The sequence below is a fragment of the Helicoverpa zea genome, chromosome 23 (genome assembly GCF_022581195.2).
Source record: "Helicoverpa zea isolate HzStark_Cry1AcR chromosome 23, ilHelZeax1.1, whole genome shotgun sequence".
In the NCBI taxonomy this organism is placed as follows: Eukaryota; Metazoa; Arthropoda; class Insecta; order Lepidoptera; family Noctuidae; genus Helicoverpa; species Helicoverpa zea.
Genome location: NC_061474.1, coordinates 10,078,825 through 10,367,182, shown reverse-complemented (window position 1 = coordinate 10,367,182; position 288,358 = coordinate 10,078,825). Strand labels below are relative to the sequence as shown.

Here is a 288,358-nt window from a genome sequence, read left to right as displayed (position 1 = left end):
TGACTATGACCGGTGCCCGATCTCATTCGTCAAGGGGGATCTTCGAAGCGACTCTCTTGACGAATGGAACAGGAGGTATAAAACGGGCGTGACGGCCTCCGTCACGAAAGTGTTCTTCCCGGATGCGAGGGAGGCATATCGCTTGGTGCGCAAAATACAGCCGCAGGGCATCGTTACTAGCATCTTTACGGGCCACGGGGGGTTCTCCCAATACTTGCACCGCTTCAAGTGTCGGGAGAGCCCGTCATGTGTTTGCGACCCTGCGGTTGAAGAGTCTGTCCAGCACATTTTATTTGAGTGTCCAGTGTTTGGGGCTAAACGCTTCAACCTCGCCCAAAAAATAGGAAACAATGTGACGATCGGCGAAGCCTATGGGCTCGTCGCAAGCAAACGAACAAGAGCCGAATTTATGGAATATGCGGAAGATATATGCAGGACGGTAGTGCAAAGGAACGCATCGGACTAAATCAGAGCGTTTTCCTACCCAAAATCATAAAGGAGACACAAATCGACAAGACATAAAATGTCTCTGATCATGTCAGAGGTACACTCGACGGCAGGAGTGGGTTTTAAAAAAAAAAAAAAAAAAAAAAAAAAAAAAAAAAAAAAAAAAAAAAAAAACCTAACCTAACCTAACCTAACCTAACCTAACCTAACCTAACCTAACCTAACCTAACCTAACCTAACCTAACCTAACCTAACCTAACCTAACCTAACCTAACCTAACCTAACCTAACCTAACCTAACCTAACCTAACCTAACCTAACCTAACCTAACCGGATAACTTTTTCAAAAGGAGACCGATTTTGATGCGGTTTTTTGCGTATAATAGCTACAACAGGCTTGTAAGCACGCGATAACCCTTCAAACGCGACATCGAAGCGGTGTGACCCGATTTTTTGACACCCCCACCCTTCTCGACCTGTAAAAAACACAAAATTAATTATTTATCAAAATTCTGACTAGATTTTTTCATTGTAAAAATTTTATTAAATACTTACCACTCCGACCTGTCTTCCTGACTGCATTTTGCACGATTTTGGGTAGGTTTGGACGTCGAAATTAAATATTTTCTATTAAAAAACACTAAATTTTACAGTTTTTCGACCAAAATTTTCAAAATTTCTAGGAAAGCCTATTCTAGTTTCTGGACAGCTGGCTAGGGCTCGCCGAGACGCGTCTTTTGACGTATCGCACGTCCCTCTACGCCGCACCAAACGTCAAAAAATTCGCGAAACATCCGTTTCCATACAAATAGTAGACGCCCAAAATCCACCTAAGGCCCTATAAAAACACTAGTACTCCTGATAACTTTTTCAAAAGGAGACCGATTTTGATGCGGTTTTTTGCGTATAATAGCTACAACAGGCTTGTAAGCACGCGATAACCCTTCAAACGCGACATCGAAGCGGTGTGACCCGATTTTTTGACACCCCCACCCTTCTCGACCTGTAAAAAACACAAAATTAATTATTTATCAAAATTCTGACTAGATTTTTTCATTGTAAAAATTTTATTAAATACTTACCACTCCGACCTGTCTTCCTGACTGCATTTTGCACGATTTTGGGTAGGTTTGGACGTCGAAATTAAATATTTTCTATTAAAAAACACTAAATTTTACAGTTTTTCGACCAAAATTTTCAAAATTTCTAGGAAAGCCTATTCTAGTTTCTGGACAGCTGGCTAGGGCTCGCCGAGACGCGTCTTTTGACGTATCGCACGTCCCTCTACGCCGCACCAAACGTCAAAAAATTCGCGAAACATCCGTTTCCATACAAATAGTAGACGCCCAAAATCCACCTAAGGCCCTATAAAAACACTAGTACTCCTGATAACTTTTTCAAAAGGAGACCGATTTTGATGCGGTTTTTTGCGTATAATAGCTACAACAGGCTTGTAAGCACGCGATAACCCTTCAAACGCGACATCGAAGCGGTGTGACCCGATTTTTTGACACCCCCACCCTTCTCGACCTGTAAAAAACACAAAATTAATTATTTATCAAAATTCTGACTAGATTTTTTCATTGTAAAAATTTTATTAAATACTTACCACTCCGACCTGTCTTCCTGACTGCATTTTGCACGATTTTGGGTAGGTTTGGACGTCGAAATTAAATATTTTCTATTAAAAAACACTAAATTTTACAGTTTTTCGACCAAAATTTTCAAAATTTCTAGGAAAGCCTATTCTAGTTTCTGGACAGCTGGCTAGGGCTCGCCGAGACGCGTCTTTTGACGTATCGCACGTCCCTCTACGCCGCACCAAACGTCAAAAAATTCGCGAAACATCCGTTTCCATACAAATAGTAGACGCCCAAAATCCACCTAAGGCCCTATAAAAACACTAGTACTCCTGATAACTTTTTCAAAAGGAGACCGATTTTGATGCGGTTTTTTGCGTATAATAGCTACAACAGGCTTGTAAGCACGCGATAACCCTTCAAACGCGACATCGAAGCGGTGTGACCCGATTTTTTGACACCCCCACCCTTCTCGACCTGTAAAAAACACAAAATTAATTATTTATCAAAATTCTGACTAGATTTTTTCATTGTAAAAATTTTATTAAATACTTACCACTCCGACCTGTCTTCCTGACTGCATTTTGCACGATTTTGGGTAGGTTTGGACGTCGAAATTAAATATTTTCTATTAAAAAACACTAAATTTTACAGTTTTTCGACCAAAATTTTCAAAATTTCTAGGAAAGCCTATTCTAGTTTCTGGACAGCTGGCTAGGGCTCGCCGAGACGCGTCTTTTGACGTATCGCACGTCCCTCTACGCCGCACCAAACGTCAAAAAATTCGCGAAACATCCGTTTCCATACAAATAGTAGACGCCCAAAATCCACCTAAGGCCCTATAAAAACACTAGTACTCCTGATAACTTTTTCAAAAGGAGACCGATTTTGATGCGGTTTTTTGCGTATAATAGCTACAACAGGCTTGTAAGCACGCGATAACCCTTCAAACGCGACATCGAAGCGGTGTGACCCGATTTTTTGACACCCCCACCCTTCTCGACCTGTAAAAAACACAAAATTAATTATTTATCAAAATTCTGACTAGATTTTTTCATTGTAAAAATTTTATTAAATACTTACCACTCCGACCTGTCTTCCTGACTGCATTTTGCACGATTTTGGGTAGGTTTGGACGTCGAAATTAAATATTTTCTATTAAAAAACACTAAATTTTACAGTTTTTCGACCAAAATTTTCAAAATTTCTAGGAAAGCCTATTCTAGTTTCTGGACAGCTGGCTAGGGCTCGCCGAGACGCGTCTTTTGACGTATCGCACGTCCCTCTACGCCGCACCAAACGTCAAAAAATTCGCGAAACATCCGTTTCCATACAAATAGTAGACGCCCAAAATCCACCTAAGGCCCTATAAAAACACTAGTACTCCTGATAACTTTTTCAAAAGGAGACCGATTTTGATGCGGTTTTTTGCGTATAATAGCTACAACAGGCTTGTAAGCACGCGATAACCCTTCAAACGCGACATCGAAGCGGTGTGACCCGATTTTTTGACACCCCCACCCTTCTCGACCTGTAAAAAACACAAAATTAATTATTTATCAAAATTCTGACTAGATTTTTTCATTGTAAAAATTTTATTAAATACTTACCACTCCGACCTGTCTTCCTGACTGCATTTTGCACGATTTTGGGTAGGTTTGGACGTCGAAATTAAATATTTTCTATTAAAAAACACTAAATTTTACAGTTTTTCGACCAAAATTTTCAAAATTTCTAGGAAAGCCTATTCTAGTTTCTGGACAGCTGGCTAGGGCTCGCCGAGACGCGTCTTTTGACGTATCGCACGTCCCTCTACGCCGCACCAAACGTCAAAAAATTCGCGAAACATCCGTTTCCATACAAATAGTAGACGCCCAAAATCCACCTAAGGCCCTATAAAAACACTAGTACTCCTGATAACTTTTTCAAAAGGAGACCGATTTTGATGCGGTTTTTTGCGTATAATAGCTACAACAGGCTTGTAAGCACGCGATAACCCTTCAAACGCGACATCGAAGCGGTGTGACCCGATTTTTTGACACCCCCACCCTTCTCGACCTGTAAAAAACACAAAATTAATTATTTATCAAAATTCTGACTAGATTTTTTCATTGTAAAAATTTTATTAAATACTTACCACTCCGACCTGTCTTCCTGACTGCATTTTGCACGATTTTGGGTAGGTTTGGACGTCGAAATTAAATATTTTCTATTAAAAAACACTAAATTTTACAGTTTTTCGACCAAAATTTTCAAAATTTCTAGGAAAGCCTATTCTAGTTTCTGGACAGCTGGCTAGGGCTCGCCGAGACGCGTCTTTTGACGTATCGCACGTCCCTCTACGCCGCACCAAACGTCAAAAAATTCGCGAAACATCCGTTTCCATACAAATAGTAGACGCCCAAAATCCACCTAAGGCCCTATAAAAACCCCACCGAGGGGGTCCCCACGTTGGGACTCCACTTCTGACTCTCGTCGTGTACGGACGTGTCGCTCTGCGCTCGCCCGTTTACGACTTTTGTCTTTGTTACGCCCGACGTAACGCTCACCGTAGTCGCTCTGCCGACTACAAATATATCAATCTAAAGCTGCTTTTTTCAAAGCGGCGGACGATTATCCTGTTTCTAAAACGTTTGTGTCAAGTAAATTCAGTTGACCCCTTCTGGGTAAAAGCCACAGTTTCGTGGTTCTCGGTTGAAACCATACGGTGCCAACGAAGCCGAGAGGGTGTTGACCCAATCACACCCGCCGAACCCCTTCAGGGCAAGGCAGTCAATTGGACGGGAGCTCGGATTTCGGCCTTGGGGGATCTCCTAGTCGTGCCTTGCATCTGGTTTGCTTTCACAGCTACACACCTGGTGTCGGTTGGGTATCTCTATACCCTTCGCACTAGACTGGCTAGGGCCCGTTCGCACAATAAGACTGGCGAACGGTTTACAAGCTTAGGGCTCACCAATAGGTACTCACCTCCCTGCCTATACCCGGCAGGGAGGGTTACACATCCCCGGGCCCATCCACCCGGGGAGATAGGAAATAGGTCTTAGGTTTTTATAATTAGGCCCCCATCTCTTTTAGCTCGGTAGCCCTCTTCCCTCACGGGAAAATGACTACCGAAGTCTATAAATTCTTCTTCGAGGTCCTCCTCAAGGACCAAGACATTGTCGCCAAATATGGCGACATGATCAACAACCTTGATATCAAGGACCCGCGCCTAGCGCGCTATTGTATTATCACCGATAACGGCTCAACAAAGGAGGCCGGCGCAGCTGTGTCGCGCCCCATTGTTAAGCCTATAATCGTCTCTTCGGGGAAAACCGCCGCATTAGCGGAAACGGTAATCCCCAATACAATGGTCGATGCCCAGCTGCACTCGACCATTGTTCCTAATCCCATTGTCTCACAGACAATGGAAATAACTCAGGCGAGTGCACCTGCGTCAAACGTCGACGCCGAATGCATGGACACCTCGTCCTCCCGCTCTGCCTCACCCGTCCCAGAGGATGCTCAACCCTCCGAGCCCTCTGACTCCTCTTCCTCCGACGACGACTTCACCGTCGTACAGGGAGGTAAGAGGAAAAAGAACAAAAACAACGACAAGGCGCGCAAGACCATCGCCCTTGTCGCATCTCCTCTCCCTAGCCCGCCCGCTGTGTCTACAGCATCCCCCGCCCCGTCACCCTCGACCTCGCAGGTCGCTTCCTCCCAAGGTGCCGCTAAGCCCAAAAGCGCACCAAAAAACAAACCTCCGCCGCCTGTATACTTACAGGACAAGGCAAAATGGACCGAAGTGTCCAAGCTGTGTGTTGATCGTAAGATCAACTACAGATCGGCCTCCAATACCGGCAACGGTATAAAAATCGTCCTCCCTACGTCAGACGACTATAGGGAGATAACTAAAGCGCTAAGAGCGAGGAACATTTCGTTCCACACATACTCCCTCCCCGAGGAAAAACCTCTCCGGGTCGTCATTACCCGTATTCCGAAGGAAATCCCTTCGGATGACATTTTAAGTGACCTTAAGTCACAAAACATCCCTGCGACGCAAGTCCATAGGATGCACCGCGCCCGCAGCGGCCACGCCTTCGACATGGTGCTCGTAGTATGCGAGCCGTGTCCTTCTAAAATCCACCCGATTTTTAACATCAAATCGGTATGTAATTTAACCGGCATCTCAATCGAGAAGCCAAATAGATCTGGCATTGTATCCCAATGCCACCGTTGCCAACTGTGGGGTCACTCACAGCGCAACTGTTTCGCCCAGCCTAGGTGCGTGAAATGCCTAGGCCAACACGGCACCTCCGACTGCCCGCGACCCAAGGACCGCACTCTGTGCACCGAGCCTCCGAGCTGTGTACTCTGCGGCGCCTCAGGTCATCCCGCCAACTACCGCGGCTGCCCAAAGGCCCCAAAAACGTCTCCCAAGCTGGCCAAGCGTGCAAACGCCCGCCAGCTAAGGGAAAGCCCATCAGCGAGGTTACCTACCGCTCAACTTCCCGAGCGTCTCAGCCCACAACGGCCCTCCCCATGGAACCCTCTCAACCATCAGAGAGCCTTTCCAACCCCGAGGCCAACTCAGCACCAGCCAACTCCCGCCTCGGTGAATAATCCCACCGCGGCGCCCGCGAGCTTACCTCGCGTCCCTCCCGTCCTTCCCTCCGCGCCCTCCGCGCCCTCCGCGGCTCCTATAGCCGCCAAGCCCGCGCAAGCGCAAGCGATCGCGCCCTCTTCTAGCCCAGTATCAGCGCTCAGTTCTATGAACGTTATACTGAGCACGTTCAGTGTATTCACGAGCGACAGAGCTCAACAACTTTCGAGGGAGATAGTCGCCAGCAATGGCGACCTTATCAAACTCTACTCCGTTATGCAGGAGTATTCAGACGTCGCCCAGGCAGTTCAAAACCTGCCTCACTTTAGGAAATAGAAATGGATAATACATCCAAAATTAAACCCCATTCCCTTAGGCTTGGCTATTATAATGCCAACGGTATTCTCGGCCAACGCGACGAGATTTCCGCCTTCCTACAATCCCATAAGATAGACATTCTTCTCGTACAAGAGACCTTCCTAAAGCCGCGTGTACGCGGCCCTAATATAGCTAACTATAAGTTAATTAGAAATGACAGGATCACACGCCACAAAGGCGGCACGCTTATCTATTATAAAAGATCGCTACATTGTGTAGAGATCACTCCCCCCGACTTAAGCTGCATTGAAGCCTCGATCTGTCGACTAGCCATGTCCCAGCACCAGTCGATCACTCTCGTATCGGCCTACTGCCCTCCCACGTCCTCATCCTTTCAGTCCTACGACCCGATCCTTTTCACGAACGATCTCAGAGCCTTACTAGGCCTGAGCGACTCTGTAATAATAGCAGGCGATCTAAACGCCAAACATCCCGCCTGGAATAGCAACACTGCTTCTCCAAGAGGCAGGTTGCTATTCAATCAGTGTGAATCCCTCAACTTCGATGTCATCGCTCCGATGCATCCCACTCACTTTCCTAATATAGTCGACCACCTTCCCGACGTTCTCGATGTAGCGCTCCTCAAGAACGTAAACTTACGTTTACATTCGATCGAGGTACTACACGAGCTCACCTCCGACCACAGACCGGTTCTTGTGGAACTAGCCTCGCGCTCAGGCCCACTCGACCCGGATCGCCCTCCTCCCACCCAGATTGTCACGGACTGGAGAATGCTAAGCGAAAGCTTAAAATCCTCCTCCGCCCAGTTAGAATCAATTCCCGATGAAATCAACTCAGTCGCTGACATGACGGGCGCGATCGGCTCGTTCACCGAACACGTACAATCCACCGTGGACAAGTGTTCACGTAGAGTTGAAGCGACGAGCTTTCATCGCTTCAAGCTCCCGGATGACGTGCGTGCTCTGGTGACCGAGAAGAACGCGGCTGTCCGTGCCTACAGTACTTTTCCCTGCGACGCTAACAAGTCTCACATGCGTAACTTACAGCGTGCTGTAAAGGAACGCCTTGCTGAGATGCGTCAAACGCGCTGGGACAAGACGCTGAGCGAACTCGAGCCGACTCATCAAGCCTTCTGGCAGCTTCAAAGGAAACTCAAATCCGATGAAGTAGCTTCCACCCCGCCGATCAAACGCCCCGACAATTCCCTCGCCTTCGAGAACGATGAAAAAGCGGAATGTCTGGCCGACAGCCTCGAGGCTCAATGCTCGCCTAGTACCCAACCGGTCGACCCGGCTCACCTACTAAAGGTCGAAGCCGAGGTCGAGCGCAGATCCTCCCTACCACCGCAAGAAGACCCCGACGATCCCTTGCCTCCCGTCACTCCAGACGAAGTGGCAGAGATCATCAAACGTCTCAAACCCCGTAAAGCTCCGGGCCCAGATAGAATAACCAATAAAGTTTTCAAAATCCTACCCGCTTCCCTCGTAATGCTCATGACCGCGATCTTCAATTTCGCCATGACCCATAACCTGTTCCCACAGGCATGGAAAGAGGCAACCGTAATCGGTATTCCCAAACCCGGTAAACCAAAATCAGACCCGTCCAGCTATCGCCCTATCAGTTTACTCAATGTGTTCGGCAAGATCTACGAGATACTTATCTATAAGCGTCTCAAAGATTACGTCGAAGCAAAGAGTCTTATTCCATTAGAACAGTTTGGTTTTCGAACCCATCACTCTTGTGTCCAACAAGTCCACCGCATCGTGGAAGGTGTGAGCCACGGATTCCAACGTGGCCAACTCACCGGTACGATTCTCTTCGATATAGCAAAGGCATTCGACAAAGTCTGGCACAAAGGCTTGATTTACAAGCTTTACCAACTCGGTGTCCCAGACCGTCTCGTCGTCATCTTACGAGACTTTTTGTCGAATCGCACCTTTCGCTATCGCATAGACGGCACTCTTTCTTCGGCCCACCCTATAAAAGCTGGCGTCCCACAAGGCTCGGTACTCTCCCCCATCCTCTTCACGCTATACACTAGCGATATTCCTAAGAACAAGCATGTTCAATTAGCCCTATTCGCCGACGACACGGCAATCTACTGCTCAGGCCGCAGCCCAGCCGCCATAGTGAGACATCTCCAAGCCTATTGCAACACCCTAGGTGTCTGGTCTAGGCTATGGAGAATCGAACTCCACCCCGACAAAAGCCAGGCCATACTCTTTTCGAGCCCTCGCCGTAGGCTTCCTCCCGCGCCCCCGTCAGTCACCATGTTTGGTAGGCCGATTCCTTGGAAGGAGCATGCCAAATATCTAGGTGTAATCTTAGACCAGCGCCTCTCATTCGCCGAGCACATACGTAAGGTGCGCTCTAGAGCAGCCTTTGTGTACGGCAGATTGCACTTCTTGCTCAATTCAAAGAGCAAATTATCTCTTAAATGCAAGTTACGCCTCTACGTATCGTGCATACGCCCCGTCATGACGTATGCTTGCCCTGTGTTCGCACAGGCAAGCCATCGCCGCCTTCACAGAATGCAGGCCCTTCAAAACCGTGCTTTACGGAAAATCACAGGAGCTCCCTATTATGTTCGAAATGAGATTCTTCATCTCGACTTAAAAATCCCCACCATCCGCCAGTATATGAAGCGTGCCGCCATACGGTACTTCGAACGCGCTGAGAAACACGATAACTCACTTATCGTGTCAGCCAGTAATTACACTCCCTCCCGCATCAGTAGGATTCGCCGCCCTAGGCATGCCCTTCTAGAACCTGACGATGAGATAACTGTCCTCCAAGAGAGTAGTAAACTCACTAGCACCCTACACAAATACAAACCGCGTTCGTACAAACCTCGCCGCCGAGGTCCGCCGCGACGTCCCGATCTCTGTCCTCCCGACCCTTGCTCATCGAGCCAGCCCGCGAGCTGAGCCAGTAGCTTTAAATTCCCCATTTAATAATAATGATCATATGATCCAGCCTGTCCCTTTGCTGCCTCCCCAGCGACGCCCTAAGCCGAGGTCCGACCCCACAGGGGGTACCCTTAGCGCAGTCGCTTAGTTTATAAGTTGTTTTACGCCCCTGGCTGGAGGCCTTAAAATCTAGGCATCCACAGGGAAAAGTCCGGTTAAGCAGTACACGGCCTCCTAGGCTGAACTGCGAGATGCCATACCAAAAAAAAAAAAAAAAAAAAAAAAAGTCCCCACGTTGTCGTCGTGGTGGGGCTTGCGTGCCTCAATGATCCTGAAGCTCTGCCGGTAGAGATACTCATGCCGGAAAGGTTCAGGGGAGAGGCCAGACAAAGAGGGACCCAGGGAGGGACCGCTCCTGACCAGTCGACGCTAGTGGACATGGCAAGGATGCGGCCATACCCGCGGAGGTGCAGGCGCACTAAAGCGGTGGTCGTTTGCTCTTCGTACAACGAAGAGCAAACCTTTCGGCGGGTTTGCTGAGCCGGGTTGGCCGGACAGCAGACGGAGGCATGTACAATGCCGCCGCCGAGGGCTTGGCTTAATCGCCCGGCCCAGAGGAAGGACACCTCATGATAAAAAACCACCCAATCCCAAGTTTCGGGAGCGCGGCGAGGGGATGAATGGCCGTGGGGGACACGGTCGTTAGCGCTCCCCCCTGTTGGGGCCAGCCGCCCCCAACAGTATGTAGGCTTGCCCCGGTATGAGGCCACTGCCGGGGTGGACGAACAATTGCTCTCATGATCGTGGGAACTATATGGATACCAACACAAATAAAAAACAAAACAACAACAACGACGAACTAAGGGAGTGGGATGAGGACTCGGACTCCGAGTCCGTGTCCAGCGAGGGGGATGCGGGGGGTCTTAAGCTCCCCCGCAACAAGAAGGACCACCGGGCCGACGCCTTCCTCAAGAGGAGGAGGGAAGACCCCGGGTCCTCCTCTGGTGGTCGCGGGGCCTCGGCCAAAAAGGTCGCCAGGAGGCCCGTCAGCGAAGGGTCCGCTAGGGCTTCTGGGGGTGGCGGAGGAGCGGCTCATCGGAGCTCCTCCTCCGAGGAGGAGTCGGCCATCGGCTCCGACCGGGAGCGCAGGGCGGACTTCGAGAAGACGGTGGAGTCCGCCATCAGGCAGGTGGCCTTAAAGAGAAAAAAGGCCAGCAAAGACGGCGCCATTGAGGCCGCCACCGCCTCCATCACCGCCGCAGCGGTGAGCAACTTTGGCCGGGCTCCCGTGAGCGAGCTGGCCAAACTGCAGCAGGAGGTGGGTCGTCTGACGGCCGCCCTGGAGTCTCTTGTGGAGGAGAACAGGAGTCTCCGGGCGGAGCTCGCTAAGATGCGCGAGCAGGGGGCGGAGCGCGGTGGGGCCAGGCAACAGGCGCAGACTGCGCCGGCTGAGAGCCAGATCCTGGCCCTAGTCCGTCAGGAGATGGCGGCCTTCCAGGCTCGCTTCTCAGTCCTGGAGGGCAGGGTTCTGCGCCCCCCCCTCGCGGCGTCGAAGCCCCCAGCGGCCCAAAGGGCCTCCTATGCGGCCGCGGTTGCAGCGGCACCCCCACCCAGAAGGGGACCGCCGAGCAAGCCCCCTGTCGCGGCGCCGAACGGACCGACCAGGAGGGCGCCCGCTCAGCCAAAGCCCAAGACCGCAAGGGCGGTCCAGGCGCAGAGGCCCCCGGTGCCACCGTCAGCACCGGCTCCGTCGTCGGCACCAGTGGCGAAACGCCCTCCAAAGCCGACACCGTCTGCGGCCCCTACCTCTTCTGCCACTGAGTCTGAGTGGCAGGTGGTGGGGGAAAAGAAAAAGAAACGGAGGGCGGCCAAAGCGGCCAAAAAGAAGGCCCAGAAACGGCGGCGCAGGGAGCGAGCCGCCGCGGCGCAACTCCGCGCCCCCAAAACCGCGGCTGTAGTAGTCACACTACAGCCGGACGCGGTCAAAAGGGGCGTGTCGTACCGCGACGTGCTCGCCCAAGCAAAGGAGGCGGTGAACCTGCAGGAGCTGGGTATCGCCTCCGGCCTCCGGCTCAGGGTGACCGCAACGGGCGCCCGAATGCTGGAGGTCCCAGGAGCGGCCAGTGGGCCCGCCGCAGACGCTCTAGCCGAGAGGCTTAGGGCGTCCATAAGTGCGGACGACGCCCGAGTCTCCAGGCCCCACAAGTGCGCGGATCTGCGCATCATGGGCCTGGACGACTCAGCTACTGCGGAGGAGGTAGTGGCCGCCGTCGCTAGGACGGGTGGGTGCTCCGCCGACGAAGTCAAGGCGGGCACCATACGTCCCGACTTCAGGGGCACGTGCACCATCACGGTGAGCTGCCCCGTGACGGCGGCCAAAAACATTGTTGACGGCCGAAGATTGCTGGTCGGCTGGGTGTCGGCGCAGGTTAAGCTGCTTGACCCCAGACCGCTGAGGTGCTTCCGATGCCACGTCGGGCATCATGTGGGTGTCCGTTGCACCTCGGAGGTCGACCGCAGCGCCCTCTGTTTCCGCTGCGGTCAGCCCGGTCACAAGGCCGTGGAATGCAGCGCCACGCCGCACTGCTCTGCATGTGCGGCTGCTGGCAAGCCGGCCGAACACCGGGCGGGGAGCAAGACCTGTGCCCCACCCGCCAAGCCGAGTAAGGGCAAGGGTCGGCCGTCCGTCGTTGCCACCGCCGTCACCTCCGCAGTGGCCACCACCGCAGCTCCTGCGGCCGCCGCCGCCCCCAACGCTGCCGCCGCTGTCGCCGTCGCCACTGCTGCTGCCGCAGCGCCCGTCCTTGGGCCTCAAGAGGAGGAAGACGTGATGGAGTGCTAGCCTGGCTCCACTACGCTTCCTCCAGGCGAACATCAACCACTGCGCCCGTGCCCAGGATCTGTTGCTCCAAAGCATGGCGCAGTGGTCGATCAACATCGCCGTGGTCGCTGAGCCGTACTTTGTCCTTCCCAGGGATGACTGGGTTAAGGACCTTAGCGGCTCAGTGACCATCATATCGTCGGCCGCCGCTGGTACTCCTTCCCTCGAAGGGGTGAAGAGTGGAAGGGGTTGCGTCGCAGCACGGTTCGGGGAGATAGTCGTCGTGGGGGTGTACTTCTCCCCGAGCCGAACTCTCGCCGAGTTCCACAACTCCCTCCTGGAGTTGTCCGTCGTCGTCGGAAGTTATTCCCTCCCCGTGATAGTGTTAGGGGACTTCAACGCCAAGAACTTGGCCTGGGGTTCCCGACGCACAGATGCACGGGGTAGGATGGTGGAGGACTGGGCGCTGGAAGCAGGCCTGGTCGTCCTCAATCGGGGTTCTGTCCCCACGTGTGTACGGATGCGGGGCGAGTCAGTGGTGGATATCTCGTTCGCCAGCCCCGCTCTGCTACCGCGTGTCTTTGACTGGCGCGTGGAGGAGGGGGTGGAGACCTACTCCGATCACCGGTACATCCGGTTTGACGTCTCCGCCCAGAACCCTAGCGCGCCGGTCCTGCAGACCCCGAGTGGTCCACGTTGGGCGCTGAGGCACCTGGACCGGGAGCTTCTCCTGGAAGCCTCAGTCGTGCAGGCCTGGGTGTCATCACCGGACAGGCCCGCCGACATCAACGACGAGGCGGAGTGGTTCCGGGAGACCATGTCCGAGATCTGTGACGTGGCCATGCCCCGAGCCCCGCCAGGACGCGCCCGACGCCAGGTGTACTGGTGGTCTTGCGAGATCGCCGCCCTTCGAGAGGCGTGCGTCGCTGCGAGGCACCTGTACACCAGACACCGCAGGCTGCGCATCCGCCCTCCGGATGCAGAAGCCAGGGAAGCAGAGCTGTACGAGGGATACAGAGCTGCGAAGACCGCCCTCCAATTGGCCATCATCCAGGCCAAGGAGGTGGCCAATGCGGAGCTGCTGGGGTCTCTGGACAGGGACCCGTGGGGGCGCCCGTACAAAATGGTGCGGGGCAAGCTCCGCCCATGGGCCCCCCCGCTGACCCAGAGTCTTCGGCCTCAGCTGGTGGAGGAGGTGGTGAGCGCTCTGTTCCCTTCGCGCGGGGAACACTCTCCCCCGCCCATGTCTCTGCAACCCGCGGTGTCAAGTACGGACCACACTTCCGACGACGACGATGTCCCCGAGGTGACTGGGGTGGACCTGAGAGTGGCGGTGGCTAGGCTGAAAGCCAAAAACACCGCCCCAGGGCCTGATGGCCTGCCTGGCAAGGCCTGGGTCCTGGCCCTTGAGGCTCTCGGGCCTCGACTTAGGGGGCTTCTCAGCGCATGTTTGGAGAGGGGCCAGTTCCCACTTCGTTGGAAGACAGGGAAACTGGTCCTCATACGGAAGCCGGGGCGCCCTGCGGACTCTCCGTCCGCATACCGGCCTATCGTGTTGCTCGACGAGGTGGGCAAGCTCTTTGAGCGAGTTGTCTCACACCGCCTCGTCGCGCACCTTGGGGGGATAGGGCCGGACCTTGCGGACCACCAGTTCGGTTTCCGCAAGGGGCGCTCAACGGTGGACGCCATCATGCGCGTGAGAGCTCTCACGACGGGGGATGCTGTGTCCCGGGGGGGGGTCGTCTTGGCGGTGTCTCTTGACATCGCCAACGCCTTCAACACCCTTCCCTGGAGTTGCATCAGGGAGGCACTCCGGTATCACCGGGTGCCGACCTACCTTCGTCGCGTGGTCGAGGCCTATCTGTCGGATAGGTCCATCATTTACCCTGGTCACAACGGGGAATGGAACCGGCGAGAGATGTCGTGCGGTGTTCCGCAGGGGTCGGTACTGGGGCCGCTCTTGTGGAACATCGGCTACGACTGGGTGCTGCGCGCCGACCTCCCTAGCGGCGTCAGCGTGGTCTGCTACGCTGACGACACGCTGGTTCTGGCACAAGGGAGGTCGCACCAGGAGGCGGCCGACATAATGACGCGCGGGGTTGCGATAGTCATCGAGAGGATCCAGCTGCTGGGACTGGAGGTGGCCTTGCACAAATCCGAGGCCATGTGCTTTCATGGGCTTCGGAACGCGCCACCTTCAGGCTCCCAAGTCACGGTGGGGGGGGCTACCATCGGCGTCGAGAGGGCGATGAAGTACCTGGGACTCGTCCTCGACGGCCGGTGGAGCTTCGTCGAGCACTTCCGACGTTTGGGCCCCAAACTGGAGAAGGCAGGTGCTGCATTCAAGCGGCTCCTGCCCAACCTGGGAGGCCCAAACGCCCCCTGCCGTAAACTCTACGCGGGGGTCATGCGGTCCATGGCCCTTTACGGGGCCCCGGTATGGGCACGTTCGGCACGGCCGCGGGCTGTGCACTACCTGAACGTGCCCCAAAGGGTGATAGCCATTAGGCTAATCCGGGGGTACCGCACGATCTCCCGCGAAGCAGCTGGCCTACTCGCTGGACTGCCACCGTGGGATCTGGAGGCGAGGGTCTTCTTGCGCCTGTACGACTGGCGCGAGGAGGCTCAGCGCCGGGGAGAAACCCCGTTGCCGCGGCAAGTTGTCGCGCAGCGGGCGGAGCTCCGGCGCGATCTCATGGTGGCCTGGAGGGAGCGACTATCGCAACCCAGTGCAGGGCACGCCACCATCGTGGCGGTAAGTCCCCTCTTTGAGGAGTGGCTCGGGAGGAGTCACGGCGCCCTCACGTACCGCATGACGCAGGTCCTCACCGGACACGGTTGTTTCGGGAGGTACCTGCACCGCATCGGTCGTGAGGAGGCGCCCGGGTGTCACCATTGTGCGGACAGCCCCGAGGACACGGTGGACCACACAGTCCAGGTGTGCCCCGCATGGGAGGGGCACCGCCGGGTCCTCGTCGAGGCTTTGGGCGGCGGCGACCTCTCGCGTCCGGCCCTGGTTCAGGCCATGGTCCGGGGCGAGAGGGAATGGGATGCCGTCGCCTCCTTCTGCGAAGCGGTCATGCTCGAGAAGGAGGAGGCGGAACGCCAGAGAGTCCGTACCTCTCATCCCGGCCGCCGCGCTGGACCAGGTAGACACCATGGGCGCCGGGTGTCGCGAGATGACTCCCGGCCACCGTAGGCGTGGGTCTGTGGGCGGTGAGTTCGGGTGGCTCATCGTCCCTCTGTCTTCCTAGACGACAGACCCGTGTCGACGGCGCGCGTTGTTCCACGCGCTCCTCAAAGAGACGTCAGCAACCCCAGCGGGGCCCAGCAGGGCCAAGGCCTGCCGGGGCTGCGGGTTGTTCGAAAGAGATACCGCGGCCCTGGTACATAAAAGGCCTATGACGGAACACGACGATTTTAGTCAGTAAGAGTCTGACACTCCCTCACCGCTGCTAACCCACAGCGGGAGGGGTCATTTGATGATTTTACGTCGATAAAAAAAAAAAAAAAAAAAAGGCCCTATAAAAACACTAGTACTCCTGATAACTTTTTCAAAAGGAGACCGATTTTGATGCGGTTTTTTGCGTATAATAGCTACAACAGGCTTGTAAGCACGCGATAACCCTTCAAACGCGACATCGAAGCGGTGTGACCCGATTTTTTGACACCCCCACCCTTCTCGACCTGTAAAAAACACAAAATTAATTATTTATCAAAATTCTGACTAGATTTTTTCATTGTAAAAATTTTATTAAATACTTACCACTCCGACCTGTCTTCCTGACTGCATTTTGCACGATTTTGGGTAGGTTTGGACGTCGAAATTAAATATTTTCTATTAAAAAACACTAAATTTTACAGTTTTTCGACCAAAATTTTCAAAATTTCTAGGAAAGCCTATTCTAGTTTCTGGACAGCTGGCTAGGGCTCGCCGAGACGCGTCTTTTGACGTATCGCACGTCCCTCTACGCCGCACCAAACGTCAAAAAATTCGCGAAACATCCGTTTCCATACAAATAGTAGACGCCCAAAATCCACCTAAGGCCCTATAAAAACACTAGTACTCCTGATAACTTTTTCAAAAGGAGACCGATTTTGATGCGGTTTTTTGCGTATAATAGCTACAACAGGCTTGTAAGCACGCGATAACCCTTCAAACGCGACATCGAAGCGGTGTGACCCGATTTTTTGACACCCCCACCCTTCTCGACCTGTAAAAAACACAAAATTAATTATTTATCAAAATTCTGACTAGATTTTTTCATTGTAAAAATTTTATTAAATACTTACCACTCCGACCTGTCTTCCTGACTGCATTTTGCACGATTTTGGGTAGGTTTGGACGTCGAAATTAAATATTTTCTATTAAAAAACACTAAATTTTACAGTTTTTCGACCAAAATTTTCAAAATTTCTAGGAAAGCCTATTCTAGTTTCTGGACAGCTGGCTAGGGCTCGCCGAGACGCGTCTTTTGACGTATCGCACGTCCCTCTACGCCGCACCAAACGTCAAAAAATGCCCCACCCACCCGCCCTTTAGACGCATTAGTAGAAATTTAAAATTTACTATAGGAAAGGGTGTGACTCTGGGACCAAATTGTTGAAAAATATTTTTTGACAGATTTGGCATTCTAGCTATACTCCCTTTTGGAAAACATTAATTTTGGTGTAATCCGGGCTCCTTAACTCGAATTAATCGACTTTTTGTGCAGGTTCTAGGGCCAATTCAAGCGAGAAAAAGTTATCATCAATTTATTGGCTCTCTACCTCACAAACTGACTGGGGACCAACCCCTTAACAAAATATTGTGCCTAACGCCGTGCAACGAGTCTTTTGACCGCTGCACTTAGCTTTAGAATATATTTAAATAACAAATTTTTAAAAATATAGACTTGGTTTATTGCCACAAATTTATGACTTTTTATTACAATTATACTTTATGATTACTGCTAATATTGATTTATATTTTATTTGACTTATCCCCCCTTTACAGGGATTTAGCTTACCATATTTACCCTACCCCTGACAATGTTCGGCATGAGAACTCCAGTGGCGAAGAAGCTCAAGGCCAGAGTAGAGAGGTCGGAATCGGGAAGTTCAACTGTGGCTGAGGCAGGACCATCAGTCTGTCACAGTCCTGAAGAGCGGGAGGCTGAGATATTCAGTGAGGCCCGCACTCAGAAAACACCTTCACCTCAGCCAAAGTCCCCGAAAAGATCTCCACCTAAGCTCAGGCCCAAAACAATCCTCCCACAAGAGGCACGGCCTGAGCAAACAATAATCCTGTCATCGCCACCTTCTCAAACAACGCAGCCAACTCGGTACATGAACAGGATGACCGAAGCCAAAGCCTGCCTCTCAAAAGTAAAAATGCAGGTGGTGAGCTCTCGTAACTTAAAAAAGGAAATCGCCTATGAGATCACCAAGGCAGCCGAGAGACTCTACCACCTCGTCAAGGAGGCAGGGGCAGATAAGGAAACAAGTGCCGAGTTGGAAAATGCAACGGAATCCATCCCACCTCAACAGACTCCTCGCCAGGAATTTCCGACAGAGCTTGTGAATCAGCTCATGGATTCACTCCAGAGCCACAAGCACAACCGGGCCCTGGAGGACTGCAAACAGCACACGCAGGCTCTGTCGGAACAACTTAAAGAGGCGCCACGCTACGTGGCTGGCCAGGGACCGACGTTCGCAGAGATCGCCGCAACCTCAAAAATACAATTCCGAGAGCCACTGCACTCGGTGATCGTGTCATCCACCAGCGATCAAGACACCGGTGAAGTGGTCATCGAGAAGCTGAGGACGGCGGTCGATGCAAAAAATGAGGGCACGAGGGTCGAACGGCTGAGGAAGGCAAGGGACCGGAAGGTAGTTGTGGGCTTTGGATCCCGGGAGGAAATGACTAGGGCGACGGAGAGGATCAAGAGAGCGGGTAACCTGATGGTGGAAGAAGTGAAGAACAAGGACCCGCTCATAATCATCAAGGACGTCCTCTCCTGTCACTCGGACGAGGAGGTCATCCAGGCAATAAAATGCCAAAATCACCATCTGATTGGGGACGTACCTGCAGAGGATGCTAGAATGGGCATCAAATACCGTCGCAGGACGAGAAATCCCCACACGTGCCACATCATTCTGCAGGTGTCCCCAGCGTTATGGCAGAGACTGACATCGGCGGGAAGACTGCACATCGACCTGCAGCGGGTGCGTGTACTGGACCAGTCACCTCTGGTGCAGTGCACGCGCTGCCTGCGCTATGGTCATACCCGGAAGATGTGCACGGAAACAGCCGATGTCTGCATTCATTGCGGAGACCTCCACCTCCGAGCGGACTGCCCCTTAAGGCAAGCAGCCGAACCTCCCAAATGCCGCAACTGCCTTCTGGCAAAAATGCCCAAGATCGACCATAACGCCTTCGACAGCGAGTGCCCCGTCCGGGTGAAGTGGGATGCATTATCCCGTCTGTCAGTCGCCTACTGCTAAGGTTGAGCCTACCGCACCCGGAATCAGCCAGCCAGCTATTCGACCCCGACCTGACCCAGAGTACTCAGTCATCCAAACCAACCTCCAGAGGAAGAACCTAGCCACACAAGAACTGCTCATAGAGGCCGGCGATAGGAAAGTTGCTCTGGCGTTGCTCCAGGAGCCGTATGTGGGTGGGATCCGGAAGATGCGAGACTACCACGGAGTGAGAATCTTCCAGAGCGCCGACCAAGGAGAAGGAACTGTAAAGTCGGCAATAGCCGTCTTCAATCACGACCTAGACGTGCTACAGTGTCCAGAACTTACCACCAACAACATCACGGTGGTAAGGATCCGTACCCGCGCCTGGGAGATTGCGGTAGTCTCGTTCTACTTTGAACCGGACCAGCCCATAGAGCCATACTTGGAGCAACTAAGGCGGATCCGAGAGGAAATGGGTCACCTAAATATTATAGTCGGGGGCGATGCGAACGCAAAGAGCACCTGGTGGGGTAGCTCAATCATCGACAGCAGGGGGGAAGAAGTAGCTGGCAGCTTCGAAGACATGGGCTTGCAGGTACTCAACACCGGCAATACTCCGACCTTCGACACCATCAGAGGAGGAAAGCAGTTCACCAGCTTTGTTGACCTCACAGCCTGCTCGGAGGGACTCCTTGGTCTAATTGAAGACTGGAGAGTCGAGAGCGGCATCACGAGCTCGGACCACAACGGTATTGTGTTCAAAATTAAATTACAAAAATCAAAAGGTATTAACATTAATAGGCAAACAAGAATTTATAACACCAAAAAAGCCAATTGGAGTCAATTTCGTGAGAAATTGGCCCAATTGGAAGAAGAGTATCAAATTAATAGTACAGAAATAAACAAAATTAACAACACACAATCTTTAGATCAATCAATTCAAAATTACATCAACATAATAATAAAAACAAGTCAGGAAACCATACCAAAAATTAAAAATAACAGTTTAGTCAACATACCGTGGTGGTCAACCGAGCTCGTCGAGATGAAGAACGAGGTCAACACTAGGAGACGCCGTATACGTTGTGCTGCAAAGATCCGGAGACAAAAGGTCGTTGATGAGTACCTGCAAGCAAAAGAAAAATATGAACACGAGGCAATGAAAGCACAAGTGCAAAGTTGGAAGGGGTTCTGCGAGAAACAGGATAGGGAGGGCGTATGGGAGGGGATCTATAGGGTTATCGGTCGCACCGCAAAAAGATGTGAGGATGTGCCCCTGGTCAAGGACGGACTGCCATTGAGCCCAGAAAACTCAGCGCGGCTCCTGGCGGAGACCTTCTACCCCGTGGACTCGGAAGAGGGTGAAACCGAGGACCACCGCCGTACTCGTGAAGATGCCGATCGTTCGAACGTGTGGTCGCATGATGAGCACCATGACCCACCGTTCACGCTACTGGAACTGAAAACGGCGGTGGATAGTTTCAACCCAAAAAAGGCACCCGGGGCGGATGGTCTCACCGCCGATATCTGCGCTCAAGCCATCTTCCGCGATCCGGGGATCTTCCTCGCCCTGGCCAATAAATGTCTGGAGCAGGGACACTTCCCCGGAGCCTGGAAGGAGGCCACAGTGGTGATCCTCCGGAAGCCAGGGAAAGACACCTACACCGCCCCTAAGTCTTACCGACCCATCGGCCTATTACCTGTCCTGGGCAAAATCCTGGAAAAGTTGATGGTAGCTCGTCTCAAATGGCACCTAGTCCCGCGGCTTAGTACTCGCCAGTTTGGCTTCATGCCACAAAAAAGCACCGAAGACTCCCTCTACACCATGATTCAACACATCAAGGAAAAATTAAACGACAAAAAGCTGATCACTGTTGTCTCTCTTGATATAGAGGGAGCCTTCGACAGCGCATGGTGGCCGGCCATCAGGACCAGACTGGCTGAGGAAAAGTGCCCGGTGAACATAAGAAGAATGATAGACAGCTACCTCAACGACAGGTGTGTCCGGGTCAGGTACGCCGGAGCGGAGTGCCGCCGGGATACGAACAAGGGATGTGTGCAGGGGTCCATTGGAGGCCCAATCCTTTGGAACCTGGTGCTGGATCCCCTGCTAAAAGGTCTTGAGCAGCGAGGCGACTACTGTCAGGCTTTCGCTGACGACGTCGTCCTCATTTTCAGCGGGGATACAGCACTCGAAATCCAAAGACGTGCCAATGCCGCCCTCGAGTATGTTCGGGGGTGGGGCATCAGAAATAAGCTGAAGTTTGCGCCACACAAAACATGCGCCATGGTCGTAACCAGGAAGCTAAAGTACGATGTCCCCCTCCTGAGCATGGGCGGGGTCGCCATTGGCATGTCAGAGGAAATAAAGATACTGGGGCTCACTGTGGATCACAAGCTCACCTTCAACACGCACGTCGCAAATGTTTGTAAGAAGGCTATTAATATCTACAAACAGTTGGCCAGGGCGGCAAAGGTGAGCTGGGGTCTACACCCCGAGGTAATCCGCAGCATCTACACGGCGGCGGTGGAACCGGTGATTCTGTACGCGGCCAGCGCCTGGGCGCCAGCAGCCAGGAAAGTCGGTGTGCAGAAACTCCTTAATTCGGTCCAGCGAGGGTTCGCTCAGAAGCTGTGCGGAGCGTACCGCACCGTTTCACTGCATTCGGCACTTGTGCTGGCGGGGTTGCTCCCGCTCGACCTTAGGATTCAAGAAGCAGCCGCGCTCTATGAAAAGAAAAAGGGAGTAACTTCTCTGGCCGGTCGTGAGGTGGAACGGGTGGTGGCGTTCGCAGACACGCCACACCCGGCGAAACATACGGCCATGGGGTTCGTGAGCTTGGTAGATCAGTCTCATGTGGAGTCCCACAACAGCCAGGACATACGGTTCTTTACAGACGGCAGCAAGATCGAGGGCAAGGTCGGAGCAGCACTCTCCCTTTGGGATAGAGAGGCCGAGATCAAGTCCTCGAAACTCAGTCTGCCGTCCTGCTGTACTGTCTACCAGGCAGAACTCCTGGCCATATGCGTAGCCACTAGGCAAATACTGCGGCGCCGGGAGGGCACTTTTGGCATATACAGTGACTCGAAGGCAGCCCTGCAAACGGTCACCAACCAGAGTGCCCTCCACGCCCTGGCAGTGGAAGCAAGAGCGAACCTCAGTGTGGCTTTATCCCAGGGCAAAGTTACATCCTTGTTCTGGATAAAGGCACACGCTGGACTGGAGGGAAATGAGCGCGCCGACCACCTGGCCAAGGAAGCGGCTTTGAAGAACAAAACCAGGCCAGATTACGACCTCTGCCCGGTTTCATTCGTCAAGCGGCAGATCCGATTGGAGTCGCTGGGCGAATGGAATCGGAGATACGGGAACGGAGCGACAGCAGGGGTCACGAAGATCTTTCTGCCCGACGCTGCGGACGCGTACAGGATCGTCAGAAAAATTCTACCACGTGGGGTAATAACACAAGTGCTGACGGGGCACGGCGGGTTCTCCGAATACTTGCACCGCTTTAAGTGTAAGGAGAACCCATCGTGCATCTGCGACCCCAGTGCGATCGAGTCTGTCCCCCATATCATCCTAGAATGCCCTATCTTCTCGCGAGAACGGTGGACACTAGAACAGGAGTTAGACATAGAGCTGAGCCTGCAAAACATTAGCCACATAATGCACAAACGAAAAGCAAGAGAAAAATTCCTAGAGTATGCCGAAACAGTTGCAAATAAAATAATACGTAGGAATAAAGAAGCCTGACCCATGCTTCCACCTTATTAGAAATAATATGGCCTGGTAAGCATGGGGTATACACAAAAGATCGTCAATTTATTACATATATATATACACAAAAATATTTAACATTTATTTTATACAATTATACACAAATATTTATAATTTAAATTTTTACAACTATACACAAATATTTATAATTCAATTTTTACAATTATACACAAATATTAAATTTTTACAATTATACACAAATACCTATAATTTAATTTATACAACTATATACAAATATTTATAATTAAATATATACAAATAATAATACTGTACCATATAAAACTATACACAAAAATGACAATGTATTATATACAAAACAGATCTTATTAGGTATAATTACTGAGATTATATGATATAGAAAACACATGAACTACTTTGAAAAATATAAAATATATACAACCATTTAAATATATACGAATATTTATTATATACAAATATATATTTTAAAACGATCTAAGATTCCACGTATCATCAAAAAATTAATCAAGTTATAACAAAACAAACAAGTCTAAACAGGTCTCTGACCACGTCAGGGGAACAAGGGACGGCAGGAGTGGGTTTTAGCCGGTAAGAGTCCGGCACTACCCCTCGGGGTGTCCATGAGGATTTCCCACTCCTGCCACAAAAAAAAAAAAAAAAAAAAAAAAAAAACCTAACCTAACCTAACCTAACCTAACCTTTTTTTTTTTTTTTTTTTTTTCTCGGGGGGAAATCCTCATGGACTTCCTCCGCCTGGGGAGAGGCGGAGGGGTGTGCCGGACTCTTACCGGCTAAAACCCCCCTGTGTCCTCCTTACACGTGGGCGCGGGGCCGCGGGAATCCAAATTCTTCCGCAGCCCCGCACTGGTGCTGGCCCGCCTTGCGGGCCTCGCCTCGGGCACGGGGGAGTGAGGTGTTAAACTCCCCCGTGCAACGCCTCAGAGGCGCGCGTCGACACCCGCGCGCGCCTCCGCCTCGGGTCCGTTGAATAGGGGGCGGGGACTTCCCCAAGTCCTTCGCCCCTGGACCCGTTCATGGGGGGCGGAAGAGGGCGTTGTCTGCCCTCCTCCGGCGCCCGGAGCGCCTGCTGCGGGCGGGATCGGCAGTTGAAATCTCCCTCTCCCGTTCCGCAGCTTCCTTCTGCGACATCACGTCCTCGCAGAAGGACACCACTGCGTCCCACGACTCTGCGCTGCCGACCATCTTCCGTACCACGGCCGGCAGCGACAGATCGCCTCCTACTTCATTTGTGAGGACACGGCGCTGCTCCTCCCAAGCAACACACTGAACGAACGTGTGTTGCGCCGTGTCCTCCCCGCCATGGACGCAGTGGTGGCACCGAGCGTCCGGCTCCCTGCCTATGCGACACAGGTACTTGCCGAAGCAGCCGTGCCCCGACAGCACCTGCGTCACCCTGAACGACAGGGAGCCGTGCCTTCTCCCGAGCCAGTCGTCGAGCACTGGCCGGATCGCCTCGACGGTGGCGAGGCCGGCGGTAGGGCGCAGAAGCCTCTGCCGCCATTCCGCCACCAAGACCTGACGGAGCTCTGCTCGGCGCTGCGCTATCTGCCGCTGCACCGGCCTCGAGTCCCGTGCCCGCTCTTCCTCGCGCCACCGATACAGCGACGCGAGTACTTTAGCCTCTAGGTCCCAGGGCGGGGATCCGGCCAGGACGCAAGCCGCCTCGTAGGAAATCGTGCGATACCCGCGGACGACTCTGACGGCCATCGCCCTCTGCGGTCTGCGCAGAATGGCTAGAGTGCTGGCCGCCAGGTCCATCGCCCACACAGGGGCCCCATATAGGGCCATGGACCGCACGATTCCCACGTACAACCGCCTACAGGCGGCGCTCGGGCCCCCCATGTTAGGAAGCAACGTTGACAGCGCGCCCGCTGCACCCATCAGCTTGGGCACCAGCCGCCGGAAGTGGGGGCCGAATTCCCATCGGCTGTCGAGCACCAATCCCAGATACTTCATGGTGGACTCGACAGCTATCCGGGCTCCACCGACCACGATGTGTGATCCCGACGGCGGCGCGCGTCGGGGGCCATGAAACACCATGGCCTCCGACTTGTTGAGGGCCACCTCCAGGCCCAGGCGCCGGATGCGGTTCACCACCTGTGACACCGCAGCCGTGGCTATCAACGCTGCTTCCCTGTGCGAGCTCCCCCGGGCAGTGACAAGCGTGTCGTCCGCATAACACGTCAAGTCGGCGCCCGACGGGAGTTCGCCTCTCAGCACCCAATCGTAACCGATGTTCCACAGGAGCGGCCCCAGCACCGATCCCTGTGGAACACCGCACGTCATGAGGTGCCGACCGGCACCGTCATGTCCCCGATATGTGACGCATCTACCTTCTAGGTAGGCCCCTACTGTGCGACGGAGGTAGGGAGGCACGCGGTGATATCTCAGTGCCTCCCGAATACAGCTCCAGGGCAGGGTGTTGAACGCGTTGGAGATGTCTAAAGACACCGCCAACACCACCCCACCCTGGGACACCGTCTCCTCCGCCAGGGCTCTCACGCGCATTATGGCGTCTACGGTGGAGCGCCCGCGACGAAAACCAAACTGGTTGTCGTCCAGGTCCGGCCCCTCTCTGCACAAGTGGCTGACGAGGCGATCTGCGATGACACGCTCAAAGAGTTTGCCCGCCTCGTCGAGCAGCACTATGGGCCGGTACGCGGACGGCGAGTCCGCGGGGCGCCCCTCCTTCCTGAGCAGGACCAGCCTCCCCTCCTTCCACACACTGGGAAACTGACCCTGCTCGAGACATGCCGTGAAGAGCCCTCTCAGCTGGGGCTCTAGCTCCTTCAGAGCCAGGACGAGAGCTCGGCCAGGAACTCCGTCGGGTCCGGGCGCCGTGTTCTTAGCCCGGAGCCGCGACACGGCCGCTCTCGTCTCTGCTTGCGTCACCTCGGGGACATCGGTGCTCTCCTCTTCGGGAGAGTCTGTGGCCGAGGGTGAAGCCATCGTCGGGGGAACGTGTCCCGCTCGCTCAGGGAAGAGCGCCAATACGACCGCCCCTAGCAGCTGGGGCTGCATGCTCTGCACCAGTGGAGGCGCCCATGCACGCAGCTTGCCCCGTACCCAACGGTAGGGGCGGCCCCACGGATCCCGATCCAGGGACCCCAGCAGCTCCTCCCTGGCACGCGACTTAGAATCGCCGATGGCCAGCCACAGAGTCTCCTTGGACGCGCTGTACACCTCATACAGCGCGTCCTCCTCGGCGGAAACCCGTCGACGTCGTCTCCGGTATCGTGTGTACTGGCGGCGAGCCGCAACGCACGCGATGCGCAACTGCGCAATCTCGGCGGTCCACCAGTACACCTGGCGCCTTGCGGACTGTTGGCGGACGCGGGGCATGGACGCGTCGCAGATCTGCGTCATCGCCCCGCGAAACCGCAGCGCCACCGCTTCGACGTCGACGGGGCCGTCCGTCGCCGACTCCCAAATCCAGGACTGGACTAAGGCAGCTTCCTCGAGCAGTTCCTTGTCGATGCACTTAAGCGCCCAGCGCGGGCCGTCGTTGATCGGGGCTGTTGGATGGCGGCCGCTCGCGGTCTGGGCAGAGACGTCGAACCGGATATACCTGTGGTCCGACAGCGTCTCCACCTCCACGGCGACACGCCAGTCGCGGACTCGGCTGGCGACAGAGGGGCTAGCGAACGAGACGTCCACTATCGACCCGCCCCGCTGCCGCACGCACGTGTATTCCGAGCCCCGATTCAGGACGACCAGACCGGTCGTCACCGCCCACTCTTCCAGCACCTCGCCCCGAGGGTCAGTGACCGGAGATCCCCACGCCGATGACTTGGCGTTGAGATCCCCGAGCACCAGAACGGGGCGAGGGTGATGGCGGCCTACGACGGCGCCCAACTCGACAAGGAAACCCTCGAAGTCGGCGAGACTCTTGTTGGGGGAGAAATACGCCCCCACAATGACGATGCCGCCCGAGACCGCAGCAACCCAGCCACGGCCCCGAGACGGGTCGGTCAGAGTCCCGCCAATAATGGCCACCAAACCGTCAGCGCACCCCAGCCAGTTGTCACGGGCGGGGATGAAGTACGGCTCGGCGACCACAGCCACGTCAATCGACCACTCTGCCATGCTCTGGAGGAGAAGATCCTGAGCTCTGGCACAGTGGTTGATGTTGCCCTGGAGGAAATGGAGGTGCCCTATTATTGACACTCCATTCCCTCGGCAACGGTCCTGGGCCGGGAGTCGGCCGCGGAGCTACTGGCCTGCGGGGGTGGCAAGGTTTCCCCGGCAGGCTTAGAGCTCCTCTTCTTTTTCTTGGCCTTGCTGGCAGGCGCGCCACAGGCCCCTCCGCCCACTTTGTGTCCCGCTGGCTTCCCCACAGCCGAACACAAGCAGCAGTTTGGCGCCGCGGAACACTGGGCCGCCTTGTGGCCGGGCTGACCGCAACGATAACAGAGGTCGCTGCGGTCAATCTCGGCAGCGCATTTTGCCCGGACGTGCCCCTTCTCCAGGCACCGGAAGCACCGCAAAGCCCGGGGCTGCAGGAGTTTCACCCTCGCTGCAACCCAGCCAACCAGCAATCTGCCACTATCGGCGATCTTTTTCGCCGACGCTACAGGGCACCGAACCCAGACTACGCCGAGTCCGGTAGCGTCAACGCGTATGTCGCCGGCCCGCACCTTGTCCGGCGGACACTCTCCGCCACGAGCAACGGCCGCCGCCACCTCCTCAGAGGTCACGGAGTCGTCCAGGCCAGCAATCCGCACTTCTGCGGTTTTCATTGGCCTGGAGACCCGGACGTCCTCTGGGTTGAGGACCTCCTTCATTTTGGCGGCCAGAGCGTCCGCCTTCTCGACGCTGTCGCTCGCAGCACCAGCCACCTCAAACAGCCGCGCACCCGTGGCAGCCTGCCTGAGGGTGACGGACTGGAGGCCAAGATCTGCCAATTTTATCTTGGCCTTGGCCTCGGCAATCACCGACTGGTACGTAACGCCGCGCTCCGCAGCTCCGGGCTGGAGCGTTAGCGTAACAGCCTCAGAACGAGGCGCACGTATCGCCGGCGCATTGCGACCGCCGGTCTTTTTGGCAGTCCGTCGCGCAGGCTGCGCAACTGCGGCGCGCGCTGCTGCTGGTGCCGCGGCCTTTTTGGCGGCTTTGCGGGCCTTCTTGCGGCCCACGACTTTCGCCCAGGTCTCACCCTTGGACCCGGCAGTCGTGGGCTGAACACTCGACGGGGTTCCCTCCACGGGCTTTTCAACACCCTCCGCGGGCTTCCCCTTTTGAGGCGCAGGTCTCGGCGGCTCCTCCGTCCTCCGTTTGTCCGCCGCTAATGTCGGCCGGAGGATTGGCTCCTGCGGAAGGCGCCGAGAGATGGCCTCGATGCGAGCGTTCATCATGCTCCCGCACTGGAGCATGCAGAGCCGAACAATGCGCTCGACCTCATCGTCGGTGTGCGCGCTTGTCGGTCCCGGTGCGGGAGTGGGAGTCGCCATGGGCGGAGTGGCGACGGCGGCAGATTGTGGCTGCTGCTGCTCGCTCAGCGCAGCCACTTGCCGCCGGAGATCCTCCAGATCTCTTCGGAGGCGGCTGTTCTCCTCCTGCAACTTAGTGACCTCGTCTGAGGCCGTTCGGTTGAGGAGGTCTCCAACCGCCTCCTTGATGTCGGCGGCTGCCTCCTTGAGGGCGCGGGTGAATGTGCCCTTCAGGTTGCCGGACTGCGTGGCAACCTTCAGGACGACATCCACGCCGCCCAACACTTGTTGGCTTAACGCCACCGCCGACATCTCCCCTGAAGCCGCCAAAGCGGCACGTCGCTCGCGGGCGCGTCGGGCCATCTCTGTCACCTCATCGACCGCGACCGCCCTCCGCTGCTCTCTTTTGGCGGCGTTGAGCTCTGCTTTCGTGCTTCCTAGGGAAACACAGCTCACGCCGCCAGGGTCCTCGCTCCTGACCCCAACATCACTCTCTTCGCTGGCCGCCGGAGTAGCGGAGCGCAGAAACCGCCCCCGCGAATCCCTCGGCGGCCGCAAAGAGGCCCCCCCTCCTGTTGGTGCCGGTTTTCGGCCCCGCCGAGCTGTCGGCACTTTTGGGGCCGATAGGTCCTCCTCGCTTGAGGATAGGCCTATCGACCCATCTCGGTCCGAGACTTCATCGCGCGGACGCTTCCTCCAAAATCTGGAGGCAGTTCCGCGCGACTCCCCGTCGGACAGGACCACACTGCACGGTCTGCAGCCCCCCTGGCTCAAGACCGTGCCAAGATTGGTGCTTCCAGTAGCACTATCAGCAGCAGGGGCCTGGTCGCCTACCCCTGCGCGTCCGTCGGTCGCCAATTTCACACTCACAGGCCCGGATACCTGTGAGCGCCGGTTGTCAGCCGGGTCACATGACATAGAATCGGTGCTTCCAGTAGCCACATCCGCTACAGGGGCCTGGTCGCCTACCCCTGCGCGTCCTTCGGTAACCAATTTAACACTCGCAGGCCCGGATACCTGCGAGCGCCGGGCGTCAGCCGGATCGCAAGACAAGACACACTCTATATCTGACATTTCCATTTACGATATGGGTGGTACACACATCGCTTCCCCAAGGCGATGCGGCCACTCTTTTTGGGAGGGTATTTAGTCCCCCCGAGGCCAGCGGATGCCTCCGGTGCAGGATACACCGCCCGCTGCTCGGTATCTACAACTAGGACACTAACCTAAGACTAAACCTAATATATTTTTGTATTTTTTGTTATTTTGTAATTTTTTTTTTTTTTTTTTTTTTTTTTTTTTTTTTTTTTTTTTTTTTTTTTTTTAACTTACGGCTAACTTAAAACTAACTTAACCTACTTGGCACCGTGGCTCAGCACCTCGCCACGGATGCCCCAATACCGCAGGTTGAGGAGCAACCTGCGGCCTTCCCCACCTCGGTCACCACGACGAGCACGCCGCGGAGACCCGTAGACCGCGGACTGTACAACGGCCCGCGATCTACCCCACCTCGCTCCCTAGTCGTGCACTCTGCTGCTGCAGAGTGCAGATAGGGAGCCCTCGGGAGCGACTCCTCCGCTCCTGTCGAAATTAGCCACGGACAACAATCTCCTCTATCCCACCCCCCGCGAAGAGATTATTGTCCGTGCCCAGGGTGCACCGGCCCGGTGACTGCTCTTCCCTTAGGACGTGTCCACAGGGACCAGCAGTTGCCGAGCACACGGGGAGGTTTTCTGACAGGCACCCCAACCTAACCTAACCTTTTTTTTTTTTTTTTTTTTTTCTCGGGGGGAAATCCTCATGGGAAATCTTCATATCGCGATAACTTCGGTTCCGAACGTCGTACGGACTTGCGGTTTCTTTTGCTGACCTTCCCCTAGCTTTCTGCATCCCCTCCATCCCCTCCCTACGTCTATAACATTTGACTTTTGGGCCCTTATATTAGGCCTTGATGCATATAGAGAGGGCGGAGGGAAGAACAACGAGCCATCGCACGTTCCTGAGAGACGCTTCGTTCCAGAGATATTGAAGTGCAAAACTTGGCGGCCATTTTGGCCGGCCATCTTGGTTTTATAAAACACGCGATATCTCGGGAACCAGGAGTCGTAGAGACGTGCGGTTTTCCTCGTACAGCTTCCCTCTTGTTACTCCTTCATCTCAATCTCTCAGAACCTACCCCCCCCCCCCTCCTTCTTTGTACCCCCCCTTCCAATTTCAAACTTAATTAAATCCGGCTGTTGTGTACTTTAGATAACGCAGTAATTTAACATAGTTAAGGCTCACCCCCTCACTTTGACCACCCCCCCCCCCGTCTAAAACTAAGAGTAATTTGTTGCGTAGTTTGTTGACGCAAATAAGGGGCGAGGGACCTCACTGTAGTTTTTAAGATAGACTTAGGTAGAACTAGGAATCTACCTAAAACTTAGTTTTAGATAAAATATTTATTTTACAATTGTATACAAAACCAGAACCGACCCCCCTATACAGGGTCAAGTTGAAACTTGACAATTTTCCCCGTTTCCCTCGCTAGACCTTTGCCAAACACATACAACACAACACACTACACCACAAATACACACATACACAAGCAAACTAATAATGTATCGCACTCCTACAACGTCGGGCACTTCCAAGAATGCCACACCTAGCCCCTCTGGTGGACCACCCGCAGTGCAGGACGCTGCCAAAACATTCATCCGCAGACCCGAGCGGAGTAGAAGGTCCCTGGACAACATGGAGGCGTATAAGAAACTCCAGGACAATTACGCGGCTATGACAAGCGACAAACTCCTCCAGGAGTTAATGAAAACTTTCGAGGATATTCCATCGAAAGTCCGCGAATATCCACAAATGCGTAAAGATATCAAAAGCTACCTGGAGATTCATTCGGACAGAGGCCAGCGGGTCCTCTACGAGCTCAGCAAGAGAATGACATGTCTGGAAGCAGGGACAAAAACACAAACGCACACAAAAGGGACCTTAGCAGGAAACGACCAAGACGTTCTGATGCGCCTTGATGAGGTTGAAACCAACTTGGAGACACGACTCAACCTCCTTGAGTCAAAAATGACCGCAGCTTTTGAAGAGCAAACTGCTCTCCGCGACGATGGTGGCGCTGACATCATCGACAAAATCATCGACAAAATTGACGAGGTTAGAGCGGCTGTTGATACCACGACCGACGATGTCAGAGTCATGGGCCGCTCTCAACATACCCTCGGCAATAAGCCGTGCCCCGACAGCACCTGCGTCACCCTGAACGACAGGGAGCCGTGCCTTCTCCCGAGCCAGTCGTCGAGCACTGGCCGGATCGCCTCGACGGTGGCGAGGCCGGCGGTAGGGCGCAGAAGCCTCTGCCGCCATTCCGCCACCAAGACCTGACGGAGCTCTGCTCGGCGCTGCGCTATCTGCCGCTGCACCGGCCTCGAGTCCCGTGCCCGCTCTTCCTCGCGCCACCGATACAGCGACGCGAGTACTTTAGCCTCTAGGTCCCAGGGCGGGGATCCGGCCAGGACGCAAGCCGCCTCGTAGGAAATCGTGCGATACCCGCGGACGACTCTGACGGCCATCGCCCTCTGCGGTCTGCGCAGAATGGCTAGAGTGCTGGCCGCCAGGTCCATCGCCCACACAGGGGCCCCATATAGGGCCATGGACCGCACGATTCCCACGTACAACCGCCTACAGGCGGCGCTCGGGCCCCCCATGTTAGGAAGCAACGTTGACAGCGCGCCCGCTGCACCCATCAGCTTGGGCACCAGCCGCCGGAAGTGGGGGCCGAATTCCCATCGGCTGTCGAGCACCAATCCCAGATACTTCATGGTGGACTCGACAGCTATCCGGGCTCCACCGACCACGATGTGTGATCCCGACGGCGGCGCGCGTCGGGGGCCATGAAACACCATGGCCTCCGACTTGTTGAGGGCCACCTCCAGGCCCAGGCGCCGGATGCGGTTCACCACCTGTGACACCGCAGCCGTGGCTATCAACGCTGCTTCCCTGTGCGAGCTCCCCCGGGCAGTGACAAGCGTGTCGTCCGCATAACACGTCAAGTCGGCGCCCGACGGGAGTTCGCCTCTCAGCACCCAATCGTAACCGATGTTCCACAGGAGCGGCCCCAGCACCGATCCCTGTGGAACACCGCACGTCATGAGGTGCCGACCGGCACCGTCATGTCCCCGATATGTGACGCATCTACCTTCTAGGTAGGCCCCTACTGTGCGACGGAGGTAGGGAGGCACGCGGTGATATCTCAGTGCCTCCCGAATACAGCTCCAGGGCAGGGTGTTGAACGCGTTGGAGATGTCTAAAGACACCGCCAACACCACCCCACCCTGGGACACCGTCTCCTCCGCCAGGGCTCTCACGCGCATTATGGCGTCTACGGTGGAGCGCCCGCGACGAAAACCAAACTGGTTGTCGTCCAGGTCCGGCCCCTCTCTGCACAAGTGGCTGACGAGGCGATCTGCGATGACACGCTCAAAGAGTTTGCCCGCCTCGTCGAGCAGCACTATGGGCCGGTACGCGGACGGCGAGTCCGCGGGGCGCCCCTCCTTCCTGAGCAGGACCAGCCTCCCCTCCTTCCACACACTGGGAAACTGACCCTGCTCGAGACATGCCGTGAAGAGCCCTCTCAGCTGGGGCTCTAGCTCCTTCAGAGCCAGGACGAGAGCTCGGCCAGGAACTCCGTCGGGTCCGGGCGCCGTGTTCTTAGCCCGGAGCCGCGACACGGCCGCTCTCGTCTCTGCTTGCGTCACCTCGGGGACATCGGTGCTCTCCTCTTCGGGAGAGTCTGTGGCCGAGGGTGAAGCCATCGTCGGGGGAACGTGTCCCGCTCGCTCAGGGAAGAGCGCCAATACGACCGCCCCTAGCAGCTGGGGCTGCATGCTCTGCACCAGTGGAGGCGCCCATGCACGCAGCTTGCCCCGTACCCAACGGTAGGGGCGGCCCCACGGATCCCGATCCAGGGACCCCAGCAGCTCCTCCCTGGCACGCGACTTAGAATCGCCGATGGCCAGCCACAGAGTCTCCTTGGACGCGCTGTACACCTCATACAGCGCGTCCTCCTCGGCGGAAACCCGTCGACGTCGTCTCCGGTATCGTGTGTACTGGCGGCGAGCCGCAACGCACGCGATGCGCAACTGCGCAATCTCGGCGGTCCACCAGTACACCTGGCGCCTTGCGGACTGTTGGCGGACGCGGGGCATGGACGCGTCGCAGATCTGCGTCATCGCCCCGCGAAACCGCAGCGCCACCGCTTCGACGTCGACGGGGCCGTCCGTCGCCGACTCCCAAATCCAGGACTGGACTAAGGCAGCTTCCTCGAGCAGTTCCTTGTCGATGCACTTAAGCGCCCAGCGCGGGCCGTCGTTGATCGGGGCTGTTGGATGGCGGCCGCTCGCGGTCTGGGCAGAGACGTCGAACCGGATATACCTGTGGTCCGACAGCGTCTCCACCTCCACGGCGACACGCCAGTCGCGGACTCGGCTGGCGACAGAGGGGCTAGCGAACGAGACGTCCACTATCGACCCGCCCCGCTGCCGCACGCACGTGTATTCCGAGCCCCGATTCAGGACGACCAGACCGGTCGTCACCGCCCACTCTTCCAGCACCTCGCCCCGAGGGTCAGTGACCGGAGATCCCCACGCCGATGACTTGGCGTTGAGATCCCCGAGCACCAGAACGGGGCGAGGGTGATGGCGGCCTACGACGGCGCCCAACTCGACAAGGAAACCCTCGAAGTCGGCGAGACTCTTGTTGGGGGAGAAATACGCCCCCACAATGACGATGCCGCCCGAGACCGCAGCAACCCAGCCACGGCCCCGAGACGGGTCGGTCAGAGTCCCGCCAATAATGGCCACCAAACCGTCAGCGCACCCCAGCCAGTTGTCACGGGCGGGGATGAAGTACGGCTCGGCGACCACAGCCACGTCAATCGACCACTCTGCCATGCTCTGGAGGAGAAGATCCTGAGCTCTGGCACAGTGGTTGATGTTGCCCTGGAGGAAATGGAGGTGCCCTATTATTGACACTCCATTCCCTCGGCAACGGTCCTGGGCCGGGAGTCGGCCGCGGAGCTACTGGCCTGCGGGGGTGGCGAGGTTTCCCCGGCAGGCTTAGAGCTCCTCTTCTTTTTCTTGGCCTTGCTGGCAGGCGCGCCACAGGCCCCTCCGCCCACTTTGTGTCCCGCTGGCTTCCCCACAGCCGAACACAAAACCTAACCTAACCTAACCTAACCTGACCCTGAGCTAGCCTAACCTGACCCTGAGCTAGCCTAACCTGACCCTGAGCTAGCCTAACCTGACCCTGAGCTAGCCTAACCTGACCCTGAGCTAGCCTAACCTGACCCTGAGCTAGCCTAACCTGACCCTGAGCTAGCCTAACCTGACCCTGAGCTAGCCTAACCTGACCCTGAGCGATAACTTTTTCAAAAGGAGACCGATTTTGATGCGGTTTTTTGCGTATAATAGCTACAACAGGCTTGTAAGCACGCGATAACCCTTCAAACGCGACATCGAAGCGGTGTGACCCGATTTTTTGACACCCCCACCCTTCTCGACCTGTAAAAAACACAAAATTAATTATTTATCAAAATTCTGACTAGATTTTTTCATTGTAAAAATTTTATTAAATACTTACCACTCCGACCTGTCTTCCTGACTGCATTTTGCACGATTTTGGGTAGGTTTGGACGTCGAAATTAAATATTTTCTATTAAAAAACACTAAATTTTACAGTTTTTCGACCAAAATTTTCAAAATTTCTAGGAAAGCCTATTCTAGTTTCTGGACAGCTGGCTAGGGCTCGCCGAGACGCGTCTTTTGACGTATCGCACGTCCCTCTACGCCGCACCGAACGTCAAAAAATTCGCACTTTACCCGTTTCCATACAAACAGTAGACGGCCAAAATCCACCTAAGCCCCTATAAAAACGCTAGTACTCCTGATAACTTTTTCAAAAGGAGACCGATTTTGATGCGGTTTTTTGCGTATAATAGCTACAACAGGCTTGTAAGCACGCGATAACCCTTCAAACGCGACATCGAAGCGGTGTGACCCGATTTTTTGACACCCCCACCCTTCTCGACCTGTAAAAAACACAAAATTAATTATTTATCAAAATTCTGACTAGATTTTTTCATTGTAAAAATTTTATTAAATACTTACCACTCCGACCTGTCTTCCTGACTGCATTTTGCACGATTTTGGGTAGGTTTGGACGTCGAAATTAAATATTTTCTATTAAAAAACACTAAATTTTACAGTTTTTCGACCAAAATTTTCAAAATTTCTAGGAAAGCCTATTCTAGTTTCTGGACAGCTGGCTAGGGCTCGCCGAGACGCGTCTTTTGACGTATCGCACGTCCCTCTACGCCGCACCGAACGTCAAAAAATTCGCACTTTACCCGTTTCCATACAAACAGTAGACGGCCAAAATCCACCTAAGCCCCTATAAAAACGCTAGTACTCCTGATAACTTTTTCAAAAGGAGACCGATTTTGATGCGGTTTTTTGCGTATAATAGCTACAACAGGCTTGTAAGCACGCGATAACCCTTCAAACGCGACATCGAAGCGGTGTGACCCGATTTTTTGACACCCCCACCCTTCTCGACCTGTAAAAAACACAAAATTAATTATTTATCAAAATTCTGACTAGATTTTTTCATTGTAAAAATTTTATTAAATACTTACCACTCCGACCTGTCTTCCTGACTGCATTTTGCACGATTTTGGGTAGGTTTGGACGTCGAAATTAAATATTTTCTATTAAAAAACACTAAATTTTACAGTTTTTCGACCAAAATTTTCAAAATTTCTAGGAAAGCCTATTCTAGTTTCTGGACAGCTGGCTAGGGCTCGCCGAGACGCGTCTTTTGACGTATCGCACGTCCCTCTACGCCGCACCGAACGTCAAAAAATTCGCACTTTACCCGTTTCCATACAAACAGTAGACGGCCAAAATCCACCTAAGCCCCTATAAAAACGCTAGTACTCCTGATAACTTTTTCAAAAGGAGACCGATTTTGATGCGGTTTTTTGCGTATAATAGCTACAACAGGCTTGTAAGCACGCGATAACCCTTCAAACGCGACATCGAAGCGGTGTGACCCGATTTTTTGACACCCCCACCCTTCTCGACCTGTAAAAAACACAAAATTAATTATTTATCAAAATTCTGACTAGATTTTTTCATTGTAAAAATTTTATTAAATACTTACCACTCCGACCTGTCTTCCTGACTGCATTTTGCACGATTTTGGGTAGGTTTGGACGTCGAAATTAAATATTTTCTATTAAAAAACACTAAATTTTACAGTTTTTCGACCAAAATTTTCAAAATTTCTAGGAAAGCCTATTCTAGTTTCTGGACAGCTGGCTAGGGCTCGCCGAGACGCGTCTTTTGACGTATCGCACGTCCCTCTACGCCGCACCGAACGTCAAAAAATTCGCACTTTACCCGTTTCCATACAAACAGTAGACGGCCAAAATCCACCTAAGCCCCTATAAAAACGCTAGTACTCCTGATAACTTTTTCAAAAGGAGACCGATTTTGATGCGGTTTTTTGCGTATAATAGCTACAACAGGCTTGTAAGCACGCGATAACCCTTCAAACGCGACATCGAAGCGGTGTGACCCGATTTTTTGACACCCCCACCCTTCTCGACCTGTAAAAAACACAAAATTAATTATTTATCAAAATTCTGACTAGATTTTTTCATTGTAAAAATTTTATTAAATACTTACCACTCCGACCTGTCTTCCTGACTGCATTTTGCACGATTTTGGGTAGGTTTGGACGTCGAAATTAAATATTTTCTATTAAAAAACACTAAATTTTACAGTTTTTCGACCAAAATTTTCAAAATTTCTAGGAAAGCCTATTCTAGTTTCTGGACAGCTGGCTAGGGCTCGCCGAGACGCGTCTTTTGACGTATCGCACGTCCCTCTACGCCGCACCGAACGTCAAAAAATTCGCACTTTACCCGTTTCCATACAAACAGTAGACGGCCAAAATCCACCTAAGCCCCTATAAAAACGCTAGTACTCCTGATAACTTTTTCAAAAGGAGACCGATTTTGATGCGGTTTTTTGCGTATAATAGCTACAACAGGCTTGTAAGCACGCGATAACCCTTCAAACGCGACATCGAAGCGGTGTGACCCGATTTTTTGACACCCCCACCCTTCTCGACCTGTAAAAAACACAAAATTAATTATTTATCAAAATTCTGACTAGATTTTTTCATTGTAAAAATTTTATTAAATACTTACCACTCCGACCTGTCTTCCTGACTGCATTTTGCACGATTTTGGGTAGGTTTGGACGTCGAAATTAAATATTTTCTATTAAAAAACACTAAATTTTACAGTTTTTCGACCAAAATTTTCAAAATTTCTAGGAAAGCCTATTCTAGTTTCTGGACAGCTGGCTAGGGCTCGCCGAGACGCGTCTTTTGACGTATCGCACGTCCCTCTACGCCGCACCGAACGTCAAAAAATTCGCACTTTACCCGTTTCCATACAAACAGTAGACGGCCAAAATCCACCTAAGCCCCTATAAAAACGCTAGTACTCCTGATAACTTTTTCAAAAGGAGACCGATTTTGATGCGGTTTTTTGCGTATAATAGCTACAACAGGCTTGTAAGCACGCGATAACCCTTCAAACGCGACATCGAAGCGGTGTGACCCGATTTTTTGACACCCCCACCCTTCTCGACCTGTAAAAAACACAAAATTAATTATTTATCAAAATTCTGACTAGATTTTTTCATTGTAAAAATTTTATTAAATACTTACCACTCCGACCTGTCTTCCTGACTGCATTTTGCACGATTTTGGGTAGGTTTGGACGTCGAAATTAAATATTTTCTATTAAAAAACACTAAATTTTACAGTTTTTCGACCAAAATTTTCAAAATTTCTAGGAAAGCCTATTCTAGTTTCTGGACAGCTGGCTAGGGCTCGCCGAGACGCGTCTTTTGACGTATCGCACGTCCCTCTACGCCGCACCGAACGTCAAAAAATTCGCACTTTACCCGTTTCCATACAAACAGTAGACGGCCAAAATCCACCTAAGCCCCTATAAAAACGCTAGTACTCCTGATAACTTTTTCAAAAGGAGACCGATTTTGATGCGGTTTTTTGCGTATAATAGCTACAACAGGCTTGTAAGCACGCGATAACCCTTCAAACGCGACATCGAAGCGGTGTGACCCGATTTTTTGACACCCCCACCCTTCTCGACCTGTAAAAAACACAAAATTAATTATTTATCAAAATTCTGACTAGATTTTTTCATTGTAAAAATTTTATTAAATACTTACCACTCCGACCTGTCTTCCTGACTGCATTTTGCACGATTTTGGGTAGGTTTGGACGTCGAAATTAAATATTTTCTATTAAAAAACACTAAATTTTACAGTTTTTCGACCAAAATTTTCAAAATTTCTAGGAAAGCCTATTCTAGTTTCTGGACAGCTGGCTAGGGCTCGCCGAGACGCGTCTTTTGACGTATCGCACGTCCCTCTACGCCGCACCGAACGTCAAAAAATTCGCACTTTACCCGTTTCCATACAAACAGTAGACGGCCAAAATCCACCTAAGCCCCTATAAAAACGCTAGTACTCCTGATAACTTTTTCAAAAGGAGACCGATTTTGATGCGGTTTTTTGCGTATAATAGCTACAACAGGCTTGTAAGCACGCGATAACCCTTCAAACGCGACATCGAAGCGGTGTGACCCGATTTTTTGACACCCCCACCCTTCTCGACCTGTAAAAAACACAAAATTAATTATTTATCAAAATTCTGACTAGATTTTTTCATTGTAAAAATTTTATTAAATACTTACCACTCCGACCTGTCTTCCTGACTGCATTTTGCACGATTTTGGGTAGGTTTGGACGTCGAAATTAAATATTTTCTATTAAAAAACACTAAATTTTACAGTTTTTCGACCAAAATTTTCAAAATTTCTAGGAAAGCCTATTCTAGTTTCTGGACAGCTGGCTAGGGCTCGCCGAGACGCGTCTTTTGACGTATCGCACGTCCCTCTACGCCGCACCGAACGTCAAAAAATTCGCACTTTACCCGTTTCCATACAAACAGTAGACGGCCAAAATCCACCTAAGCCCCTATAAAAACGCTAGTACTCCTGATAACTTTTTCAAAAGGAGACCGATTTTGATGCGGTTTTTTGCGTATAATAGCTACAACAGGCTTGTAAGCACGCGATAACCCTTCAAACGCGACATCGAAGCGGTGTGACCCGATTTTTTGACACCCCCACCCTTCTCGACCTGTAAAAAACACAAAATTAATTATTTATCAAAATTCTGACTAGATTTTTTCATTGTAAAAATTTTATTAAATACTTACCACTCCGACCTGTCTTCCTGACTGCATTTTGCACGATTTTGGGTAGGTTTGGACGTCGAAATTAAATATTTTCTATTAAAAAACACTAAATTTTACAGTTTTTCGACCAAAATTTTCAAAATTTCTAGGAAAGCCTATTCTAGTTTCTGGACAGCTGGCTAGGGCTCGCCGAGACGCGTCTTTTGACGTATCGCACGTCCCTCTACGCCGCACCGAACGTCAAAAAATTCGCACTTTACCCGTTTCCATACAAACAGTAGACGGCCAAAATCCACCTAAGCCCCTATAAAAACGCTAGTACTCCTGATAACTTTTTCAAAAGGAGACCGATTTTGATGCGGTTTTTTGCGTATAATAGCTACAACAGGCTTGTAAGCACGCGATAACCCTTCAAACGCGACATCGAAGCGGTGTGACCCGATTTTTTGACACCCCCACCCTTCTCGACCTGTAAAAAACACAAAATTAATTATTTATCAAAATTCTGACTAGATTTTTTCATTGTAAAAATTTTATTAAATACTTACCACTCCGACCTGTCTTCCTGACTGCATTTTGCACGATTTTGGGTAGGTTTGGACGTCGAAATTAAATATTTTCTATTAAAAAACACTAAATTTTACAGTTTTTCGACCAAAATTTTCAAAATTTCTAGGAAAGCCTATTCTAGTTTCTGGACAGCTGGCTAGGGCTCGCCGAGACGCGTCTTTTGACGTATCGCACGTCCCTCTACGCCGCACCGAACGTCAAAAAATTCGCACTTTACCCGTTTCCATACAAACAGTAGACGGCCAAAATCCACCTAAGCCCCTATAAAAACGCTAGTACTCCTGATAACTTTTTCAAAAGGAGACCGATTTTGATGCGGTTTTTTGCGTATAATAGCTACAACAGGCTTGTAAGCACGCGATAACCCTTCAAACGCGACATCGAAGCGGTGTGACCCGATTTTTTGACACCCCCACCCTTCTCGACCTGTAAAAAACACAAAATTAATTATTTATCAAAATTCTGACTAGATTTTTTCATTGTAAAAATTTTATTAAATACTTACCACTCCGACCTGTCTTCCTGACTGCATTTTGCACGATTTTGGGTAGGTTTGGACGTCGAAATTAAATATTTTCTATTAAAAAACACTAAATTTTACAGTTTTTCGACCAAAATTTTCAAAATTTCTAGGAAAGCCTATTCTAGTTTCTGGACAGCTGGCTAGGGCTCGCCGAGACGCGTCTTTTGACGTATCGCACGTCCCTCTACGCCGCACCGAACGTCAAAAAATTCGCACTTTACCCGTTTCCATACAAACAGTAGACGGCCAAAATCCACCTAAGCCCCTATAAAAACGCTAGTACTCCTGATAACTTTTTCAAAAGGAGACCGATTTTGATGCGGTTTTTTGCGTATAATAGCTACAACAGGCTTGTAAGCACGCGATAACCCTTCAAACGCGACATCGAAGCGGTGTGACCCGATTTTTTGACACCCCCACCCTTCTCGACCTGTAAAAAACACAAAATTAATTATTTATCAAAATTCTGACTAGATTTTTTCATTGTAAAAATTTTATTAAATACTTACCACTCCGACCTGTCTTCCTGACTGCATTTTGCACGATTTTGGGTAGGTTTGGACGTCGAAATTAAATATTTTCTATTAAAAAACACTAAATTTTACAGTTTTTCGACCAAAATTTTCAAAATTTCTAGGAAAGCCTATTCTAGTTTCTGGACAGCTGGCTAGGGCTCGCCGAGACGCGTCTTTTGACGTATCGCACGTCCCTCTACGCCGCACCAAACGTCAAAAAATGCCCCACCCACCCGCCCTTTAGACGCATTAGTAGAAATTTAAAATTTACTATAGGAAAGGGTGTGACTCTGGGACCAATTTGTTGAAAAATATTTTTTGACGGATTTGGCATTCTAGCAGTCTCCTGACTCAGAAAATATTAATTTCACTGTAATCTGGGCTCTCCTACGCTAATTAAGCGGTTTATAGCGTAGGTTGCAGTGAACATTTTTAGAAAAGGTTATCACATAGCGTTGACCACATAGTTGGACCGGGGAGCAATTTCCCGACTTAATTTATTTGACACCCGTAGTGCAACGTGTCTTTTGACCGCTACACTTAGTTTTTACATTAAAATAACTTACTGATCCCCCCTTTACAGGGATCAGCATTGACTGTGCAGTTGTCCTCTGAAATTTATTTTACTTTCCCGAATCATGTTCCGCACTCCAGCGAAAAAGGACGAGAGCTCACGCAGCCCCGGAGTCTCGCCGCGATCCCCGGAGAAACCCGCAACCCCAACCTTAAATGTAAGGAAAAGCGTTGCTGAATTGGAGGCTGGCATAGCAGAGCCGCAGGCTAAACTGCCAGCCAACAAAGCAAAATCTACACCACCACTGGCAAAAACAACTGCCAATAAGGTTCCCGGGCCCCTGGAGACGCGGCGGGTCTCAGCGGATGCCAAAAAACCCGAGAAAAAATACGTGGATCTCACGTCGGAAGCAAGAGCCTGCCTAAACAAGGCGAAGCTACACTTGGGCAACTCTCGGAATCTCAAAGGAGAAATAAAAACAGAGGTCCTTGCGGCAATCGACCGACTGTTTGAGATCGTGAAGGAGTCGGAAAGGAAAGGAAGGAGCTTCACAATTTCTGCTCCCACTGCAGCCGATAAAACAACCGGACAGCCTAACTCACCGAGCCCTTGCGCCACTGACGAAAGCCAGAAAAAACTACTCGAACGCCTCGAGGAAAATAGCACCCTCATGAAGGAAAACATTATTAAAATGGAAAACCTTAGGGAAACCTTAATAGCCAATGATCTGTGTGGGGAAAGAACCTACGCATCCGTGGCGGCAACACACAGAGGACAAACCAGCGTTCAAACGCAGGAACGAGCGACGCTACACTCCGTGGTTGTTTCCTCTACACAGAGCTTGGATACAGGAGACGAGATCCTTGAGAGAGTGAGGCGGGCTGTGGACGCAAAGGAAGGCTGGGTGCAAGTAGAAAGGGTGAGAAAGGCAAAAGATCGGAAGATTATCATGGGCTGCCGAACGAAGGAAGAGAGGCAGAAAATCCGGGAGAGGCTTGAAACTGTCGGAGAGAACCTCGTCGTCGAGGAAGTACGCAACAGGGACCCGCTTCTGATTCTTAGGGACGTTTTGCAAATTCATAGCGACGAAGACGTCTTAAAAGCCCTTAGGAATCAGAACCGGGAACTCTTTCACGGCCTCGGGGGCGAGGAGCTCAGAATGGGCGTCAAGTACAGAAGAAAAGCGCGAAACCCCCACTGTAACAGCATTGTGCTCAGCGTTTCTCCTTCTATATGGAGGAGGGCTACTGAAGTAGGAAAGCTTCGAATAGACCTCCAGATAGTGCGGGTAGAAGACCAAACTCCCCTGGTGCAGTGCACACGCTGCTTGGGTTTTGGACACAGCAAACGCTTTTGCAAGGACACGTCCGACCTGTGCAGCCACTGTGGTGGTCCACACCTTAGGATGGACTGCCCAGACAACAAACTAGGCGAAGCGCCTAAGTGTGTGAACTGTACCAGAGCAAAAGTGAGTGCCGCTGAGCACAATGCGTTCAGCACCGATTGCCCCGTACGTCGCAAGTGGGACTCACTCGCCCGAGCGTCTATAGCTTATTGCTAAGGTGGTCCCAGCAGCTCCCCACAAGTACTCCATAATCCAGGCAAACCTGCAGCGTAGTCAGCTCGCAACCAACGAACTCTTGTTGGAGGCCGAATCGCAGCGAGTCGCCGTTGCATTGCTTCAGGAGCCTTATGTTGGTCGGGCAAAAAGAATGAGAAGCTACCGGGGCGTGAGGGTCTTCCAGAACGCTGGTGGAGGAGAAGGGACTGTTAAGGCAGCAATTGCTGTCCTTGACCACGACCTAGATATCATGCAGTACCCACAACTCACCACAGACAACATCGTTGTGGTGGGAGTCCGAACCAGCGCCTGGACGATCATGCTGGTATCATTTTATTTCGAGCCAGACAAACCCGTGGAGCCTTACCTGGAGCATATGCGGCGAATCGTGCAACACGCAGGACATAGCAGGTTGCTCATTGGAGGAGACGCGAACGCCAAAAGTACCTGGTGGGGCAGCAACAGCGAAGACGCGAGGGGAGAACTATTATGCGGGACCTTGGAGCAGTGGGGGATGCACGTCCTCAATAATGGAGACACTCCGACATTCGACACCGTGAGAGGCGGAGTCAGGTACAGCAGCCACGTGGATGTAACGACGTGTACCGAGGATATGCTGCATCTGGTGGACGGCTGGCGGGTAATAGTCGGTCTAACGAGTTCCGATCACAATGGCATAGGCTTTAGTATCAGACTTCAAAAGTCTAAGGGTATTAGCATAGAACGTACCACCAGACGTTTCAACACCAAAAAGGCTAATTGGAGGCGGTTTCGTTCGAAACTGTCTCAAATTATGCAGGAGGAGAAATTGACGGTACAGGAAGTGGGAAATATCAGCAACACAAATGCATTGGACCACATGATAAGCGCCTACACCATAGCTATCCAAGACACATGTACGCATGCAATACCATCAAAAAAGTCCAAAGAGGTACTTACCATGCCATGGTGGTCAGAGGAACTCGCGGAGATGAAGAGGCTCGTCGCTACCAGGAAGCGCCGAATCCGGAACGCTGCACCGATCCGAAGAGCTAGTGTCGTCAGTCTGTACCTGCAAGAAAAAGGGAATTATGAAACAGCAGTAAAAACGGCCATAGAGGAGAGTTGGAAGGGGTTCTGCTGTAAACAGACCAGGGAAGGGGTTTGGGAGGGAATTTATAGGGTCATGGGGAGAGTCGCAAACAGAGAAGAAGACCTACCGTTACAAAATGGAGGGATAACCCTGGACGCCAAGGGCTCAGTGAAGCTGCTGGCCGAGACATTCTACCCGGTGGACCGGGAAGAAGATGACAACATGGACCATAACCTCACAAGACAGAAGGCGGACAAGGTGAACGAGTGGAGTCATGATGAACAACATGACCCACCGTTCACCCAAGGCGAACTGGACAGGGCCATGAGGTCCTTCAACCCAAAAAAGGCCCCGGGAGCCGATGGCTTCACAGCAGATATTTGCACTCAGGCCATAAGCTGCGACCCTGAATTCTTCCTGTCACTGGTTAACAAATGCCTGACATGCCACTACTTTCCAAAAATCTGGAAGGAGGCAACGGTGGTGGCACTAAGGAAGCCAGGCAAAGACTCGTACAGCGTACCAAAGTCCTACAGGCCGATTGGGCTCTTGCCTGTATTAGGGAAGGTGTACGAGAAGATGCTGGTCGCTCGCCTTAGGTTCTATTTGCTTCCCAGGATCAGTACTCGCCAATACGGCTTTATGCCGCAAAGGAGCACAGAGGACTCCCTCTACACCATGGTGCAACACATCCGCAAGAAGTTGACACAAAAGAAAATTGTTACTCTTGTGTCACTAGACATAGAGGGAGCCTTTGACAGTGCGTGGTGGCCTGCCATCAAAGTCCGATTGGCTGAGGAAAAGTGCCCTGTAAACTTGAGACGAGTGGTCAGTAGTTACCTCAGTGACAGGACTGTTAGCGTGAGGTACTTGGGTGAGGAGTGCAAAAAATCGACGAGCAAGGGTTGCGTCCAGGGATCCATTGCGGGTCCACTCTTCTGGAACCTCCTACTGGACCCCCTCTTGAAAGAGCTCGACACTGGGGGCAACTACTGCCAAGCATTCGCCGACGACGTTGTCCTGATTTTCGACGGCGAAACGGCGGCAGAGATAGAGGGACGAGCCAATGCCGCTCTCGAACATGTTCGAGCATGGGGTGTCAGAAACAAGCTAAAATTCGCACCGCACAAAACCTGCGCAATGGTCTTAACACGAAAGCTAAAGTATGACACTCCGCGCTTGAGCATGGGGGGGATCGACATTGGAACGTCCCGCGACGTCAAAATATTAGGCCTCACAATCGACGACAAACTCACCTTCAACAAACACATAGCTATCGCTTGTAAAAAGGCGATAGCTATGTACAAACAACTGGCCAGGGCAGCTCGAGCTAGTTGGGGTCTACAGCCGGAAATCATCAGGACCATCTACACGGCAGCAGTAGAGCCCACGATACTGTACGCAGCGAGTGCATGGGCGCCAGCCGCAAACAAATTAGGGGTCCAAAAACAGCTTAACGTGGTCCAAAGAGGGTTTGCGCAAAAGTTGTGCAAAGCCTACCGCACGGTCTCCCTAAACTCGGCACTGTTGCTCGCTGGGATACTCCCTCTAGACATTCGGATAAGGGAAGCTGCTTCACTTTACGAAGCGAAGGGGGGAGTGCCCCAGCCAACACTGGGAGATAGGGAGATCGAGCGGATGGCCTCAGCCCTTGAAGCCCCTCACCCCGCAGAATTGGTGACACTGCAGTACGACAGCATAGTGGACGACGAAGAGTACAGAAACCGGAGGGAGGAGTTTGCTGTGCGTATTTTTACCGACGGCAGTAAGATACAGGGCAAGGTCGGCGCGGCGCTATCTTTGTGGGATAGTACCACCGAAACAAAGGCTCTCAAACTTACCTTGCCGTCATACTGCACCGTCTACCAGGCTGAATTGTTGGCGCTGCAGAAAGCGGCAACTGAAGCGCTCAAACGCCGGGAAAACACATTCGGCATCTTCAGCGACTCTATGGCGGCCCTGCAGACAGTCGCTAACGTCAGTGCCCCCCATCCTCTAGCAGTGGAAACAAGGGACACCATACGCCGCTGCAAGCTCCAGAACAAGAGTGTCTCCTTGTTCTGGATAAAGGCCCACGCAGGATTGGAGGGCAATGAGCGAGCTGATCAACTCGCAAAGGAAGCCGCCCTGAAGTCGAAGAAGAAGCCGGACTACGACCTATGCCCCATCTCATTCGTCAAGCGGCAGATACGTATGAGGTCGCTTGACGAATGGAATGGAAAATATAAAGCCGGAGAAACAGCCTCCGGCACGAAACTGTTTTTCCCCGACGCAATATCCGCGTACGGCATCGTGAGGAAAATTGACCTCACGTACATAAGGACACAAATCTTCACTGGGCACGGTGGATTCTCCTCATATCTGACACGATTTAAATGTAAGGAGAATTCATCGTGCGCCTGTGAACCTGGAGTCGAGGAAACAGTTGCCCACATCCTCCTGGAGTGCCCAATTACAGAGAGAGCACGTTTTGAGACGGAGCAAGAGTTAACAATGAGCCTTACAGCAACAAACCTCCCATTTCTAATGAGAGATAAAAAAGACCGGCCGAAATTTTTAGATTATTGCGAAAAAATAGTTAGTTTAGTAATAAGTAGAAATAAGTTGTAAATATGGATACTTACCTGTATATTGAGTATATAGTTTAAGTACCAATAAACGGAAAAAAAAAAAAAAAAAAAAAAAAAAAAAAAAAAAAAAAAAAATAGTTAAGAAAAGAAATATTTATGAAACACTGGGCCATGTGCACTGCTTACCTGTAAATCATACTAGAGAAAAGAAAACACCATAGACATTATTTATAAGTTCAAACATGTTAGTTAAGTAAATGTGTGTATGATGATAATTAAACAAATCGCAATAAAGAGCTCTGACAACGTTAGAGGACAACTTGCGAGGCAGGAGTGGGTTTTAGCCGGTAAGAGTCCGGCACTACCCCTCGGGGTGTCCATGAGGATTTCCCACTCCTGCCACAACAAAAAAAAAAAAAAAAAAAAAAAAAAACCTGACCCTGAGCTAGCCTAACCTGACCCTGAGCTAGCCTAACCTGACCCTGAGCTAGCCTAACCTGACCCTGAGCTAGCCTAACCTGACCCTGAGCTAGCCTAACCTGACCCTGAGCTAGCCTAACCTGACCCTGAGCTAGCCTAACCTGACCCTGAGCTAGCCTAACCTGACCCTGAGCCCTGATAACTTTTTCAAAAGGAGACCGATTTTGATGCGGTTTTTTGCGTATAATAGCTACAACAGGCTTGTAAGCACGCGATAACCCTTCAAACGCGACATCGAAGCGGTGTGACCCGATTTTTTGACACCCCCACCCTTCTCGACCTGTAAAAAACACAAAATTAATTATTTATCAAAATTCTGACAAGATTTTTTCATTGTAAAAATTTTATTAAATACTTACCACTCCGACCTGTCTTCCTGACTGCATTTTGCACGATTTTGGGTAGGTTTGGACGTCGAAATTAAATATTTTCTATTAAAAAACACTAAATTTTACAGTTTTTCGACCAAAATTTTCAAAATTTCTAGGAAAGCCTATTCTAGTTTCTGGACAGCTGGCTAGGGCTCGCCGAGACGCGTCTTTTGACGTATCGCACGTCCCTCTACGCCGCACCAAACGTCAAAAAATTCGCACAACATCCGTTTCCATACAAATAGTAGACGCCCAAAATCCACCTAAGGCCCTATAAAAACCCGACGCACAGATGCACGGGGTAGGATGGTGGAGGACTGGGCGCTGGAAGCAGGCCTGGTCGTCCTCAATCGGGGTTCTGTCCCCACGTGCGTACGGATGCGGGGCGAGTCAGTGGTGGACATCTCGTTCGCCAGCCCCGCTCTGCTGCCGCGTGTCTTTGACTGGCGCGTGGAGGAGAGGGTGGAGACCTACTCCGATCACCGGTACATCCGGTTTGACGTCTCCGCCCAGAACCCTAGCGCGCCGGTCCTGCAGACCCCGAGTGGTCCACGTTGGGCGCTGAGGCACCTGGACCGGGAGCTTCTCCTGGAAGCCTCAGTCGTGCAGGCCTGGGTGTCATCACCGGACAGGCCCGCCGACATCAACGACGAGGCGGAGTGGTTCCGGGAGACCATGTCCGAGATCTGTGACGTGGCCATGCCCCGAGCCCCGCCAGGACGCGCCCGACGCCAGGTGTACTGGTGGTCTTGCGAGATCGCCGCCCTTCGAGAGGCGTGCGTCGCTGCGAGGCACCTGTACACCAGACACCGCAGGCTGCGCATCCGCCCTCCGGATGCAGAAGCCAGGGAAGCAGAGCTGTACGAGGGATACAGAGCTGCGAAGACCGCCCTCCAATTGGCCATCATCCAGGCCAAGGAGGTGGCCAATGCGGAGCTGCTGGGGTCTCTGGACAGGGACCCGTGGGGGCGCCCGTACAAAATGGTGCGGGGCAAGCTCCGCCCATGGGCCCCCCCGCTGACCCAGAGTCTTCGGCCTCAGCTGGTGGAGGAGGTGGTGAGCGCTCTGTTCCCTTCGCGCGGGGAACACTCTCCCCCGCCCATGTCTCTGCAACCCGCGGTGTCAAGTACGGACCACACTTCCGACGACGACGATGTCCCCGAGGTGACTGGGGTGGACCTGAGAGTGGCGGTGGCTAGGCTGAAAGCCAAAAACACCGCCCCAGGGCCTGATGGCCTGCCTGGCAAGGCCTGGGTCCTGGCCCTTGAGGCTCTCGGGCCTCGACTTAGGGGGCTTCTCAGCGCATGTTTGGAGAGGGGCCAGTTCCCACTTCGTTGGAAGACAGGGAAACTGGTCCTCATACGGAAGCCGGGGCGCCCTGCGGACTCTCCGTCCGCATACCGGCCTATCGTGTTGCTCGACGAGGTGGGCAAGCTCTTTGAGCGAGTTGTCTCACACCGCCTCGTCGCGCACCTTGGGGGGATAGGGCCGGACCTTGCGGACCACCAGTTCGGTTTCCGCAAGGGGCGCTCAACGGTGGACGCCATCATGCGCGTGAGAGCTCTCACGACGGGGGATGCTGTGTCCCGGGGGGGGGTCGTCTTGGCGGTGTCTCTTGACATCGCCAACGCCTTCAACACCCTTCCCTGGAGTTGCATCAGGGAGGCACTCCGGTATCACCGGGTGCCGACTTACCTTCGTCGCGTGGTCGAGGCCTATCTGTCGGATAGGTCCATCATTTACCCTGGTCACAACGGGGAATGGAACCGGCGAGAGATGTCGTGCGGTGTTCCGCAGGGGTCGGTACTGGGGCCGCTCTTGTGGAACATCGGCTACGACTGGGTGCTGCGCGCCGACCTCCCTAGCGGCGTCAGCGTGGTCTGCTACGCTGACGACACGCTGGTTCTGGCACAAGGGAGGTCGCACCAGGAGGCGGCCGACATAATGACGCGCGGGGTTGCGATAGTCATTGAGAGGATCCAGCTGCTGGGACTGGAGGTGGCCTTGCACAAATCCGAGGCCATGTGCTTTCATGGGCTTCGGAACGCGCCACCTTCAGGCTCCCAAGTCACGGTGGGGGGGGCTACCATCGGCGTCGAGAGGGCGATGAAGTACCTGGGACTCGTCCTCGACGGCCGGTGGAGCTTCGTCGAGCACTTCCGACGTTTGGGCCCCAAACTGGAGAGGGCAGGTGCTGCATTCAAGCGGCTCCTGCCCAACCTGGGAGGCCCAAACGCCCCCTGCCGTAAACTCTACGCGGGGGTCATGCGGTCCATGGCCCTTTACGGGGCCCCGGTATGGGCACGTTCGGCACGGCCGCGGGCTGTGCACTACCTGAACGTGCCCCAAAGGGTGATAGCCATTAGGCTAATCCGGGGGTACCGCACGATCTCCCGCGAAGCAGCTGGCCTACTCGCTGGACTGCCACCGTGGGATCTGGAGGCGAGGGTCTTCTTGCGCCTGTACGACTGGCGCGAGGAGGCTCAGCGCCGGGGAGAAACCCCGTTGCCGCGGCAAGTTGTCGCGCAGCGGGCGGAGCTCCGGCGCGATCTCATGGTGGCCTGGAGGGAGCGACTATCGCAACCCAGTGCAGGGCACGCCACCATCGTGGCGGTAAGTCCCCTCTTTGAGGAGTGGCTCGGGAGGAGTCACGGCGCCCTCACGTACCGCATGACGCAGGTCCTCACCGGACACGGTTGTTTCGGGAGGTACCTGCACCGCATCGGTCGTGAGGAGGCGCCCGGGTGTCACCATTGTGCGGACAGCCCCGAGGACACGGTGGACCACACAGTCCAGGTGTGCCCCGCATGGGAGGGGCACCGCCGGGTCCTCGTCGAGGCTTTGGGCGGCGGCGACCTCTCGCGTCCGGCCCTGGTTCAGGCCATGGTCCGGGGCGAGAGGGAATGGGATGCCGTCGCCTCCTTCTGCGAAGCGGTCATGCTCGAGAAGGAGGAGGCGGAACGCCAGAGAGTCCGCACCTCTCATCCCGGCCGCCGCGCTGGACCAGGTAGACACCATGGGCGCCGGGTGTCGCGAGATGACTCCCGGCCACCGTAGGCGTGGGTCTGTGGGCGGTGAGTTCGGGTGGCTCATCGTCCCTCTGTCTTCCTAGACGACAGACCCGTGTCGACGGCGCGCGTTGTTCCACGCGCTCCTCAAAGAGACGTCAGCAACCCCAGCGGGGCCCAGCAGGGCCAAGGCCTGCCGGGGCTGCGGGTTGTTCGAAAGAGATACCGCGGCCCTGGTACATAAAAGGCCTATGACGGAACACGACGATTTTAGTCAGTAAGAGTCTGACACTCCCTCACCGCTGCTAACCCACAGCGGGAGGGGTCATTTGATGATTTTACGTCGATAAAAAAAAAAAAAAAAAAAAAAAAGGCCCTATAAAAACACTAGTACTCCTGATAACTTTTTCAAAAGGAGACCGATTTTGATGCGGTTTTTTGCGTATAATAGCTACAACAGGCTTGCAAGCACGCGATAACCCTTCAAACGCGACATCGAAGCGCTGTGACCCGATTTTTTGACACCCCCACCCTTCTCGACCTGTAAAAAACACAAAATTAATTATTTATCAAAATTCTGACAAGATTTTTTCATTGTAAAAATTTTATTAAATACTTACCACTCCGACCTGTCTTCCTGACTGCATTTTGCACGATTTTGGGTAGGTTTGGACGTCGAAATTAAATATTTTCTATTAAAAAACACTAAATTTTACAGTTTTTCGACCAAAATTTTCAAAATTTCTAGGAAAGCCTATTCTAGTTTCTGGACAGCTGGCTAGGGCTCGCCGAGACGCGTCTTTTGACGTATCGCACCGATTTTTTGACACCCCCACCCTTCTCGACCTGTAAAAAACACAAAATTAATTATTTATCAAAATTCTGACAAGATTTTTTCATTGTAAAAATTTTATTAAATACTTACCACTCCGACCTGTCTTCCTGACTGCATTTTGCACGATTTTGGGTAGGTTTGGACGTCGAAATTAAATATTTTCTATTAAAAAACACTAAATTTTACAGTTTTTCGACCAAAATTTTCAAAATTTCTAGGAAAGCCTATTCTAGTTTCTGGACAGCTGGCTAGGGCTCGCCGAGACGCGTCTTTTGACGTATCGCACCGATTTTTTGACACCCCCACCCTTCTCGACCTGTAAAAAGCACAAAATTAATTATTTATCAAAATTCTGACAAGATTTTTTCATCGTAAAAATTTTATTAAATACTTACCACTCCGACCTGTCTTCCTGACTGCATTTTGCACGATTTTGGGTAGGTTTGGACGTCGAAATTAAATATTTTCTATTAAAAAACACTAAATTTTACAGTTTTTCGACCAAAATTTTCAAAATTTCTAGGAAAGCCTATTCTAGTTTCTGGACAGCTGGCTAGGGCTCGCCGAGACGCGTCTTTTGACGTATCGCACGTCCCTCTACGCCGCACGAAACGTCAAAAAATTCGCACAACATCCGTTTCCATACAAATAGTAGACGCCCAAAATCCACCTAAGGCCCTATAAAAACACTAGTACTCCTGATAACTTTTTCAAAAGGAGACCGATTTTGATGCGGTTTTTTGCGTATAATAGCTACAACAGGCTTGTAAGCACGCGATAACCCTTCAAACGCGACATCGAAGCGGTGTGACCCGATTTTTTGACACCCCCACCCTTCTCGACCTGTAAAAAACACAAAATTAATTATTTATCAAAATTCTGACAAGATTTTTTCATTGTAAAAATTTTATTAAATACTTACCACTCCGACCTGTCTTCCTGACTGCATTTTGCACGATTTTGGGTAGGTTTGGACGTCGAAATTAAATATTTTCTATTAAAAAACACTAAATTTTACAGTTTTTCGACCAAAATTTTCAAAATTTCTAGGAAAGCCTATTCTAGTTTCTGGACAGCTGGCTAGGGCTCGCCGAGACGCGTCTTTTGACGTATCGCACGTCCCTCTACGCCGCACCAAACGTCAAAAAATGCCCCACCTACCCGCCCTATAGTCGCAATCAAGAGCATGAAAAATTTACTATAGGAAAGGGTGTGACTTTGGGACCAAATTTTTGAAAATTATTTTTTGACGGATTTTGCATCCCAGTAGTCTCCTGACTTGGATTACATAAAATTCGCTTTAATCTGGGCTCTTTTACTCAAATTAAGCGGTTTTTAGCGTAGGTTGAAGTACTGTTTTATCCAAGAAAAGTTATCAAAATATTTTTGACCAATCAGTTGACCGGGGCGCAGTCCCCAACATAAGTTATCTTTTCTCACGCAGTGTAACGTGTCTATTGACCGCTGCACTTAGATTTTGTTCAAAAAATTTGAACCCACAGCTTTTTTAGCTGCCGACTTATCTACTCTAGTCAACTGTGACCGAAATTTTAATTCGTACTTTTTATCTATGCTTTTTATTTAATTATTTTATTTTTCTAATAAATTTGACTGTTTTAACAAACTATTTTAAAACCTATACAATTATCACAAAGCACTATTAGATCTTTTGATCCGTTCTAATTTGACTTTTGAAACTGTTGACAGCACCTTCCAGCCCTATACACTGGACGGTGCATTGCACAAGGACGAGCACGCGACGGCAATTAGCTTCGTGAAGTATCCACAGGCTAACCAGGGCCCTTTGGACCCTTCTTCCTAGCAAGAAGAGTAGCCCTGCTAAGGTGCCCACACAGCTAGCTGCTCGAACGCCGCCATCCATCATAGAAAAACTGTCTTTTTGTCCTTCGCCAGCAAACAAAACTAAATATGTTTGGAATCCGAACGCCCGTTAACAGGAAGAATGCTCCTCCAGCCCAAGATGCTTCTCCTGGTAATTCTTCAAATGTGAGCCCGGCTCAGCCGACAAACACAAACGTCAGGAGGAGCATCGAGGTGTTGGAGTCTAGCCAAACCCCCTTGCCCAGCTCGGCACCTGCCGCCCCGGTGAAACCTAAAAAGATCACAATACTAAAGAGCGTGTCACCAGCTCCAGAGAAGTTCACCGGGACGGCAGAGGCCCCAAAACCCCCAGCCTCTGTCAGCAGGGTGCAAGAAGCCAGAAACTTGGTAACTAAGGCCAAGATCGCTCTTGGCCAAAGCCGGAACCTCCGGACCGACATCAAGGAGGATGTCACCATGGCTATAGACACCCTCTATCGCATGGTGAGGGATGGGGAAGCGGACAAGGGGAGGGGCCTTATATCTTCAAAAAAAGAACAACCAGCCACTGTCGGTGCGGTGCTACCGGAACATTGCAGCCAAGAGTACTCCCAGCTACTCTCCTCACTGGCGGACCACAGTAGGCTTGTGAAGGAGAGCGCCGAAAAAATGGAGGAACTCCAACAAAGTCTGTCCAAACACACGACAGCGTTGGACGCGACCACATACGCGGGTGTGTTGGCGGCACCAAAGCCGCTCGCAGCATCACCGCGACCAACACTGCACTCGGTTGTGGTCGCCTCCAACGATAAACAAGAAACTGGCGAGCAGGTGCTGGATAAAATCCGCACTGCTATTAACGCCAAAGAAGGTGGTTACCGCATTGACAGGGTCAGAAAGGCCAAGGACAGCAAGGTCGTCATCAGCTGCAGGGACGAGGAGGAGCGGAGCAGGGTCCGGGAAAAGCTCAGGTCGGCCGGTCAACACCTGACCGTCCAGGACGCAGCAAACCTAGACCCGCTCATTATCCTCAGGGACGTCCTCAGCTACAACACTGACGAGGACGTCACGAAAGCCCTGAGGACGCAGAACACCAAGCTCTTCGCCGACCTTGCGGCTGAGGATGACCGCGTCATAATAAAATATAGGAAAAGGGCCCGGAACCAGCTGATGTGCCACATTGTTGCGAGAGTCTCCCCCACCCTCTGGAGCAGATTGACGGGGACGTCTGCCGTGTATATAGACATGCAGCGGATCAGGGTGGAAGACCAATCTCCCCTGGTCCAATGCTCCCTATGCTTAGGATATGGGCACGGCAGACGCCTTTGCACAGAAAAAGAGGAAGCCTGCAGCCACTGCGGTGGCCCTCACTTACGCAATTCTTGCCCAGAAGCGAAAGCCAATGCGCCCCCATCCTGTTGTAACTGCACTAGAGCCGGGCTGGAGGGAACGACGCATAATGCGTTCAGCCCGGACTGCCCGGTGAGACGCAGATGGGACGCACTGGCCAGGTCAAAAATTGGATATTGCTGAGGGCGCCGCAGTGGACACCAGGTCATACAAAGTTCTGCAGGCCAACCTTCAGAGAAAGCAGCTGGCGACCGCCGAGCTGCTTGAGGCCGCTTCACGGTCGAAGTCATCTTTCGCTCTCATCCAAGAGCCTTACGTGGGCTCTGTCCGGAGAATGCGGAGCTACCGGGGGGCGCGGATCTACCAGGCTTCGGAGGAGGGAGAGGGCACTGTAAAAGCTGCCATTGTAGTGCTCGACCACGACCTCGACGTCATACAGTGCCCAGAACTCACCACCCATAACATCGTCGTGGTGAGGATCCGGACCCAAGCCTGGGAAATCGCAGCAGCATCGGTGTACTTCGAACCGGACAAGCCCATGGACTCGTACCTGGAGCACCTCAGAGCGGTCAGGCGGAAGCTGGGAAGTCGCCACCTTCTCATCGGAGGCGACTTTAACGCAAAGAGCCCATGGTGGGGGAGCCTTACGGAGGACAGCAGGGGGGAGGAGCTATGCTCCACATTGGACGAGCTGGAGTTGCAGGTACTCAACAGCGGCACCCTGCCCACTTTTGACACCATCCGAGGGGGCAGGAGATACTGCAGTCACGTCGACGTGACGGCATGCTCGGCGGATCTTCTCTGCCTGGTCGAAGGCTGGGAGGTAGACGAGGGACTGACGAGCTCGGACCATAACGGCATAAAATTTAGGATAAATTTGCAAAAATCTCTAGGCATAGCAGTAAAATCTACTACTAGGATGTTCAACACCAAAAAAGCAAACTGGGTCCAGTTTCGTGAGAAACTGGCCCAGTTTAAAATAGAAGAAAACATAAATAAGTCAAAATTCGAAGAAATTGAAAATAGTCAAAATTTAGAAATAATCATAAACAAATACTTAGAAGTAATACAAAAGTCATGTCAAGAAACTATACCGAAGAAGAAAAACTCGGAAAAAATTACCTTGCCGTGGTGGTCCCAGGAGCTCGAAAGCCTGAAGAAGGAGGTCGCCACCAGGAAGAGAAGAGTCCGCTGCGCCGCTCCAATCCGAAGGCAGTCCGTCGTCGAAGAGTACCTGCAACACAAAACAAACTATGAAATTAAAGCCATGATAGCCCAAACGAGGAGCTGGACGGAGTTCTGCACCAAGCAGGACAGGGAAGGGATGTGGGAGGGCATTTACAGGGTGATAGGGCGTACCGCAACACGGCACGAGGACGCAACCCTAATTAAAAGCGGTATATATTTGACTCCGGCAGAATCCGCATCGCACCTGGCTGAGACATTTTATCCGCACGACCTGGGAGAAGAGGACACTGAAGAACAAAAGGACATCCGGCGTTTGGCCATGCGGGTAAACGACCGGGTTTATGATGAAGAACATGACCCACCTTTTACTCCGCATGAGCTCATAACAGCAGTGTCCTCTTTTAACCCTAAAAAGGCGCCAGGCGCGGACGGTCTCACCGCGGACATCTGTCGCCAGGCAATTCTCCAGGACCCCGAGGCGTTCCTTGCCCTGGCCAACAAATGCCTCAGTCTGGGCCACTTCCCCAAGAAGTGGAAGGAAGCCACAGTTGTGGTACTGAGGAAGCCGGGCAAGGACAACTACACAAACGCCAAGTCATATAGGCCGATCGGGCTCCTGTCCGTGTTAGGAAAGGTCCTGGAGAAGATGGTTGTCACGAGGCTCCAGTGGCACCTAGTGCCGAGGCTGAGTACCCGCCAGTACGGCTTCATGCCCCAGAGGAGCACCGAGGACGCCCTCTATAATCTAGTGAACCAAATAAAGGTTGAAATCAAGAACAAAAAGTTGGTCACCATCGTCTCGCTGGATATAGAGGGCGCCTTCGACAGCGCCTGGTGGCCAGCCATAAAGGTCAGACTGGCGGAGGAAAAGTGTCCGGTCAACATTAGGCGGCTACTCGACAGCTACCTTGGCGACAGATGTGTGCGACTAAGGTATGCCGGAGTCGAACATTGCAGAAACACGCAAAAGGGTTGCGTCCAAGGCTCGATCAGCGGGCCGATACTCTGGAACGTCCTCCTAGATCCCCTCCTCAAGAACTTACATGACCGCGGGGTTGTGTGCCAGGCGTTCGCCGATGACGTGGTTCTGCTGTTTGCTGGGATACTGCGCTGGAGGTGCAGCGACATGCCAATGCCGCCCTCGAGTTTGTTCAGGAGTGGGGAGTCAGAAACAAACTCAAGTTTGCGCCGCAAAAGACCTGCGCAATGCTGCTGACAAACAAGCTTAAGCATGACACCCCACTCCTGCGCATGGGCGGGGTCGACATTGGCATGTCTCGCGAAATAAAGATCTTGGGCCTGACTATAGACGATAAGCTGACCTTTAACACCCACGTCGCCAACGTCTGTAGGAAGGCCCTCAATATCGCGAAGCAACTCCAACGAGCTGCAAAAATAAGCTGGGGACTGCACCCCGACGTCGTCCGCACAATCTATACGGCAGCAGTGGAGCCCGTCATCCTATACGCCGCAGCTGCATGGTCACCCGCCGCTCAAAAAATTTGTGTCCGCAAGCTCTTAAACACCGTCCAGCGGGGCTTCGCACAGAAGATCTGCAAATCCTACCGCACCGTCTCCCTAAACTCGGCCCTACTACTCGCCGGGTTACTACCTCTGGACCTACGCGTCAAGGAAGCAGCCGGCCTATATGAGGCTCGCAAAGGGTCAACCCGGCTAGTGCTGGGAGACCGGGAGGTTGAGCGGGTGGTTGGATTTGCAGAGCTACCACACCCCGCCTTGCGTATGGACCTGAACTTCAGGTGACTAGATGACCGAAGCCTGGTAGACCAACACAACGTGCAGTCGCTCAGAATTTTCACAGACGGCAGCAAGTTCCAGGGCAAAGTCGGTGCTGCGTTGTCCATATGGGACAACCAGACCGAACTACGGAGCCGAAAATTGAGCTTGCCAGCGTACTGCACAGTCTACCAGGCTGAACTCCTGGCCATATGCAGGGCCACTAGCGAAGCCCTGAACAGCGGAGCGGAGAGCTGCGGCATTTATAGCGACTCACGGGCGGCCTTGCAGACGGTGACCAATCCCGGGTCTATGCACTCCCTCGCAATCGAGGCGCGCCGAAACCTCAGCGTGGCCTTGACCCTTGGCAAAGCTGTGACCTTGTTCTGGATCAAGGCCCACGCCGGCATCGATGGAAACGAGCGCGCCGACGAGCTAGCAAAAGAAGCAGCACTCTCGAGCCGGAGGAAGCCTGACTACGACCGGTGCCCGGTCTCATTCGTCAGGAGTGAACTTCGTGGAGACTCTCTTGGCGAATGGAACCGAAGGTATACAACGGGCGAGACGGCCTCCGTCACGAGAGTGTTCTTCCCGGACGCGAGGGAGGCATATCGTCTGGTGCGAAAAATACAACCGCAGGGAATCTTAACAAACATCTTTACAGGCCATGGGGGGTTCTCCCAATACCTGCACCGCTTCAAGTGTCGGGAGAGCCCGTCATGCGTCTGCGACCCTGCGGTTGAGGAATCCGTTCAGCACATTCTATTTCAGTGCCCTATATTCGAGAGAAAACGATTTGACCTCGCCCAAAGACTCGAGACAGATGTGGCAGCCAGTAGAGCCTACGAGCTCGTCGCAAATAAAAAATTAAGAGGCGATTTTCTTACGTTTGCTGAACAAATTTGCAAAACTGTCGTGGACAGAAACGCTTCGGATTAATCCGGAGCGTCTTTGTCCACAGCAAAGAAAATAAAAAATCAAAAAAGACAAACAAAGTCTCTGATTCCGTCAGAGGAACTTTAGTGGTACCCATGATGGCGGGTGCAATTTATAAAAAAAAAAATAAAAAAAAAAAACCTGACCCTGAGCTAGCCTAACCTGACCCTGAGCTAGCCTAACCTGACCCTGAGCTAGCCTAACCTGACCCTGAGCTAGCCTAACCTGACCCTGAGCTAGCCTAACCTGACCCTGAGCTAGCCTAACCTGACCCTGAGCTAGCCTAACCTGACCCTGAGCTAGCCTAACCTGACCCTGAGCTAGCCTAACCTGACCCTGAGCTAGCCTAACCTGACCCTGAGCTAGCCTAACCTGACCCTGAGCTAGCCTAACCTGACCCTGAGCTAGCCTAACCTGACCCTGAGCGGAGCCGACCTCACCGTGGAGGAAGTGAAGAACAAAGACCCCATGGTTATCCTTAAGGGCGTCTTGTTAGCAAACACTGATGAAGACGTCCTCAAGGCTCTATAAAACCAGAACCAGGAAGTTTTTCACGGCCTAAGCGAGGAGGAAAGCAAGGTGCAAATTAAGTATAGACGAAGGGCCAGAAATCCACACACGGGGCATATAGTACTGACCACCTCACCGACGATCTGGAAGAGGATCACAAACAGAGGCTATGTCCATATCGACCTGCAGCGTATAAAGGCAGAAGATCAGACTCCACTGATCCAATGCACGCGTTGCTTGGGGTATGGACATAGCAAAAAGTTCTGCGAGGAAACGGATGATGCATGCAGCCACTGCGGAGGATCACACCTGAAGGCAGAATGTGCAGACTGGATGGCCGGAATACCAGCTTCTTGCAGAAATTGCAAGAAAGCAAACAGCCCACACATCGAGCACAACGCCTTTAGCCCCGCATGTCCAGTACGCTGTAAGTGGGATGACATAGCGAGAGCGACAATAGCGTATTGCTAAGGGCACCCAAGCGAAAGCAACCACCATGTACAAAGTAGCACAGGCAAACCTCCAACGGAAAAAGCTCGCAACAAATGAGCTCTTTGTTGAGGCGGAGAAGCGCGGCATTTCACTGGCACTACTACAAGAGCCATACGTAGGCAATGCTAAATCTCTAAGGAGCCAGAGAGGGGTGAGGATCTTCCAGAGTACTAGTATAGGAGAAGGGACCGTAAAGGCTGCAATAGCCGTCTTCAAAGAGGAACTAAATGTAATACAGTACCCAAAACTCACCACGAATAATATCGTTGTGGTGGGGATCCAAACAAGTGCTTGGGAGATCACACTCGTTTCTCTATACTGCGAACCGGACAAACAAATAGAACCATACTTGGAACACCTCAAGAAAATTGAAATGGCAAACGGATCCAAACCAATGATCGTGGGAGGTGATGTCAATGCAAAAAGTACATGGTGGGGAAGCCCAATCGTGGACAGCAGAGGAGAAGAGGTGAGCGGAGCTCTCGGAGAACTTGACCTACATATAATGAACACAGGGGAAATCCCGACCTTCGACGTAATTAGAGGAGGAGAGCGCTTCACTAGCTACGTTGACATCACAGCCTGTTCAACAAATATCCTTGACCTGGTAGACGACTGGACGGTTAATGAAGACCTCACGAGTTCCGACCACAATGGCATAACATTTAATATATTTCTTCAAAAATCAAAAGGTATTAGAATAGAAAGAACCACAAGAATCTACAATACGAAAAAAGCAAATTGGACAGCGTTTCATGAGAAATTAAGCCAATTCACAATAGAAAACGAAATTACAAAATTAAAAATAGAGCAAATAAAAAGTAGTAACGAAATAGATACAATAGTTAATAACTTGACCAAAGTAATAAAAGAGGCATGTACTCTGTCAATGCCAATCAAAAAGAATACAGAAAAACTTACCTTGCCGTGGTGGTCGAAGAAACTCGCAGAGATGAAGAAGGAGCTCGCTACCAGGAAGCGTAGGATAAGATGCGCAGCACCAGTCCGAAGATCGAAGGTCCTGAAGGAGTACCTGGAACATAAAAGGGAATATGAATTAGAAGCTTCAAAAACTCAAACAGAGAGCTGGAAAGAGTTCTGTCAGAAACAGAATAGGGAGGGGGTCTGGGAGGAGATATATAGGGTGATAGGGAGGACAACTCGCAGAGAAGAGGACCTGCCAATGATAAGGGACGGAAGGGAGCTGGACGCAGAAAGCTCCGTCAAGTTCATAACGGAAACCTTCTACCCCGAAGATAAATCTGATGCTGACGATGATGATCATCGCCACATTAGATATATGGCAGAAAAAGTAAACCTAGGGGAACAAAAGGAAAACAGCGATCCACCTTTCGTCATGGCTGAACTGAAAGAAGCCAGCGAATCCTTCAACCCCAAGAAGGCCCCGGGTTTAGATGGCCTCACAGCCGACATCTGCGGAAGAGCCATAAGTAGCATGCCCGACGTATTTCTGGCCCTCCTGAACAAATGCCTAGAACATAACCACTTTCCGCAGCCGTGGAAGGAAGCAACAGTTGTGGTATTAAAGAAACCGGGAAAAACCGACTACACTACCCCAAAAGCCTACAGACCGATTGGCTTGTTGCCTGTTCTGGGCAAAATCTATGAGAAGATGCTCGTGGCTCGCCTCAGATTTCACATATTACCTCGCATTAGCATCCACCAGTACGGATTCATGCCGCAAAGGAGCACCGAGGACTCCCTCTATGTCTTAATGCAGCACATACGCAGAAAACTGACGCAAAAGAAACTCATTGTACTTGTATCATTGGACATAGAGGGAGCCTTCGACAGCGCCTGGTGGCCGGCCATTAGGGTTCGTCTGGCTGAAGAAAAATGTCCAGTGAACCTGAGGAGAGTCATAGACAGCTATCTCGTGGACAGAAGGGTCAGAGTCCGTTATGCCGGACGAGAATATGTGAAAGGGACAGACAAGGGCTGCGTACAGGGCTCAATCGGAGGCCCCATATTGTGGAACCTGCTACTAGACCCACTCCTTAAAACCTTAGTCGAGAAAAAGACCTACTCGCAAGCCTTTGCAGACGATGTCGTTCTGGTGTTCGATGGGGACACCGCGGCAGAAATTGAAAGGAAAGCCAATGGCATCCTCGAGTATGTTCGGTCTTGGGGAGTCAAAAACAAACTCAAATTTGCACCGCAAAAAACAAGTGCCATGGTAATAACCAGAAAGTTAAAATATGACACCCCAAGACTGAGCATGGGTGGGGCTGCCATAACAATGGCTAAAGAAATTAAACTGCTGGGTGTCACCATCGACGACAGGCTAACATTCAACACGCATATAAAAAACGTCTGCCGAAAAGCGATAGCGGTCCACCAACAACTATGCAGGGCAGCAAAAGTGAGTTGGGGACTAAACCCCGAAGTCATTAAAATAATATATGTGGCGGTTATAGAGCCAATAGTACTGTACGCTGCAAGTGTATGGGCCCCAGCAGCAAGTAAGCTCGGAATCATAAAGCAGCTGGGAGTCCTGCAACGCGGAATTGCACAAAAGATGTGCAAAGCCTACCGAACCGTCTCCCTGAACTCAGCACTCCTATTAGCTGGCATACTCCCACTCGACCTGCGAATCCGCGAAGTTGCCTTACTATACGAGGCTAAGAACGGAGTAGCCCAGGAGCTGCTGGGGGACAGGGAGATGGAACGGATGGCGTCTGCACTGGATTCCCCACACCCGGCCGCACGCGTCGACTTGGAGATAGGAAGGGTGATGGACCAGGAACAGATCGACGCCAGTGCCAATTCAGAAATAAAAATCTATACCGATGGGAGCAAAATAGAGGGACGCGTTGGGGCAGCGGTGTCAATATGGATTGGCAACACCGAAACGCGTACCCTCAAATTGGCACTGGCAAACTTCTGCACGGTCTATCAGGCCGAGCTCCTGGCGATATGCAGGGCAACGAAGGAGATTAGGAGGAGTACTGCGGAAAGTTTCGGGATCTACAGCGACTCCATGGCGGCCCTCCAAACAGTGAAAAACCACGGTTGCCTTCATCCCCTGGCAGTAGAAACCAGGGATAACTTGAAAGCTATATCCCGCCAAGCCAAGATAGTTAACTTGTATTGGATTAAGGCTCACGCGGGGATCGAAGGCAACGAAAGGGCGGATGCGCTAGCGAAGGAGGCCGCCATAAATAGCAAAAAGAAACCCGACTACGACCTGTGCCCGGTTTCGTTCGTCAAGCGACACGCTCGAATGGTGACGCTTGACGAATGGAACCATAGGTATAATACAGGACAAACCGCCTCAATAACTAAGATGTTCTTCCCAGATGCAGTGGCCGCGTACAGAACAATTAGAAAAGTGGGTATGAACGCCATAAGAACACAAATAATGACGGGGCACGGTGGATTCTCCGAGTACTTGAACCGCTTCAAGTGCAAGGAGAACCCATCGTGCATCTGTGACCCCAACACACTCGAAACTGTCCCACATATACTGCTCGATTGCCCCATATTTGCACAAGAACGCTACACTATTGAATGCGAACTAGATACTAGGATCCAAAAAGATAAAATAGGGGAAATAATAAAAGGGAGAAATAGAATAAAATTCCTGGAATATTGCGAAAACTTAGCAAATAAAACAATTAAAAGAAACAAAAATACAGTATGAAATCTATGTTTCATTATATATTGAAAAGAAGAATATATAGATGAAAGCATAGAAAACAAGATAAAAATTGTAAACAGAATATTTCGAAACGGAAAAGAAAAAACTGTTTGATTATAAGAACCCCGGAAATGGAAACTTAGGAAGAGTAGTGGGAGTCCCACCCGGCCAGGAATGAGAGATGATGAATGAAAGAAAGATAAAGTATGACGCATGAACGTGCGAGAGGAAAAAAGCGAGAATTAGAATGCAAGAGCAACTTAGATAGAAAAAGTCCCGTTGAAACCATGAACGGGGTAAACAGTATTTAAAAAAAAAAAAAAAAAAAAAAAAAAAAAAAAAAAAAAAAAAAAAAAAAAAAAAAAAAAAAAAAAATCCTGACCCTGAGCTAGCCTAACCTGACCCTGAGCTAGCCTAACCTGACCCTGAGCTAGCCTAACCTGACCCTGAGCTAGCCTAACCTGACCCTGAGCTAGCCTAACCTGACCCTGAGCCAGAAGATAACTTTTTCAAAAGGAGACCAATTTTGATGCGGTTTTTTGCGTATAATAGCTACAACAGGCTTGTAAGCACGCGATAACCCTTCAAACGCGACATCGAAGCGGTGTGACCCGATTTTTTGACACCCCCACCCTTCTCGACCTGTAAAAAACACAAAATTAATTATTTATCAAAATTCTGACTAGATTTTTTCATTGTAAAAATTTTATTAAATACTTACCACTCCGACCTGTCTTCCTGACTGCATTTTGCACGATTTTGGGTAGGTTTGGACGTCGAAATTAAATATTTTCTATTAAAAAACACTAAATTTTACAGTTTTTCGACCAAAATTTTCAAAATTTCTAGGAAAGCCTATTCTAGTTTCTGGACAGCTGGCTAGGGCTCGCCGAGACGCGTCTTTTGACGTATCGCACGTCCCTCTACGCCGCACCAAACGTCAAAAAATGCCCCACCCATCCGCCCTTTAGTCGCAATTCAGAGTATTAAAAATTTACTATAGGAAAGGGTGTGACATTGGGACCAAATCTTTGAAAATTATTTTTTGACGGATTTGGCATCCCAGTAGTCTCCTGACTCAGATAACATAAAATTCGCTTCAATCTAGGCTCTTTTACTCAAATCAAGCGGTTTTTAGCGTAGGTTGAAGTACCGTTTTATCCAAGAAAAGTTATCAAAACATTTTTGACCAATCAGTTGACCGGGGCGAAGTCCCCAACATAAGTTATCTTTTCTCACGCAGTGTAACGTGTCTATTGACCGCTGCACTTAGATTTTATTCTAAAAATTTGAACCCACAGCTTTTTTGGCTGCCCTTATCTACTCTAGTCAACTGTGACCGAAATTTTAATTCGTACTTTTTTATCTATGCCTATTTATTTAATTATTTTATTTTTCTAAAATATTTGACTGTTTTAACAAACTACTTTAAAACCTATACAATCACCACAAAACATTATTAGATCTTTTGATCCGTTTTGATTTTACTTTTGAAACTGTTGACAGCACCTTCCAGCCCTATACACTGGACGGTGCATTGCACAAGGACGAGCACGCGACGGCAATTAGCTTCGTGAAGTATCCACAGGCTAACCAGGGCCCTTTGGACCCTTCTTCCTAGCAAGAAGAGTAGCCCTGCTAAGGTGCCCACACAGCTAGCTGCTCGGACGCCGCCATCCATCTCAAAAAATTGTCTTTTTGTCCTTCGCCAGCAAACAAAACTCGAATAATGTTTGGAATCCGAACGCCCGTTAACAGGAAGACTGCTCCTCCAGCCCAAGATGCTTCTCCTGGCATTTCTTCAAATGTGAGTCCGGCTCAGCCGACAAACACAAACGTCAGGAGGAGCATCGAGGTGTTGGAGTCCAGCCAAACCCCCTTGCCCAGCTCGGCACCTGCCGCCCCAGTGAAACCTAAAAAGATCACAACACTAAAGAGCGTGTCACCAGCTCCAGAGAAACCCGCTGGGGCGGCAGAGGCCCCAAAACCCCCAGCCTCCGTCAGCAGGGTGCAAGAAGCCAGAAATTTGGTGACTAAGGCCAAGATTGCTCTTGGCCAAAGCCGGAACCTCCGGACCGACATCAAGGAGGATGTCACCCTGGCCATTGACACCCTCTATCGCATGGTGAGGGATGGGGAAGCGGACAAGGGGAGGGGCCTTATATCCTCAAAAAAGGAGCAGCCAGCCACTGTCGATGCGGAGCCACCGGAACGCTGCAGTCAAGAGTACTCCCAGCTGCTCTCCTCACTGGCGGACCACAGTAGGCTTGTGAAGGAGAACGCCGAAAAAATGGAGGAACTCCAACAAAGTCTGTCCAAACACACGACAGCATTGGACGCGACCACATACGCGGGGGTGTTGGCGGCACCAAAGCCGCTCGCAGCGTCACCGCGACCAACACTACACTCGGTTGTGGTCGCCTCCAACGATAAACAAGAAACTGGCGAGCAGGTGCTGGATAAAATCCGCACTGCTATTAACGCCAAAGAAGGTGGTTACCGCATTGACAGGGTCAGGAAGGCCAAGGACAGCAAGGTCGTCATCAGCTGCAGGGACGAGGAGGAGCGGAGCAGGGTCCGGGAAAAGCTTAGGTCGGCCGGTCAACAGCTGACCGTCCAGGACGCAGCAAACCTAGACCCGCTCATTATCCTCAGGGACATCCTCAGCTACAACACCGACGAGGACGTCACGAAAGCCCTGAGGACGCAGAACACCAAGTTCTTCGGCGACCTTGCGGCTGAGGATGACCGCGTCATAATAAAATATAGAAAAAGGGCTCGGAACCAGCTGATGTGCCACATTGTTGCGAGAGTCTCCCCCACCCTCTGGAGCAGATTGACGGGGGCGTCTGCCGTGTATATAGACATGCAGCGGATCAGGGTGGAAGACCAATCTCCCCTGGTTCAATGCTCCCTATGCTTAGGATATGGGCACGGCAGACGCCTTTGCACAGAAAAAGAAGAAGCCTGCAGCCACTGCGGTGGCCCTCATTTACGCAATTCTTGCCCAGAAGCGAAAGCCAATGCGCCCCCAACCTGTTGTAACAGCACTAGAGCCGGGCTGGAGGGAACGACGCATAATGCGTTCAGCCCGGACTGCCCGGTGAGACGCAGACGGGACGCATTGGCCAGGTCAAAAATCGGATACTGCTGAGGGCGCCGCAGTGGACACCAGGTCATACAAAGTTCTGCAGGCCAACCTTCAGAGAAAGCAGCTGGCGACCGCCGAGCTGCTTGAGGCCGCTTCACGGTCGAAGGCGTCTTTCGCTCTCATCCAAGAGCCTTACGTGGGCTCTGTCCGGAGAATGCGGAGCTACCGGGGGGCGCGGATCTACCAGGCTTCGGAGGAGGGAGAGGGCACTGTAAAAGCTGCCATTGTAGTGTTCGACCACGACCTCAACGTCATACAGTGCCCAGAACTCACCACCCATAACATCGTCGTGGTGAGGATCCGGACCCAAGCCTGGGAAATCGCAGCAGCATCGGTGTACTTCGAACCGGACAAGCCCATGGACTCGTACCTGGAGCACCTCAGAGCGGTCAGGCGGAAGCTGGGAAGTCGCCACCTTCTCATCGGAGGCGACTTTAACGCGAAAAGCTCATGGTGGGGGAGCCTTACGGAGGACAGCAGGGGGGAGGAGCTATGCTCCACACTGGACGAGCTGGAGTTGCAGGTACTCAACAGCGGCACCCTGCCCACTTTTGACACCATCCGAGGGGGCAGGAGATACTGCAGTCACGTCGACGTGACGGCATGCTCGGCGGATCTTCTCTGCCTGGTTGAAGGCTGGGAGGTAGACGAGGGACTGACGAGCTCGGACCATAACGGCATAAAATTTAGGATAAACTTGCAAAAATCTTTAGGCACAGCAATAAAATCAACTACTAGGACGTTTAATACCAAAAAAGCAAACTGGGTCCAGTTTCGTGAGAAACTGGCCCAGCTTAAAACAGAAGAAAATATAAATCAGTCAAAATTTGAAGAAATTGAAAATAGTCAAAATTTAGAAATAACCATAAATAAATATTTAGAACTAATAGAAAAGTCATGTCAGGAAACTATACCGAAAAAGAGAAACTCGGAAAAAATTACCTTGCCGTGGTGGTCCCAGGAGCTCGAAAGCCTGAAGAAGGAGGTCACCACCAGGAAGAGAAGAGTCCGCTGCGCCGCTCCAGTCCGAAGGCAGATCGTCGTCGAAGAGTACCTGCAACACAAAGATAAATATGAAACAGAAGCCATGATAGCCCAAACGAGGAGCTGGACGGAGTTCTGCACAAAGCAGGATAGGGAGGGGATGTGGGAGGGCATTTACAGGGTGATAGGGCGTACCGCAACACGGCACGAAGACGCAACCCTAATTAGAAGTGGTGTATATCTGACTCCGGCAGAATCCGCATCGCACCTGGCTGAGACCTTTTATCCGCAGGACCTGGAAGAAGAGGACACTGAAGAACAAAAGGACATCCGACGTTTAGCCATGCGGGTAAACGACCCGGATCATGATGAAGAACATGACCCGCCTTTTACTCCGCATGAGCTCATAACAGCAGTGCCCTCCTTTAACCCTAAAAAGGCGCCAGGCGCGGACGGTCTCACCGCGGACATCTGTCGCCAGGCAATTCTCCAGGACCCCGGGGCGTTCCTTGCCCTGGCCAACAAATGCCTCAGTCTGGGACACTTCCCCAAGAAGTGGAAAGAAGCCACAGTTGTGGTTCTGAGGAAGCCGGGCAAGGACAACTACACAAACGCCAAATCGTATAGGCCGATCGGGCTCCTGCCCGTGTTAGGAAAGGTCCTGGAGAAGATGGCTGTCACGAGGCTCCAGTGGCACCTAGTACCGAGGCTGAGTACCCGCCAGTACGGCTTCATGCCCCAGAGGAGCACCGAGGACGCCCTCTATAATCTAGTGAACCAAATAAAGGTTGAAATAAAAAACAAAAAGTTGGTCACCATCGTCTCGCTAGATATAGAGGGCGCCTTCGACAGCGCCTGGTGGCCAGCCATAAAGGTCAGACTGGCGGAGGAAAAGTGTCCGGTCAACATCAGGCGGCTACTTGACAGCTACCTTGGCGACAGATGTGTGCGACTAAGGTATGCCGGAGTCGAACATTTTAGAAACACACAAAAGGGTTGCGTCCAAGGCTCGATCAGCGGGCCGATACTGTGGAATGTCCTCCTAGATCCCCTTCTCAAGAACCTACATGACCGCGGGGTTGTGTGCCAGGCGTTCGCAGATGACGTGGTTCTGCTGTTTGCCAGGGATACTGCGCTGGAGGTGCAGCGACATGCCAATGCCGCCCTCGAATTCGTTCGGGAGTGGGGTGTCAGAAACAAACTCAAGTTCGCGCCACACAAGACTTGCGCAATGCTGCTGACAAACAAGCTAAAGCATGACACCCCACTTCTGCGCATGGGCGGGGTCGACATTGGCATGTCTCGCGAAATAAAGATCTTGGGCCTGACTATAGACGATAAGCTGACCTTTAACACCCACGTCGCCAACGTCTGTAGGAAGGCCCTAAATATCGCGAAGCAACTCCAACGAGCTGCAAAAATAAGCTGGGGACTGCACCCCGACGTCATCCGCACAATCTATACGGCAACAGTGGAGCCCGTCATTCTTTATGCTGCGGCCGCATGGTCGCCCGCCGCTCAAAAAATTTGTGTCCGCAAGCTCCTAAACACCGTCCAGCGGGGCTTCGCACAGAAGATCTGCAAATCCTACCGCACCGTCTCCCTAAACTCGGCCCTACTACTCGCCGGGTTACTACTTTTGGACCTACGCGTCAAGGAAGCAGCCGGCCTATATGAGGCTCGCAAAGGGTCAACCCGGCTAGTGCTACGAGACCGGGAGGTCGAGCGGGTGGTTGGATTTGCAGAGCTTCCACACCCCGCCTTGCGTATGGACCTGAACTTCAGGTGTCTTGATGACCGAAGCCTGGTAGACCAACACAACGTGCAGTCGCTCAGAATTTTCACAGACGGCAGCAAGTTCCAGGGCAAAGTCGGTGCTGCGTTGTCCATATGGGACAACCAGACCGAACTGCGGAGCCGAAAACTGAGCTTGCCAGCGTACTGCACAGTCTACCAGGCTGAACTTCTGGCCATATGCAGGGCCACTAGCGAAGCCCTGAACAGCGGAGCGGAGAGCTGCGGCATTTATAGTGACTCACGGGCGGCCTTGCAGACTGTAACCAATCCCGGGTCTATGCACTCCCTCGCAATCGAGGCGCGCCGAAACCTCAGCGTGGCCTTGACCCGTGGCAAAGCTGTGACCTTGTTCTGGATCAAGGCCCATGCCGGCATCGATGGCAACGAGCGCGCCGACGAGCTAGCAAAAGAAGCAGCACTCTCGAGCCGGAGGAAGCCTGACTATGACCGGTGCCCGGTCTCATTCGTCAGGAGTGAACTTCGTGGAGACTCTCTTGACGAATGGAACCGGAGATACAAAACGGGCGAGACGGCCTCCGTCACGAGAGTGTTCTTCCCGGACGCGAGGGAGGCATATCGTCTGGTGCGAAAAATACAACCGCAGGGAATCTTAACTAACATCTTTACAGGCCATGGGGGGTTCTCCCAATACCTGCACCGCTTCAAGTGTCGGGAGAGCCCGTCATGCGTCTGCGACCCTGCGGTTGAGGAATCCGTTCAGCACATTCTATTTCAGTGCCCTATATTCGAGAGAAAACGTTTTGACCTCGCCCAAAGACTCGAGACAGATGTGGCAGCCAGTAGAGCCTACGAGCTCATCGCAAATAAAAAATTAAGAGGCGATTTTCTTACGTTTGCTGAACAAATTTGCAAAACTGTCGTGGACAGAAACGCTTCGGATTAATCCGGAGCGTCTTTGTCCACAGCAAAGATAATAAAAAAATCAAAAAGACAAACAAAGTCTCTGATTCCGTCAGAGGAACTTTAGCGGTACCCATGATGGCGGGTGCAATAATTAAAAAAAAAAAAAAAAAAAAAAGACCCTGAGCCAGACATTCACTTCCACACAACACAAATACTCACCAACCACGGCTTCCACAAAACATACTTACACAGATTCCACATCACACCAGACGACTGCTGTCCCTGCAACACAAATACACCCCAGACTGTGACGCACCTGCTGACAGATTGTCCGAGGTTTGCTAGGGAGCGAATGCGACACGAGGCATTATGCGTCTACCATGATATCGTCCCGTATAGTTTGCCAGAACTACTTAAGAAAGAGGAAGCGCTGGCAAGTTATACGGAACTCGCGAGCCAAATTTACTCGAAACTCAAAGCCTACAATGGCACATAAAATAATATCTATTACTTATCTATTCATTTTTCATATATTATCATATATTTCATTATTCATATATATTCTCAATATTTATTATTCTTTCTACCCAAGCGATATCAAAACTTAAAAAGCGACATCCCGAGTTTCGGCAGCAAGCGTATCAAATCGCGCAAACTGCCGCAACATATCATAAAAGCGAAATAACAGCTATCTTAAACCAAAAACAAAGTTCAATAAAAAAAAAAATAAAAAAAAAAAAAAACCTGACCCTGAGCTAGCCTTACCTGACCCTGAGCTAACCTAACCCTGATTTATCCTAACCATTATTATTTTTTTTTTTTGGGACGGAGAAATCCTCATGAACTTCCTTGGAGCCGCGGGAATCCAGATTCTTCCGCAGCCCCACACTAGTGCTGGCCCTCGCACGGGCCTCGTCTCTTGCACGGGGTAGTGAGGTGTTCGCCTACCCCGTGCATCGCCTCAGGGTCCCTCTCCTGTTCCGCAGATTCCTTCTGCGACATCACTTCCTCGCAAAAGGAAACCACCGCGTCCCACGACTCTGCACTGCCGACTATCCTCCGCACCACGGCCGGCAGCGACAGATCGCCTCCAAAACCTAATCCTGACCTAACCTAACCTAATCCTTTCTTACTCCTCTTATGTACTTCCGGCGTCGTTAAAAAAAAGTTTTGTCGCCGTAGGAAACAATTTCCCCCGTAGGACAAAACTTCTTCCATCATCCTCCGAGCCTTTTTCCAACTACGTTGGGGTCGGCTTCCAGTCCAACCGGATTCAGCTGAGTACCAGTGCTTTACAAGAAGCGACTGCCTATCTGACCTCCTCAACCCGGGCAACCCGATACCCCTTGGTTAGACTGGTGTCAGACTTACTGGCTTCTGACTACCCGTAACGACTGCCAAGGGTGTGCAATGACAGCCGGGACCTACTGTCAAAACTTCCCCCGTTGGATGCAACTTCCCTCGTAGGACCCAACTTCCTCCGTAGGACACAACTTCGCTCGTTGGACACATTTTCACCCATTGTACATAACTTCACCCGTAGGACATAACTTTAGCCATTGTGTACAACTTTGTTCCGCCTAGCGCGCTCCTAGTTATAGGGTGAATGCTTACACTGGTAGCGAGAAATTAAAAATATGATAGACTTTTTCATAGAAATTATAATAATATTTATTGCAGACTCTCTTACTTACAAATACTTGTTTAACTTTGATCCTTATTTCCTAAGGAACCAACTAACGATACAATAAAACAAACACTCTTCAAAATAGCAAGACCTTTAATTTGAAAACGCGACTTACATTATGTTTGGTAAGGAAACCATAGCCTGCTTTTAAACTAGTCCAGTCAAATTAGACCAAAAAATTAGATTAGTGTGAAGTTACATTAATTCACAACAAGCTGAAAATTGGTGAGATCGTTTTAAAATATAATTTATACATATAATAAATCTGTAAAAAAACTGTGTCTGTACATTGAATATATTAAAAAAAAAATTATTGGGTGGGGTTTAGAAACAGTAATGAAGCACATATCCAAAAAAAAATTCTGTCTGTTTGTCTGTATGTCTGTATGTCCGTTTGTTTGTACACGCTAATCTTCCGAACTACTGAACGGATTTCAATGATTTTTTCTTTGTTTTATCAGTATTAAGCCTGGTCAACATATAGGCTATAATTTATCTTCGCAACTTGAAGACCTGATGCAGAACTCCAACAGACCAACAAAACTATAAGAGATACAAAAATGGTGCCATGGCAAAAATTGTTTCATGTGATGAACATTTTCAGCTGAGATAATAAATTTTAAGATCTGGAACACCTGATGTGGAACCCCAAGAGCCCAACTTCTCTGTACCATATATACAGGTATGACGTTTTAGCAAAAGTTGTTCAATTTGATAAGCACTTTCTATTGACTTATACAAATTGAAGATCAAAAACACCTGATGTGGAACTCCAGGAGCCCAGCTAGACTATAGCATATGAAGATATGACGTTTTAGCGGTTTAAAGTGGTTCAATCTGATAAGCACTCTCTATTGACGTATAAACATCGAAGATCTGGAACACCTGATGTGGAACTTCAAAAGCAATACTACACTTGAAATGAATAGAAATGAATGTTATGAAATAGGTATGGTAAATCAAAAAAATTAAATTATAAATTTAAAAAAACCCCCGACCCAAAAAACTACGCAATTAAACCCTATAAAAAGCAAAAAATAACTTTAAACACTACGTAAGTACCAACTAAAGCATGTCAGACTAAACTAAATGTTGTCGTGTCGGGGGACCGCTCTAATTTATTAGCCTAACGTTAGAAGTAATTATATACTACTACATTATATATACTACTTATAACTTTGTATATAATTGTGTTTACATACGTGTTTTTTATACGAATGTTAGGTAGGTAATTAGGTAGGTATCATTTGATTTATGTAAGTATTTTTAAAGGTAAAAAGCGGTCCCCCGACACGTCAAAATTTAGTTTAGTCTGACATGCTTTAGTTGGTACTTACGTAGTGTTTAAAGTTATTTTTTGCTTTTTATAGGGTTTAATTGCGTAGTTTTTTGGGTCGGGGGTTTTTTTTAATTTATAATTTAATTTTATTTCACGCTTTTTGAAGGAGCTCCTTAATTTTTCCTTCTTTCATTTAATTTGATCTCGGCCAAAGGAAGCTGTTTAACAATCCTCATGACAAACTGGCTCTGGGAGAATTGCACAGATTGAGAAACAATAAAGACTAACCTTTGGTCATACTAGATTTTCAGCAAAAATATAAATCGGTTTATCCGTTTCATTCCGGCATTCCAGGGTTTCATCCGTCACACCCCATTTCCAGCATTAGGTTCTCGTCAATTAGAAACATGAAGAGGACTCGTCAAGACAAATTCAACGAGCCCAAACTCGATGCGTTTACTAAAAGGCAGTTCAGGGTTACGTCTCCTATCTTCGTGCCCTAACAGCAGACTAGCTCAGTGGTTCCAGAAGACATTAGTGTTTCAAATTTCAGATCCCACATATGCTTGCAAGTAACTGAGCGTGTAACATTCCTATCACACCTATCAAACGAGCTGATGACCTTGAAGATCTGAACCGATTTCCACCAAACATAGCTAAGAACACTCCCGAATGACATTCCTTTCAAACAAAAAAAACCGCATTACAATCGGATCATCCGTTTGGGAGCTACGATGCCACATACACACACACACACACACACACACACAGACACGTCAAACTTATAACACCCCGTCGTTTTTGCGTCGGGGGTTAAAAAGTAATTAGTCCGTCTTTTAGATAACCCTAAAATAATGGACACGTATTTTTCTTTTCTCTCTCACACAAACAAATAATAACGAAGATACAACAACGCTTGAATTTCGTGTTAAGTCACTGCTTAGTACAAATTTTACATACCTAAACGTGGCGTCACGACACTCTCCGACTTTGTTGCGTTATATCTCATTATTATTTTGTATGTCTCTTCCAGACCTCGGGACTACAGAGTTCCGAATTTTTGGGAGGCAAACGTGGGGCCGAAGCCAACACGCTGAAGCCCTTTTGAGACAACTTTAATGAAATGGTGACACAAAACCGACGATTATCCCTTTATACACTATAGAAATGAACCCAAGGACAATCCCCGGTGGACGTCGTTAAAAAAAGACAATCCCCGGTTCTGTGCTAAACTATTGCTAACTATGTAGGAAAACTACTTGGGCTATTGTGATGGGATGTTAGTGGATGACAATATATTAGGTTCATGTAAAAATGGCAGGTGGAGACTCGCCACCTCACTTACTGGGCCCCCGGGAACCAGTCACTGAATAGCAACAAGAGGGCAACAGGGACATGAGCGGCTGAAGGGTGAGTGAGGATACTTCGGCGGACTTTAAACGCAGATTACGCGCTCCCTGTGCTTACCATGAGGCACCTACCCTCCGAGCAGGGCTACTAATAATGCTCTAGCGACTCCACTCTGGACGGCCAAGCCAAGCCAGAGGCGTGAGATCTACCCCCGTCATGGTTCACTCCGACCGGCCGGAGATGGGGGACTGTATACACTCCCTGGAGAACTCAGTATATATAGCCCCGCGGGGTCGCTACTCCCCGTCATCAGCCTCAGATGTCCTGCGGTGCCTATATCTCATTATTATTGTCGTTATTATCTCAAGAGCCTTTGTCCCAATTATGTTAGGGTCGACTTCCAGTCACGATGCAACTGAGTACCAGTGTTTTACAAGGAGCGACTGCCTATCTGACCTCCACAACCCGGTTACCCGCTCAACCCAACACCCCTTGATAAAACTTAATGGCTTCTAACTACCCATAACGACTGCCAAGAATGTTCAGTGACACCCGGAACCTACAGTTTAACATCCCCTCCAAATAACGGTCATTGGTATCCAAAATATACGTAGAAAGTACATACGAACTTAGAAACGTTGCATTGGCAGGCACTTGCCAGACCTGGAATCAAAGACGCACGCTCATACTTGAGAGATTGGTTCTCTACCCACTAAACCACCACGACTTCCACTAAGTCACCATGACTTTGTCATCTATTTAATGTTTTTTAACGTAATAATACGTGTAATATTTTTGCCACACACAACTTAAATGCGGACTAATTAGAATCACTACTCTTATCCCTATGGTCACGTCTATTGCGGTTCAGTTCTCAGCGTTTTGTTTAGTCTGCTGTGCTTTTGCCGTTAAAGTACAAAAATTAAATATATGGAACGTTTCTAATGGTTATGCCTATTCCGTTGTTTTCAAGTCATTATCCTTAAAATTCAATATCAGACTATTCAGATCTTTGATTTTGCTGACCCCGTAGTCGCTGGCATAAGGGACAGGATCCGCGTACGAAGTCGCGGGCAGAAGCTAGTAATAAATAAAATTTCAAAGCTCCCCATATTTCCCTGTGTGCAAAAAAAAAAATCAACTAGTTGGCCCAAGTAAAGAATAACTCACTCGAGTTGAACCATTGGTCAAGATATTTCGCCATAGAACAACCAGTTGAACCATGGGTATATTTACTTCTCCGTAGTACAACCAGTTGGTCATCGCAGTTGTACCACGGGTCGGGAGTGATAATATCTTCAGTACAATTGTAGATTATAAAATTATCTATGAATTAATATATTACTTTTTTTCCTACGAGCCACTATTTCGAAGATATAACGATTCAAAAATTACAATAGGCAAATTTCTATTGGCCCTCGCTATCAGCGACCAGCGATGATTTTGGTACTAAAAGATGTAGTATGGTCCTATAATTACTGGTATAAAACTTACCGTTTTGCTGGAAATCACAAATTAAATATTACATTTCAAACGATCTTACAAATTTTCAGCTTGTTTCAGCTTGTAACTTCAAATGTCTAAATTGACTGGACTAATCTAGTTGTACACAAGACATGTGCCAGGAATTCTGAACAATATTGCCTGTGGGCAATACAGGAAACAAATATAAAATTGAAATAAACATGAATTAAAACTTAATACTTAGGTACAATATGTTATACTTACCTCCCCACTCAGAGACATTTAATGGTTACTTAAGCCAATAAAGCTCTATGAGCAGCACAAAAATGGCACGGCCCCTAGTTCCCGGCAGTCCCGCTATTCCCGGTCACGGTGGCGACCGTGGTTACGGCGGGACAGGGGGTGCGAAGAATTTCCGGGTTACGGGAGGCCATCAAATAAAACTGACTCTTGCGACGTACAACGGCCGCACGCTACGGCTTGACTCGCATCTGGCGCAACTCGAGGTGGAACTTGAGAAGATTAGGTGGCACATATTAGGGTTATGTGAAGTTCGAAGAGAGGGGGAGGGAGACCATAACGTTTTACACCGTTGTCATGGGGGACTTTAACGCTAAAGTGGGAGTACAGATTTGCGGCGAATCGGCAGTAGGATCCCATGGATTTGGAAGCAGGAATCATAGGTGGCAAATGCTCGTCAACTTCGTCGAACGCGAGGGCCTCTTTTTGATGAACTCCTTTTTCAAAAAGCAGTCCCAAAGGAAGTGGACGTGGCAAAGCCCCGACACTATGACTAAAAATGAGATTGACTTCATCATGACGAACAAGAAGCACATATTCAGAGACGTCTCCGTGATCAAAAGGTTTAATACCGGGAGCACACTGCTCTAAATCATGACAGGATCTGAAACGTTCCAGTCAAATTTGGAGAACCGATTTGCCGCCAAGGAAACCACAACAGACGTTAACCAGAACCACGAATATGTGGTTCGGATCCTTAGGGAGGAAGGTTCGAGATTCTGTAACATGCAGCGTAAGGGCAAGAAATCAAAGCTTTCGGAAGAGACATTAGGGCTTATGAAGAAACGACGTGAAAACCCGCCTGTCACTTCGTCAGCTAAGCGGGCTCTAAACCAAGAGATCAACAAGCACGTACGACGCGACCTCCGGTGCTCCAATACTCTTGCCATTGAAAGAGCAATTGAGCTGAATCGGGGGTCAAAGGTGTTCGTACAATCTCTTGGAAGAAGCCACTTGACGAAGCTGACCACAACAAGTGGAGAAGTCGTTTCTTCGGTGCCGGCAGTCCTTTCGGAAGTGGAAAATTTCTATGGCCGGTTATACGCATCGCATGCATCTCGACCTGATCCCGGAAATGAAGATTTTAGAGCCACATTAACACGCCATTTCACCGAAGACCTGCCAGAAGTCAGCATTGGCGAAATCGAGATCGCTCTGAGACAGCTCAAAAATGGAAAAGCCCCTGGCGAGGATGGCATTACAACAGAGCTATTAAAAGCAGGAGGAAACCCCTTACTGGGAGAGCTCCAGAAGCTTTTTAATGCCGTCCTGTTTGAAGGGAGAACTCCAGAGGCGTGGAGGAGTGTTGTCGTCCTGTTCTTCAAAAAGGGAGACAAAACCCAGCTGAAGAACTATCGACCCATTTCCCTCCTAAGCCACGTCTATAAGCTGTTCTCAAGAGTGATCACGAACCGACTCGCGCGAAGACTCGACGAATTCCAACCACCGGAGCAGGCTGGGTTTCGGAGCGGATACGGCACCATGGACCACATCCACACAGTGCGGCAGATTATACAGAAGACCGAAGAGTATAATCAGCCCCTGTGTCTAGCATTTGTGGACTATGAGAAGGCCTTTGACTCGGTTGAAATCTGGTCTGTTCTGGAGTCCCTGCAGCGTTGTCAAGTAGATTGGCGATATATCCAAGTGATGAGATGTCTTTACGAAGCCGTTACAATGTCCGTCCAAGTACAGAATCAGCAAACAAGGCCCATACCGTTGCATCGAGGAGTGAGACAAGGGGATGGTATTTCCCCGAAACTGTTCACTAATGCAATAGAGGATATGTTCAAGACGCTGAACTGGAAAGGACGCGGCATCAACATCAATGGCGAACACATCTCTCACTTGCGATTTGCTGACGATATCGTCATCATGGCGGAAACGCTGCAGGACCTATAACAGATGCTGAACGACCTGGCTGAATCTTCTCTACGCATCGGCCTACGGATGAACTTGGACAAAACCAAGGTCATGTTCAATGAACATGTTCTACCGGAACCGATTGCGATACACGGCGCCGTTCTCGAAGTTGTTCGGAAATATGTATACCTCGGGCAGACATTGCAGTTAGGTAGAAACAACTTTGAGGACGAGGTGAATACGAGAATTCAGTTGGGTTGGGCTGCATTTGGGAAGCTACGTCGAGTCCTAACATCGTCGATCCCACAGTGCCTAAAGACAAAAGTCTTCAATCAGTGCGTCCTACCTGTCATGACTTACGGAGCCGAAACGAGGACACTGTCGGTACGGCTGGTTCACAAGTTTAAAGTCGCTCAGCGGGCTATGGAAAGGGCTATGCTCGGCATTTCTCTGAGGGATCGCATCAGAAATGAGGTAATCCGTCAGAGAACCAAGGTCATCGACATAGCCCACCGAATCAGCAAGCTGAAGTGGCAGTGGGGTGGCCATATTAGCCGAAGAACCGATAACTGTTGGGGTAAACGAGTTCTAGAGTGGAGACCACGCCTCGGCAAACGTAGTGTAGGACGTCCTCAGGCACGGTGGAGTGATGACTTGCGCAAGACGGCTGGCAGGAGCTGGATGCGAGAAGCCGAAAATCGATCTCAGTGGCGTGCAGTTGGAGAGGGCTATGTCCAGCAGTGCGATAGGCTGATGATGAAGCCATTTCTTAGTGAAGGATTTGTATGACATTCCGTCACTAAGACGACGAAGAAGTGACTAAAGTAATCATTAAATGTCTCTGAGTGGGGAGGTTAAACTTATTCATTGTGTTTGTATAATAACTGTATAATTTATTCCCAAATGTTTTCTTTTTGGGATTCTACATGATCTTCGCATGCTGTTTTTGTATGTATCAATGCATACAAACTGTTAAACCAATTAATTTTTTAAAAGATACTCTTTATCATGGAGTTACTTGTCCGTTCTTCTCCATAGGAAACTACTTTTGGAATGGGCAACTAGAATCAAACTTATTTATATTTTTGACGTTCATAAGTGCTTGTAAAGGCCTAAATGAAATGAATGATTTGACTTCAACAAAGTTCTTATTAGGTATTTGTTATGTTTGTGTATGTTGTCCACTAAGGGTTGCTATAACCATGGCCCGCTTATGGTTTACCGGCAACCTTAAGGTTTACCATAGCATGGTATGGTACTATGGTATATTTCTCTTTTGTCCGGGCATAGGAAACTTATCTAGATACCTAATATTTCCTTCATGGGGTTTTTTGTATTAAAAATTTCAAAATCAGTCTGGAGTCGCGCATGCCCTGAGCGACGGCGACAGTTTCTGAGTAAGTCCAGTAAAGTAAAGGCATAAACCATTTTGAGTGGACAAAGCACATTAAATATTATGTACAGTTTCTAAGCTACCTTATGAGCACAAAGCACTATAGAAGGCAATTCAAAGGCCTCAGTTACAGAATAATGTCATCATTGGTCTCGAGTCTCGACTACGACTACTCAGCGCGGTTCATTCTTTATACTATTAATTACGATCTACCTTAAAAAAAACTTTTGGTAGGTACTCAAAAATCGCATTAAAAGAGCTCAGAAAGATACACGTATGTTAAGTACCTATCTAAGGAAACACTACCTGCACTTCCTAGACGGGACACTAGGAATGATCGAAACTATGATAATTATGGAAAATAGAATTCATTGAAATCCATCGGTCGCGTCATGTAGAGGAGAGGGCGGCTCCGAGTCGTCGTGTGCTAGCACCGCCAGCAACAGCGCCTGCGCCGGCGCCACGAACACGCCGGGCAGCCGACACAGCCCCCGCGCCGCGCAGCCCAGCGCGCCGCCCGCCTCCAGCCGCCGCGGCAGCGCCACGCGCGCCACCAGCCGCGCCTCCGCCGCCGACAGCAGCCCCGCGCGCGCGTACAGCGAGCACCCCGCCGCCGACGCCAGCACGCCGCCCGCCTCTGCACACACGCCCCGTCCGTCAGCGCCGCGCCCCCCGCGCCCCGCACCCCACGCGCCCCGCCCCGCACTCACCCAGCGCGAGAGCAACCATCACGTGGCTGGGATGTACAATGGCCTCCGCGTCGCACAGCCGCTCGCAGCACTCCGCATACAGCAGCGCTAGTGCCGCCACGTGCACGCTGCGCGGCGGCGGCGCGGCAGGCGCGGGGGGCGAGCCCAGCAGCGCCGAGGTCAGCGCCCCCGCCGCGAAGGGCAGCGCCGTGGTGCTCGCCGTGCGCAGCACGCCCGGCAGCGACGGCAGCGCCGCGCGTCCGCACTGCCGGCGCGGTGCGTGACGTGAGGGTCGGGCGGAGCGGTGTGGGAGCGGGGGTGGGGACACTCACGAGCAGCGCGGTGTGCAGCGGAGTGGCGAGCAGCGAGCCGAGGTACACGAGCGCGCAGGCGGCGGGCGCGGCGCCGGGGCCGCCCAGCGCCAGCGACAGCCACGAGCAGCCGCCGCCACTCGACCACAGCATCACGCTGTACACATACCGGGCGACCTTATTTATTTATTGACTGACATAAGTCATAGTTTCTTGACCCTTCACGGGAGGAACGCAAGGACACCATCCTGCTTTAGTCGATATGATAGACAAACAGGAATTATAAAATATATTACTTTTTTGCCAGTGGTCAGGTGGAAAAGTCAGCTTTAGTACCTACTGAAAGTACCAGAAGATCCGTGGTTAGTGAAGACATGCATCACGCGGAAGGCGAGGGCGCCATGACTCCTCCCGCGAGAGGACTTACCGCCATTATCGTGGCGTGCCCTATCGGAAGCTGCTCTCAGTATAAGGATTTAGGCTCACCACATCTCTCGCCACCACACCTATCGATATCGAGACTGGTATAGTTCACGGAGTTTTGGTCTTAGAGATTCGAATCAAACTGTTTAAATGTAATAATAGTTGAAAAAACTAAAACACACGCTTTTAGCACGCATTAAATAAATAGAAAGCGTGGAGCGTTTTGTCCAAAAAAGAGTAAAGATTACATAAACGCTAAACGCTTTCTTTTTTTTTAACTATTACTTTTTGTTTTATACCTAAATCAAAGGGCGGCATTTCATAATGGCATCCACGTCCGATTTCGGCCACGGTGGCTGTTCTCTTTTAAGGAGATCAGCCAGCTGCGCAGGACATATTATAGTGCACGAGCCTTTGCGCAGACACAGGTGCACTCTCTATTCCTTCACTCTCATAACCCGATGGGACGGCAATCCGACACGACCGGAAAGAGATCAGGCGCAGGACCGACATCTACGTGCTCTCCGATGCACGGGTGAATCAATCACCAACTTCCAGACTACGGGCTGCTTTGTGAAAGTTTAAGAAAACCCACAAAGCGATTTCGGCCCGACCCGGGAATCGAACCCGAGACCTCGCGAGCACAGCAGCCGCGCTTGCGACGACTAGACCAACGAGGCAGTCAAATAGACAATCAGTCAACTTGGGACGGCCGCCATGTTGGATTAAGGTCACGTGATAAATTTTTTGTATCCCTTTCAGCAAACCTGTTTAATATCCATATCATGGGGGTGGATTTCAAACAGCCAGTCCGCCATATCGGGAAGGCCGCCATTTCTTAACTAGTCGTGTATTGTCATCAGAACTCACGAGTTAGTGCAAAATCTTAATGGGGGCTTGATATTATCTAAGTTAATAATGTCTCGCCGAATCAAGCCCCGGGAACTGGGTCAAATTAAGTTTCCAAGATTTGCTTACATACACAGACAAGTGAAGCTAATATAAGCGTGTTAAAAAGACATGAATTTTGATGAATGATTGAATATTTTTATTTACTTTTGTACTAGTGTATTGCAGACTAGTAATTCTAAAGCAGGGTTACGCGGAACGACGGCAGCTAGACGCAGTACTGACCCCTGCGCGATGCGGTAGTCCACGCCGTCCGTGAGCGCGCTGAGCAGCGCGGCGGCCAGCGCCGGCCACGCCAGCAGCGCGTGCGCCACGCAGGCGGCCAGCGCGCGCCCCCGCGCCGCGCCCCACCCCGCCCCGCGCCCCGCGCGCCGCCCCGCCGCGTAGTGCACGTAGCCCTGCAGCGCCCCGCCGCAGTACTCGGCGCGCAGCGGCCCTGCGCACCACCACCGTGTCACGCCACTCACACAAGCGTGCACTCACAGATACCCACCCGCTCTGACACCACTGAGCTGCATGTCCTAGGACTGCTTTTACCCTAGCAGGCGGGTACATGTAGCACTCATTTTATGCTGTGCATTCTAGGGTAAATAAAATATGATAAAAAAGGTAACAATTGAAAATCTAAAAGTTCTACAGATGAATAATATTTACCTTAATTTTCGTTCGAATAAATACTTTTTGATGAATAAACATAACAATAGTTGTTGACAGCTTGTGTGTGGCTGACGCGTGTCAGTGTTGTGAGCTGCCCGCCACCGCTCAGTGCTCAAGCCGTCCGCAATCTACATACCTATGCGGTGTGATGGTTCTTAACTCCAGGGATAAAATTCTGCTACCAAGATGCAACTACTGCAATAATAGTAACAGAGTTGTCCATACATTCAAATATTTTATTTTTTACAAGTCGTCACTCAGTATTTCATACAGTAATATTTTTGTCATGCTTTGCTTATGTTAAGGAAATAAACGTGTAATGTTGGTGCACCCTGCTCCTTAACATTTGTATCCTCAAACACAGCAATCGATGCTGTGCTTGTTCCGCAGTCACGTGAGACATATGAGGGTAAGTCCCGGCCCACCGCCGGCACCAATCCAGTCTTATGTCAAGCATTAACATTTGCATTCAATGCTGTTCATGGAAGTAAAACATTAGGGTGCACTACAACTGCTGCCTGCCTGCCACCCTGACTAGCTCTCTGTGTGCACACACTGAGTTCAGTTAGCAAGCTAAGCGCTATATTTGAATATAAAAGTACCAGTCAGTAGGTTGTCTTAAGAACTATATAAATATAAACTGTGAAAATGATGATGCAAGCAGACAGCATTTGATAAACCTAGAAATAATAAAATGTTAGAATTCAATTACATGATGAGGTGCAATGCGGTCTATGATGATGTAAAGTAAGCATGCAGACAGTAGTTGCCTCCGGGCGCGCCCAGCCGCGGCGCCAGCACCGCCAGCGCCACGGCGCCCGCCACCGCCGCCGCCGCCGCCGCCGCGCGCCTGCCGCCCGGCGCGCGCCACACAGCACCCATGCCGCGCTTCATCACTCAATCCACACGCAGGCCATACATCCAATCAAGCCCATCTAGTATTTTATTTCATTTCTCAAGTGTCTGGCGAGTATCTGCATTGCGTCACATTACTTCTTACACGGTCAATTTTCTTGCAATAACACAACTACTTAATCAATTCAAAGGACATATTTATTCCAATGAACAGTAAAATACTGACTCGATATTATATCCAATTTAAGGTATGTATAACTTTGTGCAGTGCAGATTAAATGTAGTGCAAGAAAATATCTGCATTGCTGTTGAATTAAATAGTAATGCATTTAAAAAATTCAAACACCGTATGTATAGCGCCTCCGCGTCTTACATACAGTTGACAGTGTCCTGTCGCTGTCATTCGCTGTCATGACAGCGACAGGACACTGTTATAAACTGACAGTGTCAGTTTATAACAAAGATTATAGTTCGGCCATTCAGAGAATGCGTTCCTGACACGTCGCGATTGAACTGACTGAATTATAACATTCATTGATTATTGATATAATAATGTTGTTTTAATGCTCCTCAATTGTTAAAACGGTAAACAACCAGCAAAAATATTTTTATCGTAACTGCAACGCCATTGCAAAGTTACGTCGTCAGTTCAATCGCGACGTGTCAGGAACGCATTCTCTGAATGGCCGAACTATAGGTATAGTAAGTTCAACTCAGTCGTGCGCGCGGCCTTATGTGTGGGTAACCCTTGTACATATACAGTGACTTTGTGTGCGTGACAAGAGGTACAGTCGGGTACAAATACAGTTATTTAGGGGTTGTATACGGCTGTTTAAAGAAAAACATTATTACGTAATTTAATGTTTATTTATTTATAATGATTCTGAATCGCTACTTGAAAAATCAAATGATGAATTTTCGGATTCGCTACTCTTCAAGGTGAATCATAAATTCTGACTCCATGTCAAAATGTCTATAGTATTCTTCTTTTCTCTTTTGTACATGTCGACAAGTATTATACCACATCCCTTCATCAATTTGACTTAAACGTTAATTTATGAGTTTCATTATTTCCGTCTTATTTTGGTCGACATTATGCGAACCAATATTATTTTTTAAAATTCCCCACACATTTTGTTTACATTATTACACTAGATTATACGTTTTTTGTGTGATCAAGTGGAGATCAAAGGGGGAGGCCTATGTTCAGCAATGGACGTCCTATGGCTGAGATGATGATGATGATGATGATGATGATACGTTTTTTTACATTCTTAGTCCACACTTTTATTTATTGTCCGCGTACCCCGAGCTAGAAAATATGTAAGGAGTATTTAATTCATCTTAGATATTTCACCTCATTTATTTCTTAGATATTGTCAATATCAATTTGAAAAGACGTATGAGAAAATAATGAAAAACTATATTTAGGTAATAATAAAAAGCTTTGAATGTTGTTTAATTTTTTGAAACGCTTTACCTGACTCCTTAATAATTTCTTCGTGAATAACTAGTATTTTCGTAAACGACTGTACCCATAACAAAAAGCGATAAGAACACGTCATGCTCGGACGACGTCACTGTCACACGAATGAAAGTTGTATATTTACAAGCCGACGCACACATAGGGCCGCGCGCAAATCTGAGTTGAACTATCTATACCAACTTATGTACGAGGCTTTACCATGGCTTTACTTCCATTTAGGCAGATCTAGAGCGGTACGACCGGTCACCATAGTTGATTTCGAAGTGGTGCTGAAGAACCAACCTCTCAAGCATGAGGGTGTGGGTTCGATTCTATTGGTTGCCCGGGTAACGGGGTTGAGTAGGTCAGATAGGCAGTCGCTCCTTGTAAAGCACTGGTACTCAGCTGCATCCGGTTAGACTAGAAGCCGACCCTACTCAGTGGAACTGAGGTGGTGACGCGCGTGTGTCGGCGCATGCCCCTGAGGTGATGCACGGGGTAGGTGTACACTACCCCGTGCCCGAGATGAGGCCCAAGCGAGGGCCAGCACCAGTGTGGGGCTGCGGAAGAATGTGGATTCCCGTGGCCCCGCGCTCACGTGCAAGGAGGACACAGGGGGGTTTTAGCCGGTAGGAGTCCGGCACACGCACACCCCTCCAGCTCTCCCCAGGCGGAGGAAATCCATGAGGATTACCCCCTCCCAAAAAAAAAAAAGAAGCCGACCCCAACATAGTTGGAAAAGGCTCGGAAGATGATGATGATCGAGGATTCCATCCACCATCTAGGCATCAGCCAGGAAAAATATAAAACGAAAATCCCTCATCCTTATTCTATACCCTATTTGCCGAGCCGTGAGCCAAAAGGTAAACAAAGAACAATACTTTTTCAAGATGTTGGGTATAACCCGACCGATGACAAAACGAAACATTGAGATAGGATAAGTCATTGACATATAACTATAGGGACAGGAAATGTCACGAAAAAAACCTGCACACTGCACACCTACAGTCTGCAGTAGTAACTAAAATGGCTGCCATTACTAGGGTTGAACCACTACCGGATTCAACAAATATCGATATTGTATTCTAGTTAGAAGTACGTACGAGTCTTACTGGGTGCATAAAAATAACCTAGTATAAATAATTTCTTCGTCATAGAACTAACTATCACATTAACTTCACTGATACTAATAACCTCAACAACATCAACCAAATGGGAGGAGTCATTTCAGTAGGGTGATACCTTTGAAAAAAAAAAAACACAGGCACAGTAATTATTTATTATTTCAAATAGCCCTATGAAAGTTCTTTCACGTCAGACTAGTTGCAGGGTGCCAAAGATTCGGTCTTATGAAGAAGAATCCGCAAGAAAGCTCTTAAAAAAAGTACAATAATTTACAATCGTTTTCAAGCTATTCATGAGAAAGTTATATAATGCAAATGGAGCTAATTATGTATTAATCGATAGTACAAAACAATTTTAGTGCTAAGAAAAAAATATTTATACAATTCGAAACCTATATTCGGTAACTAAGTTCTCAAGCAAATATTGCAACTTGCATTCCGATTTGCTCGTCCGTGCGGAAGCACTGCCGTGCCCGTTGTCGCCGTAGAAGCATCATGTGAAAATAAAAAGGCAAAACATATTATTTTCAATAAAATATGTCTTTAAAATCCTGAATTTTATAATCAAAATGTTTTTAACTGCATTTTAAAACTTTTTATCTGTAAAATGAAAGATATATATATAAAATCATAAACTATTCTCATTTATATATAAAAATGAATTGCTGTTCGTTATCTTCTTATATATAAAAATGAATTGCTGTTCGTTAGTCTCACTAAAACTCGAGAATGGCTGGACCGATTTGGCTTTTTTTGGTTTTAAAATGTTTATAGAGGTCCAGGGAAGGTTTAAACGATACGAAGTTCGCGGGATCAGCTAGTTGAAGTTGAAAATAATACACAACTCTGAGGGCTCATGCCCATTTTCACCAACAAATACTTAAATTAAGGGATCCCCTAAGAGCATTTACGGAAAACTTAATAAGAATTTCGTTTTCACCAAAGTTTAGGTATCCCTTATCCATAGTCATTTATGTCAAAATTGGGAGAGCCCTTATTCCAAGTGGCACTTAGATTAAGAGATTGTTGGTGAAAATGGGCATCAGTGTCTTAGGGACAGTAAGTTCTGATGTTAAAATTTGTAAAAGCAGACTTATTAAGTGGATATTTTATCGATACTATTATGACAACTGCACAGCACTATGCCAATATGACATGTTATTGTAAACAACATTTATTTCTAAATATAGGTTTTTATTCAGAAATAAACCAAAATATAAGTACTTTCACCATCAATTCATGTTCCCGTAACATATTTTTTATCCAATGTGAATTATTTTATGTAGTTTCTAGCAAAAATAGGTTCCTAACCTGTGTAAAGACAATCCAGCTTGATTTTAGTGCTTCCTAGCACCACACTTCACAATACAACACATAGGCATATTCGTTGATTATTTCACTATTGAAATAGTAAAGTCTTAAAAGTAAACACGAGTGATTTTCTATAAAATAGCAAAAATAAGTCACGAAGAGCACCTATTTGACAGCACAACTACCATGACATATGGCCAGATATGGCACGCACCTACAAACATAGATATAATATTACTAAACAAGATTGCGCACGCTCAAAATATATATTTACGAAAATGAACTCTATTTTAACGCAATAAGGTACTAAATTGGTTGCATAATACACAGAGGCAAATCCGAGCCGAGCGGGATAGTTCGAACGGAGGCTGTTTGTCTCTTTCTAACACCTTGCCAGCATAAAAAAATGTTGTGATCAAAAGTTTTGTCTTCCCAAAAAACAATTGAATCACTTATATTTTTATCTTATTTTAACAATTGTAAGTCAACAAATTAATAAAAATCGCATTAATTTATTCGTATTTATTATTAAAACATAAACAACATAAATTTTTATTTTGCTTTTTTTTATTTTCTAGCGGTAACCCTGAACATTCTTGGCGCGTAATCAGCATTTAAAATGTTGTTTATATTTTTTTGTATTAAATCAATTTAAACTGTTAAAATGGTGAAAAAGTGTTGCGTTTCTACTTGCAAAAGTGAATCCTATGGTGGTTGCAATATATCGTTCCACAGGTTAGCTAATAATAACATTTTCGTAAACCAAACAACTAGGGTGCCCATGAATTCTTGTAACGAGTCAAAATATCGGTGATGGATTTTAAAACTGTTGTACTATTGTTATAGCTTCCCAAAAAATGAAGAAAGGCGACATAAATGGCTCAGCAGTCTATATATGAAGTAGAAATACAAAAAAAAACAGTCTTCACTTCGAATCTTCCTGCTTTTATACTGCTAATTTCCGCTAATTATTAAAAGCCTTTATTAGTATCTTAAGGTCACAAACTGCGTAAGTTAAAACTTCAATACTAATCTGTGTTTAATAATCTTAGCAAATTCGGATTTGTCTCACATAGCTTAATCTCATAGTCACCCTATTAGAAAGGGACAGACAGCCTCCGTACTAACTGTTTCACTCGGCTCGTTTTTTGGGTTTATATGCGCAGTCCTGTTTACTAATATTATGTCTATGCCTACAAACAGGAGGATTTCAAAAGTAAATGTCACCATTTTACGCAATCACAAAAATATTGTTGTCCCTGTTTTCAAATACACTTATCTGCTTAGAAAGAGTGAGACAGAACTATGTTGCATAGTTTGTTTCATATTTCGCCCATATTTATATAACTATAGATACGTCTTTAACAAACGGCGTCTCCTTATAATTCTAAGCTCGATGGGATAAGTGGATAAGTCAATGTGACAAAACGTCACATTTTTATGTAAAATCTTCGCAATATTACAATTTAGTAGCGTTCCATGTTTGATAATCAAGTATTTTAGGTTTTTATTTATTTATTTATTTATTTATTTATTTACAAATTTTTGTACACACACATAATAAAGAAAGATGACAGGAAAGAAAGAATTTACAAAGGTAATGCTTATTTCTAAAGAAATCTCTTCCAGCATACCTGCGAAAGGAAAAGGAATAAAAGAGATGTAGACAGTGTGTAAAAAGCAAGGGAAACAGAAATTAAAAATGGAAGAAAACAGCTGTATATTGTATATTATACCTACATAAACAATACGTAAATAAGGAATATATACCTACTAAATAATATATACCCGAAAATAAAATAATATATACCTAGATACATATATAACTAACTAAAATAACTATGATGCAATGGACAGATAATGTTCTTTAACTTTCCTCTTAAAAAGTCCAACAGTTTGGCAATCTCTAATCTCATGGGGAAGGGAATTCCATAACCGAACAGCGTGAACAGTAAAGGAATAGGAATAGAAGTCAGTGGAATGGGAAGGAAATTTTAGAATCGTTCTAAGATGTGACCTGCAAGGCGCATCACTAGAACGGATGAAGGAAAACCGCTCTCGAAGGTACGAAGGAAATTTAGGGTTATAGAGGATGTTGAATAATAAACACAAAATGCGAGTGTTCCGGCGAAGTCGAATTGGGAGCCACTTGAGACTGCTGCGAAAGCTAGAGACGTGATCATATTTTTTAAGATTAAAGATAAAACGTATACAGATATTTTGCAGACGCTCAAGCTTGTTTAAGAGCTCCTCGGTGGCATCCAAATAACAGGCGTCAGCGTAGTCAATAATGGGCTGGATTAAAGTTTGGGCTAAAGAGATTTTGGTCTTCAAGGGTAAGACCAAAATCTTTATCTTTATCTTTTTTTTTCATGTAAACGATTTAAAACATATTTAATTAAAACTAGCTTTCGCCCGCGGTTTCACCCGCGTCCCGTAGCCGGATGGTGACAAAAACTATATCCTAAAACCTCCTCCCGGGTCTAAGTTACCTCCCCTCTAATTTTCAGCCAAATCAGTCAAGTCAAGCCGTTTTCATGTTATGTCGTAACAAACGGAAAGCGGGTTTATTTTTATGTATATAGATTAAGAAAACAATTTATGGCATTTATTTTGATAAAATATGTTCATAGCTTCAATCGTCACTTATAAAGAATTATTTTTATAGTTTGTTTACCTTTTGGCTCATGGCTCCGCGAATAGGATAGAGTGAAAACGTGAAAAAACCATTGAGCTATCAGCTCCTCAATCTATTTTGTAAACTTTGCAAATTATTATTATAATTTAAATAAGAATAGGTACCGCTGTTTACTGTCAACTGCATCAAAAGACGATATTGTTGTTGAAAATCGGACTGTTTTGTAGGTATATGGATATTACAAGATATGGCCACATCATCCGTTCATTTCTGTTGTCTGCTGTCTGTCACGCACGTCACATCTACAAATGTCAGAGAAAACAAAACAACATGAGACTGCACTCTACAACACTATACTTTTCCTCAAAACGAAGACGAACTAAATTATTACGTTAAATTACCTACTCTATCTAGGAAGTTTGCTAGGAAGCCTTTAACGCTAGGATATATAATCAAAGGTTCTGTTGTAGATACTGGGTACTAGATGAAGTTTTCTCATCAATTATGAAACATTAGCTGAAAGTATTTTTTTTTTAATTAAAATAAAATCAGTACAAAAATATATAAGTACTTAGCTCTTTTAGCGTACATAGTGACCTGCGAGTTACCTTGTCGGCAAATTGATCTAGTGTTATCTTCTTAATCAGTGTCGCCGTTACCGTTACGGTAATTGTTATTGTGTTTTGTTTTCAATTGCAATATAGTTTATGTATGAATCGCTCATAAAGTTGCACGATGGAATACTGAAAGCAGATACCGGCGCGATAAGGAAGGGGCGTCGTGCCGCGCGGCACGCCTAGATATCAGAGAGCGGCCTGACCAGTAAGCCGCCAGCGCAGACTCGCCCGGTCGCGCCACAGCTGCGCGCACGTCAACAGGTCAACGTACTGCTATCTCTAGGTACGTAGTTCTTGTTGTGTCTAACTCGAGAACATCGCTACTTGAACAACAACAGTATTGTGTATATCATGGGTTAAGAACTAGAGTAGCGTAAGGGCAAAAATACAAAAAAAATTTTTTTTCACCATTCGTTTATTTAATCCCCATATTTTTATGTGCCAAAAAACTGGAACGATGTAGTGAGTTGATTGCTTAGTACAACAATAACGTATATAAAAAAAAAGATATTTGTTTATTGCCAAAATGAAGTGTTTCTACTTACAATAATCTTGACATTATTTTCTCAAAAAAATTACGAGCACAACGATCGTAACTCGATTTACAGAGCGAATAAGACACCAAATATGCCTTCAATGTAATCGCTTAAATAACGTATCTTGCCATACGTTATTAACGCAGAAAGTTTGATTATTATGTAGGCTTAGTTTGTTTCGTGCCAAATAAACGTAAAATACCGTTACTGCTTATGGGTCCTTGTTTCATAAGCTTCCGTAATTTTTCTTCCTGCCAAAAAAACGTAAGGGTGGGATACGCTACTATGGCACTTATTTATGTAACAGCCAAAATGACGTATGTCAACCAGTTTTTGAAAAATAAATTTTATTAAAATGAAACCGTATTTTAATTGACCAAAAAGTTACATTATTCTGTAGTCGATAAATAAAGTTTTATTATTCTAGTAAAAATCTGATATCTAACTACTATAAATTTTGCCACAAAAAGGGCTATAAGATAACAGTAGGTAAATTTGAGTTGTTTTCGGGCTCTCCCGAGAAGTTGCCATTTTGACCTTATGCTACTCTAGTTCTTAACCCACGATATATGCTATCCACCCCTAAGACGACCCACTGACTGTGAATAGGTACAATCCAGGATGCCACTTGTGTAAACTAAGTTTTTAAATTCCTATCTCTCATAGCCTATTCGTAAATACATACTGACAAGTATGTGTAAAACAATGCAACGTTGAGAAACCATGATCTTAGGAAATAGGTACTAAAGACCTATTCTTCGTTCCTAAACTATATATGTGTTTATAACTATGTATGCTTTAAACTTATTTACCTACTTAATATGTGAACATGTCTAGTTAAATTGTTGATTCAACTATACTATCAATAGCTGGATAATTCTTGCAAAGGAGATTGGGCAAGAATGTATGAAGTTTGGTCCAAATGTCCACCACGAAAGAGACCTATATAATTAAATAGTCCACTTAATTTAGAGTAACTTTTACTAAGAAAGTAAAAAAAAAAAACAATGCCAAAAAAAAGTTATAGCCAAAAATGTATTCTTAATTTTCGGTAGTTTTTGTATGTTATCATTATTATTTTTTATTTTATTCCACTTCCATTTCCACATTTTATCTAAAACTAAGATGAGTAAGACACATTTGAATATAAACAGCCCATATTTGTTTTGCCCGATGGATGTACGAATCACTAACCAATTGAGGCGCCAGAAGTGCTTGAATATACTCAGCTGTTCCTGGATCTAAGAAAGTTCGATGTTACTGGTGGTGTCTTCTCTCTAATAATGAACAATTCTATTTTGTCAGAAGTAACAGAAAGTACGAAAATCGAACATCACGGAAAGTAATTGAAAAAATGAAATTGAAAAAATCTATAAAATATTTTATTTGATTTTGCTTTAACCCTTAAATTGGCAGTGTACTCCACAAAAGACATTAACTTTTGTTAAATCGAATGTAGTACCAATCTTTAAAAAAATACAATTTTTTGTTCTTTTTGGCTTGTCATTATTGTATATTTTGGTAGAAAAAATATTTGAATGTGGTTCCATTGAAAAATAGCAGTCAAATTCAAAATGTCTTCGAAGCGGTCTGGTGTATCCGGGTCACGGGTAAGTTTTTTGTGTTTTTCTAAATTTTTTTGGATGGGACTTGTGGTTATTTGGCTTTAAATTGCATAGGAACATTATAAATAATATCAATCATTCGTAATTTTGTGTGTAAATTATGTAATCGCAATTTTATAAGTTCATAACTGTGTATGTACTCCCTGAATACCGTTGCCAAGTACGTAGTGAAGTCCACAACATAAACTTTGGTATACACGGAGTACATTGCCTATTACTTAGAAATGCAAACTAGCCTTTGTTTGTTGGTTTTTATGTAAAATGACTTCAGTTGTGTTGTGAATTGTATGTCATACAGCATGTTCTTTTTCTTTTTCAGCAGTGCTTGAACCTGAAATGACCTGATTTAGCAGATATGCTTATATCTTTGCACCCGACCCCTTTCAAGACGTCGGCTCTTGAAAGGGGTCCGGTACATGGTGGAATTTGGGTAGGTGAAGGAGAAAATAATTCAGAAACCTACAGCTGAACGGCCTGTGGACAGTGTCAGAAAATGCTGTCGGACATTTTCCAGAAATAGCAGATAAGCAATCACGCTGTAGATTTTGCAAAGATAGAAGAACTAAAGTTTTTTGCGTGAAATGCAATGTGCTCTTGTGTTTTATGGTAGGAGAAAGTAACAAAAGAAATTGCTTCCGCTAATCTCACACGCAATAAATGCATATTATGTAGTTTGATAAGAATTATGATTAATAAAGTGAAGATTTTACTAAAATGTGTTTTATTGATATTTTGGCAACGTACTCCACGTAGTACGAACAGAAGAACCACTATAGTTGGCAACGTACTCCCCGGAGTACATAGATTTTCGCGAAAACTGTAATAGGTAGATTTTTTTTTCGATTTTTTTCAGTCATCTGTCATCGTAATAAACCAGGAAATAACAAAAAATAATTAAATTTTTGTAATAAATTGATTTGCCAATTTAAGGGTTAACTTTTTTCTGGCACTATATTTTTTTTTACTTTCATAACAAAAAATGTTTTATATTTAACGGGCTAACTAGCCATGTAGGTCTCGTTCGTGGTGGACATTTGGACCGGAATCGCCCATTGTCCTTTATTTAATACTTCTGCACATTTTGTAAAAGGGCGGACTTAACAAACAAATTCAAATGTTTGACCTTGAACATACTTGAAAGAAAGAAAAAAAATTTTTTCAGTAGAATTAGTATAGGTAATAGGTAGGTAAGTGTTTTATGGTGTAACTAAGACAAGCCAATGACCATTCCGACCAGACTCAAACATTCTTCCTAACTGTTGTACAAACACTATAATAAAAGAAATATTATTTGTTTTGATCCAATACTACTGAATCAATTTGAACATATATTTCACTATCGGAAAGCTAAACTTTGCTAGAGTAACAGGCTATATTTTATCATGTACTGCTGGTAGTAAATCTGCATACAACTGCAGGAAATCAGGTAGTCTCATAATAATTATAACACTCGCATGTTACTACAACAACGTTCAATGTCATCAGTCAATGCTATAGTAGAATAGTAATAATTAGTCTAGCAATTTTATATTAAGATTGTTTAGGTAGCTTGAAAGCTTATCGTAAATTCTGATAGTCATACAAAATTAAATTTTTACTACATATGTTGAGCATTGTGTGACTGTACGTACACGTAATTTGTTGTGGATATCTACTTAACATAGCTACTGCAGATTACTATAATAGTTACTACGGTGGTACTCATACAAGTAGCTACTTGTTTAAGTGTAGATGAATAGTTAGATCTCTTTATGTGTAACAATTTGTCCTGAAATACTATAATAATAATCTTCCACGCCGATTTCGGCGACGGCGATCACTTCGACCTTAATGGCGTGCGTGTGCTCTCATGTGGCTGGAGTATCCAATTTTGTGCGTGAAAGTCCGCGCACATTGCGGACATGTCAGGGTACCAGCCACAAAGTTGTAGTTGATAGCTACAGGTGGTCGAGCTTTCAACTCATCTCGTTTGGCATCCAACTCAGAAAGCCGGCGTGCTTCAAAGTCAAAGACTTTGGCTTTAACGCGGCTTCTCCAGTCTCTGCGGTTGGATGCCAGATTCTCCCACTGAGACGGTTCAATGGAACAGCTTTTCATGTGGCGCTTCAGCACATCCTTGTATCGCAGCAGCTGTCCGCCACGTTTCCGCTTGCCCTCCTGCAACTCGGAGTAGAGGATGCGCTTGGCCACTCTAGTATCCGGCATGCGCAGTACATGCCCGCACCAACGAAGCTGTCTCCTCATGAGGTATGCTTCAATGCCACCTACATTGGCTTTCCTCAACACTTCTGTGTTACGCACACGATCAAACCAACGGATATTTAATATTTTGCGCAGACATTTGAGGTGGAAGCGGTCTAGTTGCTTGATGTGGCGTCGGTACGGTGTCCATGTTTCCGCTGAGTAGAGTATACAAGGCAACACAACTGCCATATACACAGAGACCTTTGTGGATATCTTTAGGTCATGGGAGCTGAAGACCTTCTTGTCGAATTTGCCGAAAGCAGCGGCTGCAGCACCAATTCTGCTATTGATTTCGGCGTCAAGGTCGCACTTTGATGTTATAATGCTCCCCAAATATCGAAATTTATCGACCTGCTTCAGCACATCTTCACCAAGCATAATGGTCAGTTCTTGACGTCCGTGATTGTCTAAAGACATCACTTCTGTCTTTTTGATGCTGATTTTTAGACCAAATGTACAGCACTGCTTGTGAAGGTTCGTGACTAGCTGTTGCAGGACTTCAGGGGATTCAGCCACGAAACAGAGGTCATCTGCATACATAATGTCCTGTATATGTGCATAGGACACCTTTAGTCCTGAGTCTATTCAGATTGAAAAGTTTGCCGTCAGTCCGATAACGAATACGAACTCCTTCAGGAGAAGAAGTCAATACTTCCCGGACTACAACTGCGAAATATAATGCAAACAATGTGGGAGCCAGGACACAACCTTGCTTCACTCCACAGGTGACGGAGAAGAAGCTCGATTGGTCATCTTCAACCGCTACACAACATTGCATGTCATCGTGCAGGAGTCGCAGGAGTCTTATGAACTTCTCTGTACACCCCAACTTTCTCAGTACCTTCCAGAGGGCCTCGCGAGGGACGCAGTCAAAGGCTTTTCCAGATCAATAAAGCAGAGATACAAGTGCTGTCCCTGCTCTCTACTTTTTTCCTGGAGTTGTCGGACTGCGAATATTGCCTCACAAGTTCCTCTGTCTGGTCTGAAACCAAATTGGGTTTCCGGCAGAATCTTTTCAGAGAGGTTCCTGAGGTGGTTCAGAGGTACTCTGGCGAAGACTTTTCCAGAGACAGAGAGCAGTGAAATACCGCGGTAAGAACCACATTCCGACCGGTCGCCTTTGTTCTTATAGAGAGCCCTGACGCGTGATAACTTAAAAGTTTCAGGAACTTGTTCTTTCTCCCACATAAGCACAAACATTTCCCAGACGCGCGAATACAGTTCCTCGCCGCCGTACTTCAGAAGTTCACCTGGTATAAGGTCTAGGCCAACCGCACGCTGATTTTGCTGTTGTTTGATGGCACAAAGCACCTCATGTTTAGACAAGGCATCATCCAATTCTTCTGCTATTTGAAGTTGAGGCAAACTGTCTATGTAGTGTAGATCGGCTGTTCGATCTACATTAAGTAGCTTATTGAAGTGTTCTGCCCAACGATCTAACACTTCATTTTTGCTTGTCAGCAGACTTTTACCATCCAGCGACTTCAGTGGTACCTTTATGAAGTTGGTGGTACCTAGGAGATTGCGAATTTCGCTATAGAAATCACCGAGCTGATTACTATCAGCAAGCCACTGGATGTATTGAGCCTTGTCTTGCCACCATTTATCTTTAGTGTGTCTCGTGAGTTTACGCAACTCACGGTCACTCTCTCTTATAAGTGCGCTGTTATTACTGCGCTTGAGAAGTTCTCGGTGTTTGGCAATAGCTTTAGAAAGAACTTCGTCGTTCTCATCAAACCAGTCTTGCTTGCGTTTAACATTAAAATAACACGAGTGACTAGGACCTGAGAGATGTCTCGCTGCCTCGTGATGGCATAGTCAATGAGGTGCCAGTGCTTAGATCGTGGATGCATCCACGTAGTTTTGTGCTTAGCAGCAAAGCGAAACATGGTGTTTGTGATTGCAAGTTGGAATTGAGCACATAAACTAAGCAGCAACTGGCCATTAGAGTTGATGTTGCCTACCCCATGTCTACCCAAAACTTTAGGCCACGCTTCATAATCTCGACCAACTCTAGCATTGAAGTCCCCTAACAAGAGAATCTTTTCTCTGTTCGGTATTTTATGGAGACATTGTGTAAGTTCTTCATAAAATTTATCCTTGATGTCGTCAGAACTACCTAGCGTCGGTGCATAGACACTGATAACATTAAGGAACTTGTCACCGTCTAAGTGAAGGCGCAATGTGGTTATACGGTCCGAGATGTGGATTGGACATTCTTGAAGTGTCTTCACAAGATTATTCTTGATCACAAAACCAATCCCGACCTTCTTGGTTCTGTTGCAGCAGTGCCCTTCCAGTAGAAAGTGTAGCCACCGCCATGCTCGACTAGCACGCCCTCATCGACAAGGTGGGTTTCGCTTACAGCAGCTACATCAATGTTGTAGCGGCGGAGTTCTCGAGCAACTATGGCCGTTTTTCGTTCTGGGCAGGCGTTTGTCTCGCGGTCGAGAAGGGTGCGAACATTCCATGCACCAAAAGTCAGTAAAGGTGTTTTAAGTTTATTACTATTGCGTCGACCACGAATAAAAAGATGCGGAAGCAGCCGTGGTTACTGCTATCCAAAGAGTGTTTGGGGTGAGCATTTTTTTTAGGGCACCTTTTCTAGCCCCCTCCCAGGCTGAGCAAGGAAAGCAGTGCTCCCCTAAAAAGGGCTGCTTTGTCGCTCTGGGTGCTGCCGGATTCCCTCTGTCCCCCCAGCTCAAAAAGAAAACGACCACGGCATGTACTCACACCCCCAGAGCCGCTAGTGTGCAGGTCTCAGACAAAGCTCAGGTTGCATCAGCCCGAACCTCTCTACCTCAACCTATCGCCACTAGTCAAAGTCAAAGTCAAAATTATTTATTAAAATAGGCTAATACGATTAGCACTTTTTAACGTCAAGATTTTACAAGAATGACAGCACCCCCAAAACGCCCCCCTTTCACCACTTCCTAGTGTTATGGCTGGAAAGAAGAAGCGGTGAAGAACAAACTTCCCAGCAACACAGCTGTCTATACAATTTAATTATTATTAATTTATTTTACAATTATACAATTCAATTTTATCAATTATTAATTTAAAACACCGAAAAATACAAAATAAAATAAAGCACTTTTGTTCCACTTCAGAGCTGCCATCTGCGTTTATCTGTGAAATAATCATTAACATTATAATATGCCTTTTTAACAAGAATTTCTTTGATTTTGTTTTTAAAAGAACTGTCCGTTAATTCCAACAGATGAACCGGAATTCTGTTATAAATGCGTACACAAATCGGGGTCTATAATAGTCTTCGCCAAATCCGGGTCCATTATACGGAAGCAGTCAGATGCGCAGGATATATTATAGTGCTCAAACATACGCGCAAACGCAAGAGCACTCTCTCGTCTAACATCCCTTTATCCGATAGAACGGTGAACCGCTACGATCGGAGAGATGTTAGATGCAGCAGTTTGACATACGATAACACGATCCCTATCGCTGCCTCTAGGCCTTCCTGCGATGCCTCGGTGTCTTGCCACCAGTGGTGGTCTGCTATTTAGCCAAGACACCATTTCGGGGGGTTTCCGATCAGGCTTCGGAGATGTTGTTACCAAGCGCCGGCGCCGACGGTAGCCGCCGCGCTACTGACGGCGCTCGCCGCCGTGCTCGACACTGTGCACGACACTGTGGCGCCCTCCAGCGGACACGCCAGGTACTGTGGAGAGCCTGCTCTCGCACACGTCCGGCGCCGGTGGTGACCGCCGCGCTACTGACGGCGCTCGCCGCCGTGCTCGACACTGTGGCGCCCTCCAGCGGACACGCCAGGTACTGTGGAGAGCCTGCTCTCGCACACGTCCGGCGCCGGTGGTGACCGCCGCGCTACTCCTGAAATACTAAGCATCAACAGAAAGTATTTTTAGAGATATAACACATTTTATGACATCATCTCTTGCATCTGAAAAAAATATACATCCATATTATGGAAGGAATTTATTGCGAATATTTAGTAATTTAATAATCTACTAGTTTGGTCTACTAGTAATTTAATAGATAGCAATACAAGCATGTCAGAACAGTTGTAGTGTGGAGCGTGAGGACGTGAGGGCGACATGGGGTTCGAGTGCGCGGTGCACGGCGTGCGCGTGGCCGTGGTGAGCGAGGTGAACAGCGCGCACTACGACGCGCTGGTGCTGGTGACGGCGCCGGGCGTGGCGCCGCCGCAGGCGCTCGAGGACTTCGTGGCGGACGCGCGCCTGCTGGACGCGCAGCTGGACAGCGTGCCGGCCGTGCTGCGCTGTCCGCGCGTGTCGGGCCACCGCCTCGTGCTGTCGCCCACGGGCCCGCTGACAGCGTACGACGACGTGCGCGCCGTGGGCGAGGCGGCCCGCGCCGGCGTGCAGCGCGCCGCGGCGGCCGGCGCCACGCGCCCCGTGCTGGTGCTGCAGCCGCACCCCTCCTGGCCCGACGCCGACCTCGTCGCGCTGCTGGCCGCGCTCGAAGTGCTCTACGTGGTGAGTTCCCGCTGCGGAGACAGCATACGTACGCCGCATACGGAGAGGGAGAGTATAACGTGTGTCGGTATGTGTTCAGCCGCTGCAGATCCGCGAGTCGTTCCCGGCGCAGGCGCACAAGCTGGCGGAGCTGGGCGTGTACGGCGAGGGGCTGCGCGGCGCGCTGGACGTGGTGGTGCGCGAGGCGGCGGCGCTGGAGGCGGCGCGCGGCGTGGCGCGGGACATCGGCGGCGCCGACCCCGAGCGCATGACGCCGCTGCGCGTGGCCGCCTACCTGCGCGAGACGTTCGCGGGCTCCAGCGTGGCGGTGCGCGTGGTGGAGGACCGCGCGGTGCTGGCGCGCGAGTACCCGCTGCTGGCGGCCGTGGACCGCGCCGCCGCCAGCGTGCCGCGCCACCGCGGCTGCGTCGTGCACCTCGAGTACGTGCCGCAGGCCTACGAGCGCACCGTCATGCTCGTCGGCAAGGTACTATACCGAACTACTACAACACCACAATGTACCTACTGACAGATATGAATGAATTGTAAAATGATACGCCGCAATCTCTGCATTTGCATAGCGTGTACGTCCCTTTACTCAATATGCTCGCGAATCAAGTAGTATAATGTAAGGGCGGCGCGTGTTGCAGGGCGTCACGTACGACACGGGCGGGTGTGACATCAAGGCGGGCGGCGTGATGGCCGGCATGTCGCGCGACAAGTGCGGCGCCGCCGCCGTCGCCGGCTTCCTCAAGGTGAGTCAGCCGAGTGATCATCCACGCACGTGACATCTCACTAAGTTAGCCAGATCACTACCACCAGATATTCCAAAATAATCAGTTGTATGTTTTCGCGTACTTTACGAGATAGATCTAAATAATTTACTAGAGGTTCAAAACATCCGTGATGGTACAATTGTTATGTAATATGATAAAAGGAAACATTTTGTTTGTACGCTAAAGGCTCCAACTGATCCTCTGAACCGATTTGAAAAATTCTTTCACTATTGAAAAGCTACTCTTCCCGAGTGTCACACGGCAAGTGACATAGGCTATATGCCCACGATAATACCCACGGGACGCGGCTGAAACCACGGGAAATCATCTAGAATCTAAATATTATCGCATGCAATATGACTACTTTTATGTTTGAAAATTTTGTTAAAACGGCAGTCGAAATCAGAGTCCATTATATGTAGGTAGGTATTACTTGTATTCTTTCTTATCTTCCATACCCGATAAGATACGTAGATTATTATAATACGTAGATCTCAATTAGTAGGTATGATGTCAAACATTACCCAGTAAACATTATCTTTTATTATTTTTAACTTATGGTTTTTTAAACACTGATTTTAACGATGAGTAGCACCATTCAACTATAACGACAATTGAACCGTATCCAGCCGTGTACCTATTTGCAAGTCGTTGTTTGGCCAACTTCATAATTATAGTTCCATTAATCCAATAATGGTTCTGCGAGTGTGCGTCGCGTGGTGCGCGCGGGCCGCTTGAGACAGTACCGCGTGTGTGCAGGCGTGCGACGAGCTGCGGCCGGCGCTGAAGGTGGTGGCGGCGCTGGGCATGGTGCGCAACTCCGTGGGCGAGGAGGCGTACGTGGCGGACGAGCTGCTGCGCTGCCGGCGCGGGCTGGCCGTGCGCGTGGGCAACACGGACGCCGAGGGCCGCATGGTGATGGGCGACCTGCTGGCCGAGATGTGCGAGCGCGCGGCGGCCGAGCGCCGGCCGCAGCTGTACACCGTGGCCACGCTGACGGGGCACGCGGTGCGGGCCTACGGGCTCGGCTACACGGCGCTGCTGGACAACCACGCGGCGCGCGCGCTGGGCCACGCCGCCGCGTTCCGCGCGGCCGCCGAGCGCCTGGGCGACATGGTGGAGGTGTCGACGCTGCGGCGCGAGGACCTGCGCGCGCACCGCGGCCGCGCGCCCGGCGACCACGTGCACCAGGCCGACAACGCGGCGTCGTCCGCCCTGCCGCGCGGCCACCAGGCGCCCGCCGCCTTCCTGCTGCTGGTGTCGGGGCTGCACGAGGCCGACGTGCCCTACGCGCACCTGGACGTGGCGGCCAGCGCCGGCGACCTGCCGCACCCGCCCACCGCCGCGCCGCTGCTGGGGCTGGCCGCCTACCACGGCCTGCTCTCCAAGCGCTAGTCCCACTCATGCATAATACTATACATAATAATCAATTTATTTTTGGATTTTTTTATTTTTTCTATTAATGCATAATAATATATCATGTAACAATAAATCTAAAATGTTGTTATTGTATTAATAAAGTTGTAATTTCACCGTCGAGTTTCATTAATCTCATAGTCAACAGTCTCATGTACAGCCGTGTAGGAGACCCGCTCGCCGAACGCTCGAACACTATGTGTTACAGAGAAATAAAACATCAGCGTATTGTCCAACTTTTATTCACTTAATGTTTATTTTATAATATTCTTTTCAATTTGCAATTTTACAGCTCGGCGGGCGGCGGGCCAAGCCGCGCGCTCGCCGCGTTAACTCATAACTCTATACAAATAGTTTTTAACTCTCAATTTAAATCGAGTTTATCACTCACATATACAACTCATAAATACAACAAATACAATTAATAATAATAGTAATTTACACAAACAACAACATAATTCGACGCATCCCAACGAGCTGAGCGGCACACCGTTCCCTCCATCACAATATACATTATACATAGCACCTCCAACATGTTTTACATCCGTCAGGATGTCGCCTGAGCCTGAACAGTCGCATCGACAGCCGAGAGTGTTCACATAACAAGTACTAGCTGCAATCGTGGACTGCGATAACAAATCATTTACAAAACAATGGAAACAAAGCCGCCACGACGCGTGCTCGCCCGCCCGCCCCGCGCTCCGCGCCGGACCGCGGGCGAGCGACTCCCGCGCAGTGACTGGTGCGACGAGGTCGCCGCGGTCGTGTGCGTATCAAACGTACATAAAAAAATATACAGGACATGTACACACTAATCTAATCTCACTAGAATCGAACAGCATCTCACTGTGTGCGGTCAGCGAGTCCATGGCCTAGGCCGGGGCCTAGGAGCGGGCCGGCACGTCGGCGGCGGCCAGGCGCAGCGCGGCGCAGGCCAGCGGCGCGGAGGGCGCGGGCGGCGCGCTCTCCTCGGCCAGCGCGTGCTTGAAGGTCTCGTAGGTGAGCCAGCAGATGGCGGCGGCCGGCATCTGGTACAGCACGCGCGCCTGCACGCCCTTGCCGAAGCCGCGCGGGCCCGAGGCGCGCAGCACGTGCGCCGCCGCGTCGCGCAGCCCGCTGGCCCGCGCCGCGCGCTCCTGCGTGTTGAGCACGGTCTTGCAGACGTCGAGCGGCGTGGTGGCGGCGGCCGCCAGCGCGCCGCCCGCCGCGCCCGACAGCGCGTGCGCGAGCGGGTCGTAGGCGCGCGCGGGGTTGAGCTTCTTCTGGCAGGCCTCGTAGGTGACGAAGTGCAGCGCCTGGAAGGGCACGTTCATGGCGAGCTGCGTGCCGTACGAGCGGTAGAAGGCGCGCGCGCCCTCCGTGCGGAACACGTGGCGCGCGCACTCCCACACGCCGCGGTACGGCGAGTTCAGCATCTGCATGCGCTGCTTCACCACTGCAACACGTACGATCTATCATTAGTTCCGAGAGTCCGCGAGTAGAGGCTGCGGCCGCTGACTCACGCGTCGCCTGGCCCGCCACGTTTTCCTCATCGGCACGTGCAGAGAACATCTAATTGTAAGTGCATTGCAGTATTCATTTGTCGACTATATGTTGTTTTTATCCCCCAAGCGCATCGAGGTTACAAGTCTACGCTACGGTCTATTACACGTCAAATAGTTTTAACTGCGTATATCATAACTAATTCCGATAGCGACTTTTTATTGTAAATAATATGCAACACATACTCATATGTATTCATCAACATACATAATATCTGTAGAGGGGTCATTTCGTACAAATTGTCAGCGTGTTAAAGGATAACCATCAGAACCCATTTGTAGCATTTTTAGATTTGTGTCTGTTGTTTGTGTGCGCATCACGTAACATCTACAAATACATAAAAGTTGTACGTAACTTAAAACCTACCATAAAATTTCTCCATCACTTAAAGCGTTAAGGCCGCCTTTGTACATTGTTTTTAGGGTTCCGTAGCCAAAATGGCAAAAACGGAACCCTTATAGTTTCGTCATGTCCGTCTGTCCGTCTGTCCGTCTGTCCGTCTGTCACAGCCGATTTACTCGGAAACTATAAGTACTACAGTGATGAAATTTGATGGGAATATGTGTTGTATGAACCGCTACAAAAATATGACACTAAATAGTAAAAAAAAGAATTGGGGGTGGGGCCCCCCATACATGTAACTGAGGGATGAAATTTTTTTTTTCGATGTACATACCCGTGTGGGGTATCAATGGAAAGGTCTTTTAAAATGATATAAAGTTTTCTAAAAAACATTTTTCTTAAAGTGAACGGTTTTTGAGATATCAGCTCTCAAAGTCGTAAAAAGTATGTCCCCCCCCCTCTATTTTTATAACTACGGGGTATAAAATTCTAAAAAAAATAGAGGTGATGCATGCTAATTAACTCTTTCAACGATTTTTGGTTTGATCAAAGTATCTCTTATAGTTTTTGAGATAGGTTGATTTAACTGTAATTTACGGAACCCTTCGTGCACGAGTCCGACTCGCACTTGGCCGGTTTTTTTTTTTTATGTGTAGGTACAAAAAGTATTATAAACGAATAACTTAGTCCTTGTCTGGCCAGACGTTGTTGACGTGTCCATTTTGTATTTAATGTTTTCCTTTCTTTGTAACGCCTACTTCTTTACCTAAACTCGTAATTGAACGCGTACGACGTCGCGGGCAGAAGCTAGTGTATAATAATGTTACAATAAAAATGTATCACTCATCAGTAGTCAGCCAGGAATAAAATGTTTTCAGCAATTTAATAGGTATTGAATGTATTCAAGTTAACATTTCCGCATATTCAATATTCCAGAACAGTTTTGAGGTCACGGGGGAGAGACATTTTATTCCCTATTAATTATTGTTTGCCGTCGATCACAATCGGAATAATGGCACCGGGATACAGGGCTGCCAGATGAAAAATTTGAAGTCCGGAGGGAAGGCCGAATTCCTTTGAAATATCCTGTGATTTTTCCAGTTTGCGATTGTTATGACAACACACACAGGGGTGCTTGCACACCGGCACCGACACCGGCCTAATGTGTGGGAAGTAGCCGCCGGACGTGTGCGACACAACACTGCCTATTCACCAACTTCCTTCCTGACAATATTTACCTTCGAAATGATAACCTACAGTATATCAATATATATACAGTTATCATTATTCCTATAGTATTTCCTAGGCCCCTGCCTCGATCTAGCAGGCTGTCGGCTGTAGCGGCAGCGCCACGCGATCAATATTTTTGTGACGTGTCGAAATGTTATTTGTCAAAAAATATGAATCAAAAAGATGTTATCGCCTGATACATATTGTTCAAACATTACGTTAATAAAGTTAATTATCTTGACGAAATTAAAACAAGCACAACACTAGGGCGCTATCACTGGTTTCGACCACGTTGCGCACTCGAGCCAGAGTCTATGTAGGTTCTGCGCACGACGTCGATGTCGAATTCGAGAAGCTGCTTCTTTTATTTTTTAATAACGAAACGTCACGAAAAACTACTTTCTAAGTATATCTTAGACACGAATGACTGTGTTTCGGATGGCACGTTAAACTGTAGGTCCCGGCTGTCATTGAACATCCTTGGCAGTCGATACGGGTAGTCAGAAGCCAGTAAGACTGACACCAGTCTAACCAAGAGGTATTGGGTTGCCTGGTTAACTGGGTTGAAGGGGTCAGATAGGGCAGTCGCTCCTTGTAAAGCACTGGTACTCAGCTACATCCGGTTAGACTGGAAGCCGACCCCAACATAGTTGGGAAAAAGGCTCGGAGGATGATGGCGTTTTTTTTTCTCTCAGAGTTTGGTCAGTTGAAGGAAAAGTCGCTTGGGATATCTAAGGTATTGCGCATTTAACGTTACACATTGTAAGACTTGTAAGGTAGTGAATAGTCTCGCGGCGAGTCGGACGGCGCGCAGCCTCCGGTGAAGCCCGCCACTACTCGCTCGCTAGCACTCAGTCCGACACCTACCTACTACTAATGTAATGTACATGTTACCGTAAGATTACAAACATCGTTAGATTACAATCTATCTCGAGAGATTGTAAACTGTCGAATTATTGTGAACCGTAACATCTGATTGCAATTTAACGCATTATTTTTCGCTATATTATAATCTATCGATGAGAAATTGTCAAATTGTCAACTGTCCGAAAGCTCTCCCTGATTGGTCAGTCTTTTTGTAAGATCGACCAATCACGACCAGCCGTTCTGTTCCCATGGAGTTCCCGTAGAGTTAGGAATGAAATAGAGGTGTCAGTTAAATAAAATAAATGCTCTTCAAAAATTCTTCAAGTATTAAATTTATATAAAAATAACTCTTATAAAAATACAGTTAGGTATTTTGTCTTCAAATACAAACTAATATTTAAAAATAAAATAAAAGGGGTGCTAATTAAACAGGCTTCTTTTTAATATCATTATTCGCCCCCAAAAATGTATGTTGCCTTCTAAATTACTAAGTCAGCCACAATTAATAAAGCGTCGAGCATCTAAATAATACTATCTTAGCCACGAGTTATCTTCCACTCTAAATACAACTCAGCATGATGGTTATTTTTTTGCATCTAAATTTGTAGCATGCATTCTAACAGTAAACTTCTTAACTACTATTAAATGACATCATAAAAATATTTATTTACCTTCTAATTTTTTAACTCGTACCTACTGAGTTTTTTGTTTAAAATATAACACATCCCATATTAATTGACCCAGCATGGAAGTAAGCATGCAACATGCAGCAAGCATAACTTCTGTCACGGCTCCGGCGCTGCGGGGCTCCGGCGGTCCTATGCGAGCTTATCGTCGCAGATGGTTTTCACGCTCACCGCCGCGGCTGAGGCTGGCCGGCTCCGCCGGCCAGCAAGCCGAAGCTGACCGCCTCGCCCCTCCGCGCCTACGCGGTTTTGAATTGCACTCTAGGGGTAGGGCAGACAAGACTACGTGGAGTCGGTTTTGCAGCGATTCGTTTTCGTCACTAACTTCAATTTTTAATACAATTTTTAATTGTGTGTAATTTGAGTCTTAAAAATTAAGTACAATTTTTGATTTTATAAAAAATTAAACCGTCACTTATTTTTGCACGTCAAAGAGCTGTGACACCGGGAGTTGCAAAGAACATTGTCTTTTTTGACGTTCTACCAATCAGCGCGCAAGATGCATTCCGTTCTACGCCAGTTGACAATTTGACCGCTCTACATCGCTCTCGATCTTACAAAAAGACTGACCAATCAGGGAGAGCTTTCGGACAGTTGACAATTTGACAATTTCTCATCGATAGATTATAATATAGCGAAAAATAATGCGTTAAATTGCAATCAGGTGTTACGGTTTACAATAATTCGACAGTTTACAATCTCTCGAGATAGATTGTAATCTAACGATGTTTGTAATCTTACGGTGACATACATACATTACATTTTTTTTTATTTTTATTACATAGCCTAAGCTTTATCTCAACTATGTTGGGAAAAACTTCCTCTCTTACCAGATACAGCTGAATACCAGTTTTTTACACAGAGCGACTGCTTATCTGACCTTCTCAACTTGATAACCCTTTTTTGCCAGTCTTTCTGGCTTCTGACTAACCGTAAAGACTACAAATAATGTACCAATGACAGCCGGGACCCGGCAATTTTCCATGCTTACCTAAACACGGAGGAACTCGCCATAACAAGATGGTCACCCATCCACAGACCGATGCCCCCCAAGCAGTGTTTAACCTTATAATTGATGTCGACCGTGCGGCCGTTACTTAGCCACAAACTCCTCTATAATTTGTAATGCATCGAACTGTTTGGTTCCATGTCCCAGAGGTGGCAGTTGCTGACTCGGCACATTATTAGTCAGTTGAATATTCACTGTAGCTCTGTGAATGTCTGAGCCGTTTCGGGAGTCTAGAAACGGCTCCATTTACTACATCAGCCCCGCGCCTACTGCGGCAAGAGGCCGCCAGCTGCTCATTATTCACGCTAATAAATTAGCACAATACTCGCCAACTTGTGTGCGTATACATTTCATGGAACGCTTATAAATGAACACTTGAATACTTAAATGACTTGTGATATCAATTGTTCGTACAATTAGTTGACTTCGAGGAATATTATAATTTGAATGTTATCAGCGAGGTGCGGCGTGCGCTCGTCCTGAGTGTACTCACCCTCAGCGGGGTTGGAGACGGCGTCGTGTATGAGCGAGGCGATGCACCCCGACAGACCTGCAACAGGACACACAGCGGGTGAGCGGCGCCGGGCGTGGGGCGGGGCGGGGCGGGGCGGGGCGGGACTCACCGTGCGTGATGTGGTCGTGCCGGTGGCGCGTGAGGTGCGACAGCGAGTGCTTGCAGTGCTCGTAGGTGGCGAAGTAGCAGGCGTGCGCCGGGCCCGCGCCCAGCACCACGGCGGACATGCCGCGCACGGGCCTGCGGGACAACCACACGAATACATTATTACACTACATTTCACACCTTTCCCTTAACATCTATGTATCATGACTATATGTATGGTTGTTGTTTCACCGTTGCACCTGTAATTTAAACTAATAAATTAATAATGCACTCGTTCTGGACCACCAATGTTTTTTTGGCAGTGCTGCTTAAAAAAAATTATGGTCAGCTTCCAGTCTAACCGGGTGCAACTGAATACTAGTGTTTTACAAGGATCAACTGCCTATCTGACCTCCTCAGCTCAGTTACCCAGGCAACCAGGTACCCTTGGTAAGACTGGTTGGCAGAATTTCTGACTATTTTATGACTGCCAAGGATGTTCAAGGGACTTCCGAAACACGGAAGAACTCGTGACAAGGTGGTCACCCACCCACGGACCGACTGCGCTAAGCGTTGCTTAACTTTAATGTCGATCCGCGCGTCTTTCACTTAAGCACGAGCTCTTCTGATATTATTTATGCTGAAATAATAAACAGGTAACATGTTTTAGTTTGTTTGTATCCTATGGGTTGCGAAGCTACTAAAAGGATCTGAAAAATTGCACTGTTCGAAAGCTACACTCTTCCCGAGTAACATAGACTATATTATATCCCGGTAGGGGCAGTAGTTCCCAAAGGACGCGGGAAAAGGGCTAATTAGTAATATAGAGAACACTTGAATAGCTGAGCGCATTCTCACAAGATGTAAGATGGCAGAAGAAGGCGTGACGTCGGCGGCGGACAGCTTGTCGGGCGCCGACCAGACTGCATCACAGTGAATGTGAACTCTTGCACGAGCTATTGCGTTACCTCGCAACACTCGCTCGCATACATGTTTGTTTGATAAGATGACGCGCGTGTTTTTTTGTCAGGAGTAGGTATCGCGGCGCGCAGTTCCGCGTAACGTTGCACTCACTCCAATAAAATGTATCATCATCATGACTACGTCAATATATGAAGCAAGTTTAAACTAATCATTGGCTAAAACACGGCACCTACACAAAAACAAAGCGGATGGTTCTTTTTACCGAATTACAGACACGGATTAACTTGTTGTTGCTCAACTATTCTGGATAATAATATTACTTTTATTGCTCCTCTGCGGCAAACAGTGCACATTTTTAAACTAATTTAATCATTTTTATCCTAGAACCGATTACAATATAAATTGTGATTGAATGATTGTTATCTGTGAAGAGCGTTTGGAACACGGTGCAGCCGCTCACGACGTATTGAACTGGTCAGCGTCGAGCTGAGTTCTGCTGCGCAGCGGACTTCTGCATACCCCAGAGAAAGTTTCTCGTTTGTTACTACGGATATACGTACTCACGGCATTCATTGCATGCAAAGTGGAAAATTCCAATAAACGATTTTTGTAAAACGATAATATTTGTAGGCACGGTACATTAGATGCTTTTTTTGAATTTTGAGAATAAATAATCTTTTTTGAATAAACAATGATATCAAAGTTCAATTTTTGTGAAGATAAGCGCTCGATCTCGGGGTTAACAATGTTAACGATGTTACGTGACATGATGTGTTTATTTAGACAATTGTAGCGTTTATATGGCGCAAGAGTCAATCGAGTGTCGCAGGCGCTGACGGAGGCGCTGCAGCCCGCGGGACAGTCGGACCTACTCGCGGATTGCGACGCTGTGACGTCACGCGGCTCGGGCGCACTCAACGCCGTTACCTCACCACTGCTGCGCTCGATCGAATAGGAATCTGTCACTCAGACAGGATTACCATTATAATTTTATCTAATTCTTCTGATGAAACCGAGCCAATTTATTCTAGTTAATGTTGAATGTACAACTGACTCTCCGTTGAGTATGATGCTGTGGCCGATCAATACACAGATTTTATTTTCTCTTTCATTAAACTACATTTGATACTTTTAAATATTAAACAAAAAAATTATATACACCAATATCGGGCACAGGGTCCAACGTTACCGGTGGTTAGGGCTACAGAGACAGAAACCCCTCGATACGCCATCGATCGTGATACGTTAACATGGCCATGCATAGGATACCTCAAGTTACCTGTATTACTTTTAAATTCACATTTTAACTCGACTTATCTGAAACTTCACGAAAAGAAGAAGATTCTCAATCCGGATGTTTGTATTTTTAGTTTTTGTTCAGTGTTATTTTTCTTTAGTTGTATCTTTTCCGTCTTACCACAAAAACTTTTGAACGTCAGTTTATGCCTTGGCTAAAAAAATGTCAAATTATGACGTTGACATATGGTTCATTTTGGAGCCACATTTTTTTTAGACAAGTGTAAAACAGTGGTTAAAGTTTTTGTAGTAAGGCCATTTATGTTTAAATAACGTTTTTCGGTGTATACGCTTGCGCAAATTTAATGATTTTTATTGCTTTGTTTCCTCTTCATTTCACGTTCAGTATCCAGTTCAAACAAGAAGGCTACCTTTTCTCTTCCATAACCGAATGAACCGAATATTATGTGTAAATGTTAGAGCAAGACAAGTAACGTAGAACTTCAGATACAGACAGTGGCAGTATCGGGGTGGAGCGGGCCTGCAGCGACGTGTCGTGTGACGCGGCACAGCGGAGCACGCGGCTCGCGGCGGCAGGAGCGGCCGCGACCTTGCGGCTCAAGGGCGCCAGCCGCCGCCGGCGACCTCAGCTACTCCTACGTGCCTGAATCGATATCGACGCTCCACATCCACATCCAACATTTATGGCGTCTTCCTTAACTAAATACTTTTCAGTATTTGCGTCGTTTACAAAATGTATTTAATTCGAGCAGTCGCAGTCGGTTCCGCTAGTCAAATGAAATATAAAATAGGAGCAAATGCTGATAACATTGTCTGAACCGTCACGATATTAACGCATTTAGTTAAATGCATTCATAACAAGCCAGTGAATCACGATCATATTCCTAAGAAACATTAATATAGAACAACTAGCGTGGCTTTTCATGCGCTGCTGGCTTTCAATAATAAAATCACCAAGGCATACGGAAGTTAAAACTTGGGGATAATCTTTCGTTTATAAACGCACGAACAGATCTGTTGCTTTTTATGGTAAAATCAGGTGATGTGTGTCGGGCAAGTGTTACGCTATATGTCGCAGCCAAGAACAAGCCACAGACCAAGAAACTCGAATGTCATAGAAGCCTGTCGGGTCGCTATTTTTTTGGATAATCGTAGTGGACAAGGGAATGCCAATCGCTTTTGCTAAATACGTTTGGAAGAACTGGATTGTATCGGTACTGTGGCAGCTTGACGTAATACCAGTGGAACAATAGAAGCAGGTAAGGTCAAGGGGCATGACGCGACGTCCACGTGGCGCGGCCGTGCTGACGTCACCACTCCGCAGCGTCACCAGCCACTTATGTAACGTAACAACTAAATACTTGAGCCGGTTTACAAGAAATATGAGCTTCTAGGAGCTACTGAGGTAAAGTTGCTGTCCAACAGGATGACGCTAGTTCCATTCCATAAGTAATATGTAAGCGCAATCAAAAGTGCAATAGAAAACGGCGACTGAATCGGTGACTTCGTTGAAATATTTGGCTCAGGCCGAGATAGAAGGGCGAGGCTGCGTGGGGACTATAGCAACCGTTCCTTCTGGCGTAATGTGCGTCCGGGACTACATCGTGAAACGCGCCGGCGGCGCCGACGCTTGCGTGCAGTTTCTAGCGGCCAGCGTTGCGCAACTCACTTCATCCTTCAACAATAGCTTCCTTTACAAGTTGCTAGGTAATTGTGCGCTATCCGGTGATTTCTGATTTAGCGCTCAATGTGCACATCGGCACAGGTGGCTGATGCTCGGGGACGGCGACCACGTTATCGTGCACTTAGGTTGCGCACGAGTTTGTAGAAGACAAACTCTGCATTAGTACGTGCAAATACAATCCGATAACACAAGATCGCAAGTATTGTGAGTTGTGAGTTTGTGAGCAGAGTGAGTTTTGCTAGTTAACTTTCTCAATCCGTCAATTATCATACCATTTAATTACGTAGCATTATTTTAAAACTCTTCTTTAAAAAAGCTCTTATCGGGCTGCTGCTCTTCCATACAAGTTTTTAATAAAGGGAGAAACTTTTTAATCATCAGGCATCTAAGAAATTAAAAAGAATATTGCAGTATAGCACAGAGGTATTGAGACGGGCAGCCCGCAGGTGGCGTGGTGGAAGTGGTGGCACTTCCCAGTTGTGCGGTGGTTATCAAGCCGTGTTGCGGCGCGGTATCGCGACATGTTGCTTTATTTTTATATATCTGTAACGAGTAGGTACCTACTCAGTACGAATGTAGATAAAACTTGCGAGTCGTGACTCGATGGCCTGGTAATTGGTGTTTGTTTAGTTATAACTGAGCGTGTTTGCTGAACTGCGCCTGATAGCTGGCTGCTACTATGTAATTAAGCAGTGAGTGTGCGAAGACATCGATGCGGGGCTCAGTACGCGCGCTCATTGCGCCTTATGTCAAACGTGTCATGCGTTTATATTTAGTTTACAAGCGAATACGTCGACTCGGAAATCCCCCTTCATAAGAATATACATTACTAGCCGTTTTCCCGCGGTTTCACCCGCGTCCCGTGGTAACTACTACCCGTACCGGGATAAAATATAGCCTATGTTACTCGTGGATAGGGCATGCAATACCGGTTAACCGGTTTCGTTTTTACCGGTAAATCGCCCATTTTTGCGAGTTTTAAATTACCGGTAAAAATAATATGAAACCGGTAATTTACCGGTTTTTACGTTTTTCTGATAAAATATAGCAATTGTTCATTTAACGTCAAATCTTTACAAATAGTAAATGTAATAAATGTTGCATACATTACGTATTGTAAGAGTGTTACAGATGCTGTTTTTTAGTAAAGTAAACTTGTATGTCCTTAACTATCTCTAGGTTAGATACAAATCTTCTTTCTCATCTTAATTTATAAAATCTAAACAAATTGTATTCATTCGGTTATTCTGTTTTTCCTCAAAGCTGTCAGCTCATACTAGGTACAAATGTAGCTAATGCTTATTTTACCTACTCTATGACCTTACTGGGCAAGGGCTTTTAGTTCACCACCATGCGGACAGCTCTGAGGACACGGTGGAGCACACAGTCCAGGTGTGCACTGCCTGGGAAGAGTACCGCCGTGTTGTCGTCGAGGCAATAGGCAGTGGCGACCTTTCGCGTCCTTCCCTGGTTCAATCCATGGTCCGGAGCTAGAGGGAATGGGAAGCCGTTGCCTCCTTCTACGAAGCAGTCATGCTCGAGAAGGAGACGGCGGAGCGACTGCGAGTAGCACCTCTCATCCCAGCCGCTGTAGTGGACCAGGAAGATACCACGGGCGCCAAGGGTCGGGAGATGACTCCCGGCCACCGTAGGCGTCGGTCTGTGGGCGGTGTGTTCGGGTGGCTCATCGTTCCACCGTCTGCATAGACAACAGACCCGTGTCAGCGGCGCGCGTTGTTCCACGGGCTCCTCAGGGAGATGTCAGCGAACCCAGTGGGGCCCAGCAGGGCCAAGGCCTGCCGGGGCCGCGGGATTGTTCGAAAGAGTTACCGCGACCCTGGCCCATAAAACGCCTACTAAAAAACATGGGTTTTAGACAGAAAGAGTCTGTCATTTGATGATTTACCATAAAAAAGGGCTTTCACTTCAATGAAAAATATATTTTTTACGGTAATTCTTAGCGTTTATCCCGTCTTGTGACGGGGTCGGCTTTCTGTATCTTCCTTCTTCCACTTCGCTCTATCCTCCTGAATAGACATCTTCCTCTTCGAGTTCGCAGATTTTCATGTCATTCATTACGACACTCAACCACCACGGTTTTGGCCTGCCTTTGCGCCTTTGACCGGGTCTATTGAGATTGAGTATCACATTCACACTGCCGATGCCCTCAGGTGTCACTCCTTTTTACATGTCCGTACCATCGCAGCCGTTTCTCTTGCATTTTGTCGGCGACATCGCGTACGAATGGTAATGACATGTTTTTTGTTACGGCCCACGTCACAAAAAACGTTTACCACCGTATATTTTGCATATTTATTTAGTTTTTGCTTTAAGACTACCCAATGTTATTGTTATAATATCACATTAAAAAAATTACAAAAATTACCGTTTTACCGGTTTACCGGTAAAAATATTTTTATTACCGAATTTTTACCGGTAATTTTTGTTTTACCGAAATTGCATGCCCTACTCGTGGATAATGTAGCTTTCGAATGGTGAAAGAATTTTTAAAAACTGTCCAGTAGTTTTTGAGCCTATTCATTACAACCAAACAAACAAACAAAGTTTTCCTCTTTATAATATTAGTATAGACAATACTCGCACCACTATAAGTATGTCAAGCTGAACTGTCGCTATCTAATTTACACTGGGTGGGGTAAACTAATATATTTGACATAAGTGCAATTAAAAAAGACAAGTATCATGATGACCATAAATCTATATTAAGTAGGTACCTGTATAAAAACTTATTTTCAGTCGAGGCTACCGGGCGCGCGGTCACCATATACTAATATTTTGGAACAAGATCCGAAGGCGTTGTATTTTAATTACCTACCTGTGTTTTGTAGTGAGAGTTTTTGTTTACTGATCTATAAATATATTTATACATTGCTTATGAAATATTTTTGAAGGTAGGTCAGGCAGCGGCCTGCTCACACGGCACTGATGCGAGGAGCGCGCATGTGCACACAGTATCGGTACTCACGCCAATGGACCAATGTAACCTTACAGTCTCTTATCGATATCTTATTGAACCGTATAGTTTTTTCTTGTTGTGTTTATGTAATGTTTACATACATTCCATGGCTTGACATGTGTGGGGTCGCGTAACGCGTGCGATGTGTACGTAATCGGCGATGTTTTAGCAAGGCTAATTGCGCGGGTCACGGAGCGCGACCTGCCGCGATAAGCAGTCGGCAACGCGACACCATCGTGCCAGTGCTCACCTAGCGCACCAGCCACATCTTCAATAATACGAGTATTTTTATTGAAGACACCGACTCAGCAAATGTCAAAACTACATACATAATGTCAAAATTTATCATAAAACTGAAACTATGACTTGTTCACGAGCGAAAAATCGAAGAACAAAATGTGATGTTGAGGAGTTTTAAATGAGGCAGTGTTGGAGTGAGCGGAAGCAGTCTACTCGCCACACTTTCACTGTCGGCGACGCGATAGTGTCGGATCACGCAGGGCGCGCTAGACGCAGGCGCCGAGATAACGCTACACTGTTAACCCATGCTTACACTGCCGCACTTTTGTTATAGTTCGCGTTAACTCAAGGCCGGTTTGCAACTGAATTCCGAGCGTATGTGAGCTGCACATGGCACATCACCCGATCTTAAGCCTATCGCGACAATGGTTTGTGCGCAGCTACTCGCGTCATGTTCCGTCACGAACGAAGCATCATTCTACTTCAGCCGATGTTTCGCGTCTAGATAATATCTATGCTAAACATAGAACATTCAAATTTCAACATTCAGGTAAGGTTTACATAATACACACATCATGAACCCATTCATGCGTACTAGGCAGAGCAAACAAAGTGTACGCAGTTGATGCACGCACATTCACGTGTTTCTCCGTTTGAGCGCCTTCCCTCATGTGAAGCTTCAAGACACTCACATTCATGTGTAGGCTCTATGCACACGAGTGTAGCGGAGTGTGAACTTAGCCTTAGTGACCTGATAACAGGAGCGGGGGCGCCGACCTGCGCCTGCCGCACTCGCACGCCAGTCCGACCACACGGCATACACGTATCAAACGTCATATTGGCTCCATGTACACTACATGCATTCATTCATCCATTTTCATTAAATATGGAAATGACGCGGTCTGGAGTCTGGCAGCGACTCAAACGATTGCGGCTAAGTAGCTCGTCCCTTTAGAAGAGACCTAGTCTGGTCTGGCTTAACAAGACGGAGATGAGTAACTGATTGAAGAAGCCTCGCATGTTGGCGACAAGCGCGCTACGACGCTCGCGACACTGGCGCACTGACGGGCTCGCTCTACTCATGCAGGTCACACGCTGGTGATCAATGCACATCTCGGTATATTTTATTCCATATTTAACAAGAAGGGAGCAAGAATGTCACCGCTGCTTCATCCGCGTCCCAGGGGAACTTCTTCCCGTACCGGGGTGAAATTTGGCCAGGATAGGGCAGCTTTTTCTAACACAATTTTTCAAATCAGTTCAGTAGCTCGAGTCTTTACATAGAATATGATTATACATAGAAGTTTCATCATCCTCCAAGCCTTTCTCCCAACCATGTTGCTCTAACCGGATGTAGCTGAGTACCAGTCCTTTACAAGGAGCGACTGCCCTATCTGCCCTCAACCCAGTTAACCGGGCAACCCAATACCCTGTAGTTAGACTGGTGTCAGAGTTACTGGTTTCTGACTACCCGTAACGACTGCCAAGGATGTTCAATGACAGCCGGGACCTACAGTTTAACGTGCCATCCGAAACACAGTCATTGGTGTCTAACAAACATTATAACAGACTGTCAATGTTCAGTGGAACTAGTGGGAATCTACTATTTTGTTACATCTCATATAGTAGAACTAGTGGGAAAAAAAGTTCCCATTAGTTCTACGGTAGAACTAAGCAGTAGAACTAGTGGGAACAAACCAATATTAAAGTGTTCGCGGCTCCCGATAGTGGATTAGTAATAAGGTCTAGACTAGACTACACCAAAGCGAAGCGGAGTCGTAAAGTCGTAATGAAATAACCAGTAAAATTTCCTTATTTAAATAATCCGTCTCCGTATAATAAATAAGAACTTAGTCTTTGGTTGTTTGGGTCCAGGGGCGACCCTTGGCTTCCGTCTGGCAGCCTGGCGATGCTGCGGCTCAAGCTCGCGGCGCACGTACGAACTATCGATAAGTACGGCATGTTACGCAGAGATATGCAAGCAGCCGGCGCAGGCAGCAGCGGGCGCGGCGCGGGCGCAGCCTCACGTACGCTGATAACAGATAACTCGGCGATAGTGAGCGATAGCGGCGGGTTCTCCCGCGACTCTGCACACCGCACCAACGCTCACGCCTGCCTGCTGCGCGGGGCTGTCGCGCACCCGAGCACTTGCGACACCTGCTGTACAGTCCACTTTGCGAATGTTACTTGACACCCGGAGCCGATGACCTGGCTTTGGTGACGCTCAACGGATAACGCAACATTGACCCAATTGTGTGTAGGTATTGTAGCGGCGATAAGACTTACACCTCTCGGTATCAAGCTCGCGCTACGTACAACTTATCAAGCAGCCGCATATCGCGTCTCTATAAATACTCGCACTCGAATCTCGATACCTATCGCGTAATTAACTAGATAATGCGTCGCCCGCGTCTTGAGCACCGCCGACATCAGTCCGCGAACATTTTTCCTAAGGAGTAAGTCTTAGGTCATTGGTAAACTTTGTAGCCAAGATTCGTACAGGCCAGAATGTCCATTGCTTGCTACTTGACTATGAACTTAACGTTTATATCTACCAAAGATACTTTACTGCCTCATCATAATAATGGGGGCGTAGCGAGCCGCTCCTCTCAGAAGCTCTCAGCTATACATATATCAACCGAGTTACATGTGATGCGCATGCGCTCGCTGCGGAATAAACACCAGCACGCGGGGCACGGAGCCTGCGCAGGTACAGCGGGCAGCAGTGTCGCCGACACGTACGACCCGCACCCTGTCCGCGTTCAAGCTAATACAGTGATGCGAGCCAGATACTGCACTGCGGCTACTCTATGGACCATTCCTTAATGTAAATAAACACAGCGACCCATGAGGCTTGCTTTTAGTGTGCAACATTTTAAACAAGCCTAGCTGTTGATGGTAAACGATTAGCTTCGTATGATAAACTTCCTGTATTGTGGCAGATTCGCTACATTATTCCCGACACGTCGCACGCTCGTAGTACGGACGTGCTTATAACAATGACCAAATATGTATAAGTGTTGAACGTTGCGTGTTACCTGAGCAGACCTTCCTTCTTCACCATGTGCCGGAACGTCTCGGAGATGGAGCTGTTGTTTGCACTCCGTAAAGACTGCATCCGCGTCTGCAACAACGAGACACAGCTTACTCAACGACAACGTCGTAGCTCCGCGGCCGGCCATCCGCGACCGCTCTCCTTATTATATACCCGCTGTGCGACTACTGCGCACAAGTGACACGTTAACATTTATCATTTCACTAACAAACCTACCATTTTTGAAATTCTATAAAAAAAACGTTTGAAACCTGTAATTCTCTCGTTTAGCGAGTATGTAATTTTTTCCGATGATTCTACACTGTCAATCAAAATTGCAGTTTCCTCTACAACAGTACACTTTGCAAACAAACAACATTTTTTAATCACAGGACATTAACGAAGAGCATGTAATTTAGGTATGAGTGGGTAGATGTGACGGGCGAGCAGGTTGACATTGAGCCGGTCGTTATATAGGGCTCGGGGCGGCGGCGGCGGCATTCCTGCGAGCGGCAGCATGCGTGCGTGGAGCGTGACGCTGGTAGCGCTGCTGGGGGCGCTGGGCGCGGCGCGCGCCGTCGCCATGGACGAGGACATGGCCGAGCTGGCGCGCATGGTGCGCGAGAACTGCGCCGCGGAGACGGGCGCCGACGTGGCGCTGGTGGAGCGCGTCAACGCGGGCGCCGACCTCATGCCGGACGACAAGCTCAAGTGCTACATCAAGTGCACCATGGAGACGGCCGGCATGATGGCGGACGGCGAGGTGGACATCGAGGCGGTGCTGGCGCTGCTGCCGCCCGAGCTGGCGGAGCACAACGCGCCCTCGCTGCGCGCCTGCGGCACGGTGCGCGGCGCCGACCACTGCGACACCGCCTTCCGCACGCAGCAGTGCTGGCAGAACGCGAACAAGGCCGACTACTTCCTCATATAGTGCACTGCACAATAAACACTTACACATGCCTCTCGTATATTATTCATCATTCTATTATTTTGTCATGACAATGCGCGACGGGGGGTGACTTAGGTACCTATCTACATATGTTTTATCAAACCTGTCATGGTATGAACGTTGTTACATCACATCTAGTTGTGTATCCTGACTGCAATCAGGAGATTCCCAATTACTTTTTCATACACCATTATTGTTTACTAACTTTGTGATCTTGACTATACCTATTCATATAGATACTGAGAGTAGCAGTATACATAGTTTAAGTTTTTAATTACTATGTAATGTTAGACTTGAATGGATTTTCCTATAAGGAAAAAAACAATGTGATTCACTTGAATTAAATCTAATCACAATTATAAATACATAATGGTTGACCACTTTATGTACATAGCACTCTATGCCCACTGATTATATCATACTAGTGGCCCACCCTCGCTTCGCTTCTATGTAGAGATATCTGCTATTGATATTGGGTTCAAGCTCTTTAATCACATCATTTCTGACTCTTGGGATGTTGTCTCTTTCTATTATTGAAATAATAAGATTAGTAGTCCTAGAAGATTGCATGGGGCTTAATTGCATGAATGTCAAAACATTTTCTCATCATCTCCCAAGTATGTTGGGGTCGGCGTAAAGTCTCGCCAGATGCAGCTAAGTACCAGTTATTTGCAAGGAGCAAGTGCCCTATCTGACCTCCTCACCCCAGTTACCAGGGCAACCCAGTGCCCCTTGGTAAGACTGGTGTTAGACTTACTGGCTTCTGATGACCCTTACGCTGGAAACAGCGGTCGACGTAGGTATATTCGTGAAAGTCTATGAACGCGCCCACAGTTACGGTACGCGCGTGATTTGGTATGTGATTCGGTCGGGACGTACAGTCAGCACCAACCGCCAACCGAGCACTGTTTCTAGCCTTAATGACTGCCAAGGATGTTAAATGACAGCCAGGACATACAGTTTAACGTGCCCTCCAAAACAAAGTCATTGGTGTCCAAGATATACGTACTTAGAAAGTATATACAAACTTAGACAAGTTGCATTGGTACTTGCCTGACCTGGAATACAACCTGCACACTCATACTTGAGTTTTGGTTCTTTACCCATTAGGCCAGAACTTATACATATGGTAACAGTTATTTGAAATGCAATTACTGGTTTATTTAAAGTTCTGCTATATTCAATACTAGCTGTTTCACACGGTTTCACCCACATCCTTGGGAAACTTCCTCCCATGCCCATCTTCAGCACAGATAGTGCAGCTTCCTAACAATGAATGAATTATTTAGTCAATCCTGAGCCTTGTTGATTTAAACAATCAAATCTTTCCTCTTTATAATATATAAGTAGGTATAGATAAAAACTAAATGTCTGCAAATGATCATGCTAACTTGCAAGTTTAACAAATAATAATGTATAATGTTTCACTTCAAGTAATCAATCTAGCCTGTATAAATGGAATGTTCAATGTACACCCTGTGTACGGTCACACACAATTTAATTTAGTTATAATCAGTCAAGTTGGTACTACTGAAAAGAAGCTGAGGATGAGAACTGTAACTTATGTGCTTTACAATATTACAATAATAAATAAAACATACATATCTAGCAATATAGCTATATTATATCATTGTTTTTCTATTTTTACAGTACAAATTGAGTCCATTTTTTAAATGTAAATAAAATGAGAATTTATTGTAAAATGTTTAGTTAGTACTAAGTTAATTGTGTTATTTTTATTCACAAGCACACTTTCAGTATGTTACATATTTCATGTAAGGAATGAAACTTTCAAATTATGTTAACCTGCTTTATATTGAATGTGGTCAGTGAAATGCTAACACATTGGTTCTCTGAAGACCAGTAGGAAACACAAGTTCACTGCTAATGAAGGCATTGAGCCTGTGATGTTATCTAATAGTGTCAGTCCATGCCTACATTCACAAATGTACTAACACCAGAGGCACATTACAATCACACAGTAATGACACAATCTCTATAATGAATATGCTCTTATGTTGTAACACATCACAATAATATGTTTACTTGTTGTGTGTGCATTTGTCAAACAAGTCACAGCATAATCCTGCAATATTATGAAAATTAAGTTTTGAATTTTTTAACAATCCAAAATACACACAATGTGTAGACATGCAATTGTTGAGAGCAGTGATGGCAGTGGAGGCAACCATGCCACTCAGCGGAGTGCTGCATCATTGTACATAACAAGCTACCATGGATCAAGGTCAGCCTGTGCCTGCCCATTGTAACATGTGTTCAGATACACTACCATATCATTTTAACTAACACAATAATCACTATAACATTGGTAATTTACCAATTAATACAAGTAATACACAGTCATGTCAATACATATACTATATCTAGGTAATACTAGGTATCAGACTCTTATTGGACTGGCACTTCACACATGTCAGTAGTTTACTGTCTCCACTTATATTCTGAGAAATTATTTCTGTGTGGATAAAAAGTTTCAACAAGAACTACTATACTAGCAATAATTGTATAAACTAATACTATCAGTGTGACAATTATTTCAGTATATGATCAGCTACTGTGAAAAGTGTTAAGGTCATCGTGATCGCTTTGACAGATAATACATTACACTAGTATTTAGCGAACAGGTAATTGGAAGAACTTTTACTTAACGCGAGATCGCAAATTAGTGGCGTAACAAGCCAGCCTGCCGATCCGATACAACTGTCACACTGATTAGGTTAGTTTCCACAAGAATGGCAGCCAGCAGCAGCGGGCCCTGGCTGCCGGGCCTCGAGACAGCCTTACCTTTACGGAGTCGAGCGGGTACATTATGCAATGCTCCATCACCCCCGCTATTGCTCCGGCGGTCATGTGTATGACGGAGTTTTGGGTCGGAAGGGTTTCATAGTCGTCAAAGTTCATAATACTCACTAAATACTGACACTCCGCACAAAAAAAAAACACTATTACAGAAAAATTTACAGGGGTTTCAATTTTGATTTACCGAATTAGAAGTATCATTTTCACTGACTATTTTTATCACAAGTCATCCGAAATTTAGAACAATCAAAATTGATTCCCTAAATGCGACTCAAGCACGCGCGACTTTTGCGGTTTCACAGAGTAATAAGCGTTATCGTGTCATTCGGTCTTTTATAATCTGCGAGACAGTGATGTTCCATTATATCGTTACTAATACATAAAATCGACTAAGGAAAGTACAATGTCCCTCGAACACAGCCCAAAAGCAGGAATTGAACAGAAAATTGTTCAGGGTCATTTCTGAATAATTTGAGCCATGTATTTCTACGAAAATCCTTACAGTTAACTTGAATAGTGTTCTTTATGTTTACCTAACGATATATACAACGAACTGTGCACATCTTAACTTGTTGCGGCAAAAAATACGTTTAATAACGAAATGACTACACTGAACCATCGAGCTTAGATGCACTGAACTCGTATGATCCGTGCTATTCGTATTATGTCACAACAAGTCACTAGCAGTGATTTATTTGAGTGCAGAGGGACTTGCACGGCTTGCATTATTCACATTTATGGTACAGGTACAGACGCCAACAGACATTCATTCCGTTATCTGCACCATTATATAACCATGTTCGAACTTTAACATTAAACATAGGAAATGCATTGTATAACCATGTTCGAACTTTAACATTAAACATAGGAAATGCATTGCTCGCCAGATTATTAATATTCCATCCGAGACCTTATAGAGTAGTCAATTTCTCGGGAGTAATCCGGTAAAAGGTCAGTAACAAAAGTCCATTTAAAAAATAGTGTAGAGTCCGTACCAGGTCCGCACAAGTCCTGCTGGTTAATTATTGCTATTTAGTTTTGATTGTAATGAGGAATTTTCTTTTTTTTAATTCTTTTCATAGCTGGTGACTAGATGGTGCTGACCTAGACACGTGAATGCAGGTAACGGAACGTCATATAACTTTCAGGTCAAATAACTAGTTAAATCATCCTCTGAGCCTTTTTCCCAATCATGTTGGGGTCGGCTTCCAGTCTAACCGGATTCAGCTGAGTACCAGTGCTTTACAAGAAGCGACTGCCTATCTGACCTCCTCAAACCAGTTACCCGGGCAACCCGATACCCCTTGGTTAGACTGGTGTCAGACTTACTGACTTCTGACTACCCGTAACGACTGCCAAGGATAACAATAACAAGTTAAATATGGTTAAATAATAATTTTACTATTTTTAAAATTAATGTAAATTTCAATTAATAAAGTTCTATTTTTGGTTATTGGCAAGTGATTTGTGAAAGTCAATGTCAACGATTCTGCCAATGTCAGATGTGAAATAAGAAACCAGAAACCTTACTGTTTATAACCACGACAAACAGGAAAGTATTATAGAAACAAGTAAGTAGTTGAACTCCTTAAAGTGGAACTTGCTGGATACCACTATTGCTAATCCTACGGACTACGACGTCCTACTACGCTACTGCTCTAGGAGCTTGATCGACAGATACGGAATTTGAGGTCAGTGACACTCATTTTTAGGGTTCCGTCCCCAAAGGGTGAAACGGGACACTATTGTTTTCACTCCTCTGTCCGTCCGTCTGTCACCAGGCTGTATCTCATGAACCATGATAGTTAGACGAGTTGAAATATTCATAGATGAAGTATTTCTATTGCCGCTGTAACAACAAATACTGAAAACTAGAATAAAATAAATATTTTGGGGAGCTCCCATACACAATCGTGATTTTTTTTGCTCGATATCGATAACGGCAACAGATGCTTGAAATATTCACAGAATATGGAATCTATTTATAAATGTAAGTAGGTATTATAATTATGGAACGTTTTAAAAATAATAGTACGGAACCCTTCGTGCACGGATCCGACTCGCACTTAGCCGATTTTTTTATTAGCTTTAGGTTTTATTGCTTTTATTTACATATTTGCGAGTTGCTTAATTTGATGTGATAAGTGAAACAAGACGTCCTTGCCTCGCATGCGCGGCCTTAGACGTGGAAGACGCGCAGGTACGTGCACGGTGGACGACTTGGTGCATTTGCTTGAGGTTGCTGATCGGGGGGGGGGGGGGGGGGGGGGGACCAATGTCACGAGCGACCAGGACCTCACTCTATTGACGAGTTACCTTAATTGTAAAGCTTTTTTCAGTAAACAATTATTTTTTTGAAAAATTGTTTTGCTTAAATTACTTAATTGAATCTTTTAATTTTTAGCCTCATGATCCGCAATATTGAAGAGCTGCCGGAAGGTCGGGGTCTGGAAACTGCTTTGCATCCCAAAAGGATGCGCAGATGGCAACCGTAAGTAGGCTTGCTTGATTAGGAGAGTTATTTGCAATAGTTTTCAACCAACTTCCCAAAAAGGGGGAGATTCTCAATTCGTCAGGATCTTTTTTGTTTATATATGTTCACTGATGACCCAAAGACGTCTGGATATTTAATTTCTTTCTAGATCAAATGTCCCACCACCTTCATCAGCGTCGCCATCATCGCCATCGAGGTCTGCACGCGCTGCTCCGTCGCCGCATCTATCTCCAGCTTCACCTCGTCGTCGTCGGCGCCTGCTAGATAAATGTACCTCCGACCTCATCAATTATGGTAAGTGCCTACTGGTTTATTTTTATTTTACATGCCAAAAATGTCTAGTTCCCATTAGAACTGCAACCGATCTATCATTTGTTACAGGAAGTGATGATGACTCTGACAACAGTGATGAGGAAGGGGATATTGTTGCTCCAGTTGTTCCAAGAGTGTGTCGGACCTTGATGGAAACACCCTTGGACCATGACTATGATGTGAATACCGCCGGGGACCCAGCACCAGCCACTCACAGCACACTTGCCGGTGGACTTGAGCCCGCCGATGTCCCCCTTAGGGCGACGGAGCAGCCATGGCGTCTCTATGACTTCAACTGGAGAGAGTTTCCAAACCCTCCTCCCTCACCTGAATCGAGGCGAGAATTTTTTTCCAATATTAATGTCGGTCCGACAACTCCACATGCCGACCCATATGACATTTTCATCGAAATATGGGATCGGCAAATTATGGAGCACATTGCCTCGGAGACGAATAGATACGCTCGGCAGGTGGTATCCCAGATGTGTAATAGTAATCAACTCTTCCCCAGAAGCCGCATCATCCGTTGGTATGACACCACGGCCGATGAACTATATGTTTATTTCGGCCTAAATCTAGCCATGGGGATTGTGAGTAAATCACGGTTGGAGGAATACTGGGGTTCCACCCCTGACGTATTTCATACTCCGGGTTTTAGCGCACACATGTCCATCGACCGTTTTTTACTTATTAATAAATGTCTGCATTTTAATAACAACGATGACATGCGTGCGCTAGACCTGGACTACTCCGAGGCCAGGTTATTTAAAATTAAGCCAATACTGGTACACCTAAACCAAAAATTTCAAAGTATGTATACTCCAGCGCAGAACCTTGCGCTGGACGAAAGTCTTTTAATGTGGAAAGGCTGGTTGGAAATTTGCCAGCTTATCCCAAATAAAGCAGCAAATAGAGGCATTAAAACTTATGAGATTTGTGAATCTCGAACCGGCTACCTATGGCGGTTTGAGATTCACGCTCATAAAAGGTCTCAGCCTCAGCACTACGAAAGTCCACTGGACGCGTCTACCCCGGCTATTGTCCTAAAACTAGTCCAAGGACTGGAACACAAGGGGTACACGCTCTGGATGGACAATTTTTACAATTCCCCATGTCTGGCTCGTCGACTCAAGTGTTTGGGCTTTGACTGCGTAGGGACTTTGCGGACAGATCGCAAATTTGTCCCGCAGGTCCTAAACAGCCTAACTAAAACTAATATGCGACGGGGACAGATCGCTGGTCTCAGCTCAGGGGACGTCGATATCATGGTATGGAGAGATAACAGTAGGGTAGCTATGATCTCTACATACCATGGCAACGGCCAACAAACAGTCGGAGAGTCCACCAAACCCATCTTGATATTGGATTACAATATCATGATGGGTGGGGTGGATAAAAAAGACCAGCTTCTGGCCATGTATCCTGTCGAAAGAAAACGTTCAAAGGTGTGGTACAAAAAATTATTTAGGAGACTTCTAAACGTCTCTGTATTAAATTCGTATATCATCCATCAACACACTTCTTCTGTCACTCATCGAAATTTCCGTATGAGACTTGTAAAATCTATTCTATCTAAACATTCCACCACTCCGCGGATCCCGCCAGCACTCACACAGCATAAAGCGGACGTAAGCCACCGCTTGTCTATGTATCCCAAAGGGAAACATCAGCGCTTGCGGCGGGCTTGCGCGGCTTGCAATAAACGGGTGCTTACGTTCTGTGTTGGCTGCCTCAAAACGGTTTGTATGGAGCCCTGTTTCCTTAAAATACATTCGTAGTTTTAATATATATGAAATACTAGCTTCTGCCAGCGGCTTCGCCCGCGTGGTGTGTTGATAAAAAATAGCCTATGTGTTAATCCAGGGTATCACCTATCTACATACCAAATTTCAATCAAATCGGTCCAGCCGTTTTTGCGTGATTGAATAACAAACATACATCCATACATTCTCACAAACTTTCTCATTTATAATATAAGTATTATAATACAGGGTGTTTGGCGCATGGACCGACACAATTTTTTGGGGGATTCGTGAGGCCATGTACTAGTTTTCACTCATAGACCCAATGTCCTATATGTCACTGTATTCGAGATACGATTTTTTTTGTTTGTTTTTAAAAATTACCGGAACTATCACCTTTAAAACGCTATAACTTTTCAGTCTGTTGTCGAATTTACACCAAATCACTTTCATTGCGTTCTCTGATGTATTATTATTCCAAATAAAACATAAATTCATAGCACTAGATGGAAAAAAAATACTTGTTGAGCTTCCAAAGTCTTAAAAATGAAAAAACGTATGAAAAATGTCAAATTCAAAATTAATTATAAAAAAAAGTAAAAGCTTTTATGAACTTCATTTAATAAAAAAAAAATGCCTACTTAATACCCTTTCCAACGATATGCCACATGGGTGTGAAATCATTAATAATGTCGTCACAAACCTAAAGGTACACATTAACCAGTGCCAGGGTAATGAAAACACAAAAATGTTTTAAAATGTTTTAATTAAATTTAAGTTATAAATTATGTTCAAAATGACTGCCTCTGTTGCGAATGCATGCACGGCATCTTTTTCTAATTTCTACAGTCGTCGTCCTCAGTCGCATTTCTGCTTTCATAATTTCAAAGGCGCAATTTATTCTTTCGATTAAAATTTCTCTTGTGGGTACTTCAGTCGCATACACAATTTCTTTTGCACGGCCCCAGACATAAAAATCCAAGGGCGTCAGGTCTGGTGAACGTGCAGGCCAAGGAATTGGGCCGCCTCTTCCGATCCATGAATTTGGAAAACAGTTGTCCAAATGTTCTCGCACGTCTCGCTGGTAATGTGCTGGACAGCCATCATTTTGGAAAATAATTGGTTCTCCATCTAATACTGGTAATACCAATTCAGGTAAATCTTCGAGTAAAAAATTCAAATAATTTTCTCCGGTCAGGCGCTCTGGTAAGAAATGTGGACCGATCAGGTGTCTTCCAATAACCCCCGCCCAAACGTTTACACTAAACTTAGTTTGAAAGGAACTTTGTCTTTTCTTGCGGGGATTTTGTCTTTTTTGCGCCCAATGGTGAAGGTTGTGGAGATTCACAATTCCCTCGTGATTAAAATTGGATTCATCAGTCCACAAAATTCTTTTTAAAAAATTTGTATCATCTACGTCCGTATGCATCATAAATCGGCAAAAATCGAGCCGTCTCCTGTGATCATCATCTATGAGACCTAGAACAATCCATTAAAGACTGGTAAAAATTCACTTTTTGAATGGCAAAAACTAACATAAATTTAAAAGATAAAATTAGAAAAAATAAAAGTTACTAGGTATTTATTTGAAAAACGAACCAGTAAAGCTACAAGGATATTTGTAAACGTTTAAAATAAGTGTATGGTTAAAACCATTTTAAAATACAAGTTTTTTGGGTGCAAAATTTCAGCACAATAAGGTCGAAGATAACTGGTTCAAAATTTAGTTTTACGATTTCGCCTGATAAAATAAATAAAGTACTTAACGTACCTTGAACAGAAGTGTAGTGATACGCATGCTTTCCATTTTCCCGAAGAACTGACCAAACTTTCCAAACCGACAAGTGAAGTCTTTCAGCTACAACTCGAATACTTGTCGTTGGATCCTCATCAAAAGCTTGCAAAATGCTTTCATCAATTACAACATTATGTTGCCTCACATTAACGCGAGGCTCTTGGAAATTTATGTTTCCAGTCTCCCTCAGACGTCGATAGGTTGTAGCAAACGTCTCGTGGTGTGGTATACGCCGGTTAGGATAACGCTGCTGGTAAATTCTACGCGCTTCACGAGCGTTACAATTAGCGCTGCCATATGCCAACAACATGTCAGCATACTCTTCGTTGCTGAAGTTAGGCATTGTAACAAGCACGGTGAATACACCAACAGTTTAACAGAAAAGTTCAACAAACAAAACTTAACAAAAACAAACTTTAACAAAAAACAACGAAATAGGAAAACGTGAAATACACGGACACTTCCGATAGCAGAGATAGTCAAATCTCGACTAAACAAGGATCACATAACAAACTCCAACCCAATGATAGACAAAGACAAGAGATATTTTTCATGCGTAAGAAAGAGACAGGCAGTTTACCTGCCAATTACCTGCTTACCATTGTTCTATCAAACGGGTTCGTTGTTAGAGACGTTAGAGTGCGTGTTCGTTCCTGCTCTGATTTTGACGACATTATTAATGATTTCACACCCATGTGGCATATCGTTGGAAAGGGTATTAAGTAGGCAATTTTTTTTTATTAAACGAAGTTCATAAAAGCTTTTACTTTTTTTTATAATTAATTTTGAATTTGACATTTTTCATACGTTTTTTCATTTTTAAGAGTTTGGAAGCTCAACAAGTATTTTTTTTCCATCTAGTGCTATGAATTTATGTTTTATTTGGAATAATAATACATCAGAGAACGCAATGAAAGTGATTTGGTGTAAATTCGACAACAGACTGAAAAGTTATAGCGTTTTAAAGGTGATAGTTCCGGTAATTTTTAAAAACAAACAAAAAAAATCGTATCTCGAATACAGTGACATATAGGACATTGGGTCTATGAGTGAAAACTAGTACATGGCCTCACGAATCCCCCAAAAATTTTTGTCGGTCCATGCGCCAAACACCCTGTATAAGTAGGAAGTAGGATAAGTAGGATATATGTGTCAGTTCGCGGTAAAAGGTACCTTATGGGTGTTGGCACTTACGACATTATGTTTTTTTAGTCTAAGCAAGATTGTAGAATTTGTATCTCCAAATGACTTAAGCGCCAAAGTCCATAAGGTACCTTTTTTCCTTTGATTATATATATGTCTAGATGGAGGGTCACCATACATAGGGCTGCCATCTCGAATTTCGCCAAACCCGGACAATCATTAAAAAAACCCAGACATTTGGCGTAAATCGCATTTTTCCCCCGAACGAGTACGATTTTTTTAATACAAATAATACCTAATTTGTAATCCATTTACTATTAACATATACTTAAATTCAATGAGGTACTTCCTTACATGAAAAGTGTCCGGGTTTTCCCCGGACACTTCTTGAAACCCCGCCCGGACGGCCCCCGGACGTCCTCCAAACGAGGACAAATCCGGGGAAACCCGGACGGATGGCAGCCCTAACCATACAATCCCAACAAAGAAGCAGAGACAAAATTGTTATGCATGTGTGCGTGTAGGTGTCATTTTACACTGCGCGTTGACGTAAATAATGATACCAGCTTCTACGATTCTCCCATAAATAATGAAAAAAAATAGACTAATTAAATAAGTTTATATACATAGTGTTATTCGGTTTAACTATAACTTTATAGAAAATTGAACCTTGCTTGGCACTGCTCCTTTTGTAAGTCTTCGGCGCCCTATCTTGTCGACAGTACTCATGTCCTTGCTGCGGAAGTGATCGGAACACACTACGGTATTTTTTTTTGGTGTCCACCTCGCATCTCCGCGGCTTTTTTTTTAATGCAGTCTATCCACTGACTCCTAACAATAGGATTACTTGGAATTCTATTAAAAAATGATGTTACGTTGATGACCATAATTTACTAATCAAATAATAGTAGATAATATTTTGGAGAATCAGAAAATGTCTATCCGAGCAATAAAAATAGAAATTATTTTCTTTGCGCAATGCTTAAAAAAATATCCTTTATACATAACATAAACAGGTGAAGTTGGGAAAATGAAAAACAGAAACTGGCAACACTGATACAATATGGCGTGATTTAGTAAACATAATTACCAAAATCAAATATTTATTTTCTGGGTCAGTCACCGATGATAGGTGATGTTATTGGCACTTATTAGCCTTCCTTTATAATTCCGGCAGACTTTAATTGCACATGTCGTTATTTTATCTCTGTTATTTGTATTTTAGTTAGCGCGCGTAACACGTTTTGACAGTTAAGCGGCACGATCTGTTCTGATTGACGGGAAAGCTCCTGTCGATGAACAGTACATCGACATTTTTTTCCACGCTTGCGCGCACTCGACGCTACATCTAGACATATATATAATCAAAGCTTTTGTCATGAAATGACACATATGTCGGGTGTGTCGTACCTAATCACATTAAATCCTATCACTTATACTGTATTGTATGCTATTCTATGGCGAATTGTAAAAAAAACCTAATCCATTGAGTCGCTTAGCCACAGGAGTCATTTTTCGTTTTAATAGCAGAGATAAAGTTAGGAGTATCGGATGTTTTGACCAGTTGACAGCTGTCAGTTTTCAAGGGAGAATTTTGTTTGTAATGACTGACCCTTATATGGTGTTCTAATTCTCGCACATTTTTATTCTATACTAGCTGTTGCCCGCAACTTCGTCTGCGTGGGCAATATAGAATAGTCAAAATACTACTTATCCCGTAGGTGCATTCTTTCACGTGACAGTATAATTAGGATTAGCACTTAGCAGTCGCATAGATTCATTGATCAAGGTTGTGTTGTGGATGTGACCATTTATCTAAACAAAAGAAGTAAAGTTTGTGACGTTGTGAATATCTCTGGATCTAGTCAGCCAATTTGGAAAATTATTACGTATGGTGCGTAAGTAATTTTCACAGGAAACAGCTATAATCTATGTCGATATGCTTTGAGTCTGACAAAGCTGTCATTTGTACATTTTCTGCAACTGCTGCGACTAATCAGAAGCCAGAAAGTCTGTCAGTCTTACCATGGATATCGTCTTGTGTAGTTGACTGGATTGAAGATAGGTAGTCGCTCCAAGCAAAATATTGGTACTCAAACAGATTCGGTGACTGGAAGCCAACACCAACATAGTTGGGGAATAGCTGGATGGATGATAAAATGAGTCATCATCATCAGCAGGCGCATAGGGTAGGATAGTTTCACTTACCTACTCACTATGGTAAGGCTGACCCTACATTAGGCGTGCGCGATCCTCGGGCGTGTGAGTAGCGCGGGCGTCGCGAGCGCGCTGCGTGAACGTCGCGTTTTGCTGCCCTGCGGCATGTGTGAAGAGTGCAAGCGACGCGCTCGCGGCGAGCACGCGGCGCTCGAGTTGCGTTCTTACCCCTTCGCCCGCTATCCCCGCCGCCCGCTAAACGCCTTAGCAGTTAAACGTCAAGGAGAGCGGCGCGTGCGCGCCGCGAGCGCGCTGCAAATGCCGCAGGGCAGCAAAACGCGACGCTCACGCAACGCGCTCGCGACGCACGCGCGGCGCCCGCGCTACTCACACGCAACGGCAGATCCAGGGGGTAGGTCACAAGGTCATGACCCCCTCCCTGGGCCAGGTTTATAGGACCTAAGAGGGCCAATAATTGAAATGGTTAAACACGATGTTTTATGTTTTTGTTATAATTATAAGATAATTTTTATTCCGAGTGAATAGGTAGATACCTACATAATTACAGGTAGAGTAGTTTTGCTGAAGAATTCGTGCTCGCAACGCTCGCTCTCTATTCTTTATTTACTCTTTATCCGTACCCAAAAGGAGGAAACGGGACCCTATTACTAAGAATCTCATGCAGGGGCGTCTTAACCTATGGTCCAGGGTGTGCGAATAACCCGGGCGCCTCGATATCAGGAGCGCCGCGGGACGCCCCACCACCAGGAAATTTCGAAGAAATTACACCCGTTCGATAAGGAACTTCCACGTTGTATCATGATACTGACAAAAAAGTCGCCTTCGCTTTGTTGGATCATTTTGATTATTTTTAACTTTTAACATCCTCCAACTAAGTGAAAAAATTCCAGCTCGCTACGCTCGCGAGTAAATGACTATGTCTGTGCTGTATTTCTGATTGTTTATTATTTTTATTGACGCACCGAATCAACGAACACAAATGGCACTCGCTCTAATCACGGTTCAAACAAATAATTTAAGAAAGTTCGCGCTCGCTGCGCTCGCGGCTACTTGTTGCTTTACAATGTACTTAATCAGGTGCTTTTGTGTCGTAGGCTCAAAAAATTGATAACTTCATAAGTCAAATATAGCAAAAAAAAATATTAATGGAGTCCTCAAAAACAAAACAGTTTGCGCTTCCGACTGCTTGTTACTTTACAGCGCTTTTTAAAACTTATGAAATTTTTGTGTCTCAAAATTAAAAAATTTGCGCGCTGGCTTCGCTCGCGCTAATTTTTACAATTGCGTTGTCCTGTGTCGACTTTCATAACTTAAATCTGGCCAACAGTTTGAGCCTACAATGATTTGGAAACATTTTTTTATTTATTTTATTTATTTATACACAACCTTACATCTACCCTTACAGGACTTGCCTAATGCGGCAGATGGGTTCTTATTAATTTATTCTAGACTAAACTAAAAACACATATAAAACACATACAAACAAATCAATACAATACAAACACATACATCACAAATCAATACATACAAATTTAACTAGGTTCGTAGCTTACCACCCTAAAAGCGACTACAGTGAAGTCATTCAGCGAGCACGTAAATAAATCCAGCCGGTTGGCTATGGCATTAAGCGCGCGAACGGCGCGCGTCAGCGGCGCTCTCTGCAGCAGGTTGGTGCGCGCACGCGGCACCTCCAGCAGCGGCGGCCTTCGCCGTCGACCCACGTATTCATCCGGTACACAAAACCGAATGTCGCCCAAGATATCAGGATTACATATTTTACCACGTAACACCTTAAATAGATATGAGGCCAGTGCCACTTTAAAATAACCAGTTTAAAATATCCTACCATGCCTATCACAAAAAGTGTCGGGTATAGTAACGGATAACCTGGGTACACCCGATAAAGCTTTAAGTAGAGAAATCTTGCGGACTTATTTTGGATTCTCTCTAACATGAATTTGTACTTGGCCTCACTAGGTCCCCAAACGGCTGCACAGTATTCTAAGTGACTTCTAACCAGAGCATCATAAAGAACTTGTAAAGCCTTCATGTTGTTTTAATCCTTTACCTACCAAAAAAGTGACTTTCGTTCGAACGTTCTTATTTATATTCCTTATAAAGTACTTCGATCAATATGTACTAGGTACTCAACATCTTTCAATAGATAAATAGGTGGCGCTTGGGTGATAATTGCACCCAGGCGCTACACGTGTTCTTGTATTTGTGCTGTATATTTGTTATACAGCAAGAAAGCGTTTTCATCTACTTTTAGTCCTCGAACTGAATAAAAATTTTCGCGCTCGCTTCGCTCGCGCTTTTTGCATCTGTGATTATGTCCAAGAAATCGCGTTCGCGCAGCTCGGACCATTTTCTACATTAAAACACTTTTCTGAACATTCGTAAAAAATTCGAGCTCGCTACGATTGCGCTTATTGTATTTATATTACTACTTTTAATATTAAAAGAAGTATACGCTACAATATAATATTTTTTGTGACTTGGCCACGACTGTGTGACCCCCCGCTGGCGCCGAAGCTGGATCCGCCCTTGCTCACACGCCCGAGGATCGCGCACGCCTAACCTTTGTTTTTGTCTGGCCCTTTGAGTCGCCGGTCCGTTCACACAGACCGGCTCGGAGAGCATCGGCGCGAATTTTTCTTTTCACACGGACCAGGCCCGCCGCTAGCTGTTTGTTCGCCCGCGTGCAAAACTGATTATGCCGCCCTACGACTACATACGTTTTGACAAAAAATATATAAGGGGGGGGAGGGTAGATCCAGGGGGTCCGGACCCTCCCCGCCCATTCATATCCATCTTACTTGTCCAACAGAAAAAAATATGTACATGCACCGCTCTGATTGCCGAAACCCCACCTACTTTTGGATAAATAACTATTGCAATACATAACATACATTACACATAACTTTTTATTTACTTGAAATGTTCAGAGTAACCTAAGCAGTCCTGGGTTAGCCCATAAGCAAACTAAGCAATTGCTTAGGGCATCAATGCAGTGCAATCATTACCCAAGTGGCCCCTATGTATTGAAAGATTGTGATTAACTTAAACTAACGCACTTAAATATCTATAACAATGTTTAAAGTCAGTAAAATATGTTACTTGGTGGGTTTCCCATCGAAAACTTCCAAGGCACATTTCATATGTAAGGAAGCGCGAGCGGAGCGAGCGCGAAAATTTTTTAGTCTAAGGACACAAAACAAATAAAAACCACTGTTAATTAACAAAGCTAAGTCAAAAAGTAAGATATGCACAGAAGTGAAGTGCAAAAGCCGCGAGCGAAGCGAGCGCGATTTTTTCCTTAGTTTTCATGAAGTAAACATATTATCATAAAAAGCCATAACGGACGTGCGCGAAAAATGTTGTTCGGAATTGAATGCCTCAACAATTAAACAAAGATAAAATGCGATATCTGACATGGAGCTGCGAGCGCAGCGAGCGCGAATTTTTTTGGGGATGCAAAGGGTAAAACAGTCAAAATTGATAGGAGACGACCAAAGCTAGGGCGGCTTTTTCTGAAATTTTATTGGTTTAATTTTGCCGCCCCCTAAATAGCATTTGCCCCACGCTACGCCACTGGTTGATCTTAAATCGATTTTAAGAATCTTTAATTTTGAAAATGTCCTTTCAACAGATGTACCTAATTGAAACCGGCAGTGTAAGTAATATTCTTAGCGCTATTGCTGTGTTCGGAAATATTGAAATCAAATCATTGGTAAAAATATATTGTATTTTTTAAATATTACGTGATAACTCGCTAGATTTGCCGCCCCCTAGGACGTGCCGCCCGCGTGCTGTGCACGCGCTGCACGCCCGCTTACGGCGGGCCTGACTTTATCTCTGCTTTACACATGATGTTGTAAATTATAAAAACGAAAAATGACTCTTGTGGTTAAACCACTGAATGGATTAGGTTATTTTTTTTCAATTCACCAAAGAATATCATAAAGTATATGCGATATGATTTAATGTGATTGTGAACGACACACCCGATATGTGTAAGTTTATACCTTGATATGTATTTTCTATTTTATAATTGAGTTGATAAATATCAAACTGCCATAAGTCCACCTACAACAAAATTTGACTTTTTGATTTAGTTCTATTTAACTGCCTCGTTGGTCTAGTTGTCGCAAGTGTGGCTGCTGAGCACGAGGTCTCGGGTTCGATTCCCGAGTCGGGCCGAAATCGCTTTGTGGGTTTTAGAAGACTCACAAAGCAGCCCGAAGCCTGGAAGTTGGTGATTGATTCACCCGTGCATCGGAGAGCACGTAAATGTCGGTCCTGCGCCTGATCTCTTTCCGGTCGTGTCGGATTGCCGTCCCATCGGGCTATGAGAGTGAAGGAATAGGGAGTGCACCTGTGTCTGCGCAAATGCTTGTGCACTATAATATGTCCTGCGCAGTTGGCTAATCTCCTTACATGAGAACAGCCGCCGTAGCCGATAATCGGCTAGGAGGACATCATCATTCACCTTTTAAATTCAAGTTAGATAGCTCACTTCAAAAGCTCAAGTCACAGGCATTGCCTTGAATAAAACGGTTAAATTTGTCAGTTTTTTTCAAATTCTAGTAAGTCCACAAAGACATTATTTCAAATTCTCACATGTCCATTGCGACCAATCACAAAACGTCAAATTTGTCAATATGGCGTCAGTCTTGCCGAAAGTTTTGTGATTGTAGTTGCGCTGCTCGTGTTTTTTTAGAAAATGGAAGGGAATTTAAATCAAATTGATATTGTTGAGCCAGATAAAGCACGTAAAAGAAACAGATTGAAGAGTATAGCGAATAAAGCAAGCAAAACGAAGTTAAAGTAACTAAAATTCTTTTGTGTATAAGTAATTAGTAATACCGAAGAATACATGATGGATGAGGTGTTAGATTTTGTGTAATTTGTGTATGACTTATTTTGTAATAATTATGTATCTATGGAATACATATTTTTTCTATTTGATGTTTATTTTGATTTATTTTATGAACATTGAAATATCCATGTAGTAGGTACCCCTACAATGCTAAATTAAATAAGCTAACTATACTACTTTGAGTTCGGCCCATATTCTACAACAGAGGTTAGTATTTTTCAAACCACTATAAGTCCATATTATAGTCATATCAATATATCATAAGTCCAGTATGGGCATATCAATCGGCAATAAGTCCAAACTATTTTTATCTGTTTCATAGTATCTATGAATGTTATTGCTAAATTGGATCATTAAAATCCTTAGACACAGTCCATAGAACACATTTTATAACACTGTTATTACAATTTTCCATAACACTAATGTGAAACTAAAAACGTTAGTTTCCCAAATTTTGCATGAAGTGGACTTATGGCAGTTTGAAATTTATCAACTCAATAGGCATGATGACAAATTTTTAAATTCCTTTGTATGATGTAGGTATACGTCTATTTTATATGAAAAATTATTAAAGAAAATGTGAAGTTTTTTTTATCAAATAATTGCATTTTTCTCTGTCCACTTTGAATCCAGCGCGAAAACGCTTGTCAGTGTTATGTCGTCACTTGTGACGTCACAACTGAAATTACAAGACGCAAGTAAACAACGCTCGTGCAATAATTAAGTTTTTTGTGTTATTAAATATGAATTCGAAAGGGCATAGGTGTTGTGGGGTCCCCCAGTGTAAGAACTCGTCCAAAACAACTCCTGATAAGTTATTTCTGTACGTTCCTCACAATAAAAAAATACGAAACAAGTGGCTTAAACTTGCAAGGCGAGATTCAAAAGCAATATTGCCCAGGGTACAACTTTATTTTTGTGAAGATCACTTTGATGTAAGTTATTACATAGTTCTCTAGATTCTAGCATAGTTTATAATGTAAATAACTATTTCGAGGTTAGGTTTCATCTCTCATTGTTTTTTAATTAAACTAGTATACTTACATGGAAGTTTTAACATTTCTAAATTCAGCTGAACAAAAATCTTTATTTGATGCCAAAAACTTTCCCAGCATTATGATATCAATTCTAGGCAAATTAGCGCTGTTTGCCTTGATAAATCCGGGCTCCATAACTCGTGTTATAAACAATTAATTAATTAAAAACAAAGATCGCAGTGGAAGTTCACAATAACGAAATGTGACATTCGCGCGCTTTCGCGCGAGTTGTTTTGAGAGATGACGTCACGAGCTCTGATTGGTGTTCAAGATATCATGGCGGATTGCCTTATTTCGTAATTTTATTTTATAAAAATACATATTAATCACATTATTAATAAAGAAAACAATGCGCGTTTTATATTCCAAGCGTCAAGTTTAATTTAATAAATATATTATTTTAATGATTTTTGATTACTGTCATCATGCCTATTGTCGTTTCATAGACATCCATCTGACGCAGGTGTCAAAATCGCTCTGATTATGGATTTGCCATTTTGGGCAATGCAAAGTCTGCAGTGCATTTCAGTGTGGCAAGCTTTTTGTTCGGAAAGTTCTATCTAGTACGTAGTACATATATTTATATCGATGATCGCGAACGAATATCTGCAGACTAATATAACCTGGACATCATCCATCAGTCGAGAGTAGAAAAGTCAACACAAGTATTTTTGCACATGTTAATGGATTTTTATTGGTGACTGTACAATTGATATATATTTCAAAAGAAAACGGGTAGGTAGGTAGAGGTCATAATGAGTTAAAACACACCGTTAATCAGAAATGCAAGTTTATTACTTTAAAAGCATATAGTCTCCACGTTAAAAATCACTGTAGGATCCCTCTCACACATCATTCAAACATCGCAAGAATACCTATTATGTATGAAGTATAATTGCGAACAAGATATAACTTCACGTGAAGGCGGCGCGGCACGAGTCGCCGCGAGAGCGCGCCGCTATACATACATAGCATTATTACAAAATAAACTCTATATATACATCTAGATACAATTCAATATAAATAATTTACCTCGTTCTCTCATTCACAAGCATTGCGTGAAAAGCTGTCATTGCTTATCGTTAACTGAATTGTAGCGGTGTAGTAAAGACACATTACAAAGTGTTCAAGCGTTTCCCCGCGCTAGAGGCGCTTCCCGCCGCCGTGTCGCCGGCATTAGGCGCCACATTCGTATTCAAGTAAAAATTTTGACAAGTTAAAAATATATTAGCCGTAGGGTCGCAGCGACTACTAGCAGGCAATTGACTACATATAATACGAAGCGGCCGGTCGGCGTGCGGAGCAGGCGGCGAGTGGCTCTTACTATTCCTATCTGTAGCGCAAGACAGCCTGTAACGTGGTGATACCTCCATAACGGCCATTGACGTTACGTCACGAAGCTGCAATATGGCCTACCAGGGGTCTGATTCTGCTAATGCCGCGGCCACACATTAGAGATACTTGTACCAACGTAACGTTTTGCGCCCAATGCACCCATGTGTGTACCGGTAGTATGATGGCGCAATGAGCTAGGGCCCGATTCTCCTAATTTTACTTAAGCGACATATTCACATTCGACTGCGATCCAATCACGACTCGATTACGATTGCATACGGTGGCATTCCGATATTTTTTCTTTGAAATAAACGTTTTTATCCTTTTCTGTCATTCAATAATGAATCATTTTGTCTGCAAAGGATTAACGATTGCAATATGATTGTAGAGCAAACTACCGTATAGACCAAAATCACCAAAATAGCAGACTAATCGCAAACCAATCGAATGTCGTTGGAATACGATTGGTCTTATATTAGTAACAGCATGCCCGATATGGTTAAAACTGCTATTGCGATCATATTGCGATTCGATTTCTATTCGATTTTGACATTATTAACTTAGGAGAATCGGGCCCCTGGTCTGTGTCCATTGTTTGGTTACAAAGTTGGAATTGACGCCAATACAGGTATAGAGCAGTAGTTTGATCATTTCAAGTTATAGCCATATTGGACGCAAAGTTGAATCCAATGAGTGGCCAAAGTAACATTAGCAGAATCGAGCCCCTGACGGACTCGATCCTTCGGCAACTTATGTTAAACTTTACTATTTATTAAGTATACATAATTTATGTACAACATTCATGTAGGTCACAAGATATTTAAAAAATAAATAGAATATAACATAATCTGAGACTGTTTTAGCACTTATAACATTTTGTTGTAGTGATTAGTAAGATAGCTATGTTGTGAATGATTGTTGGAAATATAGTATAGTTTGCGCTAAAGCTGCCGAAACATAATGTTAGAGAATTGTGATGTACTATATAGGCTACGTAGACAGCACGTCTACTGCGACTGCGTATGGTAACAAATTAGGCATATCGTATGTAGGTAAGCTATCTACTCTTATGCGTACCTTATTATTTATACATAACAACTCGTACCTAAGCCATCGAAATGCTTAATATAAACAATAAAATACTTTGAATATAATTTTCATCAATGCATGTTGCAACCAAATATAATATCTGTCTAGAATAATATTAAAAACAACGATGTAACTAGAGCGCGGCGCGGGCGCGGTGACGTCACAGCGCTCGTGACGTCACCGCGCTCCGCCGCGGCACTCACACACACACACACACTCGCACGCTCGCTGCGCAGCGCAGAGGCAGACAGCGCAGTGCGCAGCGAGCGGGTATTATGACTTCACTCGTGTTCTGATCAGTAAGCGATGTATTACGATAGAAGCACGCTTCGTCGCAGGCACACACCTCGCTCGCTCGTCCGATACCCACCAAAGCTACACTTATAGCTACCGATGACATAGCGAAGTCGTCGTCTATGTCCCAACTTAAATTCTAAATCAAAATATTTATCTTACATATCATAATATATTTGGTTCTCACTAAATTAAAATGAATACCACGCGCCCACACTAAATCACAATATATAATAATAATATATAGGTATATCTGTATATCTCAGTAATAAACAAGGCAGCGTAAGGAGAGCGCCCCGCGCAACTTAACATTTATATTATTATGTAAACGTTTTAATATCATCTGTATGGTGGAACGGTGTGCGCTCGCACACAATGGCAAATGAAGTCGGTCGGTGTCGGCGGCGGCTCTAGAAGAGTCTCGCGCGGCGCTTGAGCTCGTTGCGGCGCCACTGCGGCAGGCGGTAGAAGTCCTGCCGCCCGATCTGCAGGATGGCCTCGAACTCCGCGTCGGACAGGTGCCGCTGCAACGCGACAAGGAGGGCGGTGAGTCGGCTCGCTCGGTGCAGGGAGTGCAGCACAGTGACACAGCGGTACATACCTCGAGGTTGAGGCGGTCGACGTCGGGCGGCAGGCGGTAGTTGGTGATGAGCAGCAGGTGGTAGGGGTAGAGCTTGGCGGGCTCGTGCAGCAGGTGCGAGGTGGCCATGTTGGGCAGCGAGCGGCGCACGCCGGGGGTGCCGGCGTGTCGCGCGGGGAAGGCCGCGCTGCCGCCGCGCACCGCCACGCCGCCGTCCGTCGTCTGCGCGCCCACAACAACACTCTACACACATGTATACCGACTACTGCTAAAACAGTACGCACATTGCGAAAACATTTTTATGTCTTAACTATCCACACTTAAAGGTTTTCTATCTAATACAATCCTTAATCTCTTTCTTGAACACGCTATCTGAGGGACTACTGATCCGATTTGAAAAATCCGCTTTATTGCAGAACTTTCACGGGGTGCGGGTGAAACCGCTGGCTGAAACTAGTTATAATCACTACATAGTACAAAACAAAGTCGCTTTTTCTGTCCCTATGTCCCTTTGTACGCTTAAATCTTCAAAACTACGCAACCGATTTTTATGCGGCTATTATTAATAGATAGAGTGATTAAAAAGAAAGGTTTATACGTGTAAAAACATACATTAAATAGTGGGATAATACTGTTATCCCGAGCGAAGCCGGAGCGGGTCGCTAGTATATAAAATAGTGACTCTGTCTTTCACGACTATTGATGCAATTTAAATGAAATTTGGTCCACAGATAGTCAGGAGTAGAGCAGGGTGCAGGAAAAAGTTCCATCGAGACAGCAGTTGATGATGTACTCACCACAGCACTTCGATCCACGTCAGTGATGGAGCCGGCAGATACTGAAACACATGAGCGATGAGCATCCAGCAGTACGCAGGCGACACGCTACTCACGGGTGTGTAGAATCTCGATATTGGCGCCCCTCCTCCCAGCCACGAACATTTGTACAGAAGGCCATACAAGCGTTTTCGTGTATAGGAGGCCACTAACGTGAATTAAGGCGGAAACACACTTAGGTACGTGTCGTGTTGTGACGCGCCAGAAGCCTTCGGTTTCATACATTTTATATGGTTAGAGACCTACATATTTGTCTGTCGTGTCGTGTCTCAACACGTGTAGTTAAATGTATGAAACCGATAACTTCAGGCGCTTCACGATACGCCACGACACGTAAGAGTATTTCCGCTTTTACTCTTTCATATCAATTGTGAAATGCCCACATGCGGGAATGGGTTCGGAAACTTAAATGGGTTTGTAGTGACGGGATCATAATTGCCAGGAACGCCGTTCTATAAACAAAGATTACTTGTATTGAGATAGTTCGTTCCTGGCCACATGAGCGTGCCATCATGTACCGCGGCGCTAACATCGAGGTTCTACCTGTCTAAACAAATATTTCTATAAGATGAATTCAACTATCAGCACCTTGTTTTGTATTACTTCTCTCGTAAGAAAAAGGGTAAGTACTATCTTTACTATGATTATTCTTTAAAGCCTTTTATGAGGAATACACAAAAATAGTAATAGCGTAAAAGCAACATAAAAATATATGCAAATCGAAACCTTTTAATACTTTACGTTTACAAATTAAATTAATCCGTGGCAGCAAATAAATGGATATGAGGTAATTTTTGATTCTTCATTCTAAAACTTTCAAAATTGATGATATAACATTGAACAGTGTTGCCATTGTTACTTTTTTTAATGATATCGAGTTAGTTATGATCGGCATGGGAAAACTAAGTGAGCAGTATAGGAATGCGGACAGCCGGCGTGGCATGAGAGGCGCGAGGCGGAGTGAAGCGCTACTTACTGCACAGGTCCGTCCGCACTGCGCGCACAACACACAACCACACGTCAGTTACACGGCGCCGCAGCTCTCACCACAACATATCACTACACCAAGCCCTCGCATGTTCCACACGTATAACTATTTTGAATTACCCGAGTGGACAAAATTGATGTTGGCGAGTTGACGAATAAATCGTTAACATATACATTTGGTTAGCAAGTACTGACTGATGAGTTCCAATAGTTGCACAACATGTATTGTGAAAATAACTATAGTGCATCCATGTGCCCGGCCCAGGGTCTGCAATGGACATAGGACCCTTGGTCTGTGACGTGGACGAGTGAGACTCGATGTTTGTCCACAAGTACTAGCCAATGTATAGGGCTGTTGTAGTGTCAAGTAAACAGGTATTAGTAGAGGTGTGAGGGGTGAGGTTACATAAACATTATCGTAGATAGCCACTGGCGGCCCCAGTGAGCGCTGGCTCCCGCATCACGTGCACGCTGCACGGCGGAGAGGCAGCGCCGCTGCCGCGCACTACTTACTGTCTGACTTGCCGCTGCTGAAGTCCGTGCTATGCGTCTTGTCGCCCATGCCGCTGAATGTGAAGTCTCCCTACGGAACACACACATACACGCCGTCAGACAATCTGAATGGAACATGTGCGCAGCACACCACTACAAGCCTGCACACTCTAACGTGTGTATTACGTGACGTAGTCAGTGGCAAGTGAAGCAAGCAAGTCTCCTAGTAGCTCAAACTGTTGTTCAACGAAGTAAGGAACTTCAAACAAGGAATACTTCAGTGGGGAAGCACGGGTGTGCCTTACGAACTGAACATTATAAATGCAAACCAAATTGTTGCTTTTTAGCCAATACATTACCAATTAACAACGCATTAATTAATGACCAAAACCAAAAAATAACTGAATTTGTGTAGGATTTAAAGAAAGTAGATCGTTAAAAAATATATTTTAACAAAATAATGACTCGTATGTTTTGTGCAGTAGCAGTATATAAATTATAATTCGTATAACAGGTATACATACCCTGTACTCGCAAGGCGTGGCTTCGCGTTAGTGGCAGTTCATCTAATGATCTTCACTTGTCAATTGTGTGGAATGTACAATGTTTTGTTTAAAGGTTGAGGCTTATGTCAGCCATCAAGTGATTTCGATACAACTTTAATAAATCTCTAAGAATCAACACGCAGACGCTTGTTCTCGCCATTCTGTGTAAACTGGCATCTCGTGTCCACCAGAATCGCGGTCACTCCTCGAAACACAAATAGAGAGTTGCTACCTAATTAATAAATGACCTATGTAGTTTATCAGTTGTGTTATCTATCATCCATACACACAAGCTAAAAAATATCTTACCTTGGGACTAACCGACCATAAAGGTATTGAGAGGTATTAAGGATGAGACTACTTTCTAAATATTACGTATTAAATGAAAGTCCCCGCATTATTTTATTATATCCAAGGAATAGAAACACGAAATATCATGTCGGGAAAAATTTAAAGTCAGTGATTTAAATAGCAAAATGATCTCTAGCGGATAATTATCTTCAAAACCACGAGGGTAGCATTTAATGGCAGCTGGTAGCAACTGTCTTTATGTATTTGAAGGGAATCTATGAGGAGTGACAGCGATTGGTATCGGCTGTGTGTGTGTGTGTGTGCGGGTACTCACGGCGGTGGAGGAGGAGAAGGTGTGCGAGCGCGGCGCCAGTCCGTAGCCGGGGCGCGGCGCCGCCCGCAGCGACGACACCACTGCAACATGCGCGCTGTACCGCCTGCCGCCCCTACTGCCTACTGCGCTGTGTGTGTGTGTGTGTGTGTGTGTGTGCGTGTGTGTGTCACTCACGTGGTGGCGGCGGGAGAGCGCGGCGGGCAGCGTGCTGGAGCGCAGGCCGGAGCCGGGCCGCGACACTACGCACACAACGCTAGCTAGCACGCACACCGCGCCAAGCCGCGCCGCATGCTAACACGACACTACGCACGCCGCAGCGCTACTGATCTTTTATCATTGGCCTAGTCATCTTTGCTATTATATATTCTATTTCTTTGTACACAAACCCGAAGAATGCGGTGATAGAATTAATTGAATCAAAATTAAAGCAGTGACCAGTGGGTACCGCAAAGTAAATACGATTGAATAGTATCACAAATAGTGTCGTAGTATCGTGTTAGGGTGCGGTACGTCGGCGCGCACATGACAACAGTAACAACATTGAGTGCGACGAGGCGCAGCGGAGCTCCGGCCGAGCCTGGGGCAGGGCTCCGGCACGTCCACTGCGCGACGTCAACAACACGGTGCACTCACACGTGCTCAGCTATGCTTTGCTCACAGTAACGATATCATCAGAGCCGTCCGTGTGAGTGCACTCGACATGCACCATGCATCGAGACGCGCAACATAACATACAGCAGGGACAAACAACGTCGGGGGCACATCCATCCGATATGTTGAAAGTTCACAAACATTGACATTCATTAAATTCAGGTGCATCAGGGCATACACTGGAGGAGTATATCGGTTTAATGTCCTGAGCATCGCTATCTCTTACGGCACTTATCTGTCTTCACAATCGGAGGCATCGGATTGATGTGCTCACACAACGATACAGAATATATAGGGGGCGTACAAAACGAAGTACTTAAGTGATTTCAAAAGGGGTAGGTAGTGGGCATGTGGTAGATCCGCCACTGACATACAGTGTAGTCTTCGACTGCACATGTGTAAGTGTGTATCACCGCTGCTACTGTGGCGATACTCACAATACTTAAATAATTGTAAAAAGCTAAACTTTTAACACAGATAAAAAGCGAGAACATAAGTAGAAAATTGACATGAACATAGGTAAATGCGGATATGTTAGTGTTTGTTCAGCACCAAAGCAACACACACATGATGACAACTCTACCCTGCGACGACCATGCATGTTACACTGACATTATAGTCCCCAGGCCGGCGAACAAATTTTTTTTTGATACATATACATTTAAGACTTTGTGAGTGCCTTCCTGACGATGAGTCCGACAAACTTTTCGAATGCGCAAATTTTGGTGCCGCTGCGTTTTTTAATGCTTGACTCCTGAAATTGTCGATATGACGTCACTATGGCTCTTCGTACATACACGTTTCATCTTTTGAGATTCGTTTAATAAAGTTAACTAGAGAATGGTGGTCAACTTGTCCGATAAAGATCGTGCTGCGTTTGGAGTGTCCACCATCCTGAAAATGTCGGTATGACGTCACTACGACTCTTCGTACATACCTATTTCATTTTTTGAGATTCGTTTAATAAAGTTAACTAGAAAATTGTGGTCAACTTGTCCGATAAAGATCATGCTGCGTTTGGAGTGTCCACCATCCGAAACATGTCGATATGACGTCACTGTGTCTCCCCATACATACATGTCGGACAAATACAACAATGATAGATAATACTATTCTTATTGCAAATATCGACTTGTCCGACAAATGTAGTGAGTCAAATAGTCAGTTCGACAAGAAAATGAGAAAAAAATATTACAATTGGAAGAAGTTTATTCTTTTTGTTAATTTCTGACTTAAATATTCACGTGCATTATTTAAGTATATTAAATTTATTTATTTTATTTATTTATTTAAAATACTTTATGCACATTGTACAACGGCGGACTTAACGCCTTAGGCGTTCTCTGCCAGTCTACCTTAGGGTGGTGGTGAAACAGAAGTGGTAGGTGCAACACAGTTTGAGCATAAGTGCAAGAAAATAAAAATAAATATATTTTTGTATATATAAATATAATAAATATATATATATATATATATATATTATATTTATATATAATATAACGACAAAAATCGAAAAAAAGACAAATCGAATGCAATTATTGAGAAGCCGGTCTAGTTTATTGAGCAGATCTGCATTCAGGTCATAGTAGCAAACATCACCATAGTCGATTATAGGAAAGATTAAGGTTTGCATAAGCATTGCCTTTACATGGACAGGTAGCAAGTTTTTAAAGCGATAGAGAAACCGCAGCGTATTTGTGATTTTTTGACTGACAGCTGCAACTTGTGCTTGCCAATTGAGTGAGGAGTCAAGTTGTAGGCCCAAATTCTTCACAGAGCAGCTGTACGGTATAGCTATCCCGTCAAATACCAAAGTTGGCAACCCAAGGGCGTCTACTTTTCCTAAAACTCTTGAGCTACCAATGATAATGGCTTGGCATTTGACAGGATTAACTGCCACTCCGAACCTGTCAGACCAACTCTTGACTACCTCCAAGTCCTTGTTCATTTTAACAAGCGTAGCTGCCAACTCATTCACTTTTGTGTGACGATACAACTGCAAGTCATCGGCATAGAGATGATACGAACACTGAAGTTCAGGAGTAAGGAAATTTATAAATATAGAGAATAACAGAGGTGAGAGTATGCCGCCTTGAGGAACGCCAGCATTCAAAGTACACCAGGTAGATGAATCCTCATCCACCCGAACCGACTGCTGGCGATCATGAAGATAAGAAGAAAACCAGTCTAACGCCTTAGAAGAGACCATAAGATTGGATAGAATAGATAAAAGGATATCATGACTGACGGTATTGAACGCATTTGAAAAATCCACGAGTACCAACACTGTGAGATTAGCGTCTTCCATAGCAAATCTAATATCGCCAGTCACTTTGAGGAGGGCAGAAGAAGTGCTGTGGCCCGGCCTAAATCCGGATTGGAAAGGGCTCAGTAGCTTATTGCCGTAGATGAAACGAGCAAATTGCTTATGAGCACAAGCCTCAAGCACTTTGGATAAGAAAGGTAGGATGGAAATTGGACGAAAGTGACTGGGGAGGGTGGGACTGGAAATTTTAGGAAGAGGACGCACGTAAGCTTTCCGCCAAAGTGAGGGAAAAACTCCAGAGTAGAGAGAAAAGTTTATGATATGAGTGATAACAGGAAGGATTGGGACTAGGATAGGGACAATCATCTGACGGCTGATGTTATCACACCCCACCGCCTTAGATTTGATGGACAGGATAATCTTTTTGACCTCTTCCTCGTCGACTGGCACAAAACCAAAAGATTTGATATCGGGACGCGTTAGACCATGTATATAATTGAGAGTATCTTGCTTCATTAAATAGTCCAAACGAGAGGAAGAAGAAGTGCAGAAATGACTATTTAAAGCATCAAAACTAATTGTGTTAGGCAGGTCCAAATGTCGCGATTTGCCAATACCCAGAGTTCCAAGAAACTTCCAGATGTCAGCAGAAGACGAGGATGATATATTATTCAATATATGGCGGCGTTTAGCATTACGTATCATCGTATTACACCGATTCCTCGCAGTTTTAAACTGAGCCCAGTTTTCATCAGTACGGTCTTTTTTAAATTTACGGAATGCACGGTCCCGCCTACGCATTGCTATACGTATGAGTTCAGTCATCCACGGTGCTGGCGGCCGTTTCACTCTGACTTTTTTAACTGGTGCATGGCGATCATATAATATGTTCACCATGTTATTAAAAATCAAAATTTTATGATCTACATCATCAGAAGTCATTAATGGTGTCCAATCAACGTCTAGCGCATCCTTGACCAACCGCTCAGCATCCATCCTTGCAAAACAACGCCTATGCAAAATCTTGGGCTTGGGCTTAGGAGGTTTGAGGATATAGGAGAGGAAAATGAGGTCGTGGTGAGAAAAACCAGGCGCAGTATATTGACCGTGACAGGAAATAAGGGAGAGGTTAGACGTCAGAATTAAGTCCAGCCAGGAATCATCACCAATCTTAGATCGGTGAGTAGACTGAAGAGGTAAAATATGCAAGCTGGATGATTCCAGAACGTGCAAAAGTTTACGGGTTCGAGGAGAGTTGGGAGCAAGGAGATTTGTATTAAAATCACCCATGATGATGTAATGAGCATACTCAGAATCTAACGATTCTAAAACCGATTCCAAATCAGTGAAGTAGTCGACAGAGGGGGGGCAGTAAACCACACCAACGACGGCTTTAGCTCCTTTGACTGAAACCTCCAAAAAGAGAAATTCAGCACTAGGCAGAGGACTAGAAGAAGTAGCCAAGATCTTATAAGGAAAGTCCGATCGAAGGTATATTGCCACGCCACCCCCTCTTCTCCCAAGCCGATCATTCCGAATAAGAACGAAGCCAGGAAGAGGGTACGAGGTGGATAAGAGATTTGGTTTGAGCCAGCTCTCGGAAACCAGGACGGCATGCACATTGCTGTTGAAAAAAGTCTCATATAGTTCACTATAGTGACTAGGAACACTTTGAGCGTTAATATGACACACATTTAACACCTTATCTGTTTGCTTGAATTGATTTCTCAATCTATCACCAAGTGTATCAGTCAGAGAACAGAAACTAACATCACTATTGCTCACATCCAAAGACTCATTGGCAGAATGAAAACAGTCGTCATCAGAATTCATAAATCCTAAATATATAAACTAAAAAAAATAATACTATACAAATAATTAATGATTTTAAAACACAAACAGAATTAACCTCCACCCGCCAGCTAACACCAATAAAAAATTTGAATTAACAACACAAAACAAAACACAACGGACATAAATAAGAAATGAAAACTTTAAGAACAGAAAAAAAAAAAGAATGAGACTATTTCTGAACGAATTTGATCCGTGCAATGACTGACATTATATTAGTGTGACAGCTGACAATGACATTTCAAGAAAAAGTACCTGCGATTGTGGAAAGTAAACAAATCTAAAATCTAAACGTTAAATTATCTTATCCTTTTAGCGGGTAACTAACAAATTGAAATACAAATTACAAAGGTACTATAAATTTAACAAAATTTGGTAAGAATTAAAGATTACAAGGAGAGGAAAAAAAAATATAAAGACAATAGATATAAACATTGAGTAAGTACAGTTATAAATATAATTATGGTTTGTTTCTAATACTAAAAATGTCAGTCACATACCAATAATAGATTTATTTCCAGGGTATCTCAAGACGTTATGCAGCATTCGATTTCGAAGGGTACTTCTCCAGGAGAGGCTTTAGCTCGTCCATCGACACAATCCTGTGGCGACTGCCATCCGATGCCTTAATGACGATCACGCCATCCTGCGTCCAACACGCACGCATACCGAAGTGCAGTCGTGCCTTCGCGAAGATGGACTGCCTGGTTTTCGTCAGGAACTCCTTGACTGAGATTTTGGTGCCTCTCAACCTGGTCTTAGTCTTCCAAACAGTCGACTTGACATCTGAAGAAGAAAACCTCACCAGAATGGGCCGTGCATGATCCTTACTAGGACTGCCAAGACGGTGGGCAACTTTTATACTGGCCGCTGTTATGTCCTTCAGACCCAATTTGCTGCTGAGGACACCAAGGACCATGGAAGAGCAGTCCTCTTTCTCTTCTTCAGGAAGCCCTTGGAAAATCAATGCCTTTCGCCGGTGCCTCATCTCCAACCCATCAATATGCAGCACACACTCGGCGATCTGCTTTCTGAGCAAACCCAACATGTTGAAGATAAGCTCCCTGAAGGTCCGGAACTCTTCAGCAATTTTAGCTACAGTTTCCTTGGCAGGTCCTGCAGCCTGAATTTGTGCTCCGAGTTGGTCCATCTTCTGATTGAAACTCTCCTCAAGACTTCTCTGTATGGACAGTATTTCTGATAACTGTGACATTCTTCCTTATATTATGTATTGTGACTTTTATTAATATGTAAAAATTCTTCTGAGTGCAAGTGTTGATGGTGATGTGACAGGTGGTGTTTTAGTACTTAATCAGGTTACATTTAAGTGTCCTAATGTAAGTACCTAATAATTAAGTTATATACTTAAACTTTAACTAAAAATAATTAAAAAAAAATAATTTAATATATTTTTAAAAGGCTCAGAGAATCTGAGATACGTGTTCACTTTTTCTACACCTACCCCAAAAAAAAATCTAAAATTTAAATTGGCATACTACTTACCAATTTTAATTACTATTTTAGAAAAAGTAGCCTGACTAAGACGTATTGTTGATAGTTTATATTATGTTAAGGAATAATATCCCACATCTATTAATGGACTATAATCAATCAAAAGGTCTTTTTAAGTGCAACATTTTGTCTCAACATACCACTTATCAATTCTTAGTATTTTAGAAGATATAGCCCAAATAAGGCGTATTATCGATAGGTTTTACTATGTTAGGGAATAATGTCCCACCTCTAGGTATGAACCATATGTCAATCGAAAGATCTTTATAAGCGCTATATTCCGTCTTAACATACCACTTACCGATTCTTAGTATTTTGGAAGACATAACTGACCTAAGGCATATTATTGGTACTTTACATTGTGTTAAGGAATAACATCTCACTTGAAGTTATGAGCCATATTTCAATCAAAAGATCTTTTTAAGCGCAAGGTTGTATTAGCATAACTCCGTCAAATTGTTAGTACTTTAAAAGCTAGAGCTTTTCTAAAAATATATTATCGGTAGGTTCTGTCAAGCTAATCCATTACTTCTTTAGTAACAAATTATATATTATTTGAAAAACCTTTCCAAATGAAACATTTCGTTTTAACATACTTCCGACAAATTGTTAGTAGTTTAGAAGCTAGAGCTTATTTAAAATTATAATTATTGATAGATGTTTTCAATTAAATAAATCCCATCTCTAGTAATGAGTTATACATAATTCAAAAGACGTTTTTAAATGCAACATTTCATATTAAAAAAACTTCGGCGAATTGTTAGTATTTCAGAAGCTAGAGCTTATATAAGATTATTTTATCGATAGGTGTTTTCAAGTTAATAAATCCCTCCTGTAGTAATGATACATATATCATTCGAAACGACTTTCTAAATGCAACATTTACTATTAACATACTTCACACCAATTATCAGTACTTTATACCAAATCTTAAAATATATCTATATTTTCCGGACGGTGGACACTCCATATGCAGCATGATCTTTGTCGGACAAGCTTACCACAATTTTCTAGTTAACTTTATTAAACAAATCTCAAAAAATTAAACAGGTATGTACGAAGAGTCGTAGTGACGTCATACCGACATTTTCAGGATGGTGGACACTCCAAACGCAGCACGATCTTTATCGGACAAGTTGACCACCATTCTCTAGTTAACTTTATTAAACGAATCTCAAAAGATGAAACGTGTATGTACGAAGAGCCATAGTGACGTCATATCGACAATTTCAGGAGTCAAGCATTAAAAAACGCAGCGGCACCAAAATTTGCGCATTCGAAAAGTTTGTCGGACTCATCGTCAGGAAGGCACTCACAAAGTCTTAAATGTATATGTATCAAAAAAAAATTTGTTCGCCGGCCTGGGGACTATTATATTTCTCGCGAAATTGCAAACTTATGAAAGACTAGCTATTTCCCGCGGTTTTACCCGCATCCCGTAGAAATAAGTAACCCGGTGATAGTGTAGCTTCCCAATTGTGAGATTTATATTATATCGGTTCAGTAGTCTCGAAACCGCAAGGTTACAAACAAACAAATCAGTTTACAATGGTATAATGCAGTGGTAACTAGGTATTATTCTTGTCAACATAAAAGGTATATGAGCAGAGCATAAGTGAACTAGAAAGTGTCGCGTTCGCGTCAGCCCGGGCAGCGCACAGTGCGACAGAGACGCAGCTACTGATGGACAAGCGCCTTTAACAAGCTGTTTTTGACACTCTGCATATTAGCTCAAAACCATAATAGGCATGACGACAGTAATCAAAAATCATTAAAATAATATATTTATTAAATTAAACTTGACGCTTGGAATATAAAACGCGCATTGTTTTCTTTATTAATAATGTGATTAATATGTATTTTTATAAAATAAAATTACGAAATAAGGCAATCCGCCATGATATCTTGAACACCAATCAGAGCTCGTGACGTCATCTCTCAAAACAACTCGCGCGAAAGCGCGCGAACGTCACATTTCGTTATTGTGAACTTCCACTGCGATCTTTGTTTTTATAATTAATTAATTGTTTATAACACGAGTTATGGAGCCCGGATTTATCAAGGCAAACAGCGCTAATTTGCCTAGAATTGATATCATAATGCTGGGAAAGTTTTTGGCATCAAATAAAGATTTTTGTTCAGCTGAATTTAGAAATGTTAAAACTTCCATGTAAGTATACTAGTTTAATTAAAAAACAATGAGAGATGAAACCTAACCTCGAAATAGTTATTTACATTATAAACTATGCTAGAATCTAGAGAACTATGTAATAACTTACATCAAAGTGATCTTCACAAAAATAAAGTTGTACCCTGGGCAATATTGCTTTTGAATCTCGCCTTGCAAGTTTAAGCCACTTGTTTCGTATTTTTTTATTGTGAGGAACGTACAGAAATAACTTATCAGGAGTTGTTTTGGACGAGTTCTTACACTGGGGGACCCCACAACACCTATGCCCTTTCGAATTCATATTTAATAACACAAAAAACTTAATTATTGCACGAGCGTTGTTTACTTGCGTCTTGTAATTTCAGTTGTGACGTCACAAGTGACGACATAACACTGACAAGCGTTTTCGCGCTGGATTCAAAGTGGACAGAGAAAAATGCAATTATTTGATAAAAAAAACTTCACATTTTCTTTAATAATTTTTCATATAAAATAGACGTATACCTACATCATACAAAGGAATTTAAAAATTTGTCATCATGCCTATTGTGATTATGGCAAATTCACTTTTTTGAAACTTGTAACCTTTTATCTAAGAAAAAAGCTCAAAACTGATAGAAACAGAAGTGCTCATACTTTACTATAATGTTTTTTTTGTACATGAGACAATCAATAGACTGTATATGTAGTGGATTATTATTGAGTACTTAATAATTGTTATGAAATGCAAGTATTGTATGTGTAGCAGGTTTAGTAAGAAGCGGGAGATGCAGCAGAAGCTCACGGTGGCTCGCCACTCGTGCGCCACTCGTGCGCCACGCGTCGACACACTCGCATCGCAACTGTTCTACTTCACCGACATCGATCATGCTGAGTTTGATTTAGTGTTGCTATTGTAAGACAAGCCACAAAATATCGGGAATTTATAGTTACGTAACAGAATTGTTACTTGTTGTTTTTGCTACGTCACTGAAAGTTACGTGTGTACACGTAACTTTCAGTGGCAAAAACGTTTCACTTGTTCATAACATTATTTACAATCTCTTTTTAATTAGGTATGGGAGATTGATAGTAGTAGATTAACTAAATGTGCGTGAAGTTAGAGTTGCAGGCGCACAAGTGTGTCGGCGCGGGTAGTGGCGGTGCACGCAGCACGCACTCACCTGTGCGGCGCCGGCTCCACCGCCCGCCGCGCGACGACAAGCCTGCCCTGCCCGCTCGCGACCTACGCGCCAAGCTCACTACTCAGCCGACACCACACTAGCAACTGTGTGTGACGCCGGACGGTATCTAGTCACTTGCAAGCGAGAGAGAGCTGCGGTACCATAACATACTCACCGTCGTCTGTGTAGTACGTGTACGTGTGTACTGCAACAGACTGAAAGTTAGCATCGTGCGAGCGACACGTTACAAGAGTGGGCAGTGGCAGGCCTTGTCGGTCGGACAGCGGCGCGAGCACGCAGTCGATGACGTGAGCTAGTAGTGTTAGCGAGCCGAGTCGTGTGTGGTTAGTGACAGTGTTAGTAGCCGGCAGTAGGCGACAGTAGGGGCAGTCCGGGGCTTGTCGGCACCCGCGACACCTCGCCAGCCGGTGTGCCGACATTTTATTGCTGGTACTTATGATTATATTACAATTTTGTGCAGTTTATAGGCACGAGGCTGGCGAGGTATCCGCGCGGCGCGGCGCTTTTGGCACCGAACGTACGGCCAGCAGTGACGCGCGTACGTTCGGTGCGCATACAGAGGGAACTAAGGATTAGACACAGTAATGAAAGTCATTAGCCTAGTGGGCGCGTAGTGGCATGTGGGGCGTGCTCACCGTTGTAGGTGGGTATGTGCGCGTGCGAGGCGTGGCTGTGGTCGTGGTCGTCGGGCCGCGCGTCCAGCGAGCGCGAGGGCGAGGCGCCCACGGGCGACGAGTAGCGCAGGCGCGGCAGCGGCTCGCGCGACGCCGACGGCGTCCTGCGGCCCACCGGTCAGTTAGCACCACACACTCCAACAGGGCGAGTCAAGAGCGCGTTTCTTACACTTTATATATGTACAATGCCCACGACCGAAACGATCAGTTACGAGTGAACTAATGAGACATATATTCTTTGATTTTGAATTTGATTTTTGGTAAAAAATGGGTGGGTTCCAAGGAAAGCGTATAAGGGCACTATCATTTTGACACTTTCTTAGGAGATTTTCCGTTATGACATCTCCGCTAGGAATTATTTCTCCATGGGCACAAGCACATCACTCTACCGACACAGTAAGTTAACGTGTCTCGCGAGCCACGGCGGAACATATTACAACACACACACGCATGAGTCTCACCTGCTCGCGTTCCTGGGGTCGAGATTTTGTTTCTTCCACTGCTGGAGCTTCTCCCGCTCCTTGACTTCTTTCAGGAATACCTGGAACAGTGAACAGTTGCAGTTGTTAACTCCATTAGCAAACATGAATGCAGTATTGAGTGTGGTCGCAACGAGGGCGGCGGTACCTGCGCGATGCCGGTCTCGATCTTGGCGAGCTCGCGCTCCTCGCGGCGCAGCTTGGGGTCGACGTCGCCGCCGTTGAGCTTGCCGTTGCAGGCGGCGTCGGGCTCGTCGTCGCTGTCGGGCACGCCGCGGTAGGTGTCGGACCAGCGGCGGCGGCGCTCGGGGTCGGTGTAGGGGTAGGGCGGCGCGGGGAAGTCGTCGCGCTCGATCTTGGGCTTGGTGCCGGGCGGCGGCTTGTAGGCGGCGGGGTAGTGCGACAGCTCGATGGGCTCCTCGTTGTTCATGCGCGGGGACTTGGGGCGCGGCGTCTCGGCGCGCATGGAGTCCACGAGCGCGCGCATGGCGGGGCGCGAGGACGCCTTGCTGGCGGCGCGGCTGGAGGCGCGGCTGGCGGCGGACGGCGGCCGGTGGAAGTGCGGCGAGGCGGGCGCGCGGTCGTAGGGCTGCAGCGGGCGCCGCAGGTACGAGGGCTCGCTCGTGAGGTACGAGTACGTGGTGATGCGGTGCGGCGAGCACGCGCCCGCGTCGCGGTACTCGCGCAGCACCAGCCCCGGCGACACCGCGCGGTACCCGTACTGCAACACGCCATGCCGACTCACAACACTAGCCGCTGCCACGCCGTTCCAGACTCCTAGTACTTTGTGCTGCGATACTGACACGCTTCGTTTTTAGCAAATCTTTAATAATACAATTCATTTTCTCAAATTGTCCCGTCAATAAATTTGTATCTCACTTTGGCCCGTAACATACTACAAATACTAGTTTTCAATAAACCTGAGAAAATTAAATAAAAGAAAAGTTCTACTTTGGTTACCGAATGTAAAGATTTAGCATATAAATGTGTAACAGCAGCGCAACTAGTCAACACATTCACATGCGCAGGCGCCGAGCGACACCGAATGCGACGACGCGACGTAACAAGTGAATTACAAATAATAACAAACGTGTAAATGTGTCAACTGAATAAAAATATGTATGCCCTTGAAGTCAACATAATAAATCAAATTAATTTCGTCATTATTGCAAAAAACGGAAATTTTGTCAATTTTGCCTTTTCTTTGTTTTATAAAACAGTGTAGCGGCACCGGCTAGACATTCGAGAGCACACCTTAAAAAATAATAAAAGAAAAATAATAAATGTGACGGACCTTCCTGGTCAAGCTACTGTAGGGGCTGCAGTAGGAGCCGTTGACGCTGGGCGTGCGCGAGCGCAGCGAGAACTGCCGACAACAAGCCGCGTCAGACGCTCGCACGAGCCACGCGAGCCACTCGCACGAGCCGCGCGAGTCACTCGCACGAGCCGCGCGAGTCACTCGCACGAGCCACGCTAGCCACTCGCACGAGCCGCGCGAGCGTGCGAGATGCCCGCCACGAGTGCACACGACTAGGCGCTACATTCGCGATATTCCACGCTTCTCTACGTGTAAATGTTGTCCTGACGCCTTGCCACCCGGTACGAACACCCGTGAATTTGAAGACCTAATAACTAATGGCAAAATATTCTAATTCCCAAAAACTAATATTTTACAAATGAATGCATTTTTAACAAAAAAAAAATGCTTTTGTATTTAAGAAATAAATTTAAAGCATAATGTGGGTGCTCTATGTTTGCATCTAGTCGTGTGTACTGTGGCATATGATACACTTTACAAAACATCAAGACACTACGGCACTGAAAAAATAAAAACATATTAAATAAAAGCTTAACAATATAAAAAGCAAGCTTATTGCTGCAGAAACAAGTGCTGGTCGGTCAGAACATTAGCTGTGGTTGTAAATTATCTCGCAACATGTGGCCAGCCGCGCCGGTCACATCACACTTCTCATTATGTTGCGCAACATATTGTATACGGCATCGATAGGTGTCGCCACCAACACTGGCCAGGGTCGGACTGCTGAGCGCTTGTTTAAACACAACATACGGACGACTATTATACACAATATAATTAAAACCACTACTATTTGTATTTATAGCAGAATTAAGCAGAGCTAAACTAACTAAACATGCAGACGGAATAATGCCGATTGCATTACATCGACAGTTGAGGCGGCGGTACCTGCAGGTCGGTGGAGGCGCGGTCGGCGGCGGGCTCGAGGTCGGGCTCGTGCGGCGCGGGCCCGCAGCGCGGGTGCCAGATGGCGGCGCCCTGCAGGAACATCTCCTCGCCGTCGCCGAACGGGTCGCCGCACTTGCTGCAGCGCGCGCACGTGGGGTGGAAGTGGTGGTTCTCGCCGGCCTGCGCCATACACACCATATCAAGCCATCACAATATTATAATCAACCAAGAACATTCATAACGTTCCTTGGTTTTGTTTACCTCCAATAACATTTTTATTTGTCCCATTGATTATATTATTTGTCCTATATATTTATTTCCCAGTTACAAAAACCTACATGAAACGTCACAATTTGTTTGCGTGGTATATGTCACCGGAAAATAACAAGATCCGTAGCTTTATCAATTTACTAGGAAGTTTATAAACTTTCGTAAGATTATAAACGGGAGATAAATTGTAATATTTTACGTCCACATTTTCGTAAATTTATCAATTTCCGACGTCATACGGTAAATTTATAAACAAACAAATGTCTATTCGTAAGATTTTATACGGTTCGACCAATCACAGAAACTCTTTTAAATATACGATCTTTGAAATACGTAAAATAACACAATGCTCTCTGATTGGTCAATGTTCATAGTGGCAATGCTCAGGAAGGAGAAGTGACACGTGACAGCCAACCAATCAGATCGCGCGTAGCGTTTGGTTACTGCTTACTTATTATTTTATGAGTGAGTTCAGTAAGTTTATCAATATACGAAAATGTGGACGTAAAATATTTCAATTTTTCTCCCGTTTATAATCTTACGAAAGTTTATAAACTTCCTAGTAAATTGATAAACGTACGGATCTTGTTATTTTCCGGTGACATATATAGTAATAATTTTTGCCGTTAGTTGTACTAAGCGTATGTGTTAGTTGCATGTCCCGTGCTGTGACGCGCGAGCGCATGCGTGACGCGCGCCACGTCACGTGACGTCACGCGCTCGCTCGCTATTGTTGTTATCATTGGGTTATGTAACGAGTGAATCACTCGCTTCCTGCAGGATACAGTTATCTTTACATAATGGGACGATCGATATTTATATGGATGAGACGAGGCCACCTGTTCGTTCACCGTGGCTGATAGTTGCGTACCTGCAGCACCTTCCCGGAGATGTACCGCTGGCAGTAGGCGCAGCGCACGCCGAAGAGGCGCTGGTAGTCGCGCTCGCAGTAGGGCACGCCGTCGCGGCCCATGTACTCGCCCTGCAGCACGGCGCCGCACTCGCCGCACGCGAAGCACCACGTGTGCCACTGCCTGCAACACCAGCCCACGCCTCACTCTCAGCGTCCGCGTCACAGTACCCACTCACCCCCGCGAGCGCCGCCTCACCTGTCCAGCGCCACCAGCGCCTGGCCCTCCGACAGCTCCTGCCCGCATCCCGCACACTCTGTAATCAGGACAAAACATTGTTTACTACCAACTCTACATATACACGAGTGATCCCATCAGGTGCTTTCTAGACGAGAGATGGTAATGTTCGACGGTGTGACAGCGCGTCAATGTCACGGCGCGGTTCAAGATCAAGGATCAACAAATTTGCAAGTTTGTGCGACAGCAGGGAAAGTAGAAAGCATTTAGTAAAACTCATACATATTTAGGTGGTTTGACACAGAATAGTAATGTACATATACCGTTCTGGTCGTGCGGCGTGGCGGTGTCGAGGCGCGAGACGGGCGAGTGCGGCGCGGCGGGCTGCGGCGGCGCGGCGCGCGCCGTCTGCCGCTGCGGCGCCGCCACGCAGCTGGAGCACACCACCTCGGCGCCCGTGTACGTGACCTTCTCGCCCGAGGGGAAGGCTCGCTTGCAGCGCGCGCACGTGAAGCACTTCTGGTGGTAGGTGTTGCCGAGCGCCGACACCACCTCGCCCTCCACGTACAGGTCGCAGGCGGCGCAGCGCGTGCCGAACGCGCGCTGGTAGTCGTGCGGGCAGTAGTAGTGGCCGTCCTTGCAGAAGAAGCCGCCGCGCGCCAGCGACGCGGCGCACGTGCGGCACGTGAAGCACGCCGTGTGGAAGTACTTGTCGGACACGCGCAGCACCTCGCCGCTGCACTTGCCGCCGCACGACGCGCACACCACCTTGCCTGCAACACGCCACCACAACGTTCACTCACATCTACCTATACAGTATACACAGATTATTACAAGTCTCTCCACAATTCACACACCCAGAACCCAGAATTCGTTCCTTGGACGTGAGAATACGTTACTTCACTACACAGTTGAGACGTTTTAGTGTAATGGCTCACAAAGTGGCCATAGAGCGATAGGGCTTCCCCAATTTACATGAAACCGCCATTACGTTTAATTCAATTAATTAACCCTGGTCGCAGCGTGTCCACATTATCATAACGACTGCGATCCGACGCACTCCGCTCAACTCATTCAAATCAAATAGAGCCATTCAATTAGTTGTTGAATAAATCGATGCGGCGTATGCCAAACAACCGCAGAAGTATTAATAGGTAAACGTTTTTACTAAATGTGTGAGAAATAACTCAAACAGACGTCAGAACATTACCATTTAATTGTATGTTTGATATGAGTTTTTTACTGTTTGTTTTTTAGAAACAAACTGGACTGTGTTTAGTGTAGTCGATAAAACGCTTTAATATAAAGCGATTGTAGTTAGTGAGTTGGGGGGTCAAGTGATGATTAGTGCGGGGCAGCGCGAGCCGCGCGCACACGCGCATACATTGCGGAGATAGACAACCCACAGCAGCCGCTTTTCATAAAGGAATCCTATTACAAAATAAAACGGCATACAACACACGAATTTCTACTAGCTACAGAAAGGTTTGATTGCGATTACTGTTTAGCAAACAGAAAATACTTAACGATGACAGTGATCGTAAACACACCGCCCGAACAGACTGCACCAGCACACGACGAGTGGGAGAGCTCGGAGCATGCTCGGGGTATTGTAGTATTTCAAAACTCGGTGTAACGCTAGGGGTGCAGTCGTGCACTGGCCGCTATAACAATGGCCCACATGCGAGGGGCTTTCCTATTTATTAGCGACAGATGTAATCCTTGTACGGTGTACATGGCTGAGAATGACTCCAATGTTCAACTCCATTTTGTATTGATTATAATGCTCCATATAATGAGAATTAGGTAATACAACTGGGGAGTCTCTATAAATATCCACGAAAATTAAAAACCGGCCAAGTACGAGTCCAAGTCGCACACTTTGGATTAGGATGGGTTTAATCCAGTTTATTGTACGAGAACTACAAATATTTAATTAAAGTTTAACAGTACTTGTTGTTACACGGCAACAGAAATACAGCAAGTGTGCAAACGTGACGGGAATGCAATGTCACCCGCAGTAGTTTGCTGGAGGGTGTCACGCAATGGTGTCGCCTCGACGCGCGGGGAGCGCCCGCACGCAGTCGCACGCGCATCACGCGCTAATCAATGCTATGCGGTGTTAGCTAGTCGAGAGCGGCCTGCTGTCTCAACTGTACACCATTCAGGCTTCATATGCAGCGAACATTCATCGCGCAAAATGCTGAATGTTAGGTACTTTGATAACTCGACTGAAGTAAAACGTCGACAATATAATAGTTTCAACACTCATGGTATGGTCTCGGATTATAAATAAAGAGTAGGTTTTGGGCGTATGTATAGAAGCGCGTTATAGCGCGAGTCACGAGCCGAGCGGGCGCGCAGCACGAGACGTGCTATGGCGAGCCGGTGACACAACAACTCCACTTATAGGGCAATGTGCTCCACCCAAACACACTCTACGAAACCCCTTTACGAATCAAGCAGAAAGTTTGTTGTACCAATCAGTGATGACTGGCGGATTTACCATATTCCCACAACCCCAATACCTATACTAAATGTTTGTCGGCTGGATCCGCTCCTGATCTCAATCGTTTAGGTACTTAATGTTAAAAGAGCTCCTGTAAGGCAGTCTTTACATAGGATGGAGCTGACGAGTGATAGTTAGACAACATGTGGCAAAGGCAACAGAGTGGTAGTTCTGCGACAGCGGGCGGAGCGCGAGGTGCTAGCATTCCGCGCGTCAGCCCGTGCGCGCCGATGTCACGAGCCCCGCTATGTGGCACAAGGATCTATTTGCACGCGCTCGACTAACTGACACCAGCTCCGCTTACATACTGCACCCACGCCACTCACAACCACACAATCATCTATGACCAACATATTGCTTATTACACTGTATACTCAACATTTTATAGCTTTAGGATATCCTAAGTGAGATGTACAACTAGAAATGTGCTAAGATCGATAGATTCGATACATACGGCTTAGTAGATACGGACAGAGCACTAATTAACGTGTAGTGTACAGTGAACACTCGCAGCAGTGTGAGCACGAGCGGGGCGCATGTGCAGCGCATTAGGGTCGCTCGTGCGCGCGCGCTGTGCTGCGCCAGTCGACTGGACGCACTGCTTCCTGACCATCATGCGTGTTGGGGATAAGGATATCTCGGTAAATCACTTGCCAGTCCAACAGAATTTTATACAAAACATTCAATGTTTGTGGATGAATAAATACGTATAAACAAAACTATACACAGATACGGTCTAGAATGCAGAAAACAATCTATTTTTGAGATGTCTTAATGAATGCCAGCAGTCGCTACGGCTACGGCTCGTACGTACGAAAGTGAAAGATAAGCGACATGAAAGAGCATCAAATAAAAGCGGAACGAGATAACTCGGCGCAGATCTAGAGCCATTAACCGAGTGAACAGCCACGTATAGGCAAAAGCGTTTAGCTGGAATTCCGTGTAGTTGGCGCGGTAAATATAGCGGGTGTTGGCGTGGCGCCAGCGGCTGGAGCGCCTTGCGTAGGGCGCTCTATTGAGATAGGTTATCATGGCGGCGGCGCGCGCTAATTTGTGACCAGGAATGCGGCGAGACGTAGCGCCATCGCCGACCGCCGCCAGTCGCTGCACACAAGCTACCCGATATTATGCCGGAACACACACAAAATAAGGGAAAGATTCACGCAGTCATTTGAGAATTAGGCAAGAAATAATCCAAACCCAAACAATAACTTCTTAAGAGCAGAAAGTATAAATCCAGGTGTTTTGGGACAGTTTGGAACAGGAAAGACATAAGTTGCAGTCACAGGTCCACTGGCGTAACTCTATGAGTAGACTAGTCAAATCAATGTGAAAAGTGACAAGTCATTGATAGTGAAGGCGCCAGTGGGAGTGATCCCTGCTCGTGCGTGAGGCGGCGCGGGCAGGGCGCGGTGTGCCTTAATGTGCCCTGTGTTTGTCGTGACCTACTGTTTATACTTCGCCTTAACAACTGTTATACTACTCAACATTCCAGTTAATTCATCGCCCATAAAGCGTGTGATCGATGCTCCAGGGAAAATCCCTCAATAAGGATGTGAACTCTGAGAGTCGTTGCGTCGTACTGTTTTCCTATCTTGCCTTTGGTTTATTCACGTCTCAAATTTCTCTTTTTGTAACAAGCTAAACATTTCTTATGATAATTAATTCTTCGAAAGATTATAACGAGGGCAAACAAGACATCGCCATAATACAAAACTCCTCAGGCAGTTCTAAATCAATGGCTCAATTGACACCGAACCAGTTTAATTAAAAATATGGGAATTTTATTTGTCGATTCCAATAGGTTAATTCAATTAGATGGCAACACGGATAGGCAGGCGGTTGGCGGGCGCGGATAGGCCATTATGACGAACTCGCATACGGCGAGGTGTGACCCGCGGACCAACTACGCCCAGTTCACTACTCCACTGTCAATCAATACACCCATCTAACAAAAAGTAGAGCACTTTAATGACTTTCTTGGTAAAACGTAGTACTCAGGCACTATTTTTTTAAGTTCGTATTCAAAAGTGTCTATATTCCTCCATGTTGAACAGCAAAAACTGCTAGGTTCATCATGAGCATTGTTTTTGCAAGAGATACAAAAACAGTCTGACGGCCATAGCTCGAGCACGAGCGAACACCGTGAATCACGCCACGACGTTCGATACGTACGATGAGTTGAGCATAGACACTGGGAAGCTGGGCTGTGCCAGTCTGCTTCAAAAGTTGACGACCATTGCATCGATACCCACAACAGCTGATTATTGAAACTGGAGAATTAGCTGGAACGTGAGAGATTTCGTCGTCGGTGTGATGCTTCGACCAGTGGTGACGTAACAGCGCTCTCGTGCAATACGTGCCACTGCACATTTCGACACCGCCGTGCCGGTGCCGCGGACATACATAACTCCGATACCACACTATTTACTCAAGCTAATTCCACACACTCAGACCAAAATGTGGTACTCGGATTCCCTAGAATAGCGTGTGTCACAGCAATTGCTCAATGTAAGTAATGAGATGCGCAGTACAGTACACATGAGCAGTGTTGCAACGGCGCGAGTCTCCCGGGGCCTGTCGTGCGCCGCAATCCCCCGGACGCGGCATTGTGTCGCACTGCTCCGCCGGGACCGCCACACCAGCACGAGCTCTGCACTCACCGCACTAGACATTCGTAAGCACCACTAAATCAAATCGTTTATTTTGCAATCAATTTGGGAGTGTCAAAATAACTGAGTTACGAAGACATCCGATGAAATTAGTAAAGGCAAGACAAGGAGACAAGTCGATCGAACTACAATAGGCAAATGTCGATCACAGGATTTTAATGCCCGTTTCATTCATTTCTACGTAGGTATAATCATCGGCAAAGATATTGAGCCCTGACCTTCGCCTGCGCAGAAGCCATTTATTGGTTTATTGCCTTATGTGTACAGTGCGGAAAGCGAACCCCACTCTTCCGCCGAGAGCTATATCTACATGATTATTTAATTAACCCGACTCAACTGCGAGAAATCAGAAGAACAATACATTGTGTGACAGATTTAAGCGAAGCCTATATCCCGTGACCCGATGTCGCAGTGTTGACACAGGGCACTTGATCAGCTGCCTGATAACAAGCTCTGTCGCCTGTTGTAATTGTAGCAAGTCTAGTGCACGCAGCCCCACAGATAGCCACATCAATTGATTTACAATAAAATACAATCACCTCTGATACAAACATCAAACACAAGATAACCGTGGTTGTGATTCACATCAGCAGCCTACAATCAGTACACGACAAGAAACTTGATACTTAATGTACAAGTCACGTCGTGTAGGCGAAGGTTTTATTCGAATTAGGTTCTGTAAAAGGATAGCATTAGAAGAAATCTAGACAGCCGGTGCACGAATGATGTCACTTTATACGCATGGCTTTATTTGTCGGCCGTTGAAAAGGTTGAATCGTTTGAAGTCCTCATACTTTGAGAATACTGTAGAATCTGTTGGTAATTTTTTAGCGACGTACATTACATAGTGTCAGCCGACAGAGGTGAGACACGTGCGCAGCTCCTCGAGCTGAGCTCATCAGCGAGCGAATTACTTCAAATGATAGATATTAGCGCGCACGAGGTTTTTGTTCCAACTCATTACTGGCATGCAAATACCTTGTTACAGTAATTTCTAGTATAACTCACAATTACATTCCGGATGTATTTCGTTGAATACCACAAGAACAAAAGCTATATATAATGAGTACGCTCGCGTTCTTACGTCGGCCCCAAAATCGAACGTTTGTATTATGATAATGACCGTCTGATCTTTTCTTTATTACTAACAATAAACCAGATTACAGATTGTAATGGAAGCAGAAATCTGGTGTAATCAAAAGGACATATGTAGTAAATCAAATGTATAAATTGTGAGAAAATATATTCGAGACCGCACGCTTGTTGCGCACGTTACCTCTATCTTCCTACAGTTTATTTATTCTACACGGGATCTTGATGCTAGACATATTCCTAAACCCGCACAATATCCACGATTCGTATAAACATCAGTAAATTATCATATTATTATCCCAATTCTCGTCACATTGTTCGTAATACAGCTATCTTCGGGGTATACACTTAACTGTAAAACATCTATTTCAGAGCGGCGTGATGTATAAAAAACTTGATGAATAGCGATAGGAGAGCATCAGCCGGCCTGGCAGCCGTGCGGCTCGCGGGTCGTGACAGCGGAGTGCCCTCATCTACTGCTTTTGTTGTTCTCTTACTAGAGGCATATCGTGCGGCGCCGGAGCTTTCTCTGACCAACACATCATCCGCTAATCTACGAGACGACTAAACCCAATTACTGGTTCAAAGCATTATGGAACTATTGTTTTCTACTCTAATTCTTACCGAATGTCACTAAACAGCTCCATTTGGAGTTTTTTTTTTTGGGTTTTTAAGATAGTGGTCAGTTTTGGAAATAACGTTGCCATCTCATCATCAGGCAATTGTGGGAATAAAATCGTCGGAATGGTTAATAAGAGTTAGACCAGCCGCCATAGTAATTGCGTCCTACACGACGTTCCCAATTCTGCGAAGTAGGTCGGGCGCGGCGGACAGATGGTTGCTAACACAATCACTCGGATCATTATCAGCTGGACCACTTGCTACTTGCTGCTTTACATATGATTCATTTGCTCGTACAGTCGTCTTGTCTATTTGAGTAACATCATCTAACTCATCCATATTGCTACTGCGGCTTCAAACCAATATTTGTAAGATCAATGTACAAAATGATTCACATTCTCTGACTGATGATCATCAACACGTTACACGACCTGTCGTAATTCCGTCAGCACAAAGTAAATCTTTAATGTGTAGTTTCGCACAAAGCGCTAAAATAAACAATGGTATAAGATAAGCGCGCACGCTTCGCTGCAGCAGCTGATAACTAAGAAAGGTGTCAAGTACAACAAGTTGATGATGTACACGAATGTGCAACTAATGTACAGAAAAGATAACAGCTCGCGTCTCACGGCGACATTACAGGTCTCCCTTATAAACTCCCAAATTGAGAGAAAGTGTACATCGTTGGGAATAATATTACGATGTCGTAGCCATATCGTAGAATTGACCACTTCATGAAAAGCTTGAGCATTTCATGAAATGGTTGCGTTTCATGAAATGTTCATGTTAATTTGACCAGATCGTTAAATCGTCAACATTTCTCGATTTTGTCATCCACGTCTGGCCGTATGGTATAATAGGGTATCCATAAAATATTTAATATAAATCCACAATATTTTGGGTCGACCCATTGGAGTTTAATTTCATAAAATCTGGTAGTTGTGAAATTTTTCACAGCTCAAAATTGTCAGGAGGCAAAAACACTTAGGTTTTTTTCATAACTTCGATTGCAAATATAAAGAGTAAGAACTTGTTCATTGTCCTTTAAGTCCGACATACATAATAATTTAAATAAAATAGGAACTTTAGTAACATTTTAGGAATCTTAAAATAGAACACACTTAATCTAAAATGACGTAACCTGTAGGTTCACTGCCTCGTTGGTCTAGCTTGCGACACAAGCGCAGCTGTCGAGCACGAGGTCTTGATTCCCGGGTCGAGCCGAAATCGCTTTGTGGGTTTTAGAGACTTTCACGAAACAGCCCGCAGCTTGGAAGTTGGTATTTGTGCATCAGAGAGCACGTAAATGTCGGTCCTGCGCCTGATCTCTCTCCGATCGTGTTGGATTGCCGTCCCATCGGGCTATGGAAGTGAAGGAATAGTGAGTGCAGCTGTGTCTGTGTGTCACCTCGCAAATTCTTGTGCACTATAATATGTCTCGCGCAGTTGGCTAATCTCCTTACATGAGAACAGCCGCCGTAGCCGATAATTGGCTAAGAGGACATTATTGTTGCATACTATGTTGCAGACTATAGGGGTAGACGAGTTTCCCCACCTTACCTAGGTCTGCGCTCAGCTGGCTCGTTTGGGATGCGTTCTGAGAGCGGTGGGTTCTTGTATCTGGTGGATGTTACACTCGCTACTACTCGCAAGAAGTTATAAGGGTTACATCGCTGGTAAATAATTCCATGGGGTTTGGAGTAAGCAAATTAAACAGCAAAGTATGTTCCTGTCATATATATTATTATTAATAACACAATAATAGTCAATAAATAGTTCAATGGGTTTCTTTGGGATATTAACCTATTTTTAATGTATTGAATCATTTTTAGTCGTCCACCTTATCCAACAGTTTTATGAAGTTCCTTTAATATTTTAAAATACTTCTCCATCGGAATTATACGCATAGTAGGATAGTCGACGCATTTTTTCTTAAATATAAGATATTCCTCATCTGCAGTTTCCATAACGTTATATTTTGACAGCCAGTAATAGTCCATGGACGTCTTTGGCGTGGTCACCCTACTGTTCTTGATTTGTTTTATAACCTTATAATTAAAAACGTTGTTATAATTCACCAACGTAGAATTATTTTATATTATTATTATTTTCGTCGTATACACTCTTTTGTCACTTTTTCCTCAAACGAATTATTCAATTTTTCGCTGCAAGAATTTTCAATGCAGTCAACGGCCGCCATCTTCAAACGTAAATAAAGCGCTGGCAGCGCCCCTAGGGGCAATTTACATAACTATTTTACGATGTGATCAATTAATTTTGATCATTTCATGAAGAAGCCGAGCTTTTAGTTGCACATATCGAGAAACGATTTCTCATCATTGATTTGCCCAAGTCACATCATGATGTGGCCAATAAACAGTGAAACATTTCATGAAACGGGACCATTTCATGAAATGGTCGAGTCATTTCATGAAGTGGTCAAGTCAACGATAAGGCCACCACAACGACATAATAATGTATGCCATTTACGCAAGGTCCGCTACAAACACGATAACTTAGTGTTGAGTTGTATCAGGTGGCCCGGGTAACTAGGTCAAAGAGGTCGTACAGGCAGTCGGTCCTTGTAAAACACTGGTGCTCAGCCGCATCCAGTTAGACTGGAAGCCGACCCACTATATTCAGGAAAAATCTAGGCAGATAAATATGTAAAGTGTAGCAGAATGCGCGTGCGCAACCCGGCGATCCCGCGGCCCCGATGCCGCAGGATGGGAATCATTTGTGAGGCCTCGCGCCCACATGGTTATTTATCAAGTATTTACCATAACTGTTGCCATGGACATACTGATCTGCTATTATAACTTAATTTTAGCACTCAGCTTTGAAATAAATACAAGATAGCATTCTTATTCGTTAGTTAGAACAAATCAAATGGTCCGAGACATTTCGTATCTAAATAAATGCTTTTAGCCTACTACGGCTATCACATTTAGTGTCGAAACCATTATGCAAGTTTATATGTATACAAAGTATATGTATAGGCACGCACGACATCGTGTACGTAACAACAGAAAGTCCAACTGTTTGTTGAATCGTAAGCACCGCAGTTTCCTCTATTTAATCGGCGCTATATATAGACGGGTCGAGTCGCTGGCTGCTGCTGTGCTACCATTGTAGGAAGTTCGGAACAAACTTGTTTAAACAATCAGCTATTTGTGTAGGGCCGAGCATTTCACTTTATGCCCAAACGCCATAACAATTGCTGCAACAGCGCGCAACGTTTCAATATTCTCTGACGGACCACACGTCTTTACAATTACTGTAAAATGGCGGAGGACTGCCTGGTTGCACCAGAAAATCAGTCGGCTTATTAATGCGTCAATTTGTTACGAGTTAATTTATTTGCCAGTGAAATAGGTTTGTTTGCTATTTCCTGTGGAGAAGTAGGATTCCATCAATGTGCAATTAGCAATTAGATGTGTGTGAGTGGTGGTGGTCGCATTAGGGGCGGCGTCGTCAGCGCGCTCGCAATTACTGCTGACATTAGAGGCTTTCACCGGCACACGCCGACGCCGCGACACCCCGGCATTAAGTAGAAAGCTCTCGCGCATCGGGACCGCATCACCAGACCTTCCAATTCTACCATTTGGACTACCTACCTGTTGGACGTGTTCCACACTACAATACATGCAATAACGTCTACTTTGTTACTTTTAAGGCAAATCTTTCAAGAAACATTAAGTAAGTCTAATAGGAAATGAATGATGATATCATCATCCTCATCATCCTCCTGCCCTTATCCCAATTTTATTTGGGGTCGGCGCAGCATGTTTTCTTCTTCCATACTCTTCTATCTGCCGTCATCTCACAAGTAACATTCTTTCTTACCATATCTACTTTCACACAATCCATCCATCGTTTCTTTGGTCTTCCTCTTCCACTATATCCGTCCACGTTCATACTCATCACCTTCCTCACAACATGACTCTCATCCCTCCGCATCACATGCCCATACCACGACAGCCGGTTTCCACGCAGTTTTTCTGATACCGGCGCTACTTTCAAACTTCCTCTTGTATACTCATTCCTCACTCTATCCATTCGCGTAACTCCACACATACCTCTTAACATTCTCATCTCTGCCGCATGCAATTGTCTTTCATTCGTCGCTTTTGTGGGCCAGCACTCTGATCCATACAAGACAGCAGGCCTGACCATACTCTTGTAAATTTTCCCCTTAACTTTAAGGGGAATACGAGGGTCACAAGTTGTTCCCGTTACCTGCCGCCATTTCATCCATCCTGCGTTAATTCTGTGCGTAACTGTCCGATCTATTTCGCCATCGCCCTGAATAAGCGAACCGAGATACCGGAAATCGGAGCAGACTGGAAGAAGTGCGTTATCCAGCGCTATGGCTTCAGGACTGGAGAGACCGCCGAAATCGCAGAACATATATTCGGTCTTGGTTCTGCTGATTTTTAAGCCAACATTCTCCAGTCTCTGTTGCCAACTCCCCAATCTGCTCTGGATCTCAGGTCCGTCTTCACTAACCAGGACGATGTCGTCGGCAAACAGCATGCACCAGGGTGCCTCCTCCTGTATGTCCGCCGTCAAGGCGTCCATAATAAGCAGGAAGAGGTAAGGACTTAAAGCAGACCCTTGGTGCAGGCCCACAGCCACACTGAACTGGTCAGTATTGCCGGCCGACGATCGGACATACGTACAGGACTGCCTGTACATCGCACGAACTAACTCCACATACTTCCCAGGCACACCTTTCTCTTTCACGGCCCACCATAACACTTCCCGAGGCACCCTATCATACGCTTTCTCAAGATCAATGAACACCATGTGCAGATTCCTGTGCACACGTCTGTACTTCTCGCACAATTGGCGAAGTGCGAAGATGGCGTCCATTGTTCCTCGACCTGGCATAAACCCAAATTGGTTTTGGGTAATTTCACTCTCTTCTCGCACTCTTTTCTCTATCACTTTCTCCCATACCTTCATAGTATGCGACATGAGCTTTATCCCCCTATAGTTGCCGCAATCTTGCACATCCCCTTTATTCTTGAAGATGGGCACTAGCGAACTACTGCACCATTCTTGCGGGATGACTTCTTCATGCAGCAACTTATTGAAGAATAAAGTCAGCCACATACATCCGTTCTTCTTTAACACCTTCCACACCTCAGCTGGTATATCATCAGGGCCCAAGGCCTTTCCATTCTTCATACTTCCAAGTGCTCTTTCTACCTCATCCATGCTAATTTCTCTTACCAATCCCTTATTTACTTGTGCCTCTTGGAGTATTCCATTCCAAACATTCTCTTCATTCATAAGCTTTTCAAAATAAACCTTCCATCTCTCTTTTATTTCTTCATCATTACACAAAACCTTGCCAGACTCATCTTTTATGCATTTTATGTGGGTTATGTCCCTCGATCGTCTCTCTCTCTCTTTCGTAATTCGGTAGAGCTCTTTTTGGCCTCTTGGACTGTCCAGGGAGTTGTACAACCTCTCCTGCGCCTTAGCTCTGGCAACTGCTACCGCCTTCTTTGCTTTTCTCTTCCATTCCATGTATATTCTCTTTCTGTCATCCTTCAGACTTGCATTCGCTATTTCAACGATGATAATGCAAGATAAAATGCTTAAAATAACTTTAAACACTACGTAAGTACCAACTAAAGCATGTCAGACTAAACAAAATGTTGACGTGTCGGGGGACCGCTCTAATTTATTAGCCTAACGTTAGAAATAATTATATACTACTACATTCCTTCTTATAACTTTTTGTATAATTTTGTTAAGATACGTGTTTTTTTTTATACGAATGTTGTAATTAGGTAGTTTTCATTTGATTTATGTAAGTATTTTTGAAGGTAAAAAGCGGTCCTCTGACACGTCAAAATTTTGTTTAGTCTGACATGCTTTAGTTGGTACTTACGTAGTGTTCAAAGTTATTTTAAGCATTTTATCTCGCATTATCATCATTCATTTCCTATTAGACTTAGATTTAGACTTAGACTTAGATTTCATGGTTTTTTAAAGGAGCTCCTTAATTTTTCCTTCTTTTTATGATGGGTTCGCTATATGCGATCTCAGCCAAAGGAAGCTGTTTAACAATCCTCATGACAAACTGGCTCTGGGAGAATTGCACAGATTGAGAAACAATAAAGATTAACCTTTGGTGATCCAGGGTTATATACCATTCTAGGGTTTCATCCGCCACATCCCATTTCCAGCATTAGGTTCTCGTCAATTAGAAACATGAAGAGAACTAGTCAAGACAAATTAAACTTTTCGGTTTACTAAAAGGCAGTTCAGGGTTACGTCTCCTATCTTCGTGTCCTAACAGCAGACCAGCTCAGTGATTCCAGAAGACATTAGTATTTCAAATTTTAGATCCCACATATGCTTGCAAGTAAGCTTATAACGTCACGTCAAGACACGTCAAACTTATAACACCCCGTCGTTTTTGCGTCGGGGGTTAAAAATACAATATGACGCGGGTAAATGCAACCCACGACATAATCCGAGATACGAATTTGATACAGTTGTAATGTATTCGTGTCAGTATCAACGATTATGTAAATCGCACGATAACATTTATTAATATCTAGTGATTGCACTTGCCTTTATACGCTATTTGAGCAATCAAACTTTTTCTATATTCAAAGTACATATGTGATGCGTCGTTGTATACAGCGTGTGGGGTATACGACATTAATGTTCGGATGTGTATTGAGCGGCGCCGCACAGTGCAATTCTCTGAATCGGCAGTCGGTGCTGCAGAGTACTCACACACGCGTGTCACAAGTGCCACTCGTATTTAGGACTTGTTGCTGTCACACACAGGTAGACGCCAGGCACGGCAGACCGTGCACATGACGTGCGGTATCCCTGAATGGATCCCCCTGAACGTGTAGGTTGTAGGCAAACGGTAACGTAGTACTGCACAGGACGCAATACGACTCACCGGTATAAAAGCCCAATATCGTAGGAAATCATGTTTACTGGTAGTAATGAAATAGGGAATGTCTACACCGTAAAGACACTCCAGCCATCGTATTGACAAATAATGTAAATATCAGAAATTCCTTTAATTTAAATGAAGTGCCATATCTTTCTGAAGGCGGTGGTTTTATATTTTCTCTAGCACTCTACGTATAATTAGTCTACCTTTAATAACTATTCACAATAATAAGTTTTCACGTCAGATGTGACGTCTATTGTATCGCCTAATGAAGTTGAACGCAATCATATCGCGGACTCGTCTACATGACAACGAGCCATTACGTTACGTGCAAAGCTTTCTAAAGCTGCTCCTGACGCTGTACACTGCGCGTTCCAGTCCCGCGCAACAGCAGCTGCGGTCTGATCAAGCGGCAATCGATATCACTAAATAGAAAGCGACATCGAAGCACGCGTAAGATGCAATCTAAGTTGCGAACTTCATTAGTTCGGTGTTGCCTTTCTCTGCACTTGTTTTCGTTATGATAAATTGTATTTTTAGCATCCCAGTAGGGGGCAATAAAGTACCTATACTTTACAGCATTCATTATTCTGCCAATACTTAGGAGGAAAACCTTGTTGGTAAAAATCTGAATTGAAATGGTGCTCTACAGTCGGACGTAACGTAAAGCATAAAGAACCTCCTCTGCCTCTAAGTGACAATCACTGAGAAGCAGCATAGTGAGATGTGTGAAAGGGGCGATCCAAAGAGACTGCAAGTTCAATGGGTATGGACGGATAAGCAGATAAGCGCAGCTGCTCTCTGAATCACTCGTATGCAACTATGCACAGCTGGCCACCACCAAATCTAAGCGTTCACGCTTTGTCTCGAACCATTTTGATCTTTGACTTCTCTCATTGCACAGTTGCACTCTGTTAGTCATTATGATGCACTAGTTTTGTACTTATGCAGTTAATAAGTACTATTTTCTTTGTGGTTGTACCTTTACACTTGTATGCAAACTGCGTTCACCTTGACATGTCTTACCTGAAAATAAACAAAAAGTTTTATGAATAAGGATGAAAAGAAAATTACCTCAGTTTTATGCTAGGGAATAGTTAATATCAAATAGTTGAAACAAAGTCAAAACTTGGGATCCCATCGGTACGGCATATGATGCACACGAGGTGGGTCAGTGGAAACAATGCACGAATTCACTTCACTGTTGACCAGTAAGCTCACACACAACGATATCGAGATTGTTTAGAATTAAACCCCGTTTGCGCGTTCTTGCTTACAATGGGAGTTTGTAAACATATTTGGTGTCATATTTGTAGGTAAATATCATTATTGTAGACATTCCGAAAATGTTATTGTTGTCAGAATTATGAAGACGGTACCTACTAGCAATGACAATATTCTGAGGGTCTCTCAGTCAGAGGCCAAAACTCCGTAATGATGAATCCGCGTGCTATTACTGAGTATGGGGTAATTAGTATAGTAGTGATGGCACAATAAGTAATCGGAAGTGCTGAGGTGCACAAAGCGTCGCAGTCGGAGCGGCGCTATCAGACATCTGCACCGGATAGCGGCCGCGTGGACGTGCCATTATGTTGCGCAACGTCGCATTCACTGCTGCAACTAGAGCGTGACGTGCACACATTGGGGTAAACAGTTCATTATCTTACAACATGTAAAACGTCACGGGCTGCCAAAAACGTTTTCACAAGTATTTCTGAACTCCTAACGTGGACAGAGACAAATCATAAGAAGCTGAAATGGTTTAAGTACTATCTGGAAACCATTTGTCCGTTAATAAAATATCCCGTAAGATCGTCGACGACAGGTGTTGGCAGAGCGTGTGGCGGCTGAGGTTGCGCAACAGTGGCGCGCTCGGCTCATTCATGAACAGCGGAGTGCTCGCTACTCGCTCTATGTAAACAATGCTGGCGATTGTGTCACGTTGGCAAAACATCAGCCGACCTTGTTTACTGGTGCTGAGGTCGAGGCCGACACTATCACTTATGAACAATGTCAAATACAAACCACCTATCATAAGAAACTTGCATATACAACAAGAAAATATCTCTTTGTAGATACATGAGTATAGCGATGTCGTAACCTAACAGGAAAATGACGACAGTTTATAAATTGTGGAAATAAATATACGAATACTCAAGGAAAACCACAAAATGATTATGCCTACATCTTAATTTGAATTCTAAAACACAGATACTAACAGGTAAACATTTATCTTTGCATGCAGGCTATGATATCCTATCGCAGAGCTTGTATTTTCTCAAACCTGATCAAACTGCAATATGTATTCATAACGTGATGTCCAGAATATGACTTAGCATAACACAATGTTTTAGTTTACGCTACCGCTCTTGGCTAATATGCCTGGAATAGCCTGGATGCATTTTAAGGAGGGGCAGCTGAAACAATGAAACTGCTCAGCCAGTATGTTAGCATGCTGAAATTTTCCAGCTGGTGGCTGTAATTAAATCGGGTTTGTTGCTAGTTTATAGCAGTGCTAAGGGCTCATGGTGCTGCAAGGAAAACTGTACCAGCCGTGCACAGTAAGCAGATGACGTGTCCGCGGCGCCGACAAAAGAAGCCACGGCCCATTGATCGGCGAGCCGCACAATGGGAACATTAAACGGGCCGATCACACCGATTCACGATAACATACTGGAACATTGCCGGTTTATGTGCTAATCATTGTGCGGAACATCGCCGTGTCGCTCAGTCTCATTGTCACACAATTTATCTAAACGGGGACATATCACCGTAAAGAGAGAACAAAGCTTACAAGCATTGAGAACCTCCTGAACGTCAAGAGTGCCAAGTATTCAGTAATCTGCAGGGTGCACGATATCGTACGGCGCGCCACCGCGTGCCGGTCGTGCAATAATCCAGTTTCATTCAAGGGCGGTATTAGCTATTTGTGTGCGAAGGAAGATTGAAGCGCGCCATTACGATTTCGATCACGACCAGTTGCTGTGTCGCGGTGATTGGCAAATACTGTTACAAAAATATTGACTCTTATTTATTTTCATTTACAAGGATATATAGAGCCGACAAAACTTTTACTTAAGAACTTTACGCAAGGCTACTGAGCTGTTGGGATGCTGTCTAGCCGGAGCGCCACAGTCGACGATGAACGACGCTAATAACAACCGGCTTTGAACTGTCGACTCGCAACCTTTGACTGCGAGCTACATGGACTTGTAACTATTATAGTAGTCGCACATTCAATATCGGACGTTTCGAAACCGCCGCTTCTACCTTGAGCTACCTTATCTTGTAAAAGTAAAACTACAGTTATAGATTTAATCATAATTTGGTAGATACACGTTGGCATGGCAAACCATGAAAGTCCCTCCGGTGTGGTGGTTTGGGCTGTGCGTTGATTCAATAGATCACTATGTCAGAAATATTTGATAGGTAAAATAAGACTTTCAGTGTGTTGAGAGCTAAGTATCTTAGGTAGAGAGCTCGTGCAGGCGCTGGCGGGGCGCGGCGGGCGCGCTGATGTCACCGGCTGATAGCGGCGGCCGCTAATAATGCCAAGGGCAATCGCGTCACCGCGCCACTTGTACACACACGCTACAAATCTACTCTGCGGGCAGCCTCGCATCTCACGCCGCGCTTACACAAAACCCACGACTATCTCGTCTTTCAGCCTCTATCGCGAAATCTTATTGATGTGCTATCAGAGTCTATACAAGTCGTCTTCTTGAATATGGATACACTTATCCACCAAAATGTAGCAGTTGACATTTTGTGTCCCTTTTCACAAAAAGCATGTTGCGCACGATTTTTGTCAGCTTAGATGAGGCGAAAAGATTTTGTGCAGCACACTGTGTGTCACATTGGCATACTGCGGCGGAATAGTTCTATTAGGAATCAGGAACATACAAGACCAATCAGCATCTGAGGCAAAACGTATTTTTGCTTTCGTGAAGAGTTTTGTCATTGAAGTCCTGCCGCAAGATATGCTTCTCAAAAGAGACCTGGTCTGTCGGTGCGCAGTGCAGTACAGTGGAGTGGACGTTTTGATCCTCTTTTCATATTAATTATTTCATATAACTAAGTTGAAGAAAATATTTTTACAAGCTTTACTTGCAATGTATGTATATATGTATGTATGTAACTATGTGTGTTCGGGTGGAATTTTACAACTCAATTTTAAGGCACTTGCCCTCAACCGATTGAGCTGCAATTTTGCATACATGTTTAGTTTGGATGACAATGCATGTTAAGCTATGTGACGTCATCCTAAATCCAACATGGCTAAATATACAAGATGGCGGACTAGTTATTTTTAAAGTACCTATACAATATGGGTATCAAATGAAAGGGATTGACTAGTAGAACACATTGCACTTTACGAAATAAAAATCCAAGATGGCCGCCGCTACAAAATGGTGAATAACCTATTTTTTTCAATCCCATCCATATGGGTATCCAATGACAGGCAAGTAAAATAAAGTGCACTTTACCAAATCAAAACTAAAAAGTATAAAATAAATTTTATTTCTTGTTATCGGCTGTGGTTGACTACAAGCGAGCTGTTCTTCAAGACAAAATTATACCTAAATCTTGACATAAAATGTATTATTGACTGATGTGTTCAGTAGGTACCAATTTATTCCGCTGTACCTTCTGAGGAGACACAATAAGCTGAGAGACTAATTCATGGGTATACTTAATATGTGGTAAGGTAACGTCTCCAAATATAATACCTAGTAACCAGAAGATCTCTATGTACCGTCAATACGTGAAGCGGCTGTTGTGCTCAACCGCCGAGCCTTACCGAAGCACTTGAGCCACTCGTCACTCGGCTCAACAGATACCTAGGTATCTAGGTACCTACTCTCATATGTGCGATTTACGGCGCACCTCGCAACACAACGTGTTCGCTGTAATGGTGCTTCTATGCACCATAAAACTGACATTATGATTACAATATAAATACCACCCGCTATAACCCGCCGCTTCCACCCGCGGCTTCGCCCGCGTAGAGTTCGGTTATATCGCGCTTCCAAGAGAATTCTTCAAAAGTCCGGGATAAAAACTATCCTATGTTCTTTCTCAAGGTCACCTCTATATCTGTACCAATTTTTTTTTTAAATCAGTTCAGTGGTTTAGACGTAACCGACAGACAGATAGACAGAGTTACTTTCACATTTATAATATTAGTAGGGAAGGGCCAATGGTATTTGTATCATGAATCATAATAGAAATAAATTATATTTAGACAAGCACAATACGCACGATATTCAAATTAAACGAGTCGTAGCAACATGGGCGCACTAAGACAACAACAAACACATTGAACTACAGTGGTGTGAACTATAGTCGTGGCGCCCGCTGATAATAACTAGCGACGACCACGAGGTCAACATGTTCAGTTAAAATCGACAAGTACAGGCCGGCGACAAAACGAACTCCACGGGGCTGAGACAGATTGAGCAGACGGGCGACACATTTTGCCGCGCGGTCACATATTTCTTGCGTTCCCGTGTGACGACGACGACCATTTGTAAAATACATAGTTATGCACTTACAAAGTATACTATGCGTAAAGCTACAATTATAATTTATACTAATATTATAAACGTGAAGAGTTTGTTTGAACGCGCTAATCTCAGGAACTACTGGTCCGATTGAAGTCGTGGTGGCCTAGTGGGCAAAGAACCACCCTCTCGAGTGTGAGGGCGCGGGTTCGAATCCAGGTCAGGCAAGTACCAATGCAACTTTTCTAAGTTTGTATGTACTTTCTAAGTATATCTTAGACACCAATGGCTGATAAAAAAGGTGAAGGAAAACATCTTGAGGAAACCTGGACTATATAGTCTGAAATCACCAACCCGCATTGAGCAAGCGTGGTGATTAATGCTCAATCCTTCTCCCTGTGAGAGGAGGCCTGTGCCCAGCAGTGGGACGATAAAAAAGGCTGTAACTGTAACTGGTCCGATTTGAAAAATTTAGATTTGATAGCCCATTTATCGAGGAAGGCTATAGGCTACTTTTCATCCGGGTTCGTACCGAGGTTCCCACGGGATGCGGGAGAAACCGCTGGCAGAAGCTAGTATCTTATAAGCACTCACCATTGGTTTCAGCGAAACCAACAGAACATTAGTTTGATTGATTTAATGCAATCATTCTACATATTAGCAAATACATAGCTGGTAAAATGTAGGAAGTGCATGAATTGAAGTAGTTTGTTTTGTATAACAAAGCACAACTTCGCTATAAATACTCATTACTGAGTAATGTGCAAAGTAAATCCCCGATATCGATGTAACCCGAGCCTATCGAAACAAACGCGTGTTATGTCGTCCTTCGTTCCACATTATAACTGCAACGATCGAATTACACTGAAACATTGACGAATACATTGAAGCGAGTAAAACAAAGCACATCTCGATATTTCGCGCCGATGCGGCAGAGGCGCGGCGCGACGGCACGGCGGCGGCGCGTCCTACGTGTCGCGGGGTCAACGACCTGCGCCGAGGGGCGTTGCAGACGGACGACTGCACGCGATCATGCGGCAAAAATACCAGCACCTAGCATTTATGCCACATTCAATGTCATCATCGTTATTGAGACTATTCGCTAACGGAAATCAGCATTATCTCAACCGACTTGTGAGACTCATGGGAATGAAATAAAACACGCGTTCTCTTTGCGCGGCGCGGTCAGACGCAACATTTAATCATGGGCATTCAGACTGACAGATGATCAAGTAATCATAGCGCCTTGACTGATTGCTAATTTCGCAGCTTTCCATTTTATATATTCGCTCTAAGCTAATGAGCCGTTAGCAAATAATACGTACTACGTAGGTATTAGAAAATATATACATATTGCACGACTTTCAGTTTTGAAACAGAAAGATTAATGCAATGCTATTTAACTTGCATAGTGTATAACTTGCTTGTAGGGATAGGTAATTTCTTACTGTTACAGCCTTTTTATCGTCTCACTGCTGGGCACAGGCCTCCTCTCACACGGAGAAGGATTGAGCGTGGTAATTTCTTAATTTTCAATATTCTTAAGCACTATCATGACAGGCTGACTACAGACCATCCCAAAAAGTAAAGGATTGTAAACGCGTACAATAGCGTCACCTCGCCACCTTTAGCATGTGGTCAGCAGAAACAGCAGTGACGGGTGTAGCGGATGTACCGGCAGCGAGCTTCCGCGAACCTATGCACGTGTAGGGCGCGGACGTGCTTCCGACTGACGCATGCTGCCCGCTGCACAGTGCCCAGTACACGCGGCTGAACGCACCGCACATAAAGCTCCGCAACTAGATCATACGCTAAATAGGACTAGTCTACCGGATAAAGTGGACAAACCGCAACACTCAATATGATATCATTCACTACATACAGTACATCGATGCACTTGTAGACATTTGTCTACTGCTTTCTCCACGTATGCGTACATAGGACCGCCAGGGTAGCACACCGTTCATATCGGTATGTTCAATGTTCATAGTATAGGAACACATAAAGAAGTTGTATAAGTAGTGAGCTCGGTCGTGTTGGTGTCCCAATACTGCAGTGTGAGGGCTTGCACACGTGCGCGCAGCAGTGTGTGACAGGGAGACATCATCACCTACTTCACATTCAGCACCTTCATACGTCTGCTATGTGTCTAATGTTTTCACTGGTTCACTATACTCGGAGAATGTTAACATTCGTGTTTCTTTTGAAAACCTATATGTCTCTGACTACATCAGTAACACCAGCTGCTATCAATTATCATATATTTATGGAAATGACCTGAAAGATGTCGCTTGAATAACAACAGAAAGTTCAGGTATCATGTGTTGGTAGTTGGTACATATAAGCTGTAAATAAAATACATAATTGATCAGCGACCTGCGTGGAACAATAGACACAGAAACAACAGCTGAGCACGTGTCAATGTTCATGTAACGGTACAGCCACTGTTCACTACATCATTATCATTCATATCATTACTGATTAAATTAGTTTTATCGCTGCTGTCTACGAAAAAATGTACACAAACTTGGTGAATTACATTTTAGGTACGATTAGGGAGTCTTACAAATTGATATCAGTGCAGACTATCATTTGCATTGTTCATCGCATTGTACGAAATAACGTAAAGACTTGAAGGCTGGAATATCACGCCATGCTGACCTGAGTCGTCATGAGACTTTCTACCAAGCACCAATAAATCTGTCGCCAAACTTCAACAGACTTAACGACTACAACAATAATTGTCAGAAGGTCTTCTTCGCAGCGCTTCTTCCAAAGCAAAACGTTCTATTATAATTGTTAGTTAATTTACAATAATCCGGAAATAGGAGAGAGTAAGAATAGGTCGTTTGCGTGTAGTCCAGTCGAGCTCATTACATGTAATGAATGAGGGAGCAGTATTGGGGGCAAGACTGTCAAGGGACCACAGAGGGACAGTCGTCGCTGAAGCATGAGAACAAAGAGCGGCGCGCGCGGCCCTCGAGCCGGCCATACCGCCGAATGCCGGAGCCGGCACTACACTGTATAAATCTCAGTCACCATGGTTTTTTATTTCAATTGCTTTTCTTCTCTTCTATTGTTTTTCGCTTCATTTCCTTTTTGGAATCAAAATGTTATGTAGGTATCACGTGGAATTACAAAGGTATTGAGTCAAAAGTACAGCTTTCTTTCTTTGGACAGAGGCTTGTCGTTGTTGCATGTAGTAGGGGTTAGGTCGTTTTCTGTGCAAGGCATTGGTGTACTCGTATATTTAGCGGAACCATAAAAAGTAATGTAAACTCGTCCAGCTTACATGGAGTAATGATTATTTCCCCGCAGAGGCGCACACACGCGCAGGCGGCAGCGTGCACACACGCACACACACACAGAGCAAAGCCGGCTGAGCGCAAGTGACAGTGGTTCGTAACGTTACATAACTGGTCCAATTGACCCGGATGACGCAGCGAGCCCGAGGCCCGGGGACCATGCTAGCTAATACATAATGTTCACATCACAGCTACACATTATTACTATACCGTACCCGCTGTGACTCATCGCTTCTTTAAGTTCCGCACACGTATGTTTAGACTATCCGCCACAGCACTTTGTGGAATTCTTAACATTCGTCAAGAAAGCGTACTATAGAACTTGTGAATAAATTAACGTTCAGTGGTACTCTCTCGGGCATGATTTTGAATACAGCAACGGCAGACACTATAATGACACAAGATAAATGGCATCGTTTAAAATAATTCTAAGAGAAATGTTCCAATAGCAATGCTGTACAATGAACGTTTGTTTTGTTGAGCCGAGCGGCAAACTGTTCTATTATGAAACCACAACAAGTTTCTATTTATAGAAGGGTAAGGTCACCCAGCAGGTTAGTGGAGTTCAACATCAAACGGAGCGATACTGGCGACCAGTCGAAGAGTGGCAGTCTGTCAGACGGAAATATCATAGCGGGACCATGTGCGAGGACGTGCCCAGGGCTGGCTGCTCCTTATTCAGTGGAATCAAACCTGCATGATGCACTTTTTTTGCTCATATTCATACTCATCATCATCCTCCGAGCCTTTTTCCCAACTATATTGGGGTCCCTATGCTCGTATTAAATACTATTACTGTTATATCCTAATGTGTGGACCTAAGAGGCCTATCACATGATTCCTTTAATTAACCAAACGAAATAGTCAATAAACAAAAATACATTCGCGCGTGTAAAGTTAAGGTCTCTGAATTCGTAGCCATCCAGTTGTCAGAACAACTGTAACTGTTACGTGGCTATTTATATTCGGAAGAGAAGAATATGAAGACGGTTCGGGTAATTGTGCGGTGAGCCCTGCGGGTCACGTCTAGTCGATTGGTCGGGAGTGGGATGAAAGTGGGACGCGCCCAGACACACACTCATCAAAGCGGGCACATGCGGCAACTGACAGAAACGGACCACAAAAGCATCGGCGAATGAAGACGCCACCCAAACAAAATGGTTGAGTTGATACTTTAAAATCAAGCCGCTACTGTATGAATTCACTGAAATGCGCCGTCAGATATTATAGAATTCAAATTCAAAGTCGTTTGTTGCAACTAAACAGTCCCTAAATCGCCCACCCTTCACCACCAGCTAAACCACTTCCTAAGTGTATTGGGATGAAAATTAAGAATAAACTCTCCAGCGACACATTATGTCCGTCTACATAAGTTAATATCACAATATGTATTAAACGATAGTAAACTTAATTAGTGGGCAATAACACCGCAGTATATCATCATCCACTCAGCTCAAGAACGAACCGAATATAACGAGTAACGTGTGGAAGGTCCACATTTTTCATCCATTTATTACTTTGTTGGCAAACGGAAGCACACACGAGCGAGTCACATTAGATGACGCATTCGATCAAATTAGCAGCTTTGTGGTTAGATAAACAGATAATTGGCAATATTCACGGTGTCATCTAAATCCGATCGGTTATGATAACCAAAGTATGCCGCAGCTCAGTTCACGGCTTAGCAACGCGACACCTAACATTTGTACAAAATGGAAATGCTTGCGCCCGAAGACTGACACAACATCTTCTACGCAGACACGAAATCAAAACTGAATTTTGAAAGGATTTTGGCAAGAAAAAATGTTATTGTGACGCCCGCGTTGAACTCGACAAGCACTTTATTGTCCAACATAGCACAGCTAATGAAGTAAACAACCCGCTAATGTGTCCATTAGTCGGGCAGGCAAACACTGTCCTTCCTGTGCCTAACTCCTACCACTTGTGGCGAAGTGAAGTAATCCATTCTGTTGCTACAAAGCCAAAATATTAAAGGGTAGGAAAACATAAATACTAATTACAAAAGTTGATCAATTTAACAACTCACTATAAATGTCATATAGAAATACCAAAATATTTATTTACAAACAACTTATAGTTCACTACGAAACGTGACAATGGCGATCTCTTCCCACGATAAATGTTAATTGCTTGTAAAGTACACACGAGAGGAGACTGCGCACAAAAGCACAGCGAATGTGTGGACGTGAGAACATCACGTGACGCTAAGCTACTGCCGGAGCCGCTGGGAAGTGCAGGAATCAACGCAATTGATGAAAGAATCGACCTCGACCACTAGTTAGCGTCTAAACGCAGGGGACGGGTTCCTGCGGCAGACGAAACAATTCTCGAACAAGGCCGCCCACTGATTATGACTGAATGAATGAGTGAGGCGCTAGTTGGCGGCGCAGCGAGGGAGCTACTCCGCAGACGCCGATGGTTTATGTGAAAAATTAGAGGCCAAACAAAACATCCGTTACCGAAATACTGTGCGATCTAGTGGGACTGGCTGACGCGGCACGCCTGCGACGTGGCCGAGGAAGTGAACCGTTTTCACGTCGCGTGCGCTGCTCATGTGCACATATGTATACGCCTCACCTCACTCCGACGACCACGTAATTTAAACATCGCAGCGAGCGCGAAAGCTTCGAAATGCAAATAGCGAATCACACCTGGCAGACACGACCATGTTCATGCATTGATGAAACTAGTTAAAAACTGAGAGAAACAAGCATCGACATCTTACATATGCAACGACAAGCGCCCCACGCTCTGAAACACTTATATACTTCTACTTCACCAAGAAAGAATAATAATCATAATAAATACACGGCCATGGCAGGTTTGACTGGCCTTAATACGTTAGTAATAAAATCATTTAACGTTGTCTTTGACGCGATATTTAATTGACCGGGGCGAGGTCGTTAAATGTCATTTATGACGGCTCCTCTAATATGATGGCATATTTGTGTGTGAGCAATATCAGTGTTGCGGAGGATGCGCGGGACTGACGGAGTGATGATAAGTTCGAGTTCATCGTTGTTGTTGGCTCTCAGCCTCACGCCATTCTCTACGCACTGACCTATATCCAGGGCATTACTTTATGACTTCAATAGTAAAATATCGCACTCTAGATATAACGTTTATTTGGATAGCCTGGATGAAGAAAATTTTGCAAAGCAGGACTGTTTTCTGTTGATAAAGAAGGCAAAATATTCATGATCTTAAAATAAATTCAAAAAGCACAAGCGTTCGTTGAAAGCATTCATGGCACTTGTCAGAGTCACCGCTAAAAGCATCCAGTGAAATGACATTCAGAAATGAGTTGTTGAGTCAGCGCGCGACTACACGCGACGAGGCGCACTCGAGGTGCACTTGACGACAACACACGAGCACACAGATGCGCGGCACGAGGCCCTGCGAGCCGCGACCGCCTCGCCTTGACCTTGACGCGTGGACACGACCCTCGGAGATCTCACAACTCTTCATACACCCCGCGCTTACCTCAACAGTACCTAAAGCCAGAGCATGACGTGTTCACTTTGTCCACGGCAAGGCTAAATAAACACAACATGGAAATAATGCTCCGCGGGCCGAATAAATTATATTCGTGAACAGTTTTTAAACATTCACTATTTTGTACGTAGTTCTGCGATGTTTGACTTGGTCATTCGTACGAGAACGTTGACGTGCGAATTACGTCATTGATACTTATCGCGGTATCACTATAAACCAAGTACCTACAAACTATTGTTGAAAACTTTATTTATTCTTCTTTTTATACTATTAGTGGCTCACACGTAAAGCTATCACAGATTCACGTACGCGGAGGATCCTTGCCCTTCGACTTGGTCTAAAAATAGATAACGGAATGATTAGGCGCGTAGTGATTGCGAACAGCTGCCGTGAGTGTGCTGCTACAAGGCACACGTCGGGTGCTCGGAGCGTCGGCAGCCGCGCACCGGCCACAGGGTTGTTTGACCCGGTTGGGGAATGTTGAACTCCGGACTACTGACTATCTGGGTTGGTGTGGCCCAGTTTTCTCTACAGGCATATTTGTATTATCAATGTAAAAACATAAGCACTGCTTGAACACTGCAAGCAACTAGTATGCGGGCTAAAGCGTCTAGCTATGGACTATGGACCCCTCCTCTAGGTGAACAGGCAAGTGTTTTAAGTTTCAGCAAGAGCTATAGTAAAGTCTGTGGTTCATTTGAATATTTCTATGTATGAAATACTCCAAACGAAAATTCGTCTTTGTGAACTTTCTGAAGCTGGTGTTCATGTTTGCCGTAATGATGGATGGAATGCAAGCAGGGCGCACGTTAGAGCGAATAGATGAGCCGGCGATATCTGGCGCGTGGCGTGCTGTTGCCCAACTGATTGACTGACGGTTCAGTGTCGCCGCGCGTTATCACTACTAGTATTGGCATCTAGCTCCGAATAACATGTTGCTAAATCTGGACCGCGTTATCACAAACGTTACAACAGAATCTTATTTAACCAAAACTTGATCATAGAATCTCTACAAAATTATAAAATATAATTAAAAAAGATTGAATGCTGTCAGGCATCGGCACGTACTGCGCAAATATTGCCAGAACGAAAACATGTCTCTAGTGCCGAATGGAAATCTGAAACGGATCGGAGCGCCACTGATCACTGAACCAACCAAACATCACCACGAACTAATTTGGCTTATCACCTTTTCGAATACGAACATAATTGTCGTAGGCTACGGCTACAAATGAAAACATCTTGCTCGTAAGCACAGTCAACTCAATAGGTAATTGTAAGATCCAGTCGACTATTGAAATACAATATTATTATTTTTTTTATTTATAGGATTGCCAACAGAAGCCACACAATTACATCATAAGTTATGCCATGCCATATAGTTGTAAACACGACCTGTATGTCGACTCATCAATTTAAAGCCAAATGCTTGTTACAAGTCCTGATGAAAATCATTAGTTATTATTGTACGTATATTATTGCTGCTAAATCTATTAAAAAACGTTACTTTCACTTCTAATATTATGTTTAATGTAATTGGCCCTAATTACGTGGTAAGACAGCATTGGCTCGGAAGACATGTATCAGTCCAGGTGTTTGTGGCTCATGATTGGGGTGGTTATTTAAAGCGAGATGCGCGCGCCCTCCCGCACGTGCCGGCGCCGAGGCGCGACCAGCTGTGAGCAGTGCCACCCCTGCCGACACATGCTCATGACACGAGGCATGTGCCGGATTGTGCCGGCCTCCGAATCCAGACCTCGCAGAGCTAGCTATTCTGTGTTTTGCGACTGCGCTTCCATTCAGTGTCAAATAATCTACAATATATTGTATGTTTCACCATTTGTGGCAAAATAATCTTTGTATCTACACCAGTGTCGGTGCGATGGTGCATGATTAAAGCACAAAGAAAATTATACCATATACTTAACATTTATTTACAGTGTTAGCTGAGTCACCCGCTGTCTCGTCAACATACTGATTGGATTACATCATTATAATTGCAATAGAATTTTAATGAGCGCATTAAATCGAGTGCTCATTAGCCGACATTTGGTGATCGCTAATGTGCAGTCGAGCACGTGACTCTGTCAGCGCGGTGCTAATCCTCCAAGGATATGTAACGTGAGCTGAATACCAGCCAGTCACTAGCGCTCATGAGTACAGGCCGACAGCGAACCTGTAACTGTGAGTACTATACAAACCTGTATACTACAACAAATTGGTCAGCCGCGATCCAAGACGAGTCACAAAAACTGCGAGCACTTCCCGCCCCACCGGCTCGCGTGAGAAACTGCTTACACAATAAAAACTAGTCAAGTCTTCATATAATCATTGCCAGGAGATATTAATAACAATAGTTACAAAGTGCGAGCAGTTTGGGCCTACATACCTAATTATCTAGTAATGGTATGTTATATTACTATTAATCTAATATTACTAATCCCTTTGATTGCGTCGGTACCATAGTCAGACACACATACCGTTCAATCATAGGGGTAACTTTTTGTAGAGGGTTAAAAATGAATACAACCAAATACATTCAGGCACACAATACTGCAGTAATCTGTGGCCAGGCACTAAACTCACGCGTCAACGAATAGCCTGAGATTAATGCGGTTTATGGCTAAGTTGATTACTGCTCCGACTCCCTATCAGTAGGGATATTATCCCATAAAAGAAAAATCAACCAAAAAGATTATCTAAACTAAATTCTTTATTTCTATTTCCAGTGCAGTACCTAAATAAAAAGATTAGTGAATCTGTGAGCAACTGCCAAGGTTGCATTTTTAATTATACATTTTATTGCAGTGAGTTGTAGTACCTTCCTGAAAATTCAGAACGTAAAGCAGGAGCAGTAACATGGCTCGCGGTCGCGGAAGTGATTCCACTCGCTAAACAAGATATCACTCGCAAGCTGGTGCAAACTGCTCGCGCACTGCGACGTCAATGACTTAGCGCTCGAATACTTGAGATAGTCCTCCGATAACAACGATTGTATTTATCAACCATCGTGTCCTCGCTGCATTCCATTTAGGAAGAGTTCTTGCATTGATTTCAGTTTTTCATGATGATTTCTTGTCTGTTTCTTTTTATGCTGTCGTCATAATATTTGCAAAATGACCACATAAAAATGGTGTGACAGAATTTTAATAAGTCTTGTATCTTATGACAGAATACAAAATATTAACATAGAGAGATAATTAAAGCGACAATAAAACTAGAATATCTGTGTATGACATCACCCTCACAACGATTGTGCAACACAACAGAAGGACGAATGTTGGCGAATATCATAAACGCAATCAGTAATATGAAGCAACAGGTGAACTGGGACAAAATAATAACGTTATGCATGCGGCAGTATCTGCGATCGTTTTCGGAGGCACCGGAGCGCGCGCCGGTAAATATCCCGTGATACAACACACGCCAGTCAATTAACGTGTAAAACACAAGTAGATAAACATGCATCTTCACTAGATTCACTGAATTACATAACTCCTAGTTAAGAGCAGACTCAGACCGTAGGCTAGAACAGTGTTATATTTGCTGAGGGGAAAAAACACAGCAGAAAATTGCGTGCATGAAGTAACAGTGGACTACGATTAATGTAAACGATTGCTATTTGAGCTGTGGCAGTACGCAAAAAGAACCGAGGAAAACGAAAACTGCAAATAATTCATGTACAGGAAACGAGCAAGTCGACAAGAAAGCTGTTTCGCTATAAACTGGCCAAATAAGTAGCGGCAGGAACACGGACAGGCAATCAATGGCCCCGGTGGACTCTACAGTAATTTCTCTCCGGTTGACTTAAGAGCGGTTGTAATTCATTGAAATGCAGGCGAAATCGTGACGGTCCGGGACTTTTGTATGCAAAGCGGTACATAAATCTCATTGCGACCGACGCGTTCGCTGACGTGGTCACGCTCGCTGCAGTTTCAACAAATAACGCTGAACTTATAAATGCCCACAAATGTTTGAATGCAATCGATCAAGAATCATTCATTTCAATAACATGCATGTTGAGTGAGTGAAACGATACTGAAGCAGCGTCGCGTATAGCGTGTAATGCATTGTTTCAATATGAATACAGAGTTATCGTCGCTCTCCTTTGAGCTATGACACATGTTCAGCTGATGTGTAGATCCAAGGACGATGGTTCTTAATAACATACGAAAAATTGTATCACAACGATTGTGGCACAATTCAAAATAAAGTAGATATGAGTAAACATTCCGAGAAATCCGTGAAGAGGAGTGAGTGCCAAAATGTCACCGTCAACCAACACAAGCGTGGCGTGATATTTTAGGAAAATTCAATTTCCGAGAATATAAAGGTAAACGACACGAACGCAACGCTACCGGCAGAATACATTACGGTGTCATAAAGAATCATGAGAATCGAAAACGAATTATTGAAAGTACGTACATATACCTAACACAGCTGCAGAGACAATAGTAAATTTTACGAGCTATAGCAGAATGAACAAAGCTTTAAATTAAACTTTGTTTACTCATAACCAGTTTGTACGATTTGCAACGCGGATTAATTTTAACGCGCATATTAGCTATTACTGCGCCCGCGACTGCGCACTCTTGTTGCATGCACAATAAAATATTGAATATGTTAATTGATAAGTCACCGGAGTAAGTCAATATTATAAATACTAAGTAATCAATGACAAATATTTGATAAGTGACGTCAATCAAGGTCAAGCTCTAATGATGTAACCGCAACAACAATAGACGCGGATTAAAGTGTACGCTTTAATAGCCAACTCTATTAGTGGTGGACGTGTGAAGCAACCTGCGACAGACCTTTGCTCGAGATGACATCATGATAACGTGGCTCGGTGATAACAAATAATCTGAGTCATAGTAAATAATAAGAATGACTTATATGCTGACCTCTCTTTGCTTGCTTTTCTCGTTCCTTCTCCTTTTCTCTCGCCTTTTTATCCCTCTTCTCGCGCTCCTGCTTCTCCTTCTCTAGGCGCTTCATCTCCTTCTTCATTTCCTTCTCGCTCTTCTTAGACTTGGTGTCGTCGATCTTCTCGGACAGGATGAAGGTCCCTGTCTGGACCTTCGTGTCCACCTCCTCTTTCGGCCTCATCGTGTATCACAACCGCGACACTAACTCACACAAGGATAATGTAAATATAGCAACAAAATCCCCTGTAAATGCACTCTCTAGGAATTTATCTCGACTCGAGGTTTCGTTAGCGTGAAGAATTACAATTCGGCACAGAACGCGCAGCGGCGACCGACGCTCGCTTTATCGTACACGTAGCTACGACCGATGCTCGCTATTGGCGAAACGGTATCGAAATTATCACTAGCACTCTTGAACGATTTCAAAAGCAAAGTGCGCGATGATACGGAGATCGATCGCTAGGACGCCGACGTGCGGTGTGGCCGAAGCGCGTGAAGCACCGACCGTGACTGACGGGCGCTCGCGCTGCGCCCCCCTGGCCTCGGCACTGACGCCGCTTCGAGCGACGCCGGCGCACCGCAGCGAGCGCGAGACGCGAGCGACGCGTGCCTTCCACTCTATAAATAAAGCCTCACTTCCTAATATATAACTTGGAATCAGAAGACGATTTATGGCCGTTGAACCCATGAAAACATTTCGCGGCCGATGACTAACCTAACACCAACAGACGATTATAAGATCCCATCAAATGGATACGACAATTTCGATGCCAAGGTCTTAAAGTTAGCGACAAGTTCATATTTTATCATCGTACGTTCCTCATACAAGGTTAAATTTTAAAGGTTCTTTATTCTGAATTATAACCCCCGTTCGAAGCCCCGTTTAATAATTATGTTGTCCTTGCGCTTACTTTAGATTGAAGTAACTTGACTAACAACAGCGGAATGATCACTAGACATGAATTGCAAACCAGCGTGGCTGCTTGCCTACGGGATAAGTTTTGGGTGTTTCAACAGAATAACTCATTAGGACAGTCACAGAATCTCAGAATAATGAATTGTTAATAAATATTGGAATAATGTATTCCAATAAGGATCCTTCCAGAATTTGCCGAAAGTATCAGATTGACCAATAAATATTCTCACTAAACTGGGCAGCGACAAAAACTTCAATTGCAATTCTATCAAATCACATATTTATCATATCATTCTCAGAGCGGCAAGGTCGAAGATAATGTAATCGACATTGTTTACCTATTTATGAAATCCCAGCTTCAAAAATAGTAATATAATAGTAACTACGAAAGAACTAATAATAAGTTGCTGCACGTTCAACCTGTAGAACACCCAATTAACTTAACGTGCTAGAAAAGCTTTGAAATCATAGATAAGCGGAATACGACTTGCAGGTGTCGAGAGTGCCAGAACACTTGAGTGAAGAGAATTCTCTGTCAGGTATATGATTGGGAGACATGAAACTTCAAATGAAAACATTGCATCAGCAGGAACAATATCCGCACATAGCGCACAGACGTGATTATCGCCCAACACCTTCGGCGATAACTCTGCGATAACATTCGCAAACACGCTCTACCTTGCTGAATGGACAGACCATTCTACAATGTTGCCGAAAGAATCCAATCAAACTTTTCTTATTGGCATTTTGTAGTAAGTTTGTATGTACTAAATTGATGTTGCTTAATGGACTATTTATTACCCTTGAAATCAAGTGATCTTCATGTGTCCATACTAATTCAGTATAGGTTCATACTATTCTTATCAAATCGGTCATCAATTCAAGAATAAGAGGAAGCTCCTTACGAATGTAGTTGCCGTTTGACATGCATGTGAGTCCAGTGTTGTCGGTGCCGAGCGCGGCGAGAGAGCGCTCAGCTCAGACCTCAGATTAAGCGTGTAATTAAATCTGACTGAAGAAAGTTCCTTTCCGGATAAGCTTGATAGATACTTTATAGAGGCTTAGTGCACTGAGACCCACTTTAACAGAAAGTTACTTTACTTATTAAACATTAAATTACTGCTGGGAAATTGGAAACAAATCTAGCGCGTAATTGGGAGTTTCTCTTCAGCGTTTTTTCTAGACGCCAATTAACTGATGTTTATCTTTAAGTAACTATTAATGATCAGAACCATTAGTCTGGGAGAAATACTACCTAAATTATGCACTACTACAGGTACCAAGGTTAGGGAAGAAAAAAAAAATGTTTCCAAGTATAAATCTGAAGTGGTTCTGGAAAAAAGATCAGATCGCAGTGTGCGACGGCCGTGGCCAAGTATCGGGCCCCCGGCTTGGCACTAGCCAGACGGAGTCAGCGGCCGCTCCGAGCACGTACAGCTGAGTCTGCACACACTTGTCTAGGCTCGATCACTTCACCCTAACTCCGGCCACTCACGCCACAGATTCAACTGATAACTTCATTAGACGAACGAGAGCCGCAGGAATTGCTTCTAGATGATGACAATGCCTCAGTGACTGTTAAAAACGCAGAGATAAATATTATGTAATTTAGAATCACTCTACTGACAGCTTGGTTCCTACATATTTATTCTTAAGTGAAACGTAACTAAAATGTGCAAGCCAATTGATTTGATATGTCGATGTCGGGTGTGTCGGCGGCGCCGCGGAGCGCTATATACGGCTCGTTTCCGGGAGCGGCGACCTGCGTCCCGGGACACTTCGCCGGAGACACACGTGCCTGCCGCACACGTTATTACCTGCCACACTAAAACTTCGACACATGCCACTAACACAACATTACTTCCATTCCATATCCACTCTGATGATATCCAAAACATGCGGTGTGCGTCAAGCATTATCAATCCCGTGGCCGATCACATTGGGTTTTGAACTGTTGACAGACAAAATGCTTCAAAAAGTCGTGGTGGTCTATCGGATAATGAGCCTGCCCCTATGGGGCAAGATCCAGGTAAAATCTTCAAAGGTCTGTGGACCTATCAAACGGGTTCTTGAACGTCATTGGCTAATAAATCTGAAATTAATTAGTCCTAAGAAAGCGACTGATGAAGCTTCCTCAAGGTAGAGCGTGTTGTCAAGCAGTGGGACGGCAAAAAATCGATCATCGGATGCCTTAAATTCATTAAATGCCACTTAACCACCGCTCCGGTGAACCTAACTGATAACTTGCGAGACGTGATATTTTCATTATCGCGAAATTATAATGATTTTATGCATGCAAAATATTATAAATCAGTCGAAACTCGTCCGATAAACAAATTAATTGAAATCGAACATGAACCGAAGGTAGTGTTTATGTCCGAGCACAATCCTGTTGAGTATTCCCACAAGCGCGTCGTGTACACAGGCAGTGTCCGTCGACGGAACACCAGCCGCTGAGAACGCAGCCCGCCTTGTATACCGCACGCATACAACAAACCTGTTCGACGTGATTCCACAGTACAGAGAGCGCAGGTTATCTTATCATGAGGTATTTTATAGTTTGCAGCTGATTGCTAAACTACCAATCGTAGAACATTCATCGTGTATGCGACCTACATAATGACATAAAGCGCTTGTTTTGTGTTGCACTTATCTAATACATAACATTACAGTTCACGGCTGTCTGGGATGTGAAGTTTGTCCGTGTGGGCACTTTGGCAAGCGTTGGCCGTTACTTCATCGCGCAGGTATCCTAATTCTAGTTGTGTTTAGGTTGCGTGAGTGGGCGACAGCGGCGCTATAAACTGCTGTGAAATAACATTACATAAACCTAGTGTTACGAGACACGAACTGCTCAAAGTTAGGTGCGCCTGTCTGACAAATTCACATACGTTTTAAGTGCTTTATTTCGTAAATGACATTATAGATTTTAACACTGAACTGATAAAGATTTCCCTGCATTAATATCTAGGTGGGTAACGTAATAGTATCCTGGCACATTCTCAGAGCATAACTTCAAAATTAAAAAGATCCAAACTGCGACAAATCCTAACAGCAACCAGCGGCTCCGTGAGTGAGTGTCCCGCCCGCGTTGCATGTCCTACCGACAGTAAAATGTAAGTGTGTGAGCAGTGATGTTGCGTTTCGTGGTATTGGCGAGCAGAACTTGAGGCCCATTACGTAATCCTTCAGTGGCGAGGTCTGCTATGCGCCATACTGGCTACAATATCCGCATGCACTTTTCTTGTTTTGTGTGATTCGTATAGCATTGCAAGCTCCCTCTATCGGCCAAAGAATCAAGCAAATCCTGTAGAATTGTTTTTCACGAATAAAGCTATTCGTTCAATAGTCATAATCAGCCTACAACAGCGGTATGTGAGCTTTGCGTAAGCGTGTGGCTCGCCTTCACCTACTTATTGAAATTCGTAATTAAGCGTCTGACTCATCGTAACATTATGGGCCATAAATCCTCGTCCACCGTCTACACGTAAACCTGATCGCTGTATCGGCGGCGTGGCCGGCCGGCGGCGCGGTGCCGGACGAAAGCAAGAGTGTCTCTACAGAGCAAAGCTACACAGTGTACATGTACGTGATACACGGCGAGCATTCATGTTGGTTACGTGGAAACCACAGGGGAACGAGTCGCTGTTTCTATCATTTACGACGAACTTAAGAAGGGTGTGGGAAGAGCGATGCGCGGCACCTAGTCCCAGATTATATTGCCAAAGGCAGTAACTTTGCACTTACGTTACATGTGTTTTGAAATTCACAAACGTATAAGAGCATGGAGTCACCGAGGTAGTGTGCCATTAGTTGAGCGCCCGCGGCAGAGAGCAGGCGCAACGGCAACGAGCACTCGTCAATATATGTGCCATCGTAACGAGACTGCTTGGTCCCGTACACATAACCACTCCGAACGTCTAACATTGAAGGTCGGTATATCGAGATAACGTTATACAGTCTATCACCAACTGCTGCTTTGCAGTAGATCACGACTAATGGAAACAAATAATAATCTACCAAACAAGAAAAGCTGAGTCAAATAGAGTACGTATCCGTAGCTACGCTATGTCAATTTAATTGAACCTTCTGTAGACTCCTCACTCCTCTGTAGCTATATCATGCTCATTCTAGTGAGCTTCTTTCAGTTATAGATCATAAAATTACACACAAGTTATCTAAGTATTAGTTGTAGTGTGTATTTTGCTTGAAGCAACCCCGGGGCGTTCACCGCAGTTATGTTGTCTCCCCGTTCGGCTCAATGCTAGTTTATTATTTAGAAGGCGCTCACGCGATATTTATAGATAGAACTGGTCACGTACAAATTTTTTCACCATGATGACTTGATGAATGGCCTCTACCAAATATGTATTTCGTTGAATTGATAGAATATAATTACACTGAAGAAAACGTCTCTACTTCTTATTTTACAAAATTTCGTAGACATTCATTAACCACTAGCTTCTGCCAGCGGTTTCACCCGCATCCCGTGGAAACCTCTGCACGAACCCGGATAAAAAGTAGCCTATAATATTATTTTTGGGCAAACTACTAAATTATAATGAACTTACACGTTATTTTCAGTGGTTTATTAGAATGCCAAATGAAAAAACCGGACAAGAGCGAGTCGGAATCGCACACGAAGGGTTCCATACCATTAGTTAGAAAATGACAAAAAAATCACGTTTTTTGTATGGGAGCCCCCCAAAATATTCATTTTATTCTAGTTTTCAGCATTTGTTGTTATAGCGGTACCTAACAGAAATACATCATCTGTGAAAATTTCAACTCTCTAACTATCACGGAGATACAGACTGGTGACAGATGGACGGACGGACGGACGGACAGGGAGCGAAAACAATACGGTCCCGTTTTACCCTTTGGGTACGGAACCCTAAAAATAATATGAAAATTGGGTCTTTTTTCTGCATATTTTCAAAAAACGCGATTTACACCAAATGTTCGGGATTTTAGGGTTTTTAGGACTCGCACTTGGCCCGTTTTTTTAATGTTTGACTGGTTTGTTGAATTTCGACTTTAGTAGTAGACATTATTTTTGGTTACTTTAGGAAAACATTAAGGGCCTTACTACAAAAACTTTAAACCCTGTTTTACACTTGTCTAATAAAATTTTGGCTGCAAAATGAACCATATGTCAACGTCATAATTTGACATTTTTTTAGACAAGGCATAAACTGACGTTAAAAAGTTTTTGTGGTAAGACGGTATATGTATATGAATAATTAATCTAATGTAATGAATCGATTGACGTTAAAGTTTGAAGGGTCGCGGCCACCTCGTGTACTTGTCGGTGAACGAATGTTCTCATGACAAATTGAAACATTCCGACATGGATCGCGTTACAAGCAGACTATCACTTTACAGCGTTACTGTGCTATTCCGCAAACGCCCAATTCTGACAGACTCGTATTCAGTGGCGGATTTACCAATAGGCCAAGTAGGCCAGTGCCTAGAGCGGCAGATTTAGAGGGGCGGCAAATTTTGCGATTTTTTTAGTTTTTTTTTTTATAATTATACGAGTACACAATCCATATATAAATAAACGATTAATAAACTCACTGTAATATATGCTTAGGTTTATGTGATCATGAATTTTAAAATATTCCAATAGCGTTTCAATAAATATAAATTGAAAAATCCGCTCGCTTCGCTCGCGGTTTCTTCATCTTTTCTGGTTTATTCTGCGCTCTTTGAGTCCAATCTAACAAAAAGTTAAAGCACCGAAGTAGCAAAAACAACTGACGCTCTACGCTGACGATTTCTAAGCTGTTCAGGAGGTGGAGGACTTTTGTGTCCCAAATAATTTCGCTTTTGTGTCCTCAAAACTCAACAAATTAAATATTAAAATTCCTCCAAAACAGGAAATATGGTCTATAGTGCAAGCTTACTCACCAACAGAGCAGTCATCTACTTTAGAAATCGATGCATTTTACTCAACTCTCAACATCGCCCTAAAAAAGTACACATACAAACACTGCATAGTAATGGGAGATTTCAATGCTCAGATTGGAAGTCCACGAAATGGAGAAGATATTGTACTTGGCCCTTACATCAGAGGGAAAAGAACAAGGAACGGACAAAAACTAATAGAAATGGCGATGGAAAATAACATGAGGATAATGAACAGCCTATTCAAGAAAAGAACTTCAAAAAGATGGACTTGGGAATCGCCAGGCGGCAGTTTCAAAAACGAAATTGATTACATCTTAACAAATAGACCAAAATTAATTGACGACTGCGGCACCATTTATCTAAATTTTAATAGCGACCACCGAGTCCTCAGAGCACGTCTGAGCAGGTCAATGGGCACTATTAAAAGTCGACCCTTCAAAGTCAGAAGACCAACACCAAATAACAAACAAATGTTAAACACCATCAAAGACAAACTGAAATTAGTGACAGAATCATCCTTTGAGGGTATAAATACTCAGCAGAAGTACAACATATTACATGAAATATTGACATTGAGACCAGAACCTGATACTAAATATAATACGAAGGATAAGAAAAACTTGTCAGAGAAAGTAATTACACTCCTAGAAGCAAGATCAAAACTGTTAAATACTACAAAGAAAACAAAAATTATCAGAAACAAAATAAGCGAAATAAGTAAAGAAATCAAAAACCAAATAAGAAAAGACAGAGAACGCACTAGGCGTGAAACTTTTGAAAAATACATAAGCAAAACCGGAGGTATTAAAAAGCTCTAAAAACTTTAAAAGAAAAGAAAAACTGGATACCCAATATGAAAGACCGACTTTCGAAAACGAAAACAAAAAGATATGGTATACTGTCAATAGCAACTACATTCTACGAAAACCTTTACTCCAGCAAGAACCAAATAGTAAACACCGACTTAAATAACACCGACGCGGTTTCACCTATACTAATAGAAGAAATATACAAGGCAATAGAAACACAGAAGAAGGATAAAGCTCCCGGCCCTGATAATATCAGCAACGAATTACTTACAGATAGAGTAAAAACGAGCTAGTACCACTACTTAAACACATTTTCAACGACATATTGCACACCGAGGAAATTCCTGCACAGTGGACTACATCAACAATAATCCTACTCCATAAAAAGGGGGACAAAGGAGAAATTAACAACTACAGACCAATAAGCCTAATGTCGAACATTACAAAATTTTTGCAAAAATTGTCCTAAGGCGAATAACCAAAACTCTTGATGAAAACCAGCCCAAGGAACAGGCTGGCTTCCGGTCAGGCTATTCAACATTGGACCATATACTAACGGTAAGACAACTTTTTGAAAAAGCCAAAGAGTTTAAAGTGCCCTTCTACTGTTGCTTCATCGATTTCAACAAGGCATTTGACTCAATAGAACACAACAGTATCTGGCAATGTCTGAAGAAACAAGGAGTCGACCAGAAATACATTAGGATTTTAAAAAAAGCATATACACTAACAGTACAGCAAGAATAAAACTAGAGAAACAAGGGAAACAAATAAACATAAACAGAGGCGTACGCCAGGGAGATCCACTGTCACCTAAATTATTCACAGCTGTACTGGAAGATATCTTTCGGAGACTGGAATGGGACCACTACGGACTTAACATAAATGGCGAAAATCTTACACACTTGAGGTTCGCTGATGACATAATAATACTGGCAAGGAGCAAAGACCAACTACAATACATGATCACTGATCTGGATAGAGAAAGCCGCAAGGTAGGTCTGACGATGAACACTTCAAAAACCAAAGCTATGACAAACGCATTGGAAGACAATATTCTTTTAAACGGCGAACCAGTAGAGTTTGTAAAAGAATACACTTACTTGGGCCAACAAATCTCGGTCACTGATATAATGACAAAAGAAATCGACACAAGGATTGGAAATGCATGGAAACGCTACTGGGGGTTTAAGGAAATAATGAAGAATACAGAAATCAAAACGTACGTGAAAACAAAACTGTATAACACTTGTATACTCCCAGTCTTGACATATGGCTGCGAGACATGGGCTCTCACCAAAGCGCAATATAAGAAACTTGAAACGTGTTAGACGGCAATGCAAAGAAGCATGCTAAATATAAGAAAATCTGATAGAATAAGAAACACCACTATCCGAAGGCGCATGAAAATTGAGAATGTAACAACTAGAATAAGGAAACTAAAGTGGAAATGGTCCGGCCACATAGTCAGAGGCAATGACAAGTGGAACAAAAACATAATATCTTGGTACCCTAGGGACAAGAAAAGAAATCGAGGAAGACAGTACCGAAGATGGGATGACGAAATTAAAAGCATAGCAGGGAATATATGGACTAGAAGAGCCCAATACAGAGCAGAGTGGAAGGAAATGGAGGAGGCCTTTGCCAAAGTTGGGCAAACAGACCAGGTCGTTGGTGTCATCAACTCGTCAGAGTTGTTAGATTAAGATTGTATACTGTAAACAAGGTCTGAATAAAGGCTATTTTTATTTTATTTAATATATGCTTAGGTTTATGTGATCATGAATTTTAAAATATTCCAATAGCGTTTCAATAAAAATAAATTGAAAAATCCGCTCGCTTCGCTCGCGGTTTCTTCATCTTTTCTGGTTTATTCTGCGCTCTTTGAGTCCAATCTAACAAAAAGTTAAAGCACCGAAGTAGCAAAAACAACTGACGCTCTACGCTGACGATTTCTAAGCTGTTCAGGAGGTGGAGGACTTTTGTGTCCCAAATAATTTCGCTTTTGTGTCCTCAAAACTCAAAAAATTTGGCGCTCGCTACGCTCGCGACTTTTTCACTTTAGGCCGGTTTTATAAACTCGTTTTGGTACTTTACTGTTCTAAATCTTAAAAATTTTGTGCTCGCTGCGCTCGCGGCTTTTTTACTTGACACTGGTTTCTATAAAACTAGTTAGCGCTTTATAACTTTGCAGTGGTATGACTCCGGTTTCTTTATGTTAAACCTAGCAAAAAGCACCATGAATGATTTCTACACAATTTTTAAGTACTTCAATTACAATTTTAGTCCGTGATTATATTGTGTCGTTTTTTTGGGGGGGGTGCCACCCGATGGGTGCGCCTCTGATATAGTACCTACCCGAACGAATGAACCGATTTTAATTTAGTATTTTTTTTGTATTACAGGTGTTTTACGGGCGAGTTTCATGAAAATCAATTGAGCCGTTTAAAAGTTACAGAGGTTTTACGCTTTAAAGTCGCTGTCAGGTAAACTTGTTAGGTCAATATTAAACTCTTCGGTACATAGCGGGTTGCAAAAATAATCTAGTAACTGACAGAAATATCATTAAGTTCACAATCATTAGGGGCGGCAAAAATTGAATGGCCTACTAGCGGCAAATTTGTAAATCCGCCACTGCTCGTATTGCACTCTCTGACTTAATGCTGACGATGATTCTAATTATTGCAAATTGATTGTATGTGGCTTGTATATGTGCGATCGTTTGCTGCGCGGTTTGGATAAGTTTACTGATGTTACAGAACAAAAATCAAAATCAAAAATCATTTATTCAAACTTGGCTGCAAGACAGCACTTTTTGAACGCCAGGAATTTACATAAGACAGCCCCAAAACGCCCACCCTTCACCACTTCCTATGTGTTTTTGCAGGGAAGAAGTCGCGCAACAAACTCCCCAGCAACAAACATATACTTCTTCCTAGTTTAAGCTATTAGGTATTGTTAACACAGTACAGTTATCGGCACGGATATTGAGCCCTGACCTTCACCTGCGCAGAAGCGATAGCGATTGCCTTATGCGTACGGGTGCGCAAAGCGAACCCCACTCTTCCGCCGAGAGCTCAATATCCGTGCCGGTAACTATAACTACAATACACATGCCAAACTTGTAGTTCGAGATAACCAAGTTATGAACTGTACGAAATACGAAGACTGCAGCACAGCCGACCGTCTTGCTGAGTCCCAGCCTGTCCTTAAGTGACCGCGCGCGAAATTACGAAACATTGCTTTACCGCGGGGATGAAAAGAATAAACAGGGGCCCGATTCTCCTAAGTTAATAATGTCAAAATCGAATCGCAATATGATCGCAATATGAGTTTTAACCATATCGGGCATTCTGCTACTAATAAAAGACCAATCGTATTCGATTGACATTTGATTGGTGTGCTATTTTGGTGATTTTGGTCTATACGGTAGTTTGCTGTATAATCATTTTGCAATCGTAAATCATTTGCAGACAAAATGATTCATTATTGAATGACACAAAAGGATAAAAACGTTTATTTCAAAGAAAAAATAGCGGAATGCCACATACGCTTCAATCGTAATCGAGTCGGGATTGGATCTCAGTCGAATCGAGTCGAACGTGAATCGAATGGCGCTTAAGTAAAATTAGGAGAATCGGGCCCCAGTTCAGAACGTAAAGTCGGGGGGCAAATACTAGTTACAATAATAGATATTAATAAATAGTAGTGCGTATCCGGTGTAACCGGAGCAGGCGGCGGAGCATGCGATCCGGCGACACCGTCGGACACCGGACACCGTGCCGCTCCACCAGACACGCGCCCAACCGAATACCTGCACACCCGCGCCCTGCCCGCGCCCTCTCACCTAACGACATTCTTATCACTTCAGTACTAAACACAAGGAACAACTTAACTACAGCCCCAGGGGACTCCATGGGATAACAATGCCTAAACAACCCGTTCATCACAATGTAGGCACTCTCAAGTTTCTGTTACTGCCCTGTTCCAGCGACGTGCTGCTGCACTCAGTGCACAGGGGTCAGATCCTAATGAGCAATATAAATGATATAGTGCTAAACCACCTCAGCAATGCTAGAATATTGCTAATACATTGTCTGCTCTTGTGTCTTTCAAATGCAGTGGATCTTAATGGAGAATTTGAATTAATAGGAAAAGAGAATCAATAAATGGTGCCACAATGAGTGGGCAGTAATTCAGTTTTGCTGAGAGTGATAGTAAGAGATAGCTAGATTCACTATTTCTAGGAAGAATTCTAGAAGAATAGAAAGAAAGTGCTTGCGGCACTAATAACCGCATAGGCACCCTTTGCCACAATCATCTGACCAAGATGCACTGTGTCAAAATCATGACCTCTGTTTGCCTACCACTGCATTGCTCACCTTTACTCAGTTAAATACTTGTCTCCTTTTTAACCAACTTCAAAAAGGTGGGATTCTCAATTTCGACTGTATTTTTTTGTATGTTTCTTATGCGATTACACTACCATTTATTAATCAAATAGCTTCCGCCCGCGTAGAGTTCAGTTATATAGCATTTCCAAGAGACTTCTTCAAAAGTCCAGGATAAAAACTATCCTATGTTCTTTCTCAAGGTCAAGTCTATCTCTGTACCAAATTTTATTAAAATCAGTTCAGTGGTTTAGACATGAAAACGTAACAGACAGACAGAGTTACTTTCGCAATTATAATATTAGTAGGGATTTTGATCCTGACCTCATATTTGTGCATTGTGGGGAGTTATCGGTGATAAATGATAGAGACGTGTTGCTATGTCTAAGGCGTATATTGTACTGCATTCATTAACCTAAGCTTAATACTAAGTACATGTATATAGATAGATCGGGAGTAAGGTCGGCTACACACTACATTTGGGCTTATATTATTCATATTGATGAGACCTTTGCACTAAAGCGGATAATGACAACTATGCTTAACACTCAAGAGCCAAAAATAAAAAACTTCTTACAAATAGGTACATCCATTAGAAACCAACTTCCAGGCAGATCAAATTATTCTTTTTTGGCTTTTTAGTGTTTTTGGAAGTTGGTTCTATTTTGTTGTAATAAGCTTTTTACAGAAACCCATTCTGTTCAGAATTTTGTTTTATGTTTGTGGAGGTTTTTATAAATAATAAGCTAAGTTCATAAGTGTGTCATTTCAAAGAAAATTCCACACTAAAGGTAAAGCTGTTTCAGAAATGAATTAACAAAAGTTATAATTTGTTAAGTTTTGTAAAAAAACCCTGCAAATTAGATTATAGATAGACAAACCCTAGAATTTGATTTATTTGTTAGCCACAAGGCAAATTGGCACTTTTGAGAAGCTGTGAAACATTACCATTACCAATCTATTCAGCTACAAGTATTTTCTGCCTAACACAAAGTTACAAAGAGTGTGTCGAGCGGCGGCGGCGCTCGCTGCACAAGGACGCGGCGATTAGCGCCTGCCGTAACCACCTGGCGAGCCTCCGATAACCACTCAGCACTTAGCACACTTACTGCCTCTTACGTCAATGTATTATTCTCGCTCGAACACTTACTGCAGGCAACACCTAGACTTTCAACATTTCCGCGATTTAACCAAACTCAAAAATTACCATTCGTTTTAAAATTACATTAGATAAGGGCATTAAGCGAAGACGAGTAAAAATGGATCAAAAAGTCAATTCTTGTAACCTCACAGTCGAATTTGGAAACGCATGAGAAAAATCGATAATTCTACCAATAAACACAGGAGCACATTCAATCCATTACGATTCCAATAAGACAATAGGCATGATCGCCTGTTAGTATCCTGATGGTCTCGTGCAATACTGCTCTTACATTCAGATACTTGAAGAAATGAAAGTAAAACCAATTAATTACCGGCGTACTCACCCATTTTGTTACGCTCGCCTGCAAAGCCCGCTGAGCTGAAGATGGTTTACATACAGAATATGGTTTTCATCATCACAGTTACACTTATTACGACACTATCACAAATTCTGCACCGATTTAACATAAAATTTTAAGACTTTCCAATAAATAAAATATAAAATTGGCCAAGTCGCGCAGCGCGACGCTCCCACTGTCTTGTGCAGTTGACGGAAGGCGCGTGCGTTCGGAAACTACTAAACAGCTTTTGTCGATGTAGTGTCGTTCTGAAATGACCTCGTTGGTACGACTAAACCATGCGCGCTCGGATCATGCCGTTATTTTATTATATAGAACCCAATGTTTTAGTAATATAACATCATCATCATCAAACTAATGTCTGCCTACAACTAGATTAAAAAATCGGCCAAACTTTCAAACGGCAAGACATCAAACATTCTTTGCGATTCCAAATGTCACAAAAGCTCATCTTGCAAGAATAAGCAATTCCAAACTTGATAACTTTTTTGCACAGTCCTTAAAATTATTGGATATAACTGTTGATTATTCTCATTTGGCTATTTTCTTTAAATATAATAGAATTTTTATTTTGCAAATACAAGTAGTCTTCTTCTTTCTCCTGCCCTGTTCCCAAATATTACTTGGGGTCGGCGCAATATGTCATTTTCTTCCATTTTCCCCTGTCACTCGTCATACTGACACTCACTCCCTTCCTATTCATATCATCTTTCAGGCAATCCATCCATCTTTTCTTAGGTCTTCCTCTTCCTCTCCATCCATCTACATTCATACTTAGCACACACTTTGTTGCATGCGTATCATCCCTCCTCATTACATGTCCATACCACGACAATCTTCTACTTCTCATCTTTTCTGTAACTGGCGCTACTTTCAGACTTCCTCTAATGTAATCATTCCTCACTTTATCCATTCTTGTAACACCACACATCCATCTCAGCATTCTCATTTCTGTTACATGCACTCTCTTCTCGTCCCTCTTTTTCAATGCCCAACACTCCGATCCATACAGGACGACAGGTCTAATGACGGATTTGTAAATTTTGCCCTTCAGTTTGAGGGGCATCCGCGGGTCACAAATAGCGCTAGTTACCTGTCGCCACTTCATCCATCCAGTATTGATCCGATGCGTAACGTCCCTGTTCACCTCACCGTCACTTTGGACGAGTGAACCAAGGTACCGGAAGTCGGAGCAAACTGGTAGGGGCATGCCGGCTAGGGTTATGGTCATGGGTCCCGAAATACCGCCAAAATCACAATGAAGGTATTCGGTTTTAGTCCTGCTCACCTTTAAACCCACTGTCTCCAGTCTCAGCCGCCATGCCTCCAATCTACTCTGGACCTCTGGCCCACTCTCCCCCACCAGAACAATGTCATCGGCGAAAAGCATACACCAGGGTGCCTCCTCCCGTATATCTGCCGTAAGCGCGTCCATTACAAGCAGGAAGAGATACGGGCTGAGGGCCGACCCCTGATGTAAGCCAACACCTACACTGAAGCTGGCGGTAGTGTCCGCTGCGGACCGGACTTCTGTACGGCATCTGCCGTACATCGCTCGGATCTACTGCACATACTTCCCTGGTATACCTTTCTCCTCAAGGGCCCACCACAAAACCTCACGAGGCACCCGGTCATATGCCTTCTCGAGGTCAACGAACACCATATGCAAGTTTTTGTGTGCACCCCTGTACTTTTCGCACAATTGGCGAATACAGAATATAGCGTCCGTTGTACTCCGACCAGGCATAAAACCGAATTGATTTCGTGCGATATCACTCTCTTCTCTCAGCCTCCTTTCAATAACTTTCTCCCACACTTTCATACTATGTGACATTAGCTTTATTCCTCTATATTTGTTGCAATTCAACACATCACCCTTGTTCTTAAAAATGGGCACCAGGAAACTATTGCACCACTCGTCTGGTATAGTTTCCTCTTGCAACAACTTATTGAAGAATAAAGCCAGCCATTTCCATCCATCCATCTTTAATAATTTCCACACTTCCACTGGTATTCCATCTGGCCCTATCGCTTTTCCATTTTTCATTCCATTCACTGCTAATCTGACCTCATCCTCACATACATTTCTTACAAGGCCCTCGTTCACCGCTTTATGATGGAGCACACCGCTCCACTCATTTTCTTCATTCATCAGTCTTTCAAAATATTCCTTCCACCTACCTTTAATCTCCACATCATTCGAAAGGACCGTTCCGTCTCCATTCTTTACACACCTTATCTGGCATACATCTCTTGTCATTTTCTCCCTAGATTTAACCAATCGGTAAAAGTCATTTTGACCAGCTGGGCTATCTAGGGAGTCATACATCTTCTCGTGCGCTTTTGCCCTTGAAACAGCCACAATCTTCTTTGCTTTCTTCTTACATTCATCATATTCAGCCTTTTTTTGTGCTTTTTCACTATCATCATTGTCTTCCGTCCGCTGCCATTCCTTGAATTTCATCTTCTTTTCCTTTAATACACTCTGCACTTCTTCCACCCACCACCAAGTTTCCTTCTCTATCACACCATTCCCTTTTGATTCTCCTAGAATGCTTCTTGCCGCTTTCCTTATACACGTCGCCATTTCATTCCAGCATTCATTCACATTCTTTTCATTCATTTCTCCCATTTCAATCATCTTATCAACCACTACTTTTCTAAATTCCTGGGCCAACTCAGCCTTCCCCAACAGATGCCATTTGATTTTGGGGGGCCGTCTCTCTTTGGCTTTTGGCCGGGAAGTACAAGTAGTAGTAGTTTTTAAATAATATATTTTTATCAAAGCAAGTAGTAAATAATGATGTTGGTTATATACCATTTTTAAGTTAATTTTTTAACTACTATGTTCAATAGTATATTTTTGCTACCTTTTCAAGAAAATTTTGTTAGGTACTTTGGTTTTATTTATTAAACTGAAACTCAGCAGTTCACCTATTTTATTACTTTTCTCATTTTCTCAATAAAGGACGGGCATTATTCATAATGGCCGGGAAAATTGATTAACCTTGCTGTTTTTATCTTATTGCTCAATTGAGTCGGGCATTATAAATACAGACCGGCCATTATTAATAGTGCCCAGACTAATCAAATTTCCCGTACCTAACATGTAGCTATATGTTCATTAGTCGTGTTAGCACCCATAACACAAGTTAATGAATAACTTAAGTACCACGGGGCTAACCGACCGTGTGTGTATCCTGGCATTATTTATTTATTATAATCTGTTGGTAATTTAGTATGATTTTTTACCAACTCTAATTCTTTGTAAATTTACAATTTACATATGAATATACTTAACACTAATATAATAGGTACATACTATGTATAGGTAGGTACTTATTTCTTTGTAGCAATGGTGTGTGTTTGTTTTTTGCTTGAGTAAAAGGATTACCAATGAAAAGGCCTAGTCTACGGCAATGTAATATTTGAATGAAATAAAACACAAAATATCGAACAGCTTCATAAAATAAGTGCTTTATTGATTAAAAATTAGTAGGTATAGGTACTTAATTTGAATAAATCGTAACGTGACTGTTAACAAAATTAGTTCAAATCGTTTTCGTAACATGTACCTATCGACTTATTTACAGATTTTTGAAGAAAATAAAGTAACATAATGTATTAGATCAAAAGTAGTGTAATTAGTTGCAAGCTTTCTAGCAGCCCACGTGATTCAGTTATTTCAATGAACTTTTATATAGTGTGGTGATTGGATTGTAATATCTGCATGAGACGCGGAACTTGTCCGACACGATGACGTTTTGACTTGCGTGACATTAGGCGCGGTGAGGGTCCGCGCGGCAGTGGCAGGCGCGGGCAGCGGCGGCGAGAGCAGGCGGCGGCGCCACTGCCGCGCGGGACCCCGCCTCTTGCAACCATATCCTACTGCAATTTCCCTTGTTTTAACGACAGGCGAACGAATGATTCGTATGCACTAAGCGGAATAATAAACTATACATCTATTATAATTATTACTTTTAACCAATTTCTTTTTATTTACAACCGAGAATCTATAATAATATAAATATTAGAACCTTATTACTCTCTGTACAATGTCGTTAATTTTAATAGACTCTTATCTCTTTTATTATTTGCATATTTTTTATGTCCAGATCGACATGCTTCAAGTTCATAATAATGTTGTGGAAAAATGGGCAACACTCACCCAGAAATGATTTCACTGTAGTAGATATTATTCACAAGCTTCATTGTAGAAACAATTTACATGTAAAGCCTTTATATCCCCTCTCAGAACGTATTCATAATGAAGCACTTCACTATATCGGTAGATACAGTTTGCAGCAGTGTTCCAGAAGGAGAGTAAACCCCTGAGCCCTTCCATCAAGGTTCAGATTGTAAAATTTCGATATCGATAAGGTAACGTATTGGGCGACTCTCCACAACAATATTTACTAAACTAATAATGTATAAATAAAAAAAGATCTACACCGGAACAAAGGGCAATGATGAAACACCACTAAAATATACCACTGCAATTCAGTAATTGCATCTAATATAAGTAAATTTAACTAGAACCGGCGGCGGCCGTCAATTTGAACGCCAAACATAAAGAGTGCTGTATAACGAGCGAACTGACAGACGGCACTCACTCCAAGGATTTGGCCTCCCCACAGCACACGGCGCTGCGGACATTCCGCACTATAACTTATTCAGACTAAGTTATACTTATTCTTGTATAAGTTAATTTTCCTTTTGTGCATACTATAAGTATGAAAGTTATGGCGCGCAGTGGGAACAAACTTCAGTCGGCTACGTTACATTTGAAGTAAACAATGATTCGCATCGGCTCGGCGCCGGTGTGCCACCGCCCACACTCTGAGCGAGACAAGGAAATGAACATCGCACATTTACGAATTTACCCCAAATGACGTCACTATCGTGCAGACGTGCACACTCGTAACCGGAGGATCACAGAGTCACAAAGATTTAGAGCGCCAATCTTCCGAGACGTGAGGTGTCGGTGCAGCGGCGGACACGCGGCTACTCCTCGTCCGTGTCGGCGTCGCTGGAGAACTCGGCGGCGGCCGGCTGCAGCCGCGGCGGGAAGGGGCCGCGCGTCTGCTGCCTGCAACACAGCGCGGTCAGAGGCGGCCGGCGCGGCGCGGTCGCCGGCCGTGCGGTACTCACGCGAGGCGCCGGTAGTGGTTGAGCCACTCCTCCAGCATCTGCGCCTGCAGCAGCGGCCGCGCGTGCAGCGTCTGCCGCGCCGCCAGCACGCCGCCGCCCGTCACGCACGCCGACACCCAGCGCCGCACCACCGCCTCCGCGTCCGCCATCTGCGACACGAGCCCTGTAGCGGCCGCCGCCGTGCGCAGCACGCTGCATCACACGCGGCGCGGCACTCACCTCGTCGCCGGTGAGGAAGTGCACGGGCAGCAGCTTGCCGTCCAGGTCGGTGAGCGGCAGCAGCGCCTGCGGGGCGCGCGCGTCGCGGATGTAGGCGGGCGCGCGCGGCTGCAGCGGCACGAGCGCGGAGAAGTGGCCGCGCGTGTAGCCCAGGCTCAGCGGCGACTTGCTGCAGGCGTCGGGCTCGCACAGCAGCGGCAGGTAGAGGCCGCGGAAGCGCGCGTAGCCCAGCGCCTCGCCGCGGAACGAGTTGACGACGTCCACGCCGTACACGAGGATGGGGCGGCGCAGCACGTGCGCCAGCGCGAACACGTGCAGCTGGTGCAGCGCGGCGCCCGGGCGCGCGGCGGCGGCCGCCAGGCGCGCCCACTCGGCGCGCAGCTGCGCCTCGTCGGGCGCGTACTGCAGCCGCGCCGCCTGCGCGCGCTCCCACGCCGCCCAGCGCGCGTACAGCGCCCGCGCGCCCAGCGCGTCCCCCAGCGCCGCGCGCAGCGTGTTGGCGCGGTCCGCCACGCCGTACGCCGCCTGGCACACGGCGTCGGGCAGGCAGTCGCCGGCCGAGCGGTTCCACAGCGCGTACAGGCGCGAGCCCAGGCGCCGCAGCTCGGCGCTCCAGTTGATGAGCGGCGGGTCGGCCTCCAGCGTGGCCATGGCGTCGCGGTCCAGCAGCTCCGAGAACAGCTGCTCCTGGATCGGCGCCGGCAGCTCCTCGATCTCTGCAACATCACGCCTCGTATAGTAGCGCGCCTAGCGAATCGACTCGACTGAACAGAAAAAAGACAAGCCATAACACGATAAAACCAAACAAACGGAATGATCGTTCGTGCCGCTTACCACCGTTAAACGTGAAATGAATAGTTAAGCAAAGCAGTGAGTGTGTTACCGGCTGGCAGGTAGAAGGTGCAGAACTCGTTGATGTACCGGCACGGGAAGCTGCCCTTCTTGTAGCGCACGCAGCTGGCGATGTGCCGCCGGATCGCCGACGCCAGGTCCGGCGCTGTAACGCGACACACGTTACACAACCTGCGTCTCCTCGCCGCGTGGCTAGCACCAGAGACCTACTCACCGATGTATGAAGGAGATCTCTTGAGGCCGGGCCCGCCGCCCGATATCCGCGACAGTAATGTCGACAAAATTTCTTGTCGCTGAAACCTGAAACATCGTACATGCCATTCATCGATATGTATAAGTGAACATTTGACATTTGACAAGCGGCCGCGTACCGTATGGCGAGGTGCACGAGCGTGTGGCCGGCGTCGAAGGCGGAGGCGCGGTTGAGCAGCGCCACCTCCTGCGGCGTGAGCGCGCGGGCGGGGTCGCCGCCCTGCGCCAGGTAGGCGTCCACGCAGCGCGCCGAGCCCTCCACCACGCCCAGGCACGCCTGCAGCCACACCCAGTCCGGGCCCGCGCGCCGCTTGCTGCGCTTGTCCAGCGAGTGCAGCGACGCGGGGCTGCTCAGCTCGTTGATGCCCGCGCCGCCCGGCCCGCCCGGCGCCGCGCCCGCGGGGTTGCTGCTGCCGCACATGGCGCACTTCAGCGCCTTGGGCCAGTTGTCGTACGTGCACGTCTGCAACAGAGCCGTCACTTGCCGCTGCTCACGCGTGTGCACACGTGGCGCGCGAGGCTAGCACTCACCGGGCACGACCACTTGGCGACGGACGACGCGCTGGCGCCCTGCGGGGAAGATATCCTCAGCGGCTTGAGTCGCTCCGCCACCGCCTCCGCACCTGCGCACACCACACTCCCTTCACAAACAATTTCAATGAGTGTCTCCGCGACACTAAGCTGGAGTGATGTGACGACATCGCTATAGCGGGCTGGCAATAAGTTTGTACAGGTGATGAGCGGTATGTGGTGATAGGCAGTTGCGGCAGAGCTTACCGGTGGCGTCGGGCGCCGGCAGCGCGCTGGCGCCGTCCTGCAGCCGGAAGATGTCCTCGTTGAGCGCGGACTTGGGGCTGCGGCACATGGTGCACTGCAACAGTAGTAGTGCCACATGTTTCATCATCGCCACGCACGCGCACACGCACGGCCGAGTGGCGCGCGTGGCAATCATTCATACAACCAGCAACGATGAAACAATTGCTGCCCAACCATTTTCAAGGATTACTTTCGCTCATTGCGAAAATATTTGTGTCTATTTCGGGACTTGATTGTAATAAGAACCAGCGTTATATATAAATAAATAGATAAGAAATATATTATAGGAATCTGTCAATGTTGAACGTGCACACTTGCAGGTTAAGCAAGTGTAACCGCCGCGAGACTCGCCAAGTGAAAGTGTTCGCAGCTAGACAATAACGAAATCAATCTAGCAACAACGGCAGCGAACGACTAGACTTTTGTTCAGTTTTTCTCATTGTAATGCCTTCGTATTTATCGCTTATTTTCAAATTGGACTGATAGGCGACTCACGAAGCGAAGCAGTTTGATTGTCAGCACAATCGCTTCGATATCTAGACGAGAGCTAAAGCGGTCATTGTTGATGTGATAAGCGTTAACACTAAAACTTTCTATTCAGTAAGAATGCATCAAGTCTTACTACACTCATGCCGCTGTTGCACAGAGAGGGCGACCTCACATCTTAGCCGTTAGTCAGATTACTATTTATGTCTAGAAAGCTACTAAACCTCAATGAATCTTGAACTATTCCTAAGAGCAGGAATTTATTTCAGTTATTAACGAGAGAAAAAATACATAATCTGAATTGGGAAATACGTATTATTAATCTAATTTCAACACCTTATTTATCTTTTTCAATATCCCGTACATACATTACCCAAAAACTATTTTAGTGAAAGAGCATAGGAATGGAGGCAGTGAACAGTCCCGTGTCAGGCGTGCGACGCGAGCACTGACAGCGCTGCGCTGAAGTCGATGGATACCTTGCGTGAGAGCGGGAAGTTCTCGTAGGTGCACACGTCGCAGCACCACTTGGCGCCCTCGGCGGCCGGCGCGGAGCTCGCCGTCATCTGCGGCCATACACATGCATCACTCCAGCGATTACTTCTTACACAACTACTTTATTATATGGAGATTTTACTACATGCCAATCAAATTATATTTTACGCTAAAACAGATACATCATCATCAGCCTTTTTTGTCGTAACACTGCTGGACACAGGCAACTTCTGACACAGAGAGGGATTGAGCGTCAATCGCCACTTGCGCAAGTGAAAAAAGTAATTCATAGTTAGATTTGATTACCACCTTAAACCACTTCAAACAAAATCTTTTGGCTATGGTAAAACTCCCCACCGTGTCTAAACTCATCCACATGAGGAAAGAAGGGGTCTGTCTCAGTAAACCATTTACATATTTATAAACCACAGCAAACAATAAATATCGTCTCGAAACATTAACAAAATAAAATAAAACTAAAATAACGCCGCTGAGTTCAGCTAGTACTGTACTTAATTAGTTTTTTAGTTCAAATAATCATAAAATTTTGTTAGCTTAAGAAATCATGAACCATTTGTTCCCATTAGACTGCCCCTTAATGGCAAGCCATTCAACCAGTGAAACATGATGCTATGCAAATACTGTGTAAGCAAATAAGACTTCCAAGCTGCAAGGAACTAGTAGTACTATGTACTCAGTAGTGACTAGTTTCTTTAACCTGACATGTTGTTCATGATCATCTACCTTATATGATGAATGTAATGCTTGTGCTCAATATCAGTCATTGTACATGTGACACGTGACCTTACACAACTGTTCCTACTTGCATTGACTTTATGTTAATGTGAATTGTAATGAGCTCGCTGACACTCCAGCTGAGTGTGCTAGTGTGAGTGCAGCGGCGGGACAGGAACACACTGCATTACCATACTATGTGGCTTTACAAATTGGAAAAACTGTAAAGCAAATATTCTATATATTTTTATATATAAACTATATGACCTGGCAAGCTTTTACCCTAAATGGTCCGAAACTAATGAACCTATTTGAAAATCATTTTGCTGTTGGAAAGCTACACTCTTTCCGAGTACCATGCGTTATATTTTTCCCATGAGATGCAGAAAATGGCTATAAGGAAAAAAAAAAATTAAATGAATCAAGTGAAAACATGTCAACTGTTTTAGAAGTTGGTTAAACAAGCAGAGAAACAGATACAAAACACACTTGGTCATTCAATGTAGTAGCCGGGGCTCAATACAGAACTCAACTTACTTGATTGTATATTTCTCAATTGTCCATATCAAAGCTAAAGCAAACTTGTGAACTAGCCAAAAGTCCATGTTTGAATAATGATCATGGTGAGAGCGTATGAATTGGTTGTATTGAGTTGCAATCTCATCTAAGCCATTAAAGCTTGTAGTGTGGATTCAAGTGTCGTATAGATTAGTGAGAGCAGCAGAAGTGCACTGGTCACCTGGGTGATGGTGGTCTGTGAGACGGCGGTGGAGGCGTCGAGCGCGGCGCACTCGGCGGCGGGCGCGCCGGGCTCGCCCAGCGACGCGCTGTGCCTGCTCCCCTCATTCTGCACCTCCTCACTCATCTTACCATCAATTATAACATTGAGGATACAACTTCACGCGCTACACTTCACAATCGACTACTATGACGTTCTCATCATACGAGATTCTTTAGTATTGCTAAGCTTCTATTTACACAGGTGCAGTTTGTCGACTATTGTTCCTTTAAGTGCGCCTGTACAGTTCCTATGACCTAAAAAAGAAATGTACATCATGAACCGACCACAGCGAATAACAATACATACTCACGTACAGACAAATAGAAAGGAGAGTGATAATTTCACCTCAAGAATTTCTTATTGGTATCATTGACAGATAGCGACACAACACACGAAAATGCAAAACTTAATTATTATAGATCCGAGGTTGTTGATATGAAACTTGGCATCGTTCTTAATAGAATTTTGGCGTCGTTACACAACATAAAGCATCGAGAGTGCGATGGCATAAGGTCAAGACTACTAGAGCAATATCATTTACTCACACTGAGCTGACGATGTGTGATCAACAACTTAGTACGTTTTTGCACGAGTAATTTGCCAAACAGTGGACAAAACAAACCCAGGGGAGGCGGAAGAAAACATAAAAGAAACAATGGAGATAGAGGCAATTATGTTTATACGGTATTTTGACAAATTTTGTGTCAATTTTGGTGTCATCTAAAGAAACGAGATGGCTCGCTCACTATGGTTCAGCTATGGTGGAGTAACTTGTGTCAAAATTGTGAAATACTGTTCAGTGATTGGTTGTAAAACACATTTTTTTTTCATTGTTCTTTCCAACTACCAATCACAAAAATTTTACTCAAATAGTCTCCAATGGTCTATGGAACTAGAACTTTATTCAAAATGGCCACCCTAAAAAAAATCTGATGATGTCTGTGGTAATGCGCTCCGTTTCACTTACTACAAGCAGCTTTTTTTTTGCAACAATAATCAAAACATTCAAAAGACCTAAATAAATAATGTCATGTAAATGACAAATTTTTGGTACTACTGTTTTCCGCATAATATACAAAATAATTGTTTTAACTTCAAGCTCGAATACTTTAAAATGATTTAGTATAAGTAAAAAATTCAGTTTATGTATTCGAATGAATTTTAGACGCATTTTGTCGAAAAGTTCCTTGCGGTCCTCGTCATCATCGGGGAAAAGTCATCCGGAGGAAGTCGCCAAGTTGCAAAGTGAAATAGAGTTACTCAAGCAAACAATCGATTCTCTAAAAGTTTCAGTAGAAAGTAGAGATGCAGCAATAGGTACGCTAGCTCGTGAAAAGGAAAAAATATACGTGGAATTAAAGAGCGCACAAAGAACAAACAGGAATTTACATCAACAGCTTGTTGATGAAAGGTGCAAAAATACCTACATATTCATTCGCTAGATTATATAATACCCATTCGTACCTACTGCTGCCAAAGTAAACCTACCGAACCTATTGTTGGTTAATGCGCCTACCTTCCTAAACAGTTTGTTAAGTAGTTAGGTACTGGTAACATTAATTTATAGTTAATCGTTTATCAAAATTGTAGGGATATTCATTCTAAGGAAAAGGATTTTCTCATAAATGAGATTAAGAGATTGACTAAACGAAACGAATACGAAAGTAACGAGCAGGAGAGTAAGGATGTAAGTACAATAATTATATACCTACTTAGGCACTATCAGTCTATTCTCTGTACATATTTGTAACCGCACGAATTTCTTAGTCGTCTTAGTCTCTCTATTATACTACTCTATATATCTCGTGATTCTCATTTATTTTAGTTAACTGAAGATCAAGTAAAAAGCTCTTTGCATGAAGAATTAAAAGCTAAGGATGAAGTTATTTATAACATTGGAACTAAGTATCTAAAAATAAAATCGAGCAAAATATTCTTTCAAAAGAAATTGGAAAAATTACAAGCACAGAACAAAAAGGTATACTGTTTGAATCTACGCAGTCAGAAAGGTATTTTTTAAAATAAATGGTTCATCTTCCGTCTATACTTGGTCTATATGTAGCTACCCGTGTCGGCGGCGCTCGTTGTTCCATGCGCTCCTCAAGGAGATGTCAGCAACCCCAGCGGGGCTCAGCAGGGCCGAGGCCTGCCGGGGCTGCCGGATTGTTCAAAAGAGTTACCGCGGCCCTGGTACATAAATGGCCTACGTCTATATGTAGCTCAATAATGTTTTCGTTTCAGTAGGTACATAGGTAGGAATAATACTGCAGCATTATTTTGTATGTCTCTACCAGACCTCGGGACTATAGAGTCCCGGATTTTTGGGAGGCGAACGTGGGGCCGAAGCCAACACGCTGAAGCCCTTTTGAGACAACTTTAATGAAATGGTGACACAAAACCGACGATTATCCCTGTATACACTATAGAAATGTACCCAAGGACAATCCCCGGTTCTGTGCTAAACTATTGCTAACTATGGATGAAAACTACTTGGGCTATTGTGATGGGATGCTAGTGGACTAGGAATGGGGAAACTACGGGAACTATGGCACCTGCCGATAACAATGTAATAAATACACGTAAAAATGGCAGGTGGAGACTCGCCAACTCACTTACTGGGCCCCCGGGAATCAGTCGCTAAATCGCAACAAGAGGGCAACAGGTACATGAGCGGCTGAAGGGTGAGGATACCTCGGCGGACTTTAAACGCAGATCACGCGCTCCCTGTGGGTCCAGCATCACCGGCCCACTCGCCACTTACCACGAGGCACCTACCCTCCGAGTGGGCTGTTAACCCTATACTGCAGCATTATTATTATAGAAAATATTGTTTTGATTGCTGAAAGTTTTTAATTCTGATAATCTCATTCAGTCGCGTCTCGTGCCATGTTTCACTTCCTTCAACGGAAGTTTAGGCTGCCGCTTGCCAGCCACCACGCTCCTCTCGGAGCGGGAAAGTCTTGAAATTCGTGATATCCATGTCACTCTCACAAACTATTTAATTATAATTTCAGACGTGCGAGAAGATTATTCTGTTGTTGCAAGATAATAGAAAAACGTTGGACAATCTTCTGGATAAGCTTTTAAAATCTTCTTCAGTATCTCCCAATAGTAAAAAGTATTTAAAGCTATTGCAAATAAATGCCAGCTTGCATTACGAAAACACTCAACTTAAAATATACCTTTCATCTCAACAAGAGTCTACCAGCAGCAACAGCGTGCCGCAGCATCACTCAGACAGGTGCTGCCCCGTAGACACCGACAAGCAGACGCCGTTTGAAACCAAGTCCGAGGAAAAAATGAATCATTACATTAATACAAAGTTCAAACTATTCAATACGCATGGTTTTGAAGCTCTGAAAAGTTTCAAGTACATTCATAGAAGTTTTTCGCCAAATGTTCGAGGTACGATTTATAGGTCAGTTTCAGATTCTTGCATCGTGAGATCGACGTTAAGTGAATTAGTGAATGCTAGTAATATATTGTAAATCTATTGCCAATTGTTTTATTTTGACTGAAGAATTATCTAGGTTCCTCGATAGCATCGTATGTATATAGTTATCGGCACGGATAATGAGCTCTCGGCGGAAGAGTGGGAATCGCTTTGCGCACTGTACACTTAAGGCAATAAACCAATAAATCACTTCTGCGCAGGTGAAAGTCAGGGCTCAATATCCTTGCCGATGATTATACCTCAGGAAGGTGGATTCAGCAAAGCAACCGCGGTTTGGGCACTTACTTACCATAATACAAACCGCTTATGTAGTTACGATATTACGATTTACGAAATAAAGTAATATCACAGATTATATAATAGTTACTACGTAACAGATAAATCACTCCATACAAAAAAGTCCATACCTACTGTTATAAGCACCTACAAGTTCCCCAACTACCTACAAATTCCTATCTGCGTTATAAAATGAACCTTAAAAGCTCGATCGCTTGATTGTTATTCCAATGCGATAGCGCACAGTTCAGTGACCGCAACCGTGCCGTGGCCGTGCTTAGGGTTGCTTCTTACAATTTATTAATATTTAAGTAGGAAAACAAAGTTACGCTTATTTTAAGATAGCCTTTTTTAAAACTGAGTTTTTAAATAAGCAGCTTCGGCTTGCTGGCCGGCTCAGCCGGCCAGCCTCAGCCGCGTCGGCGAGCGTTAAAACTACCTGCGCCTCAGCTCGCAGGCCGCCTCGCCCCTCCACACTTACGCGGTTGTGAATTGCACTCTAGGGGTAGGACAGACAAGACTACGTGGAGTCGGTTTTGCAGCGATACGTTTTCGTCACATCATCCTCCGAGCCTTTTTCCCAAACTATGTTGGGGTCGGCTTCCAGTCTAACCGGATGTAACTGAGTACCAGTGCTTTACAAGGAGCGACTGCCCTATCTGACCTCCTCAACCCAGTTACCCGGGCAACCGTTACGTGGGATACGTTTTCGTCACTAACTTCAATTTTTTGCTTTATTATCAAATTGCCCAACTGTCATGTAGCAATATAATAATGCCCGTGCAATGTGATAAATAATGAAGTTAAGATAGTTATTAATCACTTGGCCCGATAAAGCTAGACATTATTCATAATGCTCGGGCATTATTAATAATGCCCGAATTAATCACATGGTCCATAACATATTAATTTATAAAAAAAAAATAGAATTACTAGATAAGTTCATACATATAAAATGTTTCTAAATCTTACAATAGTAGCATATAAACCAACACAACTCAAAATAATCCATCAGTTTGTGAGGTAGCTTAAAAAACCTAATAAAAACCAACAGCATAACATGCCATGAAATAAAAATAATAATATTAGAGCGCGCGCGGCGCGTGTGACTGTTGAAAGCTCTGAGCCGCGTGGGGCTACCGGTAACCCAGCGAGCGGTAGGCATTTATCGCGCGCAAGTACGTCGAGTGACAGAGGCCTGGTAATATGGAAAATTAAGCAAAAAATAAAATGCCCATCATAGAATAAACTTCCCTACTTCAGTTCCGTTCGTTTCAGAACGGTGCGATCGTTGTCTATGAAAAGTGTTTCAAAATAATGTTGCCCTTAAAATAATATTTATTTTTCCCTTATTTGTGGGAGATCGAATAGCATGAGTTTATGTACCAAGTAAGTCTTTTCGTTTTGTCTCCTCATTTATAAAAAAAATAAGTTTATTGCTTTATTACATTACAAAAATTGGGAATATTAGTATATGAATTTTCAAATTAAAAATAATGATAGAAAGTATAAGTAAAAAAAATACATATACATAAAATATGGATACAAATAGACGAAACAAGAAGCATTATGTGGTAGATATTTATTTGTTTAACAGTTTTTGTAGAAAAACTGTTGTAAATACAGAGAATGTGAGCGTAAATGAAATAATAGTTTTCAAAACGCCAAATTCAGTGTGTAGCTTTATTTGTACTGAATTTGCTAGAAATAAAATTATTAAATCTTGTATAGCAACGATTAGGAGTAATCTCCTGCTAGAGGTTGGCTATTGTTAGAGCAATTACTATACCATAATTAGGTACCTACCTACCTACCTATTTTCAATTTTATCAGATACGTTTCAAATTTCTTTCCGTTAAAACCAATTGAATATATAAATACTGCAAAACAGAATTTTGTAATGAATTACTGAACTGAGAAAAATATTAAGTAGGGAATTTTGGAAGGGGTGTAGTGGACAATAAAATTTTAGGTCAACTCAGTGTTTGGCATTGGCAACATTGATCTCCAGATTTGTGTGCGCCGGCATCGCACGTGAACGTGTCGCAAAAATCTCAATAAATTAGTGAAATCACCATGTCGGACGAATATTTCTATGGTAAGTCATAATCTGTGTATCATTCTGCTTACCTAAACAGATTTATTTACCGGTTTCAGACAGTACTTAGATCTTAAATATGAATATAACATTAGCGTCAGCTTTGACACCCGGCTCTCGCCATTTTATTTCACAATATTATGGATATCTGTTTAATTCCCTATGATATGAAGGTGTACATTAACTCTTTAATCGTTTACGCTTGTCGCTATTTTTGTATTTCAATAGATTGTAGTTTATATCAGTCTTGCCGCCATTTTTGATTAACGAAATGAAATGGCTAATTTCTTCAATGATATCGTAATGGCGTTTCTGAGCAACGAAATAATTCTACAACCCACGCGAGATGAGTGCTATTGATTTTTTACAAACGCATGGTGCGTTTCGATTGTGCGGAGTCAGTGGTGGTTAGGCGCGTAATTCGAATGAGCGGCGTCCAAGCCGCAACAGTTTACATGTCGTTGAGACGCCTTATATTTGAGTACAATTTTCGCTGGTTTTGTTTGCCCAGAGCACTTAAATACGAACGTTGTTGTTTATGTCGGCGCCGATGTGGCGTCAGCGTTTTGAGGTTATGATGACAAAATTAACACGAGTTGCGATGCGGCCGCTTAATGCCGCCATGTCTCGTGAGTCAGTCATCACAACGTGTTGACAATTCAGTTGTTTTGCAGGTGTAACCTTGTCGACATCACATCAGTCGGAGACATGGGACCCCGAGGCAAAGGCGGAATACCCTCGCAGCAACAAGCTGCTCATACGTCAAGCACTGTTGGGTCCCGACGCCAAGCCCGATGAACTCAATGTTGTTCAGGTATAAACATATCATTGTGGATTTCACAAGGCCTTTACAATGCCATGTTTGTCTAGAGGACATCCTGTCACACATGTGCTCCCTCTGTGTTGACCACCCAGTTTTCTTAGGGAGGGTTATTTAAGATGTTTCACATCAATGAGTCATTAGACAGCAGATTGTTAAAGAAGCACCCTACTGTTTCTTTCATAACCTGAGTATGTCAAAATAATAATTATAATAAAAATAACATGACACAAGTAGATAAAATTTTTTAAACATAATATTACTTATCCAACTAATGGACAATGACCTCTTAATTTTCCTTAGCATTACATAATATTCAGTAAGTTCTATGTATTTCATTAAATATCAATAAAATGGAACATATGTGCAGGTTGAAACAATGTCACTTCAAGAGTCAGTCAAGATCCCTGTGGCTGTCTTGAAAGCAGGAGAGTCAAGACATGCACGTCTAGACATTGAGTTCCCAGATGCTCCGGTCACATTCACTCTTATTCAGGTAATATTACTGAACATGTCATTAAGGAAAATACAGTTTTGTACAAAGTAGCTTTTAAAATGAGTCATTGCAATTCAACATAGCAAATGATGAACTTTTCATTCAAGACTAAATAAAAAATTAGTACCTAAAAACTGTAAAAGTTAATTGATTATAGACTAAGAATCAAAATGATGATAAAAACATTACATTACCATTGGTAAATTGACGGGCGCGCGACGTCGTTCTGATTGTTGCACTGTCCGCTTGTGATTGCTTGAGGCATTTGTCTGATCTCTTACACTGCACTAATTATATGCAGAGGAGTGACAACTAACTCTGCTACATTTAACATACATTGTACTATACAGGGATCAGGGCCAGTGCATTTGATTGGTCAACACCTGGTTGGTGCCCTCGTTGAGGAGTTTGAAGATATGGAGGAAATGGAGGAGGAGATGTTAGACGAGGAGGAAGGAGACGATTCTCAATTTAAGGTATGGAACTGTTTGTTTGTTGGGATGCCAGAGAACTGATGGTTGCAGCAAATTTCTGTTCTGATGTATGAAAGCATTTTCACTTATCATAAAATATTTATAAATTGATATTGGTGATATAGTAGATTGCTGCATTTACAGGAAGATGAGAATAAAAGGAAAGCATCAGCTGGCAAGCGCAAGACTAATGAGGTACTGAAAACCTTCAACTAATATGAAATTATACTGACAGGTTCTGTACATGCTCTACAGAGGGAAAAGGACCTGTGGCCCAGTTCCATTTAGCAAACACTTCATGTTAGATTTGATCTATCAAAGCTGGGCTTATCTAAATAAAAACTTGATTTATCAAGCCATTCTCTTTTTATGACTGGGCTTGCCCACTGATATCAAAATTATTTATTTGAGATATTGTCATAACAATAAATTGGCTGTTGGTTTTCTGTATACTCTTTGGTAGCCTTTACCTTCTGATAGCTAAAATGAAAATTTAGATGAGCAAGAGAGGCCACTTTTATGCCTTAAGAAACAGCAATCAAGTTGGCCTTAATTGTCTCATGTGATGATGAATTTCGGTTGAAAATTTTCAGTTGTGCTGATTTTGACATTTAATATCACTAATATACTACTTCAATTACAGGATGAAGATGACGAAGAGGGCGAGCCCAAAGGCAAGAAGGCGAAAATGTCAAACAACGCTAAAGGCAAGGCTCCGTCGCCCAAAAAGAATGCCAAGAAGTGAACCGCCTGCCGCGCCCGCCCCGCCGGCCTCGCCCGCCCGCCCGCGTCGCGTCGCACGCGCCCGGAACTAGAGTCAGACAGACCAATTCCATTTAAGACTGACTACATCCTCGATCACTAATCAATAGGTATTCTCTACCTAGCGTAATGGAGATATTCGTTTACGACAGCAGCACAGGCCAGTAGATGGCAGTGCGACGCGGCAGCGAGCGGGTGGGCGCGGCCGGCAGCCGGCGTATCTCTTAGTTGTACGACATAGTGTGGTAATTCAGTCTAGGTTAGCGTTGTATCGACTCGAGCGTGCCTGGGTGAGTGGAAGTGTGAGTATTTGTTTGTGATAGTTACTTACTGGTCGAGGTATCTGCAAACTTATCGATCCGATTCGTGGTTACCGACGATCGAGCGTGATTTCTTCACTTATTTTTTTATTTTTTTTCTAAACTAAATTTCCATTCCTTACTGTGGTATAGTGTTATGGATGTCAAATTTAATAATAAAGTAAGTCTTAAATTCACAGATGTATTTTTAAGTTAAGACATAATTAAGCATAATCAGTGTACTTTAAGACATTGACCATTTTGTATGGAGTAGCTACCGGTCGAAATGTATTTGAATTTGCTAACGATTTCTCATTTCAGAATGAAAACTGATAATCTATTATAGTTTGTTTGTACATATACATTATAAAAGCATAAGAACGGTAACAATAAAAAGCATTTCTAAACATTTTCAAGAGTTTTAATTTTGTCCCATTATGTATTGTCACTTTTTATCAAGCAAAGCCTGTAATATTCGATTTCGTTCTCTTTGTATGTTGTTTGACTCTTCCACAGCTTGCACCAAACTTTCAAACCTATCATTATCTTTTCTGTCCTGAACTTCTTGCATTATTCTCTTTATTTCAGTTATAGTCATGTTATCTATGTTAAATCCATGGTTGCATAAATTATTTCCTCCCGTGTTATCATCAAAAATTCTCTCAAAATAAGAATAATATGGCCAGCTATTAATCTTTCCAGTCTCTTTCTTTCTTTCAGCTAACCTGATATAAGTTTGTTTCAAGTTACGGAATTTACGATCGCACTCTTCTGAAGTCATGCCTATTCTTGGAGCCAACATTCGCCACACACTTTTCTTTTTGACGAGAGGGTCTCTAAATCTGTCCTTATTGTCGACATAGAATGTTAACAGCTGCTTGACATAATCATCCTCTGGTGCCTTGTTGGCCTTGATGGGACCTTGACTGCTCATGAAGCAAGTCGGCCCACTGTAAATAGTTTCGAAATCTTTATAATAACGCCACTTGGTTATACATCTCCCTGTGTCAGCTCTCATCTTTAACCTAATATAGGTTTGCTTTAAGTTACGAAATTTTTTGTCGCAGTCCATAGGACGTTCCCCTACTGACGCCGCTATCTCTTTCCATAGCTCTTTTTTCTGATATTTGGGATTCTTGAACTTATCAGCTATTTGCTTGTATTCTTCTATTAACAAGCGTGTTTTATTTTTGTCCCATGGGCCAATATTTGGATTATAATTGTAAAATATTCTCTCAAAGTAGTTATGGTATTGCCATTTAATTGGTTTTCCAGATTCTCTACTTCTCTCTTTCCAATTGAAGTATGCCCTCTTCAGGTTCTTAAACTTATGATAGCAGTTGTACTCTGTTGTGCCTAACTGAGATGCTATCTCTCTCCATACATCCTTCTGAAGACAATCAGGATTTCTGAATTTGTTCAGGTTCTCTATGTAGAGGCTCAACAATCGTCGCACCTTGTGCTCTTCCCATGGCTCCAACACAGAAGGTGGAAGTGATTTACATTCTTTGAATACTTCTTCACAAGTATCATAGTGGACCCATTTGATATCTTTGCCTAATCTTTTCTTTTTCAAGAGTCTAATGTAAGTTCTCCTTAAATTTCTATATTTTTTTACACATTCATCAGAACTTGAGCCCAAGTGGATTGCTATTTCATCCCAAAATGTTTTGTCTTTTGTTACATTTCTGTATCTATTCTCTAAGCACAATGTTAGTAGTAATTTTATTTTGTTCCTGTCCCAGAAATTGTCATCATCCTTTGGTTTAATTTCCTTTTCAGCACTTTCTGAGATACTCTCTTGTACAACTATAGGGGCTTCATTAACTTGTATATATTGTCTGTTGTCACCAGTGTCAACTATATATCTCGCGTCCTGTCCTGTAACTGATGACAACACCATTTTAACAACAAAGAATAAAACAGATTCATGCTGTCTTGGTGTGGCCCTATGTGTATATGCAGGTATTTATGGCTGAACCACTTCTTAATTATTGAAAAGTTGAATAAATGCCAGCAATAATGTTTTATCTTAACTCCTTGAATGCCGGTGCGCAGATCTACGCGAGACACTATGGATTTTCTATTGTTCTCTAATTAGCGACATACAAGCGGTTAAAAGTAATCCTATATTAAAAAACGGGAAAATCCGTGTGCGTTCGCGCAGCGGAATGTTGTTGAATTTAAAGATTTTAATTATGCAGATAATTAGTGTATGACGTCCTATAATTGTGTATGGTAAATAAAAATTTGTGTATGCAGCCATTGTGGAGAAATTCACCAACAACAGATTCCGCTGGGCGAACGTTGGCGAACGTTGTCCTGGCGGAACTTTTTTTAATCCATAGACTTTAGAAGAAAAGAGATGTGTCCAAAAATTAGTGTGTATTTGTGTATAATTAATTATGTATGAATGAAATCAGTGCATGCATAAACTTTGGAGAAATTCAAGTTTCCGCTACGCGAACGTTTGGCCATTAGCTAGTTTTCATATAAAGCGCTTACATAGAGAGCTGTAGATTTTTACATACGTTGTTTTGAATTTGTTTATATTTGTTTAAAAAACAGATTTAGAAAAAGTCGTAGGGTTTAAAAGATAAAAATATAAACGTAAAATACACTTATTATATAGGTCTTAGTTCTTAAAGTATGCAGTTTGGGGTCTAGATTTTCACGTTTACACAAACCTTGTAAGAGTCTCCAATATGTTACCAAGTATCAATGATGTTCCGTTAGTAATTAAAAAGTTATAGGATATTTTATCATGATATATGATGAATAGATCACTGTTTTTCAAAGCAGTCGAATATCACAACGTTCTAAAGGAATTGCATGGTAAAATGTATGCCAATAATTAGTTTAATCATTCAACTATTCACTTGCAAAATTTCATGTCATTAAATTCAGTAATTAAAGAAAGACAATTATAATACTGACGGAGCAACGCAAACCTACATAATCCAACCAAGTTCGGATAGCTACAAAAAAGCGGCCGTGCCATATGTCTAAGAAACGTTCTTAACTTGGAAGGTTAGTATAATTATTAATATGGTACAGCTGCGTACACAAGCGTTAGGAAAAAATAAAACAATTGCATTTCTTGAATGAAAATTATTTTTTTTAATAATAGCGCCACTATCTACGACATTTTAGTTAAAATACGTAACGTTTATTAACGTTATTTTTAATCACCTAGTTAAGTAATTTATGTAAGTAATGATAATAAAAATATTTTTGTACACGGATATTTAAATAGAGAAGTACTTGTTAATTGAAGATTTATTTTTATCGTAGATAGTGGCATTATTATAAAAAAAATATTTTTCATTCAAGAAGCATTGTTTTATTTTTTCCTAACGCTTGTGTACGCAACTGTGCCATATTAATAAATACTAACCTTCCAAGTTAAGAACGTTTCTTAGACATATGGCACGGCCGCTTTTTTGTAGCTATCCGAACTTGGTCGGATTATGTAGGTTTTCGATGCTCCGTCAGTATTATAATTGTCTTTCTTTAATTACTGAATTTAATGACATGAAATTTTGCAAGTGAATAGTTGAATGATTAAACTAATTATTGGCATACATTTTACCATGCAATTCCTTTAGAACGTCGTGATATTCGACTGCTTTGTAAACAGTGATCTATTCATCATATATCATAATAAAATATCCTATAACTTTTTAATTACTAACGGAACATCATTGATACTTGGCAACATGTTGGAGACACTTACAAGGTTTGTGTAAACGTGAAAATCTAGACCCCAAACTGCATACTTTAAGAACGAAGACCTAATAAGTGTATTTTACGTTTATATTTTTATCTTTTAAACCCTACGACTTTTTCTAAATCTTTTTTTTGAACAAATATAAACAAATTCAAAACAACGTATGTAAAAATCTACAGCTCTCTATGTAAGCGCTTTATATGAAAACTAGCTAATGGCCAAACGTTCGCGTAGCGGAAACTTGAATTTCTCCGAAGTTAATGCATGCACTGATTTCATTCATACATAATCAATTATACACAAATACACACTAATTTTTGGACACATCTCTTTTCTTCTAAAGTCTATGGATTGAAAAAAGTTCCGCCAGGACAACGTTCGCCAACGTTCGCCCAGCGGAATCTGTTTTTGGTGAATTTCTCCACAATGGCTGCATACACAAATTTTTATTTACCATACACAATTATAGGACGTCATACACTAATTATCTGCATAATTAAAATCTTTAAATTCAACAATATTCCGCTGCGCGAACGCACACGGAAAATCCTCTTGCTAAGTTACTTCTGTCCAAGTACAAAGTGCCTACAGCTCATTGGTTTCCCATGTTAAATAACCAACCAGTGAGCAAGCTGAAATATTTTTTTCACACAAACCAACTGCATCAGTAGGCTTTAATTCTGTTTTAAGATGCAGGAATTTAGACATGAGTAGGTAAGCTCGCAAATAAGAGAGAGCAAATCGAGCTGGCTCTTTAAAATGTAGCTCACAGTTGCTCCTTCCTGAATGGCTCCGAATATCTTTAGTTGTATTAGTAGCATTTACCTGGCTCAAGACGTTATTGTAAAACAAATCTTTCAACTCTTGACTCATTGCATCTCAATTTGATTTTTAACTTGCAACTAGGTCAATTGAACTAAACAGTGAAACTAGGTGAGCAAAAGTGATAGAAGAGTGATGGGTATAGTTCTTCTGATCAAAAGGATTTTATTAACTCTCTTTTAGCTGCTATTTTATTTATAATAGCTTATGGTTTGCCAATGCATACATTTACCTCTGTGCTGTTTTTATAAATGCATACATACTCAAAGATACTACTTTATTAAAAAACACTAGATATAGTCAGTCAACATTTTTATTTGGAAATTATCTTGAAACAGAGAAAACCTATAAAGCGATAATGCCCTATGAAACGTTGTTGGGATTACTGCGGGTCCATTGTAACACCAAAATTGATCAAAATATAGTCCATGAAAGAAATGGAAACTCACTTTGTGGATTCTGTATGGCGAAGTTATTGCTACTGAATATGACATTGCTCTGATCTTCCCTGAGCACAAACCAATAACTTTGATTATGGGGATTGTTGATATCCATTCGTAGAACGAATGTTATATTTTAGTACCTACAATGCCTTATACCGAATCAATCAATAACTAGAATTATAAAAATAATCCAGATTTATATTGCATATACAAATAGGTACCTAGCCGAGGCATTGACTTCACAATTGTCAACTTGACATAAAAACCTTTACAAAATGTCAACAACTAAAGCATTGCTACAGCTTGGCAAAAAAGAGTCTGACGCGGTGACAGTTGGAACTAAAAATCAAAATCAAATAAAAATTGTTAACATCGTTAATACTGGACATTGAAGTGTCCAAGGCACATCGCCTACTTAGGATTGAATATCTTCAAAAATAACAAATATCAAAATCTGTGAGTCGTAGTACTCCGGGTTGCCACAGGTGCGATAGTGCTGACCTCATTTATTCCACACTCTTTTTTGCCAAGCTGTACATGTCAAGAAACTAAGACAATAAAAAAATGTTATCAAATATTGTTATCAATAATTAAAGAAAATAGGGAATAAAATTGTGTAAAACGAGAAAAGAAGTCAGTCAGATAACTATCCGAATGTCCCACGAGATTTTGAAAACAATTTGTCCAGAAATCTGAATTTCTTGGATCTCGGCCCAAAAGTGTTAATTATTCTCAAAACAAAAAGAAAACCTCTCATTATCCTTTAGGCTTTTTGTTGTATGTAAGCTCCTTCCATTCGACACCTCAACTATAAAGATGAACCTGTGGACCCAACTTCCCTAAAAATGTACTCTGTGGACACAAAGTGCTGACCTCATCATAGCCATCGAGATAATATGATCATAGCTAGGCATATTCTTGATTCATAGAACGTAGTACCATACCATAGTAGTAGGAAGTTATACTAGCAAGTGGTATGTATTATTACGTCTAGTATGCTGACCCGAAGCCACCCGAAGCCTACCACATGCCTACCGCCCTGTATGTCCATAGACAATACATTAACAGTCGGGGTTGGCCGATTTATGGTTTAGTTTGACACGCGCTTTCATTCAGTCAGTCAAACAAAACGGTGGACGACGCCATTATTGTAATTGTGTTCTGTGATTGTGTTCGTGTTTGACGTTGTTGTTGACTATCGCAATACGGTTGTGTACATTTAAACGATTTAATGTTATTTTATGATAAATGTGTACCGTTTCAACAGGTTTTGTACCACAATACGTATTATGCATAAATTATTATCAAAATTAAAAGCAGAAATTTGACAGCGGTGAGTTTATTTGAGCATAGCCGGTTGCGTTGTATTAGTTTATATTTGTTTTTGCAAAGTTCCCATTAGCTATTTTTAATCCGACATTTATTTAATCGAAAATGTATTCTAACAGGGTGTTGTGTACAATATTTCGACGATTAAAATCACCATAGCTAATGAAGTTGCTGGGGGCTCGCTTAGCTCAGGGACCTGTTGGCGGGAAACAGTTTGGCTGTCATAACAATTCGTCCAGAAATTAAAAACAATTTCCATGAAATCAGCCTATTGTATTTCCGACATTGTGCCTTTTAATAATCTAAATGATTAATATACATGATCTGTTTAGTCTAGTTGTACCACAATAACAACATTTCCCGTGTAACGTACAAATGAATGAACAGCGCCAGTTGTAAGAGCTAATTGCAAATCTCCTGTCAAGCTTATGTGAGAGTGTAATGTTGTACATGAGAGTAATGTTGTTTGTCAGAAATGTCGGGTGGTCGGTTGGTGGTGGTGGACCGCGCGGGGCGCGACGTGAAGCGGTTCCCGCTGGCGGAGGGCCTGGCCACCCTGGGCAGTGACCCCGCCTGCGACATCCGTATCATGCTGCCCACGGTCAGCCCTCACCATGCCACTGTGGTAGTGCATGCCAACCAGGTAATCCATGTTAATATAACAAGGTGGTTATTTTCCTACACCTGGCACAGACATGCATTCTGTAGTAGTCACTTGCAACCAGCACTATACTGCTTAGGTAACAACAAGGTTTGGTTTGGTGTAAATAACTTTATTTGTACAATTTAATTGCTATTATTACTATAGAAACTATGTACAAATATACTTTAAATGTTTATGATTTAAGGAAATGTTATAATCATAATATATTAAAGGAGTTGGCCAAGTTGACACTCACTGGGATGTCAGATGGTCGCCATTCTGGCACAATGTCTATGCTAAGTTATTTTTTTGTATGCATGTAATAACTACTAGTAGAAAACTGATTTCTGTACATGGAAATGAGAATTATTTGGGGTGGTATGCCACTATCCGCATGCCGTTTTGCCCACATTAATTTTTTTGAGGTTTACATTGAACGCTGATCATTATATTATGAGTAGTCTAATACTGCCGTTATAACAAAAATTAGATAAAAATTAATTAGAACTACAATTGTATTGTAAAGATTATTAAGGGCCCACACAAAACTGTAATGTAATGCGATTATGTTCAGCAGCCGGTTTGATACAGTAACCACTTTCAAGTGTATCAAGTGTGTCATACTGGATGTGTTTTTAGGATTTGTAAGATGGATCCTAAAAAGATTATTGCAATGCTGTTATTGTTTAATAGAAATAAAAGGAAAAGAAGATTCTGGGTTCAGCTATTTATTAGAAAGTACTATGGGTTGAGAACTGAAGAACATATTTTTAAAATTAATTTAGAATGAACAACTGTTCATTTGAAGAGTTTTGGAGTTTATTATCAACATGCCCAAAAAAATGACACACTTGAAGGTCCGATTACCCTACTAAACGGTTTGCCGGACAAAATCGCATCACAGTTTTGTGTGGGAGTCCTTAACACGAATCCATTGATAGAAACTCAGTAATTTGTTTATGTATTGAGAATATGTATAGAATAAGAGTTGTGTGGTCAGACGGTGGTGCGCAACGTGTGCGAGGAGGAGACGCTGGTGAACGGGCGGTGCGTGAGCGTGGCGGCGCTGCGGCACGGCGACGTCATCAGCATCGGCGGCCGGCAGCTGCGCTGGGAGTACGCCGACGCCAGCGCGCCGCGCCTGCAGGCGCCCGAGCCGGGTACGTAGTGCGCGAGGCGGCCTAGTCGGTCGCTAGTTGGTCAGATGTGAGAGCGTGTTTGTGTGCGCAGCGCTGCACGTGTCGCGGCGCAAGCGGCGCGGCTTGCGGCGCGGCAGCGGGCCGGCGCCGGCGGCCGCGCCCGACCCCGCGCTGCGCCGCGCCATCGAGATGTCCCACAGAGCCTCCATGCCTGGTGCGTACCACACATATTATACATTTCCACGGTTGATGGGTGTTTGTGGGTTTTAACGACCTCTTTTTGTTTAATTTGGATTTTTTTAGTAATAGATATATAATAGATATTTTGAGTAATAGATTGCAAGTTATATAAAAAAGCTTTTAAAAATTGGAGTCTGGTGATACAGCTCCATGCCTCGCAAAGCATGGCGGTCCTGCACCTGATCGATCGATCGTTGTTTCTTCGCGAAACTCTAGACAGCCGTCTGCTGTCGCTCGAAAGTTTCATGTGTAGAGTCAAGTAGAGTCAAGAGTCAAGTGTGGTCAACAAAACGTGGATGTTTGCTCAAGATCTGGGTTGTTGCAGGCAGCGCCGGCGGCAAGCAGGTGGCCATTGTGCAGCCGCAGAGAAGAGACATCGCGCAGCCAATTGGTAGTCTTTTCTTACAATTACTTACCCAGCCCTACATACGTGCCACTGGTATAGCATTTCTTATGTGCGTTTGTCTTAGATAAAAACGCGCCGAGGACGCCGGTACAAGGGAACAAGCGGCCTAGAACATCTAAGGGTGAGGTGGACACGTCCGTCACGGAGGCAGAGAGTGACAAAGGGAAGCGCAAGTCCAACAGCCGCGTGAGTCCCAAGAGCGCGGCGCAGCTGCACGGCACCACCAAGGCGACGCTGTGGATCGAGTCCCGCAAGCGCAGCCCGCGCCGCCGGGCCGCCAGCGCCACGCCGCCGCGCCGCACGGCCGTCAGCGCCACGCCGCCGCGTCGCCGCACCGCCGTCGGCGCCACGCCGCCGCGCCGCCGCACGGCCGCCAGCGTCACGCCGCTGCGCCTCGCCGTGCTCAAGCGGGCGCAGAGCGCACACAAGCTGAAACTCACTAAAATCGAAGAACCGCTTAAAATGGGTAAGTTCCTACATACCTTCAGTAGGCAGCCAGACATTTCTTTAATTTTAGAGACTAAACAAAATTGAAACTAATACATGATACTTACGGTAAAACAGAACAGCCCAATTGCACCATTGTATTGGCTCCGCTCGCCTTATACGTTGCGCTCTGACCTGATGAACTCAATCAGATGGACTTTGATATGAATTGAAACTTGTGGAAGATAGAACCACGGGTAGCTTAATGTATTTCCGGAGTGCGAGTGTCGCGTCAGACTAGCGAGGTCAGAGCGGAGTTCGTCACAAGCAGACTGTGCTGTAGGAGTGCAGCGACCTTGAATTATAAAGTTGGTAAATTTATCGGTACGATAACTCCCACCGCAGCGCCATTCTAGTCGCGCCGTCATTCATTATCATATATTCGCGCGCATACCGATTTACATATTATTACGTAATCAACCACTGACTGGCTGGTGCATCACGGCGCGATACCTATGATTCGTTCAATAATATTCTATTAAATTAGTACTTAGCACAAAGTAAGTCTCTTTCAATTAAGTAAGTAATACAATCAAGCACATTGTTTCTTTTTTTTCTGTAATATTCGTACTTTTCAGCAGCATTGTATAGAATAAATCTGTTGTTTAAAATGTTGTGTATGTGTGATGCGCTTGCACCGTGGGTGAGGGTTCGCTTGTGTGCAGACGAGACCAAGCAGGCGGCGCTCCGGCTGATGACGGGGCAGGTGTCCCGCGCCGCCGCCAGCTCGCCCGCCCTGCTGGTGAAGAGGCCCAGCCCCGCCGCCGCCCCGCGCCCCGCCCCGCGCCGCTCCGCCGCCAGCCGCTCGGTCAGTGCTAGCTCCTCGTCGACTGTGCTCACGTCACCGCGCTCATTCATATCTAAATTGCACTTAGATACTGCCTGTAATGTATTGACTTTATATTGTACAATGTACATAACTGTCACAGTAGGTGGAATGTTGAAATTACTGTGGCAGTAGGTCATATACGAAACTTAACTTTTTTTACTTAAATAGAATTTTTATAAACCAATTCCATGTTAAATAGAATATTATAATTTCAAATTGTTCTTTTCTTAGGTAACAATCCTTGAGATCTCGGATTCAGACGGACGCAATTCATCATTACGAAATAGTAACAGAGCATCGCGCTCGTCAGGACATAACAGTCCCAGGAAGTCGGTCGCGGCGAAAAGTCCCAGAAAGTCGGCCCTGAAAGATCCTTCCGGCAAGCGCGGCAGCAGGAAGGCGGAGTCTATCAAGTTCGACCTGAGCAACCTGGAGAACTACTCGGGCGCGTCGGACGCGATGCTGGCGTCGGGCGGCGCCACCGACGACGACGCCACGCTGCGCTACTCGTCCTCGCCCGCGCCCTCCCCCGCGCCCTCGCCCTCCCCGCGCCGCTCCATCCACGCGCGCTCCGCACACCTGCTGCAGCGCAGCCTGCGCGGCGCCGCCCCCGCCTCCCCCGCCCCGCGCTCGGCGGCGCGCAGCTCGCGCGGCAGCATGCTGCTGGCGCGGGCGCTGGGCAGGCGCGGCGGCAGCGCGGGCGCGGCGCAGCTCACGCGCACGCTGAGCCCGCGCGAGCCGCGTGCGCTGGAGTCCTACTCCATCGTGGACCTGGTGTCCGTGGACACCGAAGACTCCGTGTACGACTCCGCCGGCTCCGGCCTCACGACGTTCGGGACTCCTCGCACCGCCGCCGGGCGGCAGACTCGCTCCACCATTGACGCGACCCTCCTGGGCTCCAGCACGCCCTACGCTAAGGGCCGGCCGTCCACTCCTAGATCTCGGTCCGACCCGAGCCTCGACACTTTCAGTAATGTTTCCGTGAACGGATCGCGCTCCACAATCCGCGCGTCCAAATCGAAACGATCGAAATCGTTGTCGACCCCCGAGAACACGGAGGATGCCAAGAAGCATATAACGGTGAACAGCACTCGGATATCGCGCGCGTCGCGCAGCAGGTCGCGTCTCAACGACACTGACTTGTTGCTGCTCGAAGACGACGAAGACTCTCCGAGGACCTCCAAACGCATCAGCACCACTTCAAAATCTATCAGAATTAGCACACGTTCGGCTGCCGATGATACTGTAGCGACGCCCACGCATTCACCAGCGCAAAACGAAGGCATCAGTACACCGGAAAATAGACATAGTCCCGAGGAAGCCAGCACACCTGTTCTGAGTATTCAAAGCCTTTTAGATTCCAGCCAAAGTTCTTTTGTTTCACAAAAAGCTACAAGAAAAGGCAGGACTTCATTCAATACTAAAAGAAAGACAATCGGAGGAATCTCAGGACCTAGGACCAGAATCGGGGCAAAATCTAAGTCTATGAGCTTCAGTGTGAGAAAAACTAGATTGAGGTTGAGCAGTGACTCTGTGGACAAATTAAACCACACCCACAACGGTGAAGTGGCGACGCCCAAGAGCGCCGTCAAGTTAGTTCAGGAGGCGGTGAAGAACAAACATTCGACGGCCAAGAAGCCGCAGTCGAAGCGGTCCATCATCGACGACCTGAACGAGTCCGACATCGTGAAGCAACTGTTCAGCAGCCCCGTGAAGCGCAAGCTGTCGCAGAGCATGACGGAGCTGTCGCGGCGCCGCGAGTTCGCCGACGAGGCGCCGCGCGGCCGCCGCACGCTGCCCGCCGCCTCACCGCCCGCCGCCTCGCCGCCCGACCACGCCGACTGCTACACGCCCGAGCTGTTCGTGAGCCCGCTCAGCACGCCGCGCAGCGCCAGCCCCGCGCCGCGCCGCCCGCCCCGCGCCCGCCGCTCCATCAAGAACGACTTCACCGACGTCACTGGCCTCAAGAACATATTCGCAAGGAGCCCTAGGAACCGCTTGAGTGACGTCAGAGTTAAACAGGTGTTCGCTTCCTCGCCCAAAAATGATTTGCGCCGCGTCACCGGCGTCAAAGCGTTGTTCCAAACCGCTGAGAGGAGATCGCCCAGAAACGAATTAGATGACGTAAGGGGCGTAAAGAAATTATTTAAAACACGAAGTCCTGCCAATGATCTACGGAATGTATCTGGAGTTAAAAGAATGTTAAAAAGACGAAGTCCTAAAAACGATCTGAGCGATGTGCGAGGGGTGAAGCGAATGTTCAGGCGCGAGACACGGAACGATCTGAGTGACGTCAGCGGAGTGGAGGAGCTGTTCAACTTGTCCAACCTGTCGTCGGCGACCGTGTCCACGCGCGCGGAGAGCCTGTTCGATCAGCTGGTCGGCAAGCAGCAGATCAGAGCGGTCTATTCTAAAACATTCTCCACCGAGAAGACAGTTCAGAAGACGAAAACTCTTAAAACTAAATCATTACACGCATCCTTAGATCAGGTGACGAACACCGACAGTTGGCTGGAACAGGAGTTGAACAAGAGACTGCAAATAAAGAACTACCTGGAGTCCTTACAGGCCGCCGACGACTCCGCCGCGAACAGATCGAAGGCGCGGAGGTCCAAGTCGGAGCAGGCGCCAGAGGAAGAGTCGGGCTCGCTGGTGCTGCCGCTGAAGAAGCGCTCGCTGGCGGCGCCGCTGCCGCTCAAGAAGCGCGCGCTGGGCCACTCCACGCCGCTCAAGGCGCGCGCGGCGGCCGCGGGGCTGCAGGGGCTGGCGCGCATGTCGCCCATCGCCGCTCTCCACCACTCCACGTACGTACACGTACTGCCGCATCCACTTGTGTTCATTATTTTCATACATTATACCACGTTTTTGATCCGTTTACATTTAATATAATTTTAATATTCCTTCCAGAGCATACGAAGAGAAACCAAAGAAGAACGCGAGAAGCACGAGAGCTAATACTGAAAATGTAGAAGACGCGACAACTCCTGCAATAGTGAAACCTTCTCCTAAAAAGACTCGCAGTAGGGCCAAACCTAAGACTCCAAAAAAAAATACTAGCCCCAAAAAAGAGAAAGCCAAAGCTAGAAATACCACTATTAAAGCGAAAACGACAGGTCCCGTGAAGACTAGGAATACTCGCACAACTAAGGCCAAAACAAGCACAGTTATAAAAGCGAGTCCTGTTAAAAAAGTGCGTTCTCCAAAAAAAGTGAGTCCAACGAAAAAAGTGAGTCCTGTAAAAAAAGTGAGTTCTGCTAAAAAAACTAAAGCTACTAAAAAAGTAGCGACGCCTGTTCCAGTCAAAACGACTCGGTCTCGTAGAAAAGATGTGTCTACTCTTCCCTCTACTCCTCAAACAAACACTAAGAAGCGCGGTGCGAAGGTGGTCGTCGCAAAGAAATCTCCCCTAATGAGTCCGAAGCCCAGAGCGTCAAGAAAACGAAAACAGCCAGAGCCTCCCGCGACGCCTAAGCCTAGTGTCAAGAAAACTCGCGCCACTCGCAACAATCAATCTGTGAAAGACGAAAAACCAAAGACACCAAAGAGTACGCGCGCTAAGGTGCTCCGCGCCACCCTCGCCGTCAGCAAGCCCTCGCCGCAGCTCAAGCCCCGCGCCGCCCGCCGCCCGCCGCCGAATCGCCGATCCGAATCTCCCAACAAATCTCAACCTAAAACACACTCTAAGAGAATTACTCGTCCAGCCGAAGTACAACCCAAAACCAGGAGAAGGAAGACCAACGCGAAGGAGTCTGAAGATAACGAGTCCGTGGCGAGGTCTGCTACCAAAACTCGGAAATCTCGTAAGACAGACGCGCCACCCGCCACCAATAAAAAGGCGAGTAATAATAAGGAAGACAAATCCGGTGCGGCCTCGGCGCCGGCCAGTGCGGCCTCGCGCAAGCGCAAGAGCTCCGCCGCGCCCGCCGCCGCGCCCGCCAAGCTGCGCAAGCCCGCGCCTGTGCCGCGGGACCCGTCGCCCGAGCCCAACCACAAACCTGCTAGAGGCAGAAAGGTAAATCTATTTATAAAGCCTCTTTATAGCCTATCAGGACCTTCTCTCACAGATAAACTATAACTTTTAGTTTCACTGCAATACATATTTAGTAGAAATTATAAGAAGTCTTTATCTGGCACATAGCATTGAAACCAGACCTTAATCATTCATTTGTATTTAGATTTCACTAAAATGAAAGTCTTCTTGTTCCAATGATTTATATATGACTGGTGTTTCTAGGCAAAAAGTGAGATTGTTCCTGTAACTCAGACTGGAAAGCGTAAAAGAGCAACTGCGGTGGAGCCGTCACCTGTGCAAGGTAGTGTTACATGATGTCTGATGTCGGGTATATGCATAGACATAATATAGTAAACAGGACTGCGCATTTTTAACCAAAAAACGAGCCGAGTGAAACAGTTAGTACGGAGGCCGTTAATACGAATAAATTAATGCGACTGTTATTAATTTGTTGAGTTACAATTGTTAAAATAAGATAAAAATATAAGTGATTCTATAAAACTGTTGATCACAACATTTTTTTGTGCTGGCAAGGTGTTAGAAAGAGACAATCGGCCTTCGTTCTAACTATCACTCTCGGCTCGGATTTGCCTCTGTATATTATGCAACCAATTTAGTACCTTAATGTTTTGGAATAGAGTTCATTTTCGTAAATATAAATTATGAGAGTGCGCAATCTTGTTTAGTATATTACATCTATGGGTATATGACACAATGCAATGGAGTAACGTGACATGTTTGTGTGCAGAGCGCAGCAAGCGAGCTCGCGGCAAGGCAGCCGCGCCCGCGCTGCAGCCCGCAGGTACCTCTACACATTACTCTATATACCCTTGTCTACTTCGCGTGCATGTGTCTTATGTTTATGTTCCTTCACTACAAAGTATAAAAAAAGTCCCCTTTTCTGTCCCTTTGTACGCTTAAATATTCAAAACTACGCAACCGATTTTCATGCGGTTTTTCATACATAGAGAGATTTAATAGGAAGGTTTATAATGTAACTGTTTATACAGGGGGAATATACATATAGTTTATAGGGTAGCACATAAAAATGGACATAAGTAAGTGAATAGTGAGTACATAAGGGAATATACTTACTGGGCGAGTACATAGGGAGAGCATTCTAAGGGAGTTTATAGAGGAAGAACACAAGAGTGTTCTCAAGGGAGAACAAAAGAGACTACGTAGAGGTACTACATAAGGGAGTATACAGGGGGAGTTCATCAGGAATTAACTAAGGCAGTATATAGGAGAGTACATCAGGGAGTATATGTATAAAACGTAGAAAGAAGAATGACGTCACGAGTAATTTGGTTTGTGGTGATGGCACAGTTCTCACTCGTTTGTTTCTGATGTAAACCTCTGATGTTTCGTTGTCTGTGAACAGGCAAGACCGCGGGCCGGAGTCGCCGGAGATAACGAACATTCAACGTGCTACACTAAACTCAAGTACAAATAATACTTATCATAAGGTGAGACTCAGGGTTTCATAACAAACTCCAAGTATAAATCATTTATATTTATTGCTTACAAACTATACATGATACAATATATACATAACTATACAGTTTTATACTTTTTAAACACTTATAGTATAATGATTTTACACACTTATAATTACAAATAATAACTGAATGAATGAATGAATTTAAGAAAAGAAGAAAATTTAAATATTTTGATACATGTAACAAAACTATATAAAGTAAAACAAGACATTTATTTATTTTTGGTCATCGCCGTGGCAGTGGTCGCGAAGGACCGCGTCGCAACGTAACAATGTGTATATGTTGTGAGACAATGTGACCGACGCTAAGTTTTGTTTCAGATGCGCGCATGTTTGACGCCGCGCGCTATATTTTGAGGTAATTTTATGTTTAGCGTTCCTCGGGGACCTTGTGTTCTAGTAGTAATATTATGTACAAAGTATGAAATAATAGTTTATATCCGGGCGATTTTATTCATACTCAGTCCACAACGAATCTATTATGGATTATGTTCCAGTCAAATATAATTTATCTTAAACCGCATGAATGTTTTACCCTCTGACTAATAGATTTTATCTAAGTATATTATGATGGATTTTAAAAATTATAACAATTCGCGGATACTTAATTTATTATGATGGAAGTTTTAAAAATTCTAACATTTCTCTGATACTTGGTAGAGCAAGTAGTTATCTGGAGATACCGCGCTGTGGTCCGCCAGTGCCCAGTGATTTACAACAGAATAAATACCTTAGCACAATATTTCACAAAGTAGCTTCTCTCTTATCATGTTCATTTCAATTATATTTATAATTATATTTGTAAGCTCTTTTTGCTATAAGGTTTTTCTTATTTTTTAATACGCTAATTGTAACACAAACTAGCATATATCTTATATTTTACTGAGAAGGATACAATGTCGGGATCCTGAATGCAAACACATTTAGTTTTAAAGCTGATCGGTGCTAGTGAACGCACATTGTTCAATGGTTAGTACATATTCTTGGATTATGTTATTGTTTTCATAATTCGTAGATTATTGTTTTATTCTATCATAACTAATCATAAGTTTTTATCTTTTTACCTTGATGAAAATTACAAACTTGGCAGATTTCCATTATTAAAAAAAACATGAAATAGTTGCAGGTAACTGGAAGTACGAAATGCAAAGTAGGCAATGTATAGGGAACAAAGTACAATATTGAATTAATTGAAAAATGACAAGATATACGATACTGACAAGAGTCAAAATTATAAATATAAGATTTGGAATTGATATTTTAAAAATGTTGTTGCATAGCTTTTAATAAACAATTTCGTGAATACTGTACTGTTTTTATTGTTTACCCCCTACTCAATCCTATCCACCGTCCACCGATTTGATTTGGAATGTTACAGTAACTTATTGTCATCTTGAACTCAGGCCGCAATAAATTCGCGCGGGTTATTCCCGCTCGGTAACACCCTTTCTTCAACGCTGGACGATCGGGAAAAAAAAGTTTCGTTCGTTCACAGTGTTGACGAACGCTACTTATTATTTCTGGTAATTCCCGTTCGGTAACACCTTTCGTTACTGTCGTCAACACTGTTGACGATCGGGAAATAAAAGTTTCGTTCGTTCGCAGTGTCCATGAATGCTGGTTTTTATTCACACAAATCGTTTCAGTACCGATTTGTGTGAAATTCGTACAGACATAGTTTGGAACTTAAGAAAGGACATAGGATAGTTCTTAGTACAAAAAAAAATATAAATAAAATTTATTCCATATAGCGCCATCTATTGGTCAAACCAAAAATCTGCCGGAAGTCACTATTTTACGCGAACGAAGTCGCGGGCAAAAGCTAGTTGCGATATTTATTTATACTACATTTCTAACTTAAGGAGTCTTCCTGCTCTTAAGTTATAGCTTTTTACCGAACAACAATAATTAGTTGTTTTGGAAAACGGTTTGATTTTCCTGACCACTGACTTCAGTCTCAACATGCATTTAGTAGCGCTCGCCTGCACGCTCTAAACAACGCCCAATTTGCCGCCTAAGGAATAAGTTATAACTGAATAAGCTACTTTGATTACATAATGGAACAGTTCTTGAGTGCAACACGTCGCGTCGAGCGTGCACGCTGCTAGCCCGCGAGTATATGCCAGCGGGTTCAGCACCAGGTGCGGAACTTGACGGGGTTGGAGACGCGGAAGATGTTGGGCGTGAGCGCGGCCAGCGCGGCGAAGGTGGCGGGCGCGGCGCGCGGCGGCAGCGCGAAGTGCAGCGTGCGCAGCTCGGCGCCGCCCCAGCCCGCCGCCTCCAGCATGAAGCCCTTCACGCACTTCAGCACCAGCTCCGCGCGCCGCACGCACCACGCCGCCGTCATCTCCTAAGCAACCACCGACCATTACTACTCCTCCACCGGAAACTACTACTTACTAATCTTTCCAGCGGATTAAAAGCTTGCCTAGTACACTTCCTCGATGAATTTGACAGTGAAACAACTTTTAAATTTTTTAAAGAAACCAGTCAGTCCCGAGATAAAGACGTTCAACAAAACTGAATTGTTTAGTGTTTGAGTTATACCTCGGACATCTCATGGCGCAGCAGCAGCGGTATCGAGATGCTGGTGATGTCGTTGCTGCACGCCGCTTTCAGGATGTTCCGCAGGCCCAAAATAGCAGGGTGCCGAGATGTGATGTCTCCTGTAAATTAACATTAAAACCATAGTGTCACGCAGTGCATTTTAAAGCGACGAACAGAAAATTTCGATTTCATTGCTACATCTACTGTAATTAATAGTAAGTTATACTTTCACTCATCACCTAAAAATATTATGCCGCGCCGTACCGTCAAACGGCGCCCGCCGGTCTCTAAGAGTTGGAAAAGAGCTGATCTACAATATGGTCATGCTCTAAAATTTGTAATTGAAGCCGAGTACTGCGGGACGGACCAGATCTGAGCGAGGAGTCGTCGACGATGAGATGGAAGACGACGTGCACCTCGGCCAGGTTGCTGTGCTTGGTGATGAAGATGTCGCCGGTCTGCAGGTTGCGCTTGCTCTTGAAGCGCGAGCCGTTGCCGGAGCCCGCCGCGCTCTCCGCCTGCTGCAGCCGCTGCGTGTTCCGCCGCTCCACCTTATCACAGAGTATGACAAGTTATAGCCGGTATCACTACGCCCTCAACAAGGCCGAAATATGGCGTTCATCGATTAAGTACACCTCTATATATCAAAAGTCAAAATCCATTCACTAGCTATTGAGTAAAAGTAAGTGTATAGTAGCAAACATACCGGTTCTTGGACCTTCTCGCTGATGGTGCGCAGCTGGTGGTCGGCGTCGGCGAAGTGGTGCTCGGTGGAGCGCTCGGCGGCGCGCAGCAGCAGCGTGGTGGGCGGCGCGGGGCGGCGCGGCGGCGCCTCCGTCAGCAGCACGGCGCCCGCCAGCTCCGAGCCGTACAGCGACAGCGCCGTGCCCAGCCGCCGCGACGACTCGCTCGGGCTGTGCCAGCCGGCCATACATCTCTCATTTACAACGTCCGTTTTTCTTAAAACAACTGTTTACTATAGTTCGGCCATTCAGAGAATGCGTTCCTGACACGTCGCGATTGAACTGACGACGTAACTTTGCAATGGCGTTGCAGTTACGATAAAAATATTTTTGCTGGTTGTTTACCGTTTTAACAATTGAGGAGCATTAAAACAACATTATTATATCAATAATCAATGAATGTTATAATTTTGTGCCAAACTGAGTGTCAAATAACTTGGTAAACAATATTTTTCTAAATCTATACTGCGCTATTACAAGGTTATGTCAGCGGTTTATATTTTGTAGTGCTGTGCTAAAAATAACAGGCAAGTATCGTAATCTGTTCTTATACAGTTATAATATAAAATAATACGTTTTGATTTTCTTTTTAAGAATTGGAAAATAATGGACTATAAGACTTAATTATAACGTTTATGAAATATAAAAATAAAACTATGACCAAACCGCATTTTTATACTTAGATTAAAAATGGTAACCCCAAATGGCGTTATGGGCCGCCATTTTGTGACGCTAAAACAGTCGTCCGTTGTCGTTTCGTGCGCATAGACCACGTTTTTCAAGTGTTTTCGATCTGTTTTTATTTGATTACCCGGCTTTTGTTAGACCGAGATATCAGGATTGATTCTGTTATTGATAATAATATAATTATACATGTAGGCGAAGATGATGATGAAGACACCACCTCCTCAAGCAAATCGGAGTCTGATTAATATTCTGTTCGCACATTCAATTCAATGTACTTGTAACAAAGAATAAATAAAACAATTTTATTATATGAATATTACCTTTTTTTGGTTTCCACTTAAATAACTAAAATATAAAACAAATGATTCCGCCAATTTAAAACGAAAATAATCTTAAAATAATGCGGCGGTTCATTTTGAAGGAACGGTAACGAACTCAGTGTTATGTTGTGCCCATCACTAGTCGTGACTAACTGATAGGTGTCAGGAACGCATTCTCTGAACGGCCGAAGTATAATTGAACGTAAATATAGTAAACAGGTTCTTTTAACAAAACTGACTGACGTTTTTGTCATCGGTGAAATTGAGCCCTAAGAGTCGGTCCTACTACGGTAATCTTCACAATAAAATGGCAATAAAAATTTAGAGAAAAGGCCATCCATTCGTGTACACTAAGTCTACAATGACTTGATATAACAATAATCAAGAACTGCTCTACGCAATCAATACAAAGAAACAAACATACACATAAACATTACATTGAATTGAGTTGAAAAAACTAACACTACTAAAATATCATAGAATGAAGAGCCTCAATAAGACATGAAAAGCAGTGAGGACTGACTTGTCAACATGGTCGACGGAGCAGAGGTCGAGCAGGTCCATGGCGACGATGCGGATGTTGTGCGTCTGCTTGAGCTGGCTGCCCAGGTGGATGGTGAAGCTCTCCTCCAGGCGCTCGCTGGCCGCCGCCGGCGCCGCCGCGCCGCCCGCCTCCGGGGAGAACGTGCCCAGCGGTGAGTTGCTGCAGACAATCATACTCAACTACTGCCCCATGTGTCAATGAAAACCATGTACATACTTGAGGGAGTACATACAGGGAGTATATGGATAAGTATATAAGCAAGTAGATAAGGAAATACATTAGGGAGTATGTAGGGATACATAAGAAAGTAGATATCAGGCAATACATAAAAGGGAACTACTTAAGATGTACATAGGAGGAGTAGATCAGGGGCTACATAAAAAGAAGAAAAAGGAATTATACTTCGGCCGTTCAGAGAATGCGTTCCTGACACCTATCAGTTAGTCACGACTAGTGATGGGCACAACATAACACTGAGTTCGTTACCGTTCCTTCAAAATGAACCGCCGCATTATTTTAAGATTATTTTCGTTTTAAATTGGCGGAATCATTTGTTTTATATTTTAGTTATTTAAGTGGAAACCAAAAAAAGGTAATATTCATATAATAAAATTGTTTTATTTATTCTTTGTTACAAGTACATTGAATTGAATGTGCGAACAGAATATTAATCAGACTCCGATTTGCTTGAGGAGGTGGTGTCTTCATCATCATCTTCGCCTACATGTATAATTATATTATTATCAATAACAGAATCAATCCTGATATCTCGGTCTAACAAAAGCCGGGTAATCAAATAAAAACAGATCGAAAACACTTGAAAAACGTGGTCTATGCGCACGAAACGACAACGGACGACTGTTTTAGCGTCACAAAATGGCGGCCCATAACGCCATTTGGGGTTACCATTTTTAATCTAAGTATAAAAATGCGGTTTGGTCATAGTTTTATTTTTATATTTCATAAACGTTATAATTAAGTCTTATAGTCCATTATTTTCCAATTCTTAAAAAGAAAATCAAAACGTATTATTTTATATTATAACTGTATAAGAACAGATTACGATACTTGCCTGTTATTTTTAGCACAGCACTACAAAATATAAACCGCTGACATAACCTTGTAATAGCGCAGTATAGATTTAGAAAAATATTTACCAAGTTATTTGACACTCAGTTTGGCACAAAATTATAACATTCATTGATTATTGATATAATAATGTTGTTTTAATGCTCCTCAATTGTTAAAACGGTAAACAACCAGCAAAAATATTTTTATCGTAACTGCAACGCCATTGCAAAGTTACGTCGTCAGTTCAATCGCGACGTGTCAGGAACGCATTCTCTGAATGGCCGAACTATAGGGTAGTGGGCATACTATAAAGCCCTGCATGGGGCATACCAATGGTGCCACCACAGTACTTACTACCGCACTAGATATTAGCTATCACAGTAGATGCTACGGCCATTGCTCCAGACTGCACAGTAATTGGTTTGGCAGCTGTTTACTTTGTTTGTTTACTTCAAATGCAAAGTCATAGGTGTCATAGTCAGTCATACCTGGGTGTGTTGAGTGCAGAGGTGCTTTGATACTCCTCCAGTGTGTTCATGAGCCAGGCGCGGTGCTGTGCCCGCTGCGTCTGCCGCAGTGCGTCTAGCTGTGACCCCCAGCGGCCGGCCACCAGGGCTTGCTGCTCAAACTGCTGTGCTGCCAGCTCATTGATCTCTTCCTCTGTTGTTGATGTGTTCAGTAGACGGACTTTCTCTTCCATCTCCTCTGTTTGTCTGTTAGTGAAATATTTGTAATCAGAAAAGGATTTTATAATGAGACAGAGCATGAGCTATTGATTTATTCTGCAATGTTGGGCATTTAAGTCAGCAGAACTTACTTCTGTGTGAGTTTTTTGATATCTTCATCTCTGTTATTGAGAGTGTTCATGACAGTCTTAGCGTATGAGTTCTCTACTTGTAGGATAGTCTCGAGTGCGGGGGAGTGCACCAGCTTGTGGTAGGCGGCTGCGAACACTTCCTCATCGGAGGTGCCCTTCTGTTCTGCAAACTCCATGACATTGTCTTTGAACAGCTTCTCCCAGCCCTTCACGATGCCTTCCACATTGATCTCACTGTTCTTCAGCTGGTTCAGAAGCTTCCTGTCTCTTTCATTGTGAAAGTTTTTGGTTTCTTCAGCTACAAATTTTGCTAATTTTTCATTTAGGTCTGCAATTTTAAAAGCAATTTGGTTTAAGTATAAAAGTTGGGCTTCATGATAATAATCTAGATAAGATAGCGTAAAATTAAGAATATCTGCAGTGTACATTCCCAAAACACACTGACACAAATGTAAACACTGGTACTGATTGCAAGGAAGTGGGAGGTTTCATGATAACCTTAACTATACTCGATACTCGAGTGGTCGTACACCTAGCGAGACGAGACTGGTCCGCCCTCCTAGATGATAGCAGGCACAGCTCCGTACCTTCCTCCAAGTAGACGGGGATGTGGAACATGCTGATGACGCGCTGCACCAGCTCTCTGGTGGAGCCGGCGTGCGGGATCTCCACCGGCACCTCCAGCTTGAACTGCACTTCCTCGCTGGTGCATGTCGGGAACGAATAATTGAATGTCTTCGTTGTATTCTCGCTGTTTTCAGCCGTCATTGTCGATTACAAAACTACAAACATTCACAACACAACAAAACAAGTACTTGTTGTGACACTGACAGTGACTCTATTGGCGTAAACGTGCGCTGTCACTTTGACAATCAATAACTCGTTCAGAAACTTTTTATATAAAAAGTCAGGTCTCAGTCAAAGTCTCCTAAAAGTTTATAGTAGTCATGTGCAGCTTTTACTAACGCCAGGCATGAATTCACGTTCGCTTACCTTATTTTTAAGTACAAACAGGTATCTAGAATCCACTCACCCAAACGTGATGCGAATTGAGTTTACTTTTGGATTTAGGGATAAAAGTGCACATAGTTATAAAAAATTGGTAAATCATTGATTTTAGTTCGTCGCACGCAGTCTAGATCTGGGGCCTGCAACTCCAGGAAAACTCTGGCTGAGAGTTCCTTCCTGGTACATTTTTGGTAGTACCTAAGTGCCTATCATCTGAGTTATCAGTATCACTATAAATTATTATCAGATCAATCATCTCCAGATATATAGGTATTTGCTAGCATTCCTCACCCTAATTTTAATTAAACATTTATGAGCGCCGTGTAATTTACTAAAGGACGTATTTTGCTATATTAGCTACGATTAGGGCTGCCGTCCGTCCGGGTTTCCCCGGATTTGTCCTTGTTTGAAAGGCGTCCGGGGGCCGTCCGGGCGGGGTTTCAAGAAGTGTCCGGGGAAAACCCGGACACTTTTCATGTAAGGAAGCACTCATTGAATTTAAGTATATGTTAATAGTAAATGGATTACAAATTAGGTATTATTTTGTTTAAAAAAAATCGTACTCGTTCGGGGAAAAAATGCGATTTACGTCAAATGTCCGGGTTTTTTAATGTTTGTCCGGGTTTGGCGAAATTTGAGATGGCAGCCCTAGCTACGATCATTATTAGCATTAAAACACAACTGAAGGTTTTTTTTCTTCACGGTAAGATAAACATTAAGCTAGCAGTTATATGTACCTAGCTCTGTAAACAACTATAGAGGGAAAAAGCATCTGTTCTCGTTTGCTCTATCTATCAGTTGTTGTTTTACTTAACTAATATAACTTACTGAGTGCTTGTTTTGTATTGGTATAATATTATGTTCAAAGTGTGTAGGTCCAAGGAAGTTGCTCTTTGTAATTTTTGCGTATGCGTTCTTATTTCAAAGTTAAATGTGAATATCGGGGAAAGTTTCCAATTTTTGAATGTGCATATAATGTAGTATCAATATAATTCTATGTAGCCATTACTGATTGTGTGCCACGAGGGGACCGTGTCTGAATGCAGGTGCTTTGTGCTGAGTGTGGTGTAATGATAACATTCATGTTTCTGTAAAAGTGTGACCGTTTGGACACATGTCATTTAGTTCAGACTTTATAGATTCTTTATTTGAAACAGAATATGAATACATAGTATTCCTTATAAATATCCCTTCTGCAGTTGGTCAAACATAGTACGGGGACAGTACTACACAATACTTTGGTAATAGTAGAACTATATTTTCATTATATATAAATTAAAAAATGGAAACAATAAATTAATTACATAAAGAAATTAAATAAAAAATGTTGTCGGTTCACATCGTGCTCTTTAATCCGATGAGTAGAACCGTGCGGCGGCCGGGCGGTGTGCTGCTTGCGCTGCGTCTCAACACCTTGTTTCGATGGTGACTCGATGGAATATCTACGCGGCCTCGCCGCCCTCCTCCTCCTCCGCGCTGGCGGTGAGCATGGAGATCAGCTTCGCGGTGTCGATGAAGCCTTTGTCGTCAATGTCCATCTGGTCGTACGCTTCGTCGACCTCGTCGGCGGAGAACTTGTCGCCCCAGGTCATGAGGGCGTGCCTGAGCCTCTCGGAGTCGATCTTGCCCTCGTCGTCGAAGGTCTTGAAGGCGTTGATGACGACGTCGTCCTCGTCGGAGCCGCCGGACATGCGGTTCGCGAAGAGGGTCAGGAGCTGGGTGAAGTTGATGGGGCCAGAGGCCTCACCGACCATCTCGTCGAGCTCCTTCTCCGACGCCAGCCTGCCGAGCGAGTCGAAGGTGGCGCGCAGATCGTTCTTGCCGATGATGCCATCCTTGTCGTGGTCCATTAGCTGGAAGGCCTGCAGAACAGAAATGTTTCATTACTATTTATTCCATTCAAAAATAATAAATACAGCATCGGCTTGCCGAAGGATCAGGATACTCTAAGGAGATTGAATTGGCAATCTGTAAGCTGTTCTAAGTTGTAAACTAAGGACGTCACGAGCCCACAATTTTGAAAATGTATGCGTAATTAAAGACAATGAAAACAAGAGATAGCGGGCTGTGTTTACTAAACAGGCAGCCGAGCACGAGCTAAACACGATTGTGACACAGATCCTCAAGTTCTACTTAGTTGACGTAGTCGGCTTTGTTTGTATTCAATTTCATAGAATGGTGATTTTGCTTAGATTGCTCTTATATGTATTTCTAGCCTAGATCGAAATAACAAGATTTATGTACCACTAGGTGGTTCCCAAACATAAGCCAAATAATGTAATTTCAGCGAGATACAGGGGATCTAGACTGAATCTTCTCTCTTTTTAGAGGATAATATTGTGTTTCTTTGCTTACCTCCTTGAACTCAGCGACCTGCTTCTGTGAGAACATGGAGAAGACATTGGAGCCGGTGCGCTTGGCCTTGCGGCTTCCACGCGACGACTGCCTGTCGCTGCCACCAGTGGCGGCGGGCGCAGCTGCAGCTGGCGCCTCTTCTGCTGGTGCATCTTCCTTTGCCTTCTTCTTCTTTACCTTCTTATCTTTATCCGCCTGGAAATAAATATTATCTTTAGTGATTTCTCGTTCATATTCCTTAAGTTAGACTTAGTGTATTGTGTTCCCAGTGAAGATAACATGATGTGCTTGTATGATTTTGAATTGGAGTTGTAGGAGGATCTGCTTCGTTGCTTAATTAGATTCGATTGTTTAAACCGTACCTAGTTCTGTTTGCCTTCGTTCGTTCGTTCAAGAATTCGATTTGCTTTCATCATTTATTTAGAAAATAGCAGCTACGGTGATAGTTTTGAAATAAATAAGATCATTAAATTTATTGTTTTGTTTTTGGTCAGTGATTGCAAGATAATTACCGCGTGTTTTCACCGGCCCAGTCCCGTTTAGGCGTGGCGTGGAGGCGCCTCTATATTTAGCTCCCGGTTTCGCTTACGCCCGCCTCATCACCACTGCTCAGTTACATCATGTTATTTATAGAAGCGCGCGTGCTCCCATTTCAGGTATTAATTAGCCTTCAGCCTAGCCTAGCCTTCAGCTTCAGGTATTAATTAATTATTTATATTTATTATTACATTTTGAATTAATGAATTGAGTTTGATTGCTAAAATTGTTTAAAGATTTACTTTGAGTAAATCTTGTATTTATGAGCGGCATAACTATTGACTGCGTTAAGTCTTTAGCGTGTACTATTGTATGATCCAACATTTTATTTTCTAGTTTTATTATGATTGTGTGATGTTAATTGAATTATTTTGATGTTAACAACTGTTCGATATTACGTCAAGTTAATTTTAACAACCGGTCTTTTTTTAAATTAGAATCAGCTGCCGCTTATTGATTGATTTCGAAGTTCTAAATGTCCGGATAATATTTATATTCATTGTACTACTAGATATTCGCAAGACCCTTCTAAGCGTGTTCAGTGTTGAAAAATTATTATATCACAATCGACGGGTTCACTATGATTTAACCGCGACGTTGTTCCGTTCTGTTCGCGTTGTTATCTGTTAGGCCGGTGACTTCTCCATCGGGATGTGTAGCGCGGATATCTTCAAAGTGTTCACCACTTCATCACAATTCACTTTACTATCACTTGTGTATTCACTGGGTGTCACTGTGTCTAACACTTACCATTGTGTTGTGTGTTGGACGATCGACGAAGGAGAGACTGTTCCGCTCGGCAGTCCCACCCTGACTCCGAGTTTTCGTTCCCTCTCGGAGATCCAGGAGAATCCCCCCTCCGTCTCTCCCCTCCCCACGACCGCTGCGCTCGCGATTCCTTTTTTAGTTCGACAAATACGATAGTCTTCGATTCGGCATCAGAACAGTTTGGGCGGCGCGCCGGCTCAGCCGTGGCAACGCTTTTGTTTGGATTTAAAAATAATCAGCTCACCTGTGGTGGGGCAGTTTCCTGGGTACAACGAACGCCGCTCAATTCTTTACAAATATAACTTTATTGAATGGAAGTTTACCGCGGCCGTATCCATTGCCACTTGAAATTCTTTGTTCCGTGCTGCTGCTAATCCAGCCCCACATACGTAGCCTTGGGTTGTCTTGTACTTCACGTATCTATTGCGACTCTACTCAGTTGTGGTTAGCAGCTCAGGATACTGGTCTTGTATTCACTAGCAGCTGATGATTCTCTGGTTTAAGTTCAGCGTTAAGAAGTTACCCGTTTATCTGTTCAATATTGTTACGCTAGACTTCAGTGCGTTCAAGTGGTAGCTAATATCTACACATAAGTACCGTTGTATTAGGATATCATTAGTGTTACAGGTAGTGAACTTCATAAACTCGCTGAATTCTGTAGGTCTATTGGTTTGTACCTTAACTATCGTATTTTACAAAAGCCATGTCTCTTCATAGTATATATGTTATACGGGCTCGGCTAACAGCCTTAGCTTTCTTTATGACTGGCTTTATAATTTCAATTTATGAAAGCCGCTCAATACAGTATTTCAATGGATGCTCTAAATTAGATGCTCATTTAGGTAGACTAGGGTTTGATAACAAGTGTAGCCGTGTCAGAGTTTTCTCTGCTCTTTTCTAATCAGCCACAGGCGACCTTTCGGTGTGCCCGATTTTAGAGATTTAACATCATCAACTCCAGGTCTCTCAAGAGCCAATGTGGTGTTGGAAGTCTTTAACAGTGTTGCAACATAAGTTTTATAATCCAACAGACATGCGTGTCGAGAGATATTTGTAGGGTGATTAGATTACTATGAAAGCAATATTCCAGGAATACTTCTTATTCAACGTTATATCATAGGTTGTATCAATATCTCTGTGGAAGAAGTCATATTTCTTTCTGTAGTTTCTCGTCCTACTACTTTCTGAGGTTTGGATTTAATTGCATACACCGTTGTATTTACACACCGTGGAAACAATACAGATCAGAGATAGTTATTTTAGATAATGTGGGTCAGTTCACTCCCTAACATGTGACTCTCTCTGGGTGTCTCTCTTACGGAAGCATACAGACACACAGTCCTAAATTCTTTATGCACTGTTATTGGAAAGTCATTAGATATGGGACATTCTTGGTCGTCTGCCAACACCAGAGTCCACCTCAAGTAGCCTAGTTTACGATGTTGGACTTGTTCAGAGAGTTACAGGGACAACTGCTACGCCAAAGTAACCAAAGTTCCCATGTTTTAAAGTTTTTTCAAGTAAGTAAGATAAGTTGATGATGAAAGTGAAACAAGTACCACGTAGACAAGTCACAAGGCCAAACATGAAAGAATACATTTTGTTATTGAATAGTTCCCCCCAGCAAATATAGGTACCTAGGAATAGAACGTTTACAGACCGTGGTATACTTAAGATTTGACACCGTGGATGTTTGTGTGCATGGAACTGCTACAATATTTATCAGAAAGAGAAGTATCTTAAAGAACATAACCGTCACATTCATTGCATCAATTGATTACAATTTAACATAGGTGTTCAACCAAGTGAATATAAATATCTCTTCTGGCAAGATGACAAATAATTGTTGACTAAGTATCTATAAAGCATTCTTCGATTCAACGTCAGGCAAGTATCAATACAACTTTTCTAAGTTTGTATGTACTTTCTAAGTATATCTTGGACACCAACAATGTCTTTCGGATGGCACGTTAAACTGTAGGTCCCGGCTGTCATTGAACATCCTTGGCTGTCGTTATGGCCAGTCAGAAGCCAGTAAGTCTGACACCAGTCTGTTGTTTCTGGATAACTGGATCGAGGAGGTCAGATAGGCAGTTGCTCCTTATAAAACACTGGTACTCAGTTGCATCTGTAAGATGCATCTGTATCTGTAAGACTGGAAGCCGACCCCGTCATAGTTGGGAAAAAGCTCGTTAGATGATGAATAAAGTATTCTTTAGGTTTGCTGTACGTAACCATGTTTGTATCGAATGTTGGCTCACATATCAGGACTCCTTATCCTTTCTAGAAATAATGCTGTTGTATTGCATGAAGTAAATTACATATAAGTGGCATCAGTGCAGCTCTGACGCACTGGTGCCACTATTGAGGCCAGGGTTTCCGCAGCTGACGGATTACCGGCCTCTACAGGTGTAAACATACTCAATTGCATTCCCACTGCAGTCACTGTAGTGCATATGTTTGACTTTAAACCTAACCTAATGAGATTGGGTTTAGTTGGTTTTAGTTTAATTAGACAAATTTGTGGGTGATAAAGGGGGTGTGAAAGATCATACGAATCTTTTGGGCCTGCAATAGGCTGATTGCCCATTAATATTGATTCATATTTCTTTATTACCACTATTACCAACAGTATAGAAACTCCACATATTTTTTATGAATTTCACGCTTATTGAACCCATAAACACAGCAAGCTACGGTGATCTGAGATAAATGACTTTATGTCCGTAGAATTCCATGTTCAACTACAATTAGAAATGCCATATACAGGAATGAATTTTATCCAGTGCGCAAACTTTGTCAACTTATAGTTAAATAAGTTTTATATATACGTATATTTTTATTTTGTCGTGTTTTAGTACAAAAAAGAAAAGTTATTGATATCGAAAGATGTTTATTTTGTAACCGATTGAACATGAAAGTGTCGATACATTTCCCAACAGTATCGATTGTTGGGACAGTAATAATTGCGCCACTGGCGAGCGGGTGCCACTTGGCAGGCGCGCGGCGTGCCTGTCGAGCCTCTCGCGACAGTTGGAACCTGACTCACGTGTGTCATGGGAGGAGTATGACGTATGTTGATGATCAGAAAGTGCCAACTTCTCCATACTTTCATAATTTGATTGAAAGTCAAGGTTGGAGTGTATCAAATTCTGAACTCTGACATTTAAAGTCTGCCAACTTTAAGAGTTATTCGTATCTATAGTTAAGTTCTACTTCATGTGTATGCGATTTTATTACAAACTAGCTTTCGCCCGCGGTTTCACCCGCGTCCCGTAGCCGGATGGTGACAAAAACTATCCTAAAACCTTCTCCCGGGTCTAAGTTACCTCCCCTCTAATTTTCAGCCAAATCGGTCAAGCCGTTTTCATGTTATGTCGTGACAACGGAAAGCGGGTTTAATTTTTATATATATAAGATGATGTGTAGGTGTATAGTTTTCGCCCATCTCCATGTAGGCATGCAACTAAATTCCTTGGCCGTAACGGTTTAGGTACCCTTCGCCCATTAAAACGGTGACTGCAAGGCTACTCAAACAATTTTCCGAGTCGCCAGAAAGTTTTGTAAAGTTTACTAGGTACATGCTTTTTATTGCAAAGATTTCAATTAGTGGTAGGTAAAGATAAAAATCAATCTACAAGCAGAAAAATTGGGAAGTCACATTACATGACTGTATATTTGCAAGCCCAAAGAATATGGCTAGAATGCTCGGGTACCAAGGCACTGAGTTATATTGGACCTCAGAAGCATTCCGTCCCTTATTTTTGCCACAGTATGTATTTATTGCTAAGATGATTCTAGTACTTCAGATGTGCAGAACTTGACATAGTGACTTAGTGACACACACAAATCAATCGCTCTTTGGCCGAAGAATTGTTGGTCTTAAGTAGGGCTGCCATCCGTCCGGGTTTCCCCGGATTTGTCCTCGTTTGGAGGCCGTCCGGGGGCCGTCCGGGCGGGGTTTCAAGAAGTGTCCGGGGAAAACCCGGACTGTTTAATTTAAGGAAGCACCTCATTGAATTTAAGTATATGTTAATAGTAAATGGATTACAAATTAGGTATTATTTTGTTTAAAAAAAATCGTACTCGTTTGGGGAAAAAATGCGATTTACGCCAAATGTCCGGGTTTTTTTAATTTTTGTCCGGGTTTATTGAAATTCGGGATGGCAGCCCTAGTCTTAAGATCTGTTCTTTTATGCACAGTTTCATGTGATTTCAAACAGATTGCAAAGCCGTCATTTTGCTAATTTGGAATCTGCATAGAATCACAATATTTATCTTCAAAATTATGTACATAGATGCGAAATGGACATGTTTCACATTTTTGTCAATAGCACAAGATTGTTTACAAAATAAAAACTGGATGCGGCTCTCGTAATACTAGTGACAATTTATGTGTTCATTCCAGCAATGTTGAGATATACTTTAAAAACACTAATCATTAAAATCATGTCGTACATTTGTCGGGGCTTGTGTTTAAACACCACCCAAAAAAGTACCTATTTTACTACCAAAAAAATTCTAAACGGTTACCAAAATGGATAAATGGTCACCAAATAACGTTTCCAAAAATATTATTAAGTAAAACCATTTTTTCGTATTATTGACTACTAAAAAAATATATGGACGCCTTTAAAATACACTTTAGACCAAATATTATATATTGTCACTACTTAGATGTTACCAATTATGTAATACCATGACTCCTAATTTGGTCATTTTTGTTAGACTAAAAAAGCTAACGATCGCTAGAATATTTCCCAAATACCAATTAATATACTGGGGTTCCCAAACGTACGTCGCTTATTTATTGTTATATGAATTTGTGTGTAACTCAGTAGTAAAATGTAAGCACGAAACATGCAGCAAGCATGGCTTCTGTCACGGCTCCGGCACTGCGGGGCTCCGGCGGTCCCATGCGAGCTTATCGTCGCAGATGGTTTTCACGCTCACCACCGCAGCTTCGGCTTGCTGGCCGGCAGAACCGGCCAGCCTCAGCCGCGGCGGCGAGCCTTAAAAACTACCTGCGCCTCAGCTCGCAGGCCGCCTCGCCCCTCTGCGCCTACGCGGATTTGAATTGCACTCTAGGGGTAGGGCAGACAAGACTACGTGGAGTCGGTTTTGCAGCGATTCGTTTTCGTCACTAACTTTGATTTTGGTAGTAATATTAATCGGGTATAATTTAGGCGATCACCAAAAATATTTTTAAGACTCTAAGCTGAGGCACCAAATAAAATAAACAACTCCAAAAAAAATAAATTGACTTTATTAAAAGGGCACTAAAGTATATAATATTATGATCCAAAAAAAAAAAAAAAATAACATCAGAAAAATCGCAAATCTCGCACAAATATTATTTTTGGTTCCCAAAATGGATTAATGGTCACCAAATTCTATCCAACTAAAAGATTAATATTACTACCAAAATCAAAGTTAGTGACGAAAACGAATCGCTGCAAAACCGACTCCACGTAGTCTTGTCTGCCCTACCCCTAGAGTGCAATTCAAATCCGCGTAGGCGCAGAGGGGCGAGGCGGCCTGCGAGCTGAGGCGCAGGTAGTTTTTAAGGCTCGCCGCCGCGGCTGAGGCTGGCCGGCTGATCCGGCCAGCAAGCCGAAGCTGCGGTGGTGAGCGTGAAAACCATCTGCGACGATAAGCTCGCATGGGACCGCCGGAGCCCCGCAGTGCCGGAGCCGTGACAGAAGCCATGCTTGCTGCATGTTTCGTGCTTACATTTTACTACTGAGTTACACACAAATTCATATAACAATAAATAAGCGACGTACGTTTGGGAACCCCAGTATATTAATTGGTATTTGGGAAATATTCTAGCGATCGTTAGCTTTTTTAGTCTAACAAAAATGACCAAATTAGGAGTCATGGTATTACATAATTGGAAACATCTAAGTAGTGACAATATATAATATTTGGTCTAAAGTGTATTTTAAAGGCGTCCATATATTTTTTTAGTAGTCAATAATACGAAAAAATGGTTTTACCTAATAATATTTTTGGAAACGTTATTTGGTGACCATTTATCCATTTTGGTAACCGTTTAGAATTTTTTTGGTAGTAAAATAGGTACTTTTTTGGGTGGTGTTTAAACACAAGCCATATTAATCTTTTAGTTGGATAGAATTTGGTGACCATTAATCCATTTTGGGAACCAAAAATAATATTTGTGCGAGATTTGCGATTTTTCTGATGTTATTTAATTTTTTTTGGATCATAATATTATATACTTTAGTGCCCTTTTAATAAAGTCAATTTATTTTTTTTGGAGTTGTTTATTTTATTTGGTGCCTCAGCTTAGAGTCTTAAAAATATTTTTGGTGATCGCCTAAATTATACCCATTTGTCGGTAACGAGCGCGCTGCGGTGCTAGCGCGTGGAGATCACAGCTCCAGATTGCACTCTTCATTAATTAGATTTTTAATGAATTTCCCGTTGCTAATGGATTTGACTGCCGATTAACATCGTGTGGTAATTTAGCAAATAATATTAATTAATGCCTGTAAAATTGTTCCTTATCATTCAGGTTTCTAGATACTGAAGATATCTATGTTTAGAGTACTACATGCTTTAACACAACTTTAACACATGCTTAATATAATTAGGAAGGTTTATTATTATATTAAGCATGGATCATCATCATATCGGTTTATTGCCGTCCACCGTTGAACTAAGTGTAGACTCGCTCAATAAGCGCCAACCATTGTTGCCTATATAGAAATCTGTAATAATTTGTATTTCAATCTTCTGGATCATTCTAAAAATGTAGGTATGAAAATGCATGTACACATCGCGAGCCGGGAATCGAACGGCGATCCTATCGGTGTGGATTACAATGACCTTATTTCAGCGCGTGACTCAGCCTGCGCCAGGAATAGCTGCGCGGCGCGGCGCGGGCGCACTTACGTCACACATTCGAATTATTTCATCTGGACTTTCGAGAGATACGGCAGAAATTCCACTTTACAGTATACTCGATGAAGATCAGCTGATGAGGAAAGTTGTCTCTGTAGTAGCGCCAATTATTGCTCGGTTTCTATTAAACCAACACAATTCGTTTTGCTCATGGATGGTAGACGTTAGAAGTTTCTATGAGGCAGAAGTACAGTCCGTAAGCAAATTATGTAAAGAAATATATAATCTAGACTGCAACTTTCTTTTGATATAATATATAGTTAGGGCAATTATGGTTTCTGCTTAGTATCCTGAGGTTTGCATATATGGATGCATTCACTTCACGTACAATCATTTGTTTGAGTATGAGAGATCAATAAATATCATATAACCAAAACCCAACCATCGATTGCCTTTTCAGTTCCCTGATTTTCAGGCTCCGATTCGAAGGTTCTAGGATCACGTCAGTCTCTTTGAAACAATTAATGATTGCTCCGCATAGAAAGAGACTTCACTTTACTTCTCCGTAACCTTGCTGGCTCGACTGTGTGTGCCTACGTGAGCTTTTGATCAGAATCACTATGAACATGATACAAATCGTATGAGCGAAGGCCGTCTATTTTGTGCATAATATTATGTTTTCTTTCCATCCTAAACATTAAGACAACGTATGATTTCTGGCGGTGTGGTCGTGGTGGCCTAGTGGGCAAAGAACCAACCTCTACAGTATGAGGGCGCGGGTTCGATTCCAGGTCAGGCTAGTACCAATGCAACTTTTCTAAGTTTGTATGTACTTTCTAAGTATATCTTAGACACCAATGATTGTGTTTCGGATGGCACGTTAAACTGTAGGTCCCGGCTGTCATTGAACATCCTTGGCAGTCGTTACGGGTAGTCAGAAGCCAGTAAGTCTGACACCAGTCTAACCAAGGGGTATCGGGTTGTCCGGGTAACTGGGTTGAGGGGGTCAGATAGGCAGTCGCTTCTTGTAAAGCACTGGTACTCAGCTGAATCCGGTTAGACTGGAAGCCGACCCCAACATAGTTTGGGAAAAAGGCTCGGAGGATAATATGATTTCTGGCGGTGAATGCATCAATATATTGTTGAAATCGAGACCATCTATTACGACAAGATCAGATTCTATTTTTCTCTGGTAGTACTTACTGAAAGTGAGTATAGTCTTTTAAAAGTCTACATGAGCGTACCTATGTATTCGGTTATAACAGATGCCAGTCATGACTGTTTGTTGATGTCCGTACAGAAATACATTGCTGATGTAACAAACGTGTGGAGAGGTGAACCATATTCAATTAGTGGCGGATCCACCATAGTGGGCACTGTGGGTAGCCAGCACCCTCCCTATATTCCCTTATGCACTCCTCTTGTACCTTGACTACTACTTAATGAATATGAATGTATGTGAGTTTTCTGCAGTATGGGATAGATCCCCATCTCTGTATTTAACCGACTGGTAAAAACTAAAGAATCTAGTGCTTACTTCTCGTGCCTGTGGAAACTACGGGCGAGTCGTACGTACCAAATGTAATGAAATAACCTCTACTATTTATTAAGAAAATGACTTATTCGTACCTCCTTTGACAAAATCTATTTCTCAAAATCTAAACATGATAGATACCTAACATCTATTGACGTGGTGGAGGTTTAGTTAGAAAATAATCTTTCTTTGAACCTCGTTCATTGGCCAAGTCGGATATTCCTCTTTCCATGTGTAGGTGCGGATCAGTCAGTATCTAAGCCTTGTTCGGTTCTACGTTCGATGCTCGACTCTATGGATGCGTAACGTTTGATTCTAGCGTCAGATAGCTTCAAACGCGAAGATGCTTTATGCTACCTATACCTACATAATTCGTTAAATACAATTGCAAGATACGGTCCTAAGAGACGATAAAAAGGTGCAGTGGCTAAATTTACGCTCGCATGCTTTCTCTACAAGAAGTTTTCCATACGGATAACTATGCATTGTTAGGAATGCTTACTATTGAAGGAAGTGTTGGAGTAGGTATTTATTTACGATTTCGCAACAGTTGGGGATACATAATTGGCACGCCGTCGACGTTACGTACAGAAATATTTCAATTTATTTGTGTAAAATCAAAGAGCTGCAGATTTATGAGCGATTTGAAACGCATAAAGCTGGTATATGTATCCGGCTATTATGGTCAATCGTCACATACCACAGGCAACAGTCATGTTTTAATAATTATTTGATTTTAAAAGCGGTTACACTTTAATAAGATGTACCCATAACAATAGAGTCTTCATTTTATTGACTCTTCTTGTGTTCGAGAATTGTGATCGAAGACTTAGTAACAAAGACCTAACTAAAATAAGTTCATCTTGGATGCTTCGGGTTGTAAGATTATTAGAGACAGATTGTAAGAAGCAAGACTTCAGAAATTAATGTGAGACATCCAAATTAATATAATTTAGACGTAGAAACAGATGCAGAACTAAATTAACTTTGACATTGAACGTATTTACGATTTATATTGGCTGTTAACCGAATTTACAATTTCTTGGCTTCCAAGCGATACTTATGTTTTTAGGAATTTTAGCCGGTAATAGCTGTAATCGCAAATTTAATGAAAGCTCATTAATTCTAATGCTGACATAATTCACGTAGGCAGCAGGAAGTTGTTCTATAATCTTGATAGCTTTTCCTCGCGCTTCTTCTCGTGTCCCAAGAGAACTAGTTTTTGCACTGAGAGCAAGCGTGGTGATTAACGCTCAATCCTTCTCCGTGTGAGAGGAGGCCTGTGCCCAGTAGTGGGACGATAAAAAGGCTGTAACAGTAACAGTAACAGACCGGTGTCAGACTTACTGGCTTCTGACTACCCGCAACGACTGTCAAAGATGTTCAATGACAGCCGGGACCTATAGTTTAAAGTACCATCCGAAACACAGTCATTGGTGTCTAAGATATACTTAGAAAGGTTTTGGACTCTCTATGTACTTTATTATTAGTTGCGTGACTTAACGCATGTCATAGTTGTTAAGTAATACCCAAATAACACTCTCTGTGTTGACATTGTAAACTGGGGGTCATATTAGCTAACATTTGTCTCTTATACACTGAGGCGTAACGCCTAGCGGAGAACTATGTGCGACTACTTATTTAGTCATCACTTTATTTTGTTATTAAAACAACGAAAATATTGATGTTCCTATTTTCCGTACCTCAAGGGTATTAACGCACCCTGTTACTTAGACTTCGCTGTTCGTCCGTCCTTCTGTTTTTTCCTCTCTCGGCCTTTATGCTGTCAAAACTGTTTTCTCTTAAGTTTTACTTGGAAGAGCATAACAACAATGCCATCAAGAATTGCATGTTTCCGGACTACGGCAAAGAATCCGCGCATTTCCTCAGTTTTACCGCGAAAACTCCATCATTGCATGACGTCTTGTCATTTCCTTCCATACGACCTTAACATTCTGCTTCTCTTTCTTACATGTATCTGTCTCGTTCGTTAAGTTATACTTGAATGTTTGAAGTGAGGCAGTGCCTTTCACTCGGCGAGAGAAACCGGTGGCATGACGCGTTGTGCGAAGTCGGTGTAGTCAGCTACACTAGTGCAGTGACAATGAGTTACGAGTATAGTCATGGGAGACCAAAGTTCTTGTGTTTAGTGTACTTAGTGTTGATAAGTGTTGGTAAGTTGGACACGAGCTCTAATCGAACTTCCTCACTGAGCAATTCTGACGGACTGGTTCTGAGTCGATTTCTCTATTATTTTGTTGGTCATGTTTAAGTTTGGGATAAGTATAGATACGGAAGTACTTACAGTAGAAGTTTATTTTGGTCTAACTTTTAAGTCAGTGTAGGGATTAACAAATAACAGCTATTGCATTAGCATTAAGTAACTTTTTAGTTATGTGATAACTTTCTTATTTATCATTGTTTCGCAATAGGTACCTACTCAGACTATCCTATTTAGACACACAAATAAGATCATAACTTATAGTAAGCTTAGATATAACATAAGGTTACACAGAAAACATATTACTTAACGTAACGTAAAGGAATCCTCTTAAGCATTAAGTGACAATCATTAACCAAACCAGCAAACAATTTGCAACTGAGTCATTACGAAATGAACTTTCCAATAAGCGCAAGATATCTTTGTCTGTGCATTAACAACAAAAGCATGAAACGTCTCAAGGGCGCAGAGGACGCCGGGCGGCGAGCTGGTTGTGATGGCGAGCACGTATCGGAGACAGCACACGTAACTGGACATAGGAATGTGTGGGCTAAATGTTAAGTAACATATGACTGGCGATGTCGCCGAGTTTGTGTACTGTCATGTTCCCAAATAAACAATATGGTTAGGTGGATCTTTAGGTTCTATATGTTCGAGTCCACAAACTAAAAAAAAATACAATAAACTTACCAGAATATTCTCATATGCCCAAGAATTTTAGAGCGGTGGTGGAACACACCTGACGGAATAGAAACCTTTTCTCATCTCTACCTATAGGGGGAAATTATGATTAACATCCTTATTTTGAATTAGCATACCGGTCACGCTCAATTGGCTTGAGATCATCCTATTAGGCACAACCAGTTTAGCTGTATAAAATATTTACGAAATCAAACAACCAAATCAGATTTCCTTTGCGGAGGTTTATGTATTTTTGTGGGCTTCTCACGTTCATGTTTTGGGTATTATCACAATACGCGGCGCACAATCGAAAGTAACGTAAATACGTAGTACGGCGGTGTCTCTGCATCATTCAGGATGTTTACAAAATACGACGGCTTATAGAGCCGAGAAGGCACGAGTTTCTACTTCCATGAATCTTCAAGCTTGTTCTCGTTAATTAAAGTCGATTATACGTAGGCTGATTAATGGTTTCTTTGGGATGTTTTGGATCACGTAGATTTAAGGGTGTTCTTTTAAACCATAATTCGGATTGTTTCAGAAATATCAAAATGCCTGGTGCTCCGGGCGTACCTGTCGCAGCACGGGCTGCACGGCGAGGTGGAGTTCTCGCACAAGAACGACACGCTGATCAGCATCCGCACCAACCTGAAGCCGACGCTGCAGTTCCCCGACGGCGTGTGGCGCTGGACCGTGCACGAGTTCCCTGTCGACTACCGCGACCTCTCCGACGCGCGCTGCTCCGACGCTAACCTGGGCAAGGAGCTCATTGATCTCACCGAAGAGTTAGGCTACCTCATCATCCCGGGGAAGGACCACGCTGAGTTCGAAAGCAAGAACACTCTGACAGGCCCCGATGGACTCTGGGGCAAGAGCATTGTATTCGAAACAGCAGAACGAGATAGAGTCATCTGTGCATCAATTCTATCAACAGACCAGACTTATGAGAAGAATGCTATAGCTAGGTTTACCTCCCCAGTAGCGGGGACATTGCATTTTAGATGGCTTTCAGCCAAGGAGTCTGACGAATCAGACTCCTATATCCAAGCAGACTTATATCATACCAAAGCCGTGTCAGAAAAAGTGCAGTTTACAGAACACAAGTGGAAGTTGTTTGTGACGGACATTTTTGATGCCGACAAGGGCAACTACGAGGACAATTGTAATGTTCTTCAGTTAGTGTTTGATCCCGAGAACAGTGGGGATGGGATGAGCGTGGGGGACCTGGACAGCAGGCTGGGGCTGATCAAGGTGGCGACGGACGCGAACGTCCAGAAGGCTAAGACGTTGTTCAAGGATGATGTGATCAACGTGCTGCGCGGTGACATGGAGGTGACGCGGCGGAGTCTTTACGTCGTCATCTATGATAACAGACATTCTGATAGTTTCCTTGCGTGCGCCAAGTTAAGGCCTTTGCAGGCCAAAAGTACTAAGTGAGTATGATAATTCAATACACAGTTTGATTCAATGAAGACATTATTTTATCCTCTCATAATATTGGGGATGGAAGTTCGTTACTTTGTTTTGTTTACTTATTCGTTGTTTTAATAGTACTTAATTCAAAATTGCAGAGCCCTTATAAACATGGACGGCATTCGCGGTTCAGTGGACTTCACCCAGCGCTCGCCGTTCGACCCGACGTGGACGAACTTCCAGCTGGGCGCGTCGGACCAGGACTACGAGTCCAACCTGCGCTTCGTGAGCTCCGTGCTGCAGTACAGCGTGCAGGAGCTGCCTCCGAGACTCGTGGGGGACGATATCGCCTCTATATGCAACACTACCGGAGGGATCTATAATCCTACTAACATTGATTTGTCAAATCTGCCTCCGCCAGGTGAGTTTAAATTTCGGGTACTTTGGCATTTTTGTGTTTAGCTACCTACTCTTATGACATACCATGTAGCATGCTTTCTGAAGGATTTGAATGAAATCATGAAGGTTTCACATATCAAGATAAAAGCTAGCTCAAAATTCTATCAGTGTCTACATCATCCAAATAGGTCTGTGGCTGTTCAAGCTTGTCCGTTTGTGGCCAATTTTAGGAAAATAAACTGACAGAAAAATAGAAAGGCGTAGATACAATTAGTGTGTTGTTATTTACACGATTAGGATAGACGCTAGCGGCTGAAAATTAGGCATCCATATCGACAAGACAAGCTCATACATAAAGAATGTTCTATTTCAAACATGCTCCTAATAATAGTATCTAGGTTCCCCAGTTCAGTTAGCGAGAATACACAATTACACATTCTTGTGAACATTTGTGCTAGAAACTTTAGAAGATGCCTCTTTCAGGAAACAATTAGAAAGTGATTCATGTAGAAGTATTTATAGATGTTGGCCCTGTATCATCTCGACGACAACACTGGGACGTATCATTATTTATATTATTCAAGATACTTTTGCAATTGTGCATCCTCAAGTTGGTACATATTATATGTTTTTAAATAAGATTCGTCATAAGCAGAGCCATAAGATCTAGGATAGTGTAATCAGAAGAATGTAGTAGATAGCGTGGACAGCTGGTGCGGAGCCAACACTCGTGTTTACCGCGGCGACATGACGCGCCGACGATCATCGACACATTTGTTTCCAAAATAACCACTTGATCTCACTGCGACAATTCTAATAGAAATAGAATAGTTTAATGTAATTTAGGAATGCTAGTAACTTTATCATTGTTTGATGTACATTTTTTGAAAGTTTAGTAGCCCAATTGCCATTCGCATCTGTTTAAATATGTCTCTTATAAAGAGATTATGTGGAAAATGGTAAGTGTCTGAAAGATTATCTCTTTCTATATGATACGCAGTACTAACATATTTTATGTAAATAGGTCTTTACCCAATGTTAACCATATACTCTCCTATAAAGTGATGGCAACGATAATGTTTTCTTGGAGGTACTTGGTCAATATTTTGTTAAAATAGACCGCGCAATCTTAGGCTTAGACTTACACTCCCAAATTACAGGCATGGGTACCCAGGACCAGTATCCGGTGGGCGACCTACTGGGCAAGCACAAGGACCGCACGGAGTACCTGAACCACCGCTACCTGCTGCCCGGGCTGGCGCACGAGCTCAGCGGCGCCTACTGGGACGTGTACCTGCCGCTGCACGGCGCCAGCAGTGTGCTGCATCGCGCGCTGCTCGTCGAGAGGTACGTTACACACCTGCACCACCGCTACCTACTGCCCGGGCTGGTGCACGAGCTCAGCGGCGCCTACTGGGACGTGTACCTGCCGCTGCACGGCGCCAGCAGTGTGCTGCATCGCGCGCTGCTCGTCGAGAGGTACGTTACACACCTGCACCACCGCTACCTACTGCCCGGGCTGGTGCACGAGCTCAGCGGCGCCTACTGGGACGTGTACCTGCCGCTGCACGGCGCCAGCAGTGTGCTGCATCGCGCGCTGCTCGTCGAGAGGTACGTTACACACCTGCACCACCGCTACCTACTGCCCGGGCTGGTGCACGAGCTCAGCGGCGCCTACTGGGACGTGTACCTGCCGCTGCACGGCGCCAGCAGTGTGCTGCATCGCGCGCTGCTCGTCGAGAGGTACGTTACACACCTGCACCACCGCTACCTACTGCCCGGGCTGGTGCACGAGCTCAGCGGCGCCTACTGGGACGTGTACCTGCCGCTGCACGGCGCCAGCAGTGTGCTGCATCGCGCGCTGCTCGTCGAGAGGTACGTTACAGGCCCGAAGTAATACGTCCAAGGCCAATTTCGCACATGGCGGCTGTTCTCATATAAGGAGATCAGCCAACTGCGCAGAACATAAAATAGTGCACAAGCATTTATAGGTGCACTCACTTGAATAGCCCGATGGGACGGCAATCCAACACGACCGGACACGATCAGGCACAGGACCGACATTAACGTACTCTGCGATGCACGGGTGCATCAATAACCAACTTCCAGGCTACGGGCAGCTTTGTGAAAATTTATAAAACCCACAAAGCGTTTTCGACTCGCTCAGTAGCCGCGCTTGTGAAAGCTTGACCAACGAGGCAGTCTAAAGACCCCGAGTACATAACGAATAACCAAGTTGTAGCATGTCATCTCACATCTCCTCGGCTTACTTGCAGACGGTCTCCGAAGCAGGACGTGTGCGGCACGATCCTGCAGTATGAGGCGGAGACGGAGTACCAGACGCCGATGTCTTCCGCCCAGGTCATCTTCCGCTACCCGCTGGTCGGCCGCATCATCTTCCGCCAGCCGCAGGACCGGCCCTGGGAGGATACCACCATCATTGTCGAGGGATTGGTGAGTTACACTGCCTACTTTGTTTACAGCATAAATTTCTTCTGATTTAAATGTATCAAAATTTTTACATCTACTTCATATAATAAATATTATATTAATCTTGTCATCAACTTTGAAAATGAGAGATATACTTATTTCATCTGCAAATCTCACTCCATTACATACATATATTTTTTTGGGTGGTTAAAAATTGTTGTATACTAAGAATAAGAACGGATCAAGTATCGAGCCCTGAAGCACACCTAACAGAACAGGCTGCCCTATAGATTGAGTGGTATTGATAGCTATACAGTACAACCTATTATGTAAATATGATTCTATATAACTAATTTTGTCGTATTAGGCTAAGTGCCTGTAAAGATTAAATTAGCTGTGTTTTTAATAAATAAATAAAAATAAATAAATAAATAGATTCCATCACCATTATTGCTTCGTTATTTACATCGTAATATTGTAACTTGCGTAAAAGGATATCGTTGTGGACACAATGAAACGCTTCGGATAGGTCGCAAAAGACTTTAAAAAACAATTCAAACAAAAGTTGACGTATTGGAGACTGATAACAACTTGAACGTCACTGCATGCTTGCTTATGGACATGCAGGAAACTATCTATCGGAAACACCAGCATGAAATCGTAGATTTCAATGATATGTTTCCACTTAGGAGTACACATTAATTTATAAAATAGTAGACTCTATTGACTATTTCACTTCTTGATTCAACTATAACTAGTCAACCAAGTCTAAATTGATATTCCTGTGATTGTATTTAACCTTCAATGTCGGTAACGTGTAGCCTTATAATACTAAGATTTAGGTCTTGTTTTGGTTCTTTTGTCAGTTGTGATTGTGACCATATGGTGGTATTGTGTGTCAGGTGCACGCGGACGGCGCCACGGTGAACAACACGGCGGGGCACCGCTGGGCGCTGCACGAGCACGCGCCGGGCGCCGACTACTACAACTGGACGGCGCGGTGCCTCAGCGCCGGCAGGGTGTACCAGCCGCATGCGCTGGACATCGACACCAGGCATCCCGAGTCCTACTGCCGGCCCGGCCTGGAGGGGCTGTGCAGGCTGGGAGACTTCACTACCAGGTAACTACTGTATGAACTACAACTGGACGGCGCGGTGCCTCAGCGCCGGCAGGGTGTACCAGCCGCATGCGCTGGACATCGACACCAGGCATCCCGAGTCCTACTGCCGGCCCGGCCTGGAGGGGCTGTGCAGGCTGGGAGACTTCACTACCAGGTAACTACTGTATGAACTACAACTGGACGGCGCGGTGCCTCAGCGCCGGCAGGGTGTACCAGCCGCATGCGCTGGACATCGACACCAGGCATCCCGAGTCCTACTGCCGGCCCGGCCTGGAGGGGCTGTGCAGGCTGGGAGACTTCACTACCAGGTAACTACTGTATGAACTACAACTGGACGGCGCGGTGCCTCAGCGCCGGCAGGGTGTACCAGCCGCATGCGCTGGACATCGACACCAGGCATCCCGAGTCCTACTGCCGGCCCGGCCTGGAGGGGCTGTGCAGGCTGGGAGACTTCACTACCAGGTAACTACTGTATGAACTACAACTGGACGGCGCGGTGCCTCAGCGCCGGCAGGGTGTACCAGCCGCATGCGCTGGACATCGACACCAGGCATCCCGAGTCCTACTGCCGGCCCGGCCTGGAGGGGCTGTGCAGGCTGGGAGACTTCACTACCAGGTAACTACTATATGAAGTACTGTGGAACTAGTGGCAGTTCTCAAATCTACGTGACGTAGTTTCATACGGAATGATGACAACAATGTCTGCTGCAGTAACAGTCGGGAATGACACCTTAATTTATCACTCCCAGACTTGGGGATTTTATACCGCAAACTTCTCCATGTAACTGGAAGGCAATCCTTATAACTGGAAGCTAATACTAATTATGGCATTGTCCTTGTTCGGCAGACACGGCACGCTGGCGGTGGCAGGCCGGTGGCGGGACGCAGCCCGGCTGACGCGGCGGCTGGTGACGGACGGCGCGGTGGCGCTGGCCGGCAAGTTCTCCATCATGCGCAAGTCGCTCGTCATCTACGACGACCACGGGCCCGTCGCCCGCGGCGAGCGGATGGCATGCTCCATGTGAGAATATATTTATCTGTTATGGTTTCGCTATTTAGGTTTATTAAAAAAAAAGTTTTTTTTTTTATAATTTATTAAAATGTATTTCAAAGGTACAAAATCCGTCAAAGTTTTTCATTTTGGATGGATTAAAATCATTTTTTCTTCAAAACATTTGAGAAGTGTCAAAATTCCAAGAGATGTGAAACTCTAGGAGTTAGTTTGTAAATGATTGCAATATCTCCATTAAAAGATTTCGTAAACTTTAATAAGAACTTTTCGACAAATGAACGCTTTTTATAAGTATTTTTTTGTATTGTGTGCTAGTTATTTTTAGTTGAATTTAGATATAAGTATTCAAATACATTTAAGAACATAGAGTTTGCCTGTATTTGGTTAAGTATTTAGCTCGCAATTTTTCTGCATGTATCGATTTTAAGCTACTCATACATAATGTTATAACTGTTGGCATACCAAATAAGTAAGTATGATGTGGTGTCAGCGTGTCGGGCTTGCCGCGGCGCAAGGCGGTGGCGCGCGGCTGGTTCGGCGGCGCGGCGCGCGGGCGGCTGGAGGTGACGCAGCAGTCGCACTACGACGTCGCCAACGTGCACGTCGCGCTCGAGGGGCTGCACGACGTGCACAACTACAAGATACACGCGGTGAGGATGTCACTATGTATTCATAGCAGTTTTCATATCATCTTAATCATAAAGTCTATCTACATAATTGATTGAAAAACAATAAATCACGACGACTTCGTTGGCGCAATGGTCACCATGCCGAATTGCCAAACTGGTCCCGGGTTCAATTCCCGGTTCAATCGACATTTGTGACGGACATGCTTGTTGGCCGCGGTCTGGATGTTGTTACAATATTATCATCATCCTCCTGCCCTTATCCCGATTGTATTTGTGATCGGCGCAGCATATTTTCTCCTTCCATACTCTTATATCTGCCGTCATCTTCTTGCAAGTAACATTCTTTCTAACCATGTCGACTTTCACACAATCCATCAACGGTGAAACCACTTTTTTTAAGAGGCAGAATTTATTTCAAACTCGTCGATCTATCGATCTATCAAACCTTTTACTACGCGTTGGTTGGTAAAAATTAATTTGACAAGAAAGTTGCTGGTTCCAGGTGCCGGTGGAGAAGGACCTGGAGTTCCCGTGCGAGAAGACCACCCTGTACGATACCTTCAACCCCTTCCACGTCAACAAGAGCCTCAGCCCACCACCCACTAAAGGTACGTAACTTTAGCTGCATTTCACGACTATATCAATGACTTCCTAGCCAATTGTCGGTCACTGCGGCCGTTCTCATATAAGGAGATCAGCCTGCTGCGCATGACATTATAGTGCACAAGCCTTTATGTAGACACAGATGCACTCACTATTCCTTCACTCTCATAGCGTGATGGGACGGCAATCCGACACCATCGGAGAGAGATCACAAGTAGGACCATTTTTTATGTCGTCTTCGATGCACGGGTATATTGACGACTCCACGTTAGTGCGATGAATTCACAAGAATACGCGCGTGATTTCACGGCAATACCAACACTGTTCGGTAATCAGGCGTGAATACGCGAACCCGCGAATCTTAAAGGCCTACTTACACGAACTCTGTTCCCACCCGGCAAAAAGAATATAATTCAAATATGGGCTTTAAATATTGCTTTTATCATCATAAATTAGCTAATCACTTACTTTTAGCAGTCGCCGCTCAGTCGGTCAGTATCTACCAAGCAATCCGCGACAAGCGTGATCTGTCGGCGGGGGGATAGCTGGCGTCTGCTAGTTGTCGCCGCGTGGACTGCGAGCACTCGTCTTAGTTTAGTGCAGTGTTGGAGCAGAGTCGTTTAAGAGTGCTATGGCCACATAGACATTGAGACATGGTTTGTTGGTCAGGCACGGCGGACCAGTACGAGCTGGGCGACCTGGGCGGCAAGTACGGGCTGGTGGAGGCGCAGTCGCTGACGGCCGCCTACAACGAGACGCAGCTCTCGCTCTACGGCCCGCACAGCATACTGGGCCGCTCACTCGTGCTGCACAAGAAGGTGAGTGATGTGCGCTAGCTGCTAAATATCTGGAGCTAGTAGTGTCGGGCTCCTTGCGCAGGCAGCAGGCACGAGCTCGGCAGTACACGCGCGGGCAGCTCGCTGTGGGTGCTCTACACGGTGCAAGTACCTAGCGACTCGCGCGTGTACTAAAAAAAAATACCCACCCGTGTGCTCTTATCACTTGTCACTTGCGCATGTTAACTTGCTTCACCTACATGCAATGTGCACGCACCTTACTGAATCAACTAAATGTAGGTAAATATTACATAGAGTGATTTCCCGTCTGATCTCTTCGCCTAGTTACTTGATGTACAATGATACTTCTTAAGGCTGGTTATCAAACTCTCTGACTGTTAATAATGTTCAAAATGAAGATGACGAACATGACGATGATGAACATAATAACAACTACGATGATGACAAACTTGATAGTATGGTGACAATAACGAAGAATTTCCCTGGAATGGTGGGGAATAGAAATACTATATGTATTAATTAACCATTTAGTTGTGACTTACAGAAGAACCGTCGCTGGGCATGCTCGTCGATCGAGCGCGGCTACAGTCCGTCGGAGGCGCGGGAGCTCCGCGCTGTGGCGTCGTTCCACCACCCCGGCGGCTTCGCGCGCGGCTACATCCGCCTCACGCAGCTCCTGCACAACGACGGCAGCGCCAGCGACACCATCATAGAGGTCAAGCTGCGCCACCCGGGGCTCAGGGACACTAATGTCGTGAGTAATACATTGACATTTTTATTTCATTTTGTTTGCAGTTTTATGAGAGACTAACCTTTTATCAATAGGTATATTTTTGAAGATAAATTAAAAAAATAAAATCATTAAATAGAGGTAAATAACTAGCTGTTCCACGGGGTTTCACCCCCATCCCAGGGAAATTGCATTCCGTATCCGGATGGTGACAAAAACCTATCTTATGTCCTTCTCAAGGGTCTAAACTATCTCTCCTCTAATTTTCAGTTTAAACGGTTCAGCCATTCTTGAGTAATAAAATGTGTAATTAGCACGACTTTCTTTTATACACATAGATAGAAGAATATATCTTCAAAATATTGTATAAAATCTGCAGGATTATTCTTTGTATCTCGGCAGACACGTAACCACAACTGGGCGATCTTCGTGAACCCGGTGGGCGTGGACGCGGCGGTGAAGGTGACCAACACGCGCTGCGTCGCCGGCGGCTACCGCTGGAACCCCTACTTCACGCAGCTCGCAGACCCGCTCAATGTGAGGACATACTTCATCTCATCTCCCGAGCCTTGCCCCAACTGTTCCAGTCTAACCGCATGCAGCTGAGTACCAGTGTGCCACAAGGAGCGAATGCTTATCTGAACCCCTTGACCCAGTTACCCGAGCAACCCAAAACCCCTGGGTTAGACTACCCGGATACTACTTCTGTCTACCCGTGACGACTGCCAAGGATGTTCAATGACAGCAGAGACTTCCAGTTTAATGTGCCTTCCGAAACAAAGTTATTGATGTCCAAGATATACTTACGGCCGATCTCAATAATATTGCCCCGCAGGGCATCTGAGGCGGATGACGGGGAGTAGCGACCCCGCGGGGCTATATATCCGAGTGCTCCAGGGAGAGTATACTATCCCCCATCTCCGGCTTGCCGGAGTGAAGCATGACGGGGGATAGGTCTCCCGCCTCTTGGCTTGCCTTCATCGGCCGGTCAGAGTGGAGTCGCTAGAGCAAGGTTAGTCCTGCTCGGAGGGTAGGTGCCTCGTGGTAAGTGGCGAGTGGGCCGGTGATGCTGGACCCACAGGGAGCGCGTGATCTGCGTTTAAAGTCCGCCGAGGTATCCTCACCCTTCTCAGCCGCTCATGTCCCTGTTGCCCTCTTGTTGCTTTTCAGTGACTGATTCCCGGGGGCCCAGTAAGTGAGTTGGCGAGTCTCCACCTGCCATTTTAACATGTATTTAATACATTGTCATCGGCAGGTGCCATAGTTCCCGTAGTTTCCCCATTCCTAGTCCATTAGCATCCCATCACAATAGCCTAAGTAGTTTTCATCCATAGTTAGCAATAGTTTAGCACAGAACCGGGGATTGTCCTTGGGTACATTTCTATAGTGTATACAGGGATAATCGTCGGTTTTGTGTCACCATTTCATTAAAGTTGTCTCAAAAGGGCTTCAGCGTGTTGGCTTCGGCCCCACGTTCGCCTCCCAAAAATCCGGGACTCTATAGTCCCGAGGTCTGGAAGAGACATACATATAAAAAAATAATAATAATAATAAATAATAATAAATCATTTTATTTGCGAGAAATATGGTGTTACATTAGATCTTGATATGTGTAAGTTTGCGTACTGAAACATATTTCACCCTTATTAAGGGTATGCAAAATACAAATACTTAAAACTAATCAAAAGCTAATATTTAGTACTAGAGGATATTTAAAACTAAAACAATATATTTAAAATAAGTTAAATTAAAATAGCAATTCTTAAATTACGATAACAAAAGAAGAATAGGAACAGTACGGCGTTTAGTGGGCACCAAAACGACATTTACTTTTGTTGAGGAACTCTTTAACACTATAAAAACTCTCTTGAATTAGCCACTTTCGTAGGGCTCTACAGAATTTGTTGTACGGCAAGTCAGTCATTCCCTTAGGCAGAGAATTATAAATTAATGGCGCCATATAAGCACAGTTTTTCCTAAAGAGTTCCAGCTTAGGTACGGGCATTTTTAATGGAAGGCGATTAATTTTGCGTTTAAATGTGTTATCGTTAGTAACAAAGAGATCACCGTGGCTTTTGACAAATTTAGCAACTTCATAGATATAATGCAAGGTACGGTTAATAGTCTATGTGCCTTGAAGATTGGTTTGCATGATTCTGACCAGCTCATGCCGTATAGTGCTCGAATGCATTTTTTCTGTGCTATAAATAGTCTAGCAATGTCGCAAGAATTTCCCCAGATCACGATACCGTACCGAATTATGGAACATACGTAGGCATGATATACCATAATCGAGGTATGTCGGCTCGTCACGTCTTTTACTTTTCTAAGCGCGAAAACGAATTTGTTGATTTTTATGCATAAACTATTAAGATGATCTTTCCATGATAGATGTGTGTCGAGAATAATACCTAAAAATTTTGCACTGGTTATTTGTTTGATCTCTGTACTATTGTAGCTAATGTTTAATTCAGTGTTTTTACTCTTATAAGTTTTAAAATTAATAAGTTTTGTTTTGTCTATATTTATTTTTAATTTGTTTATTTCTAGCCATTTTATGACGTCTTCTAGTGTTTTATATATTTCTCCTTTAAAAGTGTCTGCATTTTTGCAGTCCAAGATTATGGTAGTGTCGTCTGCAAATTGGACACAGTTATGTTTGAGAGCACGTGGAAGGTCATTCACGTATATAAGAAATAGTAGCGGCCCTAGAATGCTCCCCTGCGGCACCCCAGAAAAATTAGCTCTTTGGTACGAATCAAATAATCAATAACGTACTTATCTTTAACCATCTGTTACACTACCGATCTTTAGTAGCTACAACCGCATTTGTGCGTTTCAATAAAGTAAAGATAGATAGGAATATCAACCTTTACTTTGATCTACCTATGGGAGGGCTTACCGCTTACCATAGTTAAGTGGATCCATAGAAAAAAAAATAAAGAGCGTCTCAATAACATTTTGACCGTTAACTTTAGTTTGTTATTGTTAGTGTCACTGCTGGTTTACGTAGTAATTATAACTTATTTCATAATAAAATGGATTTGTTCAGTGATGAAAGTGATAATGAGATGTATGATGCTGGTGTATTTGATTCTGCGACAGCTACAGTATCTGGTGAATGCAGAGTATACAGTCGCATTAACTATGAAAGCGAATTTTCTGACTCGGAATTTACATTTAGATTAAACAAAAGTAGTGTAAATGAGTTATTAGTAAAAATTTTACCAAATTTTATAAAATTTTATAAAATTGTTGCACATTACACTCCATTTAAAATAACATTAGAAGTAAACCTTTTTTACTGTTTGTTCAACCGATTTTGACTTCTATTCCGTAGAACGGAATTGAAAGCAAAATAGTGGTTACAATACCAAGTATTTACTGCAGCCGCTATTAATCATACTACTAACGCAATAGAAGTCAAAATCAGTTGAACAAACAGTAAAAAAGGTTTACTTAAATTTCTTATCTTATTTTAAATGGAGTATAGGTACTTTATAAATACAAATGAGATTTCCAACCAAATCACAAGTCGAAAACTCGAAACTATTCAAAACAGATGCGACTGCGAGCGAGCGCGGGAATTTGACAGCGCGATATCGTTAGCATCGCGTCGTTTGCTGGCAAATGTCAAAAATGCGTTTTATTGCATCATGTTAGAAAGCATTTCATCATTATTTTATTATAAAATTTCACCGTTTTCATATAAATTATAAAAGCAGGTTTTTTTTAAAGTACAATTTTACTGAATATTGTTCACGAGAAACAAAACGTAACGCATTTTTTGTGAGGGAAAGGACCTATCTGTCTTTATATAACTGTAGACAACGTTACGGAAGTTTTGTTATTGAGACGGCAGTTATTGATAGATCAGAACCGAGTTTAACTCTTGGTAGAGTATTGAGATCGGCCGTTAGAAAGTACATACAAACTTAGAAAAGTTGCATTGGTACTTGCCTGACCTGGAATCACCCGCACACTCACTTTCATCACCAATTGCATTATTCATTCACCGACTCCCATTTGTGTCGATTGCTTATTGCCCTAGTTTGAATATAATTAAAAAGAGTTGTGCTGTTAAGTAATATAATTTTTCTCATGCTTTGGAATATTGCAGAGAGTTACGATTGCAACATGTTTTTGAATATTTATTCAAGTATTGGTTTTGGCATGTGATGAATATTTGTGTGTTAGCATGACCTGTACCAGCAAGAGTGCGGTCCGGACAACCCGCTGCGCTGCGACGTGGGCGACCTGACCGCCAGGCTCGGCACCATCAGTAAGTACCAGCTCATACACATCCGTCACTCTGTTATGTTGCACCGGTACTATTTGTTACTATTTAGCCTTGGCCTTGGCCTTGGGCCTTGATCGTGGGCTACGACTGACTTGACGTTGACTTTAGTAACTTGTATTCCTCTTACGTACCCCTTTATGTACTTCCTTATGTACTCCCCTTAAATACTTTCTCATTTATTACTTATACACGGGAAGTACGTTACAACGGGAGTACATAAATGGAGTGCTCCCGTTGTGTACTACCCTTGTGTACTCTCCCCTTGTGTAAACTTAGTCTGGTACCGACTAAATACCTGATCATTGAAATGTGTGTACGTAATCATTAATTTTCATATACATATGTATATTGATTTATGTGCGCAGACAAATTATCGGCCGACTAAATGTTTGCAGGCTTTTAGTAAAATTATGAAGCATACAACGTGGCTGTATGTTTCACATTATTACCTCAAAAAACGGTGCACTGATGTGTGTTCACGTTATTATAAGCAAGGACTTCTCATTGGTTCTCTTTCGTTTTTCTGTTGTTAATTTCATATAGCTGTTAATCCTTCAAAGTGTATTAAATAAATAAATTATTCCCGCTAGACATAGGCGCAGAGCGTCAGATGTTCATGGACAGCAACTTCCCGCTGGAGGGCACGGTGAGTGCGCTGGGCCGCTCCATCGTGATCTTCGGCCCCGAGCGCAGCTCCGAGCGCTTCGCCTGCGCCAACATCGAGCCCGATAAGGACATCATTAAATATGTTAATATCATGAAGCCGCCACGATTCGTGCTGTAAGTATATTATGTCAATTTTAAAATGATTTTGGTATCCAATAAGTGAAAAAGTTTCTAAGGTTATGTGTACTTTAGGTGTTTTCGGTAAATTAACTGATTCTACAGGATCTGATGTTCCGAACGTGATGTTCGAATGTATACCGTAGGTTTAGTTTGTCTTTGGATTACAATGCTTGAGCGTCTGACGCTCCGCGCCTATGTCTATCGCTTGAGATCAGCAGCGCATTTGTCTCTGAGATCAGCAGTTGATTCTAAGTGCCCCCCATAAGTGGACCACACAAAAAACATGTGACTGATGTGACCAGCGCACTTGCGGGCACACGACGCCGCCGAGGCCTGCCCGCACGCGCACTTATGTAATATCATGGAAAACTAGTAAGTCGCAGCCGCGCCACAGCTGCACCTACTTTTAGCCCAGTAGCTTACCTCCTTAGCCTCGAAACAGTACTAGACAATCCAGTACTATAGGACACTACAAAGTATCGGTTTCTGTGTTTCATTTTAAAAACACTTGATAACAATATGACACACTGATGTTGTTGTGTTGTGTAGCGGCATGTTCCTGGAGGACATGCGGCGCGTGCTGGGCGTGCCGGAGTGGATGCTGTCCGTCGACGCCCGCCGCACCCGCGCCCTGCACGGCGGCACCTGCGTCCAGCTGCTGCTGCACTTCACCGGGCCCCACGCCAACCGCCTCGAGCTAGACTTCACCAAGTATGTACTGCCTACATATACTGTAGCCGATACACTGCGGCCAGCTGCTGCTGCACTTCACCGGGCCCCACGCCAACCGCCTCGAGCTAGACTTCACCAAGTATGTACTGCCTACATATACTGTAGCCGATACACTGCGGCCAGCTGCTGCTGCACTTCACCGGGCCCCACGCCAACCGCCTCGAGCTAGACTTCACCAAGTATGTACTGCCTACATATACTGTAGCCGATACACTGCGGCCAGCTGCTGCTGCACTTCACCGGGCCCCACGCCAACCGCCTCGAGCTAGACTTCACCAAGTATGTACTGCCTACATATACTGTAGCCGATACACTGCGGCCAGCTGCTGCTGCACTTCACCGGGCCCCACGCCAACCGCCTCGAGCTAGACTTCACCAAGTATGTACTGCCTACATATACTGTAGCCGATACACTGCGGCCAGCTGCTGCTGCACTTCACCGGGCCCCACGCCAACCGCCTCGAGCTAGACTTCACCAAGTATGTACTGCCTACATATACTGTAGCCGATACACTGCGGCCAGCTGCTGCTGCACTTCACCGGGCCCCACGCCAACCGCCTCGAGCTAGACTTCACCAAGTATGTACTGCCTACATATACTGTAGCCGATACACTGCGGCCAGCTGCTGCTGCACTTCACCGGGCCCCACGCCAACCGCCTCGAGCTAGACTTCACCAAGTATGTACTGCCTACATATACTGTAGCCGATACACTGCGGCCAGCTGCTGCTGCACTTCACCGGGCCCCACGCCAACCGCCTCGAGCTAGACTTCACCAAGTATGTACTGCCTACATATACTGTAGCCGATACACTGCGGCCAGCTGCTGCTGCACTTCACCGGGCCCCACGCCAACCGCCTCGAGCTAGACTTCACCAAGTATATACTTCTACGGGCACACTTCTACCCTATACTGTAGCCTGCTCGAATTGCAGCTACGCTGCGCCAAGTAAATGATCAGCTTATGTATCACGATACGATCGCCATCGACATTCAAGACCGAATCGTAATTTTAGAGTGGCTGTCAAAAGAACTCATCCTATTCCCTCTGCGTCAAATTATTCACAAGAATAGTTGAGAAGACCATGTTTTTTCCAGACTGCTGGCGTCAGGGCGGCTGGACTCCCCCAGCATCTTCATCCCCGGCTACGTGAACACCAAGAGAAAGAAGACCATCTCGTACCGACCGTGCGGCACCACCGACCCCAATGAAAGCAAAAGTATGTCTAACAAATCTAACGTACTTCTGTGTAAAGCTACTACTTACTAATTTGTTCAAAAACTGCTGCTTAAAAAACTAATATATTTGGCTAGAAACTATGAAATACGCGCCAAACTGGAAACATCATTGTTAGTAAATACGTTTGCTCGTGCAAAATTTGTAGGCGTTAAATTATTAAGCCTGTTTAAACATTTACGGCAGTTCTTTCCTAAATGAGGGCATGCAAACAAAAAAAAGCAAAGTTTATGTTAGTAGAACGGCTGTATTTAGTATTAATCTGGTATTATCACAAAACTACAATTTCAATATTGCAGTCTTCCGATTTCAATATTGCAGCCTCCGGCCATGTTACAAGTAAACATATGTAGTATATTTGCGCAAGGATTTAATTAATTTCGCACACAGACTCGCGGCACGTACGATATACGACACTCAGATAGCCTCCAATACATAACGCTAGTCGCAGGAATATTGATAAACCCAGACATTCTCATATCTGACTAATATCTTCATAATACTGTGTAGATTGAAGTGTTTATGAATTATTAATTATTTTGAATTTATCCATGGTCTCAGGCGACGAAGACTCATTAATGATATTTATCCTTTTTTGCATGAATGAAGGCCCTAAAGTGGGATGATAAAAAAGTCTAACGATAATGATGTGTTGGTAGTCAAAATTGATTCATAAATTGTTTATGCTATTAAAACGAAAAATTTTAGACCCCTATAACTATACCCTATTCCTTAACTATTAATTATTTACCTATTTAAATTCGTTGAATACGGTATAGATGTTCAATAATAAAATATCGGTTTCTTCTTCTTCTTCTTCTTCGGGTGGCTCTCCACTACTGGAGGTTAGCCGTCAGCTCAGCAAATTTTTTCCTATTTTGTACCAAGCGAAACAGGTCTTCAACGCTGGCAATACTCGTCCACTCTCGGATGTTCCGCAGCCAAGATTTCTTGCGCCTTCCAACGCGTCTTTTACCCTTTATTTTGCCCATCATTATTAGTTGCAACAGTTGGTATTTATCGTTTCTCAGTACATGACCAAGATAGGCAACTTTTTTGCGTTTGATGGTCTGCAACAATGCCCTGGTTTCACCGACGCGTTGAAGTACCTTCTCGTTGGAAATTTTCTGCATCCAGCTTATGCGTAGCATCCTGCGGTAACACCACATCTCGAAGGCTTCAAGCCGCTTTTGGGTGTTCACTTTAAGTGTCCATGCCTCGCTTCCGTATAATACTACTGGCTAGATATAACAGTGAAGCATTCTGACTCTCAGTTTAATTCCAAGATTGCGATTGCACAGAACTTTCCGCATTTTTTGGAATGTTGCTCGGGCAATTCCGATACGGATACAAATTTCTTCGTCACTTTCCCATTTTTCATTCACCCAAGCACCGAGATACTTGTAATGCTGAACCTGTTCGAGATCTGAGCCTGCTATACTTAATTGAGGGGCCGAGATGTGGGTACCAGATGCAACCAGGTACTTAGTTTTGGTAACATTCATATTCAAACCTGCTCTTAGACTGCACTCGTGAACTCTGTTCAATATATACTGCAGGTCTTGTTGCGTTGAGGCCAGAAGTACTGTATCATCGGCGTATCTCAAGTTATTGTCTATCTTGCCATTTATCGTGATTCCGACTTCGAGACCTTCCAGAGCTTCTGTTATAATTGCTTCAGAGTACAGATTGAATAATAACGGTGACAGAATGCAACCTTGGCGGACTCCCCGGCAGATATCAATTTGGTCAGTCTCCGAATTTTCCACCCTTATATTCGCTGTTTGGTTCCAGAACAAATTCTTTATAATTCTAAGATCTTTCCCATCTAAGCCAATATCTGTTAAACGTTGCATAAGTATCTCGTGCTTGACACGGTCAAAGGCCTTTTCATAGTCAATAAAGCACAAGATAACATCACTTTGCATATCCTTACACTTCTGTACTAGAACATTTAAGGCAAAGAGTGCTTCTCTAGTTCCCATGCCAGAACGAAAACCAAATTGGCTTTCGCCAAGTTGTTCGTCACACTTATATCGTATTCTAAGGTGGATGATAGATAAGAATAACTTTAGAACATGACTCATTAGGCTTATAGTACGGTATTCAGAGCACTTCTTTGCTTTTGCTTTCTTTGGAAGTGTGACAAACGTGGACCTTAGCCATTCTTCGGGTAGACTGCCAGAATTATATATTTGGTTGAATAGTAGGGTCAAGGCATCTAGGTGTTGATCTTCGAGGAGTTTGAGTAATTCCACAGGTATATTATCAGGGCCCAATGCTTTACCCGTTTTAGCATGTGTTAGTGCATGTTTCACCTCGGATTTCAAAATAGGTGGACCAGTGTCATCCAAAAGTAAGTGATCAACAGGTCTTGAGTTGTCTTCAAACATTTTTTGGATATACTCACTCCAAAGTTTCTTTTTGTTTTCCAAGGTCACTATGAGACCTCCCTGCTCATCCGACAATAGGTTTGAACAAGTCTTCTTATGAGTGCCAGCAAGGTCTTTAATTTCTTTATGCAAGTTAAAGCTATCGTGCTTTCGCATGAGCTCTTCGATATGCTTACATTTATTTTCATAAAAAGACTCACGGGTTATTCTTATGCGTTTCCTTATCAGCTTGTCTAATTCATTGTATTTAGTCGGATTGTTCTTAGATATCCTGCGTTCTTGCATCAACTGTAGAATATCGGTAGTCATCCATTGCTGCTTCCTGATTTGCGGAGATGGCTGAAGTAAATTTTGACCAATATTCCTGATGGTATCCTGAAGTGCGGAACATATCTCAGTCGTGTTCAACGGCTTGGCTAACTGTTTATCTGCCCATTCGTTTATGGCCTTTGCAGCTTCTATTCTAATAGTGGGTTCTTTTAAGTTTTTCACATCTATACGCGTACAAGGTTTTACTCTGCGGATTTGTTTAAATTTGCATTGCAGTGTTGCCACTACAGGGTTATGATCGGATTTTATATCAGCTCCAGGGTAGGTTACAGCGTTTTTGATGGAGTTTTTAAACCTCGTGTTTATCATTATGAAATCAATTTGATTACGAATTAAGTGTTCTGGTGTACTTTTAGGTGATGTCCAAGTGTATAGACGTCGTGGTGGTAATTTGAAGAGGGTATTTGTTATGACCAGGTCTTTTTCTTGGCAAAATTCTATTAAAGTGTCACCTCTTTCATTTCTTGTACCAAGACCATGTCTGCCGGTAACGCCTGGTACGGCCAGAGACCCAACTTTCGCGTTCATATCTCCCATAATTATATTTATTTCATGTTTTTTTGTGTACTGAAGAAGCGTTTCTATTTGACCATAAAACTCCTCAATTTCAACCAATGCTTTGTCCGCCGTAGGGGCATATACCTGTATAACATTTATATTAACCGGTTTTGCGTTTAATTGAATGAGCATGGCGCGGTTTGACAAGGGTACAAAGTTTGATACTGCTTTCGAGATTTCTTTACTCAAGAGAACTCCTACACCGTGATGATCAGATGTTTGATCATTTCCTGAGTAATAAAGAATTTTACCTTCCGTAGTTTCGTGACGGGCTTGTCCCGACCATTTTGTTTCGCTCAATCCTAAAATACCAATTTGAAGGCGATCCATTTCCATTATAATATTGGCAAGCTTGCCATGTGTTTTCATTCCTCTCACATTCCATGTAGCCATTTTTATCTTTTCTTTTTTGAGCCCTCCGGGGATTCTTCGCACCCCTGTCCCATTTAAGGGACGCCGGAGACTCGGGGCCATTCCTTGTGTTGTATTCATTTGAGCTGATTTACTAGGGAATTATTATGATGGTGGTATCCCGTTGCCTTCCATCATCGCAGTCTTGTGACCGTCGTGCCGTAGTGGCTGCACTCACGAGTTTCCGATACAAGCCCTTTAAGCTATTCTAGCCTTGTCCTTACATCGGTACTGAGGATGCTGCTTCCCACCCTCAGGTCATAATTACTACGCTTTTATGACCAAGCTTACCTCTTCCGCTGGTCCTGCCGATTTTGTTGCCTGAACATTTTCGCCACTTCCATCGTTGAGGATTTAACCCGTGACCCTGGGCATGGGATTCGCATTATACCTTGCGAAACTAGGTAGTTTATGTTAATTACTTAAAAACCTACCTACACCTAATTAATGCTAAGGGAGGGGAGGGATTTCGGGAACAATAAATTGTCCCCGCGGAATTGGATGGAGTGTTTTATTTGGATAGGGAAGGTGGTTTTAGGAGGGGAGTGGGGAATGGGCGTCCGGTACCCGCACTCACCGATCGGAAAATGACAATAAATGCCACCTCCTCACGATCTTCTGTGCAGGCGTGGTACTTTACCCGGCTCGAGCCAGCCCATCTACGAGCCGCAACCACGAATGGCATTGGCTAGGCTCTCCCACTGTATCGGTTTAAAGACCCGCAAAGTTGATCAGATTATGTTGAAAATAACAGTTATTAACCGTCTTACCACAAAAACTTTTAAACGTCAGTTTATGGCTTGTCTAAAAAAATGTCAAATTATGACGTTGACATATGGTTCATTTTGCAGCCAAAATTTTATTAGACAAGTGTAAAACAGGGTTTAAAGTTTTTGTAGTATGGCCATTAATGTTTTACAAGTGTATCATTTGTTAGTAATTTTGAAACTATTAAACCGATCCCAAAACTTATTTCACTTATAGTCACACAAGACGTGTTCACTAAGGACACATTGTGCTAGGTCATGGTCCACGCTCAGTCACCGACACTGGTACTTCATATGGGGAATTGTAGAACTTTCTAGAAAGCTGACCAGTGACCAGCGACCACACCCAGCTTCCCACAGCCGCTGCAACATCGTATATACACCCCAGTACCATGCAGCTGTGTGCATCTCTTTGTGCACTTGGCACGGGGCGCGGGACGCATGCGCGGGAACTCACCGGTCGATATGCTAAGTACTATGTGTGCCGGGTACATAGGCAGCTCTGAGGTGGTACATAACCGAGCTCGCCGGGGCTCACAATCAATAAATACAGGCTCCAATGGAATATTCTAGAGTCAGGATGTAGTATTTATTGAGTTATGAGAGGAACATTTCCTGTTTCCTTATGATTTTATGTCATGTTCAACTTCAAGTTTTGGAACATGTGATGAATTTTCGGTTATTCCGACTTTAGTATATGATTGAAAACCTATAGATATCTATCGAAAACATGTCCACTAAATAAAAATTAAGCGTGTTAGGCGATTATCACACTGCCCCGCATGATGCAGCGTAGTGCGTGGATGCGTTTTTTTCCGTTGTATGGAAATATTTCCGTTTGTATGGAAAACACGCATAGTCCAACACACTGAAAATGCATCCACGCGCGTTCATGCGGATCACGCACATACATGCGGAGAAACACGCACCCCCGCGCGTAGGTGCGGGGCGAGACGCAAGGTATGGCACACTGAATCCCGCAATACCGCGCGTGATTTTGAATGGGCGTGACGTGTATATTTGAAAATGGAACTCGCCGTGCGTGAATTTACAAAACGCACCTACGCGCGTGAGTGCGTGAAAAACCCGCACGATGATGCAGATCTGCACTCCCGCAGGAACGCGCGTAGGTGCGTCGACACGCAAGATGCAGCGTGATGCGGGGCAGTGTGAAGATCACCTTATGGTATTCATCGAGATCGACCTTTTAAAAGATGTTCATAACTTTAGCTCAAAGACACCAACCACAAAATGTAGACTAAGGGAAAACAAAACGATGGTGTAATGTGTTCTCACTCGCTTACCACAACAAAACAATACAGTGTTCAACAGGCTGGCACTGTGCCAGGAGTCCTAGTGACCGTGTCACCGCACAACACATCGTGGTGCCTCAGCTACACCACGGAGGAAGATCAACAGGTCGCCTCTTTGCCACAGCTCCTTCACAGAAAGGGAGATTCTGTTTTGTTTGAGAGTTGTCGTTTATTGCGTGATGTCCCACAAAAAGAGGATGTTTTCATGCTTTTGTATCCATTTAGATGTTTTGAACAAGAAAATTATTGAAATTGGAACACTCGACGAATAGGCACAATTTTCTCGTTGCTACTAAAACAATTAAAGCTTAATTTTAATCCTTCTGTCAATTTACCTTATTATCTAAATACCAAAGTACTCCGAAAAAATAGCAAACAACGACCAAAATAAACAGTTGCCATTGGCTGCCAAACGTGAGAATCATGAAATCAGCTCTGACGACAATGACTTCGCAATTCTTTTAATTAAGCACCCGCGCAGCTTTAAACTATGCAAGACACTATGCAAAGCGCAGGACTGTGTTTCCAAGGTCTCCCGGGGGTATTCGAAAGAGTTACCGCGGCCCTGATACATAAAAGGCCTACCGAGGAACGATGTATAATGATGAGTTTTAGTCAGTAAAAGTCCGCTCCCTCACCGCGGGAGGCGCGAGTCATCTGATGATTTCCCTTTAGAAAAAAAAGGTTATATTGTGTTTTCTTACGACATTCTTGTTAACTTCCAGAGAACTCGTACTTCTTCTCGTCATCGCCGTCGTCCGCGACGCTGACGTCACCGGCGCAGGCGCTGCTGCTGCTGCTGTGCGCGGCACTGCGTCTAGCGAGGCTCTAGTTGTAGTGGCTACTGCATACCACACTGTACATATGTATTTAATATAGTACTTGTTACAAAAGTCTGCTGTTTTATTGTTCACCCCTATGAACATAGCCCGCTCACAAAACTTATGAACAAGCAACTTAATACAAGTATTTTTTTATGTGTTTGTCCTATTTGGGAATCTATTCGAATCGCACTAATTATTCCCAAGCGCGGATCCAGCCCTCAAAAAAGGTTGTGGTCACAGCTACTAGAAAATCGGAACTATAGAAGCGGCTACTAGAAAAGTAAAAGTCGGAGCATGAACATGCTCATTACAAATTATGCAAGTCGTTTATGAACTTTTGAATGAAATTATTTCCTTTTTTCTGAGCATCAGGACTTTGGCATTAGGAATGAAAATAAACTTAGGAGGAAGTTGGACCCGATAAAAAAAAATAGTTTTGATCCAAACCTATTTCAATCAATAACTTCTAGTAGCCAGTAAGCCAATATAGGGAGGGTTTGACGCATTTGGTGCACTTCTCAACTACCAGTGGCGGCATAGCATCGGGTGGCACCCCGGGCTGCTACCTATTGAGCACCCCAAAAAAAAAAAACGACAAAATAAAATTATGAACCAATCTAATAATGCTAAAAAAAAACGTTTTTTTTTTTTAATATATCTAAACTCATATTATGCTCACTATCAGTTCCGTCTCTAGCTTATGTACCGGGTGCTATCATTACTAAAGCACCCCTATGTATGGAAAGATTGTGAGTAGTTTTGTTTTTTGCGTGAGCGTAGCAAGCCGGAACATTTTTTAGATTTCGTCGTAGTAACCAAGTTATAAAACCAAAAGCAAAGACGTGGTATAAAACCGTAGAAAATTTGCGCGAGCGTAGCGAGCGCAAAATTCTGGAGTCTTGGGACACGAAATCACAGAAACAAATAAAAAAAAAAGCCACTGCTAAGTGAAAAAACCGCGAGCGTAGCGAGCGCGAGATTTTTTGAGTTTTGGTAATGTTTTGTACAAAAAAATGTAAAATAGTGACTATTGTAAATAATAATAATTTTATTCTAATAGACAGCTGTGTTGCTGGGAAGTTTGTTTTGTTCTTCACCGCTGCTTGTTAACCAGAAGGTCCTGAAAGAGGGCGTTATGGGGGTGCTATCCTTTTCTACTTTCAATTTTAACTTAAACTATAATCTAACGTTTTCGACATTGGACTTAAACCACCGCAAAGTGAAAAAGCCGCGAGCGTAGCGAGCGCGAATTTTTTTGAGTTTTGGGACACAAAAGTACCTCAAAAACTAAAGCTGTAAGAAAAAAAATATGGTGATCTCGAATTAGTAAACAACAGTCATAAAATTAAATGCAACAAAAAAAAGTATTATTTTGTTCCCTAGTGTTATCATCAGCCTATCGATTTAAAAAAACCGTAAAAGTGTGATGTCACAAGTCTAGGTAATAAGGTTGTGGGCATGCCCATCGTGCCCACAACGGTGGATCCGCCCTTGATTATTCCAACTTATTTGAACTTTTTTTATCGGACGAAGGACCGTAAGGACATAACTTTCTATTGTAATTCAACGGCTGGCTTAAATAATGAAGTATGTAATAACAATCACAATATCATCAATGACATATCATCGAATGGCATTTGAACCCCATTACTGACACGCCACCACCCGCCGAGTACTCACACCCTATCTATGTAATTCACTCACTACTCAACTTTATGATAATCTTATCAAAAATATATGTTGGAGTGAAATTCCTACTTATCAATATTTTTAATTTTATCATTCGAATTACTTTTATAGTTCGACCCTAGCAATAGTCACCCCTTTATTAAGGCAAAAAAAACCCTTTAATGGCATGTCTGAATTTAATTAAGCTTCCAATTCACAGGAAATTCAATTAGTCTGTGGAAGTTCTCAAAGCTCAACAAATTGATAAATACATAGTGAGTCTAGACGCGCAGCAACCCTTAGGTAGTGAGGGGGCGCTTACATAACGCTATGTGTGGCTGTCGCGCATGCGCGGCGCCGCGGTCGATGCGGCCCGAGCGAGCCGCGCAGTCTCGCGCCGCGCCTCGCCCCGGCAACATGCGTCACAGGCTGCAGCTGCTGCTGCTCTACCTGTACTCAGTACAAGCCAACTTGGAAGGGCCCTTCCTCTTCTTCGGCCCCAAGTCCTTAGAGAAATACAAGCGCCCCGCGTTGAAGTATTTAGACCAGGATGAGCTGATGCGCATCTACGGCGAGCAGGCGGCCATCGTGGTGTTCAACAACCAGGACTCGGTGCCGCTGTCGAGCGGCTACTTCCCGCGCCTGAGGAAGATGCTGGAGCGGCAGAGCACGCTGGTGCTGCCGCAGGACTTCCTCGACGTGCACCCCGACTACATCAGCAACGAGACGCAGGTGGGTGCCGCTCCTACATACACTACTTACTACTTATGTATATATGATAGGACAGTCCAACAGCCAAGGGAACACTTGCTGCAAATGCTGACAATGTTCAATGAAAGATTTACCTCCTTGGTACACTGAGATATTGTATTACTACGAGTACTGAATTGATTCTACTTTCTATGAGTATTACCTATACAGAGCCATAACTTTAATTAAGTACTTACCTAATTTGTTACTATAACTTAGTCTTTAAGATCAATTTGTATCTATTATTAATTATTTTTAATATCTTTTCCTGTATTAGTTTAACGTAGGGAATCCAATATGATTAAAAAAATATTATATTGGGGTGTTCCTTAAACCAACGATGACCTTGGACGTTGCCAAAGGGCGGACTGATAACCGAACGAAATGGTGAGGAGTGACCTTAGTGAGCTGCTTAATGATCGGGATATATCACTTCCCTTGTGAATATCGTACTTTAAGGCAGTTGGCGCTGGTAATAAAGTCATATATTTACAAAATAGTTTTTTTTTTGGAAAGTATATCTCGATAGTTAACAAGTTTGTCGCGGTGGCTTCGAGCTATTTGGTCGGTGAGGGGTTGTCCTCCAGCAAGGCAAGGTTGTCGTTGGTTTACGGGACACCCCTCCCCCCCTTCACCCACAGGTGCTGACGCTGCAGGGGCCGTGGTCGGAGCGCGACGCGCAGATGACGGAGACCTTCGCGCGCCTGCAGGACATCTACGGCACCGGCAGGGTGCTCGGCATCCTAGGTATGTATACACATATATACATTGTACAACGTTTTCAACAAGTTTCTCTTCATGCAAAGAAAAAAAAAAAAACAAAATAATTGACAAATAATCATAATGGTCACTTTTTTTCATAACATGCGTGGGAAATGTAAATGAGACATTCACTCAAACATATAATGTCACACACTTATAGAGAACTTATGAAAATAACAGCATTTGACACCAGATACTGAAACTGACTTTATTTTATCATCTGCACAACATGATATCACCCTTATATTCCAACGTTACAGGTAACTCGGTATCTCAGAGCCAATCAGCTGACTACATCGACGGCGAGCCATGGGCGAGGGTTCGACGCCAAGCGCAGAACGAGTCCGCCTCATCGACCACCTCTCCTGAAGACGAGAGACCTTCCAAGGTCATGCAGAAGTTTGCACTTTATAACGCTACAGGTAAGGATGAAACTCAAATAGCCTGGAACTTTACGTAGCTACCAGTGTTCCCTTGTTATTGTATGTGTTTTCCCAGGTCCTCCCGGCAAAGGAGCGCTCCTGTACTCGTCAGGCTGGCCGGAGCTGCGGCGCACGAACGGCACCACCATCCGACTCAGCACGCCGGTCGGCGAGCCCACCATCAAGCCCACTCGCCTCTACACCATCATGGTCGTGCGGTTCGTCGATGGAGACAGCAGGGATAAGGTAATGACAGACAAATATACAAGCAACTCCATTCATAAACTTTTAATAGTGAAAAATAACTGGTTTGGTTATTCTTTCAGATAACTCTGGAGTTCAGTTTCAAGCAATCAGGTGGGTGGTGGACGGCGGTAGGCGTGGAGGTTCGCTTCGGCTTGGAGACGACTGGCATCAGCCTGAAGGCGCCTTCTCCACCAGACGCTCCATCCGCGGTGCTCGGCAAGTCTTACCACTGCTCACTGCCGCTGGTCTACTCTTCCGAAGACGCTACGCTAGTGTTGCCGGATGTTCAGGTAACAACAAGTCAACAATAACAGTCTTCAAATGTTTTTTATCTCTTCACACTGAGACTTATAACTTCTTTTGAATGTTTTCAGATGCAAATGTTCATGGACAGCACGGAGAAGTTCGCTGATGCTTTCGACTGCATCGGTTTCACAACTGTACCAATCTGGTAAGTAGCTACTGTCCTAAACTTATATTGGTTATTTTCTAGAGTCAGCAGATTGAGTAATATTTGTTTTGTTTGCAGGTCAGGCATCATGGTGTCGTTCATCATGCTGGTCGGGCTGGGCATCTCGCTCACTATGATCATGGACATCAAGACCATGGACCGCTTCGAGAACAACAGGAGCAAGCAGCTCACCATCACTGTCAGCGAATGATTCCTGATCAGAACAGTTGCTCTACTCAACACTTGTGTGACCACGGTCGCGAACTACAAGCCTCGTTATATGATGGATATGATGAGGTCTTGTATCTTTATCAAAAAACAACATAATCACTCTCTGGAGAGCTTCCTTGGGGTAATAAAGTCCATCACGAGTATTACCCCCTCTACACAGGTCACGTACAATAGCATGCTACACGCTACGAAATCAACAATGTGAATTTAGTTCGGTGTACGCATGTTAGTGTACGTGACGCAGGTATTTTCCATGCTGGTCTGGGAATGAGAGAAAAACATAGAAGGATCAGCTGCTTCTCGTCCCGCGCAAGTCGTAAGAGGCGACTGAGGGAGCCCCGGGCCCGCGGGCGCAGCGCCCGCCCGCCGCCGCCACCCGTCTCCGCCCGAGCGCTAGCAACGCTTCAGGAGACTCGCTCCTGAAGCGTTGCTTATAGACTATTTTTGTACCATTTTCTAGTTTATATCGCTGCATTCAAAGCCGGGAAAACGCTTAGCATAATTATATGTCCGAAATTAGCATGAATCTGCTCTGTTCCTGTCCTCTTGTCTTTCCCTAGTATGTAAGGATAAGTTAGATGTAAGTTGTAAATAGATAGTGTAGACAATGTCCTGTACCGTGGTACACGAGGACGTTGTCACTTACACGTTTGTTACTGTTGTTCAAAGTAAGACTACACGGGTAGATAATTATATACGTGAAGATACAGCAAAACATTAAAATATCATATCAGTGTTTCTTGGGTGTTTTATTTACCTTTAAAAATTCTAATCGTAGGTATCAGCTACCAATGCATATCCTTAGTTTCTACCAATCTAAGTCATGACGTGTCTGGTAGCCCCTATGCCTACGCCTTGATATTCAATTTACACACGTTCTCGTGTTAGCCGCAGCTAGATAATAATTCACATGCGCGCGTATTGCTATGGTAGTCGAGTCAGGCACAACATTATGCTTAAACGCAGTTGTTATTTATTCAGATATCATCCTCATTGTTTACACTAACAGCACATACAGGCTGATGAACGAGCTCCGGGTCTGCTGACCCAGTCCCGGTGATGTGAGGAGCTGATAATATTCATGTTCACCAGGTTACATCTGAGACGTGATGCTGTCTTACTCTTTATGAGAAACTTACGACTTTAAGGTGAAGACAATTAGGATAATCTAAAGTAAATTGAGAGCTATAGGTAGGATAGCTGGTGAAAGAAACCAGTGCCATTAAAGT

General features: G+C 45.0%; 15 protein-coding genes across 38 annotated transcripts; 7 read left to right on the top strand and 8 right to left on the bottom strand.

Moving 5' to 3' along the window:
• Window positions 1-79,887: 79,887 nt before the first annotated feature.
• On the bottom strand, window positions 79,888-80,688 carry LOC124641743. The gene is made up of 3 exons (XM_047179910.1): window positions 80,595-80,688; window positions 80,246-80,551; window positions 79,888-80,172 (listed from the first exon to the last, which is right to left on the bottom strand). Exons 1-3 carry the CDS (start codon window positions 80,686-80,688, stop codon window positions 79,904-79,906), a joined length of 669 nt encoding a protein of 222 aa, XP_047035866.1. The 3' UTR covers window positions 79,888-79,903.
• A 9,521-nt stretch (window positions 80,689-90,209) lies between these two features.
• On the top strand, window positions 90,210-101,701 carry LOC124641937 (putative aminopeptidase W07G4.4). 4 transcript variants are annotated; one of them, XM_047180203.1, is made up of 7 exons: window positions 90,210-90,583; window positions 90,671-90,817; window positions 98,412-98,615; window positions 98,980-99,414; window positions 99,494-99,880; window positions 100,044-100,148; window positions 100,929-101,701. In XM_047180203.1, the coding sequence occupies exons 4-7, from the start codon at window positions 99,013-99,015 to the stop codon at window positions 101,562-101,564; spliced, it is 1,530 nt and encodes a 509-aa protein (XP_047036159.1). In that variant the 5' UTR covers window positions 90,210-90,583; window positions 90,671-90,817; window positions 98,412-98,615; window positions 98,980-99,012; the 3' UTR covers window positions 101,565-101,701. The 4 variants fall into 4 exon arrangements, with proteins under 4 accessions (XP_047036159.1, XP_047036158.1, XP_047036156.1 ...); XM_047180202.1 differs by lacking the exon at window positions 98,412-98,615 and having other exon boundaries at window positions 90,211-90,583; window positions 98,986-99,414; XM_047180200.1 differs by lacking the exon at window positions 98,412-98,615 and having other exon boundaries at window positions 90,211-90,583.
• Window positions 101,702-101,811: 110 nt separating this feature from the next.
• Window positions 101,812-122,071, bottom strand: LOC124641939 (mitoferrin-1). The gene is made up of 5 exons (XM_047180204.1): window positions 121,730-122,071; window positions 117,980-118,065; window positions 107,885-108,015; window positions 107,755-107,811; window positions 101,812-103,020 (listed from the first exon to the last, which is right to left on the bottom strand). The coding sequence occupies exons 1-5, from the start codon at window positions 121,844-121,846 to the stop codon at window positions 102,470-102,472; spliced, it is 942 nt and encodes a 313-aa protein (XP_047036160.1). The 5' UTR covers window positions 121,847-122,071; the 3' UTR covers window positions 101,812-102,469.
• On the top strand, window positions 117,265-118,935 carry LOC124641940 (general odorant-binding protein 56a-like). The gene is made up of 2 exons (XM_047180206.1): window positions 117,265-117,397; window positions 118,453-118,935. The coding sequence occupies exons 1-2, from the start codon at window positions 117,339-117,341 to the stop codon at window positions 118,904-118,906; spliced, it is 513 nt and encodes a 170-aa protein (XP_047036162.1). The 5' UTR covers window positions 117,265-117,338; the 3' UTR covers window positions 118,907-118,935.
• Window positions 122,072-123,175: 1,104 nt separating the features above from the next.
• On the top strand, window positions 123,176-126,435 carry LOC124642104 (piggyBac transposable element-derived protein 4-like). 3 transcript variants are annotated; one of them, XM_047180412.1, is made up of 4 exons: window positions 123,176-123,315; window positions 124,149-124,235; window positions 124,387-124,532; window positions 124,620-126,435. In XM_047180412.1, the coding sequence occupies exons 2-4, from the start codon at window positions 124,153-124,155 to the stop codon at window positions 126,326-126,328; spliced, it is 1,938 nt and encodes a 645-aa protein (XP_047036368.1). In that variant the 5' UTR covers window positions 123,176-123,315; window positions 124,149-124,152; the 3' UTR covers window positions 126,329-126,435. The 3 variants fall into 3 exon arrangements, with proteins under 3 accessions (XP_047036368.1, XP_047036366.1, XP_047036367.1); XM_047180410.1 differs by having other exon boundaries at window positions 123,177-123,435; XM_047180411.1 differs by lacking the exon at window positions 123,176-123,315 and having other exon boundaries at window positions 124,021-124,235.
• A 13,768-nt stretch (window positions 126,436-140,203) lies between these two features.
• On the bottom strand, window positions 140,204-203,273 carry LOC124641750 (actin-binding LIM protein 3). 5 transcript variants are annotated; one of them, XM_047179926.1, is made up of 14 exons: window positions 203,056-203,273; window positions 158,782-159,231; window positions 158,480-158,537; window positions 158,242-158,404; window positions 157,101-157,280; window positions 156,192-156,263; window positions 155,046-155,618; window positions 154,880-154,959; window positions 154,380-154,522; window positions 144,111-144,190; window positions 142,962-143,031; window positions 141,423-141,463; window positions 140,647-140,868; window positions 140,204-140,569 (listed from the first exon to the last, which is right to left on the bottom strand). In XM_047179926.1, exons 1-14 carry the CDS (start codon window positions 203,057-203,059, stop codon window positions 140,456-140,458), a joined length of 2,250 nt encoding a protein of 749 aa, XP_047035882.1. In that variant the 5' UTR covers window positions 203,060-203,273; the 3' UTR covers window positions 140,204-140,455. The 5 variants fall into 5 exon arrangements, with proteins under 5 accessions (XP_047035882.1, XP_047035878.1, XP_047035879.1 ...); XM_047179922.1 differs by lacking the exon at window positions 203,056-203,273 and adding an exon at window positions 189,516-190,062; XM_047179923.1 differs by lacking the exons at window positions 144,111-144,190; window positions 203,056-203,273 and adding exons at window positions 144,285-144,349; window positions 189,516-190,061.
• Window positions 147,647-150,398, bottom strand: LOC124641759. Its single transcript, XM_047179948.1, has one exon. The coding sequence runs from the start codon at window positions 150,089-150,091 to the stop codon at window positions 149,414-149,416; it is 678 nt and encodes a 225-aa protein (XP_047035904.1). The 5' UTR covers window positions 150,092-150,398; the 3' UTR covers window positions 147,647-149,413.
• Window positions 203,274-206,520: 3,247 nt separating the features above from the next.
• Window positions 206,521-213,687, bottom strand: LOC124641751 (ubiquitin thioesterase trabid). 8 transcript variants are annotated; one of them, XM_047179927.1, is made up of 11 exons: window positions 213,403-213,687; window positions 212,816-213,111; window positions 211,326-211,412; window positions 210,322-210,418; window positions 210,076-210,185; window positions 209,664-210,007; window positions 209,507-209,592; window positions 209,324-209,437; window positions 208,441-209,156; window positions 208,222-208,370; window positions 206,521-208,159 (listed from the first exon to the last, which is right to left on the bottom strand). In XM_047179927.1, the coding sequence occupies exons 2-11, from the start codon at window positions 212,939-212,941 to the stop codon at window positions 208,075-208,077; spliced, it is 1,914 nt and encodes a 637-aa protein (XP_047035883.1). In that variant the 5' UTR covers window positions 212,942-213,111; window positions 213,403-213,687; the 3' UTR covers window positions 206,521-208,074. The 8 variants fall into 8 exon arrangements, with proteins under 8 accessions (XP_047035883.1, XP_047035885.1, XP_047035886.1 ...); XM_047179929.1 differs by having other exon boundaries at window positions 210,322-210,415; window positions 213,403-213,685; XM_047179930.1 differs by having other exon boundaries at window positions 210,076-210,167; window positions 213,403-213,684.
• Window positions 213,688-213,903: 216 nt separating this feature from the next.
• Window positions 213,904-216,352, top strand: LOC124641757 (spindle assembly checkpoint component MAD1-like). Of its 3 annotated transcripts, none has more exons than XM_047179946.1 (4): window positions 213,904-214,268; window positions 214,448-214,544; window positions 214,683-214,866; window positions 215,872-216,035. In XM_047179946.1, the coding sequence occupies exons 1-4, from the start codon at window positions 214,012-214,014 to the stop codon at window positions 215,904-215,906; spliced, it is 573 nt and encodes a 190-aa protein (XP_047035902.1). In that variant the 5' UTR covers window positions 213,904-214,011; the 3' UTR covers window positions 215,907-216,035. The 3 variants fall into 3 exon arrangements, with proteins under 3 accessions (XP_047035902.1, XP_047035900.1, XP_047035899.1); XM_047179943.1 differs by having other exon boundaries at window positions 213,905-214,268; window positions 214,683-214,835; window positions 215,872-216,352; XM_047179944.1 differs by lacking the exon at window positions 214,683-214,866 and having other exon boundaries at window positions 215,872-216,352.
• Window positions 216,353-218,527: 2,175 nt separating this feature from the next.
• On the top strand, window positions 218,528-221,946 carry LOC124641761 (nucleoplasmin-like protein). 2 transcript variants are annotated; one of them, XM_047179950.1, is made up of 6 exons: window positions 218,528-218,685; window positions 219,360-219,499; window positions 219,876-220,001; window positions 220,352-220,477; window positions 220,619-220,669; window positions 221,118-221,946. In XM_047179950.1, exons 1-6 carry the CDS (start codon window positions 218,664-218,666, stop codon window positions 221,217-221,219), a joined length of 567 nt encoding a protein of 188 aa, XP_047035906.1. In that variant the 5' UTR covers window positions 218,528-218,663; the 3' UTR covers window positions 221,220-221,946. The 2 variants fall into 2 exon arrangements, with proteins under 2 accessions (XP_047035906.1, XP_047035907.1); XM_047179951.1 differs by lacking the exon at window positions 220,619-220,669 and having other exon boundaries at window positions 218,529-218,685.
• Window positions 221,939-226,823, bottom strand: LOC124641756. 2 transcript variants are annotated; one of them, XM_047179942.1, is made up of 2 exons: window positions 226,537-226,823; window positions 221,939-223,416 (listed from the first exon to the last, which is right to left on the bottom strand). In XM_047179942.1, exons 1-2 carry the CDS (start codon window positions 226,640-226,642, stop codon window positions 221,981-221,983), a joined length of 1,542 nt encoding a protein of 513 aa, XP_047035898.1. In that variant the 5' UTR covers window positions 226,643-226,823; the 3' UTR covers window positions 221,939-221,980. The 2 variants fall into 2 exon arrangements, with proteins under 2 accessions (XP_047035898.1, XP_047035897.1); XM_047179941.1 differs by having other exon boundaries at window positions 221,939-223,422; window positions 226,537-226,822.
• On the top strand, window positions 223,446-238,420 carry LOC124641747 (serine/arginine repetitive matrix protein 2-like). Of its 3 annotated transcripts, none has more exons than XM_047179917.1 (13): window positions 223,446-223,500; window positions 228,333-228,502; window positions 229,503-229,662; window positions 229,733-229,855; window positions 230,207-230,272; window positions 230,352-230,753; window positions 231,439-231,581; window positions 231,834-234,406; window positions 234,510-235,614; window positions 235,837-235,915; window positions 236,363-236,416; window positions 236,999-237,083; window positions 237,437-238,420. In XM_047179917.1, the coding sequence occupies exons 2-12, from the start codon at window positions 228,335-228,337 to the stop codon at window positions 237,028-237,030; spliced, it is 4,905 nt and encodes a 1,634-aa protein (XP_047035873.1). In that variant the 5' UTR covers window positions 223,446-223,500; window positions 228,333-228,334; the 3' UTR covers window positions 237,031-237,083; window positions 237,437-238,420. The 3 variants fall into 3 exon arrangements, with proteins under 3 accessions (XP_047035873.1, XP_047035874.1, XP_047035872.1); XM_047179918.1 differs by lacking the exon at window positions 223,446-223,500 and adding an exon at window positions 227,436-227,504; XM_047179916.1 differs by lacking the exon at window positions 223,446-223,500 and adding an exon at window positions 227,638-227,863.
• A 417-nt stretch (window positions 238,421-238,837) lies between these two features.
• LOC124641755 (protein C12orf4 homolog) lies at window positions 238,838-244,681 on the bottom strand. The gene is made up of 8 exons (XM_047179940.1): window positions 244,432-244,681; window positions 243,845-244,172; window positions 243,516-243,740; window positions 241,936-242,115; window positions 240,369-240,576; window positions 240,030-240,213; window positions 239,663-239,781; window positions 238,838-239,465 (listed from the first exon to the last, which is right to left on the bottom strand). Exons 1-8 carry the CDS (start codon window positions 244,610-244,612, stop codon window positions 239,247-239,249), a joined length of 1,644 nt encoding a protein of 547 aa, XP_047035896.1. The 5' UTR covers window positions 244,613-244,681; the 3' UTR covers window positions 238,838-239,246.
• Window positions 244,682-246,089: 1,408 nt separating this feature from the next.
• Window positions 246,090-248,648, bottom strand: LOC124641760 (myosin regulatory light chain 2). The gene is made up of 3 exons (XM_047179949.1): window positions 248,495-248,648; window positions 247,208-247,402; window positions 246,090-246,714 (listed from the first exon to the last, which is right to left on the bottom strand). Exons 1-3 carry the CDS (start codon window positions 248,495-248,497, stop codon window positions 246,295-246,297), a joined length of 618 nt encoding a protein of 205 aa, XP_047035905.1. The 5' UTR covers window positions 248,498-248,648; the 3' UTR covers window positions 246,090-246,294.
• A 10,272-nt stretch (window positions 248,649-258,920) lies between these two features.
• On the top strand, window positions 258,921-287,868 carry LOC124641762. 2 transcript variants are annotated; one of them, XM_047179952.1, is made up of 23 exons: window positions 258,921-259,087; window positions 260,357-261,248; window positions 261,387-261,649; window positions 262,788-262,974; window positions 263,904-264,081; window positions 264,960-265,177; window positions 266,025-266,198; window positions 266,680-266,839; window positions 267,321-267,426; window positions 268,091-268,239; window positions 268,763-268,972; window positions 269,351-269,485; window positions 273,146-273,230; window positions 273,839-274,028; window positions 274,584-274,745; window positions 275,865-275,986; window positions 284,734-284,999; window positions 285,659-285,764; window positions 286,040-286,201; window positions 286,278-286,447; window positions 286,528-286,737; window positions 286,822-286,898; window positions 286,977-287,868. In XM_047179952.1, the coding sequence occupies exons 1-23, from the start codon at window positions 259,018-259,020 to the stop codon at window positions 287,107-287,109; spliced, it is 4,425 nt and encodes a 1,474-aa protein (XP_047035908.1). In that variant the 5' UTR covers window positions 258,921-259,017; the 3' UTR covers window positions 287,110-287,868. The 2 variants fall into 2 exon arrangements, with proteins under 2 accessions (XP_047035908.1, XP_047035909.1); XM_047179953.1 differs by lacking the exons at window positions 284,734-284,999; window positions 285,659-285,764; window positions 286,040-286,201; ... (2 more) ...; window positions 286,822-286,898; window positions 286,977-287,868 and adding an exon at window positions 282,501-282,668 and having other exon boundaries at window positions 258,923-259,087.
• Window positions 287,869-288,358: the final 490 nt, after the last annotated feature.

Bases quoted from the DNA above. Each gene is read 5' to 3' on its own strand.
- LOC124641743 (XM_047179910.1), bottom strand. From the start codon at position 80,688: ATGCTGTGGTCGAGTGGCGGCGGCTGCTCGTGGCTGTCGCTGGCGCTG. The intron at 80,552-80,594 runs GCTCGCTGCTCG...GCTGCTCGTGAG, and splicing joins CTGCGCGCTCGTGTACCTCG to TGTCCCCACCCCCGCTCCCA. The intron at 80,173-80,245 runs GTGAGTGCGGGG...GCGTGTGTGCAG, and splicing joins GATGGTTGCTCTCGCGCTGG to AGGCGGGCGGCGTGCTGGCG.
- LOC124641937 (XM_047180203.1), top strand. From the start codon at position 99,013: ATGGGGTTCGAGTGCGCGGTGCACGGCGTGCGCGTGGCCGTGGTGAGC. The intron at 99,881-100,043 runs GTACTATACCGA...CGCGTGTTGCAG, and splicing joins CCGTCATGCTCGTCGGCAAG to GGCGTCACGTACGACACGGG. The intron at 100,149-100,928 runs GTGAGTCAGCCG...GCGTGTGTGCAG, and splicing joins CCGTCGCCGGCTTCCTCAAG to GCGTGCGACGAGCTGCGGCC.
- LOC124641940 (XM_047180206.1), top strand. From the start codon at position 117,339: ATGCGTCGCCCGCGTCTTGAGCACCGCCGACATCAGTCCGCGAACATT. The intron at 117,398-118,452 runs GTAAGTCTTAGG...GTCGTTATATAG, and splicing joins GCGAACATTTTTCCTAAGGA to GGCTCGGGGCGGCGGCGGCG.
- LOC124641939 (XM_047180204.1), bottom strand. From the start codon at position 121,846: ATGAACTTTGACGACTATGAAACCCTTCCGACCCAAAACTCCGTCATA. The intron at 118,066-121,729 runs GTAAGGCTGTCT...TCGTTGTTGCAG, and splicing joins ACCCGCTCGACTCCGTAAAG to ACGCGGATGCAGTCTTTACG. The intron at 108,016-117,979 runs GTAACACGCAAC...GTTGTCCCGCAG, and splicing joins AAGAAGGAAGGTCTGCTCAG to GCCCGTGCGCGGCATGTCCG.
- LOC124642104 (XM_047180412.1), top strand. From the start codon at position 124,153: ATGATCCGCAATATTGAAGAGCTGCCGGAAGGTCGGGGTCTGGAAACT. The intron at 124,236-124,386 runs GTAAGTAGGCTT...ATTTCTTTCTAG, and splicing joins AGGATGCGCAGATGGCAACC to ATCAAATGTCCCACCACCTT. The intron at 124,533-124,619 runs GTAAGTGCCTAC...CATTTGTTACAG, and splicing joins CTCCGACCTCATCAATTATG to GAAGTGATGATGACTCTGAC.
- LOC124641759 (XM_047179948.1), bottom strand. From the start codon at position 150,091: ATGTCACAGTTATCAGAAATACTGTCCATACAGAGAAGTCTTGAGGAG.
- LOC124641750 (XM_047179922.1), bottom strand. From the start codon at position 189,720: ATGAGGCCGAAAGAGGAGGTGGACACGAAGGTCCAGACAGGGACCTTC. The intron at 157,281-158,241 runs GTACGCAACTAT...TGTATGGCGCAG, and splicing joins TCTCCGGGAAGGTGCTGCAG to GCCGGCGAGAACCACCACTT. The intron at 155,619-156,191 runs GTCCGTCACATT...GGCGTGTTGCAG, and splicing joins ACAGTAGCTTGACCAGGAAG to TACGGGTACCGCGCGGTGTC.
- LOC124641751 (XM_047179927.1), bottom strand. From the start codon at position 212,941: ATGAGTGAGGAGGTGCAGAATGAGGGGAGCAGGCACAGCGCGTCGCTG. The intron at 209,438-209,506 runs GTGAGTAGGTCT...GTCGCGTTACAG, and splicing joins GAGATCTCCTTCATACATCG to CGCCGGACCTGGCGTCGGCG. The intron at 208,160-208,221 runs GTGAGTACCGCA...GCTGTGTTGCAG, and splicing joins AACCACTACCGGCGCCTCGC to GCAGCAGACGCGCGGCCCCT.
- LOC124641757 (XM_047179943.1), top strand. From the start codon at position 214,012: ATGAATTTTAGACGCATTTTGTCGAAAAGTTCCTTGCGGTCCTCGTCA. The intron at 214,269-214,447 runs GTGCAAAAATAC...TCAAAATTGTAG, and splicing joins CAACAGCTTGTTGATGAAAG to GGATATTCATTCTAAGGAAA. The intron at 214,836-215,871 runs GTATACTGTTTG...TTATAATTTCAG, and splicing joins TACAAGCACAGAACAAAAAG to ACGTGCGAGAAGATTATTCT.
- LOC124641761 (XM_047179950.1), top strand. From the start codon at position 218,664: ATGTCGGACGAATATTTCTATG. The intron at 220,002-220,351 runs GTAATATTACTG...TGTACTATACAG, and splicing joins TCACATTCACTCTTATTCAG to GGATCAGGGCCAGTGCATTT. The intron at 220,670-221,117 runs GTACTGAAAACC...CTTCAATTACAG, and splicing joins GCAAGCGCAAGACTAATGAG to GATGAAGATGACGAAGAGGG.
- LOC124641756 (XM_047179941.1), bottom strand. From the start codon at position 226,642: ATGGATATCAACAATCCCCATAATCAAAGTTATTGGTTTGTGCTCAGG. The intron at 223,423-226,536 runs GTGAGTTTCCAT...TGTTGTCATCAG, and splicing joins CGCCATACAGAATCCACAAA to TTACAGGACAGGACGCGAGA.
- LOC124641747 (XM_047179917.1), top strand. From the start codon at position 228,335: ATGTCGGGTGGTCGGTTGGTGGTGGTGGACCGCGCGGGGCGCGACGTG. The intron at 228,503-229,502 runs GTAATCCATGTT...TTGTGTGGTCAG, and splicing joins TGGTAGTGCATGCCAACCAG to ACGGTGGTGCGCAACGTGTG. The intron at 230,273-230,351 runs GTAGTCTTTTCT...CGTTTGTCTTAG, and splicing joins AGACATCGCGCAGCCAATTG to ATAAAAACGCGCCGAGGACG.
- LOC124641755 (XM_047179940.1), bottom strand. From the start codon at position 244,612: ATGACGGCTGAAAACAGCGAGAATACAACGAAGACATTCAATTATTCG. The intron at 240,577-241,935 runs GTCAGTCCTCAC...CGGCTGGCACAG, and splicing joins TCCGTCGACCATGTTGACAA to CCCGAGCGAGTCGTCGCGGC. The intron at 239,782-240,029 runs GTCCGTCCCGCA...GTTAATTTACAG, and splicing joins CGACTCCTCGCTCAGATCTG to GAGACATCACATCTCGGCAC.
- LOC124641760 (XM_047179949.1), bottom strand. The intron at 246,715-247,207 runs GTAAGCAAAGAA...TCTGTTCTGCAG, and splicing joins AGGTCGCTGAGTTCAAGGAG to GCCTTCCAGCTAATGGACCA.
- LOC124641762 (XM_047179952.1), top strand. From the start codon at position 259,018: ATGAGTTACGAGTATAGTCATGGGAGACCAAAGTTCTTGTGTTTAGTG. The intron at 265,178-266,024 runs GTAACTACTGTA...CTTGTTCGGCAG, and splicing joins CTGGGAGACTTCACTACCAG to ACACGGCACGCTGGCGGTGG. The intron at 274,746-275,864 runs GTATGTACTGCC...TGTTTTTTCCAG, and splicing joins CTCGAGCTAGACTTCACCAA to ACTGCTGGCGTCAGGGCGGC.